Source organism: Pezoporus wallicus, unplaced genomic scaffold, assembly GCF_028554395.1.
Source record: "Pezoporus wallicus isolate ANWC-B61680 ecotype Strahan unplaced genomic scaffold, APGP_CSIRO_Pwel_v1 contig_2908, whole genome shotgun sequence".
Taxonomy (NCBI): domain Eukaryota; kingdom Metazoa; phylum Chordata; class Aves; order Psittaciformes; family Psittacidae; genus Pezoporus; species Pezoporus wallicus.
The window spans coordinates 6,262,734-6,481,760 of NW_026642179.1; the positions used below are offsets into that span (position 1 = coordinate 6,262,734).

Sequence of the window (219,027 nt, forward strand, 5' to 3'; positions counted from 1 at the left end):
ATATTTTTTCAGAAATTTGCTACTTGATTCTATCTGTTAAAACCTTTATACTGAAAGTAAAAACTCTGTAGATACTTAGTTGAATAATTTTTATACTTGAAATAAACTTTTGAAGGCTATGGGCTGTGCCTTGTCTCTTTTTTAATTTAAATGTATGAAGCTGTATTTATTGCAGTTAGTTTTACGGGCATTGAAGATATTCCTGTAGATGAAAAGCAGCTTTCTTCTTAAAAGGTTTCATAGTTGCAAGTGAGAACTGGACTTGACTCTCGGCTTTTTCTAATGTTCTTCTAACAGTCCTAACAGCACGTACTTATACTTTGGAGAACTCATCAGGAATGTTGTTCCCTTCAGCATCTTCTTTTTTATTACCTGGTGGAACATAACATTGTAATTCCCTAGCTCTGCCAGTATGCTGAATTATAAATTGGCTTTTTTGGGAGACAGAAGTGCTCCCATCATGGATCTCCTTTCAAAATAGGGAACTATTCATGATGTTTTTACTCCCTTCCTGTCTGGCACAGCAGTCCTAATTTTTTAACATACATACATACATATATTTTTCTTCTGGCTGAATGCCCAACTGTAAGTCATGGGGGCACGTTGTCACTGGAGGATTTTATAATAATATTGGCAACTCTGAGAAGGTTTTATTTTCCATTCTCTTGGAGCTGAGCACCTGTATTATACTGCCTGCATTAAGGATTCACTGTAGCCTTAAGTGTACCCGGTACAAAGGATATCTAGTTCCCATCAAGAATTTATTTTGGATTTTGTTCTGCATAATGATAGATGAAGCTGACTTAAATGCTTGAGTGAATTCTTTTTAATAGGAAATCATTCAGTCCATTGACCCATGACAGTTACATTCTAAATATTTGGAGAAGTTTGCTCACTGACTCTGTGCACCCAGTAGGTGTGACTGCCAGATCTGAGTCCCAGTGGATACAACTACATCTTCTTCCTCTCTCATACCAAGGAGTGAATCTTGGTTCTGTGACCTTGTTTACGTGGTGACTTATGTCTACATTTCCTTGGTATGGCTAGGATCTTTGGGATAGGTTGGCCACATTCTTTCTGCTTGGTTCACATGATGGCTCAGTAGGTCTTCTGTAAACCTTTGCACTTAAAGTACTGTGCACTTAATACTGGCCTGTGGCCTGTGCTATGCTTACATGGGTAATTGCTGCATGCACCTACTTATTAAGAGGACTGTGCCAGATGCTCTTACTCAGTTGCCATTTCTCCTGCTTCTTATGGTGCTGGCTGAAGCCATGATACTATAGCAGGCCCTTGGCCTTGGACAGGCAAGATACTGATATCCACCTAGATGTAGTACTGTGAAAACACTAGTGCTATGTTGCTTGAAATGAACTGGCAAACGTAAGCATGAGGGCATTCACTATCAGTGAAGGTAGCCATCATGCATGCGATGTGTGCCCGCTGTTGTGTGTTGCCTGTACTTGAAAGAGTTTGTAACATGAATGTCACCACTGGGGTACTTTGTACAAACCTGTGACAGCTCATCCACCCTGATGGAAGGATCATTGAGCTGCAACACTTGCTAATAAATACTCTGCTTACTCTCATCTCTGTTGAAATATAAATATATATCTGATAGTTCTAGCATATATCCACTGACTCTGGGCTGGCTTGGGTAACCACGAAATCTGCTGATTCTGCTTACAACAGGCTTGCACAAGGGGGTGTTGCTAGGCCCACGCTTTGAAAGCCAAGAACCCTCAGACCTTATTTCTGACCACAGATCAGATTTTACTGGAGTATAAATGGAGTCCTGCTGGAGGACAAGAGTTGAGTTCGTCCTCCCTGGAGCAGTGCATCTGCAGTCAAGTCCTTTGGTCAGGACTCCCCCTGAGTTAACTCCTCAAGGCTGAGAGACCTCATCTTGACTGCTGAGTGAAATGCATAATTCCCTTTAAAACTTAAGCTTAAATCAGTTGTATTTGATTCCACTTGTCATCTAGAACCTGTAGTTTACTAATGTTGGTATATTTAATGATTTTTCGATTAGAATAAATTTTGAGTCTTGTAACCTACCTCAGTCATTTTGTGGGCTCCCGTGACAGTGATTAAAAGTGTGCTATTTGAAATCTTGACTAGATTGATTGTGCATATGTATATATATATATTCCTTTAGATACCAACAGTTGGCCAAGTTTGGGACTAGTTAATGGATCCAGCCACCCCTAACCACCTCTTTGAGAAGGAGGTTAGGGAGCAAGGGGTCCTCTCTGAACTTCATGACTCAATGGGAGGATTTCCCTCACAGTTCTATGTAAGCCTGTCATCTATGCAGTAAATGATCAAATGAACTTTGCTATCAAGTCTTATTAAACCCCTGTCACATTTACCACTGAATTTTGTTATATTAATAAAGTATATCTTCTCTCTTACAGGCGAAGTGCCTGACTTGTCCACGACAAAACCATGGAACCTGTCGTGGCTCTGAGAGAAATAATAGGTCTTAATGGTCCTGATCATATGTGAGACGTCCACCCACAACCCTGATCATAAGCTCAGGAACTCCATTTAATATTAGGCCGGGGCTTCAGTCCCTGTCTGAGTGATGTTCAAGCTTTACCTGTTTCTAGCTCTGTTGCATACCTGTGTGCAGGAAATTGCCCAGTGATCCAGACCCTGATGCATAGACAATCTTCTTGCCTGCACTCAGATTATGTTATTACTATGAAGCTGCTTGTCAATTGTGACTATGTCTAACCTTGGTTACCATCACTGGATCTGATCCTGGTGTGCAGATTGACTTCCTGGCTTCACATTGTCCCTCCTTCATCACTACAAGCTTGTCTGGTGATCTGGACTCTGTCTTGAAGCTGGTTGCCATCCCTTTTGTACTTGCCTTGCTTGCATGCTGTGGGGTTGAGGCTTTGGCTGGTGAGGTCCGTGCTTTGCCAGTTGTGGTGTCTACCTTAGCTTCTGGCCCCTAGCCCTTAGGGAGCCGTGACAGGTACAGAACTGTAGGATGTGGGTGTGCAACATCCTATCCTGTTAGTGTCTGTCTTCTTCCTCTTCCAGAAGTCTTTCTGTGTCAGCAGGAAGAGCTACCGCTTCTATCGCTTCTGCCTTTTTCCTCCAAGAAGGTTCCTGGTAAGTGTGAAAAGGTAAATGTTGTTTGCCACTCATTTTCAAAGACAAGGTGTTGTCCCATGGGACTACAAGAGACTGGTCAGGCAGCCGGACCCCTTTTTTTGGGAAGATTGTATAACAATCCTTGAAGCCATGACTAACCAAGCACAGTAAGAATAAGGTAATTTGGGACGCTCAGTGAGGTTTTATGAAGGGTGAATCACACCTGGCCAACCTGATGGCCTTTTATGATGAGATGACAGATTCTGTGGACAAGGGGACTGTAAAAACTATTATTTACCTTTAACAAGGCTTTGGACATCTTTTCCTGTAGTATTGTTGTAGCCAGATTGGAGAGAGATGGTTTGCATAAGTGACTTACACTGTGAATGGATAATTAGCTGACCAGCTGGGCTTGGAGGGATGCCATCTGTGAGCAGTGGTACAAAGTCCAGCTGGCATCTGATTACTGTTGCCTTCTTCAGCGATTCATTCAGGGGCTGTCACTGTTCACCATCTTCGTTAATGAACTGGAGAATGGGATGTAGTGAACCTTTGCAGATTTGCATGGAGAAGTGGGGTCCTCAGAAAACCCAGAAGTAGCTTTCTGTGGAAGTTCAGGAAAGGCACACAGAGTGTCTCCCAAAAATGCTTTCTTTTGCTCACTTTCAACAGGTGAAAATAGAGATCGTCACAAGAGCTGGTTTCTAATGGTGTGATGAGGCCATGGCCCCAAAAGATAGCCTGTCCAGCAGATGTTTGTCTTTGGCTTCAGGCAGCAATGCCTGTGTGGAAACAGCTCACATCTCCAGGACCTGATAAGGAGCCCCTGCCATAAACATCTAGTGAAGTGATGTTCAAGATAGTCAGTAGAATGGAAGTCTGTAACAGCAAGATAACAAATTTGACATCGTTAACCACTTGTTGCTTCCTTTGACCAGATATGAACACACAAGCCATAAAGTCAGTGGCCATTTACTTAACATAATTGTCATGACATGTATATCATACCTACTCTCTTACCATGTGTCCAGTCATACAGGGATGGAGTCCTTGAAAACTGAGAATAGAGCCAGTAGTCAAGGAAAAAAGCATGCAGGAAAACATGTGTTATAAGGTGCTGGGAACTTCAAAAACATTACCGCCACATTTGGTGTTGCCACTACTTTCTTTTCCAGGTGTCACAAGTCATCTTTTTTCTTACTGCTGCCCCATTAGCTGAGCCCTAGACAGGTGTGTGGCCTGCTTCCAATCAGAAGTGATTTTCTTGGTGGCAGACAGGTGAGTTATAATCTAGACTAGAGCCTTTATTCTAGAAACTTGGTCTTCCAGGTTTCTAGAATAGAGTCTTCCTTTAAACTTTGATGTAGTGGCTACACTTAACTACTTCTCTGTCTCAGTCCTTGTCTCTCTGCCTTCCCAGATGTACTTTGCCCTTCCTGTTGGAAACCTTGCCTTCCTCCTCACTTTTTTATTCCTCCTGGGACTTTTTGTTGAATTTGCAAGGTTGCCACTGCAGCCTTGTCTTTTAAGATCTTTTTCTCTTCTCATCTTCCTGGGCTCCATCTTGTCTCCCTCTGCTTGCAGGCCCCCAGAATGTTTTCATCCAAGCAAAGCTCACTGTCTTGAAACTTTTCCTGGACTCTAGCTCCAGTGCTACCAGCTCAACCATGAGAAGCCTACCTCATGTTTACTTTTCTGCATGTAAGACAGGGAGCTTTTTATTTTTACTTCATTTACTGTCTGTTCATCATTAGTATTAAGACTACAGGGGGAAAATGTTCTGTGCTTCCAGCTCTTGTGCTCATAACTGTAACATCTTCTAGTTGCTAAGAAAAGCAACTGAGAATCTTTGCTTCCTCCCTGCAGGCTTGGGCTGAAGCATGCCCAAGTGGGAGCTTTGGAGTACTTAGCTCTGAATCTCAGCAAGTTTCTTTAAGCACATGCAAACAGATTATCTAGGCTAGGGTGCTCTGATTTTGTTTGCTTGCCCCCTTTTTTTCGGGGGGGGGGGGGGGGGGGCATGGGGTGGTGGTAGTGGTTGTTCTAGGGGAGATCAAAAGGCACAGACCCACACTAGGAACCCATGGTCCAGGTTTTCAGCTCTTCACTGCCAATAGAAAGTTGCTGAAATTTCCCAGGGAATGAGCACAGTTTTTCTAGCATTTTCTTAAGTTTCCGAAGTAACTTTAAAAATAACCTAGAGCTAAGTTCTTTTCATATGGCATTTCAGGTAAGGCGGTTAAAGTTTGGTAATCTGTGGTGGGTTGTCCCAGCTAAAGTGCATCAGCCGCTTGTTTGCTCCACACCTCGCTCCTGGTGGGATGGGGGAGAGAATAGAAGGATCAAAAGCAAGAAAAGTCATGAACTGAGACAGAGACAGCTTAGTAAGTGAAGAAGAGGAGAAAAAAAAACTTGAACCAAGAAGTGATGCAAAGACACTCACTCACCTCCTTCCACCAGCAGACCAATGACTGGTCCAAAGGTATGACACTTGTCATGGGAAAATGAAGTTCCATGTGGTTCTCTGCAAGCACCTCAGTTCCAGTGCTAAGACTCTGTGAGGAGGGCACTTTCTTATCATTAAGGCTGTGATGATAGAAACTGGTGTCTGTTGAAGTTTCAAATGAATGCAAGCCTTGTAGTCTTCAATGTCAAAGGTAAAATTCACCTCAGTGTTTTCATTTAATGAGCAGTAGGAAGAGAAAGATTTCTACATTTACAGTTATATCATGACACAAAGTGAAAGACATTCATACAGGGTGATGATGGACATTGCCAAGGTATGTTTTCTGTAATGTTGCTACAGGCATACATGTTTTGCAGTACTGATTAGTTCAAATCACTCCTTGTGTTTCTCCAGTGGTGCTCACTGAGGAGCATTGTTTGTATGATCTTATAAAGCTGGCTTAGATGATTCATAAAATTATTTTAGTCTTAAAATGTAATATTTGACACCTTTGTGTAAAATGACCAAGGTTTCCTCATTCTGTTTCAGTTTACATTGCTATGGCACTAACAATTCAAGTGCATGCGAAACAAACCCATGTCTGAAAGTGTGTTAGGACTGTAAACTGAAGCCTGCACCGTCACTTATCTCAAGCCCTCTCATGTCCCTGGGGGACTATCCTCTTTTTTCCAGTCATGATTGCTATTACTAAAGTCATAAATAGCATTCTTCTTAAAAATAAAATTAAAAATAAAGTCATAAATAGCATTCTTCTTTAAAATTAAAAATAAAGTCCCTCTGCCATATCAACACTTGTTCAATAGACTACAAACTGAAAACCAGAAACTATAATCCTTGCAACAAAATAATCCCGTAGGAAATCACCACTGGAGATGGTCTTTAGATCAAAATGTGGAGGTACAGTTAATAAGAAGTAAAAAAATACTCTGTATGTCAATTGGCCCATAGTGCCTTTCCTTTACGTCCCACTAGATATTCTTCAGAATGAAATTAGCCTGTCACTGTGCTCCTACCTGGTAACTTTGGGCTCTGTTGACCAGTATCAGGCAAAACCCATAGGAGATAACATTGATGGCTGGTTTGAGATAAGAAAAATGATGAGTCCTTCCTTCCACCAACACTGTGGTAAAGGCAAGGAGAACTCAGATCTCAGGTTAGCCCACAAATCAGCATAGATGTGGTTCCCAGTTAGCCACAAGAGATGCTGACTTCTAAGCTACCAGGAAATTATGTGGTATGAGGTTAGGATGCTGCATTTGTGCCACGGAATATATGGGTCAGGGAACACTGTAGAGAGGTTGCTGATTGAAGCATTGGGGAAACATGTCTTTGGAGACGTTGGATGCACTTTGTTAATCTCACTGCTTACAGTACTTTTCTGCCTGTCTGATTCTTTAATGATTTTATTACACTGACTAAAAACTGTATGTCTCTTGTGCTTTAGGGACTGTCCTGAATCTTGGGCACTGCAGGAAAAAGATGAAGTGTTGCTGGAAAAAATATAAAAGGCTAGGCAAGGAAAATTTATTACAGGATTCACCTTTAAACTGAGCTAAAATTAAGTTTGGCATAGAGAGGTGCTTGTTCATACTCGAAGATGAGGAATTAGAAAGAGCAGTACCAATACAAACCTGAAAGTTCTTGTTTAGTCCATAGCGCTCTCTCAGGAGGACTTCAAGGAACAGATAGAACAATATAGATAGGAAATAACAGGCTATAAATACAATGGATATGGATGAAAACTACAATGAATACTCTCCCAGCAGGAGATAGATTGCGGCCCAAATACAGCAAATGAATCTTCTAGGATATTTAATTAGAACCAAAAAGATGTCAAAATATTTGATGTGCATAGCAGACACACTCTGTAGGTGGATGGAAGTTTTCCTAATACAAACTAGCAGGACCATGACAACAGCTCATCAGCTGCTGGAACAGGCATTTTACTTTGAAGAGTTGTCTTCAGAATCCTAACTGGATCTGGCATATCTTTGCAGGAAACTAATGCAAAACTCTCCATAAATACAATGTGTAAGAGATTCATGTTCCTTGCTGCACAAGTTCTTAGTGTAGGAGGAAAAGACAAATGGAACAATCATATCAGTAATAGGAATGCCTGTGTCAGCAAACCAGCAAAGATCATCTCTTTCCAAATATGAACAAATACCAACACACTAAGACAGCAGCAAGACAGCAAAAATCATACAGGTAGAAAAAAATGCAGGTGTTTTCGTTATCACAACTGGCTTTCTGTGGCCTATTAACAAAAGGAAAATTGCCTGATTTTATCGACATGGAATAATTAGTTCAGTGGCAGTTATCCTTGAGATATGTCTATTATACATAAGTAGCTTGTCAAGCTCCATAAACAAATGTACTTTAATGTAATTTGCAGTTTGGGTTCAATGCTGCCATATTCAGCAGGTTGCTGTTATTTTAAACCACTCTATGCAGTTTCAGTGTATTAACTTCATAGTGATTTTGCCAACATTGGAATTTCTTTGATAAATTGCTGTGACTGATAAATTGGCCACTGTCCATTCAGACAGCTGCTCAGAGGAAAATACCTGCAAGGAACAGTATTGTGGCTACAAGGAGTACCTACCAGGAGCAGCAGAGAAATCCCGAAGACCATCTGCTCCATAGAATAAGCTGTCTGGATGAGTGTACAAATATTGCATGTTAACACCAAACCTCTTACCGTGGTCATGCTGGCTTGGCACAGATCTGCATAGTAAAGGACCAAACATAACCGCTACTGTCTGCTACACCTGTGGGCATCTCCAGCAACTACAATATGAATGGGCAGCTTGGCAGCCAAGCCAACAAGGAAAGCTTTCCATAGGGAAGGCTGGTGTTGCTCCTCGGCATTTCTGCTCTGCATCTCATACAGCTAACTATGGTTGAACCCGTTCTGATGTACAAGTATATCCAAAGCAAGTTTCTTCTCTCATCAGATCTTAAATATCTACAGGCACGACTTAAACACGCATGAGTCCCTAACCATAAATTTTAAGGTGTTATGACAAAAAGATACTCCTTATAGAAAGAGTATGGAAAGACAGCTCAATTAAAGCACAAAAATAGGATAAGCTTTAATACTTGGAGGTGACTATAAATATTGTCACCCAAAGTCAGGAGAATAAAACTCCTTAATGCCAATGTCGCATTAAGAAGCAGGCATTGTTTATTATGGCACTGGGTGCATGGGGGATAGCTTCTCCTCATGCTGATTCTCACAGGTTTCTTGCTTATAAGCATCCATCTCATACATATAATTCCCAGAAATTTTATGCATATTGTAATTTCTTCCCTTTCTTCCCAGAACTAATTAACACAGTTACTACCCACTAGAGCACGTGCAGTTTATTTTGGGTGAGGGTCCCAAGGGTCTTTGGGACCCTGGTGGTCATATCTTTGTTGACCTTTGGTTGAACTTCTCTTGTTATCTTTGTTTTATGGTCTTAGGTTGGCCTCTCTTCTGACTTTGTGAGGAATGTTTCCCAGTTCACTGAGCTGGAGAGGCACCTTGTGAACAATGGTTCCTAGTTCAATGAGCTAGATAGGTAAAGAATGTTGTTTACCCATTGTCTTGTTCCTTCTTGACATATGTATGGTATTGTTTAGTTAAAGTTCAACTTGGTGGTTTGCTTCAGCTAACGATGAGTAAAACGAGTCTTCTCTTATCGATATGGCTAAGGTTAGTTCTGAGGATTTAATGGCTCTATAATCTTTGTTGATTTTGTGTTACTAATGGTGAAAGACATCTTTATACTCTGCTATGTGTATTCTGGGTATATATATGATACATGAGTGTATCTATGATATATATATATATATATATATACTGAGTCACTGCTGTGTCTCACATAGACATATTTTGAAAGAGCTTTACCCCAATATAATGAGAAACATGAAAGACCTTTTTAGTAATGACTGTATCCTCAGGATACTTGTACTAGGTTTATTTGTGAGCACTAGTCCCAGAATGCTTTTGACATGTATTAATTTGGCACTGAGATTATAGGTTTCCGCACACAATGTAAAGAAAGGCTCCCAGGGAGAAAAAACAGAGTAAGGTGAGAAGTCCCACCGCTGTCTGGTGGAGATGCACTCTGTGCTGGGTTAGTGCAAGTGGCCTTTAGCTCTTCTGTGCACCTGGGATGTTTTGTTGCAAGAGAGATAAGCAACTGCAGAGAGTTGTTCTGCAGTGGTTTGATGAGAGCTCTATTGGCCTGTGTATTAGGAACAGGAGAAGGGACAAATGTATAGTCAATGATGACTAGAAGTATGGATGCTATAGATGCAAGTGCTGTTTCCTATATGGAGCTCCCCAGAGGTCTGCCTGGGTTTTCAGCAGAAATCCCTGCTGTCTTTCTGTTAGCCCCGTCTCCTTTGTAACTCTTTCTTGGTTGTTATACACATTCATGATTAATTGTGATGTGGATACAACTCACGGACAGCACAAAGTGGATTGAAAATGTGCCAGTTTACTTCTTGCAGCTTCTCTTTTGAAAGATCAGTGACTGAGAAGTCAACTTCTTGATGAGTAAACTTGAAATTAGCAAGTAGGTATGTTTTTGGAGGGCTCCTTGATTTAGTCAGGCTGAGACGTCCCTTTGGTTCTGACTCTAGGCCATGTCAGTGAGAGAGAGAGTCTGGGAAGAAGGAGGGTAAACCACTGTAATAGCATACTAGTGGTTTCTTATTTGATTAATAAGATGCACATGTGATTTTTGTTTTTGCAAAGGGTCATTAAAATGGTTATTAAACTGGAGATTTTTATTAAAAATAATCTCAGAATGCACTCATACAAGAGGTTTTCAATAGAGCCTCTGATGTGAATGCAGAAGCACAGAGAAGAGCTGGTTTGGACTATTAGCATGTGGTTTGCGAACTGTTAGACTAAACAGTGTTTAAAATCTTCCTCCCCCTTCCTGTTGCATGTCAATGGCCTCAGGTTGTTCCTTTACGACTTCTGACAAGTCATTTTCCCTTCACTCTCAGTTTTTGTGAGAAAACCTGGAGAGAGTGCAGGGGTCACAGACCCTTGCTACAGAAAAGAGACTCTTAAGCTGAGATGGGGCAGTGACATTTCAAAACGAGAGACTGGCCAAATCACTGACTTAGTGTAACTGTAAAGCTGCAATAGAATTGCTGACCGGGAATTAATATATTTAGCTAATTGCCGATTTAACATCTGGTAGACCATAGAGTTGATGTAAAATCACTGTGGTTAAAACAGCTACAGAGTGAGGATGATCAGTTATCTCTGGGTGAGCCTGGGGAGCTGACTCCTCAGGAATGCAGCTGCGGAATGCAGGCGGAATGATGGGTTACCTTTGCGATGGATTCAGAGCTGACTCTACAGGAATGAAGAACAATCCAGCTGTATAAATGAGGAATTACAGAGGTCACAGGTCACTGAAGCTGAGAAGATAAAAGGCAAGATCGAAGACCAAGAGAGAGGCTCAGCAGAACAGGATCAGCACTGAAGATTCCACTGTCTGGGAATCCACAGCTAGAAAAGCAAACATCTTCTCCAGGCCACTTTGGCACATAAAGTGGGACACCCCTTATGAGTGTGGACCCTAAGGACCAACAGCTGCCTCTTGCAGACTACCTTGAACTGGGAGAATTCAGGATTTTGGGAGTGCTTGTCATGTTAATAACGCCACTTCGCCAATATTTGTCATACTTGCATACTGAGTTTATCACAGTGACATACTTGTTAGGTTTAGGCAAACATAACTGGCATAGTTGTATGTCACAATCTCCCTACTTCTGTAGTACTTCAATTTATTTGGCAATTTCTCAGAGTAGGAGCCTGCAAACAGTAGGGGGGTGGAGGCTGGACAGGCAGAGACACCATGTGAAGAAACAGACAGACACACAGTGTGCTTGGCCTATGGAGCAGTCTTTGAAGCCTGGAGAGGTATCAGAAGGCACTTACACCACCTATAGTAAATCTGTGTTTCACAGACAATAAACTTATTTCTACCTTACTGTAAAGAAAAGAGATACTTTCCTAAAAGAAAGGAGAAGACATTCTGCGGTCACTGGCTGGCAGTGGGGAACTAGCCTGCCTGGGAATTACAGTAAACCAAAGGAAAAGGGATTAAAATTAAGAGAATACAGTTATTGTAAAAAGGGGATTCATAAAGGAGCAATCTTAAGAGAACTGGGTGAGAAAAGGCAGAAATTGCACGGGAAAAGAAAAAGAAGCGCTTAAGCTGCAGTATATCCAGTGAAATTACAGTGAAGTATTAAACCGAGCTCTCTCTGGATATCACTGCTAAATCCACTAGATGACAGTGTGGAGACTGCGATCAGTCCAACAGCAACTTCTGCCTGTTCTTTACAGGCTTGTTGGCATTGTCTCACTGCTCTCTGCTATAAAATTGAAGTCTGAGGTGTGCTCTGCTCTTACCCAGGGGCTTCGTGTGTGTCCGTGGAGAGAAGGTGGTCTTGGTTAGTACTAAAAATAAAGGAAACACCAGTATGAAAGAATTGACTGTTGCTTCTCCAGCGCTGGCTGTTTTTTTCTAAGTCTAGAGGTCTGAAGGCTTGGATTGAATTGGGGAGTGATTATGGAAAGTGAGCTGAAGGATGAAGGGACAGCCACCATCTCTGCCTTGTCTTGCAGCCAGTCATGCAGGGGGACAGACTTTTTAGTAGGGCCTGTTGAGATAGGACAAGGGGCAATAGGTTTAAATTTAAAGAGGGCAGATATAAGGAAGATTTTTTTCATGATGAAAGTGGTGAAACACTGGAACAGCTACCCCAGAGAAGTGGTAGATGTCCCATCCCTAGAAACATTCAGGGACAGGTTGGACAGGGCTCTGAACAGCCCGGTCTGTTTGAAGATGCTCCTCCCCATGGCAGGGAGGTTGGGCTACACGACCTTTAAAGATCCCTTCCAACCCAAACTATTCTATGATTCTGTTTGCACACCATGAGCTATACCTATCAGTGCCTTGGTGCATTTCCACAGCATGTGGTTCCTGGCCCATCTGTTGCCCAGGGACCACTGACAGAGCAAACGAAAAGCTGGAAGGAAGAAACCAGAAGACCGCAAGCTGACAAACATCAAATGCACAGAATGGTTTTGGCTTCTGTGCAAGGTAAGAGCACCTGGGGAATGCAGCCAGTGTCCCTTGATAGCTATGGTTTCTCCACACAGCTTCTTTCCACCTATGATATGGTGTGACCCAGTACACAGCTGTAGTATGAAAGACCGCATTCAGTCATAACTTTGATTATGACTGAATATTTAATGCCCAACTGGGTTTTACACTACAAGAAAAAGAAAATTGAAGCAAAGACTGTACCTTAATAAAAATCAGTGCAAACTAAGTTAATGTAAAAAAAGTGCTGTACATATGTAATGTAATGTAGTTTTTATGTCAACATTGTCTGTTTTGAAAATGTGCCATCAGTGCAGGGGCAAGATACAGGTTAATGAGTGTGCAAACCTTCATTGCTGTAATTAGCTTTGCTTCAAGGTGATAGATGTGATCTGTATTGCTTTGTCCTCTCAAACACCACATATTTTCATCCCAATATTGTCTACATTTCACATCAGTTCCATGGGTTGCTCTGTCACTTTCTTGCACTCCTGCAGTCCAGCCCAGAGGGGTTACAGTGGTGTCTTCTCATGTTGGCCTTGTGGTAGGCTATGGAGCTGAGGTGATCAGCCCCTTCCCTTTTGCTCCATCTCTCCCATATTAAAAAGTGCCTTAGTCCGGGAGACATGAAATATTAACCTGTTGTGCCATTTATTGTAGCGCAGCTTACTATACACTGGAATCCCAAAGCACCCTGGATTTTGTCTTAGCCTTGAAACTGGCACTTGGCAGTTGTCCTGGTGATTTTGTAACACCCAGGGTTTTAGGATTTTTGATCCATGTGCTGCAGAAGCTTGTCATTATATGGGATAGCATAAAATTCCATGAGTGAGAACGGAGGGATTTTCTTTTGCTTGCTTTTTCTTTCCACCTAGGGTAGGATTTGTCAGTCTCGTTTTCCTTACTGCCCTTTCTGTAGGGCACTGTAAGTGACCTCACTTAATAACCACCGATCCATGAGTCTTTCATAGCCTTTGGATCAGGCAGCTGTGCAGAGGATTTAAAATCAGGATGTCTGTGGATTTTCCTTTTCTTCTATATTGATGGTATATAGCAATTTCGTAAACAATTATTTCAGTGTCATGACTTCTCAAACATGGTATTATTTACCATTAACGGCTTCTTTGAACATAAAACTATTGGGATGTCCTTTATTAGAGTAGTTTACTGCAGTTCTCTTTCCAAAGACTTTTTTTTACTTTATGACTTGCCGGCTGGGTTTGGGCTCCTATTTTAAATCACACAACTGATTCAGTGTTCAGTCAGTCTATCAGACTGTAGCTTCGTGAAATTGCCTGCCAGCAATGAAAAATTAGTATTGTTACTTTTATAAATTGTCCAATGTTTGGGGTCTGCTTCTGCAGCCCTTAAACTGTGGAAGGGAAGCGAGCTTCTGAAAAGCATGCAATCCTCTGGAGTGAAACCACATCCCTCTGGAAGGGGCAAGGAACAGCCTGAGACTGCAGTAGCTTTCCCGATAGGTTCATCACATGGCAGGCTTCCTCTTCCTATTTTGTCAGTGAGATCTCTGCACATGTTTACACTGTAAATTCGTCTTGTCAGCGGAGTGTACAGGGAACGTGGTAGTCCCAAGGAAAGCCATCATTTGTGCTATGAACAATCACAGAATAGTTGGAGTTGGAAGGAACCTCGGAGAACGATGCATGCTGAGTTGCCATGCTTGTCTTATTAAACTGTAGCAGTAAAAGGCGGTTGTGAGAGACAGGAGCTGAAATCAGACTCCACCATCCATTGCCTCAAAGATTGGTGTGAGAAGCTGAGGTCCATTATCTCGAAGCTGAGATAAGACTCCTCCTTCCATTATCTCAGGGATTGGTGTGAGGAATTTCTGCCCATTATCTCAAGGATTGCAGTTGAAGACCTGTGCAATTGAAGATCTGGCTGCAAGACCAGTGAAACTGGATGCATGTGATCCACCAGGAATGTACAGTACATGACCTTAAGAACAGAGATACTTCCCCCTAATGTATTATAAAAGGGGAAAAAAGTAATTGTCACTGAGGGCCACCCACCACTGAAGAATACTACAGAACCTCGGGATGCTGCTAGATCCACAGTGGTGACTGCTTCTGCACACTGAATACTTGCTTAATTTCTGTCTTTTTTCTGATCTGTCCTATCACTATCTTTTTAATAATAATTTTTTTTTATAATAACCATCTTTTCTTTAATAATTATCTTTTTAAAATAAACAAACTGACCGATTGCGGTACTTGACCTCATCTGGTCTTAATTTCACTCTGGGGATCACGAACCAATTATTTCTGACACTGAGTTTTATCCAGTTGGACCCTGACAACAGTTTACAAGATAGCAGTTGAAATGATGAGAGACTTACTGTCGTCTGAGAGGATAAGGTTATGATAGAGATTTAGGAGAAAACATTTGTCTTCCCTTAACTAGCCTGGTCTTACCCATGGTAAGGTACACATCTAGGGACACTGGGAGGGGGACATTTAAAAGTGTGCTGAATGTAAAGAGGGGGGTGGCCTGTATGTGGAATATCTGCATCTTACAGCCAAGGGCAAAAGCTCACCTGCCTCTGGATTAGGCAATCTAGGGTCTCATCACCTAAATCAAGTTTATCTGTTTTTTTGTTTTTCAGTGTATCAGTTCCAGCAGCTCAGCTGGGCCAAGCCTGGTTTCATGCACACGTCAGCGGTTTGTATGCAGGAATTAGACCCTTTAACAAAATAAAATGCTGTGATGTAAGATTTGTTGGTCTTCTGGATTAAGAAGTACCTCCTGTATGTGCACGTGCTTAATTTTGGGTACCTTGACATTGCGAGGAAAGCCTCATTGTACTGTGCTGCAGTATAAGCTTACAAATTGATCATATGATGTTGCCAGAAGAATTTTTAATCTGCCATCAGGAACAAGAGTTAAGTAAATATTCAGAAAATCCTGTTTTTTTTTAAGAAATATTTCATTTTATGTTGCCTTCTGAGAGAAAAATTACTCGTGTTAAATATGCGTCAGATCTTTATGCAATTTTTAGTCACTTCTTATTGATTTTCTTTTTGTTCTTTTAGAAATATATTGAGGTTTGTTTAAAAAAACTGTTTGTATTTCAGTTCCTTGGTGCTGAAATAAAAACCACTGGATTGATATTTATGAAAATAGCTTTATTTGTAAGCCACAGTGGAAAGAATAATGACTCAAGTGCAGTAAGAAAAGCAGCACTGTAACACAGTTCTAGAAATGCTAAAAATTTGCATCAAAACAAAGCAGCTTGACATTCCTGAAAGTGAAACACATTTTGCTGTAACTTCTTCTGAAAGTACAGAGACCAAATTCTGGGTTTAGATAAGGTAGTGCAACCCTACAAGTCAATTTGATGTGATTGATAACAGAACTTGGCTTTACAACAAATGAGCATTGCTGTGCTGTATAATAACCATGGGAATAACTTCAGGACCAAGGCATATTACCTGAAAAATAGTTCTTGATTTTAAAAATGCTTTTCTTAGAGTAATTTGTCACATACAGCTTTTCCAATATTGTGCCTTGCATCTTGGATGTTGCTTTTGAGCAACCTGATGCTCATTATATTGCAGAATTTCCTGCTCAAATACATTTTCCAGAATCCTGTGGCTCCCACACTGCATCACCCATGTTGTATAAACAAAGAACATACTGAATTATGTCAGGGAAACAAAAACATTAAGAAAAAAATGGAGGTTGGCATTCTAGTTTGTCTCATACAATGCACTGCAATCAACAGTTGCAGGTTATTATAGAAGTGCTTCGGAACAAAACATTTTGGATCACTTGGAAGACTATTGGACTTTAGTTCAACTTAAGCATATTCTGCCTTGGGACCAATGAAGATAATATTTCATTTCAGTGCTTCTAATTGTAAGCTGAATTTTTCCTGGTGGCAAATTTTAATTCTACAAAAGCTACTTTTGTATCAGGAAATGAGCTATCTGTTTAATGCCCAAACCACTTTGCAATTGACTGTTCCTGTTAGCAGTAGAGCCCATACTGCAGAGTATATGACCTGTTGATCTTATTTGGGTTTCATCAGAAAGAAGGAAACACGTGGTCAAAACCACTCTGAACTGTAATTAAACTTTGTCCTCCTGTTGACCCAGTTATCAAAAGCTACTTCCCCATGTGAACTGGAAAAATCAAAGTAAGGTTGATATGACCCAAGTGATGCAGCTGGGTTCAGAAACTAGCATGTAGTAACTATGCTATTCTAACAGGCCAAAAAAAATTAAATCAGAAATACAGTACTTGTCAATTCGATGGTGCTTGATGAAAAATGTGTACCAGCCAAGAGTTGTAATGAATTGCTTTCAACTAAAATTGTAGATCTTTGGGTGTTGCTTTAATATTTTCTTAAGAGTAAATAAATGAAAAGCTAGTTAAAGTAATTAGAATAATTTTGGTTCCTATCTGAGGAACTTACCCAATTATCTAAGCTTGTAACAAGCCTTGCATTACCTGGCAAGACATGCAAGTCCTTGAGGAAAGCCATCTGGTAGCATAAACCAGGGAATTTTTAAAAAGAAATTCTTTGATCATCCATGTCTAGAGAGAGTTAGAAGGCAGATATCTGGCCTGGAATCAGGTATAACAAAGCAGAAGGTGGTTGTCTGGAAGGGTGAGGACTGAAGGGATAGAATGCTGAAAAAAGCTGAGGAAAGGAATTGCATCCAGGTCTTGCTGTTTTTCGTTAGCTTTCTATAATTTCTTGATCAGTCTTTAGAGTAAAGCTTGTGTTTAGATGTTCTTCTGAAGGCTCTAAGAGTAACTTGCTCTGTCACATCACCCATGAACAGGGAAAGCAGGCCACAGCCTGGGTTCACAGCCTGGGGTGCTCTCGGGCTCTGCAGAAGATGCAGGTAAGGTATGAATGAGTCAGTACTTGTATTTTAGGTTAGGCAGCTGAACTGCATCAAGTTGTTGGCTATAGATTTCCTATTTGGCATAGCAACTAAGAGCCCTGCATGTGGCAGCCATGATGCTGAGGAACAGCCAGCCCTATTTGCACAAGATATAGGAAAATCAAAGTTTGGGTCAGCATTGTAGTTTCTGTGGGTGAAGCTTATGCAGGGCTTTACCAGCTGGATTAAAATTTATTCATTCTGGTAAGAAATTGGGAGTAGATGATAAACAGAAGAGATAGAAGATGGCAAAGAATTATTAACATCTGCAAATCATTATATGGGTGCCTGTTCTGGTTTTAAATGTGTTAATGTAAATTAATTATGAACTTGCAATCAAAGTGAAAAGATGGAGTATTTATGGAAGGGGTACAAAGTGATATCTAAAAATAACGTAGTTTGGGCTGAATCAGAGGAAAAATGGGGCCAGAAACTTCCAGTGATCTATCTGCGGCTTCCCTATTTTGATGATAATTTGACTGTGTTTGTTTTCCAGTGCTGCAGAATATTACGAGATCAAAAAGGCTGACCCATATGGAAATTTCTGTTGGAAAACAAACCATGATCCTGCTGACACCAAGGAGGTTTGATAACAATTCAAATCACAGAAGCACAAAAAATGCAGCTGAAGAAAACTATTTGAGGAGAAAGTCTTCGTGTTCCAACATATCTTTCAAATATACACACACCTCTTCTGTCTGGGTAGTGACACCAGGGTTACACGTCTATGGGGGCAGGAAAATCCCATGAAAAGAGGCAAATGGAATCTATTAGGATTCCCTTTAAAAATCTATAAATGACCCTTCTCCTAACGAAACATGATGAAACTTCGCAGTTGAACTATGCTGACAGAAACCCAAATAAAAAAAATCTGCTACCTACTCTTAAGTTTAGACTCTGAAGAAATACAGACATTAAATGGAAGCAAAACTTTCCTTTGTATCTGGGCCAATTAAGTGGACATTGCATTGTATCAGAATATTACTTAGATCTTCATACATGGTAATGTGATCCAAGTTTCAGTAATACACATAACAAAAATGATAAATACTAACCTTCTTTAAAGAGCAACTTTGTAAAGTTGCCAGGCTTAGTGAGGATATAAAGAAGTATGTACCTGAATAATTTGAAATAGTTTTTAGTTTAATTAACCCTAGGTGTCCCGTGAATGGAAATTAATGTTAAAATCTTTCCCAGGCCTGTACTATTTGAAGAATATTTTTTCTAAATCTGTTACAGGGACACTGAGATAAATCTGTTTCCTCAGCCAAAATAATAAACTGGCTTATCTTCTTGTAATACTTATTTCTTACAGTACCTATCTGTCAAGACGGTCCTAGTAATTATGATTCCTTATCATAATGGAAATCAGATCTCTCATTGATCGATTTCCTAATACATCTTTGGCATTGGCTGGGATAAGAACTGGGAGGTAAGTTAAATACTGATGCATAAGGTAGTGCTTTGGTTTATGTCTGTCTTAAATTTCTTGGTACCACCTTTACCAACAACGTGAAGAAAATCACTGGGTGTACATGTGAGCTCCAGTCTTTAATTCAGTTTATAATTTCTGAGCATTTCCTCAGTTTATTCTGAGTTCAGTCAGTTTTGAAAAGTTAAAAAAAAAAATTATATGTATATATATATATATTTTCTTCCTACCGTTAGTTAACAAGGGAAACAACATGCCTGATATTGTCATCGTTTTGCCACAGTGACTCCTCACAAAATATAATTCTCAACATAAAATCCTAGTCTTGCTGCAAAAATGGGTAAACTTATGATTTCATTGGAGTGCTGATTTCAACCTCACAGAAGAGATCTACTTCTTTGTGTCCTTCCCCCTCTCTCCCGTTTGTACAGACTTCTATTGTTTTCATGTCTCCACTTCTTCAACTTTAAGATTTTTAACTTTTTTTATTACTCAAAATATGTAGATTTTATTTCAGGGAGAAGTAGTGTTGCTTCCCGCATGTTCAGTGGTCTAATTGAAACAATCACCATAAATTATCCTAGTATGATTTCCCATTTCTGACTGTATAGCATTTGTAAATAGTCATTCTGACTACACTGCAGACGAATAGCTGTACTATATCAGAACAAAGACCATATACCTTATCTGATATATTGTATCTCTGCTATAGCCAGTGGTAGCTAATAAAGAAAAAGCCATAAAACCAGGCAATCTTGGATTCAGATTTTTTCCAAGATACTCCTCCAGTTACCAGCAATTTCTGATACAGAAACATTCTGCTCTAGAGATTGTATCTACATCACATTGTGCAGCTGCCCTTGACAGACCATTCTTGTATGAGCCTATCTATTAGCTTTTAGAATTTATTTATACTTGGGCATCCAAATGAAACAGGATGTTATGTCCTGCAATGCAATTAGGCACTGCATGCTAAAGTGCCTACTGCATGTGAAAGTGCTTGCTTTCATTTGTCTTTGACCTGCTGCTTGATAATTTCATTTAGTGCCCTGTAGCTGTTGTCTCATGAAAAATAATGACTAATCATTCCCTCACCACCTGCTCCCCATGATTTATGTTTTTCTAGACCTCTATCACCTCCTTAGTAATCTCTTCCAAGATGAGGAAAATCAAAACTCTTCACTTTTTCTTCCACAGTGAAAATTGTTCCTATTTCTGATCAATCTGACCTTTCTTACCTGTATATATCCTAGTTATGAAAATCTCATTTTTGAAATGACAAGAGCTTCACACAAGATTAGGTACACCATAGATTTCTTGAGTATCAAATGATAATTCTTATTCCCTTCCTGGTCTATTTGATGGTTGGCAAGTAGGAAGCTTCCTCCTCCAAAGTACTATCTGTAATGATGTAGGAGAATAGCTGATGATAAAAGCTGACAGGAAAACTTGGTACTGTGAACATAGAATTAGGGTCACTTCACGACGTGCACTGCTTTGCATTCATCAGTGCTGCATTTCTTCTGCCACTTTGTTAGCCACGCATTACTGGGGATATCTTTCTGTAACTCCTGGCTAGCAAGTTCAATTCTATCACTCTGAAGCACTAACCCTTACGGAAAAAATACCCCAAAATGGCAAACCTCAAAACTGATAGAGGTTTTTATGCCACATCTCATAGAAGTTTTTTCTTTCTTGTGTTTCTTCCAGTTGTCAAGCAGCTTAGAGTAAAAGAAACAAAAAATTGAATACAGGAATTATTATTTTTTCAACTTACTTTGCCTCCCGAATTTTCAGGCAGGCAATTTCCTTCAGTTATAAACCAAAGGCAGAGGCTACAGATAGACTCCCCAACTGTGGAGTCTCCATGAACAAATTTCCAGGAACAGGCCAGACAGACAGCTGTAGGGAATGGCAGAATAACTGCTGTTGTGGGAGGAGATGTATGAGGGGTCTGTCTGAGATCTCCTCTGATGCTGTGACTAGAATAGCCTTCGACGTCGATCGATACATTCACAGTAACTCTTTGCAGTCTTTGGCAGATTTCATTATACTGAGTGAAAAATAATTGGTCTCCTTGGTATATATGTCTATTATATGTGTTTTTAAGGATGGAGATACATCACTTGTATATTTTAGCAATGATGTCCTGTCAGTACATAGCAGCTCAACCTAGCAGTGATGGCAGTATTATTTAAATTGGAGTTTATATATAGAAATGCTGTGAATTTTCACTTTATTAACAGCTTTGCAGGAGACAGGCTTCTTGTCTTTTATGCAATATGAATATGAAACTAAATAATCTAAAGTGTAGTTTTTGTAGACAATTTAGTATTGTCAATGGTACGGCAGCAGGAGAAGCCTGAGGAAAGCAGGGAGTTTAAAGGGGAACGGAAAGAGGATGAAAAGAAAAGGAATATGCAGAACAGAGTGCACATAGTGTCAAAGAGGGATCTAAGAAAAACAAAGCTGCTCAAAAACAAAACAAGCAGATTTTTTTTTCTCTCAGGGAACCAAATTAAATTGTTTAGGCACCACCAACATACAAACCCACAAGGAGGAACAGAGAGCAGAAATGTAAAGCATTGATGCCCATGGTAAATAATTCTTGCATTAGGCATGAACTGTTCCCATTTGCTGCTGCTACCTGTTGTTCAGAAATGTCTACAAATGATGCAGTGGGAAGTGCAAAACATATCTGGAATTTACCACAGAAACTTACCTTCATCATTTGAAATGTCAAACACTCACCCTGGGCATTGTGCAATTCTGCTGTCCCTGTGTGTCAGCATGGAGATGCTTTAGTGGTTAAGATGACAAGATGTCCTGTGGTCTGTGGAACACTTAAATGTGACCTTTCACATGTTTTGGCAGGTCTACAACATTCAGCATGAATTATTGTTTAGAGAAGTACTGATTTATTTCAGGCATAATTCCTAACTTGGGGAATAGACACCATTAATACAGAGCCACCCAGTGAAAACATCAGATCCGTGTGATGTGGAGAAAATGAAAAAAAAAAAAAAAAAAGTGGCAAAGACCTTTATCTTTAAAAGCTTTTTTAAAATTCACACCTCACGCTCCAAAGATGTAAGTATTTGGTTGCAGAGGTTAACTGCAGTCAGAGGAAGCAGTTTAGCCATGCTAGACTAATCCTGTATTGGAGCAGCCCATCAGGTTTGGGTGGGAGGGTGTTTGGGGAACGATGCCTCTGCCAGTGCCTGCTCCCACAGTCCCAGTATCCTGATCCTCCCTGATCCAGCCTGCCACCTTGTGATGCTGTCCACTGAACAGGGTCAGGGAAGAGATCCACTGGGATATTTTGGTCACCTCGAATATTTTTTGTTTTGTTTTTTCTTTAAGCAGATAATTGTTTAAAAAGAAAATTTGGCATCTCAGAGCAGCTAATGTAACCTCTACCTACATTTATTGCATCTAATAATTTCAACCACAGCTGATTAATAGCAATAGTTTAAAAGAGACTTTGCTTAATAGTGAGGTTTCTTTCCCCCTTAGGCTGCCAGCAGCTTTCCCGTATATAATCTTATTCTTCAACATTAATTTTCATCTACCAGGCTAGCTATAGTAGGCCTTTCACTTTTTATTTTATAGTGCTTAGTCACTTAAATAAGTTTTCACTAGATATTTTTATTTAAGCCTCTTTATCAAGATGGTAGAAGCACATGAAGCCCCAGACTGAAGGGAGAGCCATCCACTGGGGCAGACAGCTGGCTCATCTTCTCAAGCAGCTCCTTTCCTGACATCTATTTCCTATGAGCATGGGAGCAGCAGTGTACTACTGGTTGTATGTCCTGAAGGGCCAGGAAGGGAGGACCCATTTCACTTTCAGGTCATATCCCCAGACACTGCTGACAAGGATCAGATGGTAGGTTGCTATCCTAAAGGTTGCACTGGGTGGACACCCTCGGTTCTGTCTCTGATTCACCGACAATTCCCTTCTCAGCCAGTCACTAAAGTCTCACACATTTCACATACATTTTCTGATTTCATTTTCTTCTTATTGTGATATTGCCACAATAATCCTTCCATCCCTCTTTCTCATTTTTTCTTTATTTTCCTAGCTCCTGTGTGTCACAGGTGGAAAAGAAGCACCAATGTGATACTGCCATGCTCAGCTGACTCAGTCCACCAGGTGACAGACAGGTTGTATCAGGAAAAGCCACACATGTGGGCATGCACATATACAGAATTAACAGAGACGTTCACTGTGCACACTGAGTTGGCACAGTCAAGCCCAGGGGAATGTGACACTTGCTCTGTCCAAACTCTGGGCAGCAGCTCAGTGCAAATATGTGAACTATCATTCCTCCTTCAACTATCTGCTTTCATGAGGTGTTGAGTATCTTCAGAGCAATGCTTCCCCCCAGTCTCTAGTACCCTCTAGTGGTGGGGGACTTACAGCCAGATGTCAACACAAGCCACAAGCCAAATCTGTCTACAACAATACCATTCTCCCAGCAGTTTCAGATATTCTTCTTCATTGCTAGTTGATCCATAGCCTGTCCCAAGGCTCATCACACTCGGTCATTTGCATTATCCTATCAACCATAGCTCATTATGCTCAGTAATTCAACCCCTGATCAAGGCAAAGTCATGATGCTTCTGTAATATCATTATTTACAAACAAGTATATAAATAAACGTGTGCCTGTCGGTGTTTAAGTCTAGTTTTGTATTTGCTTAACACCAAATCTCAACTGCTTGTTGTTAAAGATAATGCAAAAATATACTCTGCTTGCCCTTTTCTTTAGATAACCTTGGAGTGTATACATGAGTGTGTGTCTGTTCCAGCTTTCCATGGATTGAAGTCAAAGGATGCCAGCGAACAGCCAGAGACTTGTCTCCCCTGACCATTCCTATGAGGATTCCCTTGTTCAAACAAAGCCCCTCATCCTGCTAATTCATTTTCAAAACATGTTTCTGCTCTGACAGATCCCTTGCAGACAGAATCTGTGACAAGTTTGTAAATCAACCTTCCCTTCTGCACCTTATATCAGTAAATTGCCAAATCTCTTAGAATATAGCAGCTGCCATTTTCTTACAATATTAAGGAGAGGGAAAGCTCTTAAAGAAAAGAAGAGAGCAGGGTTAGCATTCGGTTTTCTCTATTTAGCTGTGCACTTGTCTTCTCCATGGTGGTGAATTTTCTTAATGAAGGATGTTTCCTATTTATTCAGTTGCCTGTCAACAACAGCTTTGAGTGATTGGCAGCAGACATTAGAGCAGCTGGAAGTCAGGCAGAAGCAGGATAATCAGGTGCCCACATTTATTTTCCCATGGTTGTAATGAATGCTCCAAAGTGCCATCTTTTAGATAATAAATGGCTCTGCATTTGTAGAGATTGTTCCATTCGTATAATACAGGTAAATGTAGGGATAATAGCTGCCTGAGTTTTCAGACAGCCCAAAACTCAGAAAGATTCATGAACTTATTTACCTTAAAATGGATAATAAATAGTAATAATCATGCCTCAATGTTAAACAATATCAAGATGTATTACATCTTTGCTCATCAAAGCAGGCAGGAATGAGAGGTGTGGTCAGAGATGATGTCAGTATCAGAACTGTGATGTTCTGCAGAAGTGTAGAGACTGGTGCACAGCTATAGTATGATCTTTGCATGAACTTAGCTTGTAATTAGGTTTTAAGATGTTATCACTCACATGTATTAAACATGGGGCATCAGGGAGCAGTTACTTTGCATGTTGTCCTATATAGCTTGTTGCAGCTTTTCACAAGCCTATTTTGGAACTTACCGAGGGTCTGAGCAGAAGTACAGCTCCTCTTGTCATATCTCCTTCCACAAGCAGAATTACGCTCTCTTCCATCTTCTCCTGTACAACCCACATTCACATTTGCCATTCACAGGCTGTCTCTGAAGCTTTTCCACACAGTATCTCCAACAGCTCAGTAGCAGATGGGTTCCTTGTATCAAAGGAATTGCCATCTGTTATTTCTCTTCCCAATTTTGTACAGTACTGGCAAGAATTTGATTGTTCCTCTATTCTCCCTTGATCCTTTGCTGCCCTGTTGGGGCAAGCAAGATAGGAAATAGCAGCATCCCTCTTGCCTTTTCCCCTGGTTATACCAGGAACTCCTATAAGCGACAGTAACATTCAGCACACTAAGGTGGTTATACCCCCATTTCACAGACTGCCCATGACAGGCTCCATCTGCTGCACTTTTAGAAACTCCCAATCATCCAAGAAAGAATGAGAAAAGCCTCAGGAGACAACCTCACAGAAGCTCCCAATTAACTTTATCCTCTTCCTAAACAGTAGTACATAACAGGAAAGGCTCTGGCACTGTGGGATTGGTTTACTCTTACACCATATTATCGTGTCCCAGCTAGATACATTTGGACAGCTATTGTTAAAATACAACACAGTACCTTTCTACATATCCTCATTGGCAAGACTTTCTTTTGAAAGAAAGATGCTTCACCCTGAAATCTTGCCATGTTTCCCACTAGGGGAGTTCTAGGAATTCTGTCATATTCTCTGTAAGGTCAGGGTTGGCAGCTGCTGCATTCTCATTAAGTCTTGCTGATTTGCAGGCATAGTTACAGTCCACGTCTCCTGGACATCAAAAATTCATTCAATAATCAGTTAGGGCTTTTTTTTATTATTATTACTATTTCCTAAAAAATAAAGCTCTTGCTTGTAAGGAAAAGCTGGAACCAGCTCCCAACCAGTTTGACCTGGCTCAGAAAGCACATAGCAAATGAAAATTGCCCCAAATATTGTGGCAAAACAAACCACATAGAAAATAACCTTAGAATTTTTTAATGGGTTTCATTTTTCTTTTTTAAGGGTCAGATTTGACAACACAAGATTTACAGGAAATAATTGTATGCAGCACTTATTTCAGCTATTCCCACCCTTGTCTATGTGTTGAATAATGTGATTATTATAAGAAGCATTGATAGTATTAATGCAATTACTGAAAAAAGTTCTACAGAGGTTTGTAAGTAGTTAAGCTTGTGATAGTCTGCTTTATGATAGACCAATCATTTCATCCAAGACATATAGAGCATGAGTGAGAATATTTGCACCAAAGTCAATCTCCTGTACAAGATCTTCATCTCCTAATTGTGATTTGACTCTTCTCATACCTGAGGAAAATAATTATAGCTTTGATCCGGGTGCCTTCTTCGTAAGCCTTAATTTCAGCTTTTTGAATGCATACTGCCTTTTCTGTATTAGGTATTTTGACAAGAATTTAATAAACCCCAAGTTTGTAGGATAACGTCATAAATCTGGCACCTTCCTCAAATGCCAACCACATTCAATAGAAACATAATGTAATTTTCTGTGTTGTTATGTATTTATTATAATGTATGTTTCGCTGCTGCATTTAAGAGAAGGCCACAACCAACCCATTCTTGAGTGCTGAAATATTAGGTTATAGTTATTAAAAAAACTAGCTAGATCATATACTTTTTTTAGTATCTGAATCAAATTTTCCTAATATTATCAACACAGCATTATAATTAGATTCCCCATAAAAGTCTCAGTTTCTCTCTCAGCCATCATTGTCTGTGAATGTTTTTACAGACAATGACGCATGGTAAGGAAAGTAAGGTAAATTCTAACTTTAGCAGAAATAAGTGCTTTTTGAAGCTATATTTAGCGGGTGCACTGCAGATCCTAGGCTTTCAATCTCAAGACAAGTCACAGAGTAAAAACCAAATTTGTCCTCCCATGCACTAATCTCTTCTGAGGAGAAAATCAGCCAAAACAGGACCACAGGATGCAGTTTCATTCTTATTTCATAGTTAGTTCCCATTTCAAACATGTGATCTACCTCTGAATCTGATCTTCCCAGCTGCTTTTGCCCATGCTGTGGTGGTAGGAGGTAGCCAAGATACCTGGCACCTCTGTACATTCGCTCACTCCAAAGACTTTGGCAGGGACTTGATGTAATAAAAGGAAGGACACCAGAAGAATAAGGTATAGCCTCATTTCACTTCCCAGAAAGACACTACAGATGATTGAGCAATTGATTTGCCAAAGTCTGGAAAATAATAGAGTTTAAAAAGTGCCAGGGTAGATATTGCCAAGACAAGAGGGCATCAGACCTGCCGCTTTCTGCTTTAAGGAGAGCAGCTGGCCAGGCATGTCTGAGGCAGTGGGAGGCTTGGGTCACTGCTGCTGGAGCAAAAAGCCACTGTTGGATTTTCTGGGCAGCAAAGCCCCTTGTTCATCTCCACAGGTACTTACTTACCTGTCGGGGGGTTGTTACTGGTGGCTTGAAAGCAGTGCTGCGGAGCAGTATGCGAGCTGCCTGGCAGCCACTGGGAGGACCCCCATGGACCCAGGGCACTGGCAGAGCCCCCATCCTGGTGCTGGACTGGTGCAGACTGTGGGCAGCTGCAGCAGGAGGGAGGTGGCCATTCCCAAGCAGAGAGAGCTAGGGGCTGTGGCCACTGGGCAGGCTCTAAGGAGTTTGAATTACATGCAGGTCTGGAAGCATATCTGCTTAAAAATCCCTCAGCTATCATGATGACAAACAAATAACATGCTGTTATATCGGATTTGAGTGAAATGTGGCAAACTCAACTGTGTGTAGTGAAGAAATGCCCTGACCTGATCCTTCTCTGTGGGAAGGAAGAATTTTTTAAACAAAGAGCAGTTAATCACATATTTGTGTGACTTTGTTGATGCCTCTGGGCAAGAAAAAATCATAGGTCTTTTGGAGGAGGATATTAAAAATGATCTTGACATACTGTGTAAGTGATCCAGAATCAACAAGATGAACCTCAGCAGAGATAAATGCACAGATGTAAGTGGCTGGGAAAGCAGCAGGGCACAACGGATCCTGAAGCTATGGCAGACCACAAAGTACATACTAATTAACAGTGTGCTGTGGTTTCTTAAAACATAGGATGGAGTACTAGGAGAGGGACACTGGCAATGTGGGAGATATTTGGCCCATGTTATTCAGCAGTGGGGAAGCCTTCACTTGGAGGGACTATGATCAGCCTAGAAAAGCAAGAAATAAGACAATTCAAGAAAAAGCCATCCAGAGATGCTGATGGGATTAGAAGGGATGATTTACAAGAACAGACTGAGGGGTCTGAAGGAAAGCTGGAAATTTGCTTAATGAAGGAAATATAAAACTGGACAGTCTTCAAACATTAAAGAAACTGATGAAAAGGGCATGGTGTTTACTGGAGGATAGGAATAGATCATCTTGATATGTAATGGCAAAAGTTTAAACTCTACCTTAGAAAAGTTTCCATTTGTGATGGTGGTGAAATATTGGAAAAGACTTTGTAGGCATATTGTTGTGTCTGTCACTGAGGGTTTTAAGAACATATTAGATGACCTCACCATGAATGGTCTAGACGCATTTGATCCCACCAACATGTGGGGTTGGACTCGACAGCCCTCTAAGATGCCTTCTAGCCTTCCATGTCTCTAATGTAGAGACAGAGGTTTGGGACCTCTCAGGAGTAAGTGGCAGGCAAAGATGGTGGAGGAGACCATATGAATGGGGAGAAGGCACAAAGTGCGGCTCACAAGTAGTGGAGGCATTGTCCCACTGCTCTTCTGAAGCTCAGAGGGGAGAAGTGGAGCTGAATTTGTCACTGCTGGAAGGGTCTGGTCTCCCAGTTACAAGCTGCCTTGCCTCTCTCCATCACTTGCCTCTCAGTGGGTGCAGCAGTGGGTCCCTGCCTTTATGAGGCTCTGGCAAAAGTAAAAAGGTGTTTCAGGATATAGTTATTTTGCCCTCACATCTCATAAAATTTTGCTGCCCTAGGCAGCTGACTTCTCTGCAGTTTGCCCAAGTCCTGATTGGAGTGCTTCTCTAGGGAATGGATGCTTCTGATCATCTGAAATTAACTACGTTCTCCCTCTTCCTCCTGCTTTTAAATCTCTCTGGTAAAGTTTGCACTGTGACACTGATTTACCTAGGCTAAATTGATGAGAAGCTGCTTGGACAAAGCCTTGTAAGTGGACGAATCTTCCCTGTGTCACAGGAAAATGTCTAGTAGTTTAAATAGGCATAATAATCCTTTCTGTGTAGGCATACTAATCCATTTAGTGCTTCTTTCAACCATTTTTTATATTCTTTTTTCTTTTTTCTTCTTTTGACTGTAAGTCTCTGCAATAGAGTGGAAGAGCTGTGTCCTGGGTCTTGAGCCTGGGGGCAATGCTGTCAACTAAAAGACTCAGCTGACGCCTGGGGAGCCGAATCAAGACCCATGTGCCACACTCGCTCAAAGCAACACCCTTTCAGGCTGAGGTGGTATTATTCAGAATAATAATTCACATTCTTTGCTATAGTCTGTAGTTTTTCTATGCTGCAGATATCAGTTTGCTGCTTACATCTTGCTGACTGTGTTTTCTAAATGTCCTTACACTTCTATTTGTTTTCAGTAGTTTTCTTGTAAAGCTCATTTTTGGTTCTCTAGCCCCTGCTCATTACACACAAAACTTCCTGCCAACCATTTTTGTACAGTCCTTTTTGTGTTTTCCTCATGGAGTGTTCTCTTTTAACTCATTCTTCCTTTCAAATTTTGTATGTTCTACATCAGTGCTTTTCAACCTTTTCAGGTTTTTAGGGCCCCAAATGATTCTGGTGGGGATATGGGATCCTGTGCAACACATTTAAGCCCACTTGATAATAGGCTTTTAAAAAAAAATATTTATTCCCCTTTGGAGATCCTTTAAAGGTAGTTCATAGAGGATTCACATAAGGACATGACTGTTTGAAAGCCTTTCTTCTCAATACTGACACATGTTAATCAGCATAACATCATTACTTTTCATTATATACATTATTGTTTATTAGCTCCTGTGTTTAGTTTCTCTTAACATTCTCTATAAACTGATTTTCTTCAAACCTATTACCATTTCTCTTGCACTAGGATCTTGAAATATCTTTTTAAATTCGATTTTCTTCTCAGGCCTTCCCTTTTATCTCTAGGCTGGTCATTCATTACAAATGTGGTGCTTATATTCAGTGCTTGAGAAAGATGATGCTTTGGCAGTATACCAGCCACTTGTTTATTCCCAAACCAGACCCTGCACAGTTACTGTAGTGCCTTCCCTCACTGCTTTCACCCTTCTTTTGCTTTCAGAAAACCAATCCCATGCTTAATAACAATGACAGATTGGTCCTCATACCTTTTTTGTTTTTTTTCCCTTTGGCCACTCAGGCAGGCCTGCCAAATGTGACTAATTAGCAGTTGTTAGATCTGGGCTCTGGTCCTCTGAGATGATCCATATAAATGCACTCTAAGCCATTTCTGTATTAGCTGTGGGCGCAGGGATTCAGCCATCTGCAATACAGCACAGGTGACTTTTATAGCTGTATTTCCACTAAGATGTAGAACCAGTTGTTCATTTCATATGGGTCATTAAATGCTTCTTAAATTATTTGAAATTTGGATAATATTCTCTTGAGTGAGGTTTGAACTATATTATTTTGCCTGTCCTCAACTATTCAATTGCATTAAAACATGTAGCAAGTAGAATTGCAACCCTGGACTTTAGCAGGGCAAACTTTGGCCTTTTCAAGCAATTGCTAGGGGAAATCCCATGGGCAAGGCTGTTTGAAGGTAAAGGGGCCCAAGATAGCTGGTTGGCATTTAAGGATTGCTTTTTCCGAGCTCAAGATCAGAGCATCCCGACACATCGGAAGCCAAGGAAGAGGGCCAGGAGACCTGCGTGGCTAAATAGGGAATTGCTGGGTATGCTCAAGTGGAAGAGGAGAGTTTACAGGTCATGGAAGGAGGGGCTGGCCACTTGGGAGGAATATAAGGCTGCTGCTAGAGGATGTAAGAAGGCAGCTAGGATGACTAAGGCCTCCTTAGAATTAAACCTGGCGAGAAGGGTCAAGGACAGCAAAAAGAGCTTTTTCAAATACATGGCAGATAAAACTAACACCAGAGGCAATGTAGGCCCACTGATGAACAGGATGGGTGCCCTGGTGACAGAAGATACAGAGATGGCAGAGTTACTGAATGCCTTCTTTGTCGCTGTCTACTCTGCTGCAGGCAGTCCTGAAGAGCCCTGTACCCCTGAGACCTCAGATGAAGTCAGGTCAACAGAGGGGTTTGCCTTAGTCAATGAGGAATGGGTTAGAGACTTAGAGACCAGTTGAGCAATCTGGACATCCATAAATCCATGGGTCCAGATGGGATGCACCCGCGGGTGCTGAGGGAACTGGCGGAAGTCATTGCTAGACCACTCTCCATCATCTTTACCAAGTCTTGGGAAACGGGAGAGGTGCCTGAGGACTGGAGGAAGGCAAATGTCACTCCAGTCTTCAAAAAGGGCAAGAAGGAGGACGCGGGTAACTATAGACCGGTCAGCCTCACCTCCATCCCTGGGAAAGTGATGGAACACCTTATCCTTGGTGCCATCTTAAGGCATATCAAGGATAAGAGGGTTATGAGGGGCAGTCAACATGGCTTCACCAAGGGGAAATCATGTTTGACCAATCTCTTAGCCTTTTATGAGGAAATAACACGGTGGATGGATGATGGCAGAGCGGTGGATGTGGTCTACCTTGACTTCAGCAAAGCATTTGACACAGTCTCCCACAGCATCCTCACGGCTAAATTGAGGAAGTGTGGACTGGATGATCAGGTAGTGAGGTGGACTGCGAACTGGCTGAAGGAGAGAAGCCAGAGAGTTGTAGTCTATGGGGCTGAGTCTAGTTGGAGGCCTGTAACTAGTGAAGTGCTTCAAGGGTCAGTACTGGGACCGGTATTATTTAATATATTCATCAACGATTTAGATGAGGGAATTGAGTGTACTATCAGCAAGTTTGCTGATGACACTAAGCTGGGAGGAGTGGCTGACACGCCAGAAGGCTGTGCTGCCATCCAGCGAGACCTGGACAGGCTGGAGAGTTGGGCAGGGAATAACTTGATGAAATATAACAAGGGAAAGTGTAGAGTCCTGCATCTGGGCAGGAACAACCCCAGGTTCCAGTATAGGTTGGGGAACGACCTGTTAGAGAGCAGTGTAGGGGAGAGGGACCTGGGGGTCCTAGTGGACGACAGGATGACCATGAGCCAACACTGTGCCCTTGTGGCTAAGAAGGCCAATGGCATCCTGGGGTGTATTAGAAGGGGGGTGGTTAGTAGGTCGAGAGAGGTCCTCCTTCCCCTCTACTCTGCCCTGGTGAGACCCCATCTGGAATATTGTGTCCAGTTCTGGGCCCCTCAGTTCAAGAAGGACAGGGAGCTGCTGGAGAGAGTCCAGCGCAGGGCAACTAAGATGATTAAGGGAGTGGAGCATCTCCCTTATGAGGAAAGACTGAGGGAGCTGGGTCTCTATAGTTTGGAGGAGACTGAGGGGTGACCTTATTAGTGTATATAAATATATAAAGGAGGAGTGTCACAAGGATGGAGCCAGGCTCTACTCAGTGGCAAACAATGATAGGACAAGGGGTAATGGGTACAAACTGGAACACAAGAGGTTCCACTTAAACTTGAGAAGAAACTTCTTCTCAGTGAGGGTGACGGAACACTGGAACAGGCTGCCCAGCGAGGTTGTGGAGTCTCCTTCCCTGGAGACATTCAAAACCCGCCTGGACACATTCCTGTGTAACCTTATCTAGGTGTTCCTGCTCCGGCAGGGGGATTGGACTAGATGATCTTTTGAGGTCTCTTCCAATCTCTAGCATACTGTGACACTGTGATGTGTAATCAGAACAGCATTTTTTCGTACTGGAACCTACTATCCTTAGTCTAAGAGTCCACTAGTATCACTTGCCAGGAATTCAAAGGGCAATTTCTGCCCATGAAATGGATGCAATCAGAAAGAGGCTCATTTTATGAGGGCATGTTGTATGTCACTCAATGACTGTAAACTGGTTTGAAATATTCATGTAAAAGTGGTGCAGCAGCGCAAAGCAAAGCAGAAATAACAATGCAGGGTGACATGCCAGCCTTTATCAGAGGATGAGCTGTGGAGAGGCAGAAAATATATGAGTGTTGTGGCGGGACTTAAACCAATGTGAGGTAATGCATACCTGGGCAGTGGAATTATTCGAAATACCCATTTCATTGTTTAGGGCTATCTGCATAGACAAGTTGGCTCCTAAAGGTACCAGACCCATGACTGACACCAGCACTTTGCTGACACCACCATACAGTCACTCGAATCCACAGATTATTACAGGCACGCCAGAAAGCAAGAAATCTCCATCAAAGGAGGGCCTGTTGCTTCAGTTATGAGATTCTCACTAGAGAATGATCACCTCTGGGTCATACTGCAACACCTCCTTCTTTAATGATGTCTATTCCTGTAACTGAGATGTTATTTATAGGATTATCCATCTTTTCTCATGTTCACAAGAGTCAGGAATGAAGTAAACCAGAGCTCCTAATACTGGGGAAAGGAGCTTGAACATTTTTCAGGTTCACCAGCAACCTTAATAGTGTATTATAAATATAGACTGAGGAGTCTTGTCAGTAGAACGTAGCTGTTAATTTTAAGGCCTAAGAAAAGATATAGATGAGAAAGGTGGGCTTAATTTAATTAAATGTATATGTTTGAATGTATACATTTGTCTGTGCTGGCCACACCAGGTCCTCTGTAGGCCATAGAGAGAACCCTGAGAGAACACTGGGGATTTTTTAAAAGAAGTCTTTTTAAAGAAGTAGAATTCTAAACCAAAGACAAATATCACCAAAGGAGCCAGATTTCATATTGCGTATGTTTAGGAGGCAAGTTGCAGGATAAATGGTTACTAACCATAGGAAATAATGGGCATGCTGGGTGTTTTCAGTTTAGGGTAGCTGCCGGACATACAGTTCACTGTGAACTTCTGCACAGTGCATGATGGCTGGACTTCACTCCTCACTTTCTCATGAGGTATTGCAGAAAACTTGACACATTTTAATACGGCATATCTTTGGGTGCAGATATTCAGACATGTGGTGAGGCTGCCCTTGGGTTTTGAGTGAAATTATCAACTAAATGATGCTAAGTGGATTTATACCTAGACTGGCTAAAGGCATCCAGTTGCTTCAGCTTTCATCCTTGTTTAAGAAAATGTTGTTGAGATTTGGTGTACAGCTGGAGTTACAGTGGGAGTACTGGTGTTTTCCTCTCTGTTTTGGTGCTCAGCTATCGATGAGAGCCACTCACTCCCTTTACCTATTAATATTCACACTTGCTTCTTTCTTGTTAATATTCACAGTTGCCTCCACAGTAGAACTGATTAAAAATGTGCATTTTTGGAAGCTGCTTTCAAGCCACAAAATTGGCAGAACATCTATTACTTTGTTTGCTTCTTCCATTTATGATCTCTAGGCAACGAGAAGTGTTTATGCAGGCTAGATTTCAATGTATTAGTTATGTACGCATGCAGATATATTTATAAAATACATATACGTTATATCCTGTATGAATATATTGTGTAACTAGTGTTTGTGCTTCCGTTTGCAGATCTCAAAGCACTCTACTGAGGCATCTATCCATATTTACCTCTTTCTTAGACATGGGGAAGCTGAGGTAGAAAGGGGATGTGGATTGTTTAAAACCACATTAACAGGTCAGCAAGAAAGGGAATCCAGGTCTTTGATTTCCAATACAGTGCTGCACTGGTGGGCAGCGATATTCATCTAGTGCATGTGACTTCTTTCTTTTTGTTTTTAAAACACCTTCCTTTCCCTGGAAATTCTAACTCAATTGTTAAAGACAGAATTTTGTTGGTATTTTAGGAAGAGAAGATGTTTGTAAAGTGTGAAAACCAGATCCTGCTAGAACTTACGAGCAAAACTTGGTCAAAATCAATAGGATCAGGTCTCTGTTTGCAGGCCATAGTTTGAAGAAAAAGTAAATTTTGGTTTAAGACTCCTAGTACCAAGCAAAAAAGGCTGTGAAACGGGACGTTATGTCACTGATCCAGGATGAACTCACTCTTCCACTTCAAATGTGCAAAATGCCCCTGATCCAGTGTGTTAACTTTTTAGTGGCAGGCTTTGTACAGGATCAGTTACTGTCTGTCTGCCTGCATCCCCCTAATTTTATGCGGGACGAGTAGCATCTGTCTTTCCGCAGCCAGCATAAAACTGACCTAATCTATGCATCAGGTCCTCGGGTGAATTTGACAGAAAAACAATGGTGTGGCCGCATCCGAGCTGGATCAGTTGTGTCCTGCTGTCTAATCAGTGGTGCAGAGAACTTGCACTCTTACGGAAGTGTGGCCTTAGCTCTATGACCCCATCCCACTGCTGTTTCACACCCAGGTTTCCTTGCTCATTCCCATGTGCATCCACGGGGAACGGGGAAGGGAGCAGGCACTCTTCCTTCCCAGTTTCCCGAAACGGCAGGGAAATACTTGAGGCTGTCCTCCTGCAGTTCACCGCCCTGCATCTCCCCTTCTATTTTTACCAGCGCCGCCGCTACCGTGGCCACCGCTGCAACAACACGCTGAGAAAAACCGAGAGGCGCTAAAACCGCAGCGGGACTACCAGCCCTGCTCCGCTACTCGGGGCTCAGGATAAGGGGATCCAGGCCATGACACCCCGGTGAGAGGCACGCCGCCTGCACCCACTGCTCCGGGTGCCTCTGCCAGCACCCCAGTACTGTTTTCCCTCTCCCCTGGTGGGGAATGCCAACCTAAGGACGCTGTCGTCTTAAAGAGCGCAGGGGAGGGAGGGACTGTGTGGAAGGGAGGCGGGCGCCAGCACCAGCATCTCCCCGCCACCCGCCGCACGAAGGCGCGCTCCCGGCCTCCCGCACTCGCCGCCCCGGCCTCCAGCGCGCCGCCGCCTCCCCGGGCAGCGGGGACTCTCCCGCCCGGCCGGCCCAGGCACCACCGGGGCTGCCGTAGGGCCGGGGGGAGGCGAGTGAGGCCTCGCCGCCTCCGGGGCGGTGGAGGGGGGGGCGCGGCTGCGGCGGGGCGGCCCTTCCCCGCTCTCGGCGGCGGCTGCCGCAGGCGGCCCGGCCCCCATCTCCATCCTCATCTCCTCCATCCCAGGCCGACCGGTGCCGGTGCCGCCCCTCAGCCGCGCCCGCCCCCCGGCTGGCTTCGGCAGCGCGGCAGTGCCGGCGGGGCTATGGCTGCGGAGGAGGTGCTGCAGGGCGCGGACCATTACAAGAGCGAGATCGAGCGGCTGACCCGGGAACTCTCCGAGACGACCCATGAGAAGATCCAGGCGGCGGAGTATGGGCTGGTGGTGCTGGAGGAGAAGCTCACCCTCAAGCAGCAGTACGACGAGCTGGAGGCGGAGTATGACGGCCTGAAGCAGGAGCTGGAACAGCTGAAGGAGGTGAGAGAACCCGGGCTTTTGTCTCTCCCGGCTGCCCGAGCCTTGCCACCGAGTGCGGGGAGGTGCGGGAGCGCCCCACGCGTGTCCGTGCCCGCAGCCCTGTGAAGGTGGGCGAGCAACGGCGCTCGGGCCCTGGAGAGGCTGCGGGATGCCTGGGGCTGGGGAGGAGGGTTTTCCCGGGCTGGGGATCAGCAGGGACTGTAAGGGCGGGTTACACAAGACTGCAGCCCCTTGCCCTGGGAAATTTCCTGCGGAGCCGTCCCAACTTCTGGTGACAGGGGGTTGCAGCAGAGGAGGGGGCCTTCAGTCATACCTGCATCGTCCAAGGCTTTTCTGTTTAGGAAGAGGAAATTAAACAGCCCGTAGGATGAGAGCTGAGCAAACCTAGAATGTAAGGACTCGGGCTGTATGTAAACAGTTGTCTGCAGTGTGTGGGGAGAGAGACAATTCATTCTGAAGTTATTTATAGACCTGCTTTATTCTGCCAGTGAGGGGAATTGCTGCCATTGAGAGGAGGGGAAGTAGCCGTACAATAGTCCCGAGGTCACCCCCCATCAATGGAAATTAAACTTCTGCGTCATGCTGAAAGGGTAAAATATTTATTGGAAACGCGTTTCTGGTTTATCTGTCAAATGTGTTTTTGTAACAGCCAGTGTACAGAGTAAGTGAGTACTACACCTTACCTTTCAGCTTCACTAAATGCTACTGAAAAATCATCACTGTTCCGATGTTCATCACTGAGGGAAGTAACTTGAGATCGCTACATTTTATGGTGTTTTAATACTCTCTTCGAATGTAACCAATTGCATACTTTGTACAGAGAAGATTAAGTATTGAACGTATATTATCCCAAATTTAAAAGGTATCTTTTTGTTCTACAAATACACATTCCTATCTGTAAAGTGCAGAAATTCTGTTCAGTTAGAAGTCATGAACATACTACATACTGAGGGAAGCCACTTAATAAACCTAGATTATACATGAACGTCTTCTTTAGAATACTAACCAATGCACTTTGAGAAATATTTTTAATAAAATTAAGGTTTCATTTTACTTGCAGGTAAATGAGTTATGCCACAGACTTAGCTCAGTGTCCAGAGGAGTTGAAAAAAAAAATAAACCTATGTTCAATAAGAAAAATAAAGCTGTTTTTCAGAAAAAAATCTATTGATCTCCTTAAACTTGATCTCTGCCTCCCCATCCCCCCCAGACTATGCAGTAGGCTCGGGGCTTTGAGACCAGTAGTCACAGGTTGAGGGATAGAGATACATAACTTGCACTGACAGGAAGGCAGTGCTATTTGAAATGACCTGGCAGTAATAAAGGAACAGAATTAAGGGGAAATGTGCAATGGCTGTTTCCCCATCATATAATGTACAAAAGCTGACTTCTTCTGAAGATCAGAAACCAGGATGACACGTGAGTGCAAATGGCCCCAGGTAGAAGGGATACAGCAAGGGATTGAACTGACATTATGAAACTAGAGAGATCAGTCAACACGATTAACTGAAATCAAAGATGGACACAAATTCTCTTTCTGTTTACCTCCTGTGGAAGTCAATGGGATTGCATGGTCTGCAGCCCAGAATGTCTCCTGTGGGGCTGTGCCTTCATGCTGTGCCAACCACAGCATGGACACTGAGGATATCCACAGAGAGAGGAAGAAGAGAAATCCTGTAGCTTGCCTGATGCCAAGCAAGAGTGGAGCCTTTCCAGTTTCCAATCCAGGCCTGGGGCTCTCAATTCCAGTGCTTTCCTTAGCTGCAGGTAGAATGTTTCCATCCCCCACCTAGCTGCAAGAGATTTTTTTCCTTGCTTCTAACCTCTGTAGGAGAAACCACATTGATTCTTACTGCACATGCAACCCTGCAAAGGAGAATCTGCTCATATCCCTTCCAGTTGTAGTCTTCTATCTTCTCTTGTTACCTGTTTGCATTATGACTGTTCCCTGAGTACAGATCAGACTCACTGCGAGACATAAGCAAATGGTACCTCTGACAACACTAGCGACACAGAATTCAGGTGGTTTGGGCAGTGTTGGGGAGACTTGAGGGCGTAGCTTCTGGGGCTGTAGAGTTCTGTCTGAAAGCACACCAAGTGGCAGAAGTCCAAAGACAGCTTCTTTTTATGAAGGCTCTGTCCAGGATGCATGGAGGAGTGTCTTTGTGCACCTTTTCCAGCAGGCCCTGCAGAGGATGTGCTGGGCAATGGCCTGGGTGAGGTATGCATGGTGAGACATCAAAATGCCATGACTGATTAATGGGAGCCAGTAAGACTCCCAGTATGTCAGTGGGGATGCATGCTTCTGCTCTTACCTCACTTCATCTGCACCCTCTCTGAAGTCATACTGAGGTATAGAAATTAGACCTCAGGTTTGCGCTGAAACAAATAGTTTATCCATTCATGAGGAATAGTAAGTGCAAGGGTGTGGGCAGGATTATGCTTAGAACTATTATCACTCCTGCAGACTTCCTCTGAGAAGATTCAATTACTGGGGTAGAATTCTATTGAGACAAGTCTTCATTTTTTTAACTGTTTCATTTTTAAATTCTTGTGTTCTGTTGTTAGGAGCTCATTATATTTATTGTTCAAACAGTGCTGCCCATCTTTAACTACTCAGTCATGGCTTAGCAATCAAGGATTTGAAGTCTTCTTCCGTGCTCCTTGGCAGTTCAAAACTCCAGTGAACTTCAGCAGTGACTTTTTCATATAGATTGCAACACAGAGCCTTGGCTATACAATAATTTCCATTGCTGGATAGTGCAATGGGAAAGTAAGGCCATCATAGGACGTTGAAGTAAAAGCCAATTGCAATACATTACATTAAATATTAATACTTGTATACAGGATATATGCTATCCACCTTGCAATATGAATTGTTTTAGTAATCTCCGATGTTTCTTGTGCTGTATTCAGAGGTCTGCTTTAGCCCAAGACTTTGATGTTTTGGGCCATGAGATTGATTTACATTACAAAAAGTTTGAAGTTCTGATCAGTGACCTAAGAAGGACTATTTCTTCCAAATTAGAGCAGTTATTACACATGTAAGCTGTCCAGGAAAGATGCAATACATCTATCAGCTACCAACCTTATGTTTTCAAAAATGAACTGAATGGTAGGAATGTGACAAGGTAAACTCTGTTGTGTTGACTTTAACAGCACTCAGTGTTATGAGATGGAGTGCTTGTGGTCCTCATGCTAGACAAGACTGTAGTGTTACAAAACGTTGTTATTTTAAAAGCCTTATTAATATTCTTTTAATATTTTTTTAATTATTTTCAGCCTGTAAATGATGTGTCTGTGTTTTGTTTAACTACATCTCAAAGTAGTGGAATTTTGGGCTGTTAGGAAAACCACTATAGTTTTGGGGCCCTTGTTCAGAAAGTTACTTTAGCAGATATGCCTTTTAACCTGCAGTTAATAATGATGCAGAAAATAAGACTCATTGCTGCTGGTCATGGGAGTAAAGGCTGGCTATTTTCACTGTCTTGCCAAGCTGGGAGTTTAGTTACCAGCATATTTTATGAAAAATGTTTTTCAGTGGTTTTAGTGTCTGGCCTTACATGGTCACATTGCTGTATGGATAATGTTTGTTGTTTTCATTCTTTTAATGAATTGTGAAATGGCTTGATACTGATCTTGCCTGGGCTATCTGTTATAGCTGTCCCTGCTTTAGCAGGGGGATGGACAAGGTGATCTCAAGAGTTCTCTTCCAGCCTCAGCCATTCTGTGACTAATTCCTGTGCACTGGTGGCCTGTAGTATTTTTAAAGTGGAGTAATATCAGTCACATCTAGTCATGATAAAATGGGGATGGAAGGCAGCTTAGGTAGTCAACTCCATCAGACATCTGAGAAATCCTAAGCAGGTAGTTCTCTTTAAGAATCAAACCTCGAACATTAGCAGCCAAGCAGATCCTCAAGTCCCTGTCTTTGACTCCCTCTCTAACTGACTAATGTCAGCAATATCCCACTTGGCTTCTTGGCTTTTATGTATTTCATTCTGTGGAGACAACCTGTTCTCCTGAAATGCACATTGAAATTGCTGTCTATCTGATACCTAGGTTGAAGATGCAATTTGGCGTTTCCTTTAGTTTGAACGAAGTTATCTTTGGTGAATTGTTGGCAGCCAGGCTACTGGTGAGCAGCTCAGTCGTTGGCAGGTCAAAATTTCCTGTGTTCTTTATCTCACAAAGATGTATCAATGATTATGAAGTACTTAGTTTATTAATAGGGCTTTCACAGACACGGAGCTGAAGGTCTCTCTGGCAGCTTCTTTTATGTTCTGCTCTTATCTGCACTACTTTAGCACAGGTGACTCAAGCTCCATCTCCCCACTCTTCTGCCATGTTGCTACACCCCCAGGTTCCCCACTGTTCTCCAAAGCCTCTTGCACATCTGCTGCTGGAGGCACCTCTGCCTCTCCCACCTTTGACATGTACAGTTGGCGGGACTTCTCTGGATGCAAAAAGGACGGAAGAGGGGGAGACTCCCTATGCCATTACAGCCTTGTGAAATGGGAATTGCTCTACACACCTGTCTGCATCACAGGATGCTTAGAAAAGCTCATGAATCCCCATGAGATGTTCTGAATTTTCACCAAAGCTGAATGTGTCCCAAATACATAACTTGTGAACTGCAAACTGATGTCATCTCAGTATATCTTTACAACTCCCTTCGAGTGACAGTGTCTGTGGGCTTGTGCCAGATGAGGCTGAACATTTTCAGATTGGCCTGATCTCAACAGTTTGTCCATGGTGTCTGTTCATGTTGTGTCACTCAGAAAGGCCCTGCTGCCTAGCACCCAGCTCAAAGATGAGGAAAGGGCAAGGGTGAGTAAGTTGCAGACCTGGAAGGGACAGTACTCAGCTGCTCTTTGCAGCATTGTCTTCTCCAGAGCCCATCCAACACTACCTCTGTCTCTAAGTTGTACACTTCTCATGGAAGAGAAGTTTATTTTGCGGGGGCTCTTATAAGGAATGCCTTGACAAAAGCAAGCAGCATCTTGCAAAACTTTCGTTCAATTATTACAGGCTGGGGACTGGCTGACTGGGGATCAGGTCTATGGCAATAGACCTGGGGATCCTGGAGGGATAGCAAGCTGAGCATGGGCCAGCAGTATGCTCTGACACTGAGAAAGCTAACAGCATCCTGTTTTTAGCAGAAGCAAAGCTTGTAGGTTGATAGAAATTATTATAACTTTCAAATTGATACTTGTTGGATTCCATCTAGAAAACAGCATCCAGTTTTGGGCTCCCCTAATGCAAGAAATACATAAATAAACTGGGTTGAGTTCAGCAGACGGCCACCAAAATGGTCAAGAGCTGAAGCACCAGTGCTGTGACAAGAGGCTAAGGGGACTGAGCCTGTTCAGCCTAGGAAAAAAAGCTGTGGGGGACCAAGCAGCAGCCTGCTCGTACATACAGGGAGGTTATTGAGAAGACAGGCTCTTTACAATGGTGAATGGTGGTAAGATGAGAGACAACTGACATAAATTGAAACTAGACTGGATTTCAGGTAGACCTGTTTCCCCCTGAGCACAAGCAGTGCCACAGGTTCCTACAGAGGCTGTGCAGTCTCCTTCCATGGGGGTTTTCAAGCCCCAGCTGGATTCAGCCCTAAGGAAGTGGTCTGAGCTGTAGGTAGGAGTTTGGACTCGAGAAGAAAGGAGGAAGACAGCAAGGGACCTTGAACAATGCAAGGTCTCTGAGGGTGCCCACTTGCCTAGTGAAATTTCAGTAGCAGCTTGCTGTGAGTTACCCAATGCATAACAGCATGCTGCCTGGAAACAATGACCATTAGCTGAGCCATAGCATCACTTCATGCTTGAATTTCATTTTTTCATCCTTGTCATTAAGCCTGCATTGACCTGAGGTTACTAAAGGTATAGTTTGATGTGCTCATCTCTCAGCAAGACAATTCTGCAACTCTCTTTGTCATTCTGCTCCTGTTCTGGCTCTCAGCTGTGCAACTGTTCCTACTGCCACACCAGGGTAGAAAAATTACCTCAGTTAAAAATAACTGAGGAGGGGGTGTATGCTATCTGTAACCCAGATTGAGCCAGATCAGGTAACCACGTGTACCTGTATTGCCAAAAAGTCAGCATGAGGGTAGGAATGGATGCTGAGGAAAGAGGGGGATGGGATGGGCTGCTTAAACAAGTACCAATGTTAGGAGATGCTCATCAAATTACAGCAGGATTGCTTCCTCTAAGAGGAAATGAATCCTGTGCATTAGCCTACAGAAAACATAAGCAGCTGAAATCATCTTAGGGGAAATTAGAGCTATTGCTGGAGCTTTGGCAGCATGCAAAGAAATATGTAGATGAACCTTCCAGTAATTGCACTGTATCCTTATGAGCCAGTACAGATAAATATGTGATTTTAGTCCTCCTACAGCAGCCAACCCTAAAACAATGATAGTCAGCTTTAAACACTGGAGGCTCATGTATTCCTAAAATAAATCTAAATAAAGTTCAATTTGTTTTCTCCCAATAGATAAATTATTTCCTTATTTCACTCTTTCATCGAAGAAATCCCTCTCTAATCTGAGGGATTCTGATTGAATCAGTCATCTGGGTTGAACTCCTCAGAGCTAACTGGAAGTTGCAACTGGATTTTATGTCATGAAAAAGTTATTTTTCCATAGGCTTTCTAGAAGATACTGGATTAGTACCAATCTAAAATAACTGATTGAGGTGTTAATGTGTGAGACAGGCATTATTACTGTGAACTACTTCCCATCTAAGAGTCGAGAATGTAAAATTAAGGTTCACTGAAGAAATTTTAATCTAAAGGTCCACATCTGTTTAGAACTAGGCCTTTTGGAATGGATTAAAAAATACTTTGCTATCATCTCTTCACCTTTCTTTAAGTGAAATATTTTTCCTTTCCTTCTGTATTGCATTGTGTATTTTAGGGGTGTGTGTGCAGTCTGTATGCACAACAGCAATCAGATTGAACACCTGGCTTTATTGAAACTGCAACTAGGGGCAAAACAATGGTGGAGAAAATAAAATTTGGCATAAAACAGTAATTTGTGAACATTCATCATGGTATAATGAGAAGCATTCTCAAAGTCAGATGCACAACGTAAATTTGCACCTGGGCAACTTTTGTATACCTTATGGGATTGGAGGAAAATACATGCAAGATCATACATTTTTCTGGCTGTATTGAGGGTTTCTAGAAAAAGAGCTTTCTTTTTGAACAACCTTTCAGTTTTTCAAATGAGCTCAAATATGCTTGTTCCTCAGCACCTCATTTGCTCCAATGTTTTTGCATTGGTGTTGCATTTAGCATATGGACAATGGGAATAAAATGTGATTCGTCACTTGGTCCTGCATCCTTCATGGCTCTGCTACATTGAAGGGCTTTGCTGCACAGTTGCCTTTGCTGTGGATTTCCCTTCCATATTTGTCTGGTACCTGAGGGGGTAATGTTTAATTTAATACAATTCTGTACTGTACATTTTTTGTCATTGGGATGATTTTAATTTATAATGGCAGAGACTGAAAAGCATGCATTCATTTCTGCTGAATTGTCTTACATTTGTGGCGTGACTTTCATAGCCCTCTTCTTTCCTCATTTCCTTGTGAACTCACCAACACTCTATTTATGGGGAAAGCTATTTTCCTAATTTGAAGGAATTGATATGGCATGTAGAGACATGAATGTGCACTTTGTCACTTTACCCACTTGCATCACTAACAGCAGATGACCGTGAGGAGAAACCACCAATTTTTCATACTATACTGTGAAAGCGTTCAGTGAGTACAGACCAGCTACAGATGGAAGTAGTTAGGGCTAGTTAGAAGGTGAAAAATGCATCTCAGCAAGGGTAGGTGCCTAAAGATGAAGCAAGCAGGTAGAAAATAAGATAGATTGCAGATTAGTCTTTCAGAGGGGACTCTACTTCTCTGCAGAGGGTAACGTTAAAAATAATTTTGGGATTATAATATTTGTGTTTCTTAATTTCTTTCACTATCAAAATTTAATTAACTTAATAGCTGAAAGAAAAGCAGGCCACTGTCCTAAATCTATGGTTTTGGGACAGACCTGTGAAAACTATTAACACCCAAAGGCTTTCACCAAGACTGAAATTGGTCCACTCACGTTTTTTGCATCTCTCTTGTGGTTCCTTCTCTGTCTGCAGCCCATCGTTTTCTGCCTCTCATTCTTGCACAGCATTTGACTCCTGTCTGTGATTTGCGTACTTTTAAGTATTTTTTTTTTTTTTTCAGTCTTTGCCCTACATCTTAATTAGTGTTGATTTGCTGCTCTATAAGACATGGAGCTGAATTTTTTATATTAAAGACCCATTTTGTCATTGTGTGAATGCAAGAAATCTGGCCATTTGTAGCAGACTGTGCCTCCTTTCCATGCTCATATATTGCTCATATATTGCAATGACATGAGGAAATCCTAAAAATACTTAGAAATGTTGTTTTAGCATAGGCTGAAAATGAAAGAACAGAGGATTTGTCATCTCTGCTTTGTAGCAGCCTCACCATTAAAATAATCCTTGAAAAGATCATTTTTTCAGGCAGCTTTGACATTGGGTTGGCTGTGTGTGTGCACAGGAAGAAGATACCTTTTCATAAGGTTTTGTAAAAAAATCAACCTTTTAAAAATTATTTTTATTGTATAGTTTCTGGGGTTGTTTATTTATTTAACCCCAGACAGGAAAATTGATGCCCAGTGAGGTTAGATAATGCACTGAGCCATTACGATCAATGCCAGGAGTGTGGCCCATTGCCCATTACAGCCCTGCCATACTTTATCCATCGCTCTTGCTCCCCTGAATCACACCTAATTTGCCTCTACACTGTACAGATGTGTTAAAGCCATCTATACAGCAGCAAGTTTTCCAGTGCTAGTAGTAGCATATGCAGTACTATTCTTAACCAAGAAGCATAAATGATGTCCTCAGTCACCAGTTAGTTACCATTCACTTCAGTCAATCAATTCTGGGGACATTTCAACTAAATTATATAAACTTTATTTTTCCTTGCTGTTGTTTTTTCACTTGTGTTTGTTTAGTTTTGTGATCTCTTGGAGTGTGCAGCAGATGCATGGCTAGGAGGGGTTAGCAGGGACAACGTCATGAGTTAGGTTAGGTATGCACTCTGGGAAGTTTATCCACAGCAAACAGCCTTTCCTTGGTTCCCCTAGTTACTGTGAATGGATTTAAAAGTTGGTGTACTGCAAATAAACTGTGAAGTGCTGCTTTTCATTGCTGACTGATGGCTACATCCATGGAGGGAAGCTGGAAGTTGTTAACAGCTGCAATTTTGACTTCTGGTCTGGATACTTAGAGGAGGATAACCAGCTCCTTGTCCATCTTTGTAAAGCTCAGATAGGAAGAGGGAAGAGGATCAGTGAGCCTTTAAGGATAACAATAAGAATTTGGGTCAGGCAAAGGGAACAGGTGGCTTGGTGAAATAATTCATTTATAAAAGCTTGGCTGTTGGCCAAACATGAACACAGCATGATTTGGATTTAATCTTGCTTAGGACTGGAGTCTTGTCTACTCAGATCCACATGGCAGGATGCAGGATGCCAAAGTGCACTGAATCCTGGCCCCATATTATCAGCAAGACAGAGCTCTCAACTTTTTTTGGATTTGAGTCTTAAGAGAACTAGAGCATTTGGTATGGGGGGGACATGGAGAGTTCACAACTGGGTTAAACCATCTGTGTAGGCATAACCTCTAGTTCTCAATTTGATGGCTAGTCCAGGATTTAACTGTTGCCCAACTTGAATCTGCTTCCTCTTATTAAACATGTGCTCTAATAGCTTGTAACTTGTACATTTCATAAGATTAATAAAGACAAATTGGTTTGTTCCTTTTTTTTTTTTTTTTTACGTGGGTAGGAGTTTTTCTCATATCCTGAATTCCTCACAGAGTTTTTACAAAACATTAGAAGGTTGCATTGGTCTAAATAATTCCAGGTGTTTGCACAGCAATGGCAAACATGCAGAGTTCATCCAAGTTTACTTGAGGGGAACATTTGCATTCAGTCCTTTCTTTCTGTGATAACTGCATGTGATTCCCACCTACAAACAGTTAGGAAAGGTTTCATTTAAGTAACTCATGTGAAGAGTGCTATTTCTCAGGATCATTTACAACAGGTATGACCTGAAGACCAGTGTTGAAGTCCTGGATACATGGGTAAGTAAAAGATAAAGCAGAGCAATGATTTAATCGCTGAGTCTGTGCCCAACACCTGTTGGCAAACAGCACTGTCATCAAGATGTAAGTGATAAAATCTGTTATAAATTGAAAATTCGGATTTCTTCCCACCAAAAAATGGAGAACTGGCATAACTGTAATTACTGGATCCCAAATATGAGCTTATTCTTGCAGGCTGATGAATTTTCATAACTCTGCTGAGCTTCAGTAACTGATCATATGCATGCATTTGGCTAGCCCCAAATATGGAAGGGCAAGGTAAAAAAAAACAACAAAACCAGAACAACAAACATAAAACCCAGCAGAAACCTGGAGGAATGAATTTTCAGCTTACATGTATCTTCCATCTGCAGTGAGCTAAAAATGTGCACTAGATCAATTACTAATCCATAAAATCTCAGTCATAAGTCTGGGTCCTTGGTGACAAATTTTTAAGTAAAATGTAAGGATATGGTAACAAGGACTCCTCTGTAAAGAAAGTGTATGATATATAGCTATATATAAGAGAAACAGTGGTTAGATGAAATATAATTGTCTATGTATACAAGTATGGGAGATGGAGGCACATGACATGTGTTAGGAGTGCATTACTTTGGGCATTAGGTAATTCTATTTCTTCGGTATTAGGTAAGTTGTTATTTTTTCTGCCAGCCAAGGGCTGATGGTTGCCATTTGATAATAACAAGACTTTCTCTTAAGATGCTGTAAGCTCAGCTGTATAAAAATTGTAGCAAATCAGAAACAACATAGTTGAGTGATAACATTTTTTCCATATATGCTGAATTTTAAGTTACAGTGACACTATGTTTGCTTAGATGTTTATTATTCCTAAAATGCAATCCATATTAAAATGATATTTGGACCCTAAAGTCTGTATTTTAGTTATTGTGGAAAATGTTGGGTTTGCTTTATTAAGGAGGCTGAGCAACCTTGTGTTGAAACCAGTATGACTTCTTTTTGTGCACAGACTTTGACATTACAAATCACACTTGTCTGGGTGACTATATGTAGATTTTGGGATACACATTTAGGCTTCTGACTTTAAAAAATTTTGCTGTAATCTATTTAATGCTGTTACATGATTTGTGATTTCAAATGTTTTCTGCCTTCTTGCTTGTGGAGAGGTATTTGTTCAAGGATAGAAAAGGCATGATGCCTTAAATACAGCTTTAGCACTTGGTGGTTGTAAAGTACTTTGCTCAGTGCTCCTTGGGCTGACATTAGGGACATTTGGAGTCATGCCTATGTCTTACGGCTGTTGAATTTGCTTTTGTAGCACATTAGACTGATGAGAAGACAAATCTAAAATGAGCATATAAGCCTTCTTTGGGTATAACTAACCCTTTCCCTGAGTATAACACAAAGAGTTGCAGTTAAAGACCATACTGTGCACATATTTTATTCTGTGAAGAGCTCTTATTTGTAAGATTCTTCTTGAAATGTGGCTTCTGGTTTCTTTACCTGTGAGAACTTGAGTTAGGCATCAACAGCTGACACTAAGCTGGGTACGGAGAGTTGCTGTTTACTTGCTGTTGCCTATGGATCTGCTTGTTGATTATTCCACCCTGAAGAAGTGGGTCTGGAAAAGGGGATGCTGAATTCTGCCCCAAAACCCTGTTGCAGAGACTCTTCTCCTGTCAGGTTCCTCAGCTCAGTTGTTTCTTTAGGGAAGCAATCTGGTTAAAAGTGAGAGGCCTCTATTTCAAGTCTTTTATCACTTATTTTTTTTAGCAGAAAGTAACCTACTGCTTGAAAAGGAGTCCAAAATCTGATAAGCAACATTTTTAGGAGCTTGAATTGCAATGCTTTTTGCTGTCTGTGGAGAAAGGAATTGTAGCTCTGCAAGTGACAGTGTTATGAATAGTCAAGCACTTATCAGAACGCTGGCACTGTATGGATGCGCGGGAAAAGCCAGAGGGAGTGAGTCAGCATGACCTTGGCTGCAGCCAGAGGGATGGGTACTGCATCCAGCCTCAACAGCCATTGACACTGGTTGGGGTCTTTAGCGGGAAGAGCCTCCGGTGAAATAAAATTCACTAGAGTAACCACTGCTGGCATGTGTCCGACAGGTGTCACCTGTATATAGCAGTAATGAGAGCAGCAGCATGAAACAATTTGTAGTTATTAAAAAGTAATTTCGTTAGTAAACAGGCCTAGTTCTTTGTTACACTGTGAAAGAACAGACCGCACTCAGTTAAAGCAAAAACAGTCTGAAAAATCGAAATGCTGCTTGTTTCATGAGCTGCTGTTTTGCCTACTAGAGATCAGCAGGGTGGGATAAATTGTCATTTATTGCATGACAGCAGCACCTGGGGACTCTGTGATGCCTGGCACAATGAGTTTCAGGCATGTAAGTAGAAGATTTCTAATAGTCTATTTTACAGTGGAAATAGACAAACTTGTCAGGGATTTGATGTTAAGGAATAACAAGGGAAATTTACAGATGAGTAATAGGGGCACAGAAGCTGTGGAGAGATTGGCTGTTCAGCCATAATTTCACAGGAAATTTGTAGTTAAATCACAAAGAAAACAGATTTTTCCCTAGTCCAATCATTTATCTTCCAAAGATCCTTCCATTTTAAAAAGCTGGTCAACCAGAAAGTCAATGCAATCAACTGCCCTGGAGTCAGTGACCAGTATGTGCACTGGCAGTATCTCCCACTAGTGCCAGTGTGAACAGGAAGGCCATTTAGGAATGGTGTTGCTGGTAGGTTTTCGATTGTAACACAGTCAAAACTTAAGGAAAAATGAGGATGAAAACTTACAGAAACCTCTTTTGTTTCTTAATTCATTATTTGGCAGCATGTCAGTGGCAATGCACTTGTCACTAGAGACCATCAATTTCTCTTCACCTGCATCCTGACTGCTGTGCAGCTGCACCCTTCAACCTACCATCTTTTTGTGATCCCTATCCCACATACTTTGGTGATCCCAGAACACATGGAAAGTACCTGGGATCCCAGAGCACACTGGCATCTCTCACCCTCAGCTGGCTCTTTCTGCTCTGCCCTCTCTCCCTTTGGAAGCTGCCATTCCAGTCTTCCTCCTCCTTCTCACTTATTCCTTTCCCAACCATGACTCTTCTCTGCCATGACTGAGATTTTCACATCAGCATTTACTAACCCCTGCAGCTGGTTGAAATGTTTCATTTCTCTTTGCTCTTTCTCTGTATCTGGTCGGTCATTGCGGGGGTAGACGGAATTCCAGACGCCTCTCCATGCAAAGAATGCATCTCACTTCTCCGTGCCTGCTGCCTCTGGGTAGCCTCACCCCACAAAGTACCCCTTGTTGCAGCATGGGGAAAAGTTAAATGATGCACTTTGCTGTACTGAGCTCCAGCGTGTGGGATGCCCTTTATAGTGAGAATATGTGGAAATCTTCATTTAAATTTGTGAGGTGTGAATTTTGCAGTTCTTTGGGAACTTGGGCTGTCTGAAATCTCAGAGGGGTGTTGAGCACTCAATCAGGCTTCTTGCAGAGGTGGCAATGGTTAATGTGGAGCTTGGACTGGGAGTTTGTAGAGGACAAGTTCTGCACGGCAAGGCCAGCCCTTGCCCTCCTGTTTGTATTGAATGAACACATTGAGTCTCTATTCTTGGCTGGGACAATTAGGTTCTATGGCAATATGAGTAATTAATAATAATAATGGGGCCTCTTCTGTGGATGGGCTGTTAGAAATAATTTCCTCCTGCCAGTTGCATCTCTAGAATGTGGTTTTGAACTTTGAGATCCTGAAAGAAATAATTGAAACACAAGCAGCTGTCACAAAACTTTAGCTTTGTTTATGTAGGCAGGGATGGAAATTCCCCAAACTAAATCACTGGATGGCTCACTGGTTTGTGCAACTTTTGTTGCGGCATCGAACTTTTTTGCAGTGGACCCTTGTTTGATTAAAGACCCTTCTCACTAAAAGTGGGTTTCAACTGTCACTATTTTTAATAAGGGGAAAAAAATCAAAATCATGCAAAGCAAACTGCTGATCCCCTGTTGCTCAGAACCTGATTCACTTGTGGAGCATACAGAATTAGCTCTGTTCTGCACTGCCAATGCATTGCTGTCATAGTGATCCAGCTGCTGCAGCTGCAACAGCTAGGCTTTTGTTTCCAGATGTTGGTTCTGAGATGATGATGACTCTGAATCCTGCCTTCACCTGTGTGCCAGCTGAGGTCTAAAGGCAGGATAGAGTGTTTGGTTGCTTTGGCATGTCACAGTGCTTCAGCAGCTGTTCTTCATCCCCTTTGCAGGAGAGCCACATAGTGAGTGATGGTAGTACAATGTAAGGAACAATGTCACATGAATCTTCCTGTCAGCATGGTTTGTCAGGGTCTGAAGGATTCTTCTGTCCATCTTCTTCCCCATATGTAAGGGAAGCTGAACTGCAGAGGCCTTCAGAGACCTCTTCTACAACGTTCTTTGTAGCCTTTGTCAGAACTCTGCCAAAAAAGGCATTAACAACACCAAAGATTAAAGTTAGGTATCCAATAGGTACTTCATACCTCCAAATTTTTTACTACTAATAAAAACCTATTCCTTCAATGAATGCAAGCAAGACTTTTTCAGGAAGCTCACAGATGGTGAGAGGATGGTGAAGATGAGTATGATTGAGAATGTCCCATTGTAATTCAAGGTTTTAGAGTACTGGGCTCTGAGTACCAGTAAGCAATGCAAGAATGCAAGTGTCCTTGGTAGATTTTTGCTAGTGAGGAGGACAGTAATTTCTAAAGTATATATTTTTTTTCAGTCCCTGTTATATTTCTAGTATGGTAACCGTAGTAATCACACTACAGTTTAGTGGTTTTAACCTATCTATGACCAAAATCTCTTCTGGTGACCTGTTTGTTATTATAAAGACCATTGAAGGCACTGTTACTAATACAGAATGTTGTTTTTATCTGTTCTCATGAGGTATGCAGAGCCAGTCACAGCAAGTATTTTTTCATCTTTTTTTTGAACTAAAAATATTGGGCTCCATGACCACACTGTGAATCATGTTCTGAATTCCCTGCTGCCGTACCTCTCATGAAATCAGCAGAATTATGCTAGCAAAGAATTTGGTCATTCCTAGTGTTAAGTCACATAACTCTAACAGAGAATGCCATGATGACGCTCCCAGAACTATAAGGTGTTTTGATGGGAGGACTTGGCAGCAGGCTGGGAGAGCTGGTGACTCAGTGGGCAGTGCTCTGTCTTCTGAGTCAGAAGCAGTGCCCCAGCAGTGCATTTTGTAGTTTGTTGCTTCTGCTGTTCTTATGAGATGTAAGCCCATCTGCTTACTACTTTTTCAAAAGGAAAATTTATATTCTTGCTGCCTTTTGGTAAATTTAATATCAAGAAGTCTACACCAGCTGCCTTTTTTTTTTTGTTTGTTTGTTTTGCAGAGCTGGTAGGAGAGATTAATCACACTTGCAGTCTTTATGGTCATAATATAGAATACCTTTATGGTCATAATTAGTCAACAGATTCCAAGTTATTAGAAAAGGTGAGCCATTAAGAGCCCATAGGAAAAAGGCTAAAACTTGCTGCTTGTTGTATGCCCTGGAGTTAGGTCTAAATTGGTGTTACTAAACTTTGGTTACTTTCCGTGCTAAAATGTATCTTACCGATGTCTAAAGCCCAATTTCTTTCTTATTTTCAGGTTTAGTATCTATTTGCAGAAAGGTGGTTTTCTTCTATGGTGGCTGTGAGAAGCCTTTTGCCCCAGTGCAGCGTAGCGTGAAAATGGCCACAGTGCAAGTTTCAGCTTTTACAAACCAGGCAGCATCTTACACAGGGACAGATGAGTGCAGAACCTGGTCTTCATGGCTTATCTAGAAGTTGTGCCTTTTTGCAAATGTTAGCTGAAACCATTAGCTAATATATTTTAAAACTCCCTCCAAGTGAACAAATGGTTTGTCAACCAAATTCCTAACTCTGACATAAGAAGGAAGTGTAGGCACATCAGTCCCCAAGTTAATCCCCTGTTAGTATGTCTCGGTACATCTTTCAGAATCTGTTCAACATAAATTGAACAAAGGGTACGCAAGAAACACTGTATAGCTACTCTTTTTCTCTAATACCTATGTAGAGAGTTATTATGAAACTACTTTTCATATTTTCAAGTCTAATTCTACAATTGTAATTTTCAGTTCTAATCCTACGATTTCTAATTTTCAGTTGTGCAAACTGGGGTTAAAAAACTAAGGACCTTCTATGTTATGTAGTTCATGAGAGATTATTTTACAGGGATAAAATGTGCGCTTCAGAGATCCGCTATACCCCAAAAAGTCTCAAGTAGATAAGGTTCCTTTAAGATGCTTATAGAAGCAGGGCCTTTTAAAGCAACATTAATTTAGCTAAGAAGTGTATGGTCTTGGGCAAAGAGCTCTAAGTGGCCGTACTTGAGCAGGGGGTTGGACCAGATCATAGAAGCCTAGAATAGTTTGGGTTGAAAGGGACCTTAAATATCATGTCGTTCTAACCCCCTGCCATGGGCAGGGACACCTTCCACTAGACCAGGTTGCTCAAAACCCTGTGCAGCCTGGCCTCAAACACTGCCAGGGATGGGGCACCTGCATCTTCTCTGGACAGACTGTTCCAGAGCCTCACCACCCTCACAGTAGAGAATTTCTTCCTAGTATCTAATCTAAATCTACCTTCTTTAGGTTTAAAGCTGTCCGCCTTGTCCTGTTGCTACCTGTCCTTGTAAAAGATCACCTCCAGAGGTCCCTTACCCCTCAACCATTCTGTGAGTCTAAATAAAGGAGTTCTTAAAACTGGCTTCAAAATTCTAGGTGTACATGTGAAATCCATGGAGGATCTTTGCTTCTCCATTTGAATTCCCTCCTCACTTTCATAAAGATGAAACAAAGGAAAATAAAGCAAGAGATCAGACATATAAAAGTAGCGTTTCACTAGAGAAGGCTGCACACTGCGTTGTCCCCAGCAGAATTAGCTATAAAAACTTGAGGAAGACCTCCTGAACTATATCCCAGCCGGAACTGGGTTATAGGCATTAGATGAGCACACATTCATTTGGACTTGTTTGTATGATCTCATTGCTAAAGATTTATTTAACCATATATTTGATGAAGTATGCTGGGCTTGTTATTTTTCCTCTTAACTTTATCCAGTAATACGTGTAATCTAGATATAAAACTTCTAGGTATGCAGGTCTCTGATCCCACAGGAACAAACATCATTAAGAGGGTAGATAGAAATTCACAGAATAGCAAGACCTGTAAAATCTGTATCCTCTCCACCAAGCTGCACAGTGTTGTATATGCCATGTCTGAAAACTGAGATCTTCTGTGGGGTCTGTGAACCACAACTGCCAGGAGCAAAGGGAGCAAAAATGGAGAAAGTTGTTTCTCTTTCCCTCAAAAGCAAACAACAACAAATAAACAGCAACTCCCTGTCCTCTCTCGATGTACAGTGATCTATGTAAGTTTATAAATGTCGACAAGAACTGGAATCAAAGAGATGTAAAAATCTTACTGTTTGCCACAATTATTGCTATATTTGTGATGACAGTAATTTTGGCTGTAATGCAGAAGTTAAGCTGGCATATGTAATTGGCTGAAATGAAACAATGTCTAAATTAAGCTTAAAACAATTTAAAGTGAATTGCAGTATTTCCTTTCAATTCCAGAGGAAGCCTTTTCGATTTCCCAGGCTTTCTCAATTTTGTCCGCATATCTATGTCGTTCACAATACGTAGGTTTTTATCTTCTTTGTAACAGAGGTACAAGGTAGTTTGAGAAAGCATGGGGAGGAAACTTTGCAGTAATTGTTCATTTCAAATTGAAATATGATTTGTATCTTCTGCAGTAGATTGGTTTGACCATAATTTCCTGATTTTGGCCATAATAACATAATTACACCCACCCCCCTCCTTTTTCCTGTCTGTAAATATTTGTAGTGACTTGTGAATGAAAGTGAACTGCATTGCAAGGTTTTATTTGTTATGGTAGTCTTCATAAGATGTGGAGGTAGTCATGCACTATAATGTATGCAACCGAGGACAAGAAAGCAGCAGAAAAATAGTTACAATTTACAGTTGGTAAATTGGACTGCCTCTGTCAGCATCAAAAAAAGCTGTGTTGCTTCATATCTGCTAAAGTTCTCATCCAAAGCAACCTAATCAGTTACTGTAGGATTTATAATATTGACATTTTAGTAAGGCATTTCTATGTAAATATTACATTTCTGCATAGTGCTGTAAACCTGTGGCAATTACCCTGCCTGAAAGAAACCTCCTTCATAATTTATGAATGACACAGACGTTCCCACAAGTTCTGAATGTTGAAGTCTTATTATATGTATACACACACAGTCATGAAGAAGCTCATTTTAAATTCATATGGATTCAGTATTGCATACAGTGATAGTTTGTAGTGCCAAACATGCAATGAGATGATCAGGGGAATATGCCTACATCCATACATGAAATTGGGTGGACTGCTGCATCGCTGAATGTCTTACTGGGGGTAGTTTGTGTGCTGTTAGGGCTGGGTCCCCCATCTTCTGGTTGAAGCAGTATCTAAAGAGCCATTGAATTTTGACAGCATTTTTTCTAGAGAGAGCACCTCAGCATAAGAGGGTGGTTTGATGCATTTGAAGAAAACCAGGCTGACCCAGTTTTTCTGCACGATTGGGATTTACAGGAATGAATTTCCGGCAGTCTAAATAGACCAGGTGTACTCATTCTCCCTGAAATCCCACCATGACAGCACAGGGATAATTAAGCCTGCAGTCAAACGCATTATTCCGGCTGTTGTTTTACTGGAATAAGGAATTACTGCCTTTATCTATTAATTTTCCCTTCCTCATTCCTCACTGCCTGCTACTGGTTGCCTGATTGCTCCTTAATTCAGTTCTGGAGCAAGCCCGTGGAAGGGAAAGTCTAGAGCCCTTAACCACAGGGTTTTAGTAATATTATTTGGAAAAGATAAAAGTAGGGGATTTCTTATTTCATGCGCTTGGCATAGCAACAGGATCAGGTGAGAAACAGGCTACAAAGGATAAGGGAAAGGAAATAGTCTAGGGGGTGGAAATGTGGTAACAGAAGAGAAACCATGTAGATACTGATTAAAAACCTATAGGATTATCCTAATCAGTATTCAGGAAACTATTTCCCTGCCTTAGTTTCCACACCAGAGATGATAACTAATGCTTTGATCTGTATGTTTCCAGTGCTATGCAAAGTAAAGAGCAGCTGTTTTGAAAGCTTTAGGCAGCCTAACTGGCTCAGCTGTGTGTCCCTGAAGCTGGGCCAGCTCAATAGGGGCCAGCTGACAGCACAGGAGCTATGATTGTGAGTATGCATTGGCTCAGGGCCTGTTATGTTTATTCTGGAGGGTTTTGGTGCTTTAGGGAGGTTTAAACAAATAAATAAACAATCCTGCCATGTCTGCAGTACAGAAATGAGTTAAGACTAATTCACAGCTGTCTGCTCTGCTCCTCTGCTGGTCTTTAACCTCCTGTGCTGAAATGGTGCTGCAATGGCAGGTAGCAGTGCTACAGTGCATTGGCTCCTATTACAGGTGAAAATGGTTTACACTAATGCAGTGGGTTGTAGATTTTGCTCTCTCTTGCAGGGGAGGTTGGTTGTAGCTGCCTGCTTCTTAATGCTGGGGCTTTTAAGAAAGTTGTGTTGTTTTATTAGTACTGGAACTATAAAGACTCACTTTCCTGTAAGAGGAGAGTGGTGGGTTTAGATTTGGCTTGCAGCTGGGTATGTGGCAGAGCTGTAGGGATTAACTGGGTGGGATGCCTTGTGACTAGCCTGGGAAGTCTTTAGGGCCATGTCTCATGGTTATCTTGGGAGAATTTTTTTGCATTCTTATTTGTATATGTTTATCTGGTTTTGCATCACTTTCCATGTGGTTGGAAATACTCCTCTTGCAGGATGGTGGGATCTGGCTAGTCATGAACAGTACTTGTCTTTGTCTTGGCTGTATAAACTGTGCTGCTTTGGCTGATGCATCCTGGAAGACATCAGAATCTTTTCAGCTATGGTTGGGTAAATAAGATCTTCAGTAATGCTTTTTCTTTAGTTATAGAGTTTTAGTAGCTCAACTGTGGAAATATAACTGAGGTGGTAACTGAGCTTCTGGAATCATTTTTTCTGAGGGTGTAGGAAGTGGTGAATTCGGTGTGACTTTCATATCTATTGGCATGGAGTTGGGAGTGACATTTAGAAGTTTGTTTTTTTTCTTTTGAACTAGTAGCTCTACCATAAAATTTCAAACACAGAATCTAAAATGTCATGCGTTTTGTCCTCTTTTCTGAGGGGAGAGAATTGGCAGTGGAAGAGAAGACTTGGCATTCAGCCCAAAACTGCACCTTTATTTTGGCTGCAGTCTTGATCCCACGGGCTACCCAAGTGTCAGACATGCGGTACAGCCGAGAGACTGACTTGCCTCTTCGTTAGCTGATAATTTAGTGACATTTCTGTGTCAGACAGTGCGTTAATTTGAACATTCATAGCCCATTCCATGATTAATGTATGAAACAATTTGATGGATAAATATCTTGATGGATTGGTATTTCCTTTTTGTTTTCCCTTCTGTATTTTCCTGCCTTTATCTGGCAGAGGAGGCTTCTGTATTCTGATGCTGGGCAAACTTGAACACTTCCAGAAATGGGGCACCCATAACCTCTGGGCAGCCTCACCACCATCATAGTAAAGAATTTCTTCCTAATACCTAACCTAAATCTCCCCTCTGTCAATTTAAAGCCATCACCCCTTGTCCTATCACTATATGCCCTTGTAAAAAGTCCTTCAGAATTCTCATCCTGTTTTGATTTCTATTACAGCAGGTTTTGCTAAACACCATTTAGACAGCAGTTGTTCTAATTTCAGGCTTGTTAGTATGTCGTCATTGTTTACTGCATTGTCTGAATTTTTTGTGCCTCTTAAAAGTGAGAGTTTGCCTGCTCAATTTCCACTTGTCATTTTAACTTGAAACAACTCCAAGTAAAAGAATGTGGTGGGGTGCTTTTTTTTTGTCATTTTGGGCTCAGGAGATAGAATTAAAGGAGCTCTTCCTGAATAGATGCAGAAATGTGCCCTCCAGAAACGTTTTCCAGACATGCGATGACTGTTAACAGAACTGGGATTGAAGCAAAACAATAGTTTTGAGGTTTTTAGACCTTGCTTCACTTAATTTCCACTGACCAAAGAGAGACATCTAGCGTGTCCTTTTCCATACTCATTAGCCTTGTATCTGTCCTTTAAATTATCTCTGATGATCACATAAGGCATGCTTCTTGCCTGTGATTTAAACCCAAATAACTTGTTGATGCATGTGTGTTATTAACCCACCCCCCCCTCCCTTTTTTTTTCTGCTGTGTCACTTTAGCCTCTTAATTACGTATTCTTTAGTGTCTCTTTCCTCTTGTTCCCATTATTAGGCTTTTCTCTCTAAGCGTTTGGAGTAAATTTCTGGAAAACTGCATCATGCACAGCTGTTGGACTTTCCAAAATATTTTTTGGCTGGTGTTCAGACACTACTTCAGTGGCAAATAAATTTATGGGATTATTTTGGAAGAGAAAACATTCACTAGCTATTTTTACATATGTAAGTGGCGATTTTAAATTTTCTATTTAGCTTTCTGATTTCTTATAGAAATGAGTTCTTTAAGGCAAGAAACAGCAAGGGGGGAAATCGTATGGTTTCTCTTGTTGGATTTTTCTTTCATTTTTGGAGGGGGAGTAGTTAAAATGTCTTATCTAGCAGTTAAGCTGGAAATCTGTGCTGCAGTGATAGGCCATCAGAAAATGAGCTGTCATCTATAGGTTACTGCTGTGAATTTTCTTAGCAATGAAGCACTTCAGATCAGCTGTGCTCCGCTACCTGTTAAAAATTGAAATCTGTCATTGAAAAAGAAACTCAAATTGCATGATGGTGAAATATTTCTGCTTTAACAGGTAATGCCTTGTAAGATCAATTCACCTCACACATTTGGGAGAGATGTTCTGTACACCTCTATGGGGAATCTCATGTCTTCCCTTCGGGTCTTTTCGTAGAGTGTTTCTTTGGGAACGCCCTCTGAAGAGCATTTATTTTGGGTAATGCTGGTACAGTTTAATGAATGCTCCATCTAACACATTAGCATTCAGTTCTGACAAATACTGTTTGGTTGTTTCCCTTTGCTCCCCAATGTCCCTACAGATCTCTCTGCTAGTTCCTGTTTTAAACTCCCAACCCCCTGGAGCAGAGGTCTGTCTGCCTTTCCACTCCAAGGAACACCCAGCCCTATTGAATCCCAGGCATTGACTAAAAAACTACTAGGTGCAACTGTCATATAAGTAATTCATAATAGGGACAAAAGTCCTAGGGTCACTGAAGTCAGAGGCAAAACTCTCCTTGACTTAAGCCAGGCTGAGATTTTATTCCCAGTGTTTGAGTAACCAGTTTGTGCTTTTGTCTTTAATAGCATAACATACTGTCAGGAAAATTTGGATTCATCTTGTTGACCTTTTGCCACCCAGATATTAAGTGTGTAGCCTTTGAGGATCCCTCCTTACCTGATGGAGGTAAAGGGATGGACAAGTATTTAGGCAACAAGAGGTCACTTCTGGAAGTGCTTCTGCTGTGAGGCTTGTTTAGCATGGGCAACAAAGTTTTAGATGACTTGATGATGGGGAAGATAAATCACATTCAAAGTACTTACAGTTATACGGCTCAGGTTTGCTCCTGGCTGGATGAATAAATCTATTGAATTTAAGGGTAAACAAGTGCTTCTGGTTTGGAATGAAATCTAACTCTCCTGCTAGCTGCTGTGCTGAACCATGTGGTTTGCATTTATCTTGTGGCCATCTTCTGAGAAGGCATCTGGTCTGGGTGTGAAGACATTAAAAGGCAGACTCTGATTCCTTAGCAATTAATTTTAGTAACTATTTCACTCTCTGATTAAAAAATAGAATAAAAATTAAAATTAATAAAAAATATATCTCATCTCAGATTTCAATGTGTTTGATTTTAAATTCTGTGTGGAAGCTCCTTTTTAAGCTGTTCTCTGCTTGAATAAAAAGCCCCAAGGACATTGCAGTTTCTGCCTGAGGTGATTCTTCTTTTTCAATTTTTAGGTGTCATAGGTTACTCAGCCATCGCCTTTCATCTGCTAAACAGAGTGGGCTCCTCTACCTTCAGTGCTGAGTTTTCTTATAGCCTTGAGACCGTATTGTAATTCTTGATATTATCTCAAAATTTTTTGTGTCCTTTAGAAGAAATAAGTTACTGGAACTCTCAGTTAATCCTGCATCCATGTAGCTAATACCTTACCTGGGGGGAAAGTTGCATTCTTGCTTCCTAATTCCATTATATACATCTGAGGATTAGGTTTGCTCTCTTCTGACACACAATTGTATTGAGATTTGCGCTGAATTGCTCATCCTCTGCTACGTCTCATTTCTCCTCAGAGCTGTTGTAGCTGCCAGCATTATTCATAAAAATATTGAGGAGCACCAGACCTGGACTTTGTTAATTAGAAATGGTCTCAGCAGTCTCTGCTCTTCAGTGGAAAATGGTGGTTGAAGTTTAATGGGAAAGCATATTTGACCCTGTATTTTATCTTTTGTATATCATATCTGCCTGCAGTTATGTAACATTGTCTGGATAATACTGCAAAATTAAGGAAATATGAAGATTTTGTCAGCGTATTTCAAGGATCTTTAAACTGTTCTTCAAAAGAATGAATTATGAAAAAATTAAGTGCATCGTATATTTGAGATATAAGGGGATGAGTCTGGTAGTAAAAATTTCAAATACCAGGATGAAACATACCGAGTCATATCTCCATTATTCCTTATTGCATAGCTGCAGATCATGATTTTTATTTTTTGAGGTTTTCAAAAATACTGTATGTTGTAGAGAATTCCAAGGCTGCAGAGTTTAATTTATAAAGGTATACAATGAATTTAAAGCAAATAAAGCCCCCAGAACAGCACATGTCTTACGAGAAATGGTTGAGGTGGTTTAGGCTGGAGAAAAGAAAGCTCAGGGGGAGCTTATCCCTCTCTACAACTGCCTGAAAAGATGATGGAGAAAGGAGGTGGCTCATCTCCTCTCCCAAGTAACAAGTGATAGGGTAAGAGATAAGGGTCTTAAGCTGTGCCGGGGAGAATTAGACTGAATAGCAGAAAAAAGTTCTTCACCAAAGGGGTTGTCAAGCATAGTACAGGCTGCCCATGGAAGTTGTGAAATCATTGTCCTTGGAAGTGTTCAAAAACAATGTAGATGAGGCGCTCAGTGACATGGTTTAGTGGTGGTCATGGTCTGGGGTAGGGGTTGGACTTGATGATCTTGAAGGTCTTTTCTAACCTAGTCAATTTATTATTCTATGATTTATCTTCACAATCACGTAACCGGAAGTACAGTACTTTAAGTTGCTTAACTAAGCTAAGAAGGAAACAGCTTTTTGTGTACTAATGTACTTAAGCAAATCTGGTCTAAGATGGGAGTGGTTGTGTGTGTATGTAAGTCTATGTGTCTATGAAACATAGTTGAATATCAGTCCAAAATATTGAGCAAGAGTTAACTAGGGTTGTTTGGAACGAATTTCTGTTTGTGAATGTTGTAGCTTAAATCAGAACAAATTCAAGTTTTCTGAGCAATTATGTTGGGGGGGGGGGGGGAGAGGAAGGGAAGAGGAGTGTCAAATATGCTAATAGTGCAATGGTTGCATCTCTTCTAGTGTGTAGTCAAGTACTTCAAAATGAAGCAAAGTGCCAGCCTGAACAAAGGTCTCCACAGACTATGTGAGTGGTTTGGCTGGGTAACTATGTCAGGGTGGGCCCTCTGCTACTTTCTTTTTCGGTTCAAAATAATTGAGGAGGAGAGGAGAGAGGGTGAAGGTCCAAGCCAGACTGACAGCTCATTAATGAGAAAGTTTGTTCACAGCAAAAGTTCATCAGTGCTTATAGGAGGCAAAATGTTTTCTTTTATTGGAACTGTATCTGCTTCAGGTCTGTCAGACTTGAAAATTGTGGTAATTGAATGTACAGTTTTTTATGCAGCCAGTTTCTGTTCTGAGGAGAAATGAATGGGAGCAAGACTTGTACATTTGCACTGAAATCCTTTAGCATGAAGCTACAGCATTTGGCTGTTAGTATCTTAGGGAGGTGCAGAACAGCCTTTGCTCTTCCTTAAAGACCTCAGTCTGACCAACCTGTGTGGGGTACTTCACATTAACAGTTTAGGGTAACTAAGGTGATCAACACATACCAGATATGAGTGGAGGGCACTTGTAGATGTTATTGCTAGGCAAGAGCCTGCACCTATACCTTTACCAAATCTGTACTGGAGTAAAACCTCAGAGCCTTTTCTACTGTTAGGTATTGCTTGATGAAACCAGAAAATGTGGTAGTAAACAGGTGGGGGAAATAAACCCTTTTTCTAGTGAAGACATGGCCTGGGAATGGCACCTCACACAGAAGCAGACACTTCTGAAGCTCTTCTTGCCAGCTGATGGGTGTCCAACATGGCGTTGGCTCCCAGTGATGTAATACCATTTGAGTGGTGTGAGTTGGCTGCTGAGTGATGTGATCAGCACTTGCTTCCCCACAGCTAAATGTATTTGTCAGACCACCGTGGAGAGGGTGATGAAGCTCTGCAGACCGCTGCATTAGCTGAGAGCTTGTGAGCCCCATGTGGTAACTCACGCTGCTTTTCTGAGGCTGAACGCATCACTGCTCTAGTGTTGGATCATCACCTCATGAAAGAGATGCCATTGCTGTTCTGGAGTTTGCCTGAGATGCACGAGCAGGGTGTCATCACCATGACAGGGGTATTTCGCTGTTCTCTTCATAGAGGTTATCTAGTGGAGTTAAGGGTTGTGTGAGTAAGAGGCTGCCAGCTTCCTCTGTAGGCTAGCATATCTCCTTATTTCACACCTACTGTTTTCTGCTTGGGAAGCCATAGCTACCACTACTGCATATTATATGTGTTGCTATGGCCCGGGTGATTCTTGACAGCACCTTGCTGATCTAAACAGTGTGCAAGGCACAGAACCAGGGGATGACTTATGTCCCTGAAATCTTGCAGCTCCTCAGGGTATGAACTAATGGTGAAATCTGTTGATGTAACTAGACTCAGGGGTTTTGTATGAAAACATTTCGCTTTTGTTGAAATACTTTTGCAATATTAGAAATACTCAGCTGAGAAAAACCTCATTTAAAAAATGCTTTTGATTTCAAAACATTCAGATATGCCTTTGGCTTTAACAAAATAAACATGGTTCTACAGGCAAGCATGCAGATTTTAAGATTTGTTGATAAAGCTTCCAAATATCACTGAAAAGATATTTTAGTTAAAAACTTACTAATTACCCTTCACCATCATCATTTAATTCTAATCACACCATTTGCTCCTGAGAAGTGAGTGGAGGGCTGTAGGAGAAACATTTCCTTACAAGCCATTAGAAAGAAGTTTTTTTTTCTTGTTATCACAGCAACTTCATCAAATTGTCTGTCCTATTTGAAGAAGGTTTGTATGGAGAGGGGTATGATGAATTTGTTACCTACTTTGAAAGAGAGAGAAAAAACTCTTCAGGATAAAAAATGTCATGCAATCTGATGCAACATGAAGAAAGATGGGGGAAATCTCCCAGAAGTTCAGAAGACAGTTGCTGTAGGGTAAAAAGCTTGTCACCATCACTAGCCAAGGCATAAGTGTATTTGGAGAAGCGGACGACAAAGTGGCTCAGGCTTCAGGGAATTCTCATTGGGTATGCTGAAGGCATAACAATCCTTTGTGCTTTCTCTCAAGAGACTGCACAGTGTTAAGGAGGAAGAGTTAATAGTACAAAGTCTGCCATTTGGCTCAAGGGTCTTGGGATGGAACAATTAATAGGAAAATGCTAAGAGTCCTTTGTGCAAATTTTTCCTAAATGACTGTTTGCATGAGGGCAATTGCTTCTCTGATGGAGGTGCAGAATGGAGTGGAAGCAAAATAAATATGTATGGTTTATGAACCTATAATTGTTATTTGAGTACTAGTAATTAGATACTGGTATAGCTCAGGGTAGGAGCCTGGCTGGCAGCTGGGTAAGTGTTGCCACATTGAATCTTTTATTTGTAGGAGAATGTGCTAAATGTAATGGACTGTGGTGTCCTACCAGTCCAGTGGGAATTACAGTCTACTGAATGCAAGTGCTGTTGCTGTGTCTCTGGGTGTTGCTACCACTGTGCATCATTCAGCGAATGGTAAGATGCACATTGTCTCCAAAGCTCAGCCACTCTTTATCAAGCATGTTGGCCTGGGCTCTGTTCTAACCTTGCAGTTAGAACAACATATTCAATTCAAGTATCTCTTTTTCTTAATGTTTTCTTTTTGACACAAACTCATTACAGATGATGTTGCCCGTGGGATTTATATGAGGGTGCCATTTAGCCTCTGAGTCTAAAGATAACTGTGTGATTTGTTAACATACGGTGTGGAAACCCTACTATTTTTGAGCTCTTTAGCTAATAAGCTTTTCAGTCAGACCATAGTTTAAATTGCTTAAAAATGATGCCTTGTGGATATTGTGTTTGGTGGGGGATTTTTGTTTGTTTTTAAGATCTAGCATTCAAATCTGGCACTGAATTAAACATGAGACATTAATGACAGTGCTCTTTGCATAGCCTGTTAATGGTTGCTTCTGCTAAAACAAGATAAAATATTGCAATTGCTTTGCTTCAGAAAGGATGTAAACAGTTTAATTGAAAACTAATTATTATTAGTTTCTGGTGTCATGTGCTGTTGATCAGTTAAATCTAAGTGCAGCTGTTTCTCTGTATTTCGGTCCTCTATAGATGCCCTGAAGGTTAGGGGTAGATGATGCCTTTTTGCACCAGTAATTCTGTGTGCATCTGCTGTTTTGGAAATATCTGTTACAGATTACTGCTTTGTGCATTTAATGATATTTTTAAACAATGTTAATGTTGAATGGAAAAGCAGTTTTTCCTCTGTGCATTTTTGTGAAGCAGCTTTATGTGTAACAAAGCTTCAAACGGCTTTACTGGCAACACAAACAGGGAGACATTGATATGTAACTCCTCTGTTGTGACAAACAGAAGGTGCATGAATTTCATAAATCAGAGTTATTTGAAGTGGAAGTAGCACATTGCTGCTTCTGGTTTGGTTCAGCTGCAGCAAAAGGGGTTTTCACCTTCAATGAGTCAAAACTTCAGAATATTCTGATTTGGTTTTGATTTTGGGAGATGTAAATTTTTCTCCAATGCTACCAAGAAGCTGTCTATAGTGCTCTTAAAATACTATTTCAATGATTAATAGTGTTGCGTGGTGTATTAGAGCAGTAAGACTTCACTGCAGCTTTATGGTTTTTGTCTGGAATTTGTTTTTTGTTCAAGTGATACTTTTGTTGCTTACAACTTGATTTTGTTGGGTATAATTTTTTTTCTGGCAAAAATGTTTCATAAAAGTCACTGAGTGTAAATGCAGGATTAAGCTGGGTCTGATCTGTGTAAATGTTCACTATGTTTCACCTATATCACGTAGTGATTGACTGTGCAGGTGAGATGCACATCAACTTGGATTCATGCAGAACAGCTGTTTGTTTGATTTAAAAAAAAAAACTAAGCACAAAAACAAAACCCAAAGTAACTGTTTTCAGTAGTTGAGTAAACTCAGGATGTTCAGTCTCTGTAGTCCAGAAGACCAGCAGAGAGGAGGGAATATATGTTACCCAGGAAAAAACTCAAGAGTGCATGTTTAGAGATGCTGAGGTGGAAGGAGCTTGTATGAGCTTTTTGTAATGGCTTTTCTCTGAGTGCAAACTGCTTCTCCAGTGACCAGGCAGGAGCAAATTGGACTACTATCTTGAAGGCATAATGCTGCTCAATGCCATGGCTGCTACTGGAAGACTCAGCTGTGCAAGGTGCAGTGCCTCTTCTGAATTTGGCTTGTTTTGACTACAGTGACAGCTCATCTGTGGTATGGTCCATGTGGTGCTCCTGGAAAGTGTCATTATCAGTTGTGTGGCCTGCATTTTTTCTTCTTGGAAGTGTTATCTGTAAAGATATATTCTTAATTTCAGTGGTATTGGCAGCTTCCTCTCTGGTGCAGTTTAAGCTTCCTATTCATGAGAAACAAAACCAGCAAAACACTTCTATTTTGAATAGGTGGGAGGCTCCTTGGGTAAGATCATAGCTGCCAGTCCATCCCCTCTACCTTGCTCTGTGGGTTGCGCCTTTTAGGCTGCACTATGTTAAGGTCTGACTAGAACTGGAGGATGAAGAAGCCAAAAAGAGTTGGCTTTAATATACCTTCTGTCTAGGATTTTGTTTCCAGTAAAAATTAGTAGGTAGAGAAGTCAGGGCCCAGCAGGACTTGAGGAATGAACATCAAACAGTCCATGCTGTGCTGCGATGTTTGGATGACCAACAGCAAAGGGGAAGTAGGCACCTGAAGATACGGATATAGGCATTTTTGTGACAGAAATATTCTTCTCCAGTTTTGTTCCTTTTGTTTTTTCCTATAGGATGTGCTTGGTTATGTTTTGCAAGCATAGTGTTAATAATGTCATTCATATTTTGGTTATTGCCTCAGAAACAACAGTCCTGCAGCCAGGATTGTAAGAGGTTGTTTATGACTTGGGAAGAGTGGTTGACTGAATCTTTATACCTGAGTTTCTAGATCATTAGTGCAGTTCAGGGAAAAGGATATCTGAAGTGTACCACTTTTACAAGCAGTAATTAATTCCTTTTCAGCAGTTCTTGGATACTTGTTTATTCCATACAATGTGCATTCATTGATTGTTCTGCATTTACTGTCCCATCAGTTTAAAGATTGAAGTCAGGGAGAGACAGGTGACAATGAAAAATATTACTTAAAAAATCAAGTCTAATTATTTTTTTTCTTGTATGGAAATGTATTTTGCCCACTAAATGAGCAGATAATCAAATTCTGTACTTAATAGAATATTTTGCCAGGTTTTCATCATCATAGCTGATGTTAGTAATACTTGTTAAGCAAAATTACTCTGAGCTTATTCGTGCTATCCTGCTGTGACAAAATGTATTCAGTAGCATTGCCAAAATGTCTGCATAGAAGTGCAAGTGGTAGGTTCTGTTGGGACTATTTATCTGCTTAAAGGTAGGCTTTTATTTAAATCAGTGATTAAAATACTTGAGGCAGAATATAAACAGCTATGGAAATGAAGTATTAAAGCAACTCCATGCAAAAGTGTATACTGTAAATTATTAAACAGAGACTGCAGAGCAAATGGAGAGTTTCCTACTGTGCAGTGATGAATTGCAGAAGGAATCATACATAGGTATAGTGGTGGTGGTATTTGTATTAGCAGGTTTGGACACGGCTCCAGACCTTCCTCCCTCATGCTTTGGTCAAAACCTTTTCAGTCCATGAGGGCTGTGAAATATGAGCTCACTCCTCTAATCGTGATAACAGGGTTTTATTGAGGGACAAAGTCAATAAAGCAAAAGCAACAGCGCTGGGTGAGCGACTGTAGCCAGGGGCGCATCGATTAGCATTTGTTACAGGTTTTTATACTTTCTCTATTGCATTAGTGACATACATATTCATAATTCCCACATATAGGTGGGGAATATTGTAACTAGCTCCAGGAACTTATTATCATAAGTCTCCTCCTCTTGGCATCTGCTCACTGCTCTGCGGTGATTGTGGGCAGGGGTCCTGAGGATGAAATAAGCAGTCTTCCTCATGTGGGCAGGGGTCTTCAAGATGCAGTAAGCAGTCTTCCTTATGGTGTACTTTTCACTTTTGGCACAGTTGGATACCCCAGTAATCACAAAACTAGTTGAAACCAGCCATATCTGTAACTTTTCTGATAGCTGGCAAAGATTTATAACAGTGTGACCTTCCCGTAAAATTTATTGCAGGATGGGCAGACAAGGAATATCCAAAGCTAGCAGATGTTTGGGAGGCGCCGTCTCTAACTGATAAATAGAAGGAAGGTGTGAAATAATTCATCCCTGTTTAGTGGGGCCACTAAATCCTGTTATCTCACCATAGATTTACAACACAAAACATTGTTCTTTATCTTGGATCTGAGTTAAGCTAAAGGTACTTTAGAAGGATGGTGTGAAAATAATTCACTCATGTTTAGTGGGGCCACTAAATTCCACAGACCTACAACACAATAATAAGAATAAGAATAAGTTGCTCTTTATCTTCTATCTAAGTTAAGCTAGAAGTACTTTAACTCTATGTTTTCCAGGCACTAGCTTTTCTCATATCAAGTCCGCCCCCCCCCCCTTCTTTTACCTTTACAAATTCTTTTGCTATGTGACTCCATTTTGCTCAAGAGTTCTGGCCATTTACAACTTGTTGTCTAATCTTGTGTCTTTAGAGCTTTGTTTCTGTTATTGTGAACTCATATCCACATCGCAACACCTGTGATCTGTGAAAGCCAATACATTTATGTGTTTATCACAAGGACTGTGTGCTGTTGTAATAGTCATTTAAATATGAGTCTTTGTCACTGCTGGAAGAATGCTCCGTGAGGTTGGACAGTGACTTTTTTGAATGGTTGTGTGAATCAAATCAAAATTGAAAGATAACAGGACTGGGTGATATTTTTGGTGATATTGTATCGTTTCCTCCAAGTCTTCATGCATCTGTGCAGAACAAATAGTTTATAAGGTAACCATCTCTAGTCAGACACTGGCTTAATGGGACATAGTCTGAAGCACTCAGATTCCCATTTGTTGTGGAAAAGGCAGAATCTCTAAAAGCTGTTCTTGAAAATAGAACTTCCTCTTCCACCAAGGTAAGAAAGAGATAAGGAAAACAGCATGTGGAACTACAAGCCCTGCCAGTTAAATCTGACCTCTTCATGTAGTTTGAGCACCTTTTGAAAGCTAAGGTGAACAGGACAATTTGTCTTTGATCAGACAGCGCGGTTTTAGTTAACTGATGAGGGGTTAATTACTCTGCCTGCAGAAATCCTCTCCTGAGTGGTGAAAGTGACACCCTCCACGGTCCTGGTCCTGGATGAGGGCAGAGGGATTTGATCTCTTCTTTCAGATGAATAGTTCTTCATTCCACTGTGCTTCCAGTGCAAGAGCGCAGGTTGTTTTAACTGTTTGCATGGCTGTACTTTAAGGTAGGGTCTACACAAAGATCTGTTTTCACAGGTGCTTCTTAGGAAGGTATTTTCTCTGAGTTGGGTTAAGAGACGGCTCTTTTAACAGGTGAAGCAATTCCTGTAATGGTACAGAGAAGGGTGAGAAGGACATAACTGCAGCCTACTCTCCACTTTACAATTGGCTTCTTGAGTCTGTTCCTCACTTCCACTTGAGCAGGAGGAGCCCTGCCTGCCTGGGTGGACTCCACACAGGCTCCATCTCGTCTGTGGAAATTTACCCATTTCTGTCTGTGGCTGCGCAAATGATACTGGAGGGATAAATTGGAAGCAAAGTCTGAATTCATGAGATGGAAACAAATCTGCTTACAGGTCTCTTAATGAAGCTGCAGATGTTTCTGCTGATGCCTTACGTAGTGGTTTTGCGTATCCACATGGGGCTACAGAAATGGAGGAAAGCAAAGCAATCATGGCAGCCTACCCTGTCTGTAGGTTTTCTATTTGTGTATTTCCTGGATCATTACCGAGCCCTGCCTGCATCTCTTTGCCCATCATCCAGATAGCTGATTTCCTGAAAATGGTGCCTATTTGATTCCAGCCACCTCCAGCTCTCTTGTTTAGATGTATCTGCAGAGGAGCCTTACCCTCAGCAAGCACTTAAGGATTAACGAAAGTGGTGGTGGCAGCTTCCTGCCTGTGCTGGAGTCCTGAGTGGTGCCTCCTTGCTTACCAAGGTTTGCTTATGTATCCCAGACAAAGGGCCAGCACCGTAACAGTGCAAATGAGATCCAGGTGTTTAGTCTGAGATAGTGCAGTTACTTAAGTCCTGGTATGCCAGTTTGAGTGGTCACAGATTGCATGCAGAAATAAGGCAGCTTCTGTTCCATAGCAACAGCTTGTTACATGGAGTGTGTGCTTCCCTTTTTTTTTTAAGACTGGCTTTATGGGAAGGAGGAGAATTCAGCAATAACCTCCTTGTTTCTAGTGTTAATGGAAATTATTCATATATCCAGTTATTTAAGCTATTTAGGAACATTCTGGTGAGTGAACTGTTTAAAGGAGGGTGATTAACATATGCAAACCACATTGTTCAGCTGAAATCTGTTTACCACACTAAAATGTCAATACTATTATCTGCTATTCTCTTGAAGTGTTAGTATTTCCATCTTCAGACAATGCAGCATTGCTGGAATACCAATTAGGCAGATGCAGTGAGGAGGCAGAGGACTTCTGAAGCTTGTAACAACTCTTTATGTAAATCTGTAAGATCTTCTTCATACCAGTTATTTTGGGAAATAACATGAATTTTTGGTGTATGTTTCTCAAAATATGGAATTTTTCTCTCCACTATTTCAAATGGTCTTTATCCATGTAAGTAGGAATTAAAAACCCTATGTGATACAGGGTTAACCAGTGTACAAGGGGGTTAGAGGAATTTGCTTGCTTAAACAAAAGTATTGTCTGTTGTAAATACCTATCATGCCTACTAAGCAGAACAAAGGCACTAACTATTGATAAGGAAAAGCAGACACCTGGTTCTGTTGATAAGGAAAAGCAGACACCTGATCTGTTGACAAGGAAAAGCAGACTGATTCTACTGATAAGCAGCTATTGATAAGGAAAAGCAGATGCCTGATTCTGCTGATAAGGGGGAGAAGCAGATGGTTTATGGCTGGGGCACCGACCAAACCCTAAGGCCATATGTGAAGACTAAAAGATGAAAAGTTTAAGAAGGGGAAGAGTCATTTACTTAATCTTAACCCACAGGAAGAAGACTCATTTACTTCATCTTGAGACCCTTGCCCATGACCAGAGGGGGGCACTGTGCAGGCACAAAGGACCTTCTAACTCATTATAATACGAAGCGGGGATAGGTATTAAATATGTATAGGCGTATCGAGTAATCTAATGCATATGTATACCTTAAGAGAATAACTATAGAGGGAAAAACGATCCTGGGTGTGCATACTTTGGAGGAGCTATCCCCATGCACCTCAGCACTGAATAAAAGCATACCTACTTTACAACTTTAATGAGTTGTGGAGTCAATCCGTGTATCAATGGAACTTTTAGCTGTGCATTTGACTATTCCAAATGAGCTACCTTATGAGTTACAAGTTTAACAAACCTTTCTACTGCAGAATTTTCCCTACATCTTCCCTGTTGTCTTGCAAATGCAGACTAGTATAGGGTAATTTTGTGCCAGTAGTGAAGGGCTTTGTTTAAACTACTTAAGGTCTAATGGTTTTCATTCAATGCAACTGTATGTCATAAACCCAGACACTTGTTTGGTGACTGTGTGTTAATTTGCAGCATATGATGTGGTCTGTTTGTGAATACCTTCAATTACTTAAGAATTTTAATAAGCTGAATAAAACTTTATAAAATTCCTCTAATTTTCAGGAAGCGTTGCCAAGAAATTGCTAGTATGAAACTAAAAATCATAAGCAGCCTTTAAAAACCAAACAAACCCCATAAAAAGTCATGCTCCTGGGTTTAGCCAGGTGTGCAGGTGCTATATCCTAACCACATCAGTATTATTGGATTTGGAAGCAGCAGAAAATTGCTTATAACTTCCAGTAGGTTTTCAAAGAAGGCCATCACAGTTACAGGATCATTAGTAAGGCTATAACAAGTGAGGCTGGGAAGGAAATGTGATTAGCTCTTATTAGAGCAAATGGAAAAGTGGTGAAAAACAAACAAGCTTTTCAAGACCCCAGCCTTTACTCAAGTCTGAAATTGATGCCTTAACTTCAAGCAAGCTACTGACTGTGAACAGTTCTCTGTGTTCGACTATCCTCTTAGCACTCAGTCATGCTGCAGTGGGAGTACTGGGGGATGTGCTATGGATGAACAAGGGAGATATTTGTAGTACCTTGCAATATTTCTTATTGGTCTGACAAAACAAGGAGCTGTGCTGTTTTCTGTATTGCCTTCATGTGTTATTGAATTTGTTGACAGTGTTGGCTGAACACCCATCTAACTTCTTTAAATAATATGTAAGTGCATTTGTAAGAAAATAGTGAAAATATACCTGGGATGTTTTCGCTAGAGTTCATTTTGACTTCTGTTACGTTTTTTATGATGTCTGTCAATGAAGTGGATAATCTGCGGTAGGCTTTGACACATCGTTAAGTGGAGAACCCCGAGATTTGTCTTAATAGAGACTTTTTAAATACGAGATTTTCGGATAGGACATAAAACCTCCTTGCTTACAAGTATGTGATAAATCATGGGCAAGCTGTAGGCCATTTTCTGGTGTGTTTTTTTGTTTGGTTGTGTTGGGTTGTTGTTTTTTTTTTTTTCTTTTGTAGAGATGACAGAAAGACAGATTTTTAAATTCCAGTGTTTCAGTTCTTTGCCACAAATTACGTAAGTTCTGAAATAGAAAATTTGCCAAGAAGAGCATTCCTAGGCTTTCCAAGCTGTATCACAGCAATCTGGGGTGGAGAGAGAAAGACTTCAGAAAAAATGGGTTTAGGTCAACAGTGGAACATCTTACCAAGACTCTCTTCATGTCCTGGTAATATGGTCTATTGGATTTATTAAAAAAACAGAAAAAATGTCTGGGTACTATGCCTGCAACTTCTTCATCTGCAGAGAAGCTTAGTTGCAACCATACTATGATTGTTTCACAGGTGCAGACCATGCTTGTGTTTTAGTAGGTTGAGCAGAAACCCCTTGGAAAACGTGGTTCTGTCCTTTTATAGCCTTTTTGTTTAACACATCATGTTAAACGTATTTGTCACTGTCCATATGGCAGTGATAAATGGCTTATTGCACCAAGGCTATGGGATAAATCAATAAAGAAACTTCTCCTTCAGGTATCTGCCTTTACCTGGAGGGATATTATTGAGTATCGGAGATGAAGGAAAGAACTGTCTAACAACTGGCAAACTGCTGTTTCTTTCAGATAGGCAGACAAGAGTTTTGCTGGAATTAAAAATCAGTTCTAAGCAATGTAGATGTGAAGTAGATCAGTAATCACTTCATGTAATATCTATCAAAAACTAAGACCTCTTGCACATCTCTAAAAGCAGAAGTTTGGGGTAGCTAGTGGAGACTGGAAAGCTTCTCATCCAAGCAATTACCCTGTGTCAGCACCTTTTCCTGCACTGAGTAATATGAATAATTTAGTTCTTAGGTAACATCAGTAAGAACTGAAGAACTGTTTTTAAAGCTTCCTTTATGTTTCTAGTCTTCATATAAGGGCTTCCCCTCTGCACCCCAAAATTACATATGCAGAGCTGAAATCCTTCCCTACTAACAGCACTACTGCAGTGCAGGAGTTAGAGATAAGAGTGCAGTGGTGGTGAAATGAAGTCCAGCTCCCATGCTTATTCCTCAATGTGCTGATGCTAGTGGCAGGCCTATGGTTTCTCTCATAGCAGCTTTGTTTTTTCTGTGCATTGCTACTCTGTGGAAGATGTGTTGCTGTATATTTTTAAGGCAGTTTTATGTTGCTCACAGTGATGGAATGCCATTATAATTTTTGTGAAACATGCAGTATAGGATGTCGTTAGGGATTTAAGGAGTATCAGCTGCCAGGCAAAAGCAGAGATACTTAATCTCTTTCATACTTCTGCTTTTCAGCTTCACTGAAACAGTGAGGTATCTTCCCTGGGTAGACTTATCTGGGTAAAATGCTGTCACTAAAATCGTGTCTTGGTGCAGGAAATGGAGAGGAGGAGAGGGATGATGGAAAAGCAGCTTTGTATTAAGGAACAGGAATCTTGCTCAAATTTGAGTTGGTGAATATTGCACTGCTGTGCTCTCTGTAAGTCCTCTTTTGTCCCTTTGCAGCAATTAGGTAGGAAATAGAAGGGGGGACGAGTAGAACCAAAATGGGTGCTATTTAAATACGCACAGAGAAAATTAAAACCAAAACATGGTATATGTATTTCTGCGCTAAACCAGAAACCTAAGTAATAAAATGCAGAACTAAGTGCTTGTCTTTAAAAGAGGCTATTGACAAAATATGCATCTTAAATGTGCTAGGAGGATGACAAGTGCTTGGATAATGCAGAATCGAAGTACAGAGAATGACAGAGTAGGCTGAGCTGATGGAAGAACTGCGGTATGCTAAAGCTTAAAGTCAAGTCAGATCAGCTGCCTGCCATAAGTAATATAAAATCCCAGCAAGTTTAGGCATAGAAAATAAAAATATGGCAGGAGGACTATACTATTGCCACCAGTGTGGTTACACCAGCAGTGCTACAGAGGAAAATGGGAGAGACCATAGAGGGATGAAGTGCAACCAGCTTTGTTGTACCTTATCCCGGGTACCTTTAATGTCTGTCTGATTGGGTACCTGCCATATTGGGATGGGATACTTTAAACTAAGCTTTAGACACTGTCAGTGGCAGCTTCCTGGGCCATCTAGTCAGGGAATTCCTGAGGGAGCATCTGTCTCCTGAGCATGCAAAGCAGTTTCAGAATGTCACAGTGGAAAAGCTGTCCTGTGGTAGTAGGTACAGCGTGCATAAATTCAGCATCTGTGCAGAGGAAGCAAACACCAGAAGCCTGCCTTCCAGAAGCTAAGGACAACACACTTGTGAGAGCAAAAAGGAGGGTGTTTGCTTGCTGCCGGTTTGTTTGGCTTTGTGGTGTTTGTCAAACCTTTAAACCACCACAAAGACATTGTATTGGAGACTTCAGGGAAAAGAGTATGTTCTGTTAGGAAATACAGAAGTGAAAACAGTGTGATCATATAGCAAGGGAAAAGAAGGTATTGTAAGAAAACACCCCAAACAAAACACCCAAACCAAAACAAAAATCCCAACAAAACAACACTAATCCCAAAGGCTCCCTTGAAAAGTGAAAGTTGGATCCAAATGGGAAATGGAAGGAATAGCAGAAATTTGGCAGGTCAGACTAGAAACTTGTAAAAAGTATAAATAAATACAAAGTATTTCCTTTGCAAATACATTAGAAGTAGGAATACTGTCACTGATTCTGCTGCCTTCTCTCTGCCACAGCCAACAGACCACTGTAGTAGGGGCTGTGTTCGTTCTTTTTTAAAAGCATTCAGAGAAGATGTTTACATTAGTAAAATCAAATTATTTTTCACTTTTCAAGTGGAGAATGCTGGAGATTTACATGCCACAATCCTCCCCTGTAAGGGAGTGGGCTACTAAAGGCTTTGTCTTGGTGTCTGTAGAAGTGACTGGAGGAACAAATAAGTAAAATAGGTAATAACAGGGTAATAACTATGATATGGTATGCACTGAAGAATGGAAAAGATACCTGTGATAAGTAACTGCTCACTTTAATATGATTTTGCACCAGAAGACTGAAAGGATGGTGGGGGCAGGGGGGAGACAGTTTCTGGGGAAGACCAAAAAGCCAGTTTGTTACATGGGGTGGTTAATTGAAGTTACTTGCAATAATAGAATTAACCTTTGACTAAACATGATGCATAGCAGAATAGTCAGAATGGGTTTTGCAACAACTTTTGCCCCATTATTTGTTGGAATTCTTTGAAGCACACGATGAATATGTGAACAAAGAAGAGACTCGGGTGATGTGGTGTACTCAGATTTTCCATAGGTATCTGGCAAAATCCCTCACTGCTCTTTAATTAAAAAAAAAAAAAGACCCCCCCAAAATAAAAACCCCAACCAAAAAACACCAAAAAAGAACCAAACAACCCCCAAAACCAGTAAAAATACCGCTCAAACAAGAAACCCAACTACAAACAAACAAAACCCCCAAAGAAACACACCCACCCCCCTCCACTGCAGTGGACCATAAAGGTGGGTCTTCATATGACCTAATAATGGATGAAAAATTACAAAGTGCAAGTTGTCAGTAAAATGAGCAAATCTCACAGTGAAGGAAAGCAGCAGTAAACTATTTCAGAGACATCTGCTGGAGGCTGTGCTGCTCGATATATTGATGAATAACGTGGAAAAGGCAGTAAACAGTGAAGTGACCAAGTTGCTGATGATACTTAGGTATTCAGTGTAGTCAAACTGAGACCTAACTGAAAAATTGCAGACAGGCTTTATGAGTTTGAGCAACTGGGCAATAGAAGGGCAAATGAGAATCAGTATATTGATTTGAGCTGCCACTTTCCCTTCAGAAGTAATGTCTTAAGGTTATAAAAGACATTCTTACAAAACCAGCCTCTCAGTAGTGGTCAAAATCCACTCCCACCCCCCCCCCCCCCCCATCACAAACCAAACCAATCAAATGGCAAGAGTTAGGGAAGTAATGGAGAACCAGCAGAAAACTTCACGGTGGCCCTATGTAGGGCAATGGTGCACCTGCGTCTTGAATACTACGGGCAGTTCTGCCTCCCTTGTGCTCTACCATTTCTAACTAAAGTAGATATGGACAAGAACAATGAGGGTGATTAAAGACCTAATTTCTGAAAGCGGAATGATGAACTACAATAGAATTCTTCAAGCTGGAAAGCAGCTACAGTTGCAGTGATATGAAGAACATCTATGTGTTTGTGACTGTCAGGGGAGATAACTAGGGAATGACTCTTCACTGTGTCCTCCAGCAGAAGAGCTAGCAGCATCAAGCAGAACTGGTAGGCTATGAGTTCAAAGTACATGAAAGAAATTTTTTCTGCATAGTATAGTTAGACTGTGGAGCTTGTCATGTGGCACCTTGCATTGTTTCACAAAATGATTGCACAGGTTTCAGGAATAACCTGTTGAAGGCTTTTAACTAGGAAGATAGTATTTCTGGCTTGGGAAGTCTCAGATGTGCAAGCTAGCATGTATTCTGAGGATGTCTTGGTTCATGCTTTACGTGTTTCTGAGCACTTTCCCTAGGGCTCTGCTATTGCTGGCTCTTGAAGAGCATAGGTGGGCTTTGTACGGCCTTTCATACCTTGCTGTAAATACAAAACAAGTTTATATATGGACAAATACCTATCAATTACACTAATATTTTTTAGGCTTCTCAGGTAGTCTCTCACATTCTTTCACTGAGAATGTGACCCAGCAATTCTTTGAAGAACTGGATGCTTTAAATGATTTCTGTTTTGGGTGTTTTCAGGGTGGAACAGAATAATAAGGCTGGTACCCGGAAATAAAGAAAAAGACAGGCCATGCACTTCATACAAAATAGGTCAATGTTCCCCACTGCCTGGGGTAAGCCCTTGGTTCTCCAGAATCTGCATGTGTTGCAGATGGGATGGGCAATGGAAACTGCACTGCCCTGTTGGCTGAAGGAGTGAAGTGACTGAGAAACGGAGAGGCTTGTCTGAGGATGAGTAGCAGATGATGGAAGTTCACTGGCTAGCTCCAACTTACGTGATTTGCTGAACCTTATACTGGTGAAAGAAAGTCTGTGCTGAGTTAATACACTTAGCAGTATGAAAAACAGCTTTAAATAATGCAAATATGGAGAGCGGCTAATTAGGAATGGCCATCTATGAAGCCGTAGTTCTTACAGTGTTTTCTATTACAGCCTTAAAAAGCATGTTATCTTTCCTTAAGCATGTGGTAAAAGTTTTTTCCTGTTAGTGTTCCTCTTTCTTTTCTGACTTCCACAGATGCCTTAGAAGTTTTCTACTCTCGTTGTGTGGCACATGGGAGTTGGTGTTTGTGGTTCCTAAGGATTTAGGATACAGGAAACTGGCCTGCACAATGTATGTATGTGCAAAATGGATAACTTAAAATCCTGGTTTTTGAGGAAACCTAATCACTGCAATATATGTATCTTTTTTTAAAGGAGAAGAATTTAAAACAGTATGTGCTTCTTCAGAAAGCAAATTTTTTTAAGTATTGTAAAAAATGCTAGCAGCTTTTATTTAAAAGTGCTATAATGAAGACCTGCAGAACGAAATATTAATTGTCCATGTTTCAGATAGTTATTATGGTCATTCATAACATTGATAGTGGCTAATGCTTAATATATAATCAGCTTTTCAGCAGTTTTTCACTAAGTCTCCTAGTCTAATTTTGTGTATATTTAACTGAGCTAGCATGGCTAATTCAGTTTCTTTTATCAACTCTACCCATGGCAAAGGTCTGTGAAGCTATTTACATCATTAAGCTGCAATGTGAGGGAGACCCTTCTTTCTCCATAAACTGATCAGTTCCCTTAACACTGCAAGGTGCCCTGAAACCCATTACTTGTGCCGCAAAGTGCATCTTGATTGAATTGTGGTACTTACATTTCTGCCTATGCAAGCTCTTTTGTTCCTTTTCAGTTGTCCTACAAAACTACTAGAAATGTTTTCAGGTTTTGCTTGTTGTTTCCACTTCAATTTGTGATTTTTAGATTTATTTTTTTCCCCTTTTATGTGCAACCAGGATTTAAAAAAACGATAAAAAAGTAAGGATTGTGTGGCATGAAGCTGCCTGATTCCTGCTAAGCTCCTTCACATCCTGGATGGAACTCCTTCATCAATCAGTCCTGTGCATGACCACAGTATGGTGAAGCTCATAGCTTAAACTATTACCATAGTGTGATAATTTGAGGGAATACTCTTGTCAGGAGGAGGACCCTGCATGCCTGTTGGGAGCTGAAGCAGCTTGAGAAACTGGCCATATAGCGCATGGGTGTTAGCACTGAAATCCTTGCCCTTGGGACTCTGTTCTCTGGGCTTTAGAGAATATTTCCTGCTGCCTGCTTAGCTTCTGTAAGCATTGTTACTGCTCATGGAGCAGATGAGAGGAACTTATTTGTTTTCCTATGTATTGTAAGTTTGAAAGGTGCCAGGAAGGTTGGAAATTATGAAAGCTCTGAGGAATTAAAAAGCAAAAGTGAAGGCTGAACTGCACTACGTGGATTTTCTATTTTAATTATGTTTCAACTTCCTTCACCGTAGAAGTGCTATGACTCAGCTTCATAAATCGTGAAGGTTTGAAACTGTTTAGAGAATCTTTCTGCAAAAAGGTTCTTGGTTTATGAAGAATGAATTAATTTCCCTGTAGGTGTTCTGGCTCTGTGATGACCCAGACAAACATTTATACAAAATATTTCAGTTATTCTTCTTTTGCTGTGCTCTCTTCAGTGAAAAAGGAAAGGGCTGTTTGAGACATTTGAGTTGTGATACAAAATGGGGACAAATCTGACTCATCTAACTAAAATGAAGAGGCAGAGTGCACCTGAGGATTCCCTGCTAGCATCTCCTAGACAGGCATAAAAAAACCCAACCCAAACCAAAGCACTAAACCATCTTAAGATCACCTCAGATTTTTAAGTACTTGGAAGCAGAGATGGTACTTTGCAAATTTTAATGTGTGGTTTAAATGTGAGTTGTCATACATGAGATTGTAGATCGTATGCTTGGAGCATATACTTTTTCGTATGAATTTTCTCTATGATTTCTTCAATGATACCATAGGTATTTGGATAGTATTTAAACAGCAAAGTAGATTTTTTTTTTCAGTCCATTTTCTTGATTGTACTATCAATATTTCCTTGAGTGTATCAATATTATTATGTTTACAATGGAAATTCGTGGAATCAATGAAGATCTGATGTCCACAAAGCTTCCTTTGCTTGAGAACATTTACCACCTTAAAGAAAAAAAAAGCCAACAAACAAATACCCCCCCCAACCTTCCTTGTAATAAACAAAATTCATGTCCTAGATGTGAATATATATTAAAGCTTGACTGTACTTGACTATTAATCTTAAGAACTATTTTTCTGCATGAATACTTCTGAAGAAAATAGGCCATCTTATGAAGGGTGCAGGTTTTTATGTATATATAATTTCTAGTAGAACTACGCTTGCAGGGTTAACTTCCCTCAGAGGTGAAATGTGTTTAACCCACAGTATCCTTCATTCTGGCCATTTGGCAGAGGTCCCTTTACTGACAAATAATGATTACTTTTTGTTTTTCCGCCCAGACTTTTACCTGTTTGCAGATGGATAAAGTGTAAACAAGACAAAACAAAACAACCCTTATTTGTAGTGGGCCATCATCCCAAAATAGAGCATTCTAAGCCAGAGAACAGGGCAGGTTACTATTTTAGAGAAGATACAGATTCAGCAGGAGGGGTTTATCTAAAGGAAAGTTCTATGGTTTCTATATAAAGTTCCCGGCTTTGTGAATCTGACAGATGGGGGTGTCAATTTTCAGGATTATGACTCATCTTGTATATTCTTAGTTATTACTTTGAGGCATTTCATAATTTATTCACTGACAGGAGTTTTCACAGCTGTCTGCAGGATAAAGATTTTTCTCAGTGTTTCAGCAATGGGGTGAATACTTTAAGTGGGATTCTGCTCAGGGGCCAGATCTAGATTTCAAACAAAAGGCTAAATGGATCAAAGGTGCGTTGTTATAGCTTTTCTCATTGTGCTACCTTTCCAAACCTGCCAAGGTCCCTGATGTTTGCAGAGGAAGTCATTGAGAGAGGTAGCATGTATCAATATGGGAGAGGAAAAGGGGAATAGCCTCAAATACACGATGCTGAGGTGTATGAGATTATTCATCATGTCCTGCTTAATGAGCTCATCTGTCTGCAGTTATAGTATAAAAGACAAAGACGATGAGTAACCATAAATGATGCAGTTTTCAAAACCTGGACAAAAGATTGTTCTTTTTTTAGACACCTAGTAGGGTTGCACCCCCCAAAAATAAGGATTCTTGTTACTTGTCTTTATCAGAAACATGTTTCTATTAATCATGATGATACAAGAAGGTGTGAAATAGCAGGCGAGAGCTGGCTGTGTTTCAAGGGTGGGAAGGAATGGGACCGGAGTTTGCCATGTCCTACAGGGGTTGGAGAAGAAGAGAGCGAATTGCGAGGTTAGATGAAGGAGTCTAGTAGCAGAACGTTTTGCCACCAGAATTTTCCTGATCACCTCAATCATTTCTGATTTTCCTGTGTCTGCAGCTTGGCAACAGAAGTGATACAGCTCTCCTGAAAATCCGTGGGAAATGGTGAACGTTCAGCATATGATTTAAAGTAGGCAATCTTGACACTTGTATGCAGTGCGCATACTGTTAGGCATTTAGGGGGACAGGAATTGTATTTGATTTGCGTAGTGAGAAAAGATGGAAAAAAGAATGAAACCTCTGACCACATGAGTCTTTGAAATGAGCACTGAAATGCTGATTACAGCGCCATGTGCTCTAACTCCCATAGTTCTGCAAGCCTTGTCTGTTTGCTTAGGATACGTCTGCTACATTGAGGTGTCTTCTCCTTAGGTGATTTAAGATCGAATGACTAGAATTAGGCATGACTGATTTTCCTCTTAGTGCTAATAATGCTTTTAAACTAAAAGAGGGGAGATTCAGGCTGGACACGAGGAAGAAATTTTTCACAGTGAGGTTGGTAAAAGGCTGGCACAGGTTGCCCAGAGAGGTGGTGGATGCACCATCCCTGGAGACATTCAGTGCCAGGCTGGATGTGGTTCTGAGCAACCTGGTCTAGTTGGAGCTGGCCCTGCTTATTGCAGAGGGGCTGGACTAGATGACCTTTGAAGGTCTCTTCAACCCAAACTATTCTATGATTCTAATAATGGTAATGACTACTTTTAAATGCAGAACTTTATGCGCCTTATGTTGCTTGAAAAAAACACAACAAAACAAAACCTCCTTCATAATGATATTTATCTACTGTACTGCATGACCCTGAGTGTAGTTTACCATAAAACAAAGAAGTATTTTGCTTGCAGATGACAGCATGGAGGAGCATTAGCAGAATCAATAACATTAAAGATTCAGGCTCCATTAGGTTGATATGACAGATTATTTTCTCTGAGTGCTGACATCATGCTTGGTTACATCCATTCCTGGATCTTCGTGAGTAGGGCTGACTCAGCCCTACTGAGAACTTCAGTCTCTCAGGAGATCTTCCCTTGTGCCTCCTCCCACGGTACTGTGCCTACTGGTGTGGTTGCCCAGTTAGCTTTACGGAGGCTGCAGACAGTGCTGTAGCCGTCAGGATGTCCTAGCACTGTGGTCTGCCTTTGGCTTGGTGCTGCCTGGGATGCTCAAGGCAGTCCTTGCAGGCCTTGCCAGATGGTTGAGTTATCCAAAAGGGGAAGGTAGGTTGGAAGTGGTTTGTGGAAAAGCCACTAAAGGAAGGATAATACTGGGGAGGTCAACAGGAGAGTGGCTTTCTTCATTGTCGTTTCCTTAATGATTTGCATGATATAGTGTGCTGCAATACCAGGGTATTGGAGTGGGACTAAAGAGCCACAGCTTTGCTCCTTAGTTATGTCTCTGTCTCACTCTGTGGCCTTGAGTAAATTGTTTTCAACTTTCCCTATCAAATAAAATCAAGAAAATAATTCTTATGTATCTTTCTATAATACTTTGAAATACCCAATGGAAAGGTAGTGTTATTCATAGACTTGCTTTTTTTTTTCCTTTTTATATTTTTGTACATGAAATATTTTCATCTCTTACTCTTGGAATATTAGTTTCTTACTTAACAATATTATTTCATGCTTGCCAAATTATTGCTTTAATGACAATAATGCCAGTGTGGTGGTGGAGAAGCTACATCAAAGGAAAATGATAAAATGATTTGATTTTTTGGGCACAATGTTTACTGCATTGTGCACAGTGGCTGGTAAGAGGGAACTTTTATGATTAAGTATTCAGTTGTGTTTCTAAGAAACTGTTTGTCTCCATTAACACAGTTTCTTTAAAAGGCCCAGGAGTAAAATTTTGCAATGTCATTTATGCAATTACGGAGTTTTCATAATTGCATTAGCAGGTATTGTAAAGCTTTATCAAATAAGGTAGGTAAAGTGACAGTTTGTAAAAGCAGCTGCACAACTTCTTCATCCACAGGAAAGATAGATCAGAGATTTAAGTTCCTAACTATAGATTTAGATAGTTTATACTCTTGGTATTTAATTTTGGGTATGTCATTAGGAAACTTCACTTTATAATGTGATTTTTAAAATGTGTAATCAGCTATTCTTTCTTCAGTTCGATTCTCCATCAATGCAGAATTCCATCTTCCCCTTGCTAATGAAGTAAATAAATCGATACAAATGACTTGCAGTCATAAACTCTGCTGAGTTATAAGCTTATGCAACACCACAAAGTCCACAAATGCATCATTTTAGTGCCTCAGCTCTGGTTTACGAAGCAGCAAGTTGGTAGGGGAGGTAAGAAGGCTGGTGGTACAGTTAAGAAGACAAAATTGCCCTTCTGGAATGGTCCATTTTGGACTCTTTCATGCTGTTCTCCTTGGAACATGCTCTATGGGCATCCCAGCTGTTCCCATCCTTCTCCGCCAGGAAGTGTCTGCGCCAAGGCTCTGAGGTCTGGTGGGCAGTATTGATGTGGACTACCCAGTGCCCTGTGCTTCAGGCCTCTGCTTCTGCTGCCTATGCCTTGAGACACTGGCGCTGCTGGGAAGTGGGATCATCAGCATCATTTTTTCTCTCCTCTTCTTTTGAATTTTTCCATCACTTTCTACTTCTGGTACCCTCGGTGCTTTTCCTTTTGCAAAAAGGACTGCTGCTTTATAGAGAAATGGATTTAACTATCAGGAGGAAGCAGGTGACCAGCCACTATTATATGCTATATAAATATATGAAGTATATGTGTATGTATATTTCTATGAGTTAGAATATTATAAAATTATAGATTATAGATGTGTAAAACTTGTATGGGGCGTATATATACATTATGCATATATACATATGTATGTGTATATATGTATTTACCTGTCATATATATGTATGTAAATAAATAAAGGCTTAAATCCTGTACAAAAGAGGTTTAAAAGCTGCTTAAAGATATGTTCTGAATCTAATTTGTCATTTGATTGTTACTGATGCATTTATTTTCTGTTGGAGCCTGGAGGCTCTATGCAAGATTATGGCACTGTATAAGGTACGTAATAATTTTGTCAAGACAAAAGCTGAATAAACAATGTGAACTGAAGATATAGGACAAGCAGACATGGAAGAGACACCTGGACTCTGCTGGCCCCTGTTTTTACCTACACATTTCTGTAGGTAAAAGCATTAGCTTCCAAAAATCAGGATATAACATAATTATATGTCATTGTGAGATACAGGTGATGTTATGAGCTAATAATTGGTGATCTTTAGTGGACTGATTTTTGTTGTTTTGTTTTTTTTTTAGGTTTATTGAAATCGTTTACTAAATTCTTTTGTCACAGTGAAAACAAATTTTTTAATTGCCTGTCATAAAAGGAAAAGCTAATGCCATGGAGAGCAATGTGCTACTTTATTGATATTTCTGGCTTTAAATTTAAATCAGTGGGAATTGTACAGTGCTCTAGGGACTTTATCGCTAGCGGATTTAAATCCTTCCCAAGCAGTTGCACACCTGTGTAAGGAGGTGGTGCAGTGCTGGACGGAGGTGGAGTGCAGCAGCATGGCTGGGGCAGTGCACTCTTGATCCGTTGATTGGTCATGGTCTGATGGATTTCAATTTATATCTAGATTGGATCAGTGGCAGAGCTGAGAAGGAAGCTGAATTTTCAGTCTCCTTCACTTCGGAAGCTTCAGCCTGATGAATACTAGACATAGCTTGTCTCAAGATGTGATTTGAAAATTCTAGACTTGTCTGTAGTTAATTTCTCATTGCTTTTAGTATCATGTGTGCCTAGCAGATCTTGTGCTGTGACTACTGAACTGCAGCAGCCTTACTCAGTCTGTCTGCTGATGTCTGTTGCCTCCTTTAACTTCAATTACAGATTTTATTTCCTAAAATGGATGTTCCCTGACTTCCTAGGGCATGGCTCTATTTTTGAAGGCATTGGTAAGATATGCTCGTGCTTGACTGCACTTTGAGTTTCTACTACAGTGCAACCCAGTTCATGATATAGGCAGTAATTTCCATGTCCTTTTATACCCTGACACAAGAACCAACCAACCAACCAAAGAGAATTCAGAAAGAAACTGGTTTACTGAGCCCTGGTCAGGAAGAGGAAAGCAAACATGATGCCAAGGCAGTCATTTGCCACCTCCCACCAAAAGATCAATGTAGGACAGTGGCTACCTTGGACAGACTGGCCTCCAGTTTTATCTGCAGAACCTAACATTGTGGTAGCGAATATCCTTGTGGCTAGTTGGGGTCTTCTCTCAGCCTCCTGCCCACCCCATTCACTGGGGGGTGACAGAGGCCTTGACACTGTGCAAGCACTGCTCAGCAATTGCTAAAACATGGTGAGCTGTCAACGCTGGTTTAGCCACACATCTAAAGCCTAGCACTATATGGGCTGCTGTGAAGAAAGCTACCTCCTTCCAGCTGCACCCAGTATGCTGTAATATGATTAACTTGAAGATATAAATTGCATCAGCGTCTGTGAACTAACATTTAACTGGGGACAATTTTTAACATTATTGAACTTCCATTTAACTTATTCTTAATTGTGGGTACTAGGTAGAAAATAAATACTTGATTTCTTTTCTGTTGCTCTTCGAAACAGAGAACTGGGGCAAATGAAATGTAAGGAGTAGAAAGAAGAAATGGTTCCTTTTACTAACGGCAATCTTTATACTTTTCTTTTGCCATGCATGCATCTTTTATAGCTGGAATATTTTTCCGTTTATGTTATCTTAGGTACAGACAAACTGTTCATTGCCGCAACTGAAATGTCCATATGCTGCATATCTTAACAGACAAATTTGGGTTAGATGGCTCTGTAAATGAATTTTATGTGGAAAGGTACAGATGAAGGAGTCCCATAAAGATTATATTAATTCACTAGGATGTGAGTTTGCCCCATGTAGGCACATATAAAATAAAATTCTTGAGGTACCCTCCATTTATAATAACACCTAATATATTGTGATCTAGTGACAGCTTTAGCAGGATCCTGTTTCCACTCTTCAGTTCTCTTGTGATTGTGGATATTACAGCTCTCTGCATGCTTTATCTGAGAAGTTACATTGCTGTGGTCTTGGTCTGCTTCACTGGTTAGATATTGAATAAATGTTAAATTGGAGTTTATTGATGCAGAGGATATAGTGCTGTGTTCAGCAGCTGGATAACCATCTATTCGGAGAATTGATGCCTATATCTTTTTCTCCCTTTTGTTGCCCTCACTTCTGTCACAATAGAAAAGAGAATTTGTGTAAGATTTCAAAAACGTAATGGTGGTTGAGGATTTATAAGGTGAGATTGGATAGGAGAGTTACTGACTTGCAGATTTAACCTTGTTTTCAACCTGTCTTTCTGTAGATGGACATAAATGCAGCAAGGAAACATATGACATTATTTGGTCCTTCTGTTATTTATGCACTTTTTTTTTTGTTTCTGTTTAGCCATGTCCTTTTAGGTTGCACTAAGGTGAATGGATTATTTGAGGGGGAAAAAATGGTTTTATTTAGGCTCTTTAAAAGAAGACTGTTACCTGAAGAAGCAAGAAGAGGTAGTTGAAAGGGAGGAGAAGGTGTGTTTAACCTTCCTCCCCTGTCTAATCAGGGGTGTAGAGCAGGCTGATGCTCTGCAGATGTGAGAACCTGGTTTCCACATCTGTTCCTGCCTCATTCTTTCCTGTGTTATTCCCCTTCCATGGATTCCTATGCAGTCTTCTCAGGTCTCCATCTCGTCTTGGAAAGACCAGGAGAGCATATAATGTATATCATGGGTACTGCACAGTCCTCAAGGACAGTTTGTGGGCATGTCAATATAAATTTTGACAGAACTGTACCTAACTGGCTAGCCCTACAAGTTGACCAACGCAGAGTATCTATAGTTTAGTAGTTTACCATTTAGCAGACTTCCTACCGCTTCTTCTGTTGAAATAGTACAGAATAGAAGTTATGTAGGAAATAGAATGTTGATCTAATGATTCTGTTGTTGATTTTTTTTATCAGCAAAAAAGGAATGATAATGTGGCACGATGTGGAGAAAAAGATGTGGGGCTGTTAGATATCTGCATACGATTCTAATGTCTTGGGAATGTGCCCTGCGAATGTTTGTGTTCTTCTAGATGGCACTGCAAATTACTGAAGAAAAAATGGTCAGGTTTTTTTAGTACTATGTTTGAACTGGTTCAGTATAATGATGCAAGAGATCCCTTGAAATAGGGGCTGGTTGTGCATCTACTAAAGCAAACGTAGAATGAATCTCATAAGCTAAATCTTCACTTACTTGCACCTTCTTGACTGTTATTGATAGCTGATTTTGACAAGCATATGAAAGAATCAAGTCACGATGAAATCAGTATCTTGGCATAGTGTCAGAAACTGTTCATGGTACATCATGGTTTCTTAAATTAGTATTTTGAGTCCTGTGGAAAGATGAGAAGGTATTGTCACACAATTAATGTGTGATGTGGAATGAGAAATTTAACCTGGATAAGTATCTATACTTACGTATAAGTCTCACTGGTGAGATGCAATTTCTTGTTTCTCTGTCATCTGCATATAATTACTATGCTTTAACATGTGGTTGGAGAAGGTCTGGTTTTTATTTTAAATTCATGAAGACATTCCATTGCTACTTCAAGTCTGGTATCCTCAGTTAAACATGAACTGTTCTTTCTGCAGTTCCAAGCATTACAATGCTAACCTTCATGTTTTTATCTTCTTTCCTCTGTGGTCAAGTTTATTGCCATCATTCATGGCAATTAACTGTTGTATTAGTAAGCTCAATGCATGCCCTTGATTCCCTTCTAAACAGAAACAATCCTGGATTTACAGCTGCTATGGCAAATAATAAAATCAATAGGAAGTCATTTTTTCTAAATGAAGATGTATGGTAGACTTGCTTGGATTTGCATCAAGTGTGGAATGACATCTTTTGAGGCAGCCAGTAGCAATGCTTTTTGATGCCTTCAAGTAAGGGAACACAAAGGAAAGTCCTGCTTGTCTTCCTTTCTTGACTGTAAAGCTATGGGAATGCCAGGCTGAAATTGAGTAACCCACCATCTTCCCATTGGCTGCGCCTCTGAAGAGAGATTCAGATGGCATGATTGAGATAAAGCCTGCTTTCTCTCTTTAGTGGTTTGACAGTTATTTTAGGCTTAAAATGCAAATTTGACTTTTAAATTTTCTTTTTCCTTATGTATATGTGACAATGTTCTCAGGCTGAAAAGACATAATCAAGCCAGTCTTTGATCTGAGATATTGTTAAAACAGATGGAAATTATTCTTTCAGAGGAAGCTGTAAATTACAGGAGACTGTAGCTGTAAGTGAATATACATTTTGCAGGTGGTAATTCTTTAAACATAATAAATTCCACCGGAGAGATCCATTTTCAGTGTGTTCTGAGTAGATTTTTTTAGGGTTTTTTCCCCCAAATCCGTCATCTGATATCCAGAACTCTGCATTGCATGCTCATCTGCGGACAGGGGCCAGCAAGCAAGGGTAACACTGAAGCCTGAATCAAGATCCTCTGAAGTCAATCAAGGAGCTCTTCCAGGCATCCACAATCTTTCTTAATCAGGGTACATGCGGGCAGTGATAATATATGATGGCTTCAGAAAGCACTGTGAAATCAGTTTTTTCAGTGACATTTTGGAGTTTACTTTATTCTGTATAGCTGAAGTTTGTTTTTCTGTGTGTACACATACAGTGTGTACACAGATATTATTGCATGTCTCAATACATCTAAACTGAACAATCTGTGACTGGTAAGAGATGTTTTTAAGTTGAATGGGCAAGTGCCATAGCTCAGCCTCTACTTCCAGTTTTAGTAGTGTTTTCCAAATGGTGAAAAGAAAATGGAAACGTTTTCATTACCATGTCCTTGAAGGAAAATAAAATAAAATTAAATCTCTTAATCTAAGAGAAGCAAACAGATTACCATCAAAATCCCAGTGTCGCGCTGAAGCTGACTTGAGTGAGCACAGAGAGCTGATTTTCATATCTTCTTTTTCTTTTAATCAAAAAAATCACAGATGCTTCTACAAAGGGAAGGACAAAGTGTTATGGTTGAGGCTACCGGGGGGAGCAATAGCAGGAAACAGCAGAAGCATTTGAGGTGCCCATGGGATGAGAGAAGTCCTGAGGCTTGGTAAGCTTGCAGGGCACTGTTCAAACCGCGGCATGAGCTAAATGCAGACTTGAAAACAGTGCAAACAAGAAATATTTGCAGCTCTAGGAAAGGGTGGAGGCGAGGAAAGCCCTGAGTAGCATATGACCATAAAGACCCAAGGGATGTTTGTGTCATCCTATCCAGGGATGCTTGGAGCAGCAAAACTGTCGTTTCCTAGGGCTGCCAGCTCACATCTGACGTCTTGAAAGCATACCATACCTGTATTACTTTGTCAGAAGTCATCTCTGCAGAGCCTTAGGAACTCAAATTGGCGTTTTGTCTTTAGTGATATCACAGGATTGCATTTGTTATGAATGCGAGGATGTCTGGTATTTTAGTTATAGAGAATGGTGCAGAGGGCTATTGCTCAAAAAAATCAAAAGAAAACACTCTCTAAATAATGAAATAGCTGAATCTTAGACTGGGCTTCAAGATTGTTTTCCACGATAGTGTTAGTAACTAATTAACCTTGTTAGCTGAGGGTTCAGTGAAGAGCCAGGTGGAACCCTGCCCGTGTCATTGAACAGTCTTTGGAAAGTCATTTTGCCTTTCATAGTCTAACTTCTATATGCTGTTGAAGGAAGGATTGCCAGTACAGTAAGAATTTGGGAGAAGGAAAAAGTGACTTGGAAAAAAAAGAAAACTCCCTCTAAGTGCCAAGTCTGTCATCTGCTTTATTAGTATGTCATTTGCTGTGTTTACTGAAAACTCCAGTCATGCTGGGAGTTATCCATCCGATACGATGTGTGTGCTGTGACTGTTTCTCCTAAGTCTGATTTTTGCCAGTTCTGTTTACAGTATGGAAAATCAAGCAACTTATGTTAATGGCTTTACTTTGAGACAATGTCACAGTTAAGTATGCACTTGAAATACCAGTTCTGAGGAGATTTCAAGGATGTAAAGGAAATGTGAATTTTATCCTCTGAGAGGAAAACTAAGTTATCAGAGCTGCAGCTAGCATAAATTAGTGCATTTCTGTCAGCTAGATTAACAGTGAGAGATAAAACAGAAGAGGACAGCAGTAAGAGAAATGGCTCCATCTTCAACAGGCTGGAAACACATTAATACTGCAGTGAAAAGGATCAGTTTAAGAAAGCAACAGAATAGGCATAACTTCAGGTATAGTCCATTGCCATGAGACCCTGAAGCTTGTAGCAGAAGAGGTGAGAATGAAATACCCATCTCATAGTCCACGAATTTACTAAGATAAAAGAGCAACTGAAGAAGGATGTTTGTGGAAGAAAGTCTTAGCATTATGTTTTAGTTTTTTCATCTACATTATTCCAATCTTAAGTATTCAAGGGCTGTCTTTCAAGACAAATTAGGTTGCAACCTATTTAAGGCAGAAGTTTATTCAAGGTGATATATGTGAGATTAGTCCATCAGTGCTGTAATTAGAGAAGTGAATCCCCTATTGCTCAGCCATTCCACCAGCCACTGCACATCTGTCCCCTGGACAGAGACTGCAGGGCTTTTTCCTTGTGTGCTGTTTTCTGCTAGTTCAGGGTAACCCAAAGATCTTCAGATGTACCATATAACCCTTACTGTGCTGCTTCCCTCATTTGGTATGTGTGGGTTTGTTGGATGTGTTTGTTTGTTATATGATGAGGGAATAACCATAACAATCTAACAATCAAAACCTAGGTAACAGGAAAACTTGATATTCAGTATCTTACCCTTTTCTTCCAGACAGAAGCATTGCCTATGAGTTCCTTATTTCATGTTTGTGTACTTTTCCTGATGGCTTCTTAAATCTTCAATTTACAGCAATTAAATGAAGGTTTATTCGTACATCTGGTAACAGGGCTTTGGATCTGGTAATAACATTTTTCTTTGTGAGAGTGAATTGTATTTTTGTCTAGTGCTCAGATTTGTCACAGCAAAAAGCTGATAGGCAGAGGGCACTTTGCTGTTGTTTATGGCTGTAATTAAATTCTGCCATTATGAAGTAATTGTGATGAAAAGGATTTTCTGTTCCTTGTGATCAATTGGGGCTATACTGAGTATATCTCATGCACAATATTTTCATGAATAAAATGTTATTGCTGGTTTTTGGTTTTGTTTGTTTTTTTTTAATAATCTCGTCTTATTTGAAAGTTTAACTTTTGTATAAGTTTCTTTTGCTTCTTAAACTGACTGTCAATACAGACAGTGTAGAAGATTTGTAGAAGATGTATAAATAGTACAGAAGATTTTTTAGTTACATAAAAATGTTTAACGCATCTGAATTAATAAAATTAGCCTTCTTAACTTTGAAGTTTAATTTGTATCCCACCTCTGTTTACTGGCTAAAGGTAAGATCCCAGTTGCTTGTGTGTTATCTCAAGACTGATCAAAACTAAAAGCTGTAGAATGACAGTCAGCCTTGGGGCCAACCTGATGCCTTTGGTGGAGCTGACTGACTGTGACCTTAGGTCAGAATTCAAAAAATGGGTTAAAAGTAATCTTAGAATAGATTTTTTTCTTTTTTTATTCCTTTCCACAGCAATAGCAACAATACTACATGAATAATTATGTTAATAATAGTTGAATAAAACATTTGTAACAAATTAATCTGATTTCTGTGAATTGGTGAAGCATACAGGAATGTTTGAAATCTCATAGGATGCTCTTGGAGAGTATGTTGCTTCTAATTGGTGGAATACTGAATAGTTAACAACTGCAACTCTCCTGTTACTTGCTTTAGATTCCTGAATTAAAGATGCAAAGTAATCTGCACATGCCTCCTTGGAAATGTTAAGGGACAGTGATTCAGTAAGTGGTTTCTGAGGAGGAGGCTTTTCAGATTAGGCCACTGTCAAATGCATTAGTTCTTCCCTGAAGGAATTTGTCAGAATTGGCTTTCAATTGTATATTTTGTTGCTTTTTTTTTTTTCTCTTATGAAAGTGGGAGATGGGGAAATGCAGACATGTGCCAAAAGTATGCAAATTGGTTGAGACATTCTGCCGACTGAACAAAGGCTTGCTCTGATCCTGCTGAATGTGTATTAGTAAAATCAATGCAAATATTTCCCATGCAATTCTATCTTTTAGCCTCAAGTTTTGTAATTTAGCTAGCTCTAACACCAGAGAAACTGCAGTGAATAAATCAACTTGGAAAAAGTCTCTCATCACAGTTAGGTGTTAGATAACTGAGGGGTGCAGTTCCTTGGATGGTGATCTCCAGGCAGTGGCTGTCTTTTATCATCTTCTCTGCACTGTTAATACCCTTACTAATTCATTGGGCTATTACATTTTCCACATTGCTCACCTTGAATCTACTTTAGTTAGGCCTGTATAAGGAACTCTACCAAAACAAGGAGCTTGATACTCTTCTGTATCTTATTACAGGAAAATTTAAATTGTCATTTAGGATGTGTACAGAAAATGGGAAGTTTCACTGAGGTAAACAAGCTTGTATTCCATTAGGAAAATAAAATATTCTTCAGCCACGCTGAGATGTTTTTTATTCTAGAGGTTTATTCTGGATCCACTCAGTAAAGACATAATACACATATTAAGAATTTTTTGAAGCCAATACAGTTGCAGTTGTTTCTGTCAAATATAATGCTTCAAAACACTTTTGCTTTATTAATCTTCCTTATGATAATATTTTTTTTGCTTGTTGTTATCACTGGAAGAAGCCAAAGAGGAACTCTCATGCTGTTCTTTCAACTACTGACAAAAAAATATAGAGGTTAAAATAACCTTTTGTGCATTTGAAGAGGCAAGCTCTTCTAGACTGGTTAAAACCCAGCTCCCTTCAGGGAGAAGTTGCTCCTTGAGTTTATTTTCCTGGACCAGCAGTTAAAGATGGAAAGGGGATGACAGCTTGGAATTGGGTATCTTGGACCCAAGCAATGCACAGTCATGACTTACACTGAGTTACTTCCTCACAGTTACACTGTGAGGAAAGTGTGGGGACCACCACAGTCTGCCAGTTCCTGACTTGGGCTGCTTTTGCTGGCAGGGCTGTAACCAGCCTGCCCAAAAGTGTCTGAATGCAGCATGTTGGGTAAAAGGGATGCTCTGTTGTGGGTATCAGTCTGTTCCACTCTTACTTCCATCTTACTTACCTACTCTTGGGTAGTCTGTGGAAGAGAACTGCATGAGGACAGTTATTCACAAGACTGAGGAACCCCGGAAATAGTACGTGGCTTTAGCTGTTGATGGCACCATAGGATGAAGTAGAAACTTAAGTGCATGTTTTGCTTAGGATTATATGTCTCCTAAATTTGTTGCTGTTGCTGAAGCAAAATGAGTTGATCTGTTTTGAATTTTTATGTTTATATGACTTCAGCTTTTTCTTTCAATTGAGCTGGACTAAATTACGCTTTTGATACTATTACAGATGGCAAATAAAGTTCAGTTTGCCAAAAAAAGATACTGTAATCTTATGATATCATCTAGCACTTCAGTGATGTTGTTAATCTTGATTCTAATGAGCACTACAGTGGCAGAACCTCAAAAACATCTAAGGTTATCTGGCAAGTGTGTACTGCTGAATATGTTGCTGTGTGATGCCAGAGATTCAGTGCATCTCTAGAGCGGGGTGTGCTGCTGGTAGGAAAGGAGTGTGAAAAAATCATCAGCCTTTGCAATGGTTATGTGGCTGGGATAGCTTCTAGTGTTCATGAGAAATAACTTTGCGGAGCAGGGGTAGATTGTGATTTAGATGCTCACCTTAACTGGCAGGGCTGTCCACTCAGAAGGGCGTGTACTTTCCTTGGTTTACTAATAGCATAGTTCTGTTAAAAAGCAGGTGTGCATTAATCTCTCTGTATGAAACTGAACACTAAGCCTCACTGGGGAAAACAGACCAAGAGCCCATTTCTTCTGTGGAATATTCCTTATGGTATATTACTGTCTCTAAAAGATAGTCGGAAGATTGGCCATTTTAAAAGAAGTTAAACAAATCTCTGATCCTTCCTAAATACAATCAAGGGGAGACTAAATATAATACCCAGATTGTGTTAATCACCTTTTATTTAATGACTTAAAAAAAGGTCATTTATACATGATACTGTATTGCTTACATTGCATATTCAGAGTTTATGAAAATTTCTCTGGAAATTGAATAGCAGAGAAATTTTCAGGTTTAGGATTGTGAAATGCACCCATGATAGTATGTTGGTCAGTATATCTCATGGGTCGATTTTTCAGGTAATTGTAAATCCGTCTGTGAATATCCTAGAACTTATTCAGCCTGAAATAATTACCTGAGTAGCTGCAAGGAGAGAATCGGGAGTTCTGTCCTAATCCAATGAAACATCTTCTTTGTTATCAGTGCCATGGAAACCTGGAGGCCTATTTACATGCTAAGGTTATCATGTGCTTAAGAGTAATACCTCGTTTGCATCTTTATTGAAAATCCACTTAAAAAACAACTAGATCAATCTTGCTGCCATTTTGGCTCCTAAAACAGTGTTTTCAGGGCTGCTGTTTTTCCTCTACTGAGTCTTTTTTGCACTGCTATTATTCTTCGTGACATAAAGTGATCCCACCTTCTTGTTTTGCACCCTTTTTAGGGTGAAATGCTGTCCTTACATTTAAAGGACAATGATACTGATGACAGCATCAACTTGGGGACTTCGGTAACTCTTCTCTTTTATTTTTATCTTTATATTTACCTTGCATGCTGAATAAAAATTAAATCACAATCAATTCATATGATCGTTAAACTTTTATATTTTGTAAGTTAGGAGAACAAATTCACATCTTAGAACATCTGCAGAGATATCTCAAGCTTCCATTTGAGTTTGGTAAAGCTTAAACTGCTAAAATCCATTTTAATCCCAAGTACGAGGTGCTTCAGTGTAGTTGACATTCTTCAGGTCCAGATTAAGATAAAAATGTTTGACAGAAGCATTATCTATATTTGGGGGTGACGGGAAAGGGTAAGCAGATGAAAAGGAAGAATGAGCAAGTTTTGTAACATGCAAAACAGTATCCTGAAGAAGCAAGATTAATGTGTACATACTGATTCTTACATCTTGAGACACAAAGGACTTGAGCAGCTGTTTCACTATGGAAACTCAAAGTGTAAGAAGAGTTACTAGTCAAGAATTCTGAAAGCGTGTATGACTTTGCCTGTGATTAATGCTAGGCTTAAGCCAGTGGGATCAATCCAGCTCCTCCTAAAGACTTCGATCAATGTGTTTGTTTAAGTGAGTGTAGTAATTTCTACACCTGGTTTGTTTTTTGAAATGAGATATCTCTGTCCACAAAAGTTGTTTTCTACATGTCATGTCTACATAGTGGGGAGGAGTAGCTGTTTCTGTAATTGAAAAGGAACACCTTTAATGGAAAGTTAATCTGATGGGAGGGAGTCTTTTGTGGTTGGGATTTTTTTGGGGGGCAGGGTGGTGTTCCCCCCACTGGTAGACCACATCTCTGGAAAAGAATTAATCATAACTTAAATTGTGTCATCTGATCTTATCAATTATTTATAGTTGAACTTTATTTCATGACCTAAAAGAAAACATAGAAAATTAAAATCTGTGGAACCCAGTACCTTTTCAAAGTTTGCACGATGTTTCATGTTATCTAGTTGCCTAAATAAGTGTTTGAGTGGTTTTCAGTCCATGATCTAGTGATGCCTAGCAGCTCTGAAATGACTTCTCATAAGGGGTGAATGGGTAACTTTTTAAGTAGACTTAATGTCAGTAGACTTCTGATTCACTCTACAGCAAAGTTCTTACAGGGATCTGGAAGAACATAAGGGCAGGAAGTCACTTACCAAATTGATTCTCAGGCATCTCCAAACCCTATGGGTAAATCTCCTATTCCAAGACAACAGTATATAGGGGATAGTAAAAATAATTTTGAATAAGCAATCAAGATATTTAAAACATACTTTCTTGTGTTTTTATAATCCATTTTTTTGGCAGGGATATCTTCCTTGCCAGAAAATTATTATATTGCCTGGCTTAATTCTCACCCGTCTTGCCTTTCTGCAGCTAGTTGGGAAAGGTTTGTTTGAAACACCATTAGAAATTCTCTTTCCTTGCCACTACATTCAGCTGCTCTGTAGTATCCATTATTACCAATGGACAAATGCATTTACTTTTCTCAAGTTAGACATCTCACAGTCTGTATATCCCTTACCCTGAGCACTGTAGAGGTGTTTGGGCTGTAGGTGGCAAAACTTGCACAATTCATCAGTCACTTAAGCTATTTTACCCAAGAACCTGGAATCATTTGTGAGTATGACGGGAACAATATACCAACCAAAGCTGAAAGTAGGTTATACTCCTGATTTTTTTTCTTTTTTAGTAGGATAAATGAAGAAGGCTTCTGGGGTTACTGATCTTCAGTGACTGATGGCTGTCCCTTGCCAAAACTGGTGTGTTCACTGGCTTTTTCAGGGCAACCTGCTTTGCTTAAAAAGGTCCAAATAACTGGATTTAGCAAAGGTCTGGATTTTTTTCTAACTGCTTTCCTTGAGGTTGTCCACTGGTAGAACCTGGATCACTTGTACATCAGCCTTTCTGAATCCACATCAGCTCTCTGGGAGACTATTCTGTGACAAATGCTCATGTAAGGATTTAAGATGGTGACTGCAACAGCATAAGGGAAATGGCTGCCTGCATAAGCAGACTGTCTTTATGGCATATGTTATATCCTAGACTTTTAAGTACACAGATGATGGATATGCTTTTGAACATCCTTGCAGGTAACTTCTTTTCCCACATTACTTGGAAGGCATTGTTCCTGAGGAACTGTAGGTACATCTGCACAACAAAGTGGCATGTAGAGATAACTACACTGACTGAAAGAACATTGTGGATCCTAGAAGTAGTGTAACACACTAATATGGCACTCCACCAGGCAGCTAATTCATAGTGAGCTCTGAGCTGTGACTGGCTCAAGCTGTGCACCATCCCAGTGTGCTCACACTCATTCTAATGCCTGATCTAGTTCATGCTTATTCATGGCTAACTGGGTGCATCTCTATGGCACCAGACAGTGTTTTATTCTTGCTTTGCTGTGTGCTATCAGAGTAATGTTTCTGTGGACCCCATCCTGCTGGTGGGGCTGATATAAGTACATTCCGTTGCTCTGAACTATAAAAAAACCTTTCGTGACAGTCAAGCGTGCCTGTTGAGGATCTTTTATCTTTTGGGCAATCAAAAAAAATACATCCCCCAAACCTCCCAGACAAAAAACTCAAACCAAAACAGAAAAACAAGCCTTCTTTGCCCAGACTTCGTAATGGAGAGCTATACGTTGAGCTGAGCCAGTACTCTTGTTATCTGTGTGCTACTTAGTTTATATATGGTTAATGCACCAGCTGGGAACCGATAGATAGAACAAGCTGACTTTCCCTGGCAGAGGTAAGGCTGTGCCCTATCTTCTTTTACCAGGGCTAACTGCACGAAGACAAGTAAAGTAGTTACTTGTAGCCTGTTTGATTTCTGAAGTCATGGGAATAAATTTATTGAGCTACTTCATTCACTGAAGGATCAGGTTGTCTTTGTCATTTTATTCCCATAGCTTTTATCAGTAAATAAAATACTTTTTTAATCTTTTCCTGTAATTTGGCAGGAAGGGCATTCAGTTAGGTTTGGTGTCGATGGCAGCCACAATTCACAGTTTCTTCCTGCTCTCCCCTTTCCCTCCGAGCCTCCCCTTTTGTTTTCCTTTAGCTGGTCTGTGTTACTGAACAGAAGACTGGTAATTCCCTGGTGAGTTTCCATGACTGCTGAATGAATAAATTGTGTAGGGGAGTGAGTGGGAGGGGAAATACTTCTTCTGTGTTAGCTTTTTTTAATTATTATTATTAATGAAAGATGTATTCTCTAAAATACTGAAGCAAATCAACTATAGAAGTGGCTAGCGCTGACTAAAAAATTAGCCTGAAATGTGCAGGGTGTAATTTCTGAGTGTGGTTGTTCTGTAGATAAGCCATAGTGTTTTTTTCTGTTTTTCAAAAGAAGTTAAAAGCAATCCATCCTTAACATATACATAAAAAATAATCTTGGTGTTTTGTTAGGCTACTTTGTATCACAGGCTGTCAACTTGGACAAAATCCAAGCATGGAGGGGGGTTTTTATAAGATAAGCAGGCCTTCCCCCCCTTACCCTTCCCCTAGCTCAACAGTTACAAGATCTAGCTATCTAAATGTATTTCCATGATCTCAGTGCAGTAAATATCCCTGTTCTTTATAATTACTACATATATATATCTATTCACATATATTAGTATCTAGAAATATTGGAAAGTATTCCTAACCACTGTAATAAAGCAACTACTTATGCTGCTACAGCTTGGTTTTTCTAGGATGATGCTGATCATCCTAGATAAAAAAAAAAGCAAACCCTAAACTGTAGAACTTGATGTTGTCAGTTTGATGTTATGAAAATACAGGCTCTTCAGGCATGAAATTTCCATGGAACAAGAGGACAGACCTTCTGAAGTAATACATAGAAAAGAATAGGTGATGAAAACCAGCTTGTTCAGTCAGGAATGAATTTCGTCTTAGAAAGATGAATTTAGTCCTAGACCTTTATATTGTGAGTAAAACCAGAGGGTACCTGCAAAAAGTTTTCTGGCTGATAAAGCAAGTGGAGTTAATTTGGTGTGAAAGAATAATTGAAGCACTTCTAACTGTCTCCTAGAAAGGAAAGAAAAAGGGACAGGAAATGGAAAACAAAATAACTGGAAGATCTTTTTTTAGTATTATTATTGTTTTTTTAGTGTTACAAGACAGATTGCAGGCTCACTTGCCCACCGTGCTGATGCTGTGGGCATATGTTCTATGTGCTGATTTCTCACCTGACCCAGATATCAGATGAAATTTGATGTACGGGAATGATCATTTTGTAGGAGCTTTTCACTTACCTAGTGTGCCGTGAGATTCCAGTTAGGCTCCACCTAAAGTGCATGACATGCAGGGAGTTAGTAGCATTTCATAGCCGAAAGCAGAAAATTAATCTGCAATTGTTAGAAATGCATTTAGAATTACTGAGTGTTTTTCTGCTTATTTTTCCTCTCATATGTCTTCAGAACTGTGGTTTTTCAGTTCCTTTCAATAGGCTGAAAGGGAATTCAAAACCTAACAAGCCTTGAAAATGGATTTCCTTTTACTTATCTGTGTCAGTCTCTCAGATACTTTATGAGAAGCTGTCTAGTTCACCAAAGTTCTGAATAGGTGAGGATGCTTTTGTGGATGAGGAAATGTGACTTTAAATGTTTGAGCTTCATTCCATATTCTGCTTCAAAAATGATGAAGTGTATGCAAGAGAGGGTTCTGACATACTCAGTGTTGGTTGAACTTCTTTAAAAGAAGCAATTCAGGATGTTTCTTATCATGTTGGAGTGGGTGGCAGCTTTGTTCAATAAAATTGATCAAGGTGTTAAGATGTATAAATACGCTTTTGTCTCTGTCATGACAGTAGATGAATTGCTGTTGCAGTGTAACAGTGGGTTCTGGGTAAGCAGTTCTCACAAAATGGATGTTAGATACACAGTGAGAAAACGAGGAAGGCAAATACATAGCCTTTGTAAACTCAATGAACCTTTTCTTCTGAAGTCAAAGCTTCTTTGGGGTTCTTACAGCATCATGTAGAAACATAGAATCATAATGAACTAGGTTGGAAGAAACCTTTATGATCATGAAGTCCAACCTTTACTCCAGGACTGCCAAGTCCACCACTAAAACATGTCACATGGCCAATTAAGACTAGTCGTTCTGAGAGCAGCTGTCACAGCAGTGGGGATGATAAGGATCTGGAAGGATCTCTGTCTTGCAGTACTGAAGTTCTTTGTTTTTTCTCTTCCTTCCTGTTTCCCATATAATTTCCTGCTTGTTTCTCTTCATTCCTGCTGTCTGATACTACAGTTGATGCAGCTAGAGCATTTCCATGGGATCACGAGAACCGGGTTCTCTTGTCGTGGACAGACAACTTGGGAAGAAATACGGGCCAATGTTACTAATCCTTGGCTACAAAAAGAGAGAAACCAACAGTCAAAATACTTAGACAAGTTGCCTATTTTTAAAAGAAATCATTTATCTAAAATAAATGACTTCTCTTCAGTCCTAGTGAAAAAAAGTGGGGGAAGTCTATAGCTGGCACCCCTGGAACTTCTTCCTGCTAATGGGTTTAAGGGTTTGGTGCTAACCTCCTTTTGGCCTTAGTTTCTGCATCTATAAATGTACTTATATACATGTGTGTATATAATAGTAGAATCATCTAGTTTTTAAACCAGTGAGATATTTTTTTTTCGGCTCTAATTTGTGACTAATGAACGTATGGCAAAGGCTTGTGATATAATATTCAAGTATAAAATGTATCTTGTTTTTCCCCATTCCATTTTCCTCATGGCTACTGCCTGTCTCCTTCTGAGTGAACCACTTGAAATGAAAATATAGGAAGCCTAATCCTAAAAAAACTTAGTGGAAGAAAAGTCTGTATGTTACTTTACAGAATAATGCCCAAAGGCCAGTGATGAAAGCTCCACTAACTGGTAAGTGAAGAACTGCCCTAAAAAGAATCAATAATAAAAAAAAAGCCCTACATGGAGCATGAAGGTGACTTGGTCTTCCTTGTGTAATTTCTCTGTTAAAGACCTACCTGCGAATAATAGTTGTTTAAAAGCAGGTGGAACCACACTGAAAAAGCAGAAATACCATCATTTTTTTTCTGGCTCATTGCAAGATCACGCTTGTTTTGGATTTCTATTTTTTGCACAGTTACGGATCATGCTTGAACATATTTTTATGTAAGTTATGTAAGAAGCTTTGGAAGCCTTTTAACTTCAACATTGTCCTTCACAATAAACCCCAGCTTGAATGTCACCTATGCCGGCTTTTAGTGCGCCATCATTTGCTGATCTTTCATTGGCCATTGTAAAGTACTTTCAGATTGCACTAATGCGTGCTCCTTATTACAGGTAGTGTCTTATCTTAAAACGCTTCTAGTAATGTACTGTTATTAACATAAGTGTTTCTTTCTGGTTCAGCAGAAATAATAGGGCAAGCAGCCAGGCCATCACTCACTGTCAGTGTTTTGATAGCTCAAAATCTAATTAGTTTATCTCAAAACTGCTCCCCATAATAGGGATTTGCCAATTGAAATTCTGGGTACAGAAATACACTAACCCGCATGGTTTGAGGAATAGTCACAGTTGACATCCGCAGTACTCTGAGCAAGAAAATGTGGATATTTACTGCAAATTGGGAGGCTATTTCAGCAGCATTAAAATTGACTGTGCAATTTTACTTTTATGACATTGACTACTTGGACCGCAATTTTTTCTATAGAGAATTGTGGTGGCATTTCTGTTCTCCTTGTTTTGTGATTTATTTTAAAATACTTCTGTGGATTTTCTAAAGCATTCTGACAAGTCAGTAAAAATACACAATTGCAACATCAACTGAGAATTTGTATACACACAAACTACTTATGAAGTAGAATTTATTATGTTTTTTTTTCCTGTAATGGAGAGAAGGAATGTAAAGTTCGTCTTATTTTAAGCTAAATGTTTTCTGTCATCTCGCTTATAAAGAGCATGTAAGTGTTCTTTTAAAGTGTAAGCGTTTGTAATTTCCTGCCATTGCCATTAATGGTGTTTATAATATGTATCTCCTTAAAAACAGACTAAAACCTTTTGTTTCAAGATTGCCCTAAAAAGAAGTTCCATAGAAAATTAAAGCAACCAGGTTGAAAACAGTAACACTGTCAAATCTAATTTGATTATTTAAATGACAAAAGCAAAGTATGATTAAATAGTATCCCCTATTTTAAGAAGTAAGAAAATGTTTACACAGCTGTGGATTGTCAAGATGAGCATAGGGAAGGGATTTTGATTTTTTTGCTGTATCGGGTCCCAGACTCCTTGCTCTTCAAACTGAAAAGTTAGTATGGTTTTCACATTTAAAACTGTGAAGTGTCCTAGATCTAGTGAAGGCTTTCTGCTCCATTTTTGAGGGGAAATACTAACTAGAATGGACCTTTCCAGGGAGCTTCCAAAATAATAACAGTAATAAATTACTTATGAGTGCCGATATAGGTTACAAGGGAGTTGCTATTTAGAAAACACTGACCTCCTGCTTTTTAAGATTCAAGGGCCTTTGAGGTATATTTTATATAGATTCTTGATACTCTCTGGAAAACATAATGTCGCCATTTTGGTATTGAAAAACATTATCAAAATGATGTAATCATGTTTAAAGCCATAATCATTGTGGTAGCTACTTAGTGTATAAAATGAATATTAGTCTGTCTCCACCATCCTCTTGACCAAATACTGTATTTCTGTCACTATACTATTATTTATTCATATTGAATATTGAAGTGGTATTGACAAGTTCCAGCTATCTAGGAGGAAAAATAATATATTTTTAGTTATCAGACAATTGATGTAGTCAAGTAGTGGAGAGGTGGGCTGATGCACATAGAGGTAATGTGGAATGAGTGTGGTTATATAGGAAGTTTTACTGAGTTTACAATATAGTCTCTTGGTTTGGGGTTCTTTTTCGCAACCTGTAACTCCTGTTTAACTCTTTTCTGTGAAACCCATTGATGATATCCGATTTCTATTCAGGAAGTATTCTTTGCTTATGAGTTATGTTAATATCTCAGCTAACAGATACGTTTTTGAGGACAGTGACAGTGTCAGTATAATTCTGTTATTAAGCTGCTGCTTTCAGTTAACTGGAATCAACTCAGTAGTTACAAGTGTAGGGTCTTCAGTGTAAAATTTATGAGAAGAGAAAGGATAATGAACTTCTTTCAGATGTGTTTTTAAAAGGCCAAGACTATTCAGAGAAGAATAAATCAGAAGGCCAGAAGAGACTATTATATTAACTATCTTAATTTGCTATTAAATACAGTCTATAAAAGTTCATGGTAATTTTTCTGTTGGGCCCAAGAGCTTATGTTTGACTAGCGCAGTTATTGCATCCAGGCTTTACCAGCAGTCTTCAAAGGCCAGGTGGACAGACTGACCGGGCAAAAATAGCCCAATACTAGAGATACATATCCCTTCAATGCTGCCTACTGCAGCACTAGCCAGCCTGGAGAGCTCTTGTGTACTGTGAAGCTACTTGGTGATCTAAACTATTCCTAATAAGCTGCAGTCCTTCTTCAGCTTCTGTTAGATATCTGGACTGGCTCTATGGGGATAGGGCTGTACCAGTAATAAATGTTTTGACTTGTACATTCCTATGTTTGTTTTTCATTTGGTGTGCTATTTTCATTTGGGTGCTATTACTACCTCATATGGGTGAACCATGAAAATACAGTTCTTGTTAACCTCATGCATAAGCATCTGTTAGCTAAATTGGCACTGAATTATTGTCCCTTAAAAACAAGCTGCTGAGTATGGCTTGTGCTCCTTTGAGTCTGTCTTCATTTGAATACACAATGGTCCTTTACCTTGGAAATTATCTTCTCCACCTCCCCACCACCCTTCCCCCCCCCCCCCCATTAGCAGCTGTAACACCAGGTCCTTCATGTGTGCTCATAATTTGCTTGTGAACTACATCTCCTGTCTGTGTAGTCCCTCTGATTCACTTTGGTACTCAAGACTGTTAAATACTATTTATTCAGTTAACATACAGGGGTAGTTCTGGTTGGGATTTATCTATAGTTTTCCTGCCCTCCTGAAATAACAATTGCTGCTATCCTGATCTGACTGTAAAGGGGGTTTTGCTGTGGCTTTGATCTTGGGCACTTCATATCCCTCAAAGTTTTCAGTAAGCCTCCTCACTAAAGCACTGGTTTTGTATCTCTGCTGTATCTTCTCCCTATCCCTGTAATTACTGTCAGATGATATGAGGAAGAAGTTCTTTACTGAAAGAGTGATGAGGCGCTGGAGTGAGTTACCCAAGGAAGTTGTGAATGCTCCATCCCTGGTGGTGTTCCAAGTCCAGGTTGGACAGAGCCTTGGGTGACATGGTTTAGTGTGAGGTGTCCCAGCCCATGGCAAGGAGGTTGGAACTAGATGATCTTAAGGTCCTTCCCAACCCTAACTGTTCTGTGATTCTATGTTACCCAGTGTATCTGATGTCTGTTAACGATATGGTCAGTCTTTTAATGGAGGTTGTAAGATGCCTACATCCTTTTATTTTTTGGGTTCCTCTTCATCCATAAGTTCTGGTTGACTTTCTATTCTAAAGAAAGCTTAGATTACAATTTAAATACTCTCTTCATCATCCCTACTAGTAAAGTATGCAAAAGTTAATTTCTCAGTCTTCCTGTAAAATGTTTCAATCTTTCGGAAATTATCTACAAGTTCACCCGAGCTGGCTGCTGCTGTCTGGTGGAGCAGTAATCACCTTTAAGAGGTGGCTTCATCCTTTAGATACTGTTAGTTTGATTATAATTATGTTCCCTCTTGTTCTTGAGCACAGATGCAGCTGCGCCTCCCAGTAGTTGTTTCTTTGCAAAGAGCAAGAAGAAAATGTTGTAAAGGGTTGTAAAACATTAAGGCAATCTTAATAAAGCCTTGGAAGCACTGCAAGACTCATCAGGTCCATCTTATTAGCTAATTTTTAGTTATTGGATTAGCTTGCGATTCTAAATTGAGCACAGCCATGTTATCTACTATTCCAGTTGCTTGAACAATTTGATTTTTGATCTATATTTTGCCGTTCTATTGCAAATCGCTCATGTCTCCCTGTTTAAATGCCTGATGTAATTTGGTACAGTTCTAACTTGATTGGCATCTTATTTAATTTCAGTAATAATTTGCTCGTTTCTGCATTGCTCACGCTCCCTGGCTCTCTGTGTTTTTGCGTTTGGTTTATTACTTTTCTAATGGAGTGCAGGGAGAGCAAGCATTACATTCTCTAGGACACTCTTAAGTCCTCCAAAATGTCAGTCACAGTACATGTTTCCATCCCAGCTGTTTGAATTTTCCCCAGCTTTTGTGTGTTACTGTACCTGTTTGTCCTGATAACTTTCTGAAGCCAATGTTTTCTCATGACCCAGTATGCGGTCAGCAGCCTCTCTCTGATTTTTCTTCACCTGCAGCATGACTTCAACGGCAGCCTGCACTTCACCTGATGTGATATTTTCCATGTCATTTCTTGTGTCCTGTCTTTAAAAATAAAGGTGGCTACTCCTTTTGCTTCCATTTCCTGGACAACTCTTAATATAGTTTCTCTTCACAATCTTTCTTCTATTGCTTAACATTCCTTAGCTTTGTATTCCTCTATCTGCTGATGCCACTTCCGCAACTCCTGCTCTAGGGCTTAGGGTGTGATACGTTTTTGTTTTGTTCTGTTTTGTTTAGGTTTTTTGTTTGTTTGTTTAGTGTGGGTTTTTTTTCCTTTTTTTTTTTTTTAATACTATTTTAAGCCTTTTTAAAGTCTTTGTTTTTCAGCTCATATTTTTGGTTCTTTTTCTCATAGCTGCAGTGTCCAAAGACTCTAATGATGTTCAGATGCTCCTAACTGAATTTCCCACTGCATCTTTAATTTAATGCTTTCAAAAAATCATTCTCTATTTCCTAACAGCCACCAAAATATGCATGCTGTCCATGGATTGGGACTCTCAGATCTCTGTGCTTCTAACTGAACATTTATTTTGCCCTGCTTTTGAGATGACAAAACAAAGGGTGGTGATCCTTTCAATCCATCTTTCCTGAGTATTTGCTGAGTATTACCGTTCAGGTCACCTCTGGTTGGGTAATTCCGCAGATCTCAATCATGTAGATTATTTGGGCACTTAAAACTACCTTACAGCAAAGCAGTGAAAACAAAACACATCTTCCTTTCCATTAATTGGTTAGGCTGTTGACACTGCTGCAGACTGACTATGAGATGGTGTTTTTCTCCTCCCTACGGACTTTCAGCAGTTTTTAATTGTTTTGATTGTCCACATTCTCTATCAGTTGTTTCATCCACACTTTGCAACTAGTCTTCAGATGTAGGTAACCAGACCGACCAAGCACAAACAGCAAACTTAAGATCAATACTTGGAAATGCACGTTCCTTTTAATGATAGTAAGACAATACTTCATAGATTCATAGAATACCAGGTTGGAAGGGACTTCAGGTATCTTGTGGTCCAACCTTTCTAGGCAAAGCATGACCTAGGCTAGATGTCCCAGCACTCTGCCCAGCTGAATCTTAAAATTGTCCAGTGGTGGGGAATCCACCCTTTCCCTGGAGAGATTATTCCAATGACTGATTGTTCTCACTGTGGAAAATTTTCCTCGTGTCCCGTCAGTCTCCCCCAGAGTAACTTCTACCTATCAATACATATCTTTTCCATATGACTCCTTGTAAAAAGGGAGTCTATCTCTTCTTTGTAGCCACCCTTTAAATACTGGAATATGGTGATAAGGTCTCCCCTGATCCTTCTTTTCTCAAGGCTGAACAAACCCAGTCTGTATACTTCCAAGTATACTGATACAGACCAGGAACAGTTCTGTGGACCTAGCACTGACGGAAAAGAGGTGAGCCCTCTACAAGGTGGCCAATAAATTACTTCTTCATGAAAGAAAAGTTTTCATTAGAAATGCCTCCATTTGAAATCTTTTATGTAGGAAATGTTTCCAGCAATGCAGTTTACAAGAAAGAATCATTCAGTTTTTAATAATTGTTACAACAATTTGGTTTAATCTCTTGGATAGTGCAGGACATATAAAACATCATTCTATCTTGAGCACATAATCCCAGTCTGAATAGTAGCAAATTTTATGATGCTATCACAAGATGAAATCTGGCCCCCTTTTCTATGTTTATTGTCAGTGCTCTTTGTCCTGAGAAACCTAGCCCATCAGGGCTTGCAACAAATGGCATTATTATTTTCTACAGAAAATATGTTGTTATCCTACTCTGACCTTGCCAAAACCCCAGACCTTTCTCTGTTATATTTCACCAAAGTTAGAAGCCAAACTCCCTGGTTTTGTTTTCAAATATACCTATCCTTTGTCACCAAGGGTTGCTGTGTGCTGTCATTCTAATATTATTTGTATTCTGTGCTGTGTTGCCAGGGTCAGCAATGAAACATGATTATCTTGGGATCTAATGAAATAGTTTCCTGCCTCCTGTAATTCTCCCAGTGGCTCAGACATTTAACCTTTTGACCCACTAGGACTAGCCTCCTAATAAATACACTGCTATGACGGCAGAGCTGTCTCAATTGTTTGCTGTATTTCCAAGTCAAGTATTTTAAAACATTTTAACATTTTGCACTTTTGCTTCCACATTGTTTTATTTTTGAGCACATCTTTGATAAACGTAGTATGTATTGAATTTGAGTCTTGCATAGTACCTATATGAATTTTAGAGTAATAAATTGCAGCATGCCAGAGCTGGAAGAACTTTTAAAGGCAATAATTCAAACAGTTTTATTTCTTTTCCTTTACCTTTGTCATCTCTCTGTCATCTCTATGTATTTAACCAGGACAGCATAAGTGGAGGACTTTACTGTACACATAGCTATGGCAAGGTTAAAGATACTCGATTCCTTAGTTGCAAGATGGCATGCCACATGTGACTGGCCCAGCTGAAATACAGCACTGCTCCTGTGGAGTAGACCTTCATAAAATTGCTTGGAGCGTGTTAGCAAAAATGGATTGAATAGCCCTGAAAAAAAACCTGTGAGTTGCTATTTTCAAAGTAGCCTAAGGGGTTTGGACAGTCTTTGAAATCAAAAATCCATCTCAATTTCCTGGAGTGTTCTGAAATCAGCACTGGTGTGCAATTAGGCGTTATATGCATGAAAATACATAACATGATGTCTTGGTGCTGTTTGTGTAGTAAACAGCAGCATCATGATGAGTTAAGTTGATCTTCTATTTCTTTGAAGTCTGTCCTAACCGATTTCCCTGAAGAGATAGATACAATATTATAAATCTCTGGGTTCTCTGTGTTGTCAGCCTTTTCTTTTAAGTACTGCGGCAGAGATATATGGTAGCATAGTACTAGAAATTTACTAAACCAGTTTCATTCTGTTCTCCTTCCCTGATTCTTTTTCTTTCAAGCCCAGCTTTATGAAATCTTATCACAGCTCCTAGTGATATGTTAACGGTTTTTTGGAGGTTTGCAATTCATCCTGTAAAGGGAAACCGATGCTTGAGAAACTTGGAGGTGGCTTGGATCCACTGCAGAGTCTTTTGATTGTACTCTGCCAATTGAATACATTCATCAGTTTAAACACAGCATTGTGCTTCTGGGACCTTGTAAGCCGTTTTTATTCAGTATCAAGCCCATGGAAAACCTGAAGCACTGGGAAATGTGGTGCAGAACAGGCTTTCTGGAGCTGCAGTGGTTAGGCCAGATCTGGCAGGACTCGTTCATTCTGGTTCACTGCTGCCCATATCCTGTCTTGGCTGTTGCTGCCAAGCCCCATGACAGTCTCTTTGCCTTCCTAAGGATCCTGATTAACAGGGCACTGCATAGCTGTGTGGAGTGTGTCAGTGTTGCTATACACACAACTCTACTTGCAGGATTTTCAAAACTGTCTTGAGCACACATGCATCCAGTTTCCTAGGGTCATTTGTGGGGAGGGGAGGCTTTTGTTTGTTCTGGGATGACCCCCTCTATGTACACAGAGACTTGAAAGTGAAGTTTGACTTAAATGTCTTCTGCAGAGATGTTATATGGAGTCACCAGTGTCTTTAAAAGGCTGGCTTATGAATTTCCAACAGTAATGGTTCTTATAGCTGTATTTTGGCACAAAGGAGTATGTATGAATTGTTTGCAAAAGAAATGTTGTCTTTGACACAATGTCCTTTTCACTTTGTGTATCTTTTTCTATTGGTGTTTCCTACAAATGCATTTGTACATGTGTTGCAGTTCAGAGGTTCAAGTTCAAGATGTTTGTGGATATGTAGGCTTAAAAAAACATTAATAAAAGAAATCATCGACCCTCTCAAGAGTTGCCTCAAAGTGGGATTCAGTAGGAAGCTCTCTGTCTTCTTATGTTAAAATACTTCAATTAACTGACATATCTTCCCAATGCAGATTTGTCTGATGCTCTCTAAAGCCTGTTTGTAAATCAGTGAATGGAAAACAAGCATCCCTATAAGCAGCTTCATGATGTCATGGTGTGATAGTATTTTTCATCTAATGGGTCATCAGATATGATTCAGTCTAAGCTGCAAATGTAAATTAGAAATGTTCTTTGGGTAATGAAAATGTTTCATAATGGAGTAGGAGAGGCTAGCAATAAATGGAAACTGCTTATGATCACTTGTTTTGCACTGGGAGCTCCTGGTTCTTTGGGTATCTCACTAAGAAAGGGACCCAATGCTTAAAGCTGATTAACTAAGTTATTCAATAAAGGATGGAAGCTATATATAGAGAGATGGCAATCTTGCATCCCTCCTTGTGAGTAGTTGTGGCTACTCTGCCATGGCTGGCTGGTGACACAGGCTATCCAGAGTACACCTGCATAGGTGAGAAGGAAGCAAGGTTGTGTATGATTCACCAACTCCTTGTACCACAGACTTCCAGATGTACCACTACAACATTGAAGGATGAATAAAAGCTTGTGAATTGTGATGTATGCCTTTGGGCAAAATACCTGCTGTGTTTGACTCACACAGTGAAGCCAGCATAGTTCAGGTAACTACGCTGAAGAGGTCTTGTAATGAGTCATTGATGGAGAGATAGGTACACTTTTTTGTTTCTAAAAGCTATCTACAAAGTGAGGCAAACTCAGTGCTTTTGCAGACCTTATGGAGAGGGTGGGTGGTGCTCATTTTACAAAATCACTAAGATGCCTGACTTTGTCCTACCCACACCTATTCTGTTACAGGTTTCATTCACTCTCATATACACCTACTTTCAAGAACAAAGACATGTATGTGTGCACCAGTAGTCATATCAGGGTCTTTTGTGTCACACAGGAGAGGGGATATTGGATACTCATCATATGTCTTGAGTTCTTATTCACTGACAGTGACAAAATGGTTTTTGACTGAATGTGTTAGGAGTGGGTGGTGGTTTTGATATCATACCTCATATTTTGTTTCATTCCTCCACAAAAATCCTGATTTTTCTCAGTGCTCTTTTTCTTAAAGGGGTATTTTATGGCTCCAGTCCTGTTCTTCATTATCTTGACGCTTTATCTTTAGGCCAGTTTGTTATTCCTTTTTATTTTACATGAAATCACATATATGGCACTCTGTAGCAGATAACTGCTGACTTCCTTTCAACCCATGTTCTGTTGCTTCTTATGGTGTGCATGTGAGCATATGTGCACACAAACACAGATACTTTCTTTTGTACTGGTCTTAATACTTTTGTTTTAAATCTCTTGAGAAGAGTAGGAAGTAATTCACCTGAATAATTTGTGGGAAGTATTGGTATTTGCATTCCAATATTGCAACTGTGCAAATGGCCATCTGAGTCAGACTGGAATACATTCCTTTACAGTGTGCTAAGTATCAAGTTCACAGATGTGTGAAAGCTTCCTTTCTGGAAAAGAAAAGGAAAGCTCCAGCATCCGGTGCTGTGACAGATTTAGCTTGCTAGCTAAGCACTCCATCTCTAGCTGCTGACTGGGGTATTCTCCTGTCTGTGTTGCTGATCCTCTGCTCTGCCTGAGCATGGGCATTGTTCCCACAGACAGGTGTCAAGGGTGGACAGAAGACTTTCAGTTCCACAAAAATTGCTGTTGTGAGAAGGAAGACTCTAAAGGGAAAATTCTGATGATGCTGGTGAAGTAGTTTAAAAACCTCTGTGAAAACAGGACTGACTCTGAAAGAGCTGAGATTGACAGCTTTTGCTGATTTTCAACAGTTGTTTAAACTGTTTCCAATTTGCTTGAGATTTCCACATGAGCAAGTATAGTGAATCAGGAGCCAGAATACAGTATATCATTCAGGAATAAATAGCCAGGATGAAAATCTAGGCTCTACTAAAGCCAGTGAAAGCTTGGTTTCTTTTTCAGTAGACCTAGGTAAGGCATGGATGCTTGATTTACATAGGCTTATGCTATTATTTTACAGTCTGGAAGATGAGTCACTCAGACAAAGCTGCTGGCAAAACAAAAGCATATTATCCTCTTAAAATTTGCCGATTGCTCACTGTGAGACAACATTTCACAAATAGTTTTCGTCATCAAGCCATATTATGCGTTTAAAGCTATGTTACAGAATAAAGCTGAGAGCTACTTAAGATTTTTGTCTGAGGTAAGACAGGCCTATTCTATAAATGTGCCTGGATATTGTCTGCTGATTCCTGATCTCACTGGCTTGCATGTGGTTTTCAAACCCCACTGTTGCTGCAGCTACCTTCCTCTGTGTTCATGTGGCAAAAAGCAAGTAGTACTAGGTACAGCCAAGTCCTTAGTCAAAAACACTGGGAGAGCTATGCCTGGACAAATAGCTTAGATTGCAGATTTCTTGCCTATCAAGCTAAATCTTCATTGGACTACTGCTTTTTTCTTATGTTGGGGTGACAAATGGGATCCTCATCAGTCTGGAGCGCTGCTGCACTAAGTCAACTAGGTATACAAATGCACATCATGGGGCCTTCTTCAATTTATCATTAGGTTGGCTTTAGACAGATATGTTTGGTGTGAATGCAGTAGTACTTGGAAGAGTGCCAGGCCATCAACCTTCTCACACAGCCTCACAGGCAAGATGAATCCCTCTCCTCATTAGTAGATCCACTGGTCAGCAGTGTACAGCAAACTCCTTTTGTCAGTGTCTTTATTTTGGTTGAATAAATGAGCAGGGTTTTTTGTTAGATATTTTGGGTTTGTTTGGGTTTTTCTTTCCTTACTGTATACAAAATGAGTTAAAGCTCCCTAAGGATTAGAGTGAAGACAATTTATGGCAATCCCATTCTTTAAGTCTCACTTTTTTTTTTTATTAAGTAGCCAAGCTGTTGTAGCTGTAACATGATTATCAGTACCACCATATGCCTTAAAAAGTCTCACTTGTTCTGGAGGCATGAGATTATCCAGCACTTGCAGTAAGCACCCAGCTGCAATAGCATTGTGTGAAACAGTTGTGTGTGCTGCATTGGTCAATGCTAATGGAAGCATAAAGTTCCTTATGGTAAATCTGTGGCTGGCAGCACTCTAATTAAACCTTCCTTTGAAAATAAAGGAGAGGTCTGTAATTTTGACTTCTTGTTCTGAAGGGCTTGCTTTTATTTAGAGATTTTTCCAACTTGAATTTTTAGAAGGTTTTAGGAATGCTTGAAGCAGCATAAATCTCTGAATTGTTTTTCTTTCTTCTTTTAAGACCCCACATTAGAGATTATTTTTCTGAAAGCTGATGTGTGCCCTCCTGCAAACCTCCCCTCAGGTACTCCAGCTCTAGGAACTGAAACATGCAGTTCTTTCCTTGCACTCCATTGTTGAAGCTAATTGTACTAAGCACAACTCTGTTTGCCACACGCTGATGTGGCAAGTTTGTCTTCTGTGGTCACAAGGAGAGAGCCTATTCTCATTAATTACCTATGGAGCAGTCAAAACTGCTGTGATAATTCTCATAAAGAACTGCAGAGAGTAGGAATACAAGTGATGGCAGACGAATTAGGACTTTAGTAAGTACTAATAAATATGAATGGGGTATACAAGACACATGAATTTTGTAAGTGGCGTTTTTCATGAGATTTTGGTAGTTTGGAAGATCTTCTACTGCCCTGACTGCTATAAATCTGAGCTATGTCTTCTCTAGTTGCTATGACTTTTGCTTAGACTGAGGCCTATTCTCAGGCACTGATTTTTATGACGGTTATCATAAAACTGGTTAAGAGTACTCATGTTGCAAATAAGTAAAAATCAAGGCCCATTTGTGCTTGAAATCAGCTCTCCTGGTGTTGACATTTCCTGTCTGATTGCTCCGTTTAAATAATCAGATTTGTTTGTTACAGTAAAACCACAATGGTCTTGCTTTTGGTCGTGTTCATTTTCAGACTGGTGTTGAAGACAGCCAAGAAAATGGCCAACTGTGAGTCAGCTCTTTCAACTGTATGGCCTGTGCAAAGTGTGATCTGTACCAGACCTTCCATCACATGGAGTTGCTCCCTTTATCATAACATTATTTAGCTTGGAAGAGGTTCCTGAAGATGATCTTGTCTATCACTTGCTTGAAGCTCAAAGTTAGGTGTTGCTCAGCGTCTTGTCCCAGGCAAGTTTTGAAAGTCTCCAAGGATGGAAATTGCCCAGCCAATCTGGGCACTTAATTTGATGCTGTGCCTAAAGTGAATTTCCCTTTGTCTTGTGAGAATTTCCTTGGTTTTAGGTTGAGGTATTGCCTCCTGCTCTTTTCCTGTGCACTTCTGACTTGTGTCTTCTCTACCTTCAGGCAGCAGCAGAATGAATGCAAGTATGTCTCTCCATTAACCTTTCCTATTTGTGCCAAACGAACTCAGTTCCTTCATTCTCTGCTTGTACGCAGTGTGCTCCAGATCCCGAAACATCTCGGCCTTTGGCCTACCTTAATCCAGGCAGAAAAGCATGTACTTCAGCATGAAAAGTCTCAGACCCCAAGCATCAGTGAACCTTGAGATAATCCAGAAGTCAGTTCTCCCTCAAGCAGAGGTCAATTGTATGCATATAGAGGTTTCTTCTCTAGAAAACCTTTCAGGCACCCCCAGCAACGAAACTCGTCTTTCTGACCGCTGCTCTTCCTGGGCTGCTTGTTTCACAGGGCTATTGACAGTGAGCGTTAAATATAGCACATTGCTGTGTCTGTAGAGTTAGGTCTCCTCCTTTTACTCCCACATGTTGCTTTGCATTTAATAACATGCTTCTAATTTGTTGTTTGATTGCTTGGGGCTGACAGAGCCTTCTGCAACTCTTCACACAGCTTTGGCTCTTACTTCTCTGAATAGTACGCTACTGGATGGCTCCATAGTGTGAACCATTGTGCATGCTGGGAGTGGATCTCCTAAGAAACCCATCTGAATGCTGTTAGCTCAGCAGGTCTGCACTTTGGTCATATTACAAGCAGGATAATAAAGAACTAGTCACAGCCAGTTTGGTGTTTTCTAGGTGCAGCCCACTGGCGAGAGGGGAGAGACATCTAAAGAGATGCTTCTTTTTGAGAGACAAGTAATCCCCCTCTCTTTTTTTGTTTAAAAAACCCTATAGAAACCAGTATCTTGAGAAGTTCATGGAAAGGTTCAAAGAGGGCATTGCAAATTGTTGGAAAAAAAGAGCATTTATGAGGACTGGGGTGTTATAGTTTACCTCTGCTTTTGTTTGTATGACAAAGAGAAGTATTCTGAGCCTGGCAACATCTACCCAAGAGTGATATTTTACAGTCCTTTGAAGACAAATTTGTATCTGTATTACTTGTTTTCTTATTCAAGAAGATGAGTTTCCTATTCTTAGGAAAGAAAATCCTTCATTTTGCTGCTTGGCAAGAATACTACCACTTACCATAAACTCAGAATACATAGGTTTAAATCCCTGTTTTCTTTAATCAAAAGAAAATAGTAAAGACACTGTAAAAAGAGAATCTAAATAAAATCGATGTTCTGTTGCTTCCAGGATATATGTAAGCACAGCAAAGTGTTTTGCAGCAGAAGAATACCAAACCTCAGAATCCATTCCAAAGTGTGGGGCCCACCTAGTTTAAAGCTTTCAGGTGATTCAGGAAACAGGTAGCCTACAGGTATGTAAATAGTTCTGTTATTCAGGGATGGTGTGGGAAAATAGCAATGAGTTCTTTTTTTAAATTGTATATATGTGCTTGAAAGTTAGCACAAACCTACTATTATGACAATATAATTACACTTTTTCCACTCATCATATTTTGTACCTGTGTTGAGGCATACTCCTTACATCTGCAGCAGACACTGGTATAGAATTTTGCCATTATTTTTTTCTCTAATGTGCAAGAAGTGGTTTCCTCTTTCGTTGCTCCATCTAACTTCACTGGTTGATGTGCATCTGTATCTAGGACATGGTTATGTCCCTGTTCCTTATTTCCTCCCCTCTCTTCTAGGAGAGGCAAATTTTTTTCAAGCAAATGCAAGAGAAGGAATTGCAATTATTTCAGTCATTTCCTAGTTAAAAATACAGGAAAAAAAAAAAGAAAAGCAGTCAGAAAAGAGGAAAAAAACAAAACAGTTTTAGTTAAATGTAGGATTTTGTTTACTGCAAAGGTAATAGAACCTCTGAGGAAAGCATGTTCCATTTCAGAATTCAGACACATTTTGTTAAAAATAAACAAATAGATAAATAAATAAAACTAGTCTTCTGTGTTTGTTCTGGTAATGCTTCTATTGGTTTTAATTGGAATTTTGTAATAGCTACAGGTTGGCCTCATAGTAGTGCAAACTCATATAAGCACCAATATAGACATTGGTGCAGATTTTTAAGTCACCTTATGTTTCATTAATAATGCGTGAATTATTTTGTTTATGGGCATAATTTAATTATTGGTCATACTCATTTTGTAAGGAGTTGATTTAAAATCAACAGCATGAAACTAATTAGTTGTAGATAAGTGGTGCTCTTTGTTGCAAGCTTCCCCTTTCTTGTACTTTCTGTGCCTAGAGAGAAGGCTTAGGACAGGGAATTTAAATCCTAGAGTACTGTTAAAGGCAATTAAACAGACATTCTTATTCATTCCCTCTTCTACTGGATTGCTGATGAACAATGAAGGTTAGTATTGAACGTTCATTTTTATGGTAGTGCTTTCTTCTTGTCTATAAATGTTTCCCAACCATTACATTTAGGGATATTTATAAAAAAGCAGGATGGTTGCCTAAGGCCTCACACCGTGGCATACTGATTGAGGTCAGCACAATATGCACTAGGATTGCAGAAGCATGGCCATGTCTGTAGCTGGGTTGAATGTAAATGCTTAGTTCTTTCTGAAGGCTTTGTTGACTAGCATCTGATATATGAATGTCAACACGCCTTTAGACACTGTAGGGATCTACCGAGAACAAACACAAGACATCCACATTGTGCATACTTTTATCCAAAGTTTCCTTGGGGAAAAGACTATGAATTGTTGACTTTTGTCCTGCTGCTCTGCTTCTGTAAACTGTCTCAGTATTACTTATGTTTTCCATATGTCTGATCTCAGTATTTCTGGCATAGATCAAACCTCCAGCAGATTGGTTTGCAAGTCTTTTTTGCACGTTAAATCTCTTGTGCAGTTATTAACTTACATGACTTTACCATCGCACCAGCATTTGCATTATTATTGAATTGAGTTGATTAATTAAGCTGGTATTTGGAAATGAAGTTAAATGCTTTCTGCCTTTAGGAGGAAATAAAATAGCTTCTTTAAGTAGCGTTTACAAATTTATCATAGTTACCCTATGCTGTGCTCATCACTGTAGTATATTGTATCTCAGGTGGTGAGTCAGTTTATCATAACGGTCCTTTCCACTGTGTAGCAGATTTTTCCAACATTTTCCAAACAGGAAGTTGAGGAACAATTTCCTGAAGGTCATATCAAGTGTTTGTAGCAAAGCATGAGTTGAAAACAACTGTTCTTTAATTTTCACTTTTTTCAGAAGGCAGACTGATCACATAAGAACAAATAAGGAAATGGGAGTTTGTCAGCTTGCTTCAAACACAGAAAAAAACATTTAGTTTTTTTTCTCTAAGATGGGGCATATGAAGTAAAACAAAATCCTATTCATGTTGTATGGCTGAGTGCATAAACCTGATCATCCTGACTCTGGTAATTATGAAATTATCACTGGTTAGACAGTTCTCAGGTACAACAAAATTTTGATCAGTTATCTCCTGTTTTTTTTTGACTGGGGAAGGTGTGAAGCTGTGGGAATGTGTCTAGTTAAGTCTAGGACCTAGAACCTTGTTTGCTGTTCTAAGCTGAAGTAGGAATTAGCGATGGGATCAAGCATCTTTCTATCTTCTGCCTCTCCATAGGAGAGTTCAGCATCCTGCTTTCCTGAAAACAGGAGGAACCAGACAAATGGGACACTTCTGTAGCTGTAAGACAACAAGGCTTTTTCAACTTGAAAATGTCAACCCAAAAGTCTAGTATTCTTGCCTATACGCCCATGCTGATTCAGTCTGTGTTCTGAGTCTGGTTTTGAGTTTTCAGTCTGCTTCCCCGCATGGTCTGTCCATCCACACAATACTTATTAAATTTTTTCTTCTGTTATCGTTGAGCATGGATCTGTTTTGACTGCAATATGCCTACTGTTTGCATTTGAAGACTTCAGTCGCTTCAGGATTAAGTTCCAAAAGGAAACCTGTTGTCCTCCATCAGCCATCTTAAATGAACATCAGGAGATCATGTCAACTACGTAAAGTCACTTCTGCAAGGGCACTGTTGTTTGCCATCTTAAATGAACATCAGGAGATCATGTCAACTACGTAAAGTCACTTCTGCAAGGGCACTGTTGTTTGCTGTTGCACTACAATGCTGCCAAGAAACTACAGTTGGGTTTAGACTCCTGTGTGCTTGAAGAATAAAACACAGCCCTTGTCCAAGACCCTGGATCATCTGAGTACCCAAAGTGTGAGGGGGCAGGGAATGGCAAACAGCAAAGTGATCAGAATGGGGCACTGGGCATTTGTCTGTAAGAAAGCCTATGGAGAGAGAGATTTCCAGTTAGGATGAATGCTGGCTTTGATTTACTAGGAAAGCAGATGCTATGTGCAGGTTGAATTCAGGAGCATTCAGGTGAGCAGGGTGTAAAATACTGGAGGTAAGTTAAGGAAATTTGTACAAATGGAGCCATATCATACTTGGGGAAGGGGAGGCAGTTTTGTACCAGCTGATTTTGAGGGAAGGGCTAGGCTAGAGTCAGCTCAGCTTTGCCTAGAGGGGACCTATGTCTGCCACTGATTGACCCTTAGCAGAAAAATGTCAGAGAGCCCTGAGCTTTGGTTAATGAATTGTGAAGAAAGGAAAAAAAAAAATAAAAATATAGTAAGCTTGAAAAAAACCCAGAAATCTCTTATCTGAAAGAGATGTGGAATTGCAAGTGACTAAGGGAATATTCATGAGCATTCAAGTTGGGCCATGAAGTAAAGCCTGTCCTTGACACTAACCCCAGTTAGGCATCTGTAGCATTTGTGGGGCCATACTGACATTTGGAAGGAAATATGCTGCCCTCTTGGGTAATCCCAAGCTGTTTCTTCCCTGCTTTTGTGTTAGGAGTGTGGAGGTAACTAATACATAATGCATTCTGCTTTACAGCAAGTTGAAATAGGTAATCATTTGAAAAAAGCTCAATGTTGCATTATGCATCAGATAAACTACATTACATGTCAAAGCCATAAAGGTCTGCTCATTCTGGTAGCAGTCAGGTCATGTTTTATTGCTTATTAATCATCACAGACTAGAAAAGTGAATTTCTGTGCAAGCATTTCAGAATTCCTGCCCCAGGAGGTGGGTAGTGAAAATAAAACTGAAACTCAGAAATAGCATCCTTCATTATCTGTATATGTTTTCAGTTGGTCTTTTGCATATGTACTGCTTTCTACACCTAAATTAGACTTTTAGCTTCTTTTTTTCCTTTTTGTTTTTTTTTTTTCCAAGTGCTAAACGTAATTTTTGTTTTACAGACGTAATTTCATGTCACTCACTGCACAGTGGCTTTCTATTGCTGTTTATATTTGTCACATAAGTATCCTTAGATACGTTGTTTGCAACGCCCACATTTTTCTATTGCTGTTTTACAAATCTGTACCCATTTGTTTCACTATGTTAGCTCTTTCATGCTAGTTTGAGTCTGACACTGGAATTTCCATATGGGGTTATTTAGAGTTCAATGGCAAATAGCCTTTTCCTCTGAAGTTTCACCTTCCTCCATGATCAGACTGACTTCTTACCTGTGTGTGCCCACTTTTGCTCCTTTATCATGCACTCAAATACTGATCATTATTTTATTGTTCTCAAAATTCAAATTTTAAGACAACCCTAAAAAGTCATGAAACTGTAATACAGTTCTTAAGTCTCAGAATATATATACAGTGCTTAATGGTGTCTTGTTACTCAGCTCTTATGACCAGTTTACAAAAAATGTAGCTCCTAATTCAGTCAAGAGCATCCTTTCAAGAAAAGTCTTGAGAGAGGTGATGGGATGAGTATATGGTGAAATTCAGCCCGGTCTCTGTTAGGACAGTCTTTGTCAAAACAGTAAATGTAGCTCAGTCTTTGTCGGTGACTTCAACTAATGTGCCTAAAGCAGGGATCAGGTTTCTAAAGGAAATAGTAAGAAGTGAAGTTTATGTACTTTGTCAAAAAAGCTCTGCAATGTGATTGCCACCAAGGGACCAGTAGTGAATTCTAGGTGGTTTTAATGAGTAGTCATACCAAGAAGGCAGCACCATACTGAAAAGAAATACATCTGCAAGATACAATACAGCAACTATTCAAAATGCTATCATAGAAACCACACAAGGTGGGTACCATTCCTACAGTTACAACTGCAGTTCTTTGCTTCTTTAATTACTTCTTTGTGGCTGGGTCAGAGAACTCTGTAGCATATGTTGACATACTTGTCCTAACAAAGTTGAAAATATGGAATGGCACTGAAGAGCTTGCCCCTGCTTTTACCATCCTGGCATCACCTGAAATTTGGTTTAAGAAGAAGCTGATGCTGTACTAATATGGGTGAAAATGTACTTTTAGGTAGAAACAGCATCTCTCCAGGAGAAGGATTATACACTTTCAGTATAAATATCTGACCAAAATATCAGTATCTTCTTCAGTAGTGAAGAGACGGAACATCTGCTCTGTGTTTGCAAGATGATTCTTCCTCTCACTTGGTGTCATGTGGTGTCAAAAGAAAGCTATTTCCACAGTCCTTTTGACTTCATGTCCAACATGCTCAGAAGGTAACCGTGAAGGCTAAAGTGGGCTGTTCCAGCTCTCCCAGGCTGCAGCCTGTTCATTCTGTTGGCATGGTGTTCATGTGAAGCAGTGATGCGAGGCGTATCATCACATTCTAGGCCTGGAAACAGGTGGTCATTGGAAGGCAACTCTTATGCCTCTTATGAAGTTAGTTGACCTGGAAATTTTTTCAGGTGACTCATTTTTCCAATTATAGGGATGGCTTCAGTGAAATAAATGAGCCCAGTTAACTGAAATATTTATATCATAGCAAGGTTTTAAGGTTTTTATAAATAAGTAAAAATATTAAGCAAATTATTAAACATAAAATAGAACAAATATATATCTACCAGCTTAAAAATATTAATGTATGGCTTCATTTAAAAGTGACCAATCTCATGGAAGGCTTTAAATGGTTATATCTGGAAAGTTTAAACTATACAGACCATGAAATACAGAAGCAGGAATTTTTGCTTGCTTTTTAATTATAGAAGTCATCTGGTGTTCCTCTCCTTGTTACTTGGATCTGTGTAATTTACATTGATATGGAAAGAGAAATATGCTTCCTGTCTCTCTTTCCCCTGATTTTTGACATACTGTAGACATAGCAGTTTAAGAAAAAAATTGCATAGTATAATATACAGTAGTGTTCAAATTTGTGCTCATATGAAAAAATGCTTGAATTATTTCCTTGACATTTTCTACAGACATAGGTACAAGGAAATGTTAACTACACAGGGATTTTCTGTTATGTTATGCATCCTCCCCAGAATCTGTATTCTTGGTCATTCTCAAGCATCACACATGCTAAAATACACATTCAACGTACATTTGAGATAAAAATACTATGCGCTTGGAAGGCCATCGTCACTCTGTACTAGTATGTGCCCATAGTGCTTTCATTATTGTTCTCTGGTAGAGTGGGCTCCAGTTCCCATTGCTTCATGAGCTTCTCCAGACCTGTCAGTCCTACCTGCTGTCCTTCTGTGTTTTGATTTTTCCCCTAGCCTTTACGTTTGTCTTGCAGAGTCTTTATTAAACTGATGCTTTTTGCTCTGTCTCAAGTTAGGAACAGTCAGCCATTGAACATAAGTATGTAGGGTAAGATATAATTTATTAGCAGTGTTCCTGAAACAGTCTTCTTAGATTTACAGATACAGTGACTGAATCAGTCCTTAACAGTTTCATTAAACTGGATTTCTTGTTATTTGAAAAATCCTATTTGGCAAGTTGCTGATGCTTGCTATTTCAGTACCTTACAGTCTTTTGAGGAGACAGCTGGGTTAGGACATTAGTGAATATTTTTAGAATCCTTTAATGCTGAGTTCACAGGATTCTCTAAGTGAAGTACACTTATAAGCTAAGAAGTTTTTGAACAGGGTTTTTTGCTTTGAAGTTTCTAAGGGACTGCTTCAGTTCTAGTGCCACTAAAACTTAGAACATGTTCTGAGAGGCTATAAATAGTGGCAGTAAAACAATGGATTTCATTTGGCAAGTAGATCTTATCAACAGGAAGGTAAAGGAGGCCACTGCTTGCAGTGGGTACAAATGTGTACTGTGCTTTGTGGTTTCATAGAACTGGGTAGAAATTAGGCTTTTGTGGAGAATTTCCCACTGAAAGAACATATATTACAGTGACACAGGTTTCTATACTGGGGAAAAAAAAATAATTCAAAAATACTCTTTTTGAATTAAAATGTATGAGAGAGCTTTTGCCTATGTTAGGCTAAATATTCTTAACATTAGAGGCCTTCTTTTGTCTTTTTCCAGAATTAGGCCCTGTCATTTTCAACCAAATGTCTGTTTTTAAAGGCAATACAAATTAAACAGGGTTTGATGTTATTTTGCCGTATGTATTATTTTATTACTATTTTTATTCTATTTTGTGTTATTACATTATATTTTAATGTTGTTAGGTTATTGCATCTTTTTTCCCCTCTGCGTTTCATAGCTAGATGAAAGCATCGTTTCTACTATTGTGGCTTGTACTTTGCTTTTAAATTCTTTATTAGGGTGGTGAGGCACTGGAATAGGTTGCCCAGAGAAGTTGTGGATGCCCCATCCATCCCTGGAAGTCTTCAAGCCCAAGCTGGATGAGGCTTTTAGCAACCTGGTCTAGTGCTTGGCCTAGACCATGGCAGTGGGTTGGAACTAGATTATTGTTTCTTTTCAGCAGAAGTGGAAACACTGAGTACAAATGAAATAAAGGAGCTGTCGAACTCTTGTGTTTAGCTTAAGAGCAGTGTGGATGGTCACTGCTTGTACTCAGCTCATTTATCTTTCTCTCAAGTTATGGGAGCTTTTTTCTATAGCAGGGGGTCAGCTCCTGTAATAACCGATTGTTAAAAATGGAAAGCAATTTAGAAGGATTTTTCAGCCTTTCAAGCTCTTTAGAAACAAACACAGTTTGCAGAACTAGAGAAGAAAGGAACTGGTGAATTATCAGCTGGCCTCATGCAAGAGAGTTAAACATTGATGCTAATTAATGGCTAGTTAGCAGAGCACCATCCTGATCTCAGTGGAGGTTGCCTGGATATGGGCCATAAATCCACACTGCAAATGAGCTTGGAGAGGCTTCATTTCAGCTAAATGAGATGGTGGCCCTCAGCTGCAAGGAAGGTGCTAAGGCATTACTTATTAGATCAGAGTTTGGGACTCACAGAGCTGTTTAATTCCCTCTGGCTATGCAGCCACTGATTATTGTTGATAATTTTTCTAGGGCTTCAGTAGTTTTACACTGTGCACTGTTTTCCTCTTGCAGGCATTTGGACAGTCCTTCTCGATTCACCGCAAAGTGGCTGAAGATGGTGAAACACGTGAAGAAACTCTCCTCCAGGAATCTGCATCAAAAGAAGCTTATTACCTCGGGAAGATTTTGGAGATGCAGAACGAGCTGAAGCAGAGCAGGGCAGTGGTCACCAATGTTCAGGCAGAGAATGAGAGACTCACTGCTATTGTCCAAGACTTGAAAGAGGTAACTGGGGTGTGCAGGGAGCAAGGGGCTGAATTTTATTGGGGTATCATGGATGGCATTGCTGTGAGTCATGAAAATGCTACAAGAAGTAAAAACACTCACCTACCAGTCTTTGATCATCCCAGAAATACCTGAGAGGGCTGTAATTTAGAAAGGAAAAAATGTAAATTCTTATTTTTAAACAACAGTAACACCCCCTACGCCCTCAGTATAATAAAACCTGATTCAGGAAGATATCATTTCCAAAGCTCTCTTAGAATTTTGCATTCTATTTAATACTCCCTACATGTAAGTGAATTTTACATAAGCACATATTCTGCACACCTCGTATATTCATGCAACTCCTCTCTTTCTCAACATTTACATCATTTCTCAGGCTTTCTAGATTGGCTAGAAGTAGATAAAACTTTCACCAGTTTTCTTCTACTGCAAAGCAAAATTAAAATGCATGCTCATCTTTGGAAAATGGGTAACAGTAAGGAAGCCAAATGTTATTGGCCATTTGGGACATATTGGACATTGATTAATTTCAATGGAGAATTTAGTAATATTTAATAATTTGTCTTTTTTTTTTCCTTGAAATCTGGAACTTTAGACAGCAGGTCTTTTTATTTGCTATTGTTTCTATATCCCAGTTAGCAGAGGACTGATATAATTTTACTAGCTTAGTCTTTCTGTTTTGACAGTTAATTTGCATAAGTCATGTAGCAAAGCTCAGCACAAAGACCATGCATGAGAGGAAGGTGGCTCTGTTTCCTTCAGCTTTGCTAGCAAATTGGCTCTTGCTCACTTTCTTGGACTGTTAAATGCACACATCTTAGACTCACTAAGTGGTGTGTCCCACCACTCTGATCAGCATTAATTACAGTGAAATGGAGGGTAAGGAATACTAACTATCAAGTCCTCATCACCTGTCCTGGGTTTCTCCTAGATTTGTGACGATGTGTTCACTTTGCATGTGTCTTTTGTGCCCTGAAGAAGATGATGTTTACTGATATTTGGCTCCTGCCACTCCTGTGAGTCCCTGTGCAACACTGCTGATCTATTTGGCGCTCTCCAGTCTGCTCCTCTGGGTGTAAGCTGTTTTTGCAACCTGAGTGTCTGAGAAGTTACGCATGAGTGTGCTGTGATTTTGATGGCCTGTTCATTAAGGTGCCATCAATTCACCACACTCTTCTTTTATCCTTCTGCCATTTCTTCTGGTGCTTTCATGCACACATTCGTACCTCGTTCATGCCAGTCTTGCTGTTTCCCTTATATACTTCAGTTTTCTAAAGACAGCAACTACATACATGGGAAGACAGCACTTGGAAATCACCCCATATCTTCCTCGCGTTCTTCAGGAATGCTTAGACACACGGGCTTTCCCCACTGTCCAGCTGCTGGAAAAGATCTTTCCTAAGTGGTTCTGGGAAGTGATTCTTTCATATGTGTTTAACAAATTAACAAAGTTTATAATGTTTTCTGTAGCTGAGTGGAATGGCATTCTTTACACCTACAGAAATGTTTGGGACAGGGTTTCTCTGGATCTTAGTCCTTTACTCCCATTGAACGTTCTTATTTAATGGTTGCACTGGACTTCCCCATAATACAGAGCAGGTTTCAGTAAGAAATATATGCTATTTATGTACAAGTTGTAATTAAAATATGTGATTGTAATTGCTATTGCTCTGGTTGACAGCAGTAATAAAAAAAACCAAACCTCAATCAAACCCCCAAATCAAGTTAATATCTACTCACCCTGAAATCATATCCTAAAATCTTTATGGTAGCAGGCAACCAGCTGCTGACACACCTACCTAACCATCTGGTTAAAGCTTGCAGGTCCTTATGACCTGGGGTTTAGTCACAAATGGACAACCACGTTAGAGAAAATACATGTTTGGCTTTGTACTCTGTTCTTTTCTCTAGGGTCTCCTTGGGACTCCTTCAGTTGCAAATCTCCCTTCCATTTTCTGTCATGATTATTGATCTGCAAGTTATTCAGGAGACAGTTTCAGTACTTGTCCTCCTGAGAATATTGATTGTCCTCATTTCTTTAGAGTTAATAGTAACCCTATAATAATAAGTAGTGTGAGACCAGCTGCAATTATTTCCTGTTCTAATGTTAAATACGAACAACCCCTAGTAGTTCATTAAAGTGCAAGAATTGGATTTACTGGAATAAAAATAAGGCTGATAAACTGGTTGTTATTATTAAGATGATGTGGGACCCTGAGTACAAAGTCCTTGACTGTGTTGAACTTTTATTTTATGGAACTATAATCAATGAATTTAAACATAAATGGGATTAGTCCAGCCACTTCGTTACCAAGCTGACACCACACACTATTATGATGAATTACTTGAATATAATAAGAGAGAGAGAGTGATTGACACATGCCTCAGGGTTCTTAGGGGTCTTGTCACACTGAATTACACTGGTATTTTGCCTTGTGCTTAAGGGATTCTTACCCTTGTACCCAGTGCGGTATGCCTTGGTCCAAAAACATAAATTCTATGTCTTCAATGTCCAAATGCCTTCAGAAATGAGATCCCCTTCTACTGTAAGTGTTTATGAACTTTGCCTGGTTCAGGGTACTGCTTTTCCTAAAGGCAGGCTTAGCTTACTCCTAATCTTGACAACCACTAAGTTGGGAAAAAAATATATTACATGTCTGGTACATTTTGGGGTAAAGACAGTCATTAGAGCCTCCCACAGGTAGATTGCTACAGTGAGGAAGTAATTTTTCTCTTTAACCAGTATATTTGAAAATCTAGTTAGAGAAATACATGGGAAAAAAAACCAGCCCACGATGATCTTTATGTGAGAGATTGTGCTGAGTGAACAGCTGAGTGATGTAAAGATGGATTCTGGATTCAAGTTACCTGGCTGTATGCTGTCTCTTCCCATCCCTCCCCACCTGCCAACCCCCCCCCCCCCCCCCCCCAAGAATATGCTTTCTAGTTGTAAACTAACTCCCCCAGGTAATCACTGCTTTCACCTTTAGACTTAAAAGATTTGAAAAACTGTTGTGTGCAGCATTTTTGCACAGATGACAGAAATTTATGGTACTTATTCATGCACTCAGTCCCTTATGATACTGAAGACTGATAGCTAGGTTTTCAGAAAATGACCCCTGTTATTGCTGCCACATCCCTAAAAAACACAGTCAGTGCTTCTTCGTTGTTTCTCCGTTCTCTAGTCTGTCGTGGGAATTCTCTGCTGAATACATTCTGCTTCCTGAATTTTCACAGAAATCCATAGTCATATGAACGTGTATGAGCATTTTGTGAACCCTCAGAATACACTCGCATGAATGCTGATGGCTTTTAGGAATCTTGGGAATTCCACAGATCCGGAGTTTAAAAATTCATGCCTCTTTGCAAGTATCTGCCATATATTCACAGCTGATGTCTGCAGGGGAGCTTGACCTGGATCCCTTTTGCCATAAAAAGGAATGTATCACACAGGTCTCTGGAGATTATGCATCTCAGTCTGGGAAAGCAAAGAAACTGATTTTAATGCTCAGTGCTAAAGAAAGACTTTTTTTTTTTTAAGAACTTGAGCATTTGTTTCACCTTGATGGTGAAGGATGCACCAGGAATCTCTGTACACAGACGGCTTTCTAGATTCATGTTAAAATGATCAAAAGAGTAAAACACCAGCAGCATTACTTTGTATGCAAGAAAAATCCCTTGAGGTTTGTATAGGAATATTATTATCACATAACTAAACAAAATACACATTTTGGAAAGTAGGTAACCCTTTTTATTCTTTTTTTCCCACCAAGACTTGAGACAGGGGATGTAGGAGTTTGTCTGGAGATTCTTAAAACTGTTGTAATCAAAAAATAAACTGATTTTAAAACTGAGGCCAGAGATATAATTTTTTAGCGGTCAGAGACCAGATTTACAAAATCTGTATGTTATGATTGCCTTTCTGTGTGGAGATATCAGTATGGTTATTAGCTCATTTAACATTTTATAACCGCATATGAATAGTCTGCCTTTATTACAAATGTTAAAAAAATACTCTTTTAAAAATATATTTTTAAAATACAATATTTTTTCAATTTCTAATTCTCTGGGTTTTGTTTTACTATTTAAAAATTCTGTGTTTACTTATAGTCAGGATGTGAACGACTGATTCTTTCATTTGTGCCAGTGAAAAATCTTTATAGATGGATAAAGATAATGAAATCACTACCCTGAGAAGTTGATAACTGACAAAGGTGGTTATGCAAGCACAGATGACCCCACTTAGAAGTTGGAGCAGGAAGTTATTGTGATGAGATCATACTTCTCCTCCAGGGGTAGGCTGAATGCCTTGGAGCAGGGCATGTGATTCAAAACAGGTGGCAACTGGAGGGGAAAGAGCATGAAGCAAAGAAGGAAAACAGGTGAAACTGTAGAAAATGGAGGTGAAAGATGATGGTGCAGATTTGAGTTTGTAGGTGTCATGAGAATAGGATTAGGGACTTGTGGGAGGGCGGGTAGATGCATGCTTTTGGCTGAAGAGGCTGGCAGATATGGATCAGCTCTTTCTCCCCAGCAAAACTAGTGAAAAGGAGGAGGAATAACACAAAGTCAGGAATCAAAGGGTTAAAACTGATAGCGTGTGCTCCTAAATGTCACTGCAGCACCTGCTGGGATTGCGGAAAGAAATCGGCACCTGGATACCTGCAGTGCAGGAGTTAACAGATGAGCATGAAGGTTTATGTGATGGCAGTTTTTAACGCATGGCAACAGCATGGACCTGGGCAAAAGCAGGGAAAAAACAACAGTGAAAAAATGGGTAGGGAGAAAAATACAAATTAGTGAGGCATTATGTGCAGAAACTAGGAGAAAAAAAGTCTAGGATGATGTTGTGCAGCCCTTGAAATCAATAGCTTAACTTTTATTCACTTCAGCAGTACAAAGATCTTGTACCTCACACTAGTGAGGAAATATATGAGTGTGATAGCCTGGACAGTTTTTTTCAGAGGAACCTATGTATGATGCAAAGCGTGAGTGCTTGTGCTGGGTGAATAAGTCTAAGAAGTGTTACTGCTAGCTGTGGCCATTTCAGAAACGTAACCACCTGCTAAGTAGCCACATCTGCATTCTGAAAATAGATGAGAAAGGGAGAAAATTTACAGGCATTGTGTTCGTTGACTTTTGTCTAAGAAAATAAATAATTAAGAACTGCTATTTCTATACTAAATATGCATTCAAAAATTCCTAGTTGCCTATTTCATATTTGGAAATTATAATTTTTCAGTCTGAAGATTTAGAAGGGGTTTTTTCCTCATTTTTTCTTGGCAATTCAGTGTAAAGCCTAAAAACTTTCAATGTGAACACATTATCTAGTTAATACTCTTTCATGGTTTAAACAGGACATACCCACACCAATTTCAGGTTCTTGTTTTGTTGCTCTAGGGAGAGATTGTAACAAGATTTAGGTACATAGTGCTTCCTATTTAATGTAGGATGTAGTTAGGTCCAAAACAGATATGTAACACATTCAATTGTCATCTATTCCTGGAGGCTCCTACAGTCTTTAGATGTCTAATTTTCTACCTGTAAAATTTTCTGCCCATGTAAAGGTCTGTGTCCAGATGTATTCAGGAGTGCCTTAGGATTGGACTGAGGACTGCTACTACTCACTCTATTGCTGGATATTGAACATTGTTGTAGGTGCTACTGGGGAAGCCTCCAAGGAGCTGTTTCCCTATCTGACTTCATCAGCTAGTGATGTCCTTCGACTCTCTGGTTCTGTGATTGTGGCAATGTTTGGGGCTCCAATTTCTTCTCTGCTTCAGGGATTATAAATCCACTTCTCTCTCTGAAGAAAGTACCCTGGCAGTCAGTTGGCAGGCTTTGCATTCTTTCAGATGAAGCTGTTCCACTTTTTTTGTGTTATAGTTAGTATTTTGTGAGTCAGCGAGAGTGAGCAAACTCATAAGAATGACTGTAGCCTAAAGGCTAAGGCACTCAGCTGGAAATAGGGAACCTAGTTCAGGTCCCTGTTTCGATCAATATTTTATGAGAAATACTTAAATATTAATTGGGGCAGAGACCAGAACCCCAGTCTCCCCTCTCTGAGGTTACAGCCCTTGGCAAAGGCTGTTTCCAACCCTCAGAGAGAGTGTGGTCTTCAGCCTGGATCTCCTGTTTGACTGCTGAGCTTTTGGATGGAGGTAGTTCCAGGTTACCAAGTGGGGTAACTTTCTCCAGCTATGTGTTGAAGAAAGACAGAAAGATAAGCCCAGGAGAGCAGTCACTGCTAAGAACCATGTACTGTGGGAAACACCTTTTAGTGGCCTGGCTGTAGTGACAAAGATTGTTTAGAGAGTAGTGAACTTTCTTCAGTGATATTAGCTTGCTTTCCCTTGCAGTTTTTAAATGTTCTTCATGCATGGAATAGGGAATCTGTGATTGTGCTTTGACAATTATCCTGGATAGTGATTTAAATGACTGCAGAGTTGACTGTGACAATGTATGCAGCATCCCACCATGATCTTGCCTACTCCCTCATGGTGTTGTCCTGTGCTTCCTAGTGGCCACATCAACAGACTTATCTCTGTCACTCTACTGAAGAATGGGTTTCTTTTGGCATTTACACTGATTAAATAAAGCCTGCATTATAAATATATTTATCTTCTTATTAATATTATGCTGGTACTTGCAGCAGTGGCTTAATTTCTAGAGGAAGAATGAGTAAGAAAATACAGCAAAGTATTCAGTGTGGCCATTGGTAATGGTGTCTCCACCATAATGTACTTTCATGCAAGCTCTGCTTTCTGAAAAGAAGCTGTAGGACTGTGATGCCAGAGCAGCTCATGGAGATGACTGATGGGGTCAGAGTTGCTGGGAAACAAAATGCAGCCAAAGCGTGACAGAGACATGGCAGAACTATGATTTTATGATTCTATGAAACTGTTTTGCCTCTGAGGAGAGCACTCTCATCACAGTTCAGGGTAGTATTAGCATAGACAGTCTGAGTCTATTTATTTGTTTGGGAGCTTCCTTCAACTGGGTAGAACCAGCTCTAAATTAGGCTTAGAAAACAAATTTGTTACTTTGCCAGCTGGGAGGTGTTTTTCTTTTCTCTCTCCTGTTTTTAGAAGAGCTTGCTGAAAGGAGATTTTCCAGCTTGCTGGTGCTTAGCCACCCTCATAAATTTTTCTCCCTGCTTTGCTGACGGTGCTAACGGGTGGGATTTTTTTTTTGTCTTGAGAGGCTGAAAAGTTTGCTAAAATTGTATTGTTTCCTTCTGCTTTCCAGAAAAAAAAAATCAGATTGATGTTATTCCTGGGTATCGTATAATAGCATAATGTTCAGATTTCTTCACTGAAAGGGTTGTCAAGCACTGAAACAGGCTGCTCAGGGAAGTGGTTGGGTCACCATCCCTGGAGGTATTTGAAAAATGTGTAGATGTGGTAGTTAGGGACATGGTTTAGTGGTGGACGTTGCAGTGCTAGATTTGCAGCTGGACTGAATGACCTTAAAGGTCCTCTCCAATCTTAATGGTTATATGATTCTATGGGAAATTTTATTAGATGGTGCTGATGTGGCTTCAAATCAAACTGCAGTATATACTTGTGTCTTATCTGGACCTCTTTAAAAATATGATAACAGTTTCTGTAAGCAGTCAGATGTTAACACTTTCCCTGTGAAGGCACTTACTTATCTGTGCTTTATCTAGACTGGAGAGAGCTGCAGAACCTCCAGGGGCTTTAGGATGAACAGGGCGCAGAGTGGTCCTGTCTTTGCTCTGAATTCCTGTCCTTTTGACACAGTATCTGGAAAATCAGCAGTGCAGGCTTGTAAGTAAAGGTTTCCAGTGGTCATCATTGGATTAACTGCAAGTGGTGCCCTTTGCTATCACTGCAGGATGTGCTTTAACCCTTGTTCTATTTATTTTCTGACACACACACACTTTGATTCATACTGAGTTCATATAAATCTTGCTATTTCTTTTTACAAGAGCCTACGTCTTCTCACTTCAAACAGATGTGAACCAAGCTGTAATGCCTGGAAAAGAGTTCCATTGCAGAATGTCTCCTAACAGGCAATGAAGGTAGTGTGCAGGTGAGTTTGTGACTGTTGTCACCACTGACTGTGATGGGGGAAAACACAGCAGCAGAACACACTGAAGTGTAAAGCCTGACTTTGCAGCACAAGGCAGCCTGGAAGGTACAAAAGTGTGGAGGTTGTCATCAATGGGCTTTTGCTGACAAAACCTTATTTTTTTACTGATTTTGATGTAGTTTTTACAGTGATTTTGTGAGGGCGTTATTTTGTAGTTAGATTCTTAAGTTTGTAAAGTGTTTTTCTCTGCCCTATGCATTTTACTTTCCCTGTTCAGAGAGCTTCTGAAAAGAAACAGAATTACTTTCTTTATGTCTTGGAGACAGAAAAGTAAAGCAAGATGTGACTTGTAATCCTACCGAATCTCTCCTCATGCTGTGAACGGGGTGAGTATACTAGCAGCCTGACGCTGTCTGTCTGTCATAGAATAGTTAGGTCTGGAAAGGAAGAACTTTGAGTATAAGTAGCAAGATCTGTCCAGTGTAGACTGCTTCTGAGTACTGTTATTAGCAGATAAAGGTTTAACTATAAATCTGCCGTTCAATCTCATCTACTCTTCCAGTTACCACCAAACAATTTCTTGTGGTTCTTGTTTCCTGCATTGGCCAACAAGCCACTGGCTTGTGCAGGTGAAACAGAAGGGTGGCCGTGGTATGATTCACCCTTTTACTTCCTGTAATATGGTTTATAATCCTAAATTCTATAATCCTATAATTGCTCATAAAATGATTGTGTTTCCAAGATCAACTGTAATAGAACAGGAAGGTCAACAGTGAAGCATAAATGTTTTGTAGTGGCACTGTTTTCCTAAGGTAATCTTCAGCACCTTGTTCTGCTGTTCTGTCTCCCAAATATACCTGCAAGCTACAAAAAGCAGCTTTGATTGGCTGTGTTTCCTGTTAATGAGACTGGAACAGTGACTTAGGATGTGAACTTGTGATCTGACACATTCATGACACCATTTTCTTTGGCAAAGTTCATGCATTTATCTCTGCTGTGAATGAGAGAGTAAAACAGTGGACAGTAGGGAGGTCAAAAAAAGGCCAGGTGGGATAATGGAGGTTAACTAGGGGACTGTTGCATAAACACTGAGTGCCTTATTATAAGCACGTCCTTAGTGACATGGTTTAGTGGTGGACTTGGCAGTCCTAGGGTAAAGGTTGGACTTGATCTTAAAGGTCTTTTCCAACCTAGTCCATTCTGTGATTTTATGAAAGGGTCTTTTGCAGGGCGTCAAGTAGAAAATAAAACAGGGTGTACTTTCAGCTGCACTTCATAATCTCTGGGCAGTAATTAATCAAATCAGGATCTGGCAGTGCTTGTTGTTACATAAGATCTGTGAAATAATAACCCCTTATTTGTACTGAGGTAGTGTTTCAAAGGCCTTTATGTACTCCCCTGTGCAAAGTATTGAGTGGGAGCATGCCAAGAGGATAGCTGTAGAGGCCAGAAATATGCCTGGGTTTAAAGAAGAGTGAGGCAAATTTCATGGAGGATGGGGCCATCAGTACTGCTTATACCTGAAGATCCAGACCCAGCACCCAGCTCAGAAAGTTCCTCAACCCCTGATGCAGGGGCTGGGAGGGGATGCCAGGGAAAGCGTCATTGTATAACATCCCTGTTTCTCAGGTATCATGCACCTGTGAGTGGCCACTTGGATGATGGGTTAAGTGCTCTCTGAACTTGAGAAAATACCAGTTTTGTGCAGCCTCTACTTTCAAAAAATGCATAACTTTGCTGACTAGTTTATGTTTCTAGATGAGGATGTCCTCATAAGAACTGTTTGTGCTGGCTCACTCTTTTCAGTATTAATTTGCTGGTTAAGAATAACTTGGGCTTTTGTCTATTCAAGTGGTGTGGAGTAAGATGGGTTTTGGCAGTGCTGGGATTATCTGTGTTGCCAATTTTTAAAGAATCCTTGCAATGTGATCTGGACTCTCGGGATCAAGAGCCTAGAAGCTGTGTTGACTTGTACCTTGTGACTTAATTCATTTGCCTGGGATTAAGTGGGAAAGGAAGTATGTATGCCCTTGCTGCCAGACTTTCTGAAGTGTGAGTCCAAAAGCTTAAGCTCTCTTCCAGATAAAGTCATAATAAGGAGAAGAAATTTTTGCTGAAACTTCTCACTGCCTGAGTGCATAAGCAAATAGAGCGTAAGTTTCATGCGCCACTGATAAAGAATATTAAACAAAGAATTTAAGTAAGTTTGTTGTTCTCATTCCAATTAATTCCCTTAAAAATAATAAAAAAGTATATCTTGAGCAGTTTCCAATTTAAAGAAGAAAAAGAAAAAGAGCTAGAACCTTCTCTGAGAGACTGATGCTGTTCCTCCCAGTCTTCTGGTGTTAAGAGTGTGCCTGGCAGTTGTTGAATGTTTTATGCCTTCAGGTCTGTTGGGGTTACAGAACAGTAATCTTGATCTATTCCCAGTCATCAGTACACAAGTAGTACAGTTATGTTTCTCTTCTTCTGGGGGTCCCTGTGTGCACTGTAGCTCTGCCTGACTTTACCTTGTTGTTGACTTTCCTGTTCTTGTTCATCCATACACATATGGATGCATCTCTGCCCGATTTCCTAACCTGTTTCCTTCTGAACTTTTGACATTGTTCATGATTAAGCAGTGCAGAACTGATGGCACTGAGGAATCATTGATTCAGAGATGAAATTCACCAAACAAAACTGAAAAACCTAATGATTTCTTCTGGTGCTGTGATTAGTGCTTGCATCCTGAGAGAAGCTCATGCATGCTGATCACATGTGAAAAGCAATTATCAGCCAAGTTATTTGAGCTTCCACATCTGCTTTATTTGTTAAAACCCCACATTTATTTTCAGTGTATTTTTTTCTTGCCCTGTAATCAATACTGATTTATTTGTAAAGGTTTCCCCTAGGATTTACTAGGTAATTTAGGGAAATGGGATTTACCTTTTCCTAGGTATATGTCTTGAACACCAGGACACAGAGCAATGCTGGTTACCTGACCCCAAAAGTGCAATTTGTGAAGTGCAATCAGAGTGAGACTGAGCACAATGCTTCTAATACGTGCCTTTGGATAGTTAAGAGCTAGTAAAAATTTCCTTTGGAAGAAACCCCACCAAGCAAATAAAAGAAACTACATAGAAGCAAAACCTACGAAACCCTGAAAAATAAGAGAAAAGCAAGCATCTTTATCGTTTTTGTTTTTGTGGTGTGTAAGTTGGCGTGGTCTCATTTGAATTCATTCAGCCTATATCTCGCAAAACTGAGGTCTGCTCTTTGTGGCAGTGGGTGGCATTCTTAAGTATGGTCTTATGTAGAGTAGGTTCTCCTGTTCAACTCTCCCTTCTGCCTCAAAGCCTCAAACTCATTACCAGTTTGGCACTGGTATGAAATCATTAGTAAGTTCTTGGCTCCCATCATCTGTGCTAATTGTGCTTTCTGCAACAAACTCTGTTCTCAAGGGGAAGTTGACAGGAGGGTGAACAGCAAGAAACTCAAATATGCTGCTACTTTCTCTCCCTTTGCCCTTATTATAGTATATGAAAGAAGCTGGTTATTTTTAGTTATTCTCAACAGTCAGTGCAAGTCAGCATCCAAGAGGAGGGCAGCAAGTCAGGCAGAGGTCAGACAGTGTTCTCACCCTTTCATTGTGATGGTCAAATCCACTTTTAAGCTTCAGGATTGAGAGAAATGCATTTTTGCTGGCAAATGTTTTAGATGTGTACGTGCAGATGCTCATACATAATCAGAACTTGTCTGCTTCTGTGATGCTATTGTTCAAAAAATCCATCAAAAAGGTAGGACTAAATATGAATGCAATTTTTGTCTTTACTGCTCATTGCTTCTGCCTGTGTAGCCTTTCCTCTCCTTCTGAAGCACAGTATTTTGGGTCTTTCAACCAAATATACGTTGAAGGCATCATCATAGATAGATACATAATTTTTCACTTCAGAGAAATGATTAAGATGTCTGTTTTGATACTGGCTGTGAACGATGTGAAGAATGGCTGTAGCATTATAGTGTCAGCTTCAGAGTGGTGTAGGTCAAAGATGGGCCATTTCCCAATAGTCCTGCATACCTAGTCATAAAAATGGGATGCAAAGGTAATACTGTTTGCAAATGCAATGCTGTAGATTTTGGCAAATGATACAGGATAGTTTGCGTTTGTTGCTCATATTCCCTCCTGCCTCATTTTCTCAAAGGAAGTGGAAAATGCAATGGCAGCAAGAAGATACAAGATTCTCATTCTGTGCTTAGTAGCTATGTGAATAAAATGTCAAGGGCGAAATTCTGGTCAATGTGGAGAAAGTGATTCTTTCCTAAACAGCTTTTCTCAAGTGGTGTTCATAAGCAGTGACTATCTGCCCCTCTCAAATGAGACATGCAGAGATGCCAAATCAGATGAGAAAAGCATGGAAGAAAAAGTAAAAAAAAATCTAAATAGGTATAAACAGGCATTGGTTGTGAAGTAATTAGGAATATATTAAGGAGAGAAAATGAGTATTCTGGCCTATATCAAGTCAGCAACAAGACTTCATAAATTCACTCTGCCTTGGCTTGCTCAAAAAAATCTGAGAGGAAGAGGATGGCTTTGGGTTTTTTTGGTCAAAAACTTCAGACACAATGAGGAAGAAGGACTAAATCTGCAGACCCCTTTACGAGATGTCAGAAAAGAAGTTCCAATTCACAAAGACCTCTAAGTATGTGCTAAGGCACATGGAAAATAAGGAGGTGATTGGTGACAGCCAACATGGCTTCACTAAGCACAAATCATGCCTGACCAATTTGGTGGCCTTCTGTAGTGGGGCTAGAGCGCTGGGAATAAGGGAAGACCAACTGATGTAATTTACCTGAACTTGTGCAAGGCATTTAACACTGTCCCGCATGACATCTTTATCTCTAAATTGGAGAGACGTGGATTTGATGGACGGACCACCCGGTGGATAAAGAACTGGCTGGATGGTTACACTTTAAGAGCTGGGGTCAGCAGCTCAATGTCCGAGTGGAAACTGGTAATGAGTGGTGTCTTCATCAGAATGTTTTTGTTTTGGAGTCTAGGAGGTACAGCTGTTTTTTATATAACTTGATTTGCTCATGCTCTGTAAATGGCAGTGGTGATTTGAAGTCAGTCCTTTGGCAGCTTTGATTTCATATGTTAGATTTTTGCATTGTTTTATGTTTTTATCCATTGCAAGTACTTTTTAAAAGCTAGTTATGAGTTTTTCATTACCACTTGTCTTGTCCTCTTGTCCTGGGTTCAGCAGTAGCAGTCATGTTTCTCCTCCTTGGTAGCTGGTGCAGTGCTGTGTTTTGACTTTCGGCCTGGGAACAGAACTGATAGAGATGTTTTGGTTTGGCCAAGGACTTTGTGAGCCCCATGCTCTGCCAGGGAGGAGGGGAAGCCGGGAGGAAGCAGAGACAGGACACCTGACCCAAATTGACCAAAGAGGTATTCCATACCACAGCACGTCATGCCCAGGATGTAACTGGGAGTTAGCCGGAAGGGCTGGGAGACTGCAGGGTTGGAGGAGGTATTGGTCAGAGCTTGGTCGGGCTTGGGGGGCGAGTTATCGGTCAGCGGGTGGTGAGGTGTTGTATTCTGTTCCCTTGTTATTTCCTTTATCATTATTATCATTGGTGGTAGCAGTAGTGATTTGTGTTATACCTTAGTTACTAAACTGTTCTTATCTCAACCCGTGGGAGTTGCATTCTTTTGATTCTCCTCTCTGTCCCTCCGAGAGCAGGGGGAGGGCAAGAAAGGGGGGGAAGTGAGCGAACGAATTACCTGACTGGGTTTAAAGCACGACAGTTCTTTTTGGCGCCCAACGTGGGGCACGAAGGGTTGAGATAACGACAGATCTGACCAGATTAATAGTCACTCATCACAATGACGATTTATTGGCTCTCAGAGTTGTTTCTCTTGATCTCACAGCTTCAGAATGTTGTAACTTACGTAGAGCCTGTATTTGCTGTGATAGTGTTTATCAAGTGTGGGGCCTGGGCTAAGGTTCTTGTCTCACTGTGCTTTATGGCAATGGCTTGTAATAACGGGCGGGCTCCAGCAGCAGGGCGGGACGGACGTGGCCGTGGACTTGTACCTGGCCGTCCGGCTGCTCTTCACCGTCCTGGCCCTCACCCTACTCTCCATCTTCGTGAGGCTGCGGGGAGCCGAGGGGGAGCGGCCCCGGGAGCCGGCGGCAGCCGAAGCGGCTCGGGAGAGCGGCCCCGGGGACCAAGCGGCGGCGGGAGCGGGGCCGGAGGCCGCCAGGGGACGGCTGCCGGTGGAGGAGGTCGGGGCGGCCGAGGAGCAGAAGGAAGCGGCTGCCGAGCAGAGGGAGAAGGCGGCGGAGGAGCCGAGCCCCGCGGAGGAGCCGAGCTCCGCGACGGCCGAGAGCATTCCCCGGAAGCCGCCTGCCGAGCCCCAGGAGGATGCAGGAGACCACGCAGCATTTCCCAGCAAGGCAGAGGAGGAAGAGCTGGACTCAGGAAAAGAGAAGCTGGTGGTGGGAGAGCCGGCAAGCACAGCAGCTACACCAGCCCCAGTGACAAGCACAGCAGCATCGTTTGAGAGTTCTGAAGGTTTTGAATGGCCTTTGGGTATCCTTGGGACCTGCCTGCTGATTGTGATGGGGATCAGCATGTTGGCACACACACAGGCTGTGTTCTACCCACAACCATTTTGTCTGATCTCAAAGGTTAAGCAGAGTCAGGTTTGGGTCTTGTCTGGGGTTAGACGACAATATAGGGGGACCAAGAGATTTTCCCCAAGGCTGGACAGTCATGAGTGGCAGGGCGTGTGGGACAGTATGGGCAAGTATCTAGTCCACTGGGCCCCTCCAGTGCTTTGGAAGCATTGGAGATGGAAGGCAGCTGTGTGGAATCCCCAGCAACAAGCTGCAGAAACTGCTTAAGGGGACAGTGAATTATTTTAAGCCTGGTGGGCCCATGGCACTTCAGGCCATCAGAGCAGAGATGCAACACAGAGATGGACTCATGATCGAGGGGTGGACCTAGCAATGGACACTATTGCCCAGGTTATTCACGAGTGTGAACACTGCACACAGTCTCTCCTGCTCTGGAAGACTGTTACAAGAGATGGAGCCTGACATGGACCAGATGGACGCAGCAGCTTTATAGGGACTGGTCCATGCACTAAGATAAGAGTGCACCGAGATAAGAGTGATGGTATATTGAAAATGTGGGATCTGAGCATGACGTGAATGGTATGGAATAAGGGGTGGATAATGTCCTGGGTTCAGCAGTAGCAGTCATGTTTCTCCTCCTTGGTAGCTGGTGCAGTGCTGTGTTTTGACTTTCGGCCTGGGAACAGAACTGATAGAGATTGGTTTGGCCAAGGACTTTGTGAGGCTCATGCTCTGCCAGGGAGGAGGGGAAGCCGGGAGGAAGCAGAGACAGGACACCTGACCCAAATTGACCAAAGAGGTATTCCATACCACAGCACGTCATGCCCAGGATGTAACTGGGAGTTAGCCGGAAGGGCTGGGAGACTGCAGGGTTGGAGGAGGTATCGGTCGGAGCTTGGTCGGGCTTGGGGGGCGAGTTATCGGTCAGCGGGTGGTGAGGTGTTGTATTCTGTTCCCTTGTTATTTCCTTTATCATTATTATCATTGGTGGTAGCAGTAGTGATTTGTGTTATACCTTAGTTACTAAACTGTTCTTATCTCAACCCGTGGGAGTTGCATTCTTTTGATTCTCCTCTCTGTCCCTCCGAGAGCAGGGGGAGGGCAAGAAAGGGGGGGAAGTGAGCGAACGAATTACCTGACTGGGTTTAAACCACGACACCTCTAAAAGTTAAGAATGACGTTTCCTCCTAACCTGACTACAGAATTTCTTCTCACTGAATTTGTTATGAGATGGAATTATATACCAGAACCATAACTCTGTTTTAAAATAAATCACTTTATGGGCTATAAATGAAATTGAAATTTAAATTGCTGATAGAGTTTAAAAATACTTCTACATTATTAGTCCACTTGAAATATTAATGTCTTCAAGGGAAGAAATGACAGTACAAACAAAAAGAAAAAAAGACCAACCCTATGTGGGTCTGGAAACTTAAAATAAGAAATGTACAACCTTACTGGTGTTTCTGTTTAAAAAAATCCTCCTTCTTTTAGCATGTTATCAATAATAATAAACCTGTACGGTTGGCTCTAACACAGGGCAGCTCCACCACCTGCCTCGTGCTTAATTCAGGCAGTGAATTGCCTCCATGAGCTAAGGACCAGGTTGCAGGAGTTTAATGAGTATTCTTACCCACCTTCTCACTGCAACAATCTGAAAGGCAAGGTGAACCAACTGCCAGCTCAGCTTTTGCAATGTTTATGTAGATTAATCATTCTTTAATACCCGTTTACTTTGGGGAACCATGTTTCCTTTTCAGACCCAATGAATACATGTTACAAACTGAAAAACTGTGAAGTTCCCCTAACACAGTCTACAGTTTTTGCTCTTAGCTGAAATCAGAAAAATCAGAGGTTTATTCTTTGCATAGGCAGAATAAGCAGTGCTAAAACCTCTGTAACTTTGTATCTTCAGGCAGACAGAACCATGATCATCTATTTTAAAGGCAGGATAGTTAGCAAAAATTATGTTCTTCCACTAAAACTGGAAAACTCCTTGCTTCCAAAGGCAGCAGATTTATTGGAGTTTATTTTCAGCCCTGTTGTCATTACAGTAAAAATCATGGCAATAACAAAGTGAGCTGGAGAGAGAAAGTCTTTCTTTCCATCAAGAAGCACATGCAAAGGCTGGTTCATCACTGTGTTTTTCATATCATATTGCACTGATCCCTCCCCAGGGATTGCAACCAATCACAGGACATTAGAAAAATAGGCTGTTTTTTCCTTTAGTACAAGCTGCTACTTAAGGAAATTTAGCCATGACTATTTCTTTCCTGTCCACTAGTGCAACAAAATTCTGATATGACCTATACCATCTTGCAGTGTTTGAAATATCAAAGCTTGTCTTATTACTCAGATCTAGAACCACAGTCAGTTTTTGTTACATGTGTTTAAGCATTTTTGTTTAACAGGGTTTTTTTTTTTATGCTGGACTTCATAAGGAAGCTCCCACTCTTAGTAGTGGTGGCAGCTCTAAGCATCATTCCCATCCAAGGTCTGGAAGGTCAAGTTATTTTTAAAGCTAGTGCTGCAGCTGAAAAACAGTTCAAGCCCTATAATGGTGTCGTTCAGTAATGTGGTAAAATGGATTGTGAAAACAATAGTAAAGTAAAATAAACACGTCACTTCTTCCACTGAAGCACATAACTCAGGGGCTGTTGGGGTGCAGAGCCATATGCCTTCTGCTTTGGCTTTCTCTTTCCATCTCCTGTCTGTAATCCATTAGAAACTTTCATTATTTCAGCCTGGTTAGGGTTAACTTCTAAACATGATTTATTGCTGCCTCTTCTCTTGAATACATGAACAGAACCTGTACTTTCTGCTATGCTGTTCTCCAGTTAGGTTCAGACTTTTTCTCTTGTATGGTAATTTTCACTTCATAATGTAGGGTTTCATTGCACAACCTTGATAAACTATTATTGTTCAATCAAGAGTGGGGAAAAGTAATTTGGTCAGAGAGAGATCATATGTGAGTTAGATGTTTTGCTTTCAGTTGTTTTGGAAACAACTTTGATGTTCTGAAGAAAATAGATATTTTTAAAGGTAATTAGTATTTTCCTAGAATTTTCACTACTTTCATTGTAGAAAACAGCAACAAGCACTGAAGCACTAATTTGGCCCATCAGTGAAGTGCACCTGTAATATGAAGTGTCTCTCTCTCTCCCACCTTTCCCCCCCATGATGCATCTTCTGCTGGTGCATGTAGTGGTACCCTGTCCTTGCAGGTGATTGGCAGAACAGCAAGTCCATGCAGCGCGTTTTAATACACCTCGGATTGAAAAGTTTCGCTGCAAAATCAAAACATCATTTATTTAAAGAACTTGTTATGAAGATTAGATAAAGAGCAGAAAAATTCTTTTAATAGCAGAGATAGCATATCCAAAGTGAAATTTTTTCTGATTTATGTACTTCAGTTTTTACAAGAGGCCTCATAATTCCTTTAAAACAAATTATTTTTCCCATATTTTTCTCACACATTTCAAACCAAATCCTGCTACTTCTCTTAAGTCCAGATTTAAGATGTAGCTGTACTGGGAGGTTTAAAGTGATGATGGAAATGTGTCCAGGCGCATGCTGACCTCTGTTGTGCATGGCTGAGCTTTCAGAGGACACTGACTGCAATAAATATGGTCCTAGTGGAGGTTTCCTGTGCTGCCAGGTGGCTGGCTGGCAGCAAGCGATAGCACTTCAGCTTATTTGAAGAGGATTTTTCTCCCAGAGGAGACGGATGGATTTCCTGTGGCTCCAGCATGGCTTTTCAGGGAGCGGATAATCAGGACAGCAGTGGAGTTATGAGAGGACATGGATATGAGAGAACAACCGAAGCACTAATAGAGCATCTTCCTTGGTTAAGATAATGAACATTAAGGGGTTGTATCTGGGCCTTGCACAAGTGCGCTTGTCTCTGGATTCATTGTTGATAGGCTTTTGTTTGTTTGCTAAAATCACTGCTCTGTAAGGTAAGTTGGATTGGTGTTTACGTTTTAAGAGCCTTTCCTTTTAATAAGGAACAAAACCATTGAGACCAACCACCAGGTTGTGGTTTGTGGGTTTTCTTTTAGCAAGCAAAACTCTCTTGCAGATTTTGCTTGCTGTTGTTTCTGCAGGGAGATCTGCTGATATGCCTTCCTTTGTGTACTCAAACTTCATTATGTGTTATCACGTGCAAGAACTGTATTCATTTCTTACCTGTGCATTATCGACTTTCAGTATATTTTGTAGCCTTACACTTTTAATAATTTCATTCCTTACTCAGGCAAGACACATGCATTTTGACTATCCTCATTGTAAAAATAGCCTGAAGGCAAACCCAGGCATGTATTGCATCTTCAACTAAGTTAAGGTATCCCTTATGAGATTCAAAGAATGCAGTGGTTATACCTTCCAGCACTGTGCCATCATAGAGAAGTCACCATCCCTTAGCTTTGTGCACTTGCCCTGATTTGAGGACATTAAATCTCATAGTTACTGTGAAGAAATTAATGCAAAATTTGCGTTGGCATAAAGTTGTGCAATGCAGAGAACATTTCCAACCTTCTTATATTGCAAGAGTTAAGCCCTGGGAGGCTTTTTTTTCCTGTGAGGTACAGACAGCTGGCTACAGGAAGCATCTCACTTAGTGCCAAATCAGACTTTAGAAGCTCTGTTCCAGTCTGTGGCCTAATTTGACTTGCTCTTTTCAATTGCTTATGTGAGGGACAAGTTTCTGAGACCTTAAGTCGGGTTCGGGTTTTTTTCCCCCCTTTTTTTTCTCCCATCTCTTTATTTTTGTCTACAACTGGTCTCATATAGATATCAAGAGGCATCAAAGACCTGTTTGTCTGCATAGTATGTTTATAGACCTTGGCTAAAGCTAGTCCCTAATGCCTCCATGTTGACATCATCTTGTGTCTAGTATATATTTGTCTCATTGTTTGCAAATCGCTATTAAAAAATGATCAGTGTTGCTGTTTAACCATTTGCATACTGGCATGCTAAGTCAAAAAAAAAAACAACCCATCAAATGAACCCTAAACACAGACTCCACACTGCTCTCTTCATTCAGTACAACTGAACTAATTTTCTTGGCCTCAGTGTGCAACACTGCACTTGAAAACCCATTTGTGAGCTGTAGCTCTTAAGGAAAATAGTGATAAAAACAATTCTTTTTTCTGAAAAGGCTCAGTTGTGTTCTGTAACCTGGAAAGTACTCCAGTTACTGCTGTTATAAAGACCTTTCTCCTTTGCTTTGGAACACACAGAATCATTGAATAATTAGGGTTGGAAAGGACGTTAAGATCATCTAGTTCCAACCCATTTGCAATGGAAGGATGGGATAAATAAGCAGGAAGTAGGAAGCTTTGTTTCTCTCTATGACCAAGGTATTTTTTTCCCCTGTGTGTTTCATACAATTGTGTAAACTCAAAAGTGCCCCAAACCAACCATGAATTGCCTTCTGTGGGCAAGGTATTGACTCCTTGTAAATGCTGCCATGCGTATTTTGGCTGGGCACACTAATCATGCTCTAAACCATCCTCCTTTGTGGGCGGGATAAAGGTGTATGTGCAGTTCAAGATAATCTTATCCAAAAAAAACCCTGCCTACAAAGAAACAAAATGAACTAAAGTAGGTGCCGGAAGAATGCCCATAACTTATGTACATTCTGAATGAATGTTCTCTATTAAGTAAGTGGTCTTTAAAAAAAGAGAGCCCACAAATTAGCAGAAATGGTTATCTCTGTGATTTCCTGTTAGGACTACTAACATTATAATGCTGATGTCTAGACGGTCCATAATCTTCCATTCCAGGGGAAACAAAGGAAAGTTTCTGCCTGATCCTCAGAACACTGTATTTCATAGCTCAGTCATTTTCTAATGTTATGGAAATTATAAAGATCATCTGGATAAGCGAGGACTAGTGATTTTTGTTGCTATCTCAGTGCTGCTACCATCTGTTCAGCTCCCTGCCTACTTGCTGAGATAATTTAACCAGTCTGTTCTTATAGTGCACATTAATCTTATTCATATGAGACATAAAATACTAAGGAAATACATTCTGTTTGCAGTAAGACCTTTTTTTTTCCTCTTAACCAAAGCATGTTTTACAATTTTTTTTTCTTCTTTATATGAATGCATGCATTGTTTTACCTAGTAATCCGATTTTTGCACTGTGCTTTAACTGTGCTCTAATTTTTAAGGTGTATAATTTGTAAAAATTTTCCATTATTAGATTCATTTTCTCCTCCTAGTGGGGAAGTTAAGGCACAGAGGTCAAGATCCCAGTTTTTAATAACTGGATGCCCTCTTCCATTTGTTGGTTCCTCTGACACTTGGTGATCATCTTGTAAGATGATGGAGGAAGTTTGTTGCATCCTGCAGCTCAGAAATTCCCTGGATTCTCATATCCACAATGCTAACTGACATGTACTGTTTTCCCTACCCATGGTTCAAATACTGTAATCTTTTTCTCAGCACTCTTGATATTCAAGATGTTTTAACAGTGTTATCATGGATCTATTGGGTTCTTTTTTTATATCCTGCAAAAAGAAGACCCAGACTGTCAAGTAGCAGAAGTCTTTCACATCTGTTTGTTGTGCTTAAAGACAGAGAATACCAGCAACATTCTGCATTTTCCTTGGTGGAGTATTTAAAGAACCTCCTGTCCTCTTTGGCTTGCTATTAAATTATAGGGTTTATAACTGATTTTCTCTTTAAAGAAAGTTTTTTCACTTTTGGAAATCCCTTCTGCATCAACTCTTCTCTCCATTTCCCAGTTACTCTCAAAGTTGTGTACTGGTGCTAAGTCCAAGTTTCTAATTGAGATTCTAAGCAGGAAAAATTGCATCATTTGCTTTTGTTCTCCCGTGAAAGCCCATGTTAATGGAGACTGCCTTATATAAAGCAGTCCCCTTTCACCTTTGAAAACAAAGAAGAGTTCCTGTCTGAAACAAGTACTGTGGCATTTCAGTGTTTTACAAAGAGCCGTACTGAGCTTTATCCAGAGCCTTGGCTGTCTTTATCAGCGCAGTACACAATCAACACCAGCTTTAGTGTGATGAAATACATAGTGCAGTCAGAAGGAGCCCATCTCTGAGCCCTCTCGCTGGGCTGGGAGAAGAGGAGCCTTTGGTTTTAACTCAGAGCCCAGCAGAGGGATAGTGCTTGACCTCAAGGCCACTGCAAGGAAATAGCTGTGCTGTAGGCTGGTGTGTGTTTTGCAGTCTCCTGCTGTCTTACCTATCCCTTCCACTCCTACGCTTGCCAGAAATGTGGTATCCTATTCAAATCTCAACAGACTGACAGTATTTTAAAGTTTCCTGTCTGTATTCTTCCCCTGGTTACCCTGGATTTGGATCAGATTAAGGATTTCTGTAGAAGAGAAAGGAGCTGATGCTACAGCTTGTGGCACAGGACATCTCTTACTGCAGTCTGTTATAGCTAAGTAAAACGTGTGAAGGTAGTTTTGTAGTAAGAAAAAAATAAGATTCAGGTGTGATTATTCAAGCTCTGAGTAACCTTGACTTACTACCTTTCATTTCAAGCTTACATTCAGGGTCTTGTCAAACATAAAAGAAAGGACACATTTTTTTTTTTCCAGGTATTAGCTGGTAAGTGTTAAAATTGTCATGCTAACATATTATACTGGTAACACCTGATGAGGCTGAGCTCGCTCGTGTAACAGGCAAGGATATTATGATTGACTTTCTCCATTGTATGTTTTTAATATAGGCTAATTAACACACAGTAGCTAACATGTTAGAATATGCAGTTTCACCTAGGGGAGTCTGCACTGTGGAGACAAAAGTTTGTGTCCATGGGGGTTGCCCAGCCTCTCCTGACAAGCTGAGAGCCAAGAATATCACAACTATTTTACTGACAACTGGGTTTTCTTTTGATGATATGATGAGTTGGTTTTTGTTTGTTTGGTTTTTTTTTTTATTAGGTTTTTCTAATTAATATGTGAATGTGGTCTTAAAATGAAAGGGAAATTTGGGAGAAAATTTTCATTACAAAGAAAAAAAAAATACTTTGTTTGTCAGAAGGTATCCTCAGGTTCATAAAGCTGCAGGGGAAAATAGTATTAGAGACCTGTCTGTCCCTCTGTCCGCAAGACAGCTAGCACAGTAGCATAGACTGCTGCTGTTAGTTTCTGTTTCTGATTTTTTTTTCTTTCTTTTTTTTGGCAAATAACAGCTTAGAATGTTTGTCATCACTGGGGTACTAATCCACTTTGTTGATAAAGTTTGGCAAATGAGCAGCTTGCAAGATTAGCAGTCTTGTTCTGTGTTCTTGCCACTTTGAATTTAACTATTATACCTTGCATTTGAATGTCTTGTTTAATGAAATGACAGACATTTGAGAGAAATTCGTATTTGCTGCAAGTTCAGGGCATTCATGCCTCTTGTTGATGGAATCGGGCGTAAGAAGTAAGGGTTGGCAGGGCAGAAGAAACATTTTGTCCATCTTCGCTGGGAAGAAAAAGGACCACAAATGGTAGAGGAGAGAAAAAAATTAGTTGGTAGTGTTAGCCAGGTCAGGATGTTTTTATTACTGAGTTTAGAACAAGTCAGGGCAGGAAAAACTTCCAGTACAATGTTTGCATTTAAGGAAAATGGTTGGAAAAGATTCACTGGGCTTTGTTTCACCCAAACGCTTCCCCAAGGAAATGAGAAAAAAGAAAATGAAAGTTTGTTTGGAACAAGTGTGTTTCATTTAGCTTGAAATCTGTGTCCTGTGTTAGGAAACTAGCATGACTACTGTTAAGTATGTAGTTTACTGGGAAAAGCAGTTTCTAATTAAAACACCAGCTTTCTCAGGGTTGAATAGCAGCCTGTCGGAATAGTGCTAAAGCAGCTTCAGTCCCTTAATGAGACTGACTAGAAAACTTTTAGATTTCATCCTACATTTATTTATGAAAGCAAGCAAAAAAAGGCTGTATTAGGAGAAGCAGTTGTGATACCCTAGAGCACTAGGCAAATAACCAGAAGTACGTCTGAATTCTGCCTAGATGCTCATGAAACTCAACTAACATGGTCACTGAGGGGCTCAGGAGTGTGTGGGAAAAACATTTAGGATTCAGAGGATGATGTTTTATCCTTTTGTTGCTATGTAGGAGCTGTCTCCAAAAGCTTCCTATTTAGTGATGATAGGTAGAAAGTTTCCACAGGGAAAGCGATGTTTCATACTTTCTCAGGACCAAGGCCAGAAACAGGTTTTTAACTTAAACTTGAGGCTTTGAATTACACATAGAAAGAAATACATACTTTATGGAAATCCAGGAATTTTTACTTATTACCTCGCACACAATTAGTGTCTGATTCATAATGGAGTTGTTCTTTTACTAAAGCAGCTCAGCTCTCTTCCCTGTGCTTGCTATAGCCATGCCACTCCTGCAACAGACACCAAACTGCTGCACAGTAATGCCTGGTGTACTCTGGAACACCAAAATGGGTAACACTTAAATTTCATACATTGATCTCACACACTGGGGCAGTTTGGCCACTTGATCACATGGAGCCTCCGTTGATCAAGATGAGGGCAAAGGACAGGCAGATGTGGCTGCAGGATTAATTTTTTTCGGCTCATGGTTTCAGTCTTTGACAAGAGGTAATTGTACTCTGTGCACGCTGAAGAAAAATTACCCGTGCACAGAAACTACCATGTGATCAAAGTCAGAGGCTATTAAACAAGTGTGGAGTGTCTGACAGGAGTCATGCACTGCCAGAAGTAGTAATCCCATCAGAAGTTCTGTTTGGAGGATTTTTCCCATTCTCCCATTGTATTTGGCAATGTCCTGCATTACATTGCACAAAGTGTGGTGCAAGTGAGTAGGTGTGATGCATATCCCTTGTTCCATACATATATTTTTATGTAGGCACACAAGATCAGGAAGATGTAAAGTTGTTTAAGGTTTAGGTGCTGGGTAAACTCAACCTTAGTATAATAAGTAAGATCCTAAGGAATTGTTAGCAGCCTGGGTCATCTTCCCTATAAACACTGGTAGCAATATTTCAAAGATAAAAAACCTGAGAATGGTCTACAACTGTGTACGTATGACATGGAATATATTGATCAGTTAATGAAGGGAAGTTCATAAATCTCATCTTACTTCTGTTGCTTGTCTGAATTCTGACCTAGCTCAAGTGTGATGCTTTTCTTCCCTGAGGATGGCAATCGTTTTACTTGGTCGATTATTTTGCTCCACTTTTTTGCAGTTTATAACTGAATTCAGTTGTGCTGTATGAAGCGATTGGGCATGTGACAGAGTAAGAACTGAAAAACTTGCATTTAAGTACTTATTTGCTGAAACTGATACTGGATTTCATTAGCAATGATGTTACATCAAGGTTCTGGTTGAGTACTTTGGAAACTCAGAGGAAATTAGAGAACACTGTAATAAGCTTGGAGCCATTCCCTAATGTTTTGTTATATTTTACATTAAAAATCAGGCAAAAAACAGTGGAAGCATGAACTATTAGTCAGCAGTGGCTGGCTGGGATTTTGGAAAGCAGAAGGAGCAATTAAGACTTTGGACTACAGTCCTTTCCTGCCACAGAAGCTGCTTGTCAGTATCTGTAAATTTACAGTTTAGCACTCGCATGTTACACATGGGTGCCCTTGCACCTTAGGGGGCATTGCTGCCAAAGGCTACGTGGGGAAGCTGTAACTGCATCATCCCCGGGTGGCTGAGCCTGCCAGGGCTGGGCAGGGGGGACAGTCTGGCACCTCTGTTTCACCCAGCTGTCACCTGGATGCTCAAAGGCTTGAGTGAACGTTGAGTTCAGAATTTGGAAACACTGATACTGAGATAGATAAGGCTATGGGGAACATGTATTTGAAATCAAGTATTTTCCTCTCTGCTTCTCACATTGGTATTTTTTTCCGGTTCTCCATAAATCTGGAAAAAGAGTAGTTCTTCATTCGTCAAAGCCCTTGAGCACAGCTTCAGCAAGGACAAGGAAACTGATTCCCTCTCTTGCTGAACTTGGGACTTTGCAGCCCAGCTCTGAGAGCTACCAGGTCCCTTTGCTCATGTATGCTTTAACAATGACTGAGATCGTTATTTGCCATGAGATACTGTCCTCCTCGTGCCATGAAGTGTTTATAGAAAATTATCTGTGCTTTAGTGAATATCATCTTTAGGTAACTAAAGGGCTGGTTTAAGTTTTTTGTGAGTGTTCCCCATTCAGTTATTTTTGCCCTATTTTACTAATAATTCAATCATCTGTTACAGCAGAAGGCTCGTGCTCTCAGACCAATGCCCATCATGAGCTAGATGGAAGTCCAGTAAAAACAAATGATGAAAGGAAAACAGCAGTGGTTTTAAATAGGAATACAAGAAAATAGAAAAAAAAAATAAATATTTAAGCATTATTTTAATATGCAAAGTCAAACGAGCCCATAGATTCACTGGTATTTTACTCCCTGAGAAAATATGGCATTTGATGGCATTTTTATTTTCTGTTTTGATGCATTGCAGGCAGTGAGTAATATTCAGTGTTTATTCAATTTCCAAAACAATAATTTAATTCTAAGGTTGTGCTGCCATGAGCAGAATGCTTGAATAATCTCTGTGAGAGTTACAGCATTAACAGTCAGCCCATGCACTGTGTTCTTATGGCATGTATTACATTTGTATTTCTGTTCTGCATGCCAGGCAGCAAGAATCTTATTTGCTCAGTGTTTTAAAGACAAAATAGAAAACTGCCAATGTAATAATTACTACCCTTGACTGCAATACCTATATAAAGTTAATATATGAAATTTGTAGTCTGTATTAAAATAAACAAAGGAAAAGGTGGATTATAAAAGCCAAGATCAGGTTTGAAACCAATCTATATTGAACAGTCAAGAGTATTAGGGTTACAGAGATACCTTATGAGTACAGGTATTTTCACTGTCCATCTCAATAAATTCAAGTGCCCTTTAGTGCAGTTTACTTTATCAAATCTTCTATGTAGACATTTGTATCATGAATCAGGATGTGCGCTGTAATAAATAAAAATTATATGTAAACTTCAGTCCTAAAGTATGTAGTTTACAGACAGATGAGGTACTTCGGCTGTATTTGCCACCGAAGTCACCCAAACATATTACCTAAAACAAAAATGTGTGGTCTTTGAGGAAAAAAAGGCATTAGTCATCAAGCCATTTTCATCTTTTTAATATGAATCAACTCCTGTTTCTAAACTGGTGTTTCTGTTCATGCCACAGAAGAATAAGCAGGGGTGGGTGGGTGTTCTGCCCACAAGGTCAAATAAGCTGCCGAATGCTGTGCTTATTTCTGCGGCTGATGGCTAATGTTACATGGATTTTAATTGCTGAAATTACTCCTGGCTGAAGAGCTGTTCTCTTAATAATGACAGCATTGGCTACATGATAACATTTGAATTTTGTGGCACTGACGTGCTTATTTAAAGATGCCATGTCTATGTCCTTGTGGAAGAGAAGGCGAACAACTTTCTTGTTGCTTCTCCTTTTGTGGCAACCTCTTATAGTGTATTGATATTTTTCAAGGGGAACTTGAAACAGTCTATTGTCATTGGGAGGATGGTGGGTGTAGAATCACAAAGGGCTTTTAAAATATCAGCTGACCATCTTCAAGAACAATTTTGATGAGGGAAGCTCTGTTATGACCATGGGTTTACAGAGCTCCTTTGATGCTCAGCTCTCACAGCTCCTCTGCAGCACAACAGAGAATGTCCCAGCAGATGACTACTTGAAATAGATTTGTGCCTGTGAATAGTTTCTTTGTATCCTTTAGCTATTTATTCACACTACTTTTTAGAAAGTATTGATGGTTTCTTCTTTGTTTCTTTCAATATACTTCTCTCTCAATCCAGTGTGAGAAATCAGGTACAAGAAGGAATAGAGAATGTGAATTTGGGGTATCCTTTTTCCCCAGACATCTACTTACTGTTGCCATCATCCCCATCTCCCTACACTTCTGCTGTATGTCATTCAAGGACATCTAATGAGCTTGCTGTGTGGCAGGAGTTATTTGGAATAGCTCACTTCTCACATGCTCTTCTCTTTGCAGAGGAGAGAGGGAGGTAGATGAAGATGGGTACAGTAGTAAAAAAGACTCCTGCAGAGACGAACAGATGAATTTATTTGTTCTGCTTTCGCTGGGTAGAAGAAATGCTTTTTTCCTCTTGCAGTGTGAAAGACTGAGGTTCAGATTAGACATTCAAAAGAGATTTCTGACAAAGGCAAAAGTCAAGTGAGGAAACAAGTTTCTGAGAAAGGTGATGTTTAATGTTTATATTGTTGGAGGTGTTTAAGAAGAGGTTAGACAGATACCATGAATGACATAGATGTAGTTGCTTCTATCCTGCAAAAGATGAATTGACTAAATGCTGCCCAGGGGAGCCCTTTAAGATCCATTTTTGTATGTTTTTTACGAATTTTTGTGAGCTGCCGATCAGTATTAATTACATGCCTGATTAATTTGAACTCAGCCCCCTACTAATTTAGCTTCGTTGTCCCAGCAATCAGATTTGTTAGTACTGCTGCCCAGTCCTGGGTCTCTGTGTCAGTATGCTCTCAGCTTCCTGAGCAATAACACGCCATGGCAGCACAGTCCTCCCACAGCAGGAGAAGGCAGAGGCACTTGCTCACAGACATCAATATTGCAATGTCTAGCTGGTGTTTACAAGATGAAGGATTGGCTTGGCATGCTAATAGAATAAAGCAGAGCTTGGATAGTATTGTAATGTAGTGCAGAATAGAGGGGCTGAGCTGACAGCCCTGGCCCGGCATGTGCATCCCTCAACAGCGTGGCTTGATTACCGGTGAAAGGAATATAATGAAGGTAGTATTGAGCTAGCAGCGAGCTGTAATTAAAATAGCTCTAAGTTCTAAGGAGGAGAGGCAGTTGCTATGGGAAATGGGAAGCTTACAAGGGGCTTAGTTCTGTGCCTGAAACATGGGAGAATGGAGTTGCTGCCTGGCACGCTAGGAGACAGGTTACCACAGGGAGCTCTGAAACCATCCTGACATCAAAAGTTTGGCTAAGACAGCAGAAAGCAATGTAAAAGCAAGTAGTCAATAAACAGGAGCATGTTTTTCCATACCAACCAAGCATAATGGGCTCTAAAATAGTCAAGCTTACCTCCCTTATTTAGATGCTTTGTTGTTTTTTCTCTTTCCTCCTTTCCATTCTCAGGAATTCACTTTACTGCTCCCTGCTCTGCAACATTTCAGTGCATAAGTGAAATCTTAGTCCTGCTGAAGGCTATATAAATTTTACAGTTTACATTGATGGGGCTGGGTTTCCACCTCTGGAACTTGGAATAGATCATATTGTTATTGCTGAACAGCAAACATAGCCGAAATAGAAATGGCATGTTTTCCTGTTCTCTGCCACCTGCTAGCACCAGTGTCTGTGTGTCCACCCTGTCAGCAGTGTCAGGGAGTATCAATGCCATTAAAACTGACTTTTCATTTGCTTGTTTTCTGGAGTGGCTTGCTGCCCCTGATCTGGCTGATGATGTGAAAGCTACTCTTGGCCCATGGGAGGGTCGGGGCTTGGAAGCAGCAGCTGTGGGACTGCAGAGCTTGAACTGATCACAGACCCACACCCTGTTAGCACAACTTCTCATTTGTTGGGTTGCCTGTGCCCCTTTGGGTCTAGAAGAAAATTTGGCATTTTACACATGACAGATGGCTTCTCAAAGAGATATGTATAACTGGCAGATGCATCTCCCAAGTGATCAGTTAGGCTTTAAAACCAGCTCTTGGTTTCTTGAGCTTGAAAAGGCCTGTGTGGCTTCCCTATCAAAAAGCCTGCCTTGAGGCATTGTCATGTAGAATCACTGCTGCTGTCTTCTTAAAGTGTGGATAGAAGGCATAAATCTTCATAGGAAAGGTTGTAACTGGGGGGAAAAAAAGAAAATTGGCATTCAGTCCAAAATGACTGAGACCACACTCCTGGTTTTGGTGGTTTTTTTTTTGTTTTTGTTTTGCTTTGGTTTGGTTTAGTTTGGTTTGTGTCTTTTTAATTTTTTTGTTTGGTTTTATTTTGGTTTTTTTTTAGTGGTTTGTTGTTGCTTTTTGTTTGTTGTGTGTTTTTGTTTTGTTTTTTTTTTCCTGAGCTGATTTGGCAAGGGCAATTTGGGTTTGATATCCTTATATGAGTAACCAGTCAGCCATGGGATAATCAGCGATGTATAGCGGGCAACAGCCCACTTCGGAGAGTGCAATCTTGTTACTCAGGCACTATTCAGTGAAGTTGGAATAATAAGGATGTGGCAAAATAATTCAGCTAAAGTGTGATGTTAAGCAGTAGTGCCCTCTCCACCACTGGCAGCATTCTCCTGCCCCATGCTCTTCACCCTTACCAGAGCATGGGAGTCATGGGGGGAGCCCATCTTGCTCCTGCAGCAATGGGATCTGGCAGATGGCAGCAACAACACAGCACAGAGGAAGTTGGTGAAGGGTCTAGAGAGCAAGTCATTTGAGGAACAGCTGAGGGAACTGGGGTTGTTGGAGAAGAGGAGGCTCAGGGATACCTTACTGCTCTCTACAACTACCTGAAAGGAGGTTGTAGTGAGATGGGTGTCAGTCTGTTTTCCCAAGCAATAAGTGATAGGACAAGAGGAAATGGCCTCGAGTTGCACCAGGAGTTATTTAGAAGACATATAGATGTGGTGCTTAGGGACATGATTTAGTGATGGTCTTGGCAGTGTTAGGTTTATAGTTGGACTTAATGATCTGAAAGATTCCTTCTAACCTAAATGATTCTATAAGTGGCAGCTGGACTGTCCATTGGGCTGTGGCTGGTTCCTGGGTGAACATGTTTTTTTTCCCATGGGTATGTGCAGAAATTTGAAAGCCCTGAATGGGCTGTGGAGAGTGCTGCTTTTGCAAGGTGTTTTCAACCTGCTCCAAGGCATCGATGTGTCAGAATTTTTCTTTTACCCTGTGTCACGGACAGAGTGGGAGAGATGCGCTTTGGACAAAGGTGTCAGGGAGGCCCCCCCTATTGAGTCACAGGGTTCAGAAAGGACCCCCTTGATTCTTAAACTCCTTCTCAGGGAGGAGTTTAGATGTGGCTGGATCTAATCTTAGTCTCAGACTTGGACAATCGTTTATACCTAAAGGATTATAGGTGTAATCAATCCTTTATACCACTTTGTCCTGCAGGATTGAGGATGTCAATCTATGTATATGTGTGTGTGTGTGTGTTTATAAAATAATGGTTTTATTGAAATTGATAATGATAATGTTATTAGGCTAGATTACTTTTAATCAGAATTCTTTAATCAGAATATGCAATAGAAATACTTATAACTAAAATTCACTATAACTTACTGTAGTTATCATTTACTATAGTTAGCAAATAAACCCTATTTATTAAATCAATAGTTAAAAAGATAGCTTAATAATTATTAAATAGATTGATGTTACCCATACCAATGACCATGAGCAACGCTCTTTTGCTCAACTTTGAGGAGTAGCCTCGAGGGGCTTCCCCACTCAAAGGAGGAGTTTCTACACACTCCTAGGAGGGGTGTGCTGGAATCGCTGCTGTTGAAAGGTGGGACTCAGCTTTTGTAGTACAAAGTACTGATTGACTGTCAGTCATTTACCAGGATGGATTTGCTAACTGAATGAAACACAATTTATCTTTATATGAGATATTGTTACCATTCACTTCCATGTCACCACAGGAAACATCTGGTTTAGCATCCTTGTTTTTTCCTGTCAGGAAAAATCTGGTTTCACATCATCGTGATGTTTAGTTTTATGAGGTTGTTGAGTCAGGGTGGTCTCAGCATTCTTCAACACCAAAACCAGCATGATCCCCCTCCATCGCTAGTCATTTTGGAGCTGTTTCACCCCCACTCAGACAGAGCATCCTGCTAAACCCCGTCAGTGTGGTATTTAGAAATAAATTCTCTCACTTCTTAGAAATGTTTAATGCCTCTAGGGCTGCAGGAGAGTACCAGATGAGAATTTTAAGTTTAAACAAAATGACCTACACAGTGTCCTTCTCGTGGCAAAACTTTTTACAGTCAGTTGATATTTTGCTATTTGCAATGATCGTATGTCAATGTGTGATGTCATTCTGCAGATATGCAGAAGGATCATATAACCCTAGAGCCTCAATTTCCTCTGATGCTGTTTTAATACAGTTTAATTCAATAAAGTTTCTCTTCCATTGAATGGATTAGTTAGGAATATTACAGCAGTCTTTGCTACAGGGTGCTAATATTAATTACATCTAGTTATCATTAATATTATAGAATGGGTTTGGTTGGAGAGACTTCAAAGATCATCCACTTCCAGCCCTCTTGCCATGGCCAGGGACACTTGCCACTAGACCAGGTTGCTCAAAGCCCCATCCAGCCTGATCTTGAACACTCCCAGGGATGGGGCAGCCACAGCTTCTCTGGGCAACCTGTTCCAGTGCCTCACCACTCTCACAGTAAAGAATTTCTTTCTAATATCTAATCTAAATCTACCCTCTTTTAGTTTTTAAAGCCATTGCCTCTTGTTCTGTCACTACATGCCTTTGTAAAAAGTCCCTCTTGAGTTTTCTTGTAGGTCCCCTTTAGGTATTGGAAGACTGTTATAAAGTCTCCCTGGGACCGTCTCCTTCTTCTCTAGGCTGAACAAACCCAGCTCTCAGCCTGACTTCATAGAAGAGGTGCTCCAGCCCTCTGATCATCTCATGGTCCTCCTCTGCACTCACTCAGGCAGATCCACGTACCTCTTATACTGGGGGCCCCAGAGCTGAACGGAGTGGGGTGTCATGAAAGCAGAGGAGGAGAATCACCTCCCTCTACCTGCTGGCCACGTTCCTTTTGATGTAGCTCAGCACAGAGCTGGCTTTCTGGACTGCAGGTGCACACTGCTGGGTCATGTTGAGCTTCTCGTCAGTCAGCACCCCAAAGTCTTTTTCCTCAGGGCTGCTCACAATTCATTCTCCACCCAGCCTGTAGTTTTGCTTGGGCTTGCCCTGACCCAGGTGCAGCACCTTACACATTATTATTAATTAGACAGCAATTTTATATTTTAATTAACAGAAATAATTAATGCATAATTTATATAAAGTTAATGAATTAATACTAATGCACTACTTGCTATAAATACAGTCAAATCAAACCATTTTTCAGATAAATATGTATGATTAGAGATTTGTATATCAATTTATAAATAAGTCATTATAATATTATATGACTGTTAGCAGGAAAATTAAATACCAAAACAATCAGAACATTCCTTAATTCTGTCTTTTTGTATATACTTGTATTCCAATGTCAATAAAATAGATATTTTATAGAGATTTATATGTAGCAGGTTTTATAAGATTCCATATTATGGATTTCAAACGCTGTGATAACTACATAAATGGGCTATGTAATTGCCCTTTTTAGAAATTCACCTTCTTTAGATTTAGCGATTCCAACTAAATGCATTGAGCATTCAGATGATTGTATTATTAGATGCACTGTAAATGCTTTATTTAAGAGCCGTTTCTGGTGAAGGAACTTGAAACATACATTATCTTGATCTGGCTTTTATTCAGTATACTGTAGCTAACAAATCCATGGCTTTTTTAATCCTTGGTTTTGATAGCGCTGTCATTTTCTAAGCAAATCCATGTAAGGGAAAGATTATAGGTACTTATGTTATTCTACAGATATATTTTAAAAAATAACTTGTGCACAATAGCACATCTGCTTTTTTCCTCTTTTGGAGACACTTAATGGTAGATCAAAAGCTAAGGAATGTCAGAATCATACGTAATTTCAAAAGCTGGTGGTTTCTGGGCTTGGAGAATGGAAGTGGTGTTCGTGCTTTAAAGTAGTTTGCCTGTATAGCTGATCTCCTTAGATCAGATAAAATATCATGAACTTTAATAATGTCACCTTGAACGAAACTTTTTGAAGGATGAGATCAGATAAATTCAGATTAAAAAGGAGGATGCAGGTGCCTAACATTGAGGAAAAAAAAAAATCTTTGAAATAATTTATTTTAGGATTGTATTGAAAGGGGAGCAAAAATGGTCTTGCAAGAGATGCTCTGTCCCTGCTTAGCTAGGCATTTACATGCATGAATCAGCAAGACTAGGCTGTAAATTCTGCACGAGGGTCAGACCAGGTCATGTTAGGTGATCCACAAAAATCTCATTATGGTTTTAAATATCTCTGAAAACATGGAAAATGCCATTCTTTCAGTTCAAGATGAGTATTCCTGTATATGACAGGGAAACTTTAAGAGTAGTCTAGCTAGAGGACCTTCTTTGGGGACTTAAAACAGTTGACGGTAAATAAAAGAAAATGGTCCTCACTCTTCTATTCCCTTTTTCACCCTCTCTTCTCTCAATTTCCCTTTTTCCTTCAGACTAAAAAGTCAGGACCTGCTGGGGCAAGCTAAGTATTTTTCCATACGAGCTGATTCCCCCTGGCTGCCTCTTCCCTGGCATGGCAAGTGTCTTTCTGGGTCTTTACCTTGTACTATATTCCTCTTTGAATTCTTCCATCAGTAGAAAGGAGGAAGGGTGCCTTTCCAGTGGTGTCCTAATGTCCTGCTGCATCATGCTGGTGAGAGAATGCTCTGTATGATGCAGAATTAGGTTTTCCATTGCTTATGGAAAACAATAATGTACCCACAATTCACATTAGAGGCTTCTAAAGTGAAGATATAATTGGGCTTTAAAGTTTCTAAGAGTGCATCTGTATATTCTCAAAGTAATGAATCAGGGTTTGATTATTTTCTTCTCGTTAATTTCTCATTGATTTATTTATAATTGCATGTTGCCAAGTGGATACATACAATATATTTAAAAAGAAACCAAAATCATTTAAAAGTTGGTTTAATTTCATGGCTGACTGACTTATCCCGAAGGAAGTCCCAAACCTGGTTTTGGCCAGAGTTTGCTGGTAGTGCTTCCCCATGCCAAGTTAGGGTGTTTGTAATTAAATTTGAACCCCAGTTAAATTATATTTTCTTTATATGCCTATTACTTTTTTAAATAAAAAAAATTTTCCTCTGCAGAATAAAGCAAACACGACATACACATTTACAGCGAGACTTGTCAATGAACACATGAGATTATGGATATTGGTCTGAGCCTAAACTTTATGTTACATTCAGTTTACTGCTAGTGCAATAAAACTGTCATCAGATTGAATGGGACTTTATACTGCATCAGTATAATACAATAAAATTAAATGGAAAGTATATAAATTTTCCACTGTTCTTTCACTTGTGAGTTATGAAAGTTAGAAAGTTGCGCACAGCATCATGCTATGGCTTGCATATTCCAGGAGGTAAGTAGTGATTTAGTCAGGGTAGCTTGGGGCATATAGTTAACTTTTGATTATAAGGTTGTTTTACAGTGTGAAAATTAGTATGTTTCACTGATGTAAAGACCTGAAATCTTTTAAGGAAAATTTGTATAAAAAAAATATGGGGGAAAAGCGCAAATACTAGTTCCCCAGTTTTGTTTGGGATAAAAACCACTAGACAGAAACCAGAAATGGGTCCACACTTCAGGAAATCAAAAACCACCAGAGCTCGCTTTTCACCTTGGAGAGGAGAACACTCAGCTTCAGGTTACCGTCCCTTTTCTTTCCTTAAATGACTTGATATGACACAAGAGTGTTAGAAGTGGCTTCCTTGGGCAACACTGGAGGTGTTAGGACAAAAAGTGACCCTGGGGGGAATCATATGTTTTTTCATAGTTCTTTCACATAGTTTTCAACATTAGATATTTCCATTCTTTCATTTTAAAGTACCTTCTTACTTGCAATTACTTGATATTCCAGTCAATTAAGTGTATTCCAATGTATCTGCACACACACTTTATGCAATGTGCTCTCTATATAGCATATGGAATACAACATTTTCAAAGTCTATACTGAATCAAAAATAATATATTCATCTATATTGCATTTAATTTTGGTAAGAAGTACAGAAGTGTATTATTTAATATTTATATTCCACTGATGCTCAGACTTATTGTGGTTGTACTCTACAGATATGGTCCTTGCTCCTGTAAAACCTGGCGATGTCTTTCGCTTTTCATATATAATAAGTCTGAAAATATATCTAAGTACTAGTGGATACGTGACCTGAACAGACTTTACATCAACTGAGCCTCCTGTTTTTCATTTCTTATGGTCTATTCTGTTATGCGTAGGTTCATTAGATGTGCTATGTAACTGACATCTTCCATAATTAGTGCTCGCATATAATGAGATGCAATGCTGACAAGGACTCTGTTGTTTTCTATAGTTTCACAGAAAGGCCTTTTCGTTCTTCTTTGGCGCTGATCCATTAAAACCATTACACCATGTTTCAGCTGGTGACTGGGATTGGAAATAATTTACAGCCATTAAGACATCGCTTATGTATCATTAGCTCCACCTCTTGGATTAATTTGGTTTTTACAGATCCAGTAGCTCATGGGGGAATCCTATCTGGAAATAGAAAATGTCCTGAGGCAGTGCCCTTGTAAAAGCATCTGACTCAGCTGCTCTCTCCTGCAAGTTTAATGTTCAGTGCTTGATTACCAGTTAATTACGAATTATTTTACTAATAATTTAGGTTACATTGTCCTCTAGTGGCTCATATAGATAACTGCCCTGCTGACAGACTCCTTTTGCCTTGTGTTTAATAGGTTGAAGACTAGCTCACTTCTACAAAATGCTTAGGGATCTTACATGAAGGAAAACAGAGTAGTCCTCCAGCATGTCCTGTGGCTACTCTCGTGAGCCTCATTAACATCAGGCTTTTGCCCTGTAACATGGAAGCACCACTTTTCATAGGAAGCAGTGATAGCAGTAGGACACTTAGCAGCTGGGTATTTGCCAGCATTATGCAGATGCTCACAAATAGGAGGAGGGTTCAGGGGGCATGGAGAATAATGCCAGGGTGTTTTCAGTGACAAGACACACATTTTAGATTACTCTGAAAAGGTGATACCGTATTCTGTAATGCGCTGAGTTTGTTTTGCCCCTGTGGCAGAGCAGCGGGACTGCTTCTGGCAGAGGCCTCAGCCCAAAGCAGAGCAGGCAGTGCTGCAGTAGGCATGGCAGACAGGCTGTATCTGGCTTCTGCTTCCCTTTTCGTTCTGTTTCCCTCTTGACCAAATGCCATGAGTAATGACAAATAAAGTTTGCTCTGCAGAAATAGTTTCTCTGTGTGTAAGAAGAGGAGGAGCACTAGAAGTGTTTCTGTTTATACCTCCAAGATTATGTATAGAAGCAGCAGTTACAAGGGGTGAAGGAATGCTGTTTCTCTCTTCATAAAGAAATGGTGATAGCTCATGTTTTCCGTTGCTGCTTGCAATAATAAGTACGACAAAGGAGTACTCTGACCTTACAGAGTTAATTGTCAAGGCTTTTTCAAAGTAGCATGCCTTGTACTCTATCAGGAAAATTATATATCAGGATTCTGTAAAAACTATTTGCTGAGGTCCTCCGTCTCTGGCCATCTTTCTTATTTCTCCCTTTCAGAGAGGCCTTCCTTTCAATAAGCAGTGTTGATGTCAGGTCCAGTTCCAACCATGAATTGACCCTCAGCTGCCTGTTTTGCATGATGGTGGTGAGCTCACCCCAGTAAGGTGCTTGGAACACTTCCTGCTGCCATACTGAGAGCTAAGTGGGCACAACTCCTCCACACGGTCTCATGCTCCCTGGGCTGCTATCAGTGTTGGATGGATGTCATATGGTTGCTATGCATTCCTTGGGCGATCATCCTCCAAACACAGTGAGAGTTGCAGATCAGCTTAATTATACTTGACATAGAAGAGTCATGCATTTGGTGTTGTCCAGTTACTGACACAGACTTGCATGTGTACCCACACTTAGCAGGTGTAAATAACCACCACAGCTGAGAGTATGCTGACAGAAACAAAGCATGTAAAGGCAGACTGAGGTATAAAATGCCTTTGTGCAATCATCTGCAGTGCCATTCTTACAGTACACTCAGAGATTTATTAGGCGGTGATGGATGCAGGAATATTTGCAGTTGCTTTTATCTAGTGTTTTGTGACTCTTCTGCCACTAGGGATCTTTTCAGTTGCCTTCACTTAGAAATGAAGTAGTTTATTTCTTCTTAATTAGGTGCCAGGAGGAGGGTGATGGTGGTTATTTTTTTTTTCAAAAAAAGCTTCGTTTTAAAAAGTGTTTTTGTAACTCTTGCATCAACCTGTTTTTTTTTCATGCTTTGCAACGTTATTTTGCAAGGGTTTATTTAACCTAGGTGCTAAGCAAAGTTCTGTTTATCCTGAATTCAAAATGTTGGTTTTATCCATTACGTACCAGAGAGTGAGTTGTACATCTAGGTAGGGCTCCCTGATTACAGTTTCTGCTGTAATGATTTTTTAAACACTTGACTTTTTTCAGGTAGCTATCAGGCCAGTGGTTGCCCTTCCTCCAGACTGTAATCTTTTACAGAAACTCATTACTGCTTCCCAGGCATGCTATTTCTGACACCCCAGCAGCGAGGAGGCTCTGCCCCATCATTAAGGTTGCAGTAATGCTTCCTTCCACCAGCTGCTGTGGCGATGCTCAGGCTCCTCCTGCAGGCAAGAAGAGGATGACCAATCATGCCTATTTCTGCTAAACAGGCAAATACAGATTCTCTTCAAAATAAAGAGGGAACCATCTTGGTCACCATTCTTGTCCAGCTGTGTTAACTCCGTCTTCCTGTAGCGCATTTTACATCAGGGTTATGCCAGCAGAGTCTTACCAGTATAGCTTGACCCTTGATGTCAAACTCAGAACTGGAATCTGGTGGAAGTAGTTTTTGGTGAAACTGATCCCTCATGAACTCTCTCAGAAGGCTGTCTGGGACTTGTATGTGCTAATGGGAAAAATAAAGTGGGACCTTGTGTGTTCTTGGACTTGAGGGTGTAATCCTGCTCAGCACAGTAATGAATTTGTCAGGTATTTGATGAGTGCTTTACAGCCAGCTGTCTGGCTTGCAGATCCCCCTCACCTGCTTTTGTGCTCCTCTAATGCCTGGAGATACAAGTGCACATTTCTCAGTAACAGATGTCATTACAGAACAGTTGCCATTACTCACTGGTTTTCTTTATGAATGTAGAAAGCACCCTTAAGAGGAAAACAGGCGGTAATGTTATTTAAATCTAACTATATTGTAAGATAGTAAGAGAGATGATAAAGCCTTGCCTTAAAGGTTTTACGTTTCAATAAGCATCTAATATTGAAATTGATTTAAGCAAGCATCCTTATCAGATTTTCTCATTTTTGCATTGCCAGCACACACCTTAAATTACTGCTTGGACTTGGCTTAAAAGGTGATGCTGTATTGACTTGCACCATTAAATCATTTCTATTTGAATTAATTATTTGGCCTTTTCTAAAGGCAGTGTTCATCATTAAAGTGACCGTGCATGGATGGTAATGTACTTACATTTTCTCTCCCTAGAATAATGAAATGGTAGAACTACAGAGGATACGAATGAAAGATGAAATTCGAGAGTACAAGTTTCGAGAGGCAAGACTCCTACAGGACTACACTGAGCTTGAAGAAGAAAACATCACTTTACAGAAACTGGTGTCCACACTGAAACAGAATCAAGTAAGCATCAAAAGAGTCAAGGCAGCATGCTGTAAAATGACACCATTTTCTCCAGTTTCCATAATGTCATCCCGTAGAGCACTTAGATACTTTTTCAGTTGGGTTTTTGCTGAACACTTATTCTGAAACAGTGTTGTTGGCCATTTTTGGTATATAGGGAGGCCCTTGCCTCAGTTTTTAGGAAAATCCTGGGGGAATATTTTGTTGCAAAACTTTGTAGCAACAGAGGAATTATTAAAATTATAGAATTGCATCTTTTTGCTTCCTGCTTTTCCTGTCCTTCCTCCCTGCACGCTGAACTTGGTCCCCAGTGGCAGAGTTCAATTCTCCATTTCCTCTTGGTTTCCTGCACATCCTTTCCTCTTCTGAAATGGAGGAAATAATCTTCTCCTTGTTCTCCTTTTTTTTTTTTCTCTCCTTGCTTCTCAGGTTTTCTTGTACCAGTGCTGCTCTCTTCTCAGCCCTGCTAATCCATAAACTTCAAACACAGGAGAAGGGATGTCAGATATTGCTAGTTTGTCTTTTGTTTTCTTCATTACAACAGTTTGCAGCTGATGGCAAACCAACAAGCTGTAATTCTCACTGCAGTGCAGAGTGCATCAAGAGGAAGCACCATAAAAACCAGCCCCAGCTCTAAGCAGTCATAGGGTCTGTTCTCTCCCCCATGCGAAATCCCAGTTTCCTTTGCTGCTGGACATACATATGTACATATATACACTGCAAAGGAAGCAATCAAGAGCACAGTTATCCTTTAAATTGAGCAAAGAGATTTGTTCTCATGTCAGAAAAGTTAACTTGCCATGCTCAATATTTAAGTGTCCAACCTGGATGATGTAACAACACTTTCTGCTTTTAGACATTGCCCAGACCAGCGTAACATTGCATTTCATAACACCATTTCCTTAACTGCAAGCAGAGGGTGACAGCATCGTAACCCCTAGTTTACATCCTAACCTACTGCCTTGGTTCAGGGCTTTTATCAAATAACCAAGACTGTCACAGTTTCTAATGGCAGCCTGGTAATAAAGCTGCCTTATTTCTGCAGGAATATGCAATACTGTTTCAGCCTTCTTTTATTGCTATTTCACCACTCTAGCACAACTGCAATTGAAATATTTAAAACAGAGCTGTGCTCCAGAGAATAAGCAGGCAGTAGAATTCAGTACATCATTTCCTTATTTATGAAGATATCTAGACTTTCACACTCCTGAAACTGGATTTATAGCAGATCATCTTTTTGTCAGAGTTACTTACCAAGCCAGCAAATAACCTCCTTTGAGGCATGGATTTTTTCCTCACCAACCTCATAGGAAGCATTTTCACACTATCAGGAAATTAAAGACCCTTTTATGGACTATCCTAGTTTCCCAGAGAAGAAAATCTGTTTGGAAGTGTTTACATTTCATCATAATATTTTTTTCTTAATGAAACCAAATGCCACCAGTCTGGAGAGAAAAAGCACGTTGTTTTGAATGGCTTTAAAAATTAGTCACTTTGCATCACTTATTCGTGCACCTGTGATTCCTAAAATAACTTTGATCTAAAAGATAAAATTTCAAGAGCATTTTATACCTTAGTACTTTAATTTACAAACCGTATGTTACAAATCTTAGTGTGAAACTGTCATTATTGGGGTTGGGGATTTTTTGTAGCTTTTGTAAGCAAGAACCTGAGATGCTAACCATAGAGATAATGTAGAACTTGGGTTTTCATATGGATTTAAAATTGAAAAAGGGTTGGTTTTTTTGGTTGTTTTGGGTTTGTTTGTTCATTTTCTCTTTTTCTCATGTCCTTAAGTTATAAACATAGCTACTTGATTGGCTTTTATAACTGTTCAGATGGACCTGTCCCTCCAGTCAGAAAAGATATCAAGTTTCTAAATGCAGATTTTAAAATCTCATGGATTTCCTTTTTTACTCAAGACCTCCCAGTACCTTTCCAAAGGTTTATGAGAACAAGACTTCTGACAGGTTGATAAATATTCTATTCCAGTAGGAATGGTGGGTATTTCTGTTTTCAGCAGAACCTTATTATAGTTTGTTTGAATATCTGCATATGTCAAAAAATATTCTAGACAGTGCCTTAAAATTGCAGATAGTAATGCATAATAATGCATTTGAGTTATAAAAGACTCAACTGCAAAAAGGTGGGTTTTTTTTGTGGAAGCATGAAAATTCAGTATTTATCTCTTTCACTGAGCTATTAAATTCTTTTTGCTGATACTAGGATTTTTATTTTTTTTTTCGTTTAGAAATGAAAAATAGACAAGTAACATGATTAAATTAAAAAATCAAGGTGTGATCATTTTTACCTGGAGATTTGGTCAAGTATGGACATGGACCTTCACAAACAAAGCTCTTGCTTTTTACTGATGTGAGATTTCTCAACAGTGAAAAGGAAGATGAGGAGGGCCAGCAAGAAAAGGTGTTCTGCCGTGGGGATCCGCGACATCATGTAGATGTTGCTGAACTGGTTTCAGGCTAGACTGTGTTTTCCCTGGCTTTGCTTCTTGTTATGTGTAATAGAGAAATCTGCATAAATGCAGGAGCTGCCTTTGAAGAGAGAAGTTGTTCTCCTCGGCTCACAATGCCCATAAATACCATGATAAAATACTGCACCTGTGTGTAGGGTAGGGAGCCTGCCCTCTGAGGAGAAAGAGCAGGGAATCCCTCCAAGCCTGGTGAGACTGCGCCAAATTACTGGGACACACTTTAGGCAGTGCTGTTGGTGCAACAGGTTGCCAAGGGCTCCAGAATGGCATCGCTACGTGCAGTTCAAGCATTGTGTGGCTGAATGAGCTGTTTATTGCATTTTTCTGGTAGTTTAAAAATCTCTAACAATTTGGGGCATCTTAAAGTTTAAAGTGATTGCATGAATAGTTTTCTGTTTAATTTTAAAATTAAATGCTTCTTGAATAATAGAGATTCTTGTCTGACACAGAGAAGAGAGGTGGGGCTCTTCTAACATTTCTGTTCATTCCATCCACATTTTTGAAAACTACTCAGATATCAAGATACTTGAGAGTATCTGTGCCTGAGTAACTTTACAACTGGTAAGAATTTAGATATAAAGTCGTCTTAAGAATGCTTGCAATTAATTAGTCAGACTATACTAACCTGAGATCTATACAGACCATGATATACCAACATTGCTTATGGCAATTAATAATAAAGCTATGGTTACCAGGACATCTGCAACTAAACAACCTTCTTTCCATTAAATATATTTTTTATTCTCCTAACGTACTCATTAAAAGGTGCAATATTTCTTGATTCTCACATGCTGAAAAAGTGAGCAGTGGAGTATTTAACAGAGTGAGCTCCACTTGCATTTTCTGTGCAGCCAGTTCTTTGCAGTTGTGGGCAATGTCTGGTATTTCAACCTGTAGCTTCTCTAACACCTATTTCAGTCAGGCTAATAAATGGCAGGTTTTCATGACTTAAGTTTTAGTATTATGAATGTTCTTTGTCTTGTCTAATTCAGGTTGAATATGAAGGCTTAAAGCATGAGATTAAACGGTTTGAGGAGGAGACAGTGTTGCTTAACAGTCAGCTAGAAGATGCCATCAGACTGAAGGAGATTGCTGAGCATCAGCTGGAGGAAGCTCTGGAAACTTTAAAAAATGAAAGAGAGCAAAAGAACAATCTGAGAAAGGAACTAGCCCAGTATATCAACCTCAATGATAGTATGTATAATAACCATATTAATATATCAGTAGATGGATTGAAGTTTTCAGAGGATGGGGGCGAGCCCAACAATGATGACAAAATGAACGGACATATCCACGGGCCTCTTGTGAAACTCAATGGTGACTACCGAACCCCCACGAGTAGGAAAGGAGAGTCTCTTCACCCCGTTTCTGACCTCTTCAGTGAGCTCAACATATCAGAAATACAGAAACTGAAGCAGCAACTCATGCAGGTAAGAGCTGCATTCAATGTTCTGAAGTGTTTAGACATACATCCTATGAGCCCTAGTACCAGCTTTTGCAGTAGTTTCTCCCAGTGATGTTCTTGACAACCTATGTCCTGTTCTCAGACCTCTGCTTTGGTGTTTCTTCATATCCAGATTTTGCCAGTAACATTCCCCAGGAAACAGAGTGTCTGTCTGCAAAAAGTCAGTGTGAATTGTGCAGATGTTTAGTGCAAAGAGGATAAAGGAACCTAGCTGCTGTGGTTGCAGATGGTTAACTTCCTTGTTTCCTGCTATGATAATGGGAAATATTCCTGAAATTGCAAGTAAAGAAAGTACTCTTCAGTATGACCAAAGCTATCTGGAAAAAAAACACCAAAATACAGACAGACTTGATTATGCTCCATTGTGAGTCAGAAGGAGTTTTTGCCATTAAATTCAGTTTGAATGAGATTTGGCTTACCATCAAAAGAGAAAAAAAGGAGAAGAGTGCTCCTCTTAATAACCATGTACTCAGAGAGCATGTGGCGTGAGATACCACAGAGTGCCCTTGTCCATACTGACAGTCCCAGCAGATGCACAGGCTGCAGGGGGTGGCTTGGGGACCATTCAGTGAGCGTTTTTCTCTATTCATCCAAGCCCAGCCCAGGCATAACCAGAATGGGAGCCTGGGATGCAAGCCAGACAAAATCTCAAGCTGCTGGCCCCAGTGCTGATGTCATCTTAGAAGGGGTACAGTGCCACACAGAGAAGGGGTCCCACTGCCCAAGCTGTTTAGCATCTTCTCTGCCACAAGAGCTTGAAAGGTTTTGGCACCATCAAGTAAACATCCAGCATGTTCTAGCTGCAGGCTTCCAAAAAGTATCTCTTCCAAAGACAGTAAATGTAAATCCTTTACTGCTTCAAATGTAAAGGGTAATATGGAAGTAAAGTAGAGCAAACCCAATTTTCAGTGCTTGCTAGAGAACAATAAATCCCTATGTGGTCTGTCCTATTTTTGCTGAAGAGTTAATTGTTTATTTACTTCGTTGCTAACCTCACCATGGGAAGTTTTGATCGGAACAGTGACATTGCAAACTCTGATGACATCTAGTGCTTTGCATGAATAACTTTGTTGAAAGACAGATGTAATTTAAGTGGGAAAGCTTTAAATTTATAATTTTATTTATGTGAAAAGTTCTGTCAAAGTTTTTCAGTATTAAAATATAAATAGTATGTAGTTTATGTATATAGGGATATATGAAAAAGATGCACATGTATATATGTATACATTTGTGTATATAACATTGCGCATATGCATTATATGCAGCTTTTTATTTCATTTGGAAATATAACGTTAAAAATTAAAGAAAAAGCATGGCTTCAGAAGAAATGTTTTGACATGTTCACCTTTTAATATATAGTGTGAGCATTTTCAACCATAATTTACAATGAAGCTTATGTAGTAGAAATTTGAAGTGAAAGCTGCTTAGAAATGAACAAAGAAGACTCTTTGGGGTATGTTTTGTCTAGATTTTATGAATTAAATATTGAGCTTGATGAATCAGAAATTTCTACTTGAAAGATATTACAACTCCTTTCATCATCTCTAACTTAAAAGCTTACTTATTTTACACCTCTAAAACAAAGAGGCAGAGGCTTCTGACAGTCACAAAACATGAACTTAGGACTCTAGAAGGACTGTAGGAAATAAGTATAACCATTTTTTGGTCACAGCATTTTTTGGTGCTGGGCTTCAGCACCCTCACACCTATAGTCATCCCCATTGATTGGTGGTTTAAAGGTTAAAAGGTTTAGGGTTTAAAAAGAAAGACTAGACCTAGCTGGAAACTTGATTTCTTTAGATACTGAAAAGGCTTACTGCAAAATGCTGATGTGTGCTTTTTATAAAGTGAACAACTTCTCTGTTGAGTTGCATCAGCTCACCTTGGTCACACAAATGAAATGTGAAAAATTCCTTCAGAAATTTTCCTCATAATAGGCGGGAGATTTAATCACGTCCAAGCTGACAAAAGGTAATTCTTCAGCAAAATTGGATTTTTTTCTCCTCTACAGTGTCTTTGCGATGTAGTGTTCATTCAGGCATATCCCAGTATTTGCTGTGTGTTCCTCTTCGTTTCTCCAGAGAGGCTGTACTATGACAGAGTTGCTGTAGGAACAGACCCTTTCTTGGGAACTATTTTGATGCCTATAGGACAGCAGGATCCTTTTTTTTTTTTTTTTGAGAGAAGAAAACATTAGATTTGCCATTTTGCAACTGTAAGGCAAATTTTTTCACTCCTCAATCTCAAAAAGAAGCCTTCAATAGAACAGTTAGTAGGACGGGTATAATTCCTTCTGCAGCTTTGGGATGCTGCTGGTCATGATCTGTGTTGGTCCCTAGGAAAGATTTAATTGTAGCTGTTCCCTTTCTCTTTTAAATCCACTGGAAAAAATGTCCTCTGAAAATTCCTGTATTCTAAAATTTCATGGAAAAGCTCAAGGCTTTCTGCTCTTCCTTCATGGTTGTTATCCAGTGGAAAGAATTCTCTCTCTCATCTTCAAGGCCTAGGATTCCTCTCTTCCTTCCATGGTGATTCTTTACCTATTCCTGAGGCCAACATCATATTTGGATATAAAATGCTCTTAAAAAGAAGGAAAAAAAAAAAAATAAATCATGCAGCCCAGTTTCTGACACTTCTCCAGCTCCCTGGTGCTCGCTGACAAATATGATACATCTGCGATTCATGGTTCTTGAGCTGAGTTTTCCTGTTAATTTATTCTAATGCCCACTAGGAATTGTTCACTTGTATTCTGATGGTATTAAAAAAAAAGAGCAATTTTAAAATCGGTTCCCAAAGTTGAAAACTGTAGAGCAAATTGGGAAGGAAATATCTTCACGCTGAAATACTTGAAGGGAAGGATGCATCAGAAAATAGGTACAGCTGCTTTTGAATTGATTTTATTTAAATTTTAAGATGCTAAAGATCCTTGCTGCAGCTATTAATTTTGGTATCAAAAATACCCCACCACCTGGACTGAAAAGTAACTGAATTTCCCAGAAGTTTTCTGTGTGTGGAAATGAGTGTAGTATTGTGTAGAATGACAAATACAATTAAGATACTTGGAAACAGCAGATTCATTAGCATGCAGAAGGTGTTCTTAGGACTGCACTGGAGCTCTGGTTTTGGTCTTCTTCCCTTTGGAAGTAGGAACATATGTTTATAACTTTAAGCGGAAGCAGATTAGCTTAATCCATAATTACTGGGCCAGAATGAGTAAAATTTAGTAGATCTATGTATTTTATTTTATTTACCATCAGGGTGATCTAGGGGTTTTAAAAGTTGCACGTTTTCTCTGGAAAGTATCCTTTCTATTTGAAAGAAGTCTTTATTTCCAGAACATATTTATGTTCAGTAGAGAAATTGTCATAAAGATCCCAATTAACTCTGTTATAGTTTTTCTTCATGATAGAGTATGACAGCTGTGATCAGTAATCCAGTAGGATCAGTTCTGTCTGATTCATTTAAGTGGACACTGAAACACTGAGTTTTTTTCTCAGCTTTCTGGCTGTAAGCTCTGCATTTGCTTTTATACCAGAGCAGTCTACTGCAGGTACAGTGAGACAGTCCTTTAAATTAATCAAAACTCAGGTTGGTTTTTTTTTCAGGCACAGGTGTAGCTCACCAGCCTGAGGGAATAAACACCTTCATTAGCTGATGAGGTTAATGTAATTAACATCTAAGCCTGCTATACCAGGTGGTAACAACTACAGGTGCAAGTTTCTGGGGAGAGCACAGCTGGGGCAGACTGCTTAATGGAAAAAAAAGAGGTAAGCTAGTGAAGAGGCTCTGCAGGACAGGTCTGTGGAAAGAGGTCAACTCTTAAGAAAATGCTCTTGTCAAAGAGGAATATTACCCAATTCTGGATTTTCTTAGTGAGAATGGGCTGACATGGGGCATGAGTAGCAAGGAGCGTTGTAGGCAGACTGAAGCAGCAGCAAGCGAACGGTGCCAAATGGAGAAAAGTACCGATAAACTTGTAGTACCTGGCTGTCCTCTTTGGCTCAGACTATGTAGTGCCTAAATGGAGCATCCTGCATCTGAGGAGACAGACTTTTCCTGGATCATAAAATAATGATGAGGTTTGGCCCTGTTTTGTTTGTTGTGGTTTTTGTTTTGTTTTTTTGATTTTTAAGCCATCGGTACTCTGTGTGCAAGAAAACTAGGCTGATTTTTTAGATGTTTTTAACATGGCTTCTATTTTTATTCTTACAGTATCTGCCTGCAATTGATTGCAGGTTCTAAAAGCCTGTCTGTAAAACCAGAGGATTATCATATGCTAATACTTCCAAGGAGCAGCCGCTGCTCAAAAGCGTTGTTGCAAGGAAACGAGTCTGAAGCACTGCTTGGAACACTTTGTGAGATGGGAGTAGTACCCTCTCCATCTCTAAAAGGCTTTTCCTTCAGTAGATTCATGGTGGCTGATTTGACTATTTTCCAAATATTACGTGAGGGGATACTGCTATGGAAGGAAAGTTTTTTGTTTGGTTTTTGGTGGGGTTTTTTCAGAACTGAAAGCTTTGCATTCTCAGAATTATTAATTCAGCCACATAAAGGGTACGTGGAGCATGTAATTTTTGCTGTGTGTGTAAGCACAGTGCTGAGATACTGCAACTGTCAGAGAGAAAGGATAGTAAACCTGGTAGGCTTAGGATCCTATTGCAAAAGTAAGAAGGATCCCATCTCCATGTGCCTTCCTCTGCGTCCCAGTTCACAACTCAGAACTGGACAAAAGCACAGAAGAAAAGTTGGAGCACTACACTTAAACCTTGAAATGGAAGTCTTTCAGGGGTGTTGAGTGGCAAATACCCAAGCAGATCAAACTTCGTCTTGTTCATTTGCTTTAAAATGTTGCATACTTAAATTTCTAGAGGAGTCCTCTATGACCTCTTCTCCTGTTCAACATCTACGTTTCCCTGCGGATATTCAGAAAGGAGTTTACTAGGTCAGAACTAGTGGTTTGTTAGTTGTACCAGAATTCCTGCTTTTTCTGCCATGTCCTTAGAGGATGGATTTTGCTTACAGCAAAGTGAGAGACTTGGGGAGCCCTGAGATTTGCATGTGCTTAGTCTCCTGATCTGTGTTACGTTCTCACACAGTAGGTTATTTAATCTAACCTATGGAAATTTACACAGCCACTTGCTTACTATATTTGCATTCACTAATCAAGCCTTAATGCAAGTTGGCAACAGTCCAAAGATATAGTAATTATCGTGAATGATCAGTAGAGCTGTTAATGGGAAATATACATTCAAATTCCATTGAGAAACATGTATATACTAGTAGTTGACAGTGATGAAGTTCATATGTTCAGGGAACATATGTCATAATAAATCCTGTATCATCTCTCTAGCTGAAATTGTAGCAGAGGCTGGGACTTCACAACTCTGACAATCACATGCATCTCTTTCTGACTTAGTTTTATGATTTAGGTGTATATGGCTGAAACCTTTTGGAGGTCCTCAAGTTGCATATGCAGAGTAGGGAGTGGAGAGATGAACATGACTGCAGAGTCCGGTGTTTTGCACAGGTAGGACGAGATTCTGAGTTTCTTACTTTGGCTCTGTTGCAGGTGGAGAGAGAGAAGGCTATTCTCCTGGCCAACCTGCAGGAGTCTCAGACGCAGCTGGAGCACACCAAGGGAGCCCTGACTGAGCAACATGAAAGAGTACACAGGCTCACGGAGCACGTCAATGCCATGAGGGGGCTGCAGAGCAACAAGGAGCTGAAAGCTGAGCTTGACTCTGAGAAGGGCAGAGAACCCAGTGAGGAAGCACACGATTATGAAGTGGACATAAACGGCTTGGAGATCCTAGAATGTAAATACAAAGTAGCTGTGACTGAGGTGATAGACCTCAAAGCAGAAATCAAAGCCTTAAAGGAGAAATATAATAAGCATGTTGAAAACTACACTGAAGAGAAGGCCAAGTATGAAAGCAGAATCCAGACATATGATGAGCAGGTGACAAGCCTGGAGAAGTCAACCAAGGACAGCCAGGAAAAAATGGTCCACATGGAAAAGGAGCTGCAAAGGATGACAAGCATAGCAAATGAAAACCATAATACCCTCAACACCGCCCAGGATGAGCTGGTGACATTTAGTGAGGAGTTGGCTCAGCTCTACCATCACGTCTGCCTGTGCAACAATGAGACACCAAACAGGGTCATGTTGGACTATTACAGGCAAAGCAGAGTCACCCGCAGCGGGAGCCTGAAAGGACCAGATGACCCTCGAGGTCTCCTTTCCCCACGGCTTGCCAGAAGGGGGGTGTCATCACCTGTAGAAGCCAGGACCCCGACTGAGCAGGTGACAAAAGAGGCCACTGAGCCTGGCAAGGAACAGAGCCCGACAAAAACACCTACCATTTCTCCTGTCATCACAGCCCCTCCTTCTTCCCCTGTCTCTGATACCAGTGACATCCGCAAAGAGCCGATGAACATCTACAACCTCAATGCCATAATAAGGGACCAAATCAAGCACTTGCAGAAGGCTGTCGATCGGTCGCTGCAGCTGTCGCGCCAGCGTGCTGCAGCTCGGGAGCTGGCACCCATGATCGATAAAGACAAGGAGGCTTTAATGGAAGAGATACTGAAACTAAAATCACTCCTGAGTACGAAGCGGGAACAGATTGCAACCCTGAGAGCAGTGCTGAAAGCCAACAAGCAGGTAAGGTGCTAATAAAGCAGTCAGGAAAGTCTTTTATTTGTACAGGTCACTTAGAAGCTTTCCTAGGAGTATTTCAGAGAAGAGATTTTACTCACAGGTTATTTAGCTTCTCACTCAATCACAGTGAGGGCAGACCTTCCCTCCTTCTCTATCTCCTTTTCAAGCTTATAAGCTCTGCTTTTCACTGCACCCACCATTTCCAAGAGAACAAGCAGAAGAGCCTTTCCTGTGGTGTGAGAGAAAAACAAGGGGCAGGGAGCTATCCACTACCACCCAGCCTGATTCACAGTCATGTTGCTACTATTACTGAAGTTATAGGATTGCCAGCATTGGAAAACAAACTGGAGTTGGATGGAAAGACTCTCATAGGTGTGCTGACCCATGAGAGATGCAGTGCAGGTACTGCTGGAGCAGTGGGGAGGGCAAGTGCAGGGGAGACCGCCTGGGTCAGCGCCAGTGAGATTTAGTGGAGCTGACGGTGTGAACAACCCATTGTATTGTTCTTGGCTCTTGGTAGTATTCCACAGGCTGCAAAATCTGTATGTACCACAGAAAATTTAAGGGGATTAAAAATAAGTATCACAAGAGCTAAAGTGTGCTTCAGGAAGATGTAAGAGTGCGACCAGTGGCTTTGGACTATACGGAAGGTGGGCATTTGTTTGGTAAGATATCAGGTCAAATGCTGTTTTCATTACAGGTGGTTGGAGGTTTTTTAAATTGTTTTTCTCTTTAGATGTAAACAATTTCTCCTGCCATTGCCATGTTTTTAATCCCTTAAGAAATAAAATCAGTCTGGGGTTTTTTTCAAGACAAAGGAAAACATCACTACACAACAAAGCTGACTGAAACAATAGCAGCATTTTTTTATTTTGAGAAGGGTTCATTATAAGGTTATTTTTAAGAGAATAAAATATTTCAAATTATTATTTGGAAATTTTCACATTAAAAACAATTGTCATTAAACTACTTTATTTTTTATCTTTCGCCAATGCAAATTAGCTGAGAATTGCCACATTTTATATCAAATGCCAAAAGAGAACCATGTAATGGTGTGTTTTTTCAAGAGTACTGTCACTTTTTCTTTGCATAGAATATGCTCTTAAGCCCTTTGTATCCATCAGATTACAGGTCTCCAAACACTTAAATTTAAGCATGCAAATAGTTTTATTTATTTTGGTGGATTTCCTTATGCCCAGAATTAAATCTGAATGCAAGAGGCTGCAGCAGCAGAATTACTCCAGATTGCCTGGGACTTCTCTCATCTGAAGCCAGTTCAGTGATGACCACGTGGGGGCATGAATCCTGGTTAACAGCTTGGGATACTATTAGCTGATGACAGTGATGGGATTTCAGTGTTAAAATTCCCAATCGTCAAGTAGTCTGAAGCTACAGTTTCAGGTTTAATTGATTGTTGAATCTCTAACTGCATTCCTAGAGTACTGGGGATTTTTAAATTGCAGCCATATTTCAATATATGTTGAGTCTTTTATAGCATTTCCCCTCTTTGATACGACACATGTTAAATATTAATTCAAGTAATTAAATACCATCTCCAGCTAAGCAGTAACAGCTCTGAGCAATTATATGTAGATTTTCCATGTAATTAAAATGTAATTAAGATGTAATTGAAGTATATGGGTTTAGATACCAGATTAAAGTTTTTTTCCATTAGCATAGAGCCATCATTTATTTTCTGATGCTACCAGAGGATCTAGCTCAGTCTTGCTCTTTTATTGCTGTCAGGTATAAAGCATCATCCTAAAGTCTGCTCACTGAAATGGAAAAGATAGATTTGCTGAGTAAGGAGGTGCTATTAACTAAAATTTTATTTATTGGATAAGCAGCATAGATACTGGTAGCTGTATAACTGGGTATAGAATCTTGCGATACTGCTTATGCAAACCAAGTATCAACATCTTCAACCTTTCAAGTTAAAAGACATAATAGTATAAAAGGGACAGAGACATTTAAAGTTCTAGGGTGAGGTGGGTGATTTTTATAATGCCCTGGCAGTACTGCCAGCCTCAAGTGATGATTGTATCCCAGGACCCAAAGTACATCTCATTTTCAAAAAATAGGAGTGAAGATACACCCCTTTGAGTTCTTCCCCTCCAGAATAATGTTTATGCAGCTATAGGCTGGGGATGTTTTTCCCTATGGGTTTCACTTTAGATGAGCCTACAGAGGACATCTGGTTCAGTTTTTCACATTTGTTCAAGAACCACAATTGCTGGAACTTTGTTTTTTTTTATTATTTTTGAAAAACCCCAAATGATTAAGCAACCTTTTCCAAGCCTTAATGAAGCTGACGTTAGTATGAAACTATGTATTTTCATCCCTTGCGTAGCATGGTAAGACACTGCTGGTGCTCAAGGTAGCAGGGGAGATCTGTGGGAGGCCCCTTGGAGAGGGAAGCCTGCAGCTGGTGAGGGGCTGGATGCTCTGGCCTGTCCTCAGCCTCCAGAGAGGCCACATCACATCTCTGTTTTTTAGCAATACTATTTCAAAACACCTGTTAGCACTCCAGAGATGCTTTAGGTGGTGCTGTTTTGGTTGGAGTAATATGGTGAAAGCAAGATGAGCACAACCAAATGCACTGTAGAAATGGCAAGACTTGGCCTTCCTTCAGATTTAGTGGGAAGACCAGCAGCAGGTCCCCAGGTCTGGTATTTTGTGCTGTACTTAAGTCGTGAAATCATACCCTTAACCACAGAAGCTATGTGGTGCTATCTGGTGACCGCCAGTAATATTTTCAAATAAGCATTTTAGTGTTAGGCTGGGCTGCAAATTGGCTATGCACAACGCTAACACTAAAAAGAGAGCAAGATATACTCTAAGACACTGCTCAGGAAAATGAATTATTAAATCAATTGCTCAAGATAGCAAGGCACATAGATCTTGCTAGCTTGTTTGCTTACCTTGTCTTGATTTATGCATTTATTTATTCATAGCAGTAATTACTGTGTCAGCACAAGCTTTGTAGAGCAAACCCAAGTAGCATTAGCATTAACAAGTAGCATAAATTGTAAAGTAATATCAAAATAATTATATTAGGACCAGATCAATAATAGTTGTGATTTTGATTTCTAAAAAACATACAGAAATAAAAGCTGCCTATGAAGGTAATTTAATATCCTGAAGTTCTGATTGAAAAATGATTGGTTGTTCTCATAGTGCATTAGTTTGATGGAAGGAGTTGAGTCAGCAAGACCTTCACATCTGGATTGACCATAACTATGATGTCTCCAGCTTCCGTAACTGAGATATACATAAAAGTCCTTGAGAAAAAATAATTTCATAATGCCAGACATACGGTATATCATATATAAATAAATGCCCTGGTATTATATAGACAGAACACAGTAGAATGTCTCCTGGGAAAGTGAGGCTGAGTGGAAAGGTCCAGTATGATGATGAAAAAATAAAGCACTTGCCACTTGTAGGACTTCATATTTTTTGAGCAACAATTTTTTTTACTTGGTCTACTTCTCACACTGCTAATGTAAATTAAGTGGGACACAGTCATCTTAGAATATAAATATATAGAGAAATTGAGATTTGTTCATGGATTTCAGGATTAAGGTGGCAACCTTTATAGACAGAGTAATCAAACATCTCTTCTGTAAGGACCAGAAGGGGGATGAAAAGGGTGTCATTATTTTTGGCAATGGCTGGGGTCCTGGGACTTGAGTGTATGTGCACCCTTCAACCTGTTCAGCTCTGTGGCTGAGTTTTGGGGAAGGAGGGGCTGAGCTCTGCATACCCCAGCTCTTTTTTCCTGTTCGTGTTTCAGTCCCACAGGAGTCCAGGTGTGGAGCTCTTTGCTCTCTCCCAGCCTTGCTGTCAGCTCCAGCTGACTACTTCTGCACAGCAAATGCTGTGTGCTCTGTGAGCTGTTAATTCTTTGTCTGCAAGGTGGCTGGTGGTTCATTTGCCCAGCTCTAGAGCATTACTGGTCTGATAGGAGTGTCATTGGCCCCTCTCCTGTCTTACTGCATTATTTACTTCACTGAAGAATATTCACACATTTTTCTGTGTCTTTATCTTTTTTCTTGTGCTCCCCATTTCCATGTGTGTTGATCGTAGGTTGCATTTTTATGTGGAGAAAATGTCTCTGATGTCTCTGCCACAATTTTGTAGTTAACCGCAGCTTAAAAACAAGTGCTGCAGAGATGTTAAAAACAAAAACAGGTCCTGGGCATCTTTTTTTCTGGCACCCACTACTTACAGATGAAGACTGTTATTTGTCCCATCCTTCCTTTCAGAGCACTCTCTCAAAGCACCGTTCACCCCACGTCTTCAAAATCTAGCTTATCCCACAGAACTGGTTTCAGACACAACCACACATATATGGCCCTCGATGGTTACAGTTTGGAGATGTCTCTGAGCGGGGAACAAACAGAAATTGTTCAGTGTAGAGGAAAAGTAACATGAAGCTGTGGCTTCAGTTCATTTTGTCCCTGTTACTATTGACACAGTCTAACAGTAGAGCTGAGGTGACCAGATACATAGATACCTCTCAAAATTGGAATCCAAGTTCCCCTTCTCCCCCCAGCCCTGCTCCCCATTACACATTCTGGTTTCTGGGTGCGTCAGGCAAATTTTCTGCATCTTCAGGCTCCCCAGACTGGCTCACAGTAAACATAAAAGAAAACCACCTGGTGTACGAAGGGTAGGGATGGGGATAGGCTGGGTAATTATACATTTGGTGGCAGCTAGCCAGTATAGATCAATTTAGCTGCATTGTGAAATGGCAGCCGCTGAGCCAAGGAGTCCAACAGCAATCAGCTTCAGTCAGCATCCAGGTCCTAAACTGATGAGCTATGGATAATCTGAGCACCTACACTGTCGGTGCTCACTGTCTCATACAAGGACCCTTTGAGTGTGCTTTGCCACACACCAGAGTGATGCACTGCTGCTCTGCTGGCCCTGGTTGCAAGTTTCCAACAGAAGCTTCCCCAACTTGCTTCTCCCTTCTTTCTCTTGCCTATCAAAAATATGTTTTTGTTAGTTTTATTTGCTTCTCTAGTAGAGCACTTGTGCCCATTCATTCTTCACTTGGGAGACTTTCAGAAAGGAGGCTCTCAACAGCCTTCAAATGGGGTATGTTCAAAAGCTTGTCTGGTGTGTGCAGAGCCACCAGGCACTTCTAATACATTTTGGAATTTATGCTTAGTTTTCCATACAGAAAACTCAGAAAGAAAAAAAGGTATGACAGTTTGACACAGTCCTTCCTCTGTTATCTTTATTCAACAAGTAAATTATATTTCTAAGTTATTTTTCATCCTGTAGTGTGTCCATTTAATTTACCCTGACGTCTAGACTAAAAAGCAGGGATCACAGTGACCTGTCTGGTCATTGTGCAGTTCCAGTGATGTATAAATTACTGCGTTTACATGGAATATGTAATCCCACTGCTGAAACATTTGAATTATTTGGTTTGGGTTTTTGTTTTTTTTTTATGTCTAGCATTAAATGGCATATATCTTGAACTCAGTTTCATTCCTAAACAAAAGAAAATCTTTACGTGAATTCTGCATTCAAAGGTGAGGTATGATAGGTTAAAGGAGATGGGGTTGTACTTCCCTTACAAACCAAAGACATCTGAATTCCTGCCTTGGAGGCAAAGCAGAACTCAATTTGAGGAGTCCACCTGTGCTCTCAAAAATTACTTCAACCTCATTAGTGACCTGAAAATTCTTACATACATCTGGCTTAATTGTATCTGTTAAATAGAAATTTGTCTTCTGTTTCACCATTTCCTAAATTTCCCTTCAAAAAGAGCAGTTTCATTAAATAAAGTCAATCCTTCTTCTCCATGTTAATTTATGAGTGTTCATTTTTGCTCATGGATGAAAACAGATAGAAAGCTGACAATTTCTGCTTTACCCTGCCAAGGCATAAGATGGTGTCTGCCATCCTACGTTATACCAAAGTGTATGTCAGCAAGGTTGAGAAAAGCTGCATTTATTTGAATATATCCCTAAGTAGATGATTTTTTTAACGTGTATTGCTGATGATTTAGAATTTGTCGTGGAAGAAACCATCTGTTTAAAATGGCAGGTAGTTACCAGTGACTTTAAAAAATCTGTTGTCTCAATGTAGACAAGTGTGAAAGAAGAGAAAATGTTATTGGTGAGTGTACAATTTGAAAAAAAAATGATTAAAATATTTGAATGCTGCCTTTTCTAACTGCGCTAATTTCCCCAGACACAAATGAGTGGAGGTGTATTTTAGGAGATGCTAATATGTTAAGAGAAATTGGTAGTGGAAAATATATTGAGTTTCAGAAAACTGAGCTTAAAATAGGTTTCCAGCTGCTTGGTCATTACCACGTTTTGTCACATCCCCTTGCTGATTGCTTTAAACTAATATTCTTCTACACTTCTCTCCCCTGGTGATAGCTCAAGAACTTACAAGATCAACAGGGGAAATTGATTGCTGGTATGAAATGCTGCAGCTTATTATGCACTAAATGAAGTAAAAAACAACCATGAAAGAAACAACCATAATTCCCTCTGAACACTTTTTTCTTCATCTCATTCAATAGCAATAATTTTAAATGTCTCATAGAAACAGTAGGTATAAAGCCTCTGTAAAACTGTGTATTTTGAATAATTTCAAAATCATGCTGAACTTCTTAAGTAAAACAGAAGGTTCAAAGACAAATGTAACTATTAAAAGCAGTAGGGCAGTAAGCTGAAGAAATTTGAGAGATGAAATCAAGAAAAGGAAAGAGAAAGAAAAAATGAAGGAAAACGTTGCTTTCCTGTTAAGTGAAAATTGCGTTTTGCACTTATTTCCATTCTTTTCTTGTAGTGCCAAAATAATGTTGGTTTGCGCAACAGTAGGCATTGCCTGTGCTCAGACATCAAAGCAAGCTGCCAGGTCCTGGCAGTCACCTTGCCTGGGGAAAGCCACAGCTGACAGGATGCATGAGGTGAAACACCCTTAGTTCAAACCTTAGCTACAGAGGCCCAATCTCATGTGCCATGCATCCTGTTTGCAACATGGTCAAGGGATACACCTAGTTGTTTACTGCAGCTCAAACGACACTGTAGCAGCTCCTTAAGCTGTAGTAACTTACTTGCCTGAGCCCTTAACATACATCTGCACAGTTTTGCAGAGACATTTAAGGTGTGGAGTTGTTGCCAGCGCATAGAAATTGTCTTTGTCCTTCCAAGTGCTTTCTCCTTTCCTACTGTCATGGAGTGCAACTTAAAAGAAGACATTAAAGGGCGCAGTGCAGTGAAGCTCAGATCTAACTTCTTTTGCTGTGTGAATGCAGGCAATCAAAAGCAAAATCAAGCATGGCATCTTAGCTATAGGTATCTTACCTTAAATAGCTACCTGTCTCGTAAGTGTATATCCTTGTTTGTGTTTTCAGACAGCTGAAGTGGCACTAGCCAATTTGAAGAATAAATATGAAAATGAAAAAGCGATGGTGACTGAAACCATGACCAAACTACGGAATGAATTAAAGGCTTTGAAGGAAGATGCAGCAACCTTCTCATCCTTGAGAGCGATGTTTGCAACTAGGTAAGGGAAATGGTGTCACTGCCTGGTTTGGCTCTGTAAAAGAAAATACATGTGTGCTAAGTGAGAATAGATTTAGATGTTGGATGTTTAAGAGGAGAGACAGAAATTGTTTTCTGCAAGGTCAGAGGTTTGCCGGATGAAGGTGAATGAGTCTTAGAGTACACACTGTGCAAAACCTGCAAGCTTTCAAGTGCTACCGAGATGGGTGTCTTGGAAGATAAAAGCTGGAGAATAGCAATGTCAGTATAACTTTGAGTGAAGTGTTATAAATGCCAATATATGCCTGCAGTATATTTGCATTTATAGAGCTTTTTGAAGTGGAAATCAAACAGTAGATTTGTGTGGCTGATTTTCACGCTCAGAAGTACGCAATGACTCTGCCCGTGTAAAGCTATTGTATGGTAAATGATGATTTTCAGAATCCCATGTTTTCATTATCATGAGATTTAGTACTTACTACTAGTAAAATCTATTCCATCAACCACACTGTGCTGTAATCCAGCACTAAATATTGTGAGGCCACTGCATTTTCCCACTCCAGCATGAATTCTTACTTTTTCCTGCTGTGATATCCAATTTTTATCTTCTCCTTCACAGGATAAAATTTTCACTTACTTTCTGTAACATAGTTCCTTCTGGCAGGACAGTCATTAATCGTGTCTCATCTTTCCTTCTCCTGCAACTTCTTAAAGAGGAGCTTTTGGTTTTAGCTGTTTTATAAAAGGTTACCTAAAACTAATTTTTTTTTTTTAATCCAACAGTTTCATCAAAATTTTCTTAATTCCCAAATATGCATGGAAGTTAGTATCCTCAGGTTATCAAGGCTTTCTCTCCACCTTGTGGTCAAACACAATGCAGATTTCTTGCTAATACTTTAGCCCATAAGTGATAAGACGTCTTCATGCCTCTTGCCAGCTTCTCCCCAGTATATGGTCTATAGGTGCCATCTCACCTCTTCCAGCCTTCTGAGGTCCTCTGTTGCTTAGTGACAGTAGCTGCAGCAGCTGGGAGAGGTGGAAAAGAAGGAGAAGGGACATGGCATTTACATGCCATGACATTGGTGCTGTGTACAAGTTCATCACAGGTTCATCGTCAGAAGAGTATGAGTAGTGCCATAATTGAATTGAAGAACCTCAGCATGTGGTGTGAACCAAGGTAGTTCTATTGATTTCGTTGGCATCTGAAGATTTCCTTCTAGAATGGAAAGTTGGGTGTGTATATTCGAAATGCATGTGTTGATCTTTATTTGCAAGCTCATTTCTCTGAGAGATACGTGAATGTGCCAACTCTATAAGAATTCCTAGCTATATAACTCTGTAAGACTAACTCCAGAGGAAAAGAGTGGCTTCATGAGCATAAAGCAAACAAGGGTCTTGCATGGAGTATAAACCATCTACCTACAAGTTAAAAAAAACTACAAAATTTTAGAAGTTGTTACTTAAGAGGATGGTAGGTTTCTCTTCTATGAATAGTAAAGAGAATTTAGTGACTTGCTGAGTTACAGATTTCTACTTTGTAAATGTCTAATGTTAGTAGTGATAAAGCCCATCCAAAGCATATGCTGTTGTTGGTAAACTCCGTGCAGTAATAGTTAAACACTCAGTGCATGGCCTGTGAAATATATCCCTGCCCTTGAGGTCATTAAGTTTTGCTCAGTATTTTCTGAGCACAGGTATAAAAAGTAATTCACTGCAAGGTCTTGAACATAAGTGTACTCCTATAGATTTTTCTGTTGTAAAATATTCCTTTTTCTTCATTAGACTTTAATATTATGGCCTTTATAATTAAATCAATTTTCCTAAATGTTCAAATAATTGACTTATACTGAATAGTCAATTTGGAATAGCATTTGTTTAAATGACAGAGAGCTAATACACTCTAGATGTCTGTTGAAGAAGAGAAATCCATTTGAAAAAGACTGTTAAGATTCTCCATGCAGTAACATTAGATGCAATAGCAACCTTCAGCATAAAAAAGCAATTGTTTAGTCTTCTGTTGAATAAAACAGTGGTTTCCATGGTTATCCTGCATCACATGGTACTTCTGAATTTGTATTGTAGGGAGAATATCTGATAGTAGAATTGTGTTATAGATTTTAAAATAATTTCATATACTGTTTGATAGAACAATAGCCTTTCTCTTTCATAAGGCATTCTTTTCTGTTCATTTGGTCCACAAATGGATGTTCATTCTGGTGCTGAACTGTACGGTTTCTTTTTCAAATGCACTGGATAAAGATCGTACCATGTTATAAGCACAGCCCAGTTGTTTCTGGTCTGAACTCAAAGATGACGATTTTCTTCGGAGCTCCCCTATGCAGAAAGCAGGAGGCATCCTTTTCCTGTGTTTTTCTGTGACACTTGTGCATCCTTCCATGCCTTAAGTTCTTTCTTCAGTTTTTTATTCCTCCACCTCAGAAGTCCTTCTGTCTTGCTTGTACTTCTCCTTCTGCAATTTTTCCTTCTGGGACTGTTTTTTTCCCAATCCAAAATCTGTTTCTGATCCTTACAACTTCACCCTTCCCTCTTCATTACCCTTGTGATTGCTTTCTGAATTCACTTCGGGTCTGTCAAGACATCCTCAATACAGTTCAAACTCCCTTTTCCCCAAACACCTCCCTCAAAAAAGAAAAAGCAATAGTGTGTAAAACCTCTTTTCTGTGGGATATATGGGGTTGGCAGAGCAGATTTGAGGTTCCTGCTCAATTCCAGGGTCATGTGCTGTCCACCAGACTTGCAGCTCCTGCCTTTACCCTGGTTATTTTGTCCTGGCCTGCTTCTGGTAGTTCCAGGCCAGAAAAAGGGGTGAGAGCTTTTCCTGCCCCTCCTCTTATTTCCCCTCACTCCAGTCCTGAGTTGCTGACCCAGGGTGGGAGCTGTGGGATTGTGAGAAGACAGGTGGCCAGCTCTCATCCAGGGGGCAAATGAAAACCATTAGATTCCCAGCCTAGAGTAGGGGTTGCCCTGGGAGAGGAAGGGAAGTCTCATGCTGAAGAAGAGAAGGAACTACTTTTAAAGCAGGAACTTAAGGGGATTCGGAAAGCTATTTTTACTGAGTCCCGACACATACTTGCTTTCCCAGCCTAAATAGAGTTACTCAAAAGGAGAGAGCAAGACCTATTAACTGTTACGTTGCTGCCGTCCTGACACCGCATGCATTGACTCTATTCTCCATCCATCAAGACATTGTCTTATGATTAATGTTTAAAGAACTGTGCTAAAGAGATGAAATAGAAAGTTTGGACAGGTCCTAGATGAGAAAGCATTTATTAACAGAAGCTTATTATATGGCTAAAGCAGGGATCTGTCAGTGTCACTGGTTTTTTAGCTCAAGCTTGGCTATGATTTATGTTACCTAAATTACACATAAGCCTGTCTCAGTATTTGGTTTGCATTCCTAGACGAGAGATAGATGGAACTAGAAATCCCTTAAACTGCTATATAAGCTTCTTGGATCAGTTCATACAAAGTAAGCAGGCTTATGTGTCTGTCTGCTTCCTTTCTGAGACAAGAGGAATAGGTGAAATCTTGACTTTTGTGCTGGTGATAAGTAGTTCAGCAGACAGCAAGATAATAGCAGTGTTTGTTTAATAGTCACTTACAGATTAAACCTGTCCTGAGGCAAGGGAGAAACTAGCAAAGATCTCTGACTCAAGAGGAAATAACCTAACTTCTTTTGTTCATTAGTATTTTGAGTGCCTCAGAAAACCCAGTCAGAGCCCTGGTGCATCCTGGAGCCCTGCTTGGTCCACAATGGCCAGTGCCATGCCAGAATTCATCTCTCTTAGGACCTCTTGACCTTTTCTTCCTCAATATGCTGTCGAGACTTCATGAGTGTTTATAAAATGTGTGGGCAAAAAGGCAGTATGGATGCGTGTAATGCTTTTTTTTGCTTTTTTAATTAGAAACATTTTTCATTTTATGCCACACTCTCACATAGCAGGGAATATTTCAGTGAAATGAGTCTGTTAATTCAGCAGTTTCTAAAGTTAATTATGGACTGATCTAGGTTTAACCTTTATGAATGCTGTTTCTCAAAACACCCCACAAGCTTGAGCAACAAAACATAGAGACAATGGACCATGTGTTTGTGAAAAATAATAGGAAACTTCGAGTCATAATGGAGGTCAGATGACTGGAACCACCCAGACACTGTGGTGGACTGCCAAAAATGTGGGGTCACTGTTTTGGAGAGACTTCTAGGAGGGGAATATAATTAATCAGAACAGTTGGAAAATGTTGTATTAACAAGATTTGTTTTGTCTAGAGTATGAGGTCAGCTGTCAGCATCTAGTATATCCAGGTTTCTAGGGCCACTTTGCTATATAGTTCATAGCAGGTAATGAAAAGTGGGTTTGTCTAAGTCTGCTTAAGTATTCCGCCTTCATGGAGCTTGTTTCTTAACTGCTCAGTTATCCTGTTTTACAAAGCAGATGCCTAAATACCAAGAACACATCCTAAGGCCTGAGAAAACCAATCTTTTTCCAAAATAAAAATTGGCTTATTGTGATAGTAAAGCAAAGCAGTTCCTTCCTCTAGTGGCACTGTGCTACAGGTGTTGCTGCAATTGTTACTTTTTAACATTTTCAACAGAAAACGTATTTGGAAAAAAAATGGTGTCTCCTGGACAAAAAGGAAGTCAGGAGAGAATAAGAGACACGGATACAGGATCCACCTGGTTACAAGAATGAGCCTTTAAAACGCTGATAACACAGACATTATAGTAATTCCTATTTCAGATTAATTTAATTTAATCTCCAGAATGCTGATTTCATTCTAATGCCTCTGTCAAAAAGCTGGGTGAAGCATCAATAGACATCTCATGGCCTGGAGCAGAAAAAGGTGTGCAAGTTGGTTTTAAGCCAGATGTTTCAGAAGTATCTCCTCAAGGCTTGACTAGAGACAGTTAAGCTTATTAAGGTCCTGTAGAAGAAAAGATAATACTGAAACTGTAGATCTAACTATGCCTGACTTAGTAATTTTGCTTCCAGTGCTGGAATTATTCAAAAGGAGAGTGCTATATATATATGTGAGTGTGTGTGAAGAATGACAATGAATTTTTGAGTATACTTTATTTCTGTTTCCCAAGGAGAAGGTCACAGTTTCATAGAAATCATTTTCATCCCTCATTCAAAAGTTTCTTGCATCACACATTTTGAGAAGTATTTTCTATGCTTGTTTTCTGAGTGATACTGGTAAAGTTAAATCCTCATCCATTACACTACTGTAATTGCATAGCAAAACTAGATTTATACAGGTCATGTGGGGAGGAGATGTGGTGAAAGTGGCAACATTTCATGTTAAAAAATCTTGATGTTGCCACAAATGTCCAAAGGTCAGACAGTACTGCTGTGGTTCATTTGTATACGTTTATCGGTCTTGGTTCTTACTGATTAGCTGGTCTGTTGTTCACAAACTGAAGCTATTTCACTTCAAAAAGTGACTAAGACTATCCTGATAAGCCTTGCTCTTCCTGTTAACTTTAGGAATCATTATTTAGGGTGGAACTAAATTGAATTCAGCCTTCAATGCTAACAAAATCATAAGAAGGATGGTTTTATTTCAAAATCTGTCTCAGATCTAAATCAAATAAAAAAAAAATACAGTATTTCATGCAGATAAAGGAGGCTGAGGGTTAAAAAGGAGTAGGTGACCATAACAATGGGTGCCTAAGCACACCTCCAAGAAATTTAACAGTAAATGTGAAATAACTTCCAGGTGTGGGATTTCCTGAATAGTACCTCTCTAATCAGGTAGCAGTGCTAAACAACTGAGGGCTTTTGATTTCACAAAATCTCATGTCAAGCATTCAAAGTACTTGCAGGTTTTTTTCACTTTTTTTTATAATGTTTTGTTGAAGTGGATATTACTGTCTATGGAAAATAATACTATCTAATTAGTAGACATGGATTAGCAGAAACAGCACCCAGTACTGTTCTTTGTGTAATAATCTGGAGATTATTCCACAATAATAAACCTGTGCTCCAATTGCTCTTCATCTGCATTGGAAACATACTACATTGTCATAGGCTCCTCTGATATTATAGATAGAGGTTCTTTTGCTGAACAGGAAGTGATGCATTCAGATCCAAGTCTACATTCATTCAAAGTGGGAATGGAAGAATTCAGGGTGTCTGCTTCCAGGATTAGGTTTGGCAAAAGCTTGGGTCAGGATCTTCCCCTGTAAGTGCAGTCCAGGAATGCAGTCCCTGGTAGGGTTGGTGCTTGGACCGGTTCCCCAGATTTCTGCCTTGTTTGTTTTCTCAGGTGTGATGAGTACGTCACGCAGCTGGATGAGATGCAGAGGCAGCTAGCAGCTGCGGAGGACGAGAAGAAGACCCTAAATTCTCTGTTGCGCATGGCTATCCAGCAAAAACTTGCCCTTACTCAGCGACTGGAGGATTTAGAGTTCGACCATGAGCAGTCCCGACGCAGCAAAGGCAAGCTTGGAAAGAGCAAGATCGGCAGCCCTAAAGTAAGTGAGGAGGCATCAGCCACCGTGCCAAGCATAGACACTTTCCTCCTGCATAGTCAGGGCCCACAGCAACCAAACTTACTGGTCAGCAGTGGCACTCAGAGGAAAAGGTATGCATGCAGTGATCTTTACAGTACAGTGCAGTGGCCAGACTTTCATTAAGTTGTTCACTGAATTGTAAACATTATAATTATTTTTTATTATTATTTTGTTCTTTTTCTTTCCGTTCTTTTACTGGGGAAAAGGAGGTGGGGGGATATGAATATGAAATTCAAAGCCTGGCAACATGTGGTTCCAATCCACCCACTCACTATGTCATTTCCTCCTCTTTAATGCAGTGTTTTGAACTATATTCTATCAGTGTCTCAGTGCATCTTGTATGTCTTTAATATCAGTGTGAATGTATTTTCTTTAACAAGTTTTCCTTAACTGTTCCTTGAGGTTTTCTGTAACGAGCATCTGAAATAAAAAAGGATTGTGCTCCATGAGCATTTCAGCGCTTAACACAAAAGAAACTGCATCTCTTTGTTAAGCTCTGGTGCTCACTTGTTCTTTCTCAGTACAAAAAGAAGATGGATATGTTCACTCAGATCAATTTTTCTACATGGGAGCAAGCAGCCTTTTGAAGGGGTTGGCTGCCATTCATAACCTAATGCAAATATTTTGCTGTTCAAGCAGCGAGTTCTTTTCTTGTGGCTGCCCTGGCAAAGCTCTACAGGTGTGGGGATCTCCACAGTTCTGAAGATGAAGAGGATTCTCTTCTAGAGAAGTCCTGTGTAATCATTACCTTTTCTTGTGTGCTCTAGTCGCAGTTTAAAAAACAAGAGAACATTCAGGGAGCCTTGTATATGTCGACTCCAGGATGCTGAGATATAGCTCAACCTCATCTCCTCCCCTAATATGAACCAGTATTTCCAATGCAGGCAAGGTGCCCTGCTGTGGAAATGACATGGGGTGGCAACACTAGTTGTTTTTTACCTGTTAAGCAAATTAACATGATGTTGTCATTTGTGAGGCTTTGAAAGGTAATTAAAGTAAAACTCTTTTGTTTCCATATGTATTTTTCTTGGATCTCCTGCAAGACTATTCTCACCTTCCCTTTGTGATCAGAGCCATCCCAGGACTTCAGGGACCTACCTCCAGAAATTATTAAGAGCCCCCCCTCATCCCACCTCCACAGAATCATATCTTCTGAGGGGCCCCCCTTCCATGAGTGAATTCATCCATGGGCACCGTCTCAGCAAGGAAAAAAGGTTAACCGTGGCCACACCAGGTAAACATTTTTTCCTTGGGTGCATGTGGTGCTGAGTGGTTAGCAGAGCAGGGGATTCTCCCAGCACTGCAGATGCAATCTAATTTGGGCATCTTCTTGAAACCTGAAAAGCAAAATGTCTCCTCCTGTAGCAGGAGATGACGTTCTGCTGGCAGCAGCCCAAACTGGTTCCAGATGCAGTGGGGAAAGTCCTGCTGTGGCATTGGTGGGTTATGTCCCACTGGCATCCACAGAGGTTGCACCCCTGCACCTGGGCAGTGCTTAGGCTGGTGGTTGTGTTGGTAGCCCCCATGGAAGTCATAAACCAAATGGGACAGTGGAGTCAGATGTGTAAGGACCAGCAAGGGAGCGACTGGCAGTATGCAGGAGCCTACACAACATCCATCTTCTGCTTGCCCTGGAGGATTCAATCAGTTTTTTCTAAACGGTAAAGTTACAATCACAGAAGGTTTAGTTTATATAAATTGAGTCATGAAGTTTATCTTTGCAGGAAGCTTTTGCTCTTCGTTTCCTGCCAAAATATAGTATCCACTGTGAACAGGGCGTAGAAAGGAAATACAAACTGGCATGCCATTTCAAAGGTTGTGACATCTTTCTTCTGACAAGCTGATAATTATTTTACTTCTATGCCTGAGCAGAACCTTTAAATGTGCACACTCTTGCCTGGTGGTAAATGTTTTCATTTTTTGTTTTGAAATTTGTCATACAAAAAACCCCATATGTAGAAAATAAAAAAGCTAAAACCCATAAAGTGGTTTCTGCTCAGGTAAATGTTTATTCTGGAAAGCTGAGCGATACCCTACAGAACGTTATCTCTCTGATTCAGTGCCAGCAATATCACAGCTGCCTTTGAGTACTGCCATGCAAGTAACACCCACTCAGAGAACAAGTGTGAAACTGCAGAGTCTGAACAAGACATATTCGTAAGGAGCATTACAATAAATCAGAGAGCTGGCTCCTGGGGAGAAAAAGGCTGCGATGGGGAAAGAAGCGAAGACTTTTAAAATATGTAAAATGGTGCTGATCTTTCAGCAATTCCTTCGTATTCCATTGGCAATGGAAGGCCACATGCTAATTTTCTACCCCATCAAAAGGAATCTGTTTCCTAAATACTGGCAGTTTCTCTTGAATTCTTTCCTCTTTATCCTACAACAGAGTAAGGATGATTTGCTTTCTGGTTGACACTTGAATCTTTTTAAAGGACTGGATTTTGTATTTTCTATATAGTCAAACTCCCCAGTTTGCCCAAAAATGGCAATCTTCTAACATAAAATTTAGATGACTCTTCTGACTGTATTTGTACTTTCCATGAGAGTGTCAGGCAAAGGAGAACCAGATTTTAATCCAAGGACTGGATGACCTTTGTGTGTAGAGCCCTGACTATATATTGTAAATGCAGTTTAGTGGTTGGGGGAAGTAATGAGTTAAAAAATAACTATGCTAAAACACAATTTACTTTTTTTCAAAATTGTTAGTAAAATGATAAAATATGTAATCTTTGAATTTACTGATTTACGTTGCAATTGTCCTTATGAATCTACAGCATTCTCAGTTCAGTCTTTCTGAACACATTTGTCAGAATTTTAGGTCATTACCTGGCCTTCATTTCAGCCTGAGACACTGAGAGGTTCAAACCAGAGATTTTTCTGAGGACTCAAGTTCCACAGGGCCCATGTTAGAATCAGGTTGAGGATTAGGTAGGAAATTTTTCAGCATTGTTCTTAACATTTTCTGGAAGATTTCTCACTGTTATTAAAAGATCAAAAGAATGATGCACTAAGTAGGAGTTTTTTGCCATCTGTCTAATTATCTGTTTCCTGAAAGTAAGGAAGAGTGAAGGATGTTATTTTGCTGCTTTTATAGGGAATGTTTAAAAGCCTTGTATCAGAAAGAGTTTCTGTTCTCAGATGATTTGTGCAGTCAAATAAGCCAGCAAGAAATGTAGCAACCCACACCTGCTTCTTCATCAGAGAGGTTGCAAAAAAACAGCATCCAAATTCAAGCACTATGGAGCAGAATATAGCTTGGCTTGAGGATTAGGAAAAGCTTCTTGACAGACAAAGTAATCAGGTATTGGAGCAGACTGCCCAGGAAAAGTGGTAGAATCATCGTCTCAAAGTGTTAGAAAAGCGTGTAGATGCCCTCAGTGACATGGTTTAGTGGTGGACTTGGCAGTCCTGGGGTAGTGGTTGGACTTGATGATCTTAAAGGTCTTTTCCAACCTAGCTGATTCTATGTGTCCTCAAGAGTGCAGTAAGACTGATTGAAGCCTAAATTAAATTGGAACAACTTTTGTTTGATTGGTTGTTTTTTTTCTTTTAAATTTGGGAACAATTTCCTTCAAGTGAATATTTCACCCACATGATATCTGGGCTTCCCTTGTCATCAAGGGATGAGGGATATGCTGTACTGCTGTTTTAATATTTTCTTTCTGGATTTTGAGTTTTTTCAAAGTGCAGCATCTAGGATATGATTATCAGAAATGTTCTGCAAAAATGTAAACAGAAGCTCATGTTCCTTCTTATATATTTTTCTTAAAATAAAGTGGAATTTATTATGTAGGCAAGATTCTTGTCTTCAGTTCCTCTTTCTTGCTTTTTCAAGTTGTTTAGGCAGCATGAAGGTATGGGAAAGCATCTTCAAAAGGGTACTATGGGTAGAAGCCCTTAGTAGGAAATAAAGCTGGTTTTGCCCCTCCCTTCTTCTGGATGAAGGGGTTGGGAAAATGATTGAGGGAGGCTTAGACTGACACCACTCTCTGCTGCAGCGGCTGTCAGCAGAGGTGAGCCTGTGTACCTTACAGCGTTGGAAAGGTAGGGAGAATAAACTCTAGATAGCAGGTTTCTGTGTCCTTTCATTGTGTGGGGAAAGGGGTTTAAATTCAAGGTCTTTAGCTGTGTACATATTTTGTTTATTTAGGAATATTTTGCCAGAAATAGTTCCAGCTTTGCTTTTGAGCTTAAGTGCCACTGTCACAAATTTCCTCACCTATTTCTAAGCCTTGCGTCTATAGCATATTCAGTACCTCAACTTTGCCTTTTTATGCACTTCTCAATTTTGAAACAACAGGACTCGTAGAAATGTCAATATAGATGAAAGCACAGCTTCTTTTTAAAATGATTGCGGAAAAAGTCTCTTGAGGAACACTCAGCTCAGCTCTGAATTTTTCTAGGAGGATGCTTTGTAGATCTTTATGATTGCTCAGGTCACACAGGGAACAGTTTTAAATATTTCTTGCTTCTCCTTTGTGAAGCAGTGTTATAGATTAATGAAGAGGAAAATCACCATAACTAGGATCTAGGTACCTCTTTCTGTGATGATTTTGTGTTACAGAATTTTATTCTGAATTCTAGTTCATGAACAATATGTATATATCTGTACACTAAGTGAAACATTTTGTTCTTGAGAAGTAGGGAAAGCAGTTAACTGAGCCACCACTACTAAATAAGATATGCATCCATATGATATTTAACTAGTCAGGTTAGTCTGCTCTGAATTACTCAGTCAGATAAGTCTGATTTGCTTCATCCAAGCATGCAAAGCAGCTGGAACATGAAAGCTTGTCAGAACCATTATTTTTTAAAAACCCACCACTTCATTCTGACAACTCATATTTACAGTCTGAGTGCAAATTGACCTTTGCCCCATTAGAGATCCATGGGTGGTTCTTCTGAGTCCTTGGCCATAAATGTGTTGCATTTTTATCTACGGAGAATGTACTTGTGTTGATGGTGACCCTGTTCCTGTCCAGTGTCTCTGAGCTTGTGTAATCGGGCAGGCTACTGGCTATTGCAAGGCTCATGCAGTAGTGATCTAATCTGTCACTCCTCTCTATGAAAAATGGATCTTAAGTGTTTTTAACAGAATTTTTAAAAATCAGGTGTAGGGTTTTTTTGGGGTTTTTTGTTTGTGTTTTTTCTTTTTACATGAACATGATGCTCTTCACAAAAAGGATAATTCAATCATTATTAACTATTCTCTGTGTTCACTTTTTGTTCTGCATTGTTCTGTTTTCTGTGGGTTTTGTAAACGTGTGCCATATTTGTGTATATATGTGTTCATTGTTTAATGAGCAGTTATTAGTGCATATATACAGATATATGTATATATTTTTCTGCTCTCGGGGCCATGTCCTGCATCTGATATGCTCATTTAACTAAACTTAATGAGCATTGTATATTTATGCCATTTCAAGCATGGTACGTTGTCCTTGTGGAGGCCGTTTTGAATTTGGAACAGTATCCTTGCCAAGGACATTAGTTAGCTGTAACTGATGAAGAAGTCAGCTGGCTAAATGTACTTTTACCTCTTGGTGCCACTGTGAACAGGACCTTTTTGCTCTATGCTTTTCCTCTTTTGCATTTAACTTTCCAGTTACCACTGATGAGACCAAAACCATACATTTCATGCTGATCAATATAATTTAGCTATTACAGCATGAATTCACTGCAGTTCTACAAGTTTCACTTAATTTCTATTGGTATTTTTCACTATATAAACAAAGCAGTTCCAATATAAACCCTATTTTTTAATAGAAACCCCAATCTCCTTCTCAAAACAATTAAAAAAAAAAAAAAAGATTGCAGTGAAATCCATGCTTTACTGTTGTATATTTTCATTAAAAGGTTATGGACATTTTTCTCTCTGTATCTAAGTTATGATGTCATTGCTGGATGGAATGGTTAATATTAGCATCATTTGTTGAAGTTCTCCAGTAAAATCTTTATTAGACTTCTAGTCTTTTCTAACTAATCAGGTATGCAGGTGACACATCATATCTTTAAGGTGTGTCACCAGGTATTTATTGCTTTCTATGAAAATTTAGGGCTTTGGAATCCAGTCTCATTGAAATATCTTTATGTTGGTAACAAACCCATCTGTCTTTATCTTCTTTTATGACAAGGTTTAATATGGTTTCATGACTTACTGATTTTTACGTTCAGATATACAGGAATGTTCAATATTGTGCTTCTCATATCATAAAATAGACAAAGCTGAAGTGAGTCTACGTTTAAATTAGACATGCTGATATTTTAGCTCTCTAATAGAGCAGTTCTTTGGGCTGTTGTGATGTATGGAGTAAGCTCACCAGCAATTCTTTAATCAAGACTAGTACCCCTGTTTGTAAGTATGTCCCTGTCTGCATTTTTAGGGCTATGAAACCTCATAATTGTATCTTAATGTCTTTCTTCCAAAGCCTACTAAAGTCACTGTTCCCAATGACTTCAGTTTCTGGATCAGGCCCTTCTTTAGCTGTAAAATAGTGCAAATATTTTTGGTGTGGATGTATTTGTGGCCATCTAAAATGCATCCTGGACACTTACATTTCCATGAAAGATGGGTAAACGCAAAGACAGAAGTGTGATGATTTCTGTATTTTTAAGGCCTTTCTCTTCCTCTTTTGAAATGTTTAAAATGTGTGTCTTTTAGTATTTCATGAATCATCAGATCTTTCTAAATGTGCTTTTTATGAACTGTATATAAAAGAAAGGAACTGAATACATATTTTCATCCTTTACCATTTCCATTTCTGCTATTTACTAACCCATTATATAGCATCTCAGTAGATTTAATGAGGAATTATCTAAAACATTCACAAAAAAACTTTTGGGAAATAACGTAAACACATCATGATATAGAAAGTGTGAAAAAGCCTACAGAGCTGATAAGGAAACTCTTAATGTTTTTAATCTGTGACTGGAGAAAAATGCCTTTCGCTACTTTAATTATGCTTAATATGAGCTACAGCAGAGGTCAGGACTGGGATATAGCTTTATCACTGTACTTTGAGCTAGCAGTCACATTGCTGCTGAAGCACATGGACTGATTGGTGGAACAGCTCTCTAGGTTGAGCATAATTCATGTCAGAAAAGAAAATAGAAATCCAATCGTGCAGAATAAGAAAATAAGGGGGAAACACTCTGTGAAGTGTAGCTTTTGTGTAGAAGAAATAACTCACTAGAACATAGCCAAGAAACCTGACATGTTCTGGAAACCCACTGAATCAGTGACCTACTAAACCATGTCTGTCTGTGTAATGCGTCAGGTAGTGCACAGAGCTGTTAGTAATGCTCCATGAATTGGTTTGTAAAAATTACAAAGACAGATAGCATTTCTCTAAATCCTATAAGAAAGTAGCAATTAAATCCCCTATCTGTTCCAAAAAACTCAATCGCCTGCTCTGTTTCCTGAGAACCATTTAACAGGAGGCTCTCTGTTACATCTTCTCTGTCTGACCTTGTCCTGAAGGTAAAGAGCTGAGAGGAGGAGGAGCAGAAGGAAGCTTCTGTCAGCTTGGAAGTGTAGAAACAGTGGGACCTTTGCAAGGAAGAGAATGAGCATGTGGAGATGATAGGAGACGAGAATTTTTAGATGCATCCTACTGCTGGCCTATGGTATCTTAATGCAATATGTAGATATTGCTGATTCCTCCAGCTCTGTGTGCAAATGGGAGTTCAGCAACATGCTTACATCTCTTAAACTTCATTCTTCAATTTTGGGGAAGACTAAGAAATAAGTAGTGGAAGAATTCATAGTTGTTGAAACTTCTCCAACCAACAATAACCTAAGACACCAAGTTTACCTGAATAACAAACTTAAGATATAAGTTACCTGGCTATTTTCAAGACTTGACATAGAAATTTCATAGTAAATCAGCTTTATCATGAAGTAAACCAAACTGATGATTGGTTGATAAATTTTTCTATCTCCAATCAACGATCTATTATTTAGTTTAATGGGAACAGAGGAAAAACTCAGTGAGAAAACTGAGAGAATGTGGGTACTGAAAAATATCTGTGCAGGAGCTAATTTGTACTTGGTGAAGTTTATTAGGCTGCCTGCATGGTAGCTGTGCCAGAGAACATGACTGGCCCTCACAGAGCTGCACAATGGCTCTGTAACGTGGCTCAGTCCCCCCACTCTGACCATTTTGTTCTCAGGCCAGGATAGCCCAAGTCAATCCTGCTGTGAGAGAACTGGGGGTGTTAAGGCCAGCCAGACTTCATGTGAAACCTATGTGGCTGTTCCACCGTAATCCTCTCCTTCTCAGGACAGTCTGCAGAAACACAGAGCTGCACCCAGACTGACCAGCTGGGGCTGTGCATAGGGCACATTGTGAAGATCTCAAATTGATCATGGAAGTAGGAGAAGGGAGAGAGACTCTTCTAATCTTTGACCCGTACCATTGTTTGTGTTTTTTTCCAAAGGTAAGCCACAGCTGTCCTCTCACCAGCTGTTCTTTGCGATAACCATTACCATTTGAAGTTCCTCTTGACCTTAAAGAAGGTCAAAGTTTTCTTGGCATCCACTATACAGAGATAAATTATAAGTGAAATCAGCTAGTAAACTAATTGTATGAACTTATGTCCTCAGCACTCCTGGATATAAATTGTTTTAGGACTTTTCTCATCCTGCCAGATTACAGTTTGAAAGCATCTCTACAAATCTCAACTCAGCCAGCTGGCCAAGTGTTCTAGTACCCTCTGCCCCATTCTTCTTGATATCTTACTTTTTTTTCCATGGGTTTGGAAATTTTACTTGTTCCCCACTTTTGAGTAGAGAGGTTTGATTATTGTCTTTGCAGGATTTGCTGTGTGATGCAACATGTTTCTGCCTGTGCACAACTAGAGGACTACTGATTTGTTCTTTGCCCAATACTTTTGACTCACGCTATTAACCGTTCATACTTTCCCATTAAATAGACATCCTGAGGAAGAAAACAGTTCATTACCATATAAATGGAGACAGCTTCTCTTTACAAATAATTGTCAATAACATCTTCATAGACATGTTATCGAATTCCTCAAACTTTATGGAGCAAGTTGACATTGGGTAATATGATGCAAAGTGAGATAACTCAAAACCTTTTAGCTAGGAAAGAAGGACTTCCTGGTCGCCTGGGTTGGTCGATGGGATGCTAAGGAGAGTTTCCTTTAAAAGACTGGAAAAGCCTCAATCTTACATTTTGCCGTAAGTGTTTTGACAGCTTTGCTTTTATCAAGAAAATTTTTCCCAATGTTTTTCAAATCAGAAATACAAAATATGGAACACTACCTGTAAAAAATGTTTGATTGATTTGTTCTTTGACTCTTAATCTTACTTTTTCAGATTAAGGAGAAAAAAGTTCTCCACTGAGTAACTGAACTAGATGCAGTTAAAAGTGTCTTATGTATCCGGTACTCATTTTGAGCACCCCCAGTGCTTATCTTGGGATTCTTACTAGTCTTGGTTTTTGACAGCACTGTGTAGAGATTAGTAGTTTACCGAGCATCAAAATGTGCTGAAATGTTTCACTGAAGTATGCTGGGTCCTGAGCAGATGGGGCTGAAAATGCTTGCATGTAGTTTTTTCACTGAGGACATTGCTGATGTCAACAGAAGGCTTTCCTATCTCTCAGGCAGTCATAACCCAGTTAAGCAGGCCTGTGTTGATAAGAGTCACGCAGTTCACAGACTGGAGGGCAGAGTACACCTTGTGACATGAGGGAAACACATTGGTTTTGCGGCTGAGTCAAAAGGAAGCGTAGGAAAATACTTTTTTTTTTGGTGAGATTTGCTCTCAGCAGATAATTTATAGCAGCGCATTCAGTCCTCATATAAGCAGATGTAGATTCTCTGGGATAGGTATTTTTAATGCTCTTACATCAGGAGCTGATTAGGACTAGGCATTAGATTCCAAAGGAAAATTAGCACTGGCTACTCTGTGAGAGGAAATCTCCGAGCCCTTTACACCACCATTGCCAGCTAATAGCTAAAATGTTAAGAACTGGAAAATATGAACAGGCCTAAAATATAGCATGAGTCAAGTCTCAAAGCTCCAATAGATGCAGTGGTGAGCATTGTCTGATACCGACACAGGATCCCTATAGACTCAAGACCTGAATAATTCAGTGAAGACTGGCATATGAATTTTTATGTACAATAGCTCCTCTTTGCCTTTTGTGGTTGAAATGGTCACTGAACTTCATTTCTTGGTTATAGGTTCATAGAATGTAAAAGGACTTAAGTGATCAGCCAGCCCACTCCCTGCCCCCAGTAGCTTATTTCCTTACAGCAACTGGAGATGATGGAGAAATAAGATAGTCTGTATTTAATAATTTTATTAATCATTTTGGTGGTGGTCTCAGAAGAAACACTGAAAGTATAATCTCTGTCTATTCTCTAAGTGTCTGCTACACAAATGACAACCAGTCCTTTCACTCTGCAGCTCAACTGGAACTTCTTGAGATGTAAAAAACACTGAGAACAGGCTTCTTTCAATGCAATTTTTAAATTTGTATGTGTTTATTTATCTAAGTAAAAGAGAGCATGTCTTTCTTGCCTTGTTTTTGTAGTAGGTGACATTAACCACAAAATCAGTAACGGCATCTTTGAAACTTTTAACCTTCAGCAGGGCATTTCAGAAGAAACAAACATTTACTTAATAGAAGGAAGGATTGAATGCTGTCTGCTAGTTTTCATCTTTTAACGCAGTGTAAAAAGAAGTCATTTTATGATTGTCATGACATTAGGGAATAGCATTATAAACCCTCCAAAATACTTCAAAAGATTAAATATAGAAGGAATAAATCTAGCTCTGGCACAGTTTCTTGGACTTAAGTAGATAAGAGCTCCTTTGAATTTTAAATGTGTGTATGTAAGCCATATGTATTCTGCTTAGCTCTTTCCTGGCATAATCCTCAAAAACTTCACTCCTGGAGGATGCAGGAGGACGATTCAGCCATTTTAAATCACACGGATCACTAGATTCTGTACTGATGTTAGTGCAAGACAGATTGTGTGAGCATTGCTGGTGCCAGAAAGAACTGTTGTCTCACTTGAAGTTGAGGGAGTTCGCTCACATCGAATAGTCGTTATCCAGCTTGCAGAATGCTTGCAGGATCTGGCGCTCTATTCACACATTCTGCCAAATGAAGAGGTATCATAAAACTCTTCACAGGATGTTGGAAATATTAGAATAGGATCATAAATCAGATATTTGTGTTGTTCTGGAAAAGCCTGTCCGAACAATTTCTTCTGTATTTAGGAAACCTGTCCTCACATTTTCATCACGCAGCATTCTGTTCTATATTCCTCTTCTCACTGCCTAGCTTATATAAATTGCCAGGAAGATTTTGCTTTGGACTTCTACAAAATAGTTTGTTTAGAGTAAGACCGTAATTTTTGTTATTTTTTTTTTTTAGATCGTTTCCCATCTGCAGTTAGCCTGCTCTGGCTGTCCCCCTCTCCCCCCAGCCATCTCTTCTTTTAATTGAGCTTTCTACTGAAATGACAGACCCTTCTATTCATGGCTCAAACACATTGCAAGATCTTGCACTCCTCTGCTGAAAGATGTACTAAGGACTATAGTGACCATCCTAGTAAATGAGAAAATGGCACAGTATCCTTTCATTCCGTTTCTGCTTTCTGACACGGTGAGGCCAGCACTAACTGTGCCTGTCAAAGTGCCTTTGGGTACGCTTGCTTCCACCCACTGGAGGTCAGCACAGATCTTCATAGTAAGTAGGGAGAAGCACTCTGGGCTTGTATGAAAGGGAAATGTTGTTCAGTGTTGCCAGGGAAGGCGTGTTTGCTCTGTTTTGTACCTGATGTCATCTCAAGACTCGAGAAAATAGCAAATCGCACATTCTTCCACTTGATTGAGACAAAGAATAGTAGTGGGTTTTCAAAAACATCTGTGTTGTAAAGAGAAATTATTACTGGTGTTGAGCTTTAAGTAGCAACCAACTGAAAAACACAAAATCAAATGCTTTCCAAGTACATTTCCAAGTACACAGTTGTCTCATTTTTAAAGTTCAGGGGAAAGTAACTCCTTTCCACTGAAGAGTCAGGTTGAGAATCGGGTAGAAGCAATCAGAGAGGATGATAGATTAGCAAACCCTGCTGGAGACAAAACGTAGTATCCAGTAGTTTTCCAGATGGTCAGAATTTCACGCATAGATTTAATGTTCAAAAGGACCCTGATGACTCTGTTGCCTCACAATCTGAATCACACAGGCAGTGAAATGAAAGGCCAGACCCCCACAGGGAAAATGAGCAAATCTTGAGATCTGGAAATGTTGGTAGAAACTAGTGAGCTACAAAGCGGGGTCGTCTTGTTCAACTACTTTCATGAAGTCCCACAAATATTATTGAGTTTTAAGCTGTCTTCATATTATAAATGTCACAGTAAAAACGTAGCAACAAAGGATTATTTGGCTTTACTGTTATTTAATCAATTAAGAACTGGAATGCAGCTTTGGAAATGATTTATTCTCTGCTTTGGCAGAGAATTGATAAAAGTAATCTGCACAGAACACTGAAAAAAAAACCTGTATCAATTTCTTCCTTTTCCCTACAAAAAACAATCTCACAAGCACAATTTAGAATTCACAAAAATTTTCTTGCAAGTTTTTTGTCAAAGGCCATAATGGGATGGCATCTATAATTGTTGTTATATGGATGTAAGTTCTCTGGAGGAAAATTTGAGTAGCTTCTTTGGCGCTTTTTATATTAGATGTAAACTAAACAAGTTCACCATCAGCAGAAGAATGAGAAGGACAAGGTTTAAACCCAGATTTTGAATACAGCCATTATTGCTGTCTGTTTAAACAAAAATTTGCCAATGCTAAGGGAAGACAAAAAAAAAATGTCTCCACTGCTGCTTCTGAAAAGAAGAAGAAGGCAACAACTGATATTATTACAATCAGAAAAAAGGTGTTTCTGTCAAATAAGGAATCAAGAACACATTCCTCACTAAATCTCTCCATCAAATGGTTAGCCTGTGTACTACTGTTACTAACCCCTTGCTCTGTAATCTCTCTGTATATATGTCTAATTTATCAGTTTCTTATAGATTGTCAGCAGCCTGCTGCCTCCATACCGCCACACGGCTCACAACTAGCCAGGGGGCCAGATTGCCAGACTGTCAGGTAAACTTAACTAACTCTCTTCTCTTTGCACATAGCTGCATGCAGGTCTGCAACCCCCTCCTCTTCCTTATACAAAAGCTCTTTGCTACACTTTGTCACTAACAGGAAACTTCTAACAGCTTGAGGAATGGTGATAATTTCTGCAGTGACAGTACAAATGTGAATCACAACATTCATGCACTTAGATCCATATGAAAATATAGAAAAGAATTTTAAGTTGCATAGTATAGTCCTTATTTGGTCTTTTAATGTGCTTTTTGATGATGTCAAATAGTAATGATTTTATTTTGTTGCTTGATAGATCTAATTAAATGGGGGACTTTTCATTTTAGGGGTAGGTGTAGGCTTCCATTTTGTAAGGTGGCATTTTAAAGGCATTTGTGAGCCCTTCCTTGTCCTCTGACAATCTCTCCTGGTATGACACGTATGCTTTCAGTCACATGGTGATGCTAAATGAGGCAGATTAAAGCTCTGCCAAGCCCTGAAGTCACCCATTTTAAGAGAGGTATGCTTGGTTTTGAAGTCTCTAACATTACTCTTGCAGTAATGTGACCTCCCAGTGGCATTTCACCCAGAATTAAACAATAGCTTGTTAAGACTAGTAATTCACACAGATGTTTTGTGCATCCTGTAGTATGTCTAATTGTGTTCAAGCTAGTTAATATGCCTGACCACAATACAGATTCCCACTGAACTTCAACATCAAATACTGAGAGATTTCTCTCATCCATTATCTATACTGAATTTTAAGTGGGGCTTGTGTAGCTCTGGATTTTCTAGTAGTTGTGATTCCAGCACGTAAGCTTTGGTGAACCTCATGGGATAAGCTATGAACAGATTCAAGCCAAATGAAACTCCAGGACACATCTAGTCAATTTATTTTGCTATACATCTGTCTTTTTGCCTAAATCTGCATATTTCAACTTGAACCTGATCTGGAGAGTCTGTGACAACTTTTGTTAAGAGACTTTCTAAGTAAACTGATGCAACAACACATGCAAGTCTCACTTTGCCTTCTATGCATCACCTCAATAACTAGTTCCAGGAGTATGGGGCAAGCAACCAAATCTAGGTGTAACCTGAAAATTACTGTATGCTGTTCACCCTTCCTAGCATCTCTAGCTACCTGCCTGATGGACTGTATTGGACAAGACTAAAATATTTCCATCATCCAGTACTAAAAAAAGCATGTCTGTCTTTGGATTGCATTCAGGTTTATGTCGAATTCAGTGACAACCTCATTTTCTTATCAGAGGCCAAACTCTAAACCCAAGTTACCTATTAATAAAAGCAAAAACAAACTCCCCAAAACAGATATTGCGGATGAAATTAATATGATTTTTTTCAGAAGAAGTAATCCTTTCATTTCATATAAAATAGGTTATAAATTAAAAGTAACATAAAATATTATTGCATGCAAAATGGTTGCATTCTGAAAATATCACTGGTCTGATTATATTTGCCATTGCTGTATTTTTACAGTTACAGTCAATGCCAGATAATATTGCATGCGAATGGCATCTTTAAGACAGGCAACAGCATACTTCCTAACACCAAAGGGCTTTGCATGCTACTTTCCAAATGATTTTAGAAATACATGATTAGCATTTTGAGTGCCGAGGATAAAAAATAGCTGCTTAAAACCAGACATTAATACTAACACAAAAAAAGACACAGACTGTATTCAGCAACTGAATTAATAGATCCCCAAATGGTACCAGCCTCTAAAGAGAGGTTTGCAAAAGTGTCTGTTTAAACCAAATGTTTTAAAAGCTGCGCATATTCCATGGGGGGAATATAACAGTGTTCTTCCTTGTCCTTAGTTAACAGTCAACAGCTTCAGGTTCTTCCATTTCTTTCTCTCTTGCTTTGTGTTATTCATCTCACCTGCCATCCCTCTACTGCCCGTGACTGTCAATATGCCTGATAGCTCAGCTTCAGGACCTGCTGCCACAATTACTTATACTGCCATAAAAAGCACACTGAATGCCATGTGTCACTTGCTGATTCTGATACAATTTTTGTTTATATACTGCTGTGGTAATCTGCATTAATGAACTGAATATATTGTGTTTCTGAAGAGAGGATGGTATAACAGAGTTCTAGGAAAAGACTCAAGATTTACAGGGGCTGCAAGTGATGGGTGTATATATGTTGCTACAAAAGTGCCTGTTGACCTTGTAATTTTTTTTTTTCCTCCTTCTGACAACCCTAATATTTGTTACTGGTTGAAAGGGGAATGGTGAGACGAAGTTTTATATTTTTTCTATGCATAGAAATGTGCTTGTATTTCAAAGAGAGAAGCAACACAGAATTATCATGAAAACCAATGTAGTTCTAAACACAGTGCTTCCTAATCTGAATATAGTCTGGGATAGTTTGTATTGCAGTATTTGCAGTCAGGGCTGAATTTGTACTGAAGTCATGACACCAGTGTTATGGTTGTGCATATTTGCATAGAGGAGAATCTTACATGTCTCAAAGAGGTCCTCTTTCAGGCCATTGCTGTATGTAACTAGTCTTAATTATGGCCATTTCCTCACCAGTCCTCTCCCTCAGAGCATGAACATCTTGTATTGCTTATTTTTGAAGGTGGGAAGGAAACACCAAAAGACAAACACATCTCTGCTAATGAGCAAGGAAAATGTCTGTTGAGTTTCTGTTCCTTTCTGACAATTACAGATGTCTTTCAAAAAAATAAATGGGGCAGCAGGGGAGCAGAGCAAGGCAGTTTTTGTAGGGTAACATGATCACCTCCTTCTTTGTCTTCCCCAAAAGTAATGTTAAAGTTCTAATTAGCTTTCACTACTCTAGAGGACTTAAAACTAGTGCTTCTCCTAAGCCTATCTTGAAAACTTAAGAGGTGTTGAAGCCAGGAGCTGGCTCTTGATGAGTGGATAAGTTTGAGGGTAAATGCAGACTTTTTGGGTGTAGCTGCAGTCACTCCTGACACAGACTCACTTGAGTGGAGCAGGCAAAGATCTCACTCAGATCTTTCTTTAGATGCTGTATCTCCATCTGTATGTCGGAGGATATGGCAGAAGAAAAGGATAGTTACAGCCTTGGAAAAATTACTTGGAGAAGACCGGGTTGGTGTTTTTAAAGAAGTCCAACTACTAAGCTTCAAGAAAATATTTTAGATCAAATATTTATGCCTAGGTGCTTCGGGCTAGACTAAATCTATATGTAAATTGAGGATTCAGTCCATAACACTATACACTTTGAAGCTGACCTACTCAGCTAAGCACAAAACAAAGCCTGTGAGGTCCTGAGCTTCTATAACCCGCTCTCATCATCCATTTTGCAATCAAAAAACTCATCTTCAGGAGCATTAATGTGAAACAGAATCTAACTTAAGTCTGTTTTCTTCAAATAAGACCAGAGGACTGTGGCTCCCGCTGAATTATAATGCCTGTGGTTACAGTCTCCTAGGCTTCTCTAACTTGAAAATGTGGACATTGCCGCTTACTTTTCTAATGGTGATGGTGCATTCTTATTTCTGTCTTCAAGCAAGCGCAGTGTCACTTCTTTGTTTCCCTAAGTAAATGCTATATGTGGAACTACGGGCATTTTCTGCACCGCTGGCATTTCCAGAGTCAGATTTTCAAATACCTCTGGCATTTCAAATTGATTCATTTCCAGCAATAGACTAATTGCATTCCTTCAGCCAACACTCCAATAGTCTGTGCTGGAGAGATAATGTGTAATAGCCCAGTTTCTAAAGAAGGGAAATGGAAAAGGCAAATTTTCTTGAAGACAGGGTTATAAATGATTGCCCATCATATATCACATTGTTGAGCTTGGAGTAACTTCAAGACTTTAGAACATTTGAAGCATTAGGAAAAAAAGTATCTTCCTAGACACAGAAGAAGAAAAGAACCTTTTTTATCTTTTAATAAATTGCATTTACTTGCATTCTGTTTTCGTATCTTGTTTTGCCACATGCTTTACTGGGAAGTTTAATGGCTGTCATTTAGCTTGATGTGGCAAGTTGAGCTGAAGTTCACTCTCTAAAACAGGACAGGCTAAGGCTGAGGGAATCATACAGGTCTCACTTAAGCTGTGTCCATATTGCCCACTGCAGTGTAGCATACACTACTGAACTATCTTTAAATAAGCAAACCTGATTGTCTGAAGCTTTACTAGCAAGAGCACCCTGGAATCAAGAAGCGGGGTATGTTTGTATTAGCTGTCCGTTATCTTTGTGCTGCTACTGCTAGGCTGCTACACCGGCCCCACATGATTTGCTGAGAGAGGCTTAATGGGTGGATGCTGTTATCAGACAAATTGTATGTGAAAAATAAATGACAAAAGTATATGACAGAATTGAAGAGGATTCAGACAGCATAAAAGGAAAGAAAGCGAAACACACACCCCCCACCTTTTGGAAGTGTTAATTACAAAATATGTAATGGCTGTGTTGCCTGATGAAGGTTACACCATATTTGTAGGATTGTACGAGTAATTAGGTCACATTCAGTAAGAGATCACACTTTCACAAAGCTATGAGACCTGATTTCCAGACTGGCACTGTCTTTTATTTCAATCAGTTACATATAGAAAATCTTGAATGCTCTCATAAAGATGGCACCTGTATTTTGTCCTTCAAATTCACTCTCCCGTTTTGCCCATGCATTTGTTTCTCCACACAGCATTTTTCATGTAAACAGCAATTGTGTACATGAACTGGCAAGCAGGATATCTGTGTCACTCCGTGTATGCATCCAGGTGTCACTGAATGTGTGCGCTGAAGATTTTCTTTATGTATACTGTGTAGCTGAGGATACAGATTTAGAGATGAGGTTTCAACCCCCTTTTGTTTCCAGCCCTGTACCTTTTACATGCACATAACAAGTTTGCCATGTATTTTAAGCACATTTTCTCTTTTCTTTTTGATTTTCAGTCCTAATGCTCTTCCAGAAGAGCAGCCACATTCCAGCTCTCAGTGTGCCCCTCTCAACTGTCTCTCTAAGCCTCCTCCTTACCCCTAATCTTCATACACAACGTAAGAGAAAATGCAGAGTGGAGTTCGTGCAACAAAGGTTGGGGTTGTTCCCAGCAAGCGGGTATACGATCCTGCTTTGTTGCTGTATTGACAAACCTGGATTCATACCTCCTGCTCCAGCGACTGAGGGAAGGTTGAGAAGAAGAACACAAAGCACAGAGCCCAACCTACCAAGAAGACTTTTTATGGTTCCTCTGATTGTATTCAAACTTTGCTATCACAACTAAAGTGTAGTGAAATTTAACATCTTGACAAAAATGTTCCTCCCAGCTACTTGGCTTTAGCTCTGAAGTAATGAGAGACTTAAGCCAATGTTAAAAAAAGTGTGTTACAAAAATCCTGCCCTCACATCCTCTAAGTTCAGCCATAGGAACCAGTTTAAATTTCCTTCTGTCATTAAGGGTGTGATGTTTATTTCTTACTTTATTTGCACCAGATTTTTGTGTTTATAAAATGCAGTCTCTTTTTTTTTTCTTTTTCTGAGAATTGTATTTAACTGATATTATTTTTAAAAATAAGAGGAATAGCTTAAGTGAGGAATGACTGTGTTAATATTAAAAAGAGGCTTGTTGCATTGGCCAGCATATGGCCAATTTTTATTGCACAAAAGTGTTGGAAATGGGTTGAATTGAAATGTTAGCAATGACTGTATATTTTGCTGTTGCACTGATATTGTTTATGCTCTTGTTTTTTTTAATTCCTATTACAGTAGCTTCTGGTTTTGTTCTAGTTCTTCACTGAAAGATAATTTTTAAGCCTAAGAAGGAGATGAAAGGATGATGTATTCAGTCGTTTTCAGTTGTTTGCTTGCATTGTAATTATTTTGTTACATTTCAGACAAGTAGATGAATTGGTGCTGTTTTGGGGGGTTACTTTCTATTTGGTATCTGAGAAAGAAAATCTAAAGTAAGTAAGATGCTGTGTGCTAATTAAAAACATTCTTTCCTCCTGCTCCCATATTCAGGGTACTAGCTTGAGGCCTTACCTTGAAAGGCTAGTATGAATGGCGAAGTCATATGCATTTCGTGTGAGGTATTCTGTGGTGAAAGGATTTGTGCAAGAAGGGTTAACTGTGTGGATCAAAGTTAGTAGGACTTTGTTGAATATTGTAGTGCATTTTTTCCTTGCCAAAAATCAACAGACACAGAACCTTAGCTCATGTCAGTTTATGACAAATACTCAGGTGATCTACACTACGCAGACTCTATTGCAACAGTGCACAGTGTTCCTAGTTAAAGATTCTTTCCTGTAAAAGCTGAGTATGTCTGGGTTTCTTCTTAAAAAGTAGTGAGTTTCAGAACAAAATCAAGGATAGATATATTTATTTTGCACAGTACCTGACAGCAAGGCCAGCGGCTAAGTAGGGCTAAGTGTCGATGGGCTTCCCGTTTGGTCATCAGCTAGAAAATTAAGTCTGCAGTACTGCCTACCTGCCTACTTATTAGTAACTAGCAGACTCCTTGCTTTGTCAGGTGGCCTTAATTAATTTACAGAAGAGAAGCTTAGGTATTTCCACTTCTTTATTCCTTCTCTGCAGCACACGTTTGACTTGCAGGTGGGAAACACAGTACAGCCTAAGGTACAGAGTATCTGGGGAAAAAAACACACTGCTGCAGGTGTGGTTGGAATAATTCTCTCACATTCTGCCTGAATCTGAGAAAATGAAGTCCGTCTTCTGTTAGTAACAGTGCTTACCAAATGTTACGATATACAAAACATCAGCAAAGGAAAGAATTGGTGACCACTCAGTGTGCCTAACAAATCATTAGTACCATAGTACCAGTAACGAAGGTGCTGTAAATACAAATACTCTATGTCGTCACCAACGTATGTCGTGTAACCTTGGCAAAGCAGCTATTGTAACCGAACATTCAGAGGTGGACAAAATAGGAACAAACTGACATCCAATTCTGGTCAGATCAAACAGACAACACCTGGCAGTGTTTTGACTTCGGTTTCCATGCAGTTTGCATGACTCTTCTCATATACATTTACATTGCTATTCAGTATCATACTTAACCTATGTGTTGTCTTGTCATAAAAAAGTCAAGTGAAACCTTGTTCAGCTTTATCATGTCTGACACTGAGATTAGCTGCTATTTTGATTTTTATTTTTTAAAAAATAATAGTCTGAGGCAAATGCTGCCTCCAAAAAGCATCTCAAAATTCCTGACCTTGTCAGACTAGTGTATGAATATTGTACAGTGGCCACATCTGTGTCCAACAAAGACAGCTACTGTAGATCGTTAAAAAGAAAAAGAAATTGCATTGCACTTTGAATATAGTTACTGCAGGCTGCACTTGAAATATTTTTTCCTATTTTCATACCCAACTCAAATGCATTTTCTCTGAATTTAAGTTAAATTAAAAAGAAATTCAGTGAAATACATTTCCTTTCTATATGGATACAAATTTATTTGGAAAAATGCTGTATTGGAGCAGTTGTTTAGAAACGTATTTGTTTCCAGTTGTGATTTGCAGAGCGATTTTAGGAATTGAAGCATTGTACTAGTATGTTCATGTGGATCAAGAGTTAATGGAACAGCATCCAGTGATACAGAAATTGTGGCCCCATTTTATAGAAATAAGTGGGTTTATTAGATTTTTTTATTCTCTTAAGCTTTAAGTTTTTCATGTCTAAGTTTTCAATTTACATTTTTTTATACGTAATAATACTTAAGTGTTGGAAATGTAAGAGAACTGGAAACAAACCAACTTTAACGTACAAATGGCTGTAGTTATTGTATTGTCAGGTATAAAACTGTAGGTCCCTGGGACAACTTTTGTCAGTTAACCAGTACAAAATAAAATACATATCTTGAATGTGAGATGATACACTCTTCTTTATTATATAATGATTGATAGCATACAACTTTGTGAGAGATTTTGTAGGAAATATTTACGTGCAGATGAACAGAAACAAAAGCCAGGTTTTTGAAGGGTTGCAAAATATTATATTTTGCCCATTTACAATTAATTTATGATGTATTGAAATCTATTCTGATTTTTAAAGATAAAAAAAATTATACATATATTTGTAATGGTTGAGTATACTCAGAAACGCTGAAATGTGTCCTACGCAATAGGGAAGCAATTTAAATCCTCCTCTGACTTTTGTATCTGAAATGCAGCTTTTGTTCTCTATGATGGCCTTGAATTTTCTTTGTGTTTGGAATAGACTGTTCAGTTCTGAGGCATTTTGGTTTGGGTTTTATTTTTGGATGTAGTAAAAAAGTATACCTTGCTCAGTGAAATGTTCCACTTCTGGAAATCCTGTTTATAGGAAACGTGTGGGGAAAAAGGAAAAGAAAAAAAAATTAAATAGGAGAAAGAGATGGATGAGTAAGTACTTTGTAAAATGTAATAGTATGGAAAATATATTTTCTATCAGTCAGAAGATAAACAGAAGAAAATATTGCCGTTTTTCATGCTTATTGTATAAAAGTTTCTGCCTTTTAAAGGAAGGCAATAGTGATATACTTTCTGATTGATCTGATTGACAGACTGGCATCTCTGTGCTTTCTCCATCCACATTTTTCACAGTAAATTAATGTAGTCATAGTTATACATTATAGAATGAAACTGTAATTAACGCTGCAGGTTTTAATGCCAAGATGACTTTCAGTTTCTCTTTAAAAAAAATTGTGAAGTTTTTTTAAACCATTTGACATATCTAAGTGTGAACAGAAAGGAGCTTATGTTATGAAATATAACCTCACTTACAAAATATGACCTCACCTATAAAGGTGCTCACGATAGTTATGTTGGAAATACTTAAATAAGCTGCTAGTAAAATATGGCCCAGTCCTTATCACACTGGGAAGAACACCCCTGAGTCTGGGCCCTATTTTGATACCAACCTTATCATTCAGCGTGCAATGCCAAAGTCAGTAGTTGTGCTACCAATTCCACTATAGCTGGATTAATCATCATCATAAGGTATGATATCAGCCCTTCTGAGGTCTGTTCCTTTCTTGGTGGAAGATGCCTATTCACTGAGGTTACAGTAAATTTCTTTCTTTTGTACTTCAGAAATCTTCAAGTGAAAATGGCAGGCATTGATGTTTTACATTTGAAGTATGATAATTGCTATAGTTACCTCTTTAAAAACTCCAGTCATCACTTTTCTTCAGTTTTCCTTTGCTGTGTATGCAGTGAGTCTGAAAGGGATATACAACATTCAGGCTTTTTTAGCCATTAAGATTTTTATTTTTTTTTTAAGTATAATTAAGCATCCTGCGGAAAAGAAACTAAAAAGCAATTGCCTTTCGCCTTCAGGCACAAATGCATCTTAATATGCAATGTAAAATGCATGCATGAGATTTCTAACATCGTGTAGCTTTTCCATATCTACAACTAAGCTAGAAAATTCTTATTTCTTGATAGATTTGCATATTCTTCCTGCTAGAAAGGCAAGAAAATAATTACAGAGAGTCTGTATCTTTCATTTGGAGGTGTGTGGTTTAAATTGTCATTAGTTTTTAATCTGTTTGCTGTGGAGTTCTTGAAAATCCCCTATGTGAAATCTAATGGCAACCAAGAGAAAACTGTCAAAAGGTAAAGGAAAAATCCTGTATTCTATGACTGGAGTTAATGTGCAGACAGACCCTGGGTGACAGGGCTTTGTGTTTCAAAAATGTCTTTCTACTAAGCTCTGTATTTGTTTTGATTATCATCATGATTTGCTGTAGAAGACATTGGAGAAAAGTGTATGTTTTTTCTCAGTATTAGTAATCCGAGTTGAACAGTTTTTATTGAGTGTATGGTTATTTCAAAAATATTTTGGAAATCAGTTGATTTCCAAGTGGTTGATAAAAGTTTCAAGTAGACTGACTTGCTAGCCGAGTTGTTATTTTATCAGCTGTGAAGAAGAAATAAGAGTAATCTAGCTTTTTCCTCCCCTCCTGTTCACAGATATGGCTATGTGTGCTATGCCAGTGGATAAATTAAGTCCATTTTATTAGTTATTGCCCTATTGATTTTCTGCCCTGTGGTTTGACTGTTAAAGGATTAATTAACTTGATCCTTTGTAAACAATTAAAAAAACCCCAACTGATGTTTTGTGACTTTTGTAACCTATTGAATGTTTCCATTTGCATGATGTTCTGTATCTAACAAATCATACAGATTGCTGTGTTCCTTTGAAAAGAATTTTAACTTTGGTGGAGTTTGTGACAAACACAAATTTGTATACTGTATGTTTACTGCTGTAATAACTCAGCTACTCCTATGTTGAATTGATATTATGTTGTCCTGCCTTCTTGGGGTTAAATGATAGAGTGTTTCTAGGTGGTGAAGAATATAAAAGTATATCTGTTTATTTGCTAAAGACTGAATATTGGAAACTCTTCTTGTTGCTACTTTATGCTAAAAGCAAAAAAAAAAAAAAAAAAGTTAATTAATTCTTGTTTCCAAAAATGCATCATTTGTTTTTCAAATTGAAGTAATTCCCATGTTAACTCTTCGTTGTCCTTGTAGACAATCCTAGATTAATGCCTTGTGAGGGATTCATAAAGTCTGTGCTTGTACATGTGTAATATGATCATGCAGTCAAATGGTTGGGAAAAACACTCTAGTGCTGAAGAAAATAATTAAAAGAAGACAATATACTGATTCGTACATCTTTATGTTCCAATTAAAATTACAGTGTAATGCATAACTGTTCCAGTGAATAAACTGGCCATTTTTGTTCATTTAATGCCATGCTGTCTTGTCTACTTCTATTTACATCAGTTTGCAGTGTGTTGCCTTAGCTAATACTTTTTCATTTATTTAGTTCTTAAAGATCCATAATGGTAAGTTTAAAAGGTATCAGACAAGAAATTAATGGAAATCAACATTAAATCAAAAGGGAATCAGAGCAAAAGTGCTTCCTCTGTGTTCCAAGATTGAAGCAGAAACTAAAATTCTGGCTCTCCACATAGTGTTTCCAACAGATTTGAGTAACATCTGAAATGCTGTGACATCTGCATACAGTCTTCTCAGTACAGAAATGCATTGTAAGATGCAAATCTCAAGCCTCAGGGGATGTGAAAGCAAAGGAAGAACTGAAGTCAGCATAAAATTGGTTTGGGAGGGCTGTATACAGGACAGTGTACCATACTATCCTACCTGCTTTTTAAAGTGAGAAATATTTTTTTCCCTTGTAGAAGAGCCTTGTTCTCAGCTCACGGGAGTCCAAATCCTGCCCCAGCAGCCAGTCCTGCCCTGCTCTGAGAGCTTGGCCCCAGCAGGCAGGTAGCTGCTGCAGTTCGTCTGGTGAACCTCTCTGCTATGCAGGGTCTTTGAGGGGTAGCAAATGTCCTGCTTTTAGGAACAGGCCAGGAAAAGGGAAGAGCCTGGAGGAAGGACTGCACCTCCAAGCCCACTGGGGTGTTTGACTCAGTGGGAACTATTGGAGGGCTGGATTTGGTTTTGGGTGGCTGGAGAGGTGCTTTGGACAGTAACAGGTGACAGAAATGCAGTTCAAGAGCTGTTACTTGTCTAGAAGTGCCTCCTACTTCTCTCTTTTCTTCCTTTTTCTCTTCTAGGAGAGGGAGGTCACCCACCTTATCTCTGTTTATTGCAGAAGTGCCTTTGGCAACAGCATTCCATGATCATTTTAGCAGAAGTATGACTGCTCCTGATAGAATTTTCTTACATTAGGTGTTCCTCCCCTTTGATTTTAGATTAAAAGAGTTTCTAAGAGTTAAAAAAAAGGGGGGGGGGGGGGAGAGGAGGGACCAGACTTCCCCTCCTCAGTGTATTTGTTTTGATATCAGTTTCGCAGAGGATTGCTCCTTGTGTGAACATTCTCATAGCAGAGTTGATTTGAGAAATTTCTAATCCATGTTGTTCCTTTCCCTTCCTCTGTATCACCCCTTCAGCTGGTCCTGTGCAGCTCTCTGAGAGGCAGTGGTATGAGTAAGGTCACTGAAATAGTCTGGGCAAAAAAAAAAACCTCCAAAACTGCATGTTTTGTTTCCAAATGAAATGTCTGTGTAATAACTCCCCGGAGGAGCACCATTACCCCTTGTTCTGGAGCAGGAGGTAATTTCTGACAAATGAACTATTGTTTTTCCTAGAAAATATACCAGATGAAAATAGGAAAGATTCCAAAACTAAAGTTTACAGTGACTGCCACTACAAGTCTTTTTTTTTATCAGGATATCACCCTTGATAAATTCTGCAATGACACTTAGAGAAATACAGAGCACTCCAAGTTATATCTAAAGGCAGCAGGCACCATGGTTTGACTCTCTTAACACCACAAAGCATTGACAGGCCACTGGCAAATCAGGTTGAGCACAAGAAATCACTACATAATTTTCAGCAATGTTGAAACCTAGATTTCATGAGACCAATAGCAAAAACAGAAGTACTAATTATGAAGTGTGCCATGTCAAAGGACCTGACATCCACATCTAGCAGCCTGTGAATGACAAATGTAGAAAAGATTTTATATATAGAACAAAATGAAGGAAAATTGAGCTAAAATAGATAATAATAATTATGTGCATCCTGGGAAAAATACTTGGAATAAAGCCAACTTTCATCTATCTGTGTATGCTAAAGGCATAGGCACAACTGCTTTCCTCTCAGTGGAAGGTCTGACCGATTGCCTGCATGAAAGAAGAAAGCCCTAACTTTGCACAAAAGTAAGGCTCAATACTACAGCTGACGACTCAGCAGAAGCTTAATAACCCAGTAAAAAATACTGACCTTTACAAAAATGATTCCTTCTTGACTAGACCAGTATATTAGAAAACACACATTTCACCCATTATTTATAAATTCTCTTGTATCATATTGGAGATAGCCTAACTTCAGGAATAAGATGTGGTAGGTGGTTTTAGAGAAAAACAAATGTTTAAATTATTGTTATAATAATACATGATTGAGAAAATGTTATTTATGGAAAAGCTCCAAATGGGGGGGGGGAAAGAAGTCCTTTCATCTCTCTTAAGTGAGTTACCAGGAAACTCTGGAAATAATTAGCAATACAGTTTATAGTATCATAGAATACCAGGTTGGAAGGGACCTCAAGGTTCATCTGGTCCAACCTTTCTTGGCAAAGCGTGACACAGACTAGATGTCCAAGCACCCTGTCCAGCTGAATCTTAAAAGTGTCCAGTACTGGGGAGTCCACCACTTCCCTAGGGAGATTATCCCAATGTCTGAGTGTTCTCATTGTGAAAGAATTTCCTTTTGTGTCAAGTCAGAATCTCCCCAGGAGTCTTCTCCATGTGACTCCTTTAAAATTAATTCGTATGATTCCCTACCTGGGGAGGGCTGCCAACTTTTTATTAGTGTTGATTAAACTTTCTCAATTAAATTGATTTTTGCTATTTGATGCTGGCATATTGGTTAAGGCATTAAAACAAGCCATCTACTCAAATTAGGAATATAATATGGAAAGCTATGTGACTACAGAACTGCTTTGAAGATCAAAATCTGAATGCAGAGGATGTGGGCCCAATATTTTGTTACCCTTCACAGAGATGGGAAAGGGCTATAATCACAGGTGAAAAAGAGCTACTGTTTTCTCAGCACACAGGTGTGTGTCTATCCCCCTATACATGACTAAATGTCAGAAACCTCTCCTAGAGATAGAAAATGTCTGTAAACTTAGATGGCTCAATGCTGATCCACCCAAGGTAGCTCTTTCTACAGTGATAGTTTGTTAAAGCTGTAAGATGAAGCAGCAGCTGTCCTTTGTAGGTATATGGATGCTACCATCGGGCCCTACACCAGAATCAGGTAGAGTTTCACTCATATCATCCACAGGTGGCTGTAAAACTTGTTTTGACCTGAATGAATGGACCTGCCATTCAGTTCATTCCTTTGAAACTGGATTTAAAGAGATCCCTGGGTTGGAGCAAAGCACCAAGGACTTCAGTGGGCTCCATCTGGATGTTGGGCATTTATCTGTGTGGAGCGGATGATGGGACTCTGGGCATAGCAGAGAGTATCTCATGCAATGTGAAGATGTGAATGATGAGTGCTTTCGTGATCAGCTTCAGCCATCCAAAATGTTAAATTAGAACTTATATAAATGCACTGTATACAAATACCAGCAATCTCAAAGTCCTACCTTACTCAAAACCAGAATGCCTCTGTGAAGCCGTTACTGCTTTCAAAGGTTTTTGTTACCTAAGCCAAATGCAGAGTAGCTCTTTTTATCTTCAAAGCACTCTATGCATATTAATTCCTTCCCAAAACATCTTTGCAAAATGGGTACTGTTATCTCTCACCTACAGATAGACAAATTGAGACTGTGTGATGGGAAAACATCAACACTCAACAAAGTGAACCAAGTTTCTTTACATGTAACCCTTCACCTCTCCACATACATCCGCCCTGCACTCACTGAGCAAGGTGAGGTTTTTTGTGGTACATGTGGTACATACCCCACTCCAGAACCTGCATTGCTCAAGTGCTAGAGTTCGTGCAGAGCTCGTTCCCTGTTTCTGCAGTGTTTGGTATTAATAGATCCTTGCTATAAATAGCTGTAGTTTAACATCCACTTTCCGGTTTTAATTTCCTTAGACCTGTGCCCTCCTTCTGACTGTAAACCAAAAAGGCACTTTGACTCACTAGACCCAAGAAGAAAACATTGCCTAAACATGGGAAAACTTTTCTTCCCCCAGCAGTGTTAGCCCAGTAAAATATAGATATTCTTTTTCTGGTAGAGAACTTGGGATTTCCTTTAAAATGACTGCATCCTTTTAAAGCTTGTGTTAAGAATCATGAATATAAATCTGTGACAGAGGCCAAATTAAGATTCTGGAATTTCTGAAGTTTCAGACTCCTCATCTATGCGGTTATGCTTAGTACTATTTATGCTTGAATAAAAAAGCACAGCACACTTCGTAATGGTAAACTTACAGCCATTTGCAGTGCATAAAGCTTCAGATGTGTACTGTAAAGCTTACTGGAAGTATTGAGTTCCATTAGTGTTAGATCTCTGGAGGTAAAAATACATTTTTAGAAATATGAATGGAATGCTATTTTTGAGATTCGGGACACAAGAACAAGTGGAATAGGGGTAGCATTTATATCCTTTTCACAGCCTTTGCTCCAAATAATCACATTTCATCCCAGAAAGATCCAAGGGAGTCTGTGGAATGTGGAACAGAATGAAAGAAAACAAGTGTGGATGAAGCTAGTCTGCAAATACAGCAACAGCTTTGAAGTTGCTCTGTTTTAAGTCACTATAAATTATTGAGAAGCACACTGAAACTCCCGTGCATGTACCATATGCCTCATTAGAAGCAATATTAAGTACCTGACAGCTTGGTTTTTATAATAAGGAAAAGAAACAAAGTTAAGAGAATACTGCAATATTAAGATTGGTATTCCAGAGCTGGAAGTAATAGTTATGCTTTACCTTTCACATGTTTTGCCAGCCAATTGCTCTCCAGGTTTTGATTTGTTAAGGAGAGAACCAAACTGTTTGGGTAAGCATTCACAGAGAGACAGAGGTTAATATTTAATGTATATAGCACCTTAGCAGTACAGGGCTCTTTAAACAAAGTACAATTCCATGTTATAGCTTAGGCTAGGCATTGGGGATAAGTGTAAAACAATGGCAAAGAGCACTTCATTTCATGGTCACACGTTTCCATGAGGACAGAGCTACTCTCAGCTGCAGCCTTTCCTGGATCTTACGAATCCCACGTAAGGAGCACACCAGAGAAAGAGCTTATAGCAGTCACCAGATCCTTCTGCACAACTACCATCTTTTCCTCAGGAGTCACTAACGACTGTCCCACCACTTAACCAGGCATGAGCCCCTCTGAGAAAAGGGAGAAGCTGCAGGGCCCATAAGAGTCGGTGACTAGGAGCTGGCTGCTGCCACCCACCATCAGCAGCTTAGCACAGCCCACTACCAGCTCCCTAGCAGCCCCACAGAAAAGCACTCCCAGGATCTCACTGGCACATATTTTCCTGTCAAGTTTCCAGAGGAACTTGTGGGCCATATCAGAAGCAGCTTTGCCTAATTTATTAATTCATAATTTTCAACAATGAATTTAACTTGATCTGGCAAAAAGCTAGAAAGACTATTGATTCTGGATGTGGGGTACATCTAGAAGAGTTGTCATGCTCACCCTGGGAGACAGACCTCACTAAAATGTCTCCAATGAGGAACTTAGACCATGTTTTCATAGGGCTGCTGGTTATCACCACAGAAGGAAAGAAGAAACAGGAGAAGAGAACATTTTCTTGAGCATAGCTTGCTTGCTTTCTCCTTTTTACTAACATCACGGTATGGAAGTTTGTCTTCAGCTGTAGTTAATGCAAATCAAAGCTAAAGCACTGTTGCTAATGGTATCTAAATGTCTGACCTTAATTGGATAGCAGAAAACATTTCATTAACCTGTGGTGGTGATAATGAAGAATATTCTGACTTCTAAAGGCAATCAGTCTTTGTTAAATGAATGCAGTTCTGCAAGACTCATCTAACAAAACTGATTAAATAGTAATTACTCCTTCTAAGCAGCAATCCTTCAGTAAAACTAAGGGATATGTGTGATAGCTTTATCTCAACATGTTTGCTGTAAATTTCAAGAATTTTCTTGCAGTAGAAAAAATGCTTCTGTGCAGCAAAAAAGGGGTAAGATGAAATTAAAAATTGAAGCAGTACATAGCAGAAATGTTTCTTCCAGCTACATGTCAACATTCTGTGTGGTAGAGAAAGAAGCTCTGTCTGCAGGGGTTATGAATAGGATTCGTTCTTACAGCGGCTGAAAGTGGACAAAACCTGCTGCTGTGTAGCCCCCATAACTACCTTTGATAGGGCCCAAAATGAAAACGGGGAAGTAGATCAAACACAACAATGTTCCCTCTTAAACAGTCAGGCAAGACAGAACAGAGATTCGTATCAGAAGCATTTCCTGGGTGAAAAGAAGCTGCCATGGATTTTCTTTTGAGGGCTATCTACCCATTGGGTTTTGTTCCAGTAGTTAATACCTAAGATTTGTCTCACCCCGCCTTGGACTGCCTGTCATGGGGTTACTTCTGAAGTTTGAAGCCTAATTCACGATGCTGATTAACAGCTCCTTCTCACAAGGAAGTAAAGCCACCTCTAAGATATGGCAGTAAGTTACAAAAGAGGTGGGTGCATTTTTTTGGTGTAAGCCAGCATAATGCTATACATTCATGGGCCCACCCTGTTCTGACACATGTGCTGGGTGCTGCACAAGGAACAAGCATCAGGCTTGAGTCCCTCTCATTTTTGTAAGCCACTCCCCAGGCTAAGAAGCCAGAGCCTGAAGCCTCAGGCTAAAAGTGATGTTATATCTTTGAATGCTGGATTCTGTGTTTGCCTGCTGATTTAACTGAGGTTAAGTATCTGCCTCACATTTTCTTGCTTAGTCTTTCTATCTCTGTGGCCCACACTGCAATTGCTTTGTGCATTGTAACTGCTGCTGCCATCGGAAGAGACTTTTTATCTGAAACGTGCATGAGAGCCTGAGATGAGATTCTTCTCTAATTACTATCCTACTCTATCCTTTGCTATATCGGTTCTTGCTCCTCATTATACTTCCCTGCTGGCAGAACTGGTTTGTGGGATATACCATATGTAGTTCACAGAAGATTCAAAACGTGTCATGAGCTGTACCCTAACTTAGGCAGGACTTGGCTTGGGTAGCTACGTATTTAGGTGTGGATTTTCTGTATCATAAGCTGCATTTTCATTTTACTTTCTATTTGGAATTTCATATCTAACAGAGAATGGTATTTTTCTGTGAGATCTGGGAGGAGGTACTGTCCAAGTCAGCTTTAAATAAGCTAATGTTGGTAACGTTTAGAAACATTATATCTGTATTTCTGTTAGTTCATTCATCTTCTTTTTCAGGGTTCTGTATATTAATGCTCTAAACGTTACTACACAGGCTACTGCACAAGGTAGTACTCAGAGAAATCAAAGCTAGAGGCATAAACTGAATTCCCGAACAAATTTATTGTGTAACTGAGAAGAAGATAAACTCCAGCAGAAGAAATTTGACCAGAAGCAACAACAGAAACCATCTCACTTGAGGAATCAGTAAAAAGCAAGACTTCTGAAGGCTGTTTCCACTAGAAGAAAAGGTTAATACAAAGAGGTTTACTGGGGGATGAATGGTTTACATACAAAGTAAAGCATTTGTTTTCTCACAAACTAAGCAAAGATTGCCTATAAAGTCCTGTTTCCCTGAATGCCTTAGGGCTCCAGCAGCATGATGAGAATTCTTTCAACTTTTTCTTGAGGCTAAACCTTGACAGCTGTCCTTGCCTTCCTTCTACACCTCTGTGTGCTTGTATAGGCTTCCTGTTCTTCCCACATGCAAATAGGTACAATTAAATCAAGTCTCCACCACTGCATTTCTCACCACCACCAAAGAAAGCTTCAGAGCCAGATGGCCCAGATATTGCCCATACCTGAACAGGTTAGCTGTAGCTTAGCTCAGTTACCATAAACAAGAGGATATGTAACTCTTCCCACACTTTGCCTAGTGTGGGATGTATGCTGCAAGGCTTTTATTCAACCTAATTTATTTTTATTATTTATTTTTTTATATATTCAAGCAAATTTATTTTCTGACCTTCATACATTTTAAGCAGTATCAGCACTGTCTACATTTAAGCTTATTTTTCTGCTGTGGGTCCCTTCTCCGGTTATTACACTGAATTTTTAATCATTTAGGGTGATGTTTTCCAAGATAATATCTCAGATTGACTTCTTATACTTGGAGAATTTTTTTTCCCTCTTGCTGACATTGCCAAAAGACTCTTTGTCCCTCCCTGGAGATGGAGAACAAGAGAGGTTGAGAGCAGTGTACAAAAAAGGAGGAAGGGCATGCCAGAAACGACAGCTGTTTGTTGCACTCTAAAAGAAGGCAGAACAGCCCACTTGCTGGTGTATGGCAGTTCAGAGCCAGCTTGAACCAGCAGTGTCAGGTCTGTGCTGTAACTAACTGAAAAAAAAGGGACATAAGCTACTCTAAGAAGCCTGTATTGCACTGCAGTACATAAATGCTCTACAGTTACCACGAATATACTGACTGTGTGAATTTCTTCTATCATAGGCAGTTAGCTCACAGCTTTAAATATATCAGGGTGCTCCAGGAGGATTTTCTCAAGAAAATGAGATTTTTGTGACCAATCTCCTGATGCCAGAGCTGTCATGATTTTCTTTTCTGAGGTAACCTTTATTTTCCAGAGTGACATTGTAATAAGTTACCAGTCACTGATAACATCGCAGAAACAAAATTAACATAGTTCCTGCCATTTGGTTCACATTTGCAGGGTGTGTGCATTTGCCCTTGCCTCCTTAGCTGTTTTCCTTCCAGGAGCAGAGCTTTATGTTTAAAGAGGCAAGTACAAAAGTTCAGTAATAAGTGATAATTATGCCTGGCTAAAGATTGGCAGTTCTGCCTTTTAAATATCCTGACTCAGTTAAATGGGTGCTTTCAGACCTGTTGCTATAAATGAACCTAATCCCAGGTCTCACAGTAGTAAAGCTTTCTTATTGCTTTTCTCAGTAGATGTTGATTAAAATTTACAGAGAGAGGGGCTCAACAGCTTTGGCCTGAACACACCATTTTAGCAGGAATTATTACCGATGCCAGTATTGCAGCTGAATTCCTGGCATCAAAACTCACTTTTAAGTGCTCAGAATTGGATGCCTCTGTGAATGTTCTTGTTGAAAGAGGGGGGCTGCATTACGGCAAACTTCTTTTGCATACACTGATAAATCTTGCTGGAATTGGGCCTCCTCTTCCAGGGAAGGAGTTCCAGAGGTGAACAGCGTACAGAGGAAGCAGAAGAACACCGTGGGGCTGGGCGGCGCAGCTGCATTAGCCAGAGGCAGGCACCCTCAGGGCCGGGGTCAGGGCCGG

General features: G+C 40.0%; 1 protein-coding gene across 9 annotated transcripts; it reads left to right on the top strand.

The window, feature by feature from the left end:
• The first annotated feature begins 35,790 nt into the window (after window positions 1-35,790).
• BICD1 (BICD cargo adaptor 1) lies at window positions 35,791-207,464 on the top strand. Of its 9 annotated transcripts, XM_057428011.1 has the most exons (11): window positions 35,791-36,314; window positions 121,909-122,121; window positions 161,189-161,341; window positions 164,825-165,262; window positions 170,867-171,961; window positions 179,349-179,500; window positions 185,767-186,084; window positions 187,057-187,247; window positions 187,406-187,414; window positions 199,083-199,158; window positions 204,062-204,263. In XM_057428011.1, the coding sequence occupies exons 1-11, from the start codon at window positions 36,102-36,104 to the stop codon at window positions 204,147-204,149; spliced, it is 2,946 nt and encodes a 981-aa protein (XP_057283994.1). In that variant the 5' UTR covers window positions 35,791-36,101; the 3' UTR covers window positions 204,150-204,263. The 9 variants fall into 9 exon arrangements, with proteins under 9 accessions (XP_057283994.1, XP_057283985.1, XP_057283995.1 ...); XM_057428012.1 differs by lacking the exon at window positions 187,406-187,414 and having other exon boundaries at window positions 35,792-36,314; window positions 185,767-185,974; window positions 187,085-187,247; XM_057428002.1 differs by lacking the exons at window positions 187,406-187,414; window positions 199,083-199,158 and having other exon boundaries at window positions 204,062-207,464.
• Window positions 207,465-219,027: the final 11,563 nt, after the last annotated feature.

Coding starts and splice junctions, on each gene's coding strand:
- BICD1 (XM_057428002.1), top strand. CDS start 36,102: ATGGCTGCGGAGGAGGTGCTGCAGGGCGCGGACCATTACAAGAGCGAG. Junction 165,263..170,866: donor TGAAGCAGCAACTCATGCAG/GTAAGAGCTGCA, acceptor GCTCTGTTGCAG/GTGGAGAGAGAGAAGGCTAT. Junction 186,085..187,056: donor AGTGGCACTCAGAGGAAAAG/GTATGCATGCAG, acceptor ATCTCCTGCAAG/ACTATTCTCACCTTCCCTTT.